The sequence below is a fragment of the Spermophilus citellus genome (genome assembly GCF_964194105.1).
Source record: "Spermophilus citellus genome assembly, chromosome: 9".
Lineage (NCBI taxonomy): Eukaryota > Metazoa > Chordata > Mammalia > Rodentia > Sciuridae > Spermophilus > Spermophilus citellus.
The window spans coordinates 47293804-47582161 of NC_138191.1; the positions used below are offsets into that span (position 1 = coordinate 47293804).

The following is a 288358-nucleotide window of genomic DNA, read 5'->3' on the forward strand; positions in this document are numbered from 1 at the left end:
TCAGATGTTCAATGAGTTTATAAACTCATGGGTTTTTGACCTCTAGGGTCCCTCCACGCCACCTTCATTCATTTCTTATTCTCGGTTTAAAAAATAGTAAAAATACTTTTCGGAGCAGTCAGCGCAATGAGTCCGCTGATTCCACGTCTGCCACACGAAGCAGATTTTTGCAACAAGGATAAGGTTACGGCTGCCAGCCCAGGACTCCAGCGGTGTGGCCGATCAAACGCTGCTGGCCTTCTCCCCTCCCCCTCGGACGAACGAGAGGCTAACAGAAGGGTGCAAGTAGACAAGTAGCTGTTTTTATTGAATACAGAAGCTCCTTGAAAACTCCGTGTGCTCTGGGGCTCTCCTGCAATTCCTTTCATTCCCAAAGTGCAGGAGCCAAGCACGCGTCCCGCGTAGCTCCCTCCCATTTCTTTTCGAGGATTTGGGTAGGAGAGGAGGGAGGAGAGGAATGGAGAGTTGGGGGGTTAGTTGGTGGGCTGGGCCTGCAGAAGTCCTGATTCTTGGGCAGAGGGAGAGGGGGGCGGGCTCCGAGCCTCCCGAGAGGCGTGTGATTGGGTCTGACCCTCAGTCTGCTAGTCAGTTTCGCCCGGGGTAAGGGAAGGGGGGCGCAGGGAGGGCGGGGAGGAGAGTGGGCGGAGGAGGGGGCTGCCCGGAGCTTCTCGTCCTGCCCACTGACGGCATGAAACCTTTAGGGGTACGCAGTACTCTCAGCTTTTTGGTTGAAGCCCCTCATCTGCTTTCAGTCTGAAGGCAGGGCCCGGCCGAGGACGGAACGGAGGGTCCCAGTCGGCGGGGCCAAGTGAGAGGGAGAGGAGGGGGCGAGAGACAGGAAGGAAGCAAACCATCAAATTTAAAAGAAAAAAAAAAAAGCCCTTTGACTTTTTACCTCCTCTCCCTCCCCAATGGCTGTGTAGCAAACATCGGCAAAATCTTGGAAGGGACGAAGTCGGTCTGCAATCGCAATTCGTGGGTTGAGTTCACAGTTGTGAGCGCGGGGCTCGGAGATGGAGCCGTGGTCCTCTAGGTGGAAAACGAAACGGTGGCTCTGGGATTTCACCATAACAACCCTCGCACTGACTTTCTTCTTCCAAGTTAGAGAGGTCAGAGGAGGTAAGGAAAAATGGATTTGGGGGGTGGGTGGGATATTGCCGTCGGTCTTTCTCCTTTTTTGCGCCCCTCCCCCTTCCCCCTCAAAAATTCTCTTAAATAAAATCCAGATTGTAGCTGCCACCAGGTTGGAAGTGGAAAGCGGAGCCTTGAGGGATGGATGTAGGCGGGACAGTAATGGGAGAGGAGGTAGGTAGCTGGGAAAAAGATCTGTCAGGCACAGAGCTGGCTGAAAATGCCTTTCGCCACTTTCCAGTCTCTTTGAAAAGGAGGAAAAATATTACCTTGAACAGAGGGGCAGTTGTACAAAGCTTTTTGTTTGAGGTACAGTTCTCAGAACTGCCCTTTGAACAAATCTTTTTTGGTTTCTTCAGGTCCTAACTAGTGGGAATATCTTTTTAAGGGTGAGCTGAGGAGAAAATATAGAGAAAGGGTATAAAATGAACCTTGATAAAGTTCTTTGTCTGCAACGAAGTGAGAAACAGGCTGTTTTACTTTGGGGGATATAAGAGAAACCTGGGGGGGGGGGGATGAATCTGGAAGATTGAGAACACTTTGTGAGTGGTGTATGTGTGTGTGTGTGTGTGTGTGTGTGTGTGTGTGTCACTTTGAAGCGATTTTCAGTGGAAAACACTCCACAGATTATAAGGAAAGGGCTCAAGATAGGGAGAACACTTTTCTCTGAATTTCAGCTCCCTCCTTCTATGAGATCCCCCTCCCCCGCTCCCCCAAATACTTCTTCTTGCAGGTTGGACGTGCAGTTCTTTTGGAGAATGATGAAAGTCGCCAAGCAAATGGGGTGGGGGTGGAGGAATAGGGATTGGGAGGGAAGGGGAGGGGGCGTGGGGGGGGGTGGGAGGAGAGAGGTAAGGAAAAGTTCCTACGTGGCACCACCAAATATTGAATGACCAGACCTGCTCAGAAGACTGCAGCCCTGTCAGTACCCAAGGAGGGAGAGCGACTTCACTCCTCCTCTCGGCCTCCTCCCTCCCTGGCCCCTCCCTTTCCCGAAAAAGCATCTGGAGGCTGCGGTCCGTTAGGTGCTGTAGACACTGCAGGCAGGCTAAAGCCTTTGGAGTTCTGGGAGCGCCAGCAATTTACAGTAGGAAGCAAGCTTTCTCAAAAGTGCGGAGAGAAGCCCGGGAATAGGAAGGAGGTTGGGGAAGAGAGGATAAGGGAGAAACAAATGAAAAAAAAAAAAAAATGCCAGCCCCAAATGGGCAGTTTAGCAGAAACCCGAGCCTGGTCCTGAGTCAGATGCCAAGATCTGAGCTCTCCCTCATGAAAGTTAGCGCTCCTGGAAGTCAGACCCTGCCACCACATCGGTATTCCTACTGCAAGCTTTGGTTTTCCCCTTCCAGAGTGGCAGGCAGCGCTAGATTACTCTTGCCTGTGAAGCTTCCTGGTGACTACAGTTAGAACTTCTAATGACGACTATATTTGACTTTTGAAATGCGTTATATGGATTATGTTACTTCATTTCCACATTTTAAAGGACAAATAGGCATCTTTGAGAGTAGAATACATCAAAAATTTTGCATTTTACCTTTGGTACCTGGTCACCACTTGGATTGGTCAATCCTGTCAGCAGTTCTGCCCTCTGCTGGTTTTGTTTATTATTTGGAATTCAAACATCTGCCACAGTGAAAGGCCTCCTAAAGTCCCTCTGACTATAAGAGATGTTGGGAAAGGACACTTGATTAAGGAGGAATGGATATAGCAGTTCTTCTTCAGCATGTTGCACACACATGTAGGCATGAGTATTTTTATGGCAGCTGTTTATTTAAAAATGTGGAAACTGAGAAATTCTTCAGTGAAGACTGATGAACTAAATGTTCAAAGCACATTATTCTATGAATTTGCCAAATGGATTATTTAACTGAAAATACAGATTTTTCTTTTCCACATTGGGCCTTCAGTAAAGTTCTAAGAATATAAGAAAAAAATTTCTATGCTTTCAATTTTTTATTTTCAAAATGGGTACATACCTGAAACACTTGTAAACAAACATCTCAGTAGTACACCAAATAAATGATAGAAAAATAAACTTCTGTTGTATAAAGCCAAGTAATGCGAGAAATAGTGAAGTATAAGGATCAGGTGCTGTTGGATTTTGCTTCTCATTTTTAATGAAATATCTTGAAAATTATATGACACTTTAGATATTCATATTGCAGGATTTTGATGTTTGGTATATTAAGACATTTGGTGCTTTTTGCTTTGTGAGAGGCATATTTATTTACATCTATTCTTGTTGCCTGATATATGTCCAAAAATAAATTATATTACATTAATGTTTAAAGGAGGAACACTGACTTCAAATTCCGAATCAACACATAAGGGAAAAATAAACTCAGTGTCAAGCACTAAAACAAGTCTTTATATTTGTAGTTGAGGAATGAGTAAGATTTTATACCAGTTTCTAAATAAAGGCATTATACTCTAACATCATACTATAACTTATTGATTTCCCTGAGGTGCAGTTGTGTGGTTCAGTACTAAACCCCAAAAAATAAATTTAAAACAGTCTTTTTCATATAAAATTAGATCATTGAAGACTGAAAAAGTTCTGGGTTCATAATAAAGTTAAACTTTAAAGAAAATAATTCAAGAGAAATATCTTGGAAGTGAATGGATAAAATAAATTGATTTTGCACAGTCATTTTAGTTTGAAAATCCAAACTAGGGAAACTTTAACATATGTATTAAAAATTTTTAATCTTAACTAAGATTTAGTGTAAAAGGATTAGGTAAAGATTAGGTGGAATTTTAAGAAACTGGCATTATATCAGCTTCAAGTTTATGTTTCATATATTTGTTTTATCTCAGGACTGTGTGTGTGTGTGTGTGTGTGTGTGTGTGTGTGAGAGAGAGAGAGAGAGAGAGAGAGAGAGAGAGAGAGACAGGGCTCACACTAAAAAGACAGGCCATGACTTACTATAGGTAGGACCTGAGATTTTCCTGGAATTTATATTGACTGCAGTATGGTTGTATTAAGAAAGATGATTTCCTATATGAGTTTTAGCAGGTGTTTGAATAAGAGGTATCTATAATTGAATACTAAGAAAATTAATACCTAATTGAAGCTTTTTTAAAATTAGAATGGTATTCAGCTTTTGGTAGGTAAGCCAATATGTCTTACAAAATGTTGATAAAATTTCAGAAAAAAAATTTAGAAGGAATTTTGGTAGCTTGTCAGCTATTGGTACTGAACTTTGCTGAAGTGTTGTTTTGAGTGCCCAGGATCAGCAGGTGAAATGGTGCTGGCTTCCAGAGTGTGTGCTAATCCAACCTTGCAAGGAAAGCAGATTTGTTCCCTTCGGTTACTTAATTAGAAATCAGTTAAAAGATGGTATGTGTCTGTGATAACAAATGCAGCATTTGGTAGGATTATTAATATTGTGTCTTACCATTTGTTTTTTTTAAATTCAAACTTGATGAAATCTATAATAGAGAAAAAGTAAAGTTAAAAGTTCGCTCCTGGGAAATACCTCCCTAGATGTGTTATGCAGACAGTGTGACTTCAGGTGGCACATACATTGTCAGTTAGTTACAAACACTTTCACTTAATTGTCTATTAGTTTTGAAATTGTTTATTAATATCTCAAAGTGACAATTTGCTTTAAAGTATGAGGACTCTTTAGGAGATATCTGTAGAGTTTTAAAATTATAAAGTAGCAAAATGGGAAATGTATTTCTATAGAGTATGATTTCTTACAATTTAATTTTTTAAAGATTTCTTAATTATTTTGACTAATGATTAAATTAGAAAGACTGTATTGTTGGTCAAGTTAAGTTAGCCCTAAAATGCAGCACAGCAAACCACCTCTTTTTGTATCTGTGGGTTGGCTTTTTATCCGATAAAAATGTGTAAATAGTTACCTTTCTTTTCTAAAAATGTTCTTGTCTGAGATAAGTTTTGCTCTGGCCAATTTATCAAGGCTCTGGTTTATTTATCATTGTCTATCAATTGATAACAAGAATACAAATCAAGCTTGGTTGAACAAGTTTGTGTAATAAAAAGATAAATCTTTCAAAGAAAAGGTGTGTTGATGAGATTTCTTTCTTGACAATGCTAGAGCTAGGAATTCTAGTAATTGCTTATCAATCCTAACTTCTTATTTACTAATGAAGAATCTAAGGTACAGAAGGTTGTTAGCTTAATATTTTCTCATAAAAATATAAGAATATATATTTTTTTCTGAGGGTATAGGGTGAAGATCTGTAATAGTGATGAGAAATAGCTTTTTTGATACATGGATGAGACTTGATAGATTTACCAAATATTACCTAATGGTATGTTTGCTGGAGTTTAGGTAAATAAGAAGGTGGATTAATAGATAGGGAAATAGTGTTACAGAGTGCATTTCAGAATTCCTCAATTTTCTAAGTTTGGAGAAAGACAATTTTTGATCATTTCATCATAGAAATATTGTTAAGATACCTAATTGATTCTATAAGGCTATATGCATCAGATTAGAAAGGGTAATAATTTCTGATTTTTTTGTATTCGTTTATTGTTGGAATAAGAACTTAGGTTTTTTATTTTTTTATTTTTATTTGTTAATTCTCTGTAAAGTTGTTGACAGAGGACCAGGTCTGAATTTGAATTTTCAAGAAGCTAAGAAAATAGCATATTTTTATAAACAAAGAAAATAAATGGTCTGATGTTAATTTGAGTTGATTTTATATTATATTTTATGTCATATAGCCTTGATTCATAAGTCAGATGATCATTAGGATGTTATGCACTCATTATGTGTTAACAATCATTTTTCTCATACATCGTCAAATTTAGAAAAAAACAAGAGATAACTTAATAGTGCAAATTCCAATTGAAGTTTTTATTTTGAATTATCTAAGCAGCTGAAACTACATACCTTTTTTTTGTCAATAAAGGGACAGTTTATTTACAGGAAATACTCTTAATGGATTACTATGATATCTGTGATGCTATCATCATTTCTGACAAATTTTATCATCACATATGAAATTATGAGGAAAGAAAGAAAATTTTTACTTTATATCTCAACAGTTATTTCTCAAAATCCAACCGTTAAGAGCTAGTGTTTCTAATAAATTAAGAGTTGTTCCATCCTTAGGGTAAAGCAATGTCCTTAAGGTCCTGAAAATGATACTGTGGAAGCATTTACTATGAGTTATAGTAGGGAGTAACAATTTATATAAGCATGGTGTTTTATAAATAATGAGGCATCTCCATCATTTCACATATTTTTAATGATTAAGTTTAGGTATATAATAGCCAAAATTTCACTGGATCCTAAATACACTTTTCTTAGCTCTCCATCTTTGGAGAAATAATTAAGGGCAGTTGGTTTGTTCATTAGGAATTCAAGGCAGCTACAAAGTGTGGGCAGATTGCTGGTCTGCATTTCTGCTTTCTTTACTCCTTCATTTCCCTCATTTAAAACTGGGGAAATGTGACCTGAGCTGGGAGTGGTGAGAGGAAACCAAAGTTGTTTTTTTCTTTTCTTTTCTTTTCTTTTTTTTAACCATTGAAGCTTTTTTCGCTAGCAAAGAAGAAAGTAATGCATAAATGTTATAAAAAGGTGAAATGTCCCCTAAATTCTCTCACTAAAGAGTCAACTTTAAGTGCAATTTACAGTGCAGCTTTTAGTATACACTATTGCCTTCCTAAATTTAGACATTTTCCTCCTAATTTCCCTTATAATTTAATTCAAAATCTTGGTCTTTTTTTTTCCTTTATTTTGTGAATTGCCTTCTCTATTTGGATGCATGTAATACATTTATTTTTCCTGCTTACAAACTGTAATATAATTTTATTTTACAGGTAAATGTTTTTTCTCCTTTCACTTTTGTTAGGATAGCATGAATAATACTAGTTTATAGAGAAGATGAAAGACAATTTTAAAGTGATTTAGCAAGTAATATCTATTTATCAGTTGCAGTCCTTGGCCTACTACTGACTTGGCTAGTGGTTCTTTAGACATTGGCTGATCACCAGACCTACTGTTATCTGGTAAAATAAACTCTTTGCTTGCTGTGCATGGAATTAGAGACAGTGCTATTAATTTAGGAGAAAGAACTCAGAGAAAAGAAAGGTTATCATATTTCAGAGTAAGAGAGCAGCTTAAATACGACTTGACAATTGAGAACTAAAACAAACCTGTGTAAAAGTGCTTTAGCACAATCAACTTTTGCAATCCCCGCAAACCTTCTTTTTTTTTTTTTTTCTTAAAAAGCATTTCTTTCTTATTTTAACCAAATTTAATTGCTCTTGAATGGCCTGGGACTGAACAGGAAAATGAAGGTCCCTATTCATAGAACTTGAGCGCATAGAGTATCAGTGGAAGCTTCCTTCCTCTGTCTGACTGGTAAACTGACATCCGGGCCTAAAGGAATGAACCTTAGACAGTGTGAGGTAGTTGGCTTTCCTTCCTCACTTAGATTTTCACATACAACTTCCTGAAAGGATGACTGCCAGAAAGAGTAGTGGTTGCGATGCTTGACTAGGCTTGTAAGAATTCTAGTGCGTACTTGATGCTCTTAGCTCTGCCGAAAACATGAGTCATGCATGATGTTGAAGAGATGTCTTTGGTTCTCTCTTGATTAGTCTAACAGTGGTGTGCTGGCTATCACTCTTCTTTTTGAATGCTGGTGAGTCTTCACAACACTTCACTGACTTTGAGCATAAATTGTCTGAATGGTTGGGCATGACACAGAGTGCCCTTCAGTGTGTGGCCCCTGTGTGTGTTCTATGACCAGACGTTTCTCTCCTCTCCAGTGCCACTCCTATTGACCCAGCACATCAGCCTTGTTAATCTCCTTGCTTGATTTTTTTTTTCCTGTCTTGAAATTCTTTCCCTGGAATATCTGTTCTCTTCCCATCTATCAAGTACTCACTTTCTCTCAGTTTATATCTCAGGATTTAACTCAGTTGGTCGCTGATCCATGAAATCTTTCCTCATATCTCCAGGAAGATACAGATAGTGAGAGCTAACACATTGTGTACCAGGTTTTCTTGAAACTTCATAGAGAATCCCGTTTTGTTCTGACAGTTGTCCTGGAAATCAGCTGATATCAGAATATCTGTTTTACCCATGAGGGACCTGAAAAATAGATAATAAAAAGTTAATTATTTTGTCTAAAGTCACACAGTAAGTGATAGACCCTGGATTGAAACACAGATAATCTTGCTCCAGAGTCCTGGCTTTTAACCACTTTGATGTTTACTTTAAAAAAAAATTAGAGCTTCATAGTTATGCATAGTAGTTGGGTTTATCCTGATAAACTCATTCATGCATGGAAATCGATTTCAGTTCACAATGCTCCCCAATCCGTCCCTCTTTCCCCTCAGATCCACCCTGCCCTAGCCCAATCTCCTTCCTCTACTAGATTTCCTTTCCGACTGCTTTTGCACAGAGCTCTGGATTTGTCTTTTGAGGATGATGCTCTGGGGGCCTAACATCGAAGCATAAATCATGCATCTGTAGCACAGTAAGCCTCATGTCAACCGTGTGAATAACTTGAGTCTACAAGGAGAGATGTAAAGAGGCCCTGGGAAAGGCTAATTTTACCATTCATATAGCTCTTCATCCTACATTTAGGTTCCATAGTGGAAGCCATATCAACACTTAGCCATTTTATGGACAAACTGCTGCACAAGAGGTGAGGGAAAAGAGACAGGGAGTCGCTGGGAGCCATCATCAATTACTTTGGTTCCTTTGACTTATTTAAGAAGTTCATAGATGTGTCCATTGAAGTTCAAGGTATAGACTGGGGTTAACTTGGTTAAATTAAGTAGCACATTCAATCAGAATTTATGGCAGGGAACATCAGGTCTTATTCTACTTTTGGGGATTGATGTATATATATGTTTGCTTATTGCTTTCAATATAAAAATACCAGACCTGATTATCCAAAAATTATTCGGAATATCATCAACTAGGGGAATATAACTGAAAGACACATAGCTTACAAAAAATAAACCTTACAGTTTTAAACAATTACTCATTTATATGCCAGCTTTCCTCTTGAGGTGGTTGGGTAGCTATAAGTGTGACTTCATTTTATCCGTCTCCCCAGTGTCTGTCACAATGACAGAATGTACAGTATCTAATTGCTGTTATTTGGGTCATTAATTGTCTTACTTTTTCACTAAGTGTACTGGAGCAAAGTTAAAATCTAATTAACATGGAGTGATGTGAAGTTAAAGTTTGGGACCTCCTCTCATGTCATATTATTATCAGTGATTATATATCCCCTGCCCCCCTTTTCTTTACTCAATCTCAAAAGTAAACAAGTTGGAATTTATTTCTAGCTTTTTCATCTGGAAAAATGTTTTGGACATTCTCTTCAAAAATGCTTCTGAATATTTGTAGCTACTTATATTACCTCTAAGATTGTGGTTTGCTATAAGATATTATATATATATATATAATAAATGATCATTTCCCCTTTTTACTGGTGAATGGGAAAGGAAAGTATAATTCAAGAATATCCCACTGTAAAATGGGTAATTTGAAATATTACTGTCATATAGTCATTTTTGAGTCTTTCATTTAGTTTGTGTGTATTGGAGATTAATTGTCTGACTTTGCTTAATAACAGAGAAATGATAACCTACCTATGTATGATTATTTTAAAAAAGTAATTATTTGGATTAGAAGTAATTTATAGGGCTGGGGATGTGGCTCGGGCGGTCGCTCGCCTGGCGTGCGTGCGGCCCGGGTTCGATCCTCAGCACCACATACCAGCAAAGATGTTATGTCCGCCGAGAACTAAAAAATAAATATAAAAAAGAAGTAATTTATATAATCATATGTATTATAGTTATTATATTATGAATTAGTATCTTCAACACAAGTTTCAAGTGCTTATAACATTGATAGACAGTAGTTGTAGAATTGTTTTGAAGAGCTGGGCACAGTGGCACACACCTGTAATCCCAGCAACTTGGAAAACTTAGGCAGGAAAATGGAAAATTTGGGGCCAGCCTCAGCAATTTAGCAAGACCCTCTCTCAAAATACAATACAAATAGGGCTGGGGATGTGGTTCAGTGGTTAAGCACCCCTGGTTCAATCCCCACTATAAAAAAATTGTTTTTATATTCTGTTCCTATTTTATATTTTAGTTAGATCAAAAGCACTAAGATGTGTGCTTTTATCTATTCAAATGTGTCCAAAGTGCATAGAGCAAGCCATGCAATAGGCATTGGATAAGTCTTCACGGAAAGACTTATTCTTTAATTACCTAAACAAAAAACACAGATGTGATACATATGGTGATGTGTATGAATTGCTGTCCAGGTTTACATAAATACATTGAGCCTATTTCTGCTGAAGTTTTTATGATCTTCTAAAACCATCTATGTCTGGTTGCCTCCAGGCCACCTGTGATTCTACCTTGATCGTGTTTCCAGTTTGCAGACCATTGCTTTTTCTCTAGACTTTATCTCCTTCAGGAATACTTCACTGCAACCTTGAAGATGGGGACGTTGACTTTGCACAACCTCCTAAAACACACTGTACTTACCCCAAACTTGAATACTTATCACAGAATATTTTTGATGCAGTAAAAGCAGGAAACCCATCTCCTTTACCTATGTAACGCTAGCATTTAGCACCGTATGTGGAGCATAATAGATGGAAAATAAAACATTTGTCAAAAGAATTAATGAATGAATGAATTCATAAGCAAAGGCTTTTCACTAAAGAGGATAGGGAATTGATTGCTGGCTTAGAATCACAATTATTTCCAATCTTAACCCTGAGGATTTTGATTGAGTAGATTTTGAATGGAATCCAAGCCTGGGTGCTTTATAAAGTTATGTAGATAATTGGGAGGCAAAGCCAAGGGTCTATAACCCATCTGTAATAGAAAATAAATATATCCAAAAATGAGAATGTACTTCACTTGTATAACAAGACACTGTGAGTTAAGTGGAAGATAATTATTGCTGCAATCTTTTGATAAATACTGTATTGCCAAACTGCATTGACTCTGCAAGAACTGAATTGAGTAGTTCACTTGATTATAATACAGAAAATAATTTCTTTTAATCCTCGTCTCCAAATCATATGACAAATTAGATGTCAATGAGCATTGTTCTTGTCAGCATGAAAGCTGAACGGCAATATAATTTTAGTGTTTAGTGATTAGCTCTTTAAAAACCTTGACTATTTTTAATCAGAAGTGGTGTACTTTTCAAACATCCACTCTCAATGGGCTGTTCTTTCTTTTCTTCACCATACATGGAATTTTGGTCTTATTTTTGCTTTCACATTTCTGTCTGTGTAAGTATTTTGTTATAACAAAATTGGGGATAGAGTATGTCAATAACTTCAGATTTTAAATGACTTTCACCTTCTGGGAACCACCAGTATGTTAGATGCCACAGCTACAAAGACAGAATTTCAATTTCTGTTTTCATGGAATGTGAATATTGCTATAACAGTGGCATGAAAAGCTGATTAATTAATAAAAGCTGATTAATATTATAATATTAATTTATTTATTAATAAATATTTATCAAAGTCCTCTTATGGACTTATGCTAGATTCTAAGCTCATTCATTCAATCACATATCCAGTTAGAGGTTATTATGTTGGAGGTTATTATGTGCTCAGACTAGTTGCTAGGCAAAGTTAGTCACAATCCTGCCTCATTGAATTTATGATCTACTTGAGAAGAGAGTAATCAATCAGTCATGCAAGTAGATATACAACTACAATGCTAGATGCTTTGAAGGAGAGGTGCATGGTTTTAGAAGAACACAGAATAGAAACTCAGTAAGGCCGAAGAAGGCTTCCCTGAGAAATAACAATTGGGCATTGAATAATCAAATTAAGTGAGGAGGAAAGAATGTTCCAGGCAGTGACATGAGGGCCTGAAGCAGAAGGGCAAATGACTCCACAAAGGACCCGAATAAAGGACTTGAAAAAATGCAGTCTGGCGAGAACAGAAGAAAAGGGGTATATGTGAGGTAAGGTTGGGGAAGTGGGCAGTGCACACATAACACAAGATCATATGGTTATATTTTTTCTGCATGGCATAGAATCACATGAATAAGTAGAAAGTACAGGAAGGCTATTTGTTCAGTTGGCAGGGTCAGTGCATATTTGCTGCCTCTACGATCTTAGTTTATTGTCACCATTGGATCCTCTGACAAATAATCAGGCTACTGGGGCTATGCTCCTTTTTCTGGAATAGTAAACCATAGTAAAATCACCAGGTGTTCTCAACAATTATAGGACATTTAAATTATACTTCATCATAGACTTGGAAATATATAAATAAATAAGTAATCTTATTTATATAAGATTACTTATTTATATAAATAAAATATAAATCAGTAATCTTCCTATTTTATAAGGGAATAAGGGAATACATGAAACAAATATATTTACACATTTATCAAAACTTATAAGACAAAAAGAAGTGGCTTAACATCTCTAAATCTTATGTGACAGTTTTGGCAATTAGCCAAATTACAGTATCATAGGATAACATTTGTGATTTTTTTTTAATTTCTAAGGATTAATATTAGACTATGTTCTCTATTTTAATTGAGAAGACAAAATATTTATTGTAAGCATTTTTAGGTCATAAAAATTTCCTTCAAAGGAAGACACATCAAATGGTTTTTAGGTAATACCATAATTAATTAATTACAGATTTGAATAAACTTTAACCTTTGTATCATTAATAATAAAGTTTTACTTAACCCAGATCTTTCCCCTGAATTATATATCTACTTGCATAGTTGACTCTCTATTCAGTTGTGCCCTAGTGGTATTTAAGTCATCTCAAACTCCTCTCCTAAAACCTGTCTCTTTCAGTTTTCTCAATCTGCTTATGGCAACACAATGGATCATGATGGTCAAGTAAGAAAACAAGGTCAGCTGTGACTCTTTTTCTCTCATAGCCTATATTTAACCTGTCAGCAACTCCTGTCTGTTCAATCATCAGTATATATTCAGAATCTGACCCCGTACTTCATTGCTCAGTCCAAGAAAGTCATCATTTCACATGTGGAGGATTGCAAGTACTTCCTAACTGCTATGGGATTCTGTTCTAGTGCCCTTTCAGTTAGTCTCAAAACAGCAGTCACAGAGGTCTGATAAAATAAGTTGAGTGGGAAGTCTCTGTTCCTTCATTTTAATTTTCTATGAAGCTAAACCTGCTCTGAAAAAATAAGTCATAGAAACAGTTGGTTCATATCACCTTTCCCCCTTTAACCTTTCAATGGTTTTCCATCTCACTTGAAATAAAATCAAACGTCCTTGGATTAATATAATATAGTTCACCTTCAATAGACCCTCATTCTCACTTCGATGACCTCACCTTTTATATCCTTCTTACATCTTTTGGATGAGACGATGTCTTCTTACATTTTTTCCAACATTCTGAGCCAATTCTTATGTTAGTTCTTTGCACTTGTTATTTTTTCTTAGAATCTTTTTTTTTTTCAAAAACATCAAGGTATATGAGCCCCCTATGACTGTCCAGACTTTATGTAAATAATCTTTTTCAGTGAGTGTTTTCCTTGCCTTCTTTATTTGATATCACACTCCACACCTTTACAACCTTCCTTTGTGCTGTTTTCTCCATGTATTTTTATCCTGTGTACTATTCAGATATTTGTATTGTATTAAAAATAATGATGTATTTAAGTTATGGAGATTTTGTTTTAATGTTTTACAGAAAATTTTGAATTAAATGTTGAATTATTTTATTCTGGAGTATAAATATTGCCTTAAATTATTTGGATTTTTAGATGCTTGCAGAATTTAGATCACACATGTCCTATAATTCCCACAGCATAGTTTAATTTTTTAAAGTATGCATAATTTTCACATAGTTACTGTGACAGTCAAATCCCACATACAAAAGCACTTTTCTTATTTGATTGATGCCATGGACCTAGATCCAGCTGTTCTAAGAGATGGTGGCTGTAAATTGTAGTGCTAACTTTACTTTATTTCACTGGTTTAAGAGAGCAATGATGTTGGTACCCTGAGAGTGGATAGGAGACATTTTCAGCTAAAGAACTAGAAAGCAATTATAATTAGATATTGTGAAGGACATGTACCCATATGCTGATGTTCAAGAAAAATTCTTTTATTGTTTCTTATTAAGGATAAATTTAGCATTGCTCTCAAACTCTGGATAGGTCAAAATTAGAATAATAAATAGTCCATAATTGGATGTGGATTCAAATGATTTTTGTGGGAGTCACTTTTTTACATTAGTTATATTTCAGAATATTTTACTGGTTCTTTTTTTTTAAACCTTTGAACTGTGAGTTTCACTGTGAAATTGACTTTTTTAAAATTTTTTTTTATTGTTGGTTGTTCAAAACATTACATAGTTCTTGACATATCATATTTCACACTTTGATTCAAGTGGGTTATGAACTCCCATTTTTACCCCGTATACAGATTGCAGAATCACATCAGTTACACTTCCATTGATTTACATATTCCCATACTAGTGTCGTATTCTGCTGCCTTTCCTATCCTCTACTATCCCCCTGAAATTGACTTTTTAAAGCTAGTATTTTCAGAACAGTGCAAATAGGCTTACCAGGTGCTTGATTTGAGAAATTAATCATAAAATTCATAACACTCCATGTTACTGGTTTATGTTGCCATTGTCCTTGACATTTTCAATTTGAATATTGGACACTCATTTTCTTCCAAGATGTCTGTCAAAATCTAGAACTATGAGATACCTATATTTATGATATTTGTATTATCTCTCTGTGTGTATGTACAATGAATTATGTTAAGAAAACATAGTCTTATTAATGACAATACATTTTATTTGATTATAAAACCCTATGGGGGAAAACTGAATTCTAAATAGTAGTATGGAAAATGTCCCATATCCAAGAGTAATTAATGTAAACTATACAACTTCTGAGAGTTTCTCATATATCATTACAGTTTTCTAATGTATTTAATCAAGTCATTTTTTCCATTTTATTCTGCTTTATGAATATTAGATTACAGAATATTAATAATAATTCTGGCCATTGTAGCTAAAATGGGTTGTATTGGGACATAGGAAACACCTATGATTTCTATTGAAATTATTTGCCCACATGATCTTATGAAGGTAAACTTACATACTATTATAAGTGATATGTATATTTAAAATAAGTGAAAGAATAGTACCAGAGGAAATATTATATATTAAATTTTAAATTTTTTAATAAATAACTCACATCAGGGTTACTATGTTTATGTTTCATCAATTTCTATCAAAGCAAACATAAAATAAAAGGAAAATTCTAATGATATCAGCATAATAATTTCAATATGAGCATTCCCGGGAGATTGCTAAGCAATACATAATTTTCCTGCATAGCATGTAATGTACATTTAGAGATAGTAAACTGCTCAGTATTCTACTGTATTACAAAGGGATTTTCCCAAGAGAAAATAGATAACAGGAATCAAGTTAATTATAGCTATGTGGAGATGTGGAAGGGACTTACTGAAACTATGTGTTCAGAAAGATTGAAATTTCCAGGGAATAATTTTTTTTTTTCTTTGCAGTACTGGGGACTGAATGTTGAACTTGGGGCATTCTTATTACTGAGCTACATCCCTAGGCCATTTATATTTTATTTTAGGATCTCACTAATTTGCCCAGCCCATCCTTGAACTTGCAATCCTCCCACCTCAGCCTCCTGAGTAGCCTGCATTGCAGGCATTATTTACTATGGGTTAGACACAATAATTAACTGCCTTCGCATTTTCTCAGAGATTAAAATTCCTTATCATATCTAATTCTCAAAGTAAGGTTGAGTTGAGAAAACTAATTCTTGGTGGGGTTAGTAATTACCCAAAGTCATACAGAAAATAAATCCTTAGCTTGGTTAGAAGTTGGGCAGTTCAAACTGCAGAAACTGACGTATCGATTGCTATTTATACACTTGTCAGATCCCAAGTTGTAGATTCTTTATCAAGAGATCTCATGATTTTGAAAGAGAGTAGTGCATTGCTAGTAGGTCAGTTACAATGAATAATCACTTCTCTCTCCTTTTCAGTCCTACATTCCCTATCGCATACACATAGTAGTACTCTTGATACTCCCCTGGGGCAGCAAAGCATTTTGTGACTGGGCAGGAGATGGTTTAGAATCCTTTAAAAAAATTTCCATTCCTTTCTTTGATGATATCTTTCATATATTGCCTTTGATGTGAGGTATAAGGTGAGGGTAAGTGAATCTCTAGAATTTGAGACAACATCCACATTAGAAAGGCCTTTTTACACCTGTTTCTTATCATACCTGAATCGAACTTGGAAATCTCTTCAAATTATTATTGGTTAATATCACTTCCAACCTTCTTCATTTCCCTTTTAGATTGATGAGAAAGATATTTCAACTCAGAGTCTGGATATCGCTACTCATTCATTTATTTGTGAAATATATCTCTATTGATTATTTTCTGTGTTTCAACTTCTATCCTTTGGCAGTACAACAGTGAATATGAATATCACTGTTCACTATCAGAGGGTTAACAATTTATCAGGGTAGACAAATGTTAATAAACTGTGAGAGAGAGAAAGAAATGAATTAAGTAATGTGTGCAAATAACAAGAAATCATATTATTTTTTTAGATTGTGTCCAAGACCATATTGTGCAGAGTCATGATTATAAAATTAGGAAAATGAAATACCATGTGTTATTCAAGGGGAATATAGGCTACTATGAGAGAGTTCCACTGCCTGGGAAAATAAAGGTTTCCTAGAAAATGACATACTTAGGTTTAGACCAAAACATTGACTAGTTTGGGATCTACCTGTTTTTATCCCTGTTTGCACATTATATTCAGCTGGGAAAATTTTAAAACATGGATGATGCTTGGGCCTCACCACAGTTATTCCAGTTTGTTAATTCTGGGGTGGGACACAGGCATCCATATGTTTTAAAAGCTCTCCAGGTGATTCTGTTTTTTCTTTTCTTTCTTTTTTTGGTACTGGGGATTGAATTCAGGGGCAATTTGTGACTGAGCTACATTCCCAGCCCTTTTTATTTTTTATCTGAAACAGAATCTTGCTAAGTTGCTTAGGGCCTGGCTAAGTTGCCCAGACTGGCTTTGAATTTAGGATCCTCTTGCCTCAGTCTCCTGAGTTGCTGGGGTTACAGGAATGCACTACCATGTCCAGATCCAAATTATTCTAACATCAGGGTTAAAAAAAAATGAGTCAACTATTCATAGCCAATGAAGGAAGATAAAGAGATTAAAGTACATCTTACAAACTGAAAGAAGTTTATTCCAATTGGGACAATAAATCTGGGGGTGAGGAGTGGATATGTATGGAACAAATATTTTTGAGGCCCCGGTATGTCTTTTCTATTGACCTAGAGATGGCTTGCTTATGGCAAGTGAATTTAGGACAGGGGTGTGATGTTTGTCCAGAGGTGTCAGTAGCATGGTGCATCAAAGGAGAATTTGGACAGCTGAACGTGTTAAATGTTGGACTTGAACAAGCATGAATTTTTTCCTTTCCTTGAACTCCGTACCTTGCTGTATCTGTGTTGTCATAATTGCCATTTCTTTCTTTCTCCTCTTCACTGATTAATCCTAGTTAGCCTTTAGGACTTAGCATAAGAAGGTTGAATGATAAATATGTCAGCCATTGTGGGCCATACAAACTCTGTTGCAACTGTGCAGCACTGTCATACTGTGAAAGCAGTTATGAACAATAAATGAATAGTGTGGCTATGTCCCAATAAAATATTTATTTATGAATGCCGAAATTGAAATTTCATATATTTTATGTGTGTGTGTGTGTGTGTGTGTGTGTGTGGTTCTGGGAATTGAACCCAGGACCTTGTACATGTAAGGCAAGCACTCTACCAACTGAGCTATATCCTCAGCCCCAAATTTCATATAGTTTTAATATCTCCTAAAATATTATGCATTATTTTGAGTTTTTGACTATTGACAAATGTAAAACCATTCTTATTTTATGCACCATATAAAGATAGGCAGCAAAAATATCTTAATCCAAAGGCATAGTTTCCCCAACCACTATGCCATTCGAAGACATTGTAACAAATAAAATTTTGTTCTGGCAGAAGCTCTTTGAGGTAAATATTTTTGTTATTCTCATTTTACAGATGTAGAAACTGAGGCACAGAGCCGTTGGGAAATATGTCCAAATCATATAGATACTAATGGAATTCAGAAGCAGCCGGGCTCTTTAACACCACGTCATGCTGTCTTCATTACTGTCATGGAAGTGTGTGAAGGAGATTAGAGGAGAAAATAAAGAAAAACAGTCAAAGCATTTTGAGGTGTTAGATCAATAATCTGTGGGGATGCTGAAATAACAGGGAGAAAATGACCAGAGACCCACAACCAAAGTGACTGATGACTGAGTGAGGACATTCAAGAGTCAATGGAACGCAATAGAGAGGATATATTAGGATCTCAGATTTTTAAATTTGATGACCAAACACTCCTGTGACCTTCAGAGAAAGTTGCTTCTAAATATTTCCACACGTTTCACTTTCAACCACCATTTTATGTAGTTCAAGTGTGTGTGTATATGTGTATTTACAAGAGGGAAGGCTTCCAGAAAGTCTGCTTTCAGTGTGGTAAGAGCACTGAGTGAGGATGGAATTAGCGGGTAAGGAGAGATCATAAAGGGCATGCAGCAGAGGATGGAACTGGAAGGATAAGTGTTATTTTGGTTCAAAGCTTCATTCCATGGTACTTGGCTCTATCATTTTTTGGCCTGAGGTAAGGCAGCACATCATGACTACATTATGTGGTAGAGAAAAATCTGTCCACTTCCTGGCAGCTGGAAGCAAAGAGAGAAGGAGAAGAAGATACTGAGGTACCAAATCCCCCCTCAAAATCATGCCCCCAGTCGCTTAACTTTCTTCCACTAGGCCCTACCTCCTCAAGTTTTCAGCACCACCCAATAGTGTCTGTGAGGGACAGTCAAGCTCCAAACCATAGCAAATGGCCTTTGTAGTAGAGTAATGGGCTCTGATATACTGTTCTTCTATTTAAATTTACCAACGATGTGCATTAAAAGGCAGGAAGATATTATTGAACAATTGGATACGCCAGAAATGTTTAATGATGGTCTTTGATATCAGTTAGAAACAGAAGTAATGAAAATATTTAGGGCATTTAAAATTGCTTTAAATATTGGAAATTTCATTTTTTATATATATTGCATAAAAAATTACTTACTTTAATCTTAAAAGTTTCTGCTAACAAAATTTAAATTTCTCTGGTGTGTGTGTATGTGTGTGTGTGTGTGTGTGTGTGTGTGTTTAAATAACAGGCAGAATTTCAAAGTGGCTTTAATTTATTATTTAGTTCAGTTAAAAAGTTTTATATATTATTAGCTCAATTACTGTACCTTTTCAGAAAAAAATTTAATTAAAATCTTTACAATATGTTCCTGTTTTTTACCATTTTTTGAGGAGAGATTTATGGTTTGTATCATGGACTCTATAAAGAACTTTGCCAGACTTTAAAAGGAGAACCTTTATTTTGAAATCTGTACAGAGATTGTGTTTTTACCACATTCATTTCAGAGCAGAAAGGAACAAATGTGACAAAGTTTGTGCCCTTGGAAAAGGTCATTGTGTTAAGAAATATTATAGAGAAAAGGAAATTTGTGATCATAGGTATGCTGTTTACCTATGCCTAGTTTTGACCGTGACCATGGGGCTGCATTATTTTCTTCACTAAATTACAGACTCCATGGCTGTGTTCATGTCTGTTCTGGAGTCTTATTCAGCTCTGCTTTTGAAAATGGCTTTTCACAAAGATAAAATAAAATAAGCGGATAAGATTGTGGCTTTCATTAACGTTCTCCTTTGTAGTAATTTATATCCTGGAACATGAATTGAGTTTAATTTAAAATATCAACATGAGGAATCAGTTAACTGGCTCAAGATAATTTTAGACTATTATATGTATGTTGTAGGTCTTTTTTTTTTTTGTAGTTTTCCTTTGTGGATATAGCAGTGAGGGTGTTGCAGTGGAAAAAGCATATACTTGATATTTACATAGATCTCAGAACTATCTTGAATTTCCTCTTTTATTCTAAATTCTTTCACCTGTAGCATGGGGATACAAAAGTAGGTTTGTGAGGGTCCATGCCCGTAATGGACCTAGTCTAGTGACCAGTGCATGCATATTAGGCTGCCCGGATGTGGCAGTTACTCTAATGGCTATTTTCTTTGTTTAATGATAAGAGAAAATTAGACAAGAAGAATGGTCAGGTATTCCACTGGCCTAAAAAATGGCCATTGTAAACAGAGACTAGTGAAAAAAAAGTTTCCAAACACATTATAATTTTTAAAAATTCCAAAATTGAACTAAAGAATACCATACTTAGTAGAGTTAAAGATTCCTTTGAAATGTCTGAATTCTATAAAAAAAAACATTTTCTTTTTAAACTTGGAAAAATGTGTGTCCTACCGCATAGTGTACGGATTTTCATTCAGAAGCTTGATGTAATTGGTAGAAGGACTTCATTATTAAAGGAAATTATATCTATTATACTGTATAAGGCAAGTTATATAAAGCTTAAGTCACATGTTTGAAAATATAGAAGTTAGTATTTCTGAAAAAGTAAGGAACTAAGGAAAAGATAAGATGCACAATGTTCAAAAACCAAAATTCAGTCATTCATTCATGTATTCTATGCCAGATTGATAATTACTGTAAAATTATTGGTTGAAATTGTAAGTTTCAAAGAGCAAAATCCTGTTGTAGGTCAGCCTCTACTTCATGGGGTATGCTAAATTAAGGTGATGGTATTTCCTGATTCCAAAATCAGTCCCATTTTCATGAAGTCATCCCAGAAACAGTGTTTATGAAGCAAATTGTGTTCTGAAATGTGATGACAATTCTATTCTACTATAACTTTTTCAATCAATAACCTTCTTTCTTTCAGACACAAATGAGGCAAATAGTGCTGTTTACACCTATATAAATGTAAATGATGTCTCTTACTTAGTTACTGGAACATAAATAGTGTCTCCCCAATTAGAATTTAAAGATATATACTAGTCATTTTTTTCACCACTGTGACCAAAATACTTGCCAAGAACAAACTTAACAGAGGAAAGGTTTATTTTGGACACACAGTTTCAGAGGTCTTAGTTCCTGGTTGGCCAACTCCATTCCTCTGGGCCCGAGATGAGGCAGAACATCATGACAGAAGGGTATGGTGGAGGAAAGGTGCTCAGGTCATGGGATCTGAGAAGGAGAGAGAGAGAGAGAGAGAGAGAGAGAGAGAGAGAGAGAGAGAGAGAGAGAGAGAGAGAGAGAGAGAGAGAAGAGAGAGAGAGGTACAGATATAGTCCCTAACACCATGCCTCCAATTCTTCTAGCCCTATGCAACCTGCCTACAGTCCGTTTAGCTAACAGTGGATTAATCCAGCCAATGAATTAGGCCCTAATCATTGACTAAAAATCCCACTTATGAACCTTGATACATTGGGACTCATGCTTTCAACACATGAGCTATTGGGGGGCATTCAGATACAAACCATAATAATATGTGACATAAGAACTATATGTAAGTCATGCTGAGTGACACATTGGTCAACACATGGCCTACTTTCAATATTCTTTTTAGAACACATACAGGAAGCCTGTAGATCATAAGTACATTGAGTAATATAGTTTCCATAGTCCATTTTTATAGCAGTATTTACACTAATCAATTAATGTTTTGACTTAGTGGATTAAATAATGTATAGCTGTGGACCAGAGAATTTGAAGGTCAAAAATATCCAGTTTGTCCTTTTTTGTCTGGTGTATTTCATGTAACATAATGATTTGAAGGTTCATCTAGGTTGTAGTTGATTCCTTATTTCATGGTCTGTTTCCAGTGTGGTGGTGAGAAAATTTGATGCGTCAGAACTTAATGCTTTCATACCTTTTCTACCTCTGGTTATTATGAAACTGCTGCAATTGGCATACAACTCCTCATCAAGTCCTGAATTTGAGCCTTTGGGGCACATACCTATTAGTGAAATTGATGATGAGACATTTTTACTTCTATGTTTAGAGAAATATTGTTTAGTTTCACTTGCATTAAGTTTCTAGAATAGGCAACTTCATAGGGACATAAAGTGGATTACAGCTTACTAGAGGTAGGAGAAGAAATATGGGAATGGGAAATTATTGCATGGTGGTTACAAAATTGCTGTTTGGAGTGATAAAAATGCTTCAGAAATGGATAATAGTGATAATTGCACAACACTGTGAGTGTAATTATGACTACTGATTGAAGAATGGGAAATTTTTACGTTATATATATTTTACTGTAATTTAAAAGAGATAGTATAATATGCTACAAACCATTGAATTGTATACTATATGGTATGTGAGTTTTATACCATTGAAGCTGGTTATCCAAATAAGACACACTTGGAAAAGGAAAGTTTAAGATTCCAAACTTATTTTATGTTGACTCTACACAGTAGTTGGAGATAGAATGAATTGGATTTGGGAAATAGATGCTTCCATCAAAAGTAACATTAAATACTGTAGGGCTACGTGAGGGGGACAATCAACTCCAGGAGTTTCAGTTTCCACTGTAAAGCATAAAGCAATGGCATAAAATAACTACAAATTTAGAGGGTAAAAATCTATATATAGATACCTAATATATACTCACAGACACAGGTACATGTACATTCACACACATATATACATATACTGTATAGACAAAATTAAATTTCAAATACACATACCAACACATTCTATTTTGTGTATTCATAATTTTATTCTAGATTTTGCATTTGAGAATGTTCATATGGTTTCTATTATGATCTTTAACCCCACTCCATAGACACTCATTCATATGCTTGGGAAGGTATGGTAAACAGTAGATTTGAAGGATGGAATGACATAATATTTTCTGTATTAAAATATTCCATTTTATTTTAGATTGTCTTTTTAATTATTTTTTAAACTTATTTTTCAGCTGCTCCAGTTGATGTACTTAAAGCACTAGATTTTCACAATTCTCCAGAGGGAATATCAAAAACAACAGGATTTTGCACAAACAGAAAGAACTCTCAAGGTTCAGATACTGCTTACAGAGTTTCAAAGCTAGCACAACTCAGTGCCCCAACTAAACAGTTATTTCCAGGTATGTTCAGTTTATTGTGAGTCCTACTATTACTGCTACTGTTGTTACTACTAAGTCTCCTTTGTCTATTTCTTTGCTAATGACTATTTCTTTTTACCATTCTATATAATACCCAATTATAGGTTGAAATATAATTTGATCATATATCAGTTAACAAATACATTGTGATCACCAAAGTGATGAAATGAAAATAATTATTGCCAATCTTTTAATTCAGCACAATCACAGAAAATATGCTTATTTTAACACTTAATAATTCATAAGTTCAACATGACAGAATGCGAAGGCAGCATTTTATGACTATTCTATTTTTGTATGTGATCATGTAGAACTTCTTCATTGGGGAAATGGGAATTGGAAGGAGACCTTACTCTTACTGATTAGTTTGTTTAATAGGCATGTGGATTTAGACATAATTAATATGTATTTTCATAAGACTAATATTTAATACTGTTTCTGTTGAAAGAAACACTTCTGTGGTAGATATTAATTTTGCATTAACTTTGCATGCTATTCTTATCTGAAATATAATAAAAGCTAGTCACATCTCATAGTTACTGGGAGTTCTGGGACTAGAGATTTTCTAAGACTTCACCTAGCAGGGTTTCATAATGGTATGGAAAAATACATGGTAAATAATTTCTTTTCTTCTATGAAAGTACTAATTGATCTCATAACACTAATTATCTAGAAATTATGATACTGTGGGAAAGGGGAATTGAATGGTGAATGAAAATTTCTGAGTATCAAGTTTTCTAAGCAGGTAGCTCCTTGCACCTACTTGCAGTTGATACATGACAAGTTATTTATCCTTATAAATTTAAGTTAGGTGTCCTAATCCCTTTTTAACAGAGGAGGAAACAGTTTCACAGATGCTGACTCGACCAAGTTATAGAGGGATCAATATTTAATCCACATTTGTTTTTCTCCAAGGCCAATATTTCATATATTATAAAATTTATTTCTGATGCATTAGAATCTTCTCAGCAGCAGTTCGCAATTAATTTCTTCATATTGTCCTATACCTTCTCGATCTCAAGAGATTTAAATTTTCTATTTTCAGATAAAACTTTTACTAACAGAAAGATATGAATCAAGGAATTAAACAATTATAAAACAATAAAGCACACTTTTCATGCAAAAATATTTTAAAGTATATTTTATTTATTTTGATTGTTCATTGAATTTTCCAATATGTTTTGTGCTTTGCTATTATTTGTGATAAACAAAAGTTACAATGTATGTATATAACAATGAAGTCTAAAATTTCTGGCTTTAAAAATTAAAAATTAAGTTAGAGCATATTTTAAAAATCCAATTTAAAATTTTCAAATAGTAAAAGTCATTACTTTTTAATTTCCTATTGCATTTCTAATAGAAACAGTGATGGGAATTTTCAAGAGAGAAAAAGTAGAGAAAATGTAGACTAATAGAAATATTTTAGAAATACTCATGAAGTTATTGTTTATAATTTTTTTTATAATTGGGTCATTATCAGGGTGTTTATTTGCATTCCAAGATGGTAGTTAGCTAATTTGATTAATTTTATATGTCATCTTGTTTTACTCATGAAGAAAGAAAATAATTTATGTCTGTAGGATCTTCTTCCATTCCAATTAACAGAATTTAACTATATGAATGTTTTTACTCCTTCTCACATGATTGAGTCTGAGGCATGATTTTAAGAGTGAGCATTTCAGATAAGAGACACATATTATAGATAACATCATGGAAATGATTACAAGCTTGCCATTCTGGAGGGTAGAGTTTTCTGTCCATTATGCAAAATTATAGTAAAAATTAGTCACAACAGATTACCATTAAAAATATTAAAATAGTAAAGATTAATTATAAAGCAGTAAAAACATCTTTGAAAATATATTTGGAATATACTGTCATGCATTATAAGAAGATATAAAAGCAATTTCTTTTCTAAAGAATAAGCGGAAGGACTGGAAACTTTAGTATTCATCAATGGGGCAGTGAGAAGTTGTCAGTTGGATACAGTCATTAAAATATTCTGGTAGAATTAAGGTATGTGTCTTTCAAAGTCCCAACTTGAAACCTTTAATTTAAATTTCTGAAAATTGGAGCTGGATGGAAGCGCTTTAGAGCCCATGCCATGAGACAGACTCTGTACAAGAAACTTTACATATATTGATCTATATCTTTGTAACAATCAGAGGAGGGTAATATTAAAATATTAAAAAGTTATTATGCCTTTTCACTTCAAATGTATTACTGGAGGCAACATTTAACGACCTTAAAAGCTTGGTTTAACAATCACTATTGAATTTGTTATACTAACAATATGTCAAGATTATTATTACATATATATGACTTTTATAAACACACACAGTAAGGAATAATATCACTTTTTAACAAATCATTTAACATGCTTTATTCTTAATTTATTTATATATTTCAAAATATGGACTAAAATGTAAAACCCCATATTTTATCTCTACTGTAAATTCTCATCACTTATTTCTGATGAAATTTTACATTTTCAGTGAATGCATTTTTGTTGTGGAACTAATATCTGTCTGATTAATTTACTAAGTTATGAACAATATTAATTATCATAGGAAGGAAACTAAGGTGGGTGTCTAGGTTAGACTGAAAATTTTGACATCAAGTTGTGATTTTCTTAGACAGCTTATTTTATTTCTGAAAGGTCAGAACTTAAAGATTGCAATTAAAATCCTTAATGTTCAACTTTAAAATGGGAAATAGACATTTTAATATACAGATTTTAGTGAATTGTATAGTAAGAAGCCAGAGATTTTCAAAAGTTAAGGTGTATATATTGGATGGTTAATTAAAATTTTTCATTTTTTTAGTCTTGTATGAATGTATTATTCCCTGGAATTCCACTTTCCCTAGATGTCTCTATGTAGACATTTTTATAAATGTCTAAAATAATGGACAAGGCATTATTTTCCACTAGCTCATAATATTTTAATATCAATTTATTTCACTGAATAAAATCTTTGAAAAATTTAGATGCAGTTACAGTGTCTTGTTGTTCTTAGTATTCTGAAGTATTTGTTTGAAGAAAAAGTTTGTTTGCCATGGACCTTCTTCAATAATGGGCTGGATTATCTAGCTATATAATTATAGTGTGAGCTGGCAATAAGCATTTTTTTTGGGGGGGGGGCGGTTAATGGGGATTGAACTCAGGGGCACTCAACCACTGAGCCCCAGCCCTATTTTGTATTTTATTTAGAGACAGAGTCTCACTGAGTTCCTTAGCACCTTGCTTTTGCTGAGGCTGGCTTTGAACTCACCATCCTCCTGCCTCAGCCTCTTGAGCTACTGGGATTATAGGTGTACACCATTGCACCTGGCAGCATTTTGTTAGTTGATTTGTTTTATTATCTTTCCATTTTCTTCCTATGACTACTTTCTTTCTATTGATTTCCATAAATGTAAAATTGTATGTTTTTGTGATATTTAAATCCAATTGAAGGCTGGGAGTTTAGCTCAGTGGTGGAGTGCTTGCCTAGCAGGTACAGTGCCCTGGGTTCAATCCCTAGTACCACAAAATTTAAAAAATAAATGAAATTGAACAAAACTAGATGTATAAATTGAATTGGAACTAGATAGATGGATTGATGGATTTGCTGTGACAGCATTGAAAATTTTTATACATCTTTTTCAATTTTGTGTTTTGTATTAGTTTCACTTAACTATATAAATATATATTTTATACACATATATGTGTGTATATATGTGTATATACATATATGTGTGTATATGTATATATACATTTTTATGAGATAAGAGCAGAATAGCCCACATTGATTGCTCTTTTGGGTGTGATATACTCTTATTTAATTACCAGAACATCCTGGTGGGACAGATTATCTTATTAATGGTTTGAAAACCAACTAAGAAGTTTTTCAGTTATTTACCAAGAACACATAGTAAGAATGTCAAAGGGCAGAGATATGATACAAAACCTTCTGCTTAATTATTCCATGCAAATATTTTTAGCATAAAATGTGTCTGCATGACTTGTTATTTTTCCTTCCATAATATATTTTAAATAATTTCCATTTAATCAAACATCTTTCTGTTACATGCTTTTATTTATGTATTTGTTTACTGATACTTGTGACTGAACACTAGGGTTATTTATCATTGATCTACATCTTCAGGCATTTTATTTTTTATTTTAAAACAGGGCATTGCTAAACTATCTGTTACATTCTTTTAAGTGGCTTCATAGGATTCCATTATGTGAATAATCTGTATTTTATTTAACCAGTCTCAGCCATTGCAACCCATTTTAATATTTTGTCATTAGAAATAGTGCTTTGATGACAACATCATATCTTTACATACAAGTGTCCTCTCTTTGTAAATTCTTAGAAGTAGAATTGCTGATCTTCTGTAATTGAATGTGAATGCATGACAGGCACATTCATAATGCCTTTATAATTTTATACTACTCCCTGTAATAGAATTTGCAATCAATGGATTGTACATGAACTCTTAATATTGGTCCAGGTATTATCTATCATACATGCACATATACCTGTTTTGCAAATGCACATCTTTTTTAAACTAAACTCATCCCTCAAATAATTTTGCCTGTTTTACTTATATGTCAGGATAGTAAGAGGTTTAAATTTTATATATATACACATATATACAGGGAAATTATATATATATGTATATATATGGAAATTATATATATATGGAAAATTTTATATATATATATATATGGAAAAAAGACAGTATGTCTTCATGACTTTAGAATCAAGTTAGCTAAGTACCCAATACTTTTCATTGATAAATACGTATGCTTCTTATATGTGAAACTGCTTCGTGTGGTATCAAAAACTGATCAAAAACTCGAAATTTTGAAGGGATGATGAAAATAAATCTTTATATAATGTCATTAAAATGCCTCTGACTAGACAGACTCAGAAAATACAGACCTTTTGCCAAAATTAGTTCTTAAATAAGTGTTTCAAGAGTTGCTGTTATGTGTTTGATATTGTATTGAAACCATGATCGTGTTTCCTTACTTTGAACTCAATTTCTCATAATCATTATGCTTTAACTGAGTGACTTTAAAGTTTGAAAATAACTTGGATCAGTATTACATGGAAAGTTAATAGAGTCATAGAGTGCCCTCCCACCCCATTTGTTTGTTAAACTGTTTACTTTTTGAATTTAGATGACTCATTAAGGCCACATAGAAAATTCAAAAATAATGCTGTGATCTAAGAACAATTTGGAAATATAGAATTTCTAACACATTGGACTTCTCTTTTCAGGTGGAACTTTTCCGGAAGATTTTTCAGTATTATTTACAGTAAAACCCAAAAAAGGAATTCAGTCTTTCCTCTTATCTATATATAATGAGCATGGTATTCAGCAAATTGGTGTTGAGGTTGGGAGATCCCCTGTTTTTCTGTTTGAAGACCACACTGGAAAACCTGCTCCAGAAGATTATCCCCTCTTCAGAACTGTTAACATTGCTGATGGGAAGTAAGTAGCCAATGACCAAATGTGTTAGCTATGCTGAAAACAATACTTTCACTTAATCATTCAACAAATATTTATGAAGTGTGATACAGTTTTTTCTAGGGTCTGGGAATGAAAAAACGAAACAATGAAATGCCTACCTTGCATAATTTATCTTGCAGTCTAGGCAGGCAAAATATTTAGAAATACATTAGTAAAGATTATATAGGTATAAGTGTGACAGAAAAATAGTGCAGAGGAAGGGGAAAGACAGTGGGCAGAACAATTGTTAAAAGTAATGTCAGGAAAATATCTGTAGGAATGGAACATGTCAAGGAGGTGAGGGACATGCCATGCTGAGAATCACAAGCAATCTATTCTAGGAGGAGAGGAAGCCAGTGCAAAGCCTCTGATTTCAATGTGTGCCCCATTTGTTCCAACATGGAGGAAACCAACATGGTAGGAGCAGAGTGGGATGGTGAGCATGGAAAAATTCTTGGGAAGCCAGATGGCATAACACATCCTAGGAGGCTACAAATTCTGTTCTCAGTGAGATAGGAAGTCAGTGGAGCATCTTAAGTAGGGAATGATCTAATTTGACTTATTATTATTATTATTTTTTTACCAGTAATAGTAATATGTGATCATAGAAGCCTTATCTAATAATTGATATATGTCCATACTGTTCTAAGCACTTAACACATAGCTAAATTATTTAATTATTCACAATCACTTTAAGAAGATAATGTTAATAAATATTACCGATAAGGAGACCAAGTCACAGAAAGTTTATCTGATTTGTCTAAAGTCGTAAAGTTGGAAAGTGTCAGAGGTAGCTTTGGGATTTAGGTAGTCAGGCTCAAACTACAGTCTTCTGAAACTCTGCTGAATTCTGTGTAGTAATGATTGCCTTTTGCTTAGGGAGCCACTAAACACAAACAAATGTGCATTAAATTTTACTACACTTTTAATTGATGTATTTAGACCCCTAAAATGGCTTTATCAGATGTAGAACATTTGGCTTTAGACAGAAGGAAAGAGAAGTGCAGGTAGAAAAAATAATTCATATACATTGTGTCTTTGTCAGAACCCGAGAGAAACCTCCAACTCTCAGTGCCAGAAAAAAATAGACTTTCACAAGTAATTTAAATTATTATCCTATAGAAAAGTAAAATATTATATCACATTATGTTTCTATTTTTGACCATTAGCCAATACCAAGGTAAAATTTAATTCATATTTAGTATTTGTTTAAGACATTTTTAATTCATCTTATTATTCAAACATTGTTTTACTTTATCTTGCTTACCCTCATTAGGACGCCTTCTTAATTGAAAAAATTAATTTATCATGGCCAGCATTCTATTTGAAAACAATAGGCAGTGCTTAATTTGAATAAGTTATTAAAATAAAACATGGGAAATGCTCAATAAACATTTTTATTGATTATCAAACAGAACCATAGTTATATTTATATGTATCACAGTAGTAAACCATTACTGACAATATATTGAGTGAAATAAACACCTTTCATTTATATATTCATTCAATCACAATTTATTAAGTGCTTACCATGTGCCGGCACTGTATTATTCATTTGATACTGTTAAAATGTGACATATTTGTTGAACCCAAATAGCATTACAATTTCAATGCAAAAATTATTGGTATTTAAGCACACTTCGATTTGTTAAACTACATTTCTCACGATGATAGGCTATTCAATCTGTAAGTATTTATCCACTACTTGACTAGACATCTACAGGGCACAGGTGAGGCCATGAATAGCCCATGTGAAGTCTCCCCATACCTGGAGCTTAAATTCTGATAGAAAAGATCAACAACAGAAGAGGCAAAAATACACAAAGTGCTGATAGTTCTATGAATGAAAATAAATCCAAGAAATAGATGTATTTAGTGTACTATTTTAGACTGGGCAATCTTTTTGATGATGTGGTATTGAGCAAAATTCAGGGAGCAGGAATTGCCCTGAGGGGATGTGGAGGAAGAGGTTCTTGCAAAGTGAAGAACACAGGGGAGCAGCGGGAAGGAGGCAGGAAGGCAGTGTGTGGATGGGACCCAGGGAGTCAGAGTGTGAAAAGTCAGACATGAGATCAGAGAGGGCCTGGGCACCCTGTTATAGGAGTACTTGATAGATGGAGACATGATCTGTCTCATATTCTTAAAGGTCGCTGTGGTTGCAAAAGAGTGGAAACAGCAACTACGTGAAAGAGATGACAGCTTGACATTGGATTTTGTTCATACTTTGAATATAAGAACTGAGGAGAGTTTTCTGACGATAAAAATGTATGAGAGAAAGGAAATAATGGAGAAGGGTTTCAAAATGAAGTGTTAATTTATTTTTTCTAACAGTATTTTGAATATTTCGTGATATTGTGATTTTGATGTCTCATTATTATCACAGCTTAAATTAATTCAACAAAAATGCCATTTAGGGTTCCAATCAGCTTTTCACAGTTGAAGTCTTTTTTTGTTTTCTGCTAATGAAAAGCACATACCTATGACAGTAGGAATGGTTTAAGTTAAGAGGCAGGCAGCTTGGCATGAAGTATGTGTAAATTTTACTCTCACTGTATTAAGTGGCTCCTTATATAAATCTGCTCAATTCAAACCAAGCAGATGCCTATGCTAGTTGAATGTGCTTGTGGAAAGACCAAAGATTAAGTGTATATGGAAATATAGTTGGTCCTCATCAGTAGCCATGCCAAGTATCATGAAACAGACATTTTAGGAAGGCTCCTTACATCTTTTTGGGTAATTTATTTTATGGATCTAGTCCTAGACACTTCTGGAATATTAATCTATCCCTTTTTTATTTGAGAAAAAAAAATAAAATATAAACCAGAGTGGCTTGCAGAATCCAAGTGAGCTTCACTTAGTGGTTTACGTTAGCACCAGATATTGTTAATAAACTCTTCTTTTCACAATATTGCTAAGATACATATGTTTCCAAAGGGCTGGTCATGTCTCCCCCTCTAAGCCTGTCATCACCATCCTGAATTAGCTGGAGCAGTAGCTGCAGAATGAATTGAGCCTCTCCCTGTAAGCAGGCACTGACTGCTTTCTTTTAGTGTTCCCATTTCCTGCCAAGAGTGGGAAGAAGGAGAGATACTGTGTCTCAGGCTTGGAACCTACCCACACTAGTGATCTATAACTGTCTTGAAATTAAAGTGGGAAAAGAAATTGAAAGCACTTAAAATAAACGGGAATAAAGACAGTGCAGTGCATTGTGTTTTACAGTTTGAACGTTGAGTTGCTCCAGATGGAGCAGTCATTCTGTTAGGAGGTCCTTTTTTTGTTTGTTGGTTGGTTTGATTTTTTTTGTAGGTGGAAAGCATTTTCTTTGGAAGAAGCCTTTGTGTACATAGAAACTACTGCTTATACCCTGTCCCTTCCTAATCTCTATCAAATACCCTCATCAGGATGCAGTGAGATTATGCTTTTGTTGCTGCGACATAAAGTGAAGCAGAGAATGGGCATGTCCTTATCAGCGTGGACAGATAATTCTGCTGTGCATCTTAGGCTGCTAGTGTTTTTTTGAGTACCTAGCACTATGCTGGGTAAGCAGTTAGCTGTCACCAGCTAAACAATTAATTCCGAAGCTTACATTTTAAGCCATTTCAGCTCACTTTTTGTAATTTAAAATATACTGTATGTGAATAATGTTTTGGCAGCCAATGTTATTGAAGCTTACAAAAGAATTACCTGGCCTTTTTTTTTTTTTTTTCAGGTGGCATCGGGTAGCAATCAGTGTGGAAAAGAAAACTGTGACAATGATTGTTGACTGTAAGAAGAAAACCACAAAACCACTTGATAGAAGTGAGAGATCAATTGTTGATACCAATGGAATCACGGTTTTTGGAACAAGGATTTTGGATGAAGAAGTTTTTGAGGTAAAAATAAACTTTTAAGCTGAATATTATTAAAGCAGATGAACTAGGTTAATAACAGTAACAATCAATATCTATTATGAAGCAAAGTTGAAAACTGTAAAGAGTGACCTACTTTCTAACCCTGTGGGTGTAGCAGTGATGTTTTGTATTGTTTATTAAGAGAATGACCAGACAATGGTGACTGAAGTGGCTGGGGAATCTTTACAGAGATTGGTTGATTTGAACACAGGCACACTATTCCCCTGGGAGGGACAAATGGCTCTACTCTTAGTACTTTGTATTATTTTCTTTGGAGAAAAGAACATTTTCTTCTCTTCCTTCTCTGGAAGATTAATTTCGAGAAATGTACAAGTCTCTATTCTGACTTGCTTTGTTCTTTGTGAGTATTTCCAAGGTAAAGTAAAGATCATATTGCAAAAGGATGAACTTTTAAGCTTTTAAATCATAATTTTAAAAATAATATGAAGGTCATGGGAAGCAGTCTCTTTCAATTTTATTTCACTAATTATGATAATCACATTCTTTCCTTTAATTCTTTAATCATTGGACCTGGTAATTTGTGCTTTTGTTTTTAGTCATTTTTTAACAGAACAAACAGATCTCAGTCTCCTGACCTCATAAAGAGAAGCATGCACTCCTGACACATTATTCATTACTTTCATGATTGCTTTAACATAATTTCTGAGTCATTTAATTTTCAGAGTGAAACAGAGTAAAACTGTGCAATATAATATAGATAGAGACATGTTTCCTATGGGGGATTTGCTGTATTCTGTTGATGTGTCAAAAAAACCCAATATACACACATATATATGCACATACATATGTGTACACACACATCTATACATACAGTGTATATTTGCATTGAAAATACAGTGTAAATTAGAGTATTAGCTAGACTATCATATTCTTGTAATTATATACATAACTATGGTCTGAGGGTAAACATAAATAACACTCATGACATTTTCAAATTATTTATTTAGAATATTTTTTTCTGATGTTTTTCACTTGTGTGTATTTAAGTCTTTGACTCTACATAAGATATTTTAATTTGTTTTATGTCTGGATTAAATGGTAAACTGATTCTGGTAATATATATTGGTAATGTAGACCCAGGTCATTCAATGTAATTCATTGATTGCACACACTATGATAAATAACTATTTATTAAGCAAATGAATATTATAAACAATTAGTATAATTTCCAGTCTTTTAGAATCTTATTTTAGAATTAGACTATCCATAAACATTAGTTTCACAGGCATAATGAATATTTTTAACCCCAAGAACCTTATTTTCCAGGATCATAAATGAATAATATAGGATTTCATTCCCTGGCCCCTGCCCTTTATTCTTCTTTCTCTCCCTGTCTCTATCTCATTTAAATTTATAATACCATATACCACATTTTATATCCTAGAATAACTCCAATCATTTATCTAGAGGAGCTATTAAAACATTAAGAAAAAATAATTCTGAAGAAATTGTTTAATGGAACTTCTAGTGGATTGACAATGTGTGGTGAAAAGTACATTTATTAAACTGCTTCACATTTTTTTTTTTGTGTGTGTGTGTGTGTAGAAATCCATGCAGAGAAGTAACAATATATACAAGCTATGCTTTCTTTTTCTTTTCTTTTCTTTCTATTTAAATTCCTGGGATTGAATCCAGGGCTTCTCCCATGGTAGGCAAGTGCTATGCCACTGAGCTTTACACTCAGCCCTCAGCCCATTTTACTTTTATTTCAAGACAAGGGCTTGCTAAATTGCTCAGGTTGGCTTTGAAATTGCAGTGTCCCTGCCTTAGCCTCCTGAGTAGCTGGATTCATAGGCTTGTATCACTTGGCCCTGCAAAACTATGCTATTTTGGTAGTTCTGCAAGACCTGAACAATAAATAATGATAATGAATAGGTAAATCCTACCTTATATACTAATAGCCATTCCAAATAATCCATTAAATTCTTATCAGATTAAGATGGGCCTCAGTAACCCAACCTGTAATCCCAGTGGCTCCAGAGGCTAAGGCAGAAGGATCACGAGGTCAAAGCCAGCCTCAGCAATTTAGTGAGTCCCTAAGAAACTCAGTGAGACCCTGTCTCTAAATAAAATGTAAAAAAGGGCTGAGGATGTTGCTTAGTGGTTAAGTGCCCCTGGGTTCAATCCCTGGTACCAAAAAAAAAAAAAAGTTCTTATAAAATTAAGAGTTTTATTATTGACTTGTGATGTCCTTTTCTCTTTCTACTGTGTATATTTTCCAGTGGTACACATTTTAAACATTGTAAGACAGTAGATATGGATGGAACTATGTGGTAGGATAGAGGGAATTTTTCAGTATTCACGTTTGCCAGTTTGAATATATTTATATTCATGGCCCTTGAGAATTTTGTGTATTATCCTATTTACATAGTGTTTTCAATTTGCTAAAAACCTTTAAAATTTTGAGTCTATATTAATGAGTGATATTGGTCAATGATTCTTTGCAGTTTTAATATCTGTCAGAATTTGATATTAGAATTATGCTGTCCTCATGTACTGAGCTGGACAGTAGTCTTTCCATATCTATTTTATGAAAACTTCTGTGTATAATATCTTTCTCCAATATTGTATAAAAAGCACTAGTGAAGCTGGGCATGGTGATGCACACCTTGAATCCCAGCAGCTCAAGGTGGGTTGAGGCAAGAGTATTCTAAGTTCAAAGCCAGCTTCAGCTAATTAATAAGGCCTTAAGCAATTTATTGAGACCCTGAGACAAAATAAAAAATAGTGACTTAGTAGTTAAGCATCCCTGGGTTCAACCCCTGGTATCAAAAAACAAATAAAAGGAATAAAAAAATAAATAAACAAAAAGCACCAGTGAAAAATATCAGAATGAGGTTTCTTTTCAAAGTTATTTTTTTTAATTGCTCGCCATGGTGGCACATACCTATAATTCCAGTGACTCTGGAGGCTGATGCAGGAAGATCAAAGGTTCTAGGTCAATATGAGCAATTTAATGAGACTCTGTCTCAAAAAATAAAAAGGATGGCCAACGGTGCTCAGTGGTAAAGTGGCCATGGGTTGAATGCCCAGTACCAAAAGTATAAACATTAAAAAAATAAAATAACAATAAAAATTTGCCTAAAAAAGGTGTTTTAACATACTCAATTTCCTTAGTAAATATATTTTGTTGATATATTTAACAGATCAATTTTAGGCTTACTTGATTCTTGACTACTTATTATATTTAACTTTATTTTTACGTAAAATTTGGGAACAGAAAGTTTCTAGATTCTCAAAGTAGAAGGTCGATATTTTAAGATTTATTTCTTCCAACTACATGAATTTTAAATTGTACATTATTTTTCTAAGTGAACCTATTGGAATTAGCCTGTTGGATATTATTGTTTTTGATCCCCTTTTGTTTCTTCCTTTTGATTGATGTGAAGAGACTAATAACTTAAAATACATTAAGAATTGCATTAAATGTTGATTTCTTATTGGTATGGCTTGATATAGGTCTACAATTTTTGTATTCTCTTTGCTTTCTGATCCTTTGTACATCACCCACTTCCTCTAACTTTTTTGTTTGTTTTTGGTGATGGTGAGATTGTTTGAATACTTTTTAATGTTGTATAGTATTTTATCTGTTGGATTACTTTGCTAATTTTTAATTTGTGGTGAGTTTAAGAATTCCAAAATTTATACTGCATTTTATGATCTATTTCTTATTTTATGCCATATTATATATAATGAGAAAACCTTCCTTCCAGTCTTCTTCTACACTGATCTTTTTTTTATTGGTTGTTCAAAACATTACAAAGCTCTTGACATATCATATTTCATACATTAGATTCAAGTGGGTTATGAACTCTCTTTATAGTAGTTTGTTATATGTATTAGATCTACATATATTGAAAATGTCACTAGATGTTAATTTTTTTTTTTTTTGAGAGAGAGAGAGAGAGAGAGAGAGAGAGAGAGAGAGAGAGAGGGAATTTTTAAAATATTTACCTTTTAGTTTTCAGTGGACACAACATCTTTATTTTTTTATTTTTATGTGGTGCTGAGGATCAAACCCTGCGCATGCCAGGTGAGCATGCTACCACTTGAGCCACATCCCCAGCCCCTAGATGTTATAATTTTTACTTTAAATAGTCATAAGTATTTTAAGGTTTTAAGTGAAAAATTTCATATTTATCATTTATGTTAATCTTTCTTTATTTTTATTTTTTGGAACCAGGAATTAAACTCAGGGGCTGTCAACACTGAGCCACATTCCCAGACCTGTTTTGTATTTTATTTAGAGACAGTGTCTTACTGAGTTCTTACTGCCTCCCCATTGCTGAGGCTGGCTTTGAACTTGTGATCCTCTTTTCTTGGCCTCTGGAGCTGCTGGGATTATAGGCATACACTACAATGCTTGGCTTAATCTTTTATTTTTTAAGGTCCAAATTTATTCTCTTAGTTTTCCTGGGTATGAGATGTTGTTCTCTCCATTCATTACATAAGGATGTTTGCACTGGCAATAGAATTCTGCATGGACCGTCTATTATTTTAATATTGTAAAAAAAGTTTCACATGCTTCTGACCTCTATGCTTTTGAACACTAAATCCACATTCAATTAATTGTTCTCATGTACCATTTTTTAGCTGTTATCAAGATTTTTCTTTATATTTGCATTTTAGCAGTTTGGTTATAAATTAACTGGGAATGAGTTTGTTTGAATTTATTGGGGGTATAAAGAATATCTTAAATATGTAAATTAATGATTTTCAACAAATTTAGGAAATTTTTGGCCAATTTTTAAAGAGTTTCTGCTTTACTGTGAAGTATTCCTATCTTTTCAGCGTTGTATCTCTTCACCCCTTGGAGAAGAATTACCAGCTGTTTAAAAATTTTTGAGAATTTCATCTAGTTTCTACTTCATCTCGGAGTTGGCATCTGTGTATTGTCTTTGCTGCATGGTATTATCTTTGTAACTTTCTCAAAGATAAGTCCATTGTATTCATTGTGGGTCTTTTCCTAGACTTTCTGGTCTCCATTGATGCCTTTATGGTTCTTTTACTAATAAAGGCATGGTTCTCTTACCAATACCATACTGTAGCCATGAATGTAACATTATAGTAAATATTGAAGTCAGTTAGCTCTCTTCATTCAATATTGTGACTTATTTGACTATTCTAGATCTTTTTCCTCTAAAAATTTAGAATCAGTTTGTCAAGATCTACAAAATAATATTTCAGTAGATTAATTAGGATTGTGTTGAATATTTAGATTGAATTGGGGATAACTGACATATTGAATATTGATTCAGTTTCCTATTAATGAACTTGGAATACTTCTTCATGTATTTTCTTTTGTATCTTATCAATTTTATAGTTTTCCTCATATAAATCATATTTTTTTTGTTGAAGTCATACATGCATAGTTCAATTATTTCAGTGCTAACAAGGGAGATATTGAGTTTAAAATTTCAGTTGCCAATTTTCATTGTTTTTAGGAAAGTGATTGGCTTTTGTATATAAAATTTGTATATTATTTCAACCATACAGTAATCTCTTCTTAGCAATTTGTTTTTGTTTTTTAAATCCTTTTGGGTTTTCTACATGGATGATTATGTCATCTACAAATAATTAAATTCTTTCCCAGTTTACATATATTTTATTTCATTTTCTTTACTTACTGCATTAGCTAGGATTTCCAGCATGATTTTGGAAATTGAGAGGAAATGCTTGTCTTGTTTCTGATCTCAGTGGGAAAGTTTTGAGTCTCTCATTATAAAATATGATGTTAACAATAGTATTTTTGATTGATGTTCTTTTTGAAGTTGAGGAAGTTACCCTGTTTCTGTTTTCCTGAAGACTTTTATGGTGAATGCCTATTGGATTTTGCTAAATGGTTTCTTCAATGTATTGATAAAATTATTTGGTTTTTCTTCTTTAGCTCTTTGATATTATTATGTTACTTGATGTGCAGTTGTTAAATCAGCCTTTTATACTTGGTGTAAATCCCTCTTGGTCACAATACATAATTATTTCCATACATTATTTTTTTGATTGTAATATTCTGTTATGGATTTTGGCATTTATTTTTAGGAGAGATATTGGTCTCTGGTTTTCTTTTTGCTTTTGAGGGTTATCTTGGATTGAACTTAGGGGTACTTGACCACTGAGCCACATCCCCAGCCCTATTTTGTATGTTTTTAGGGACAGGGACTCCCTGAGTTGCTTAGCACCTTGCTTTTTGCTGAGCCTGATTTTGAACTTGTGATCATCCTGCCTCAGCCTCCCAAACCGATGGTATTACAGGAGTGTGCCACCAGACCTGGCATCTGGTTTTCTTTTAATGTCTTTATCTGGTTTTAATATTGAAGTAATGCAATTTCACAGAATGAGTTAAGAAATATTACTTTTATGACTATAAAGCCTTAATTTAAAAAATGTATTTCTTTTATCTCTTTATTCTGAAAGAAATTATAGACAAATAGCTTACTTTATTCTCAAAATGTATGTATAATTCACTAGTGAACTTGTCCTGTCATTGTGCTTGCTCTTTTGGAAAATTACTATTTTTTTTATTCAATTTCTTCATTGCATGTAGGTCTATTCATATCTTCTGTTTCTTCCTGTGGGATTTTTTGCAGATTGTGCCTTTCAAGGAACTAGTCCATTTCATCTAGCATGTCAAATTTGGGGCATAGAGTTCTAAAATATTTCTTTATTATTCATTTAATGTCCAACCAACCTATAGTAAGTTTCCATCTTCCATTTCAGATAATAGTAATTTGTATTCTCTTTCTTTTTTCTTAGATATCCTGACTCAGGTCTTGTCAATTTATTGATATTTTCAAAGAACAAACTGTCCTTTTTAATGACATTCTATATTGATTGTTCTGTTTTCTGTTTAATTACTTCTACTCAAGTTTAATTATTTCTTTTATTCTGCTTACTTTATTTTATTAAATATTTATTTTTTAGTTGGACACAATACCTTTATTTTTATGTGGTGCTGAGGATTGTACGCAGGTTCTTGAATGTGCTAGTTGAGCGCTCTACCGCTGAGCCACAAAACCAGGATTTGACTTTCTCTGCTCTTCTTTTTTTAGTTTGTTAAGGTGAAAGTTTACATGACTGATTTTTATATTATTTCTATTTTCTAATGTGTGCATTCAATGTTATAAATTTCCTTTTAAGGTAAATTTCATTGTCTTTTCCATTTTATCTTATTTTAAATTTTCTCAGAAGATTTCTTGCTTGACCTGTGTTTAGAAATGTGATTTTTAACATCCAAATCTTTTGGGAATTTAAGCTATCTTTCAGTTACTATTTTCTCTTTTAATTCCTTTGTGGTAGATATTGAGTGATTTATATTATTGATTACTCAGCAAATATTGCTGTGACAAATATCTGAGGTAATTAACTTATGAGGATAAATGTTTATTTTGGCTCATGGTTTTAGACATTGAAGTCCCTGGTTTCTTGGCCCCATTGCTTTAGGCCTGTGACAAGGTAATATATCATGGAGGTGGGAGCATGTGGTAGAGGAACCTGCTTACTGCATCATGGTTGGGAAGCAAAAGTAGAGAGTAAAAAGAGCCAGGGTCTTAATATTTTCTTCATGTCCCTCCACGAAACTACACCTCTTAAGGTGATGATCAGAACTTTTGCACCTGGCCTTTGAGGGTTTTTTATGATACAAACTGTAATATTTTTGTCCTTGGCTTCCAAAGGCTCATGTGCACCTCAAAATGCACAGGACATTCAGTTCATCTCTAAGAGTCACCAAAGTTTTAACAGTTCCAGGATTGCTAAATCCAAAGTCATGTCTGGGTCTCAAGACAAATTCCTAGCTGTCAACCTCTATAAAAATCAAAAGAGCAAATTTAATATGTCCCTGATAGGATGGCACAAATTAAATATCCCAATCCAAAAGGGAAGAAGAGGGAAACAATTAAAAATTGAGCTAAAGCAAGACTGAAACTTAGTTGAGCAAATATGGAATCCTGTGGCTCCATGTCCAGTATCCAGGGCACGTGGTCGTGGGGTGTATGACCCCCATGGCCCATGCAGGCGCAGCCCAGTGGTCTTGTTGGATAAAGCTCACATGGCCACTTTCTGGGCCTGGTTATGCTCACTGCCTGCAGCTTCACTCAGCAGTCATTTCACGTTCCTGGCATCTCTAACCAAGTTAATATAAGACTCCTTTATTTTTAAAAAATTTGTCCTAATTAGTTATTCATGACAGTTATTCATTTTGACACATTGTAAATAAATGGAATATAACTTCTCATTCTTCTGGTAGTACATGATGTAGACTTACACCAGTTTTGTAATCATCTATGAACATAGAGTAATAATGTCTGATTCATTCTAATGTCCTTCTTCCCCCCAACCCCCTCCCCTCCCTTTACTCCCCTCTGCATAATCCAAAGTACCTCTATTCTTCCCTCACCCCAACCCCATTTATTGTGAATTAGCATCTGCATATCAGAGAAAACATTTGGCCTTTTGGTTCTTTGGGATTGGCTTACTTTGCTTAGCATGATATTCTCCATCTCCATCCATTTACTGGAAAATGCCATAATTTCATTCTTCTTTATGTCTCAGTAATATTCCATTGTGTATATATACTATATTTCCTTTATCCATTCATCAGTTGATGGGCACCTAGAGTGGTACCATAGTTTAGCTATTGTGAATTGAGCTGCTATAAACATTGATGTGGCTGCATCGCTGTAGTATGTTGATTTTAAATCCTTTGGGTATATTCCAAGGAGTGGGGTAACTGGGTCAAATGGTGGTTTCATTCCAAGTTTTATGAGGAATCTTCATACTGCTTTCAATAGTGGTTGCACCAAATTCCAGTCGCATAAGCAATGTAGAGTGTACCTTTTCCCTTATATCCTCACCAACATTTATTGTTGCATCTGTTCTTGATGATTGCCATTCTGACTGGAGTGATTTGAAATCTTAGAATAGTTTTAATTTGCATTTTGCTAATTGCTAGAGACGTTGAACATTTTTTCATATATTTGTTGATCGATTGTATTTTTTTCTGTGAAGTGTCTGTTCAGTTCCTTAGCCCATTTATTGATTGAATTATTTGTTTTTGATGTTCAGTTTTTTGAGTTGTTTATATATCCTGAAAATTAATGTTCTATTTGTGTTACAGTTAGCAAATATTTTCTCCCATTCTGCAGTCTCTTTCTTCATGCTGTTGATTGTTTGCTTTTGCTGTGAAGAAGCTTTTGGGTTGAATCCATCCTATTTATTGATTCTTGATTTTACTTCTTGCACTTTAGGAGTCTTGTTAAGAAAGTCAATTGCTAAGTGATTATGGTAGATATTTGGGCCTAATTTTTCTTCTATTAGGTGCAGGGTCTCTGTTCTAGTGCCTAAGTTCTTGATCTACTTAGAGTTTTGTGCAGGGTGAGAGATAAGGGTTTAATTTCATTTTGCTACATATGGATTTCCAATTTTCCCAGCACCATTTGATGAGGAGGCTATTTTGCTTCAATATATGTTTGTGGTGCCTTTGTCTATGGTGAGATAATTGTATTTATGTGGGTTTGTTTCTGTCTTCCATTCTCTACTATTTGTCTATGTGTCTATTTTGGTGCCAATACCATGCTGTTTTTCTTACTGTAGTTCAGTAGTATAATTTAATGTCTTATATTGTGATGCTTCCTGCTTTACTTTTCTTGCTAAGGATTGCTTTGTTTATTTTGGATCCTTTATTTTTACAAATGAGTTTCATGATTGCTTTTTCTATTTCTTTTAAGTATGTCATTGGTATTTAAATATAAATTGCATTAAATGTGTTTAATGCTTTTGGTAGTATGGCTATTTTGAAACCGTTAATTCTGCCTAGCCAAGAGCATGGGAAATCTTTCCATATACTAAGATTCTTTAATTTCTTTCTTTAGTGTTATGTAATTTTCATTGTAGAGGTCCTTCATGTCTTTGGTTAGATTGATTCCCAAATATTTTATTATTTTTTGATGCTATTTTGACAGAGGTAGTTTTTCTAATTTCTTTTTGAGTAGATTCATCACTAATGTATGGGAACACACTTGATTTATGTGTGTTAATTTTATATCCCTGCTACTCTGCTGAATTCATTTATTAGTTCTAGACGTTTTATGGTGGAGTGTTTTTTTTTTGATCTTCTAAATATAGAATCATGTCATTACCAAATAGTGACAGTTTAAATTCTTCTTTTCTTATTTGTATTCCTTTAATTTCTTTCTTATGTCTAATTGCTCTGGCTAGAGTTTTAAAGATGATGTTGAATAAAAGTGATGAAAAGAGGCATCCTTGTTTTTTTTTCCTGTTCTTAGAGGGAATGCTTTCAATTTTTCTCCATTTAGAATGACGCCTTGGGTTTAGTATATATAACTTTTACAATGTTGAGGTATGTTCTAACTATCCCTAGTTTTTCTAGGTTTTGAACATGAAGGGGTACTTATTTTTGTCAAAGGCTTTTCCTGCATCTATTTAGATGATCATTGATTCTTGTCTTTAAGTCTATTGATGTGATGAATTACATTTATGTATATCCATATGTTGAACCAACCTTGGATCCCTGGGATGAACTCTAAAGAGAGTGGTGCATTATCTTTGAATATGTTTTTATATGTGATTTTCCAGAATTTTATTGAGAATTTTTGCTTGTATGTTTATCAGGCATATTGTTCTGAAGTTTTCTTTCCTTAATGTGTCTTTGTCTGGTTTTGGTATTAGGGTGATACTAGTCTCAGAATGAGCTGAGAAGGGTTCCTTCCTTTTCTATTTTATGGAATAATTTGAGGAGTATTGGTGTAAATTTATCTTTGAAGATCTTGAAGAACTTGGCTGATAATTCTTCTGGTCGTGGGTCTTTCTTATTTTGTAGACTTTTGTTGATGCTTTCTATTTCATTGCTTGAGATTGATCTGTTTAAATTGTGTCTGTCCTCTTAATTTTGTTTGGGTAACTCAAATGTCTCTAGAAACTTGTCAGTGTCTTCAAGATTTTCTATTTTATTGAAGTATACATTTTCACAATGGTTTCTGATTATATTCTGTATTTCAGTAGTGTCCATCAACATATTTCCTTTTTCATCATGAATATTAGTAATTTTAGTTTTCTCTCTTTCTCTTCACTAGTATGGTTAAGAGTTTATCAATTTATTTTTTCACAGAACCAATTTTTATTGTGTCCATTTTTTTAATTGTATCTTTTGTTTCAATTTCATTGATTTCAGCTCTGATTTTAATTATTTATCATCTTCTACTGCTTTTGGTTTTGAGTTGTTCTTCTTTTTCTAGGGCTTTGAGGTATTTGTTGACTTTCTATTTTTTAATGAATGAGCTCAATGCCATTACTTTTCTCTTAGCCCTGCCTTGACAGTGTCCCTGAGATTTCGATATATTGTATTACTATTCTCATTTGCCTCTAAGTATTGTTTTAAATTTCATCTTTGGTTTCTTCTGATTTCCATTTTTCATTTAGTAGCATATTATTTGGTTGTTTATGTAGCTTCTATTTTTAATTTTATTGTTGTTTTCTAATTCTATTCCATTATCATCTGATAGAATGCAGGGTGTTATTGCTATTGTTTTGTATTTACTAAGAGTTGCTTTATGGCATAAGATATGGTCTTTTTTTTATAGAAGAATCCATGTCCTGCTGAGAAGAAAGTGTATTCACTCCATGATGGAAGAAATACTCTAAATATTTCCATTAAGTACAAATTATTAATTGTATTATTTAGTTCTGTTGTTTCTTGGTTCAATATTTTTTCTGCAGGGTCTATCCAGTAGTGAGAGAGCTGTGTTAAAATCACCATGTATTATTGTGTTGTGGTCTGTTTGATTCTTGAAATGGAGAATGGTTTGTTTGATGTATGTAGATGCTGCATTGTTTGGGGCATCAATATTTACGATTATTATATATTGTTTATGTATGATTCCTTTAAGCAGTATGAAATATCCTTTTTTTGTCCCTTCTGATTAACTTTGGCTTGAAGTCAACTTTATCTTATATTAGGATAGATATCCCTGATTGTTTACGCAATCCATGAGAGTGATATGTTTTTTCCACAACCTTTCACCTTAAGTCTGTGGATGTCTTTGCCTATGAAGTGAGTCCCTTGGAGATAGCATATTTTGGGTCTTGTTTTTTAATCGAATTTGCAGTCTGTGTGTTTTGATTGATGAGTTTAGACCATTAATGTTCAAGGTTATTATTGAGATATTTTGTATTCACAATCATTTTGGTTGATTTCTGTTTTTAATTTGATTGAGTTCTCTTTTGATTGATTATTCCTTTAGTGTAGTTTTTCCCTTTGCTGGTTTTCACTTGTCTTTCATTTCATCTTCATGGAATGTTTTATTGAGAATATTCTGTAGTACAGGCTTTCTAGATGTGAATTCTTTTAACTTCTGCTTATCTTGGAAGGTTTTTACTTCATCTTCAGATCTGAAGCTTAATTTTGCTAAATACAGATTTCTTGGTTGGCATCCATTTTCTTTCAGAGCTTAGTACATGTTATTTGAGGACCTCCTAGCTATCTGGGTCTGGGTTGAGAAATAGGCTGATATCTGAATTGGTTTTCCCCTACACATATTCTGATATTTTTTTCTCAGCCTTTGAGATTCTATCCTTATTCTGTATGTTAGGCATTTTTATTATGATGTGCCTTGGAGTGGGTCTGTTGTATTTTTGTACATTTGTGGTCCTGTAAGCCTCTTGCATTTGATTTTCCATTTTATTCCCTAGGCTTGGAAAGTTTTCTGGTATGATTTCATTGAAAAGATTGTACATTCCTTTGGTTTGTATCTTCTCACCTTCATCTATCCTGATAAATCTTAAATTTGATCTTTCCATATTATCCCATAATTCTTAGAATTTTTCTTCATGGTTTCTTACCATCTTCTCTCTGGGGTCATCTTTATTTTCAAAATTATATATTTTGTGTTCATTGTCTGAGGGTCTGTCTTCCAAGTGATCTAGTCAGTTGGTGGTGATTTGCATTGAATTTTTAATTTGGTTTACTGATTTCTTAATTTTGAAGATTTCTGCTTTAATTTATTTTCAGAACCTCTATTTCTTTATTGAAGTGATCTCTCACCTCCTGAAATTTATCTCTGATTTCACTCCTTACATCATCCTTTATGTCGCAGATCATTTTAACTAAATACATTTTAACCTCCTTCTCTGATAGTTAATCTACTGTGTTGTCAATGGATTCTATTATTTGAGCACCTTGGTTTGTTTGGGGTGGTTTTTTCCCTTGTTTTTCATGTTGTGTGTCTGCCCATCTAGTACTGTGGATCTGAGGCAGTACACATTCTACCTTATAGACTTATACTGTGTCAGAAGGTTTCCTGTTCCTTGCCTTTAAGGGGAGACAAATAATAACACACATGCAAACAATATACACCCTTAAATAAAAAAGATTATATTAAGACATTTACAGTTTTGTTGCAATAAACAAATGTTATATTCAGTTATTGTCTACAACATAAACAATAAGTTTTCAGAAGGGTTTGCAATTTCAAATGGTGGACAAAGAGAGAACAGATGTGGTGTAGGATGATGTGATATTCATGAGGAAAGAAGAGAGAAAATAAAGGTAGAAAATTATACAAAGAGTAAAAGAGGAATTAATAGAGATTGGCTGTCAGCAAGAAGAAACAGAAAAAGAAAATCCAGGGAAACAGATAAGTTAGGGGAATATATATATATATATATATATATATATATATATATATATATATAATGTATAAATTTTAAAAAAATGGAAATTTTAAAAGAAAAAATTAAAAGTGAAAGAATACACAACAAATGTGTAATATACTCTTCGGATATCCCAGTCCTCAGTAACCTGATGCATGAAAAATACTTGATGTCAAAAATGGTAGAAATATGAGAGGAAAAAAGGGATATTGATGAAGAATTGAACAATTGTTTCTGTTGGAGTTCAAAAGTTTCTTAGCTTCCCTTTTCAGAAGTTGGTTGGGATTGTGTAGAGTATGATGCTAGCTCTACCTTCTGGATGGGAGAGGTTGCTATGGTAAGAGCGTTAGTCCTGGAGGCAGAACTCCTGGATGGGAGATTTAGGCTTAGGAATGCTACAGTTTCTTTGCTGGGTGCCAATTGGTCTAGAGATTTCAAGTCAGTGCACATAAAGGCCTAGCAATTGTGGGTCCATATTGGAAGACTGCACCCCAGGAATCTCCTTTGGGTTCCACTCTCTGTCACTGCACCCCAGGAATCTCTTTTGGGTTTCACTCCTGTGGTATTGGGGGCTTTTTTTTGTCCACTGCTTTGCCTGTGGACCCCACAATTCCTGGTCTCTGATTCAGTCTCTGACTCAATCTCTTTACCCCCTGCCCATTTGAATTCCTGGTAAGGCACTTCTCTCCCAGCTGGTCCTGCAAGCAGCCAGATTGGAGAGAAAGGGGGGAAAAGGGTAGGTTTCTGTGACCAGTATCCCCTGTGTATACATCTCTCCATGCTTGAGTTTCTCTTGGTCATTTAGGTACATTATCTGTCATGCAGTATGGGTTTTCCTAGCTCATTTTTCAGGCCAGACTCAAGTCTGCCAATAATTGGCTCCCCTAGCTGTCAGCACCTGCACTATGACTGCAAAATTGTTCCTTTCACTGTCTTCTGTGCATGCCACCTAGAGAGATGGTGGCTTCCCTCCTATACATGGATACTGTGTAGCATAGGTTACTGTTTTTTCGAGCAGTGTCTCTGATCTCTAAGATCTCAGTACTTTGACATGCCTCAGTCTTCCCGAGAATGGTGGTTCCTTTAATTCCTTTTTTGCTTTACAGCATTCATGTAGGGACCATTCTGGCTTGCACCTCCAGCTGCTCTTGCAGCTGTAGAGCTGGGGATCTTTCTCCCTTATTTTATCATACAAGATCTCCTGAGTCCCTTATCTATTTTGAGTGTCTAGTATTAGATTTCAGTGAAGTCCCCCTTAATTCTTGATCGCACACCTACTTTGTTGAAAAGCTGCCTGTCTGCTTTTCTTGGATTATACCATGGAGCCACCAAGGAAGTGACCCTTCTATTTTGCCATCTTCATGCTTCTCCAATATTGTAAAACTTCTTAACATGCAAAAACATGTGGGGCAGACAAAACCAAAAGTCCGAGTTAAAAAACTCCAAAGCAGTCCAATCATGTGAGGTAGGGGTGGAAATGCTTTTGAGAGTTTTACTTGGAGGGGCTTTATCAGGTTTTTACAATGATTATCAGAGAAAAATCCCCTCAGGCTTCTGGAAGGGGGATGGAAATATTTTGAAACACAAACATGTCCTGTTCTTTTTAATAAAACATGTCCATAGGAGAAACTTTTAATCCCCCAATATTGGGAATTGAACCCAGTGGTGCTCTACCACTGAGCTACATTCACAGAACTTTTTATTTTTATTTTGAGAACAGGCCTCACTAAGTTGCCTAGACTGGCCTTGAACCTATGGTCTTACTGCCTCAGTCTCCTGAGTCATTGGAATTACAGGTGTGTGCCACAGAATCCATCATCATCAAAAGCCATTTAATGAGTCCATAACCTCCTAAGGCTTCATCAGAGTTTAAGCTAACTGAAAAAAGGGAAATACCCACACCGGTGAGCATTAGTCTTTGGTGAAGAAAGGAAATACCCAACCGAAGTTCTCACTAGCATTCCACATAGAAAGGGAAATACATGAACCAAGCCGCCTCCAACCATAAAGAGGTAAGAGTGGGATTGAGAAGCATTGATAAAATTATCTTTCCATGAATTCAGATTAGCCAGAAGAGAAAGAGTGAATTCTAGCATTATAGATTGCTTCTCTCCCCAATACTTTGTCACATAACTAAAGGCTTACTTACAATGCTCCCTTTTAGCCAGTAAATCATGTCTATCCTTCAACAGAAAATTACTAGGCATACTAAAAGGCAAAACATACAGTTTCAAAGGTATCAAATTAGCAACAAAACCAGTGTAGAATATGGTTGGAAGGTTGGAATTTACATACCAAGAATTTTTAAAAACTGTGCTGAAAGCTTTAATGGAAAATGTGGATAACATGGAAGAAAAAAATGTAGCAGAGAGACAATAATTATAAGAATCAAATGTAAGAATTATAGGTAAAAATAGTGTAGCAGAAATGAAAGGTTTTTGATGGATACCTTAAAGGACTGAACAAAGCATAGAAAAAAAATTTCAGAGTTTAAGCATCTGAGAATAGAATCTTCCAAAATTGAAAATCAAAGAGAAAAGAGACTGAATGTAAAAGGAAAACTCAAGGCTGGAGTTCTGGCTCAGTAATTTGCCTAGCAAGCCCAAGACTCTTAAGTTGAATCAGCAGCACTGGGAAAAAATAATAGAAAAATAGGATACTCTCTCTTTGCTTCCAGGCCACCAGAGATAAGCAGCCCACTCTGCCATGTGCTTCCACCATGATATACTGTTTCTCCACAGGCCCGAAGTGATGAGACCAAGTTATCTTGGATTTGAACACCTAAAATTATAAAGTAAATCTTTCCTCCATATAAGTTGATTTCTTGGTTATTTTGTCACATCAAAGGAAAGCTGACTAACTAATAAAAAATTGGTATCAGGAAGTAGGGCTGTTATTGTGACACTACCTGATCATGTAGTTCAGAAACCTTTGGTATTGCTTTTCAGGAGACAGCTGGGAAAATTTGGAGCAAAAGGTAGAGGAAACCTATAATACTGTAAGCATAACTTAAGGGGTGATTCTGGTGGGAGCTCAGATGATCAGAATTCTCATAGGTATGAAGATAGTAAAGGCTGTGCTCATGGAAATTTTCATGAAAGTGAGAACTTGTATGGGAGTTGGCTTATTTCTGGAAAAGAACTTTACATTTTATCCATGCTCATTTCTGGAAAAGAACTTTACATTTTATCCACGCCCTGAGACATTGTAGGAGACGTTTAAAGGTGATAGTTAAATTAATCTGGTAGAGGAAATTTCAATGCAGCAAAGAATTCAGGCAATGGCATGGACATTGCTTGCTGCTTTTAGTTAAATTTACTGTGAGAATTACAAGCCCAAAACAGAGTAGAATGATTTGTGAAACTTCAGGTAGGCCAGAAATGGAGAACTTTTAGTATTGCAGGCTAGAGAAGTATGGTTGTTACAAAGGTTAGTGTTATTATAAAGAAGCCAAGTCTGTTGCTGTAGGACAGTAGAAAAGATATCTTTAGGGCATCTCAGAAATCTGCAAAACCTCAACCATCCCAAGATCAAAGACTTTCCTTTGAGAGCCCAAGAGTACTCTGCTCCCAGAGGATTGCCTAGGTAATTATTTCCCTGGGATTTCTTTCCCCATGTTCAGCCATCCAGGCACTCAGAGACCATGTCAGTTTCAGCCAAGGGAGTCTGGCCACTGATTGAACTGGTAGTAGAACTTGGCATCATCCTTATAATCTTGGTCTTGCAGACATGCAGAATACAGGAGTTGTGGGGTCATCAAAGCTTCCATCAAGATTTCAAAGGGAAGCTCTGGAGGCACCGCAATATGTAGCAGGTTTGAGGTCCCTGCAAGCAGCCCCTGAAAGTATTTTGTGCAGTGTTGTGAGAGTAAAGGACAAGCCACAAGGAACAGAGACCCTGAATAAAATGGGATAATAATGTTATTTATATCCGTGCATTGCAATATTGAGTATTTTACCTTTGTTTAAAAAATAAATTTTCGTTCATTGACCATTTTTGGAATTAGGTGAAAAAGTAGATATGATAACATAGCACTCATATTTGTCTTTGTAAACACTCAGGTTTATAGTTTATTATTTTATAGTAGACTTCAATATGTGAAAGCAAAAATGAAATGTCAGTTTGGAATTGGACTTTATTACATACTCTGTCAGAGAAGCATGGAGTCAGCAAATAAAAATAAAACAAAGAAGCTTTAAGTTTATTATGGTTGTTTAGTTTTCTTCTTGTCTGTAAATCTGTGGTTAACTTGAGCATTTGGGAATGTCGCTCTGGCTTTTAAAAAAATTGTTGAAAGCATTGTGGGGAATCAGTTTTGTGATTCATGTTGGTGTAATGTATTAAGGCATCAAAGTTATTTATATTCAAAATGTCAGGAAATAATATACCAAACTAAGAGAAATAATACATCATAGATAACAACATGAGGTAAAATTTGAGAGTGTTGATGTTAAAAAACTGTTCAAGTCTGTGAGTGTAACAAACACAAATTCAATGCAAATTCATGTTAGATTTTCAGTAGACACCACACACCCAGGTTATATTAAGCTTCAGCAACTATACTGCTTTAAAGACTCATTGGATTCACAGACATATTGGATTTCCTTAATATAAAACAACCAAATGTATGTGCAGTTCTTTCTAAATGAGACCTCTTGGCTTTCATGCAAAAATAGTTAAATATATCTATAAGACATTATCTTGTAAAAGTATTTTCATAAAACATAAGATTTTATTTTTCATCAAGTTTTACATTTGTTGGATTTTACTTGATTTGGTGTTAATAATCTATAGGAGATATTTAAGTTAAATTTGACTAATGATGGCATCTATACATAATAGGGTTAATCCTTCTCTGAGGGTTATCCTTAAACAACGCTGAAAGGACCATCTGTTTTTGTCTGTTTGATGTGTAATTACATTCCTTATTGCTGCACACTGAGTTGGTCTGACAAGTGTGGTGTAGAACAACATGCAAAAATGTGCTGCATGATTTACGACCAACCTTCAATGATCTGTAATACATTTCCTTGGTTGTCTTTTCTAGAAGCTTCTGTTCTTTAGTATACAACAGTTGTGATTAGTGTATCACTGGATTTTATGCTACCAACAATACATAATAAAGTGTCACATTTTATGTGGTCTCTTTTATAAATTTTGCATTTCTATATAGATTGCTCTGGGGAAAGGACGTACGTGTGCTTTTTTTTTTCCTTTTTATGCTGAACTATTAATCTGCAGAATTTTATGAAAAAGAATAAGCCATCTTGCATTTGCATTCTTGTTTTCATATCTTCATCACCACGTTGCTTCATAATTATTTATGTCTGTTAATGTATAACTTTGTCACTAGACTAAAAATCCTGAAAACAGGATTTATATCCTCTTTATTTAGATATATCCCAAGAGCATCATCAGACACTAAGTTTGGCACAGTGCTTACAACCAATAAAGATCCAAAACATTTTGTTGGAGGTATCAGGAAGTAGGAAGGGTGTAGATAGCTGCAGGCTAGCATATGCCATTTGAAAGTTTGATATTTAATTAATGGATTCTTTTATTGAAGCAGAATAAATAAATTTTCTAAATCTGGTGCTCAAATAAGGGGTCTAGAGACACAAACAGTAATCAAAATGTTATTCTCTTCCATAATAAAGACATCAAAATGTTCAAGGGAGGTTGTAACAACTGGATCCACAATAATGAAAAATAAAAGGACATTTAAAGATGAGAACACGTGTGTAAGTAATGAGTGCTTGGAATGAGCACAGCTGTTGTGAGAAGGACAATGTGGTTTGGGGGCATTGGGGGAATGACCTGGTTGGATGTGTAAGGACTTCTTTACCTTTTACATCAAGCTGAGGGGTTGAACTTTTAAACTGTGGACTCTGAAAAATTTCTTTGAGTAATTAAACATCTCGACTTATTTGTTTATTTGTTTGTTTATTTGTTTATTTATTTATTTGTCTAGAAGAGGGAGGATGTGGCAAAAATAAGAAAATATGAAATATTTAATATGAATTCATGTGTGAGGTACTTGGAGTGGGAGAATTGAAGAGAAGGGTCTCACTTCTGGATGCTAATGTAGGTTAGATCTGGTAAGACCCGGGACTGTTAGTTAAATATATCTATAAGACATTATCTTGTAAAAGTATGTTAGGACATGTGGGGTTAAGGGAGAGAAGAACTTAATGCCTTGTGTTCCTAGCACTGACACACACATAATAAATAGATGGTATATACAGACACAAACTGTTTGCAATTTTAGCTAAGTTGAAAGGACTTAGCTCTTCTTTTAAAAAATTTATAAACTGTTTAAAAAAAGCTTTATAGTAGTAAAAAGTTGTAGGATTATTCTATACAAAGTCTATTTCACCATCTTTTTTCTACTTCCTGAATTTTATAGTAACCATAGAGAAATTATTATTAGCTCAAAGAATTACACTAAGAATATAAATAGTTATTTAAATTACTATGTAGGTGTTTTTAGAACTTGATCTTTTAAAGGCATGGTCTAATTCTTTTCTCTTCATAACAACTATATGAAGTTCTTAGAAGAGTGACAGGAGTATAGTAAGTCCCGTTTAAATGATGACATTTTAATTAAATATTAGCATTTTTATTAAATATCAGCATTATGTGTTTCTTGAATAATTGAAAAAACCCTTTAATTGACATCACTGCTTCTGTCTTTCCCATTTGTTAGTCTGTTCTCCACCCAGAAATAGCAACCCTATTTCTGTCCAGCAGCACCTGACGAAAAGGACAAATGAGTAAATGAAATGTCACTCTTTGCTCATAACCTTTTGGTGGTTTCCCTTCTTATTTAAAGTTTTATTTCTTTCAAAAGTCTACATGGTCCTGTGTGATCAATACCATCCCTCTCCACTTCTCTCTAACTTTGTGCAATGGTTTCTTACCCTTTGCTTCCTCTGGGCCACAGGTTGTCTCTTCCTTGAGTATATCAAACATGCTTCTGCCTTGGAGTAGTTCTTGCCTATTCATATACTAGTTCCTGGAAGGCTCTTCCTCAGATGGCTTCATTTTTTTTTAACTCCCTTAGTTTTTCAGATAACTCTGTCTTCATGAGCCTTCATTAGTGAGTCAGCACCCTACTTACTGACACATCTCTCTTATTTAGTACTTCATACTCTTCATAACATTTGCCACTTTCTGATACACTACATTTTGCTAACTTTGTATGTGCCTCTAGCATACAAGCTGTAGCCAGGCGGGAGCTCTCGGCTGTATCCCCAAAGTCTGGAGTCTTGCAGGTGACAGTTTTTTTTTTTAATTGAAAGAGAAAATAAATATGCCTCCTATCACTTATTAATTCTATTAAGTCTAGATGACCCACGGACAATAGAAGCAGTATGCAAGGTCTATTTTTCTCATTCTGTTCATATTTTTTTTTGTTTTGTTTTATTTTATCTTCTTCTTTTGGTGGAGTCGATCCATAATTAGTGCTTATCCTTCAGTAGGGACCTTGTTTTTTTTAACATTGATAATTTAGAAAGTATACCAAAAATGTGTCCTTTTATTGGAAGTATTTTACACAAATGTAGGCATTTTCTGTAATACTTGGTAAATGTGAAGTAGATATATATGCAGTAATATAGAACACTGCTCATTTTCATGAAACTGGTTTCTGAAGCCATGTTTGGAACTTTGTGCAATATAAGGGTTTTGTGGCTAGTAGTCCTGTCTGTGATTATGTGGGTTTTTTTCATTCTTTCCTTTGAATTATGGTTCAGATGCAATCTCTGATGCATTTTTCAATTACACTAAAATTCTAAGCATTTTGGCAGCTTTCCTTTACCACACAAAATAGTTGAGAAAGAATCATTAGCTGTGGAATGTTAGAAAGAAAACCCTGTGATGAAGAGTTACTGTCTTGGCAAATTCAGAAGTCTGAGTAGGCAGGAAGCACAGATTTGAAATTAATCTTCATATAATGGTAGTCACTTCTTAAGAATTTTATGCCATATTTGGTATTTAATGTCAGGCTTCTTGCTGGGTGTGCAACCAATGTCTCTTTCAAGACCCACTATACTTTTCAATAAAGCTCTATTATCAAGTATGAACAGAAGTTTTAGTGTCTGGATAAGTATTTACTGGAAAAATATAGATTTTGCATTTTATTGTTGCTTTTATAGTGGAACATGTTAGTCTGCTTAGCTAAATGTATTTTTCTTTTTTTTTTCTATATACATTTTCCCGACTTGACTAATAGAATAATGACTTTAAAACTCCTGAAATTGATTTTCTTTTGAACTTATTTTTGGAACAATTATAAATGAATTCTATGGCAGCATTCCTTAAACTTGTTAGTGCTGACACATGCATTGTCTAGAAATTTGCTATTCAAAAGTTTATATTCTCTTTTAATTGGCTTCAAATACACGATGGAAATACCTTATGTTTGCATAAATTTTATGTTTACAAGCTGCTCAAATGTGTACAAATTGTTTTAGAATTTTGGAGGAAATACAGAACAAGTACTACTATTCTTAATTAACATTGAAATAGAATCTTTTTAAAAAAATTTTTTTAGTTGTGGATGGATATCCACAACTAAAAAAATATCTTTATTTTAGTTATTTTTACGTGGTTCTGAGGATCAAACCCAGTGCCTCACATGTGCCAGACAAGTGCTCCACCACTACACTAAAACCCCAGCCCTTGAAATAGAATTTGTTTATGATGAATAAATTGTTTGCTTGGAGATCCATTCATTGAATGTTTACTGAGAATCCTATGCGAGTAGGCCTAGTCTAGGAACTGTAGAAACCAGAGAATAAAACGCCTGCTCTCATGAAGTTTATGTTCCTGTGAATGTCACTGAACAAAATAGATTGACTGGTTTAGTGAAGGAAGCCAGACTATATATTTTGCCTTTGTCTTCTACTAAAGACCCTGTACTTTTCTGCCAAGTGACTCACATACTGATTATATGAAACCTTAAATTTAGTGTGAATGTGTGTTTGTGTATTTATAATTGGAAGATTCCAATTACTATTCTAGAGTCTTTAAAATAAGGTCTTTCTCCAACTTCAGAAGGAAATAGAACTCTACTTAGATGGTTGCAGAGTTATAAGCAAGAAGGCTGAGAAACCTAGTGGTTAGCATTACCTTCCTTAGGTCAGAAATGGTGTTACAGAGCAGTACTAGTCATATTGGAATTACCATAGTGAAATTTTGGAAGTGGTTAACTTATAAAGAGAAAAATTTTATTTAGTTCAGTTTAGAAAGTTCACACTCCAATGTGTGGACCCATTTAGTTGGCCTCTAGTTAATAGATGGTAACACATAATGGCAGGAAAGGATGTAGGAGCAAATTGTCATATCTCAAACTGAAGCACAGAAGGTATCTCCTTTGAGAGCACATCCCCATTGATCTATAGATTACCCATTAGGCTTCATCTCCTCATCTTCTGCTACCTCCTAAGAGTGCCAACATGGGAACCAAGCCTTTAGTGTATAGTCTTTGTGGGGCATTTAAATATCTAAAGCTTAGTATTTTGCCCTTAACCACAATATGTCTCCATTCGCTGTACAAAATGCTTTCATTTCATCTCCCTAAGTTCCAAAGTCTTAACAGTTCCAACATTGCTCAAAAAGTTTAGAACCAAAGTCTCATCTGAGTGTCAAGGCAAACTTTCATCTGTGAGTCCTTGTAAAAGTCAAAAACAGCTTACATACTTGCAGTATACAATGGTGGGACAGACATAGGGTAAACACTCCTATTCCAAAAGGGAGACATAGGGAAATAGGAAGAACTGACTCAAAGCAAGATTGAAATCCAAAAGATAAAGGTTAAATTTTAATATTTTAACTCTGGCATCTTGGATACATTGTCATGAGAGTTAGGATTCCAAGGACCCAGGCAACCCTGCCTTTAGAGGTGTGGTGACTGCAGCCCACATGAAGACTCTATCATGCTGATTTTACACGCTGTCTGTAGCTTTCCCCAGTGACCACTGCATGTTGCTGGCTTCTCTGGATTCCTGGTGTTTCCATTTTTGCTTCAGTTTCACACCCACAACTTTAGTAGGGATTGCTCCATGAGGGGCCCTCTGTAGGACTCAACCTTGCAGGAGCCTGTCAGTCCTCCAGTGGACTAGAGGAAGCTGCTATGACCCCATAACTCTTGAATTTTGCTCACCTACAAAACAAGCATCATATGGACATTATGAAGGTCTGCCACCAGCATAAGCTTCCTCTGGGCCCAGCTGCAATATCCATGGTGTAACTCATTGGCTAGCTAGAATATCAAGATGACCCTGGCCGTGGAGGGGGCTCCAGCAACTATTTCATGAAACATTTTGTCCTAGAAGATCTCTAAACAAATTTTGTACTTTCAGGCCTCTAATATTCCCATGATGGGAGTGGTGGCCTTCAAGATGCCTGCAGTTCTCTGAAGATGTCTTTTCTATTGCCCCAGTGATTAACATTACTAGTAATCTCTTCACCCTGCTTGTCCCAAACATGCTTTATCTTTCCCACTCTCTAACCAGGCTGAAACTTCTAAATCTTTCCAACTTGCTTCCTTTTGGTCATTATAAATTTGACTAAAGCAGCCTGAATACTTTGCTACTTTGAGATCTACTCTGCCCAATAAACTAGTTAATTGCTTTTATGTTTTGCATCCATGTCTTAGGGCACAACCACACTGCAACCAATTTTTTTTTTTTTTTGTCATGGTGCCCCAAGAGAGACCTGTACTGGAACTCCCAATAGAATTCTTGTTTCCATCTGAAATCTCATCATCCTGGTCTTTACTTGTTCAAATTTCAATCAGCATTTTGGCCTTGTAGGTTCTGACCAGTATCACCTGGTATGGTCCCTGTACAGAATTCCAGGCTCTCTCTTGCCCTCTCCTCCAACTCTTCCAACCTTTTCTCATTTATCAGTTCCAAAGGCTTCTCTTTTTTTTTTTAAGGTTTTTAATTCTTCTGGTTTTTTTTTATTATTGGTTGTTCAAAACATTACATAGTTCTTGATATATCATATTTCATACTTTGATTCAAGTGGGTTATGAACTCCCATTTTTACCCCGTATACAGATTGCAGAGTCACATCAGTTACACTTCCACTGATTTACATATTGACATACTCATGTCTGTTGTATTCTGCTGCCTTTCCTATCCTCTACTATCCCCCCTCCCCTCCCCTCCCCTCCCCTCTTCTCTCTCTACCCCCTCTACTGTAATTCATTTCTCCCCCTTGTATTATTTTTCCCTTTCCCCTCACTTCCTCTTGTATGTAATTTTGTATAACCCTAAGGGTCTCCTTCCATTTCCAAGCAATTTCCCTTCTCTCTCCCTGTCCCTCCCACCTCTCATCCCTGTTTAATGTTATTCATCTTCTCATGCTCTTCTTCCCTACTCTGTTCTTAGTTACTCTCCTTATATCAAAGAAGACATTTGGCATTTGTTTTTTAGGGATTGGCTAGCTTCACTTAGCATAATCTGCTCTAATGCCATCCATTTCCCTCCAAATTCTATAATTTTGTCATTTTTTAATGCAGAGTAATACTCCATTGTGTATAAATGCCACATTTTTTTTATCCATTCGTCTATGGAAGGGCATCTAGGTTGCTTCCACAGTCTTGCTATTGTGAATTGTGCTGCTATGAACATCGATGTGGCAGTGTCCCTGTAGCATGCTGTTTTTAGGTCTTTAGGGAATAGACCCAGAAGGGGAATAGCTGGATCAATGGTGGTTCCATTCCCAGCTTTCCAAGAAATCTCCATACTGCTTTCCAAATTGGTTGCACCAATTTGTAGTCCCACCAACAATGTACAAGTGTACCCTTTTCCCCACATCCTCGCCAGCACTTGTTGTTGTTTGACTTCCTAATGGCTGCCAATCTTACTGGAGTGAGATGATATCTTAGGGTGGTTTTGATTTGCATTTCTCTGACTGCTAGCGATGGTGAGCATTTTTTCATGTACTTGTTGATTGATTGTATGTCCTCCTCTGAGAAGTGTCTGTTTAGGTCCTTGGCCCATTTGTTGATTGGGTTATTTGTTATCTTATTGTCTAATTTTTTGAGTTCTTTGTATACTCTGGATATTAGGGCTCTATCTGAAGTGTGAGAAGTAAAAATTTGTTCCCATGATGTTGGCTCCTTATTTACCTCTCTTATTGTTTCTCTTGCTGAGAAAAAACTTTTTAGTTTGAGCAAGTCCCATTTGTTGATTCTAGATATTAATTCTTGTGCTATGGGTGTCCTATTGAGGAATTTGGAGCCCGACCCCACAGTGTGTAGGTCGTAGCCAACTTTTTCTTCTATCAGATGCCTTGTCTCTGGTTTGATATCAAGCTCCTTGATCCATTTTGAGTTAACTTTTGTGCATGGCGAGAGAAAGGGATTCAGTTTCATTTTGTTGCATATGGATTTCCAGTTTTCCCAGCACCATTTGTTGAAGATGCTATCCTTCCTCCATTGCATGCTTTTAGCCCCTTTATCAAATATAAGAAAGTTGTAGTTTTGTGGGTTGGTTTCTGTGTCCTCTATTCTGTACCATTGGTCCACCCGCCTGTTTTGGTACCAATACCATGCTGTTTTTGTTACTTTTGCTCTGTAGTATAGTTTGAAGTCTGGTATCGCTATACCACCTGATTCACACTTCCTGCTTAGCATTGTTTTTGCTATTCTGGGTCTTTTATTTTTCCATATGAATTTCATGATTGCTTTCTCTATTTCTACAAGAAATGCCATTGGGATTTTGATTGGCATTGCATTAAACCTATAGAGAACTTTTGGTAATATCGCCATTTTGATGATGTTAGTTCTGCCTATCCATGAACAGGGTATATTTTTCCATCTTCTAAGATCTTCTTCAATTTCTCTCTTTAGGGTTCTGTGGTTTTCATTGTATAAGTCTTTTACCTCTTTTGTTAGGTTGATTCCCAAGTATTTTATTGTTTTTGAGGATATTGTGAATGGAGTGGTTGTCCTCATTTCCATTTAAGAGGGTTTGTCACTGATATACAGGAATGCCTTTGATTTATGCGTGTTGATTTTATATCCTGCCACTTTGCTGAATTCATTTATTAGCTCTAATAGTTTCTTTGTAGACCCTTTTGGGTCTGCTACGTATAGAATCATGTCATCTGCAAATAGTGATAATTTAAGTTCTTCTTTTCCTATTTTTATGCCTTTAATTTCTTTCGTCTGTCTAATTGCTCTGGCCAGTGTTTCGAGAACTATGTTGAACAGAAGTGGTGAGAAAGGGCATCCCTGTCTTGTTCCAGATTTTAGAGGGAATGCCTCTATCTCCCTGTATAGTTGATCTTTTGCTTCCTGGATTTTTTTATGCATTTCATTGTTGAAGAGATCTTTCATCGTCTGATTTTGCTGTCTAATGTCTTCCTTGAGACTCCAGATCATCTGAAGCATGTATCTCCTGAATACTTTATCTGACATTCCATCTGCTGCAGATATTACCTCTTCTAACGTTGAGTTGACCTGCATTGCTTGTGGTCCTTTCTTTCCTTGTCTCTTCATACTGTTCACGGTTCTTTCTGCTTACTGAGACTGTTGTGTTGTTGAATTTTCCCCCTATATATTTGTATTACTCTTGTATAGTTGCAAAGTCTCCTGTGCAGGCGCGGGCAGGGGCTCTGCTCCTCCTCCAATTGGGGCATGCCTACCACATCGGCAGGCCGCTGGGCCTGTTCTGCTGGTTGGTAGCAGGTGCGCCTACCTTGCAGGTGTGTGGGGCGGCTCTGCCACTCCCAGGTTGCTGGGCTTGACCTGCTGGTGGGTTGCAGGTCCGGCTACCTTGAAGGTGCTGGGGGAGGGTGCACACCTATTTGTATTTAGACAGTTACGCAAAATGGAGGACGTAATGCTTGGGGATGAATGTTGGGGGGAAGGGGAAGGTAGGTGCTCTTGAAAAGAAAGAAGGAGAGGGAGATAGATAGCATAGAGAAGAATGGAAAGAGCAGTAAAACTTGGAAGGGGAGAGAGAGAGGGAAAAGGGAGAGAAAAAATTAAAATGAAATAGGAAATAAAATTAGGTCTTAGAGATCCATTTTCTTCTCTTCCCGTAGGCAAAGCTGTGCCCTCCGGGCTGAGTTTTGCCCTCAATGTGTCAACAGCAATCCCTGTAAGGCGGTTCCTGGGAGTCTCTCAATCCTGTTGGTCCAGAGCCGTTGCACTTCTACAGCCCCTCCTCCCCTTCCTCCTGCCAGCCAGCCAGGTCCTGCTCACCGGAGGCAGTTCCCCAAGGATTTGGTTACACTTTCAGCCCCACCGAGTGCTCTATTTCACTAACTACTGAGCACTCTCGCTGTCATTTATCTAAGCCCCAGTGCTGTGGAGCTGTAGTCTGGGAGTCAATTGTTTAATTTTTCCGGACCCCTTTGGTGGGCACACCTTCGGAGTCTGGCAGCTAAGACCATTGGTGTCGCTGCTGGTGGTAATAGGAGTTGGGGGTCGAGGATCCCCTCTACTTCCCTCAGCCCCTACAGTCACAACCACACTGCTGGCGGTAGGAGGAGTTGGGAGTCTGGAGTGTCCTCTGTTTCCCTCCGCCCCTACCGTCACACCCTCTCAGTTCGCGGTTGGGGGATTTGGGGGTGGGGAGTCTTCTCTGCTTCCCTCTGCCCCTACAGTCACGCCCTCGTCACTGGCAGTAGGGGGAGTTGGGGGTCGAGAGTCCTTTGGCCCTTACGGTCACGCCCACGGAGAGATTTTGAAGTTTCCCGGTTGTTTGTATCTGGTGTGGGTGGGAGTCACACACCTGCTAAAGTAGATTCCGCTGGGAAGGAATCTCTTTGGCCGAACTTTGGTGACTTCCCCTCTCTGCTATGGCGGGCCCCTGGCTCCTTGCCGGAGTGTCTGAAGGGAGGGGTGGAACTGGCTTGTCTCTGGTCTGACACAATCTCTGGTTTTAGTTCCCAGTTCGCTATTTCGTAAAGGGTTGGTTAGATTCCCTTCACGCTGTCTCTGGGGGGGAGCCATTCGCCGGGTGGGCGGGGCTGTTAGTAGAGCCGGGAGGGCACGGGCTGTCTGCATGGCCCGGCGGGGACACTTCTCGCTGCGCCGGGCCGCGGGGGGGGGGGGCTGCCTGTAGATCTGGGCAGCTGCGGCCGCGTGGCTAAGATCCGGGCGGGTGGAGTGGCCGTTCGCTGAGCGAGAGCGGGGCCTTCCGGGACAGCGAGATGGCGGGTGCTGTCTGCGGGTTCGGGTGGACTGTGCGGCTTGGGGCCACAGCTGCTTTTTGAAGCGGCTGGTGGCTGCGGGACTGGACCTCCGCGCCGCGTGACCGGTCAAGATCCACTTGTCTGAGACAAACTGACACTTCTAATAAACCTACCAATTCCCGGCAGGTCCCCTCTTCATGGAATTTTGCTAGAAGTTCCTCAGTAGGTAGACTGCCGCTGTTCCAATGGGTCTTTCTGATCCCGTTAATGTGGAGACATTGGAATCGCTGCTTCCTCGCCGGCGGCCATGTTCAATTCCCCAAAGGCTTCTCTTGACCTCACTCCTTGGTGCCAATTTTATGTATTAGATAACTTTGTGTTATTACAACAAAAATCACAGTTTGGGAAGTTCAAAATCAAAATCAGCTAATTCCATTGATTTGGCCATTGGTAAGAGCAGATGGAAATAAACCAAAGCAGAAGCATACATAGAGAAGGAAGCAATCTCAACCTAAACCAGAGTGGAGAGAGAAAGAATTCCCAGAGTACTGCAGTTCCTTTCAAGGCATGCCTGGCACCACTCACTAGGCTCCACCTTCTAAAGGCTTTATCACTTCCCGAAATCACCAGCCTGGGTGCCAACCTTTTAACATATGGGTATTTGGAGACATTGGACATCCAAACTATGGCAAGAACTCAATGACAGCTACAGTCCTGAAGAATTATGCTCCCAAAGTGGCATTGATGGTAGGGTTTCCAACTTCTGTAAAAGCCAAGAAAGTACAGGGGAATATGCCTGATCTTTCTCTTCCCACCTTCCAAATTCCTAGTGCTGTCATTGTCTGTACTATAAACCAATAGTCAGGTGATACTAAATCTAGGGGTTAGATTCTTTGGGCATATGAAAAGAGAAAAGAGTACTAATTGTACGATTTAGAGAGTCATTCAAGAATACTAAGTATCCTTACATTAAAACAAAAACTGGACAGGTTTTTACAAATTATCCCTTTTATGCTATGCATTTCTGGGAATTCCTCTGATTTTCTTAGAAAAAACTTGTTGCATTATCATCTCCAAGTTTCTTTCTTCTTTATAACTAGTACCTAATAAGTAACAAAGAAATGTTTCTTAAAGATTTTGCTTTTGTGTATAATAATCTCACCAGGTATGAGTTCTTTGAGAGGAGTATCTAGGTCTTATTCACTTCTTTTCTCATAAAAAGTCCTACCTATAGTGTCAGCATGATATTTGAAACTATAAACATTTGTTGGATAAATAGATAAGTGGCAAACATTGAAGGATTCTGAAAGTAGTAATCTATTAAATTACTTCTACAAATTAGAATTAGAAATTATTGGAAAAATATAATTATTTTCTTTAAAGTATATCTCTATTAACTTGTGCTAATACATTAAAAAACAGAGATAATTTGTTTTGTGAAACAATGTAGCTTGTCTTAAAATGATATGGCACAGCACCTCCTGAAATTAGCAATGTTGCATACCAGGTCTCCTTTGTCTTCAACAAAAATATGCTTTTTTTCACCCAAATACTCCAATTTCAAAAAAGAATTATGGCTTTATGTTTAAGCACGCCCCTCATTTTTGAATACTCAATAGATGTTATTTGTTCCATGTACACTCTGACTATGTTGTGTATAGTGAAGTTTTCAGATTTGACATTTAAAAACCATTTTTGTTTTTAAAATTGTGGGTAAAATATATGTCAACTACATATATATGTATATATATATATATATATGTGAATGGCATATGTGTGCATATATATTCTATAAATTCTCTTGGAAAAATTTTATAAAAATAGCCAATTTTGATTTATGAAGTTTCAATGCACTAAAAGAAATCTGTGAATAATTGTTAAATAGTAGAAGAGTGCAAAAAAGTAAAAATGAGGCACTATTTGAACAAACCTATTATTTTCTGGATAATATCATTTTATGTAAAACTAGAATAGTAGATGTATTGATACGCTACTGCTAAAATTTAAAATTTTTCTGACAAGTATCTTTTTTAGAAGAGACTGAAAAATAGGCAGCAAAAAAAGATAAAAACTGATATGTAAAATATTGATTTCCAACTATCTGGAATACTTGCTTAGAGCAGTGAATGTGACAGTTCAATTGTTGGACTCTTTATGGCATCATGAGAATAGTCTGTCATATCCCTTTATGTTTAAAAGTCAACAATTACTTTAAAAATAAGTCTACAATTCACTAACCAGTCAAAGGCTATGACTTTGACTTAATGTAAGTGTCAAATTCTACTGTTAATTTTTCATGACAGGCAATGAAAGTCATGCCTACTGCAAAGGGCATTGACCTTTATGCTGACATTAGTTCCATGAACTTATCTTTTAAGTCCAGGTGCTAAAAGACAAGTTAAAAATAGTACATGATACATAATGTTTCTTTTCACATGAGTTAAATTTTTTCTCAAGTTAATTCAAAAAAATAGGTTGCAAAATGATTTCCATTTTCTTTTAAAATCCTCCTTTAGTTTTTAAATATTACTTTCAACGACACATTTTGGACAATAAATATTTGTAGTATCTATAAGAAGAATTTATTTTGGAAGGGGAGTCAAATTTGGATAACACATTTTAAGTGTCATATAAAAAACATTGATATGAAGGCTTCTGTTATAATCTAAGAATCATGTCAATATTTTTACATATTTGCAATTTAAATTTTAAGAGTTTTCTAAAGAGGAAACCATGTTGGAAATTATGTTGTTGAAGTCACTATTTATATTAATATAACCTGAAAATGTATTGAATACTACAAAAAACAAGTATTCTGATTTATATATCTATAATTCAAATATAAGGATACATTTTTGTACTTTTTTTCTTTGTCATTGTTTACATGCATAAGTAGTGTTAGACTATAACAAATTAATATGGAATCATAAAACAAGAATTGTTTAAATTTTTTACTAGTGTAATGAAAATATATTTGAAAACATCTTCATAATGTATAAACTTGATATAAATTCTAGTATAATTTAATTTATAAAGTTAATTAAATCACTGGTCAATGTACTTAAAAATTCATTCCCTTCAAATTTTTCATTTAAACTTGGAGTCAAATATTTTCTTACCATGTTTAATTTTTATTACGTCCAATTGTCTGAGGGATACAGTGGACACCATCTGGAGTAAAACTTGAATTCTTCCTATTTGCCAAATTAAATGAGACAATATTTCTACTACATTTACTTAATACTGGCTGTGGACATAATTAGTTGTTACTCTTGTTGTAAATAAACAAATATTCATTTTTGTTTGCTCATTTGCTATTTTCAGTGCTCTTTACTCGGTTATAAAGACACTTGTAATATCTCAGTCTATATTAGTTCCAGTACACAGTCTAGGCAAGTTCATCTTGTCTGTTCCTTTATTATCTATGCAGAAAGTTAAATTGCTACAGAAAGAGGTGTGGCTGTCAGAGTAAAGGGAAAGTTTTGATTCTTTTTTTTTTTTTAGAGAGAGTGAGAGAGGGGAGAGAGAGAGAGAGAGAGAGAGAGAGAGAGAGAGAGAGAGAGAGTTTTTAATATTTATTTTTTAGTTCTCGGCGGACACAACATCTTTGTTGGTATGTGGTGCTGAGGATCGAACCCGGGTCGCACGCATGCCAGGCGAGCGCGCTACTGCTTGAGCCACATCCCCAGCCCTGATTCTTGTAATTTAACCTGGCTTTAATATTATCTGACAATCTGTAGGTAGAGGAGGAACATGGATGAAGGCTATTTTCTAAAAAGAAACTGAACTTATTTCATAAATGACATTGAATTGTTATTCTGCTTCTTACACTTAACATGGTTGACCCCCAAATCTTTTCCTCCTTCCTTCCTTCCTTCCTTCCTTCCTTCCTTCCTTCCTTCCTTCCTTCCTTTCTTCCTTCCTGTGTTGCTAGGGATTAAATCCAGGGTTAATGTGTACTAGGCAAGTTCCCTATCACTGAGCTACATTTCTGGTCCTGTTATGTTTCTTATTTACTGTTTTTGGTAGTGTAGCATTACCCATTCAAGAGCTACAGAATTTCCCTACACCCCTCAATAACATTCCTGCATTTATCCTTGCAATCTGTATCTCACTCCATCATCAGCATACAGTCTCCAAATCTCAAATATTTCTTCATATTATCTCTACTATACGTACCCTTATCTGCTTCATTCTTGCCACTGCTTGACTTGGTTTTAGTTCTAAGAGTTATTGAAAAATATTTCTGACTGATTCCATACTGTCTGCTTCCAAATCCTCTTCTTCTTTTTTTTTTTTTTTTTTTTTTGGTCAAAGTGATTTTGTTAAAATACATTGATCAACTCATACCATTGTTCAAAGCCTTTGAATGACACTCCATAACTTTCAGGATTTAGTTCATTGCTAAGATTTTCCTGAAATTATTTCCTTGCTTAGATTTTATAAATTTATAGCTTTATTCCTTTTACTTCCTACTTCAGTCCCCATCATCACCATAAATAAGTCCTTCCTTCCAGCTTTGCAGAACAATATGCTCTTCTCTGAATTTGGCATTCAGTTTGATGCCTCAATAGATTAAAATGCTTATTCTGCTTAATGCTGTTTCCCTTTCCTACTCCTCCTTCTAGTTATTTGCAAATAATCTATCAAGATATTTTAAATAATTATTTCATAAGTGTTTGTTCTCATTTAGATACCCATGGGTTGCAAGTTAATGGAGACACAAAATTTAGAAGCTAGATAATTTAGAAGGTATATCACTTTATAGAACAAAATTACAACTGTGTTATTAACTCCACTATTAAGGGGGGTGTGTAACATTTAATTCTCAACATTCTAAAATTCATTGGTATACATAGTAGTTATTTGGAATCTTCATAATCTTACCAAAAGTAAGTTTATGTTTTAGAATATAAGAGGTATCCATATTAATATTAAAAGGTTATGTCTTTCAATATTCAGAGTGGAAATGACAGTCTTATGGAAAAATAATCACTATTTGCTAGCTTGATATTCAAGAGAGGCCAGAATTTTTCAGTTATAGTTTGCCATTGATCCAACACCTGCATTAGCTGTGTGGCTGTGTGTTAATTTCCTTTGCTTTTCTTGTGATCCTATTATATTCAAAGTACATAATCTGTCTACATGTCACATTATTCTATTAGATGGAACTGAATATGGAAGTTTATCAGAGCCTGGTTTTCCACTGATTATTGTGGAGAGTCAACTTTTGTGCTGTACAATTCAGTAGATGTTCAGTCTAGAACTGATGTCAAACTAGCACTAGTTGGTTCCACTCAAGATGAGGAGTTGAATGTGAAGATTAAAATTTTTAACATTGGCACATATTAGACCAGTTTTATGTAATACATCTTAATAAACATATTTTTTACACACACAGAAAATCTGATTTTTTATCTTGTGTATTTTATAGAGTATTATATTACCTTCTTATTATACAAAATAGAAGTAGTTAGGTGTTACAGAGACTATCTAAATGTTTATGTAAAATAAATAAAAGTAAAATAAATGAAAAACTAAATGAATAACTAAATAAAAACCTGTTAACATGTATACAATATTATTTGGTTTTGAAAGAAATATATGCTATTATTTATGTCACTGGCATTGATAGAAAATGTGATGAGATGTTTTTGCAATGATGTGACATTCAGAAGAACCTCATCTGTTTACACGGTTTCTATTTTGTTTTCTCACATTCTCTTTACTTTCCTCTTGTTGATCTTTACTGTCCATAGGAAAACACTGTAGTTAGACATAGCTGTAAATTATGAGGAATGTTATTGACTCTACCTTCATTTTAGCTTTGCAGATCATTAGAGAATGAGAATGCCTTTTCCAGGCTTTTATGCTATAGTTGCCAGTTTTACTTGGTAACTTCACCCTTTTCTAGTTGTGAAGTTTTCAAACCACTATCGAATCCAAATATTTACAGTTCATTCAACCTGTCAGAGCATTCTTGTTTATTTATAGATTTTCTCACAACATTTCATCAATGATAGATTAATATAAAACACTGTAAACTATCTTCTGGGAAAAGAGTGCTGTTCATTTTTTTTACTGAATTTTCCAATTTCTTTCCAGTCCTATATTTTATGACTAACTATGAAACACCTGAAATAAGATTTTATAGTGGAAAAGTTTGCAGCATTCCATTCAATGAAGTCAGATACCTTAAATAGAATAGTAAGTAGTTAGGAAAACAATATTCCTCTACACCTTTTAAGAAATGCAATCTCTATAAATTAAGCAATGTTTTGCTTCTGTTTCAGCAATAGCTTTACCTGGTTCATTATATTTCCTATGTCATTAGGTATGTAATTCTAGAATTTTTAGCACTGAGAGGACCTTAGATATGATCTTCCAGTGCATTCATTTTAACTAGATGAAGGCCTCACAATTCCAAGCAGTTAATGACAAAGCTGGGAAAAGTTTAGAAAATTGAGTTTCTAATTGAAACCACCAGTGATGTCCTTTCTCCGTAACATACCCAATGTATTTAATGATGTCTCTTTGTTAACTTCTTTCTTTCTTTTTAACTTTTGTGATGCTGGGGATAGAACCCAGGGTCTCAACCATGTCAGGCAAGCATTCTACCACTGAGCCGTACCCCCTCATTATTAGTTTCTTAAACAGCACAATGGAGAGCTATGTATTCATATTTCTCTTTATTATTTGTAATTGTTCATTTATAACAATACAGGTGTATCTGTATGTTTTAAGTTGATCAGTTTTTGAAAATGCTATTGACATATTTTAAGACCTTGTATTCATTTGTTTTGAACCTGTCTAGAATCAACAGGCATTGTTAATGTTATTCCCCAATATATTGATTTTAAAAAGTAAAGAAAAACTCTCAGAAACAATCTTATTTGAATAATCATCTATATTGCTCATGACATATGAAAATATTTTCTGATTGGAAATGCTACTAGTATAACCATTATAAAGCATGTGGTTTCCTGTATGGATATTTGCTGCTTTTGCTTTATTTCATGTTTTACTGGAAATTAAAGTATTTTCTTATTAGGGTATTATGTGAACATGCTTCCATATTATATGTAATTTTAAAACACTTTGAGGGGACAAATGAATTAATTATAATTGAATGAAATGACTAAATAATTTTAATAAAATTAAAAAATATGAGTGATCAGTGGAGAAATTTCTAAGTTTAACAAGATTTATCAAAAGAATGTCTAAGCATTATAATATTTCATGTCAGTGATATTTTTGGTGGATATGTTTTTCACTTTTTAATTTTGCTACATTTTCTATTGATAATGAAACATCGTAGATGATATTTAGCAAGTAGTTGGCAACATTGATATAAAGGTCAAAAGATGGAGTAAAAAAATGGAGGAGGAAAACACTAAAAGAAGAAAATGGTTGGAAATGAGAAATCCATAAAGGACTCTGGAAAGCTCCATCATTCTAGAAGACCTGTTATCTAGAAGACCTGGTTATCTAGAAGACCTGTATACATGTCCAGGAAAGACTTAAAGAGGTCCTAATATCTCATGTTACTGCCCTAGAAAGGGTACTTGAAGAAGTGAGGTCTAAGGCACAGTTGTAAATTTTTAGCATATGTAAAGGGTTCTCCAGTGCACAGAAGAACCCTCCTGTGATATTATAGATTTAAAGTATTTAGGAAAATATCTGGCCAATCATTAGCTGATCATAACCTAACTAAGCAGTGACTCTAGTAGTCAAGAAAACTAAGAATACAGACTTATAATCAACAACAACTATAAATAGAAACCACAATGGGCTCAGGATATGAGAGCACAAAATCTGATTTCCAGAGTTACCCTTTTAAACATTCAACAACAACAACAACAAATTTTCAAAATTATGAGAAAGGCAAAGAAACTAGAAATTATGTACTATGCAAAGGAAAACAAATATTAGGAACTGTCCTTGAAGAACCACAAATACTGAACTTTCACAACAAAGACATTAAATCAAAATTATGTATACATTCAAAAATTAAAAGAAACCTTGACTAAACAACTTAATGTAAGATAATAATGTTTTACCAAATAAAGAACAGCCATAAAGATTGATATTATTTTTTACATGTACTAAACAGAAATTCCAGAGTTGAAAGTGTAATAACTCCAATTTAAAAATGACTAGAGAAGTTCAATGGAATACTTGAACTGGCAGAAGAATCAGTGAACTTGAAGATAAAACAACAGAGAATTATCTAGTATAAGAAAAATAAATGAAAATCATGACAAAGATATTGACAGAGTCAGAGACCTGTGAGATACCAAAATAGACATGGTAGAAGCCCTACAAAGAGCAGAGGAAGGGATCAAAGGCACATTCAATGAATGAACTCCATGCAATGAGCAATCAATGAGATGAACAGAGAGCCTTTGTTTTGGGATCAAATTTTTGCCACACACACATCAGAGTGCTAATCTCCAGGATATATAAAAAACTCAAAAATCTTAACACTAAAAAATCAAGCAATCAATAAATGGACTAAGGATCTGAACAGACACTTCTCAGAAGAAGATACACATTTGATCAACAAATATATGAAAAAATGTTCAACATCTCTAGGAATTATAGAAATACAAATCAAAACTACTCTTAAGATTTCATCTTAAGCCAGTCAGAATGGCAGTTATCAAGAATATAGACAAAAATAAATGTTGGTAAAGATGTGGGCAAAAAAGCACACTCATACATTGCTGGTGGAACTGCAAATTGGGCAACCAATTTGGAAAGCAATATGGAAATTCCTTGAAAAACTTGGAATGGAACCACCATTCGACCCAGCTATCCCACTCCTTGAGACCAAATAACTTAAAAACAGCATAGTACAGGGACACAGCCACATCAATGTTTATTGCAGTACAATTAATAATAGCTAAACTGTGGAACCAACCTAGATGCTCATCAGTAGATGAATGGATAGAGAAACCTTGGTATATATACACAATGGAATATTACTCAGCATTAAAAGAGAATAAAATCATGGCATTTGCAATAAATGGATAGAGTTGGAGAATATCATGCTAAATGAAGTAAGCCAATCCCCCAAACATAAAGGCTGATTATTCTCTCTGATAAGTGGATGCAGATCCAAAATAGGGAGTGAGGTGGAGGCATGGTAATAATGGAGGAACTTTGATTGGGCATAGGGAAGGGTGAGTAGAGAGGGTGCAGGGGTACAGGAAAAATGGTGGAATGAGATGGAGTTCGCATAGGGTGTGATGCTATAATCGTGTACAACCAGAGAAATGAAAAGTTGTGCTGCAGTGTGTACAATGAATCAAAATGCATTATTAAAATAAATGCCTTATTAAAATAAATTATAAAAAAGGCATATTCAATGAAGTGATAGCTGATAATTTCTCAGAATTGATAAAACATGTTAATCTTCACATCTAAGACTCCTAACAAACTCCAAGTGTGATAAACTTGTAGAAATCCACAACTAAACACTTCAAAACCAGTCACTCAATAAAGACAAAAGGAGAACTTTCAAAGGTGCAAGCATGGAGTGATGATAATATATATGGGATTCTCATTAAGATTAGTAGCTGATTCTCACCAGATACCACCGAGGGCAAAAAAGTGGTGGAAAACATATTAAAAGCAATCTTATACCAAAAGAACAATGTTATAAGCATCACCATACTACCTGACTTCAAAATGCACTTCAAAATAAAGACCATGGTACTGGCCTAAAAACAGACATGTAGGCCAAAGGAACAGAATAGAAAACCAAGATATTAAAACCACACATTTACAGTCAGTGTTCAACAAAGAAATCAATAACACATATTGAGGAAAGGACAGTCTCTTCAATAAATCATGCTGGGAAACTGGATGTCCATACTCAGAAAAATGAAACTAGACCTGTGTCTTTCACCACTCACAAAAATCAACTCCAAATGAAATACTTAAATATAAATCTCAAAGCATTGGAAGTACTAGAAGAAAATGCTTTCTGATATAGGTCTGGAAAGAATTTTGGGGAAAAAAATCTCAATAGCATCAACAAAAAAAAGCAAAAGCCAACAAACATGATTCCATTGAACTTAAAAATTTTCTGCATAACAAAGGCAATAGTCCACCAAGTGAAAAGACAACCTAGAGAATGGGTGAAAATGTATGCAAACTATGCATCTTAAAAGGGGCTAGTATCCTGAATATATAAAGAATACAAATAACTCAATAGCAAAAATAAAAATGAACGGGTTATGAAACAGGCCAAATATCTGAATAGACATTTCTTAAAGAAGACATAAAAAGACTAATGAGTGTATTTTTAAAAAATTATGCCATTACTGATCATCAGAGAAATGTGAATCAAAACCACAGTGGAATATCATCTAACCCCAATGAGAATGGCAGTTTTTAAATAGAAAGTAACACATGGTGGTAGGAATATGGAGAAAGTGAAACACTTATATAGTTCTGGTCGGAATGAAAATAGTAAAACTGTTATGGAAAACATTAATGGAGGTTCCTCAAACAATTTAAAAGTATAACTACCATATGAGCCAGCAATCCTACTACTGGGTATATTTCCACAAATGAAATGAAATAAGCATGTTAAGAAGAAATTGCATCAAATTTATGTTTCTGTGTCCATAATACTATGTCCACTATGTTGTGTAGAATACTTTTTTCATGAACATTTGTGTATGTGTAAGTGAATATTGCAATATAAAAGTGCTATAAATTCTCTCCTAGTCCTCAGTTTTTGTCTTTTGTAATTTAAGATTCATATTTTTCATCAGGTTCTAAATAACTCCAGTTGATAAGAATGTAGGGAATGCTCAAATATTTTGAAATTATTAAAACTGGAATCAGAAGATCTATAAATCAGACTTTGTGCTCAAACCTAAAGGGACATTTGAATCTCTTCTGGGCCTGAGTATAATTCTGAAATTAATCTGATCCTGATCCACAGGTTTATATCAAACTAGGTTTATATCATAGTACATTAGACCCCTGTGAAAATACTCAGATAGCTTCAAGAGCCCAATATTTAGATCTTTCCTTTACTCACAGTCTCTAAGAACTGCTAAAATAAAAATTCTGTAGAAAATCCTGTTATTAAATATTTCTAGTATTTGTCATGTATGAAAACACACAGATTTCTGATATGACTTTTAAGTATGAATAGATACTCCATGTGTACGCCAAATGTGCCAAACCTATGCTTCTGTTTTTAAACTTTGGGTTTTTCTGGAAACTGCATTTCTTATCCATTTTTTGCAAGAATTTCTTTTGCTAGCCCAACACAATTGCTGGATTTGTATTTTTACTTAAAAAGTCTCATGTAAGTTTGTCTATCAATAACAATTCAGTATGAACTAATTTAGTTTTTGTGGCTTTTATTATTGGAATTACATTCACTTTTACTGATATTTTATTTGTTCTTTACTCTGAAGAGTTAACCATGAATGCAGTAAATTGAATTTTAACAAATGAAAGAATTACTCTAGATTTTCTGAACCAGAAAAAAAGGGGACAACACCTTAATATTTATAATTAGTTTACTGAATATGTTTCTCTCTCAGTCCTATAATTCTTCACATTGAAATATAAGTGAATTTCTACTTCAGTTATTTACAAATAAAGTACAGATCATCTTAGAGAAATCTTGCTCTCGATATGTGTACTAGGATTTACTGATCATATCCATGTCTGTTTCTTTCTAGGGGGACATCCAGCAGTTTTTAATCACAGGTGACCCCAAGGCAGCATATGACTACTGTGAGCATTATAGTCCAGACTGTGACTCTTCAGCACCCAAGGCTGCTCAGGCTCAGGAACCTCAGGTAGATGAGGTGAGGAGCACAAGATCACCAGGTCCTCTCATTTCTCTGATATGCATGGCATCTTCAGTTTGGGGACTTTACTTACGTATTTAATAATCTTAATTATATTTTACATTATATTCAATAGTTTTGTAATATGTATAAGAAGAAGTGACTTAATGATACTTGGTAGTTTTCCCCTCCTTATGCGTTTTGTTCCTTAATTTTATTAGAACTAGAGTTATTTCACTTGTACATTGCATATATGAGTGTATTCCATTTGAGAGTATAATTTCTAATAGCTCAGTTTTGCTCTTTAGCATTAAATAATTAACACAGCTTCAAGATAAAGGTAGTATATCTTCTAGTATACTTGCCTTTCCTCAGACCTTTTAGAGTTCATGCAGATGGGAAAATGGCCTAAGAACTATTTTAAAGTTTTTAGGCTTTGTTGAATAATTAGGTAGTTCTTCCCCCCCACCCCCACCCCCACCCCATTTTCACACAGGGAATTTAAAAAGAAGTCCCAAAGTAAGGAATGTATGTTTTTATTGGAATTAGAACTGTTTTTAGTATATTTTTTATAAGAATTATTAATTTGAGAAGGGGGAAAGTCTTAGAACAACAAAACTGTTCTTATTTTAACTCAATAGTTTTTTTTTAACCTTTTAAATATACTGTAGGTATCTTTTGATTTTTTTAACTAGTTAGAAAAGATTAAGATATTTTGATTTATTGCTACTGTTGAAGTGAATTTAGGTTAGATTTTACAATAAAACCTCTTTAATATGTGTTTTTCCAACACTTGTTTATTTTTAAGGAATGATAGTGAATCTGTTGCCCTAATTTTTTCCATGACTTAATATCAGTGTTTTTTGTTTCAAAAAGGGTATTCTTAACAAATCTGAGAGAAAAAAGAAAAATTACTGGATATTTTGTTTTTTTTTCTTTTCACAGTTTTTAAATGCCTTACGATTCACTAAATATATTTTCTGTCAATTCCAACGTGATGGGTGAAATACCCCTTAGGTTTATGCTTTTGTATCTGACAGATTATGTGATAACTTAATATTAACATTTGTAGTATTTATTGTATATGTTCAAGAATGATAAGATTTATTTTATGCTTCTTTCTTAAGAAGGATAAGTCTTACTCTTTTTAGCAAGAGATATGGCTCTGATTTTTGGAAGAAGGAAGGTATGCGTTTTTAATATATTACCTTCAGGTGTTTTGCTCCCATGTTTTATTGCTATTATGTCAGGTAAGTTGAGTCAATTTACATGAGGATAATTGTTATCAATCTTCTTAAGTTCATTGAGAAGTGATCCTGCCTTTTTCTATTTTAGTTGTTGAAATGCATATTTTCTATGCTGTTGAGATGCCAAACTTACTTTTTACTGGAAGCATTTGGTGAGGAACATGACACATAGCTATAATAGAAACTGCAAGAAAATCTGGTTGAACAAGACAGGAATAAACAACTTTTATTACCAGTTTCTATATGGATTATAACAAAATGAAAACATTTATTCATTTATTTTTTATATTGGCACTGGGGGTTGAACCCAGGGGTCTTTTACTACTGTTTTACATCCCTAGCTCTTTTAATTTTTTTTTTTAATATTCAAACATGGTCTCCCTAACTTGCCCAGGCTGGCCTCCAATTTTCGATTCTCCTGTTTGAGACTCCTGAATCATTGTAATTACAAGAATGTAATTACAAATCAACTTTCACTTTTTTTCTGTAATGCTATATTAGCATTGATACTTTAATAATAAGATAATCATTCTAGACTAGTATTACAAAAACTAGTAAAATCAAATTAGTAAGGAGTCTTTATATTTATTTTGAAATGTATCCATTATTATGTCATTATATTACAATATGACAATATTACAATGACTGATTTTTAGGTATTCTACCTAAGCAAAATAACTTTGTAAAATTTTATTTGCCAGTAAATGGAGAACATAAAGTGCACTATGAAGCATGAGTAATACATATTGTAATTTGTGTTGTTTAATATTCCATTAATAACTGTGAAATTGCATATATATTATTCTATTTGGATTAATAAATATGACAATTTATTTTGGAAACTAACCCGTCTGCTTTTTCCAACTTGTTTTTTCTAATTAGTATCCCTAAATAATGTTCTTAAAATTTAATTGTTTGCGTCTTCAGCACATCATATTGTGATTACAAAGAAATATACTGTGTAGATAGAGTTCAGTTTAGTAATATCATCAAACTTAATTATATTTGAACCTACATGATGCCATTTAAATATAAAATCAACTAATATTAAAATTTAAATGCCATTTAAATATAAAAGCAACTAATATTAAAAAATTATTTGCTCAGTGGCAGTATCATAGCCAATGAGGTTTATCTGAGGCACGATTATCGCTAATTGAAAATTATGGTTTTGGTATTCTTATCAGGTTAAGTTGTCTTTTTGATTATAAGACATTGGATATCAAATTTATATATGATTTCTTCTTTTGGGGGGTTACTAGGGATTGAACTCAGGGGCACTCAGCCATTGAGCCACATCCCCAGCCCTATTTTGTGTGTTATTTAGAAACAGGGTCTCACTGAATTGCTTTTGCTGAGGCTGGCTTTGAACTGCACCTCCCACCTCAGCCTCCTGAGTTGCTGAGATGACAGGTGTGCACCACAATGCCCGACTGATATCTTCTTAATGTATGACACACCGTAGAATGCCTTCTATGTAAAAAGCAAGAATGATACTTTTTTTTAAAAGATGAAAAGGAAAAATGAAGCAAAATAAAGACCACCCTTTATAAAGAAATTTACATAATAAATGGCTTCCCAAAATATATTACCTAAATCATCTTTTCACTGAATATTTATTATACATGCTAGTTTCAATATATTCACAGGTTTTTACTCAGAGCACCATTTTTCTTCCAAATTAAGTGAAGGACAGAATTTGACATTTTCAGAAAATGAGTCTTTCTCATCACATATTCTAATTTCTGCTGACCTATGAACAAATCAAGGTTAAAATCATCCCATCACTGCACATCTTCTTGCACATATTCCTCTGTTTACGACAACCAGTTTTTTCTTCTATCTATCTCCAACATATCCTCTAAAGTGCACACAAAAATAGGCAATAAGGCTTCATGCATACTAGAAGTGCCTGAAGCCACTAACTAAGATGTGCTTTAAATCTGAAGAAGTGAACATGTTATTTCCTCCATTATTCAAAACCATTCTGAGAGTTCTTCCTCTAGAAGGTGTTCAAACCGAGGAGCGATTAGAAAGGTTAGCAGAAATTTCTTCTTACAAGAGAGAAACATCACATAAAATCATTATTTGGTGGAGGTTTAAATGTATATCGCTGAATAGCAGACCTCAGTTTAAAATGCATTTAAGGGACTGGGGATGTGGCTCAAGCGGTAGCGTGCTCGCCTGGCATGCGTGCGGCCCGGGTTCGATCCTCAGCACCACATACCAACAAAGATGTTGTGTCCACCGAGAACTAAAAAATAAATATTAAAAAAAAATTCTCTCTCTCTCCCCTCTCTCTCCTCTCTCACTCTCTCTTTAAAAAAAATAAATAAATAAATAAAATGCATTTAAATTGCCCATGTTTGAAATTGGGTCTTAGATCTTTACTGATTTTGTTTTTTTCAATTCATTATAGATGTATGTCATTCAGAAAAGTTTTTTTAATTTTAAAATTCTAAAGCATAAAATAGATTAGCAAATATTTAGTTTTCCCATATTTTATTTTAAGTTGGTGATCAGTAAAGATATTCAATATTTCTTACTTTAACACAAGTGACTATAACTGTAGCAAACTACTCATTAGATAATATTCAATCTCCATTATGTCTACTTAATATGTAATAAATTTAGTACTTAATTGCTTTAGTTAATAAGGTTACTAATAATGCTTACAGAAAATTTTCTAGAAATAGTTGGCATTTTACCTTACTTGCAAAAGTATGAAAAACCAAGGATATTTAAAATGTGATCCACATTCATTTTCCTAGTTACCTAATTTTATGTAAATTCTTATAAGAATGACATTTATTGAATGGCCTCCAGTATATCTAGTCATTGAAAATGAAGCTGTTATTACAGAGGTAAAATTGAAAATCATTTTATTTATTTTATCAAATAAGAATTTTGACAGTCATAAAAAAATACAAAAGGAACACCTGTTTATATTTCAATATGACCTGTAGCCGAAGGATCTAGAAACGTTTCTCTAGTGAGGGTATTTCATTAACAACTGAATGTACAAAACTGACATGGGCTCACTTTTGATGTGTCTCTTTATATATGTGTGAAATTTGCACTCATTTGTGTAGCTTTGTCAAACAGAGGTTATTGGAGGGCACTCTGATCACAATTTTCTCAAACTTTTAGTTAATCATTATTTTGTTGGCAGATTTGGTTGAGATGCCAAATTGGGTCATAACTAGAATTTTACCAAATACAGTACTTAGGGAATTACATGTAAGTTTCTTTTTGTATTCCTGTGTACATGCTTTAGAATTTTATATCATTGAGTTTCCTGCTTAATTTTATGTAGTATCTGATTAATGTATTTGTAGTTATTTTGCTGAGAAAATATTGATTCCTAGTATCTATATTCTTGATAAAAAATTTTAATTTTAGTTTTGGAAATGAATACATTATTTTCCACACCATCACTATATGGTTTTATTTCATCTCCCTCTATTAAAAAATGATCCCTTTCCAATCAAATTCTTTAAAAAAGAATAATGTGGAACAAAATGCAATTTTTCAATTTCAATTTATTGACTTAAATATTATTATCTTTTTTTGATAGCTAAAGAAAGCAGTTATTTCAGAGATTGAAATAATGTTTTAATCATAAACATATCTAATTGCAAAACTTTTAATACTTTATAAATGCTTTGTTTTTTAGTTAAGTCTATGAAGTTAGAGATTTCCAAATAAATTGTAGAATTCATTATTTCATTGATTACAGTTTTCTGAAAATAATATAGATTTACCTCATGTCCCTTGATTCCTTTTCCTTCTTCCTTCCCCATCTTATAATAGATTTGAAAGTCCTTTCATACTCGGGAAGACTACTCATATTTTTTTAAGTATGTTTTTTTTTTAAATTACCTATCAATTATTGTGAAATTCTCATACTGGAACCTTGTATAACAATTTTTATAAATCAAAACTAACCTAAATAATTCACAGGTATATCCAAGAACATAAATGCTGTGTTTGGATTCATACTCAATAATTAAAAGTTTGAATTATTCAAAACTTTTAGTTTTCCCATAATCCTAACCACGATTCTGCTCTTACAAACCCTGCTTTATCTCTCCTGTTATTATACTGTGTTTAAGATGATATAATAATACTTCCATGTGAAACAAAATTACTTTTAAGTAACAGTGTTTCCCTGTTTCTTAACATTTACTCTAAGTAAAAGTTAAGAAGATGATTCCCGCTTTGTTAGTATTACTTGCAACTAACAAAATTGCCTGCTATTTTTTTCCTTTGCAATGTAGTATGCACCTGAGGATATAATGGAATATGAGTATGAGTACGGGGAGACAGAGTATAAGGAGGCTGGAAGTGTAACAGAGAGCCCCACTGTAACTGAGGAGACAATAGCACAAACAGAGGTAAAAACAAAGAGGCATCTGTGTATGTGGTGTCTGCGCTTCGTCGTCCTCTGGTTGCTTATGTCAACTGTTTCTCAGACTTACCATGGACCTTTTATTCACCTATTTTCTGTGGAATAATAACAGATTTTATTTGACAGTCGATGTCCTGCAGGGGTGCTGCTCCTGTGGCTTTTGCTTATTCTTTCTTTCATCCACACTTTTTTTTTCCCTGTCTCACTTTATTTATGTTTCCATTCCATCTTTCATCACATTTTTACAGAAAAAGAAATCCAATTTCAAAATGAAGATGAGGACAGTGGCCACTAACTCAAAGGAAAAACTCAAAAAGTTTACACCCCCCAAAACCAAGAAGAAGAAAAGTTATCAAGCAGCAGCAAAAGCCAAACTAGGGGTAAAGGTAGCACAGAAAAAGCAATCAAGATCTCTCCTAGATAAGCTGGAAGATCTGTGATCATGAGTCATAGTCTTAACCCAACTAGATAAATACTCATTTGGCTAATACTGTACCCCCATTAACTCACGATTTTTACATACTTGAGATGATTTTACATTTACTGATTGTTTTTCTTTTGAATTTTTTAGGCAAATGTTATTGATGATTTTCAAGAATATAACTATGGAACAATGGAAAGTTACCAGACAGAAGCTCCTAGACGGGTATCTGGAACTAATGAGGTAATACACACAGACAGCATTAAATCACAAGCCAACAGCTAAAATGTGTTATATATTTTGATGTACTTTGCTCTGGGAGAATAATCTCTGAATATTCCAAGTTTTTATTCTTTTACTAAGGCAACAGAAGCAATAGCATTGATTTACATTAATAAAATCCGATCATTTGAAGTCATTGTCAATTCAGGTTTTGCATGATTCTTTGCTTCATGCAAACGCTAAAATGGTCAAACTGAATTGGCTGCTATGATCTTGATTGTTTCTAATGTTGAGCAAGCTTCTCAACATGTTGTGACAAAGACTAGTCACAGCATGATCTTTCTGTAGAAGTGAAAATTGTATCATCGCTTGATGCAATTGGAATTTTATTTCATCTGACCAATAATCATGATTTGTTTTTCAACCACTTCAACCACTGAGTCATATCCCCACCCCTATTTTGTGTTTTATTTAGACACAGGGTCTCAGTTGCTTAGTGCATCTCTTTTTGTGGAGGCTGGTTTTGAACTCACAATCCTCCTTCTTCAGCCTCCTGAACCTGGCCTCATAATCATGAATTTTAATGACAGGAAGCATTTTGAAAAAAAAAATGTAGTCTTAGCGGATTTTAATAGATACTTGTATTTTCAAATTTCTTGAGATTGTGATATTAATTAGGATTAGATGATATATCTTAGTCATTCCAGGATTTTATAAAAAATGTTTTAAATTTGGGTAGGTTACAAATCAGTCATCCTGAATTCCATGTTGCAAATGCATTTTTTTTTAAAGAGAGAGTGAGAGAGGAGAGAGAGAGAGAGAGAGAGAGAGAGAGAGAGAGAGAGAGAGAATTTTTAATATTTATTTTTTTTTTAGTTCTCGGAGGACACAACATCTTTGTTGGTATGTGGTGCTGAGGATCGAACCCGGGTCGCACGCATGCCAGGCGAGCGCGCTACCTACCGCTTGAGCCACATCCCCAGCCCCTGCAAATGCATTTTGATTATGAAAAAAAAATCAGTATACAATTTAGTTTAACTTTTTTAAATATCTGGCATACATTCCTTTGAATTTTATCAAAAAATGAGTAAAAGGAATGTGTGAATAATTTAATTATTTGAAATTTATATAAAACATGTCCCTATGAGACAAAAGAATATTACCTCTAAACACAAAATTTTGAATAGTAAATATTTAGAGTGTGAATGGATTTTAAGTTTCACCTAATTCCATTTCATCATTTTCCAGCAGAGGATGCCTTTATTGAAGATGCTTCTTTACATTCTTGAAATTCATCCAGCTCTTTAGTCCAGGGTTATGAACATATAATATTCTGTGTTCTGATCCCAAATAGCATGCAACCTCTGTAGACAGTGCATGTACTTATTGAAGAGTACAAAAATGTTTTGATTATTGGCTATTTTATTATTGATAACAATTGCTAAATTAATCACTTATCCATGTATTTTTCACAAGATTTTGTATACTATTAATTTATTTACTATTACTCTAATTATATCATTCACTATACCATAGATAAGTTATTTAAAAGAGAAAATATCACAAGATGAATTATATATTTGGACTTCATCAGAATCAAGAGAAGGCATAGTATTCATATAAAATATATGATTTGCATTTATGCTATATAAAGCATTATTTATGAGAAAAAGTACATTCTATAAAGTTTATTTTCTGTATCACTGAGGAACTATCATTGATATGAAATTGATTTTTAGTGTTTAATTTCTACTCTAAATGAGATTATACAATAACTTTTTTTTTTTACTTTGAGGAGTATAATTTACATTTTATTTACTTTAATGAACTGTTTAGTGTACTACTATTTCTCTTCCTACACAAAATTTTGCATAATTATTGCAACAATAAATCACAATTATATTGGCATTAATATTTTATCTATGAGATTTAATATCAAGCTTATATGACTTATTGTAGCAATTTTATTTCATAATGATGTCCTATGAGCTTTGAAAATTAAGCATAGTTTTAGCTATATGAATGTTTTATTGTTCAAATCTTAAATTATAAAGTAAATATCAACTTGACTAACACAATTTTTTTTCAATGGAAGCAAATATACATGGTGGATCCATGTGAATATTTGCAGGTTATTGGGAAAGGTAGTGCTTTGAAAGCAATATGCCTTTGTACATACCAATGTACAAATGTATTTCTTTCAATTATACTGAGAGGCTACCTTTCCAAGCCTTCAAATCTTGCTTAAGCAGTGATAAAAATCTTTCATTGTCTGCCATCAAGCTGTAATTACAAATGCTTACCTTGCTTCACTAACAATAAACTTTATGTTCTCCAATTCCTTGTAACTTAAATTAATAGCCAAATCCTGTTGAAGACGTTTTCACAGAAGAATATATAACTGGAGAGGATTATGATCCCCAGAGGAAAAATTTCGAGGACACACTATATGAAAACAAAGAAATAGACGGCAGGGACTCTGATCTTCTGGTAGATGGAGATTTAGGCGAATATTTTTATGAATATAAAGAATATGAAGATAAACCAACAAGCCCCCCTATTGAAGAATTTGGTCCAGGTGTGCCAGCAGAAACTGATATCACAGAAACAAGTGTAAGTCAGCAGTAGGCTCTTTGTCATTGTCTAACTTATTTTTGGAGTGTTTTCATGTTCATTTTAATGTGTTTTCTGGTTCAAAGTACAGGTGGAGTTTATATATCAATTGTGGATACTTACCACTCTTAGGCCACCTTGATAGATTCTTCCTAATTGGAATCTTCAGCAGTTGTATCTCAGGCCACTCTACTGGAATCTTCTTTAAAAATATAATTTGATAAAATTGTACATAAAATTTCTCAGCATTGACAAGATTAAAGTACAGTAATTACTTTTCAGACTAGAAAGTTTTATTTCTGATTTTTAGTCTATTATATTAAAGTACTGACATTTCTTAGTGTCTTAGAACTATAATTGAAACTACAGATGTTTTTTTTTTTTCTTTCTATACTATGTTTTAAAAAGCAATTGTTCAATCTCATTTTAAGAATTAGTGTTGAGGTTTATTTTCAGTATTGAAGCCTTTAATAAATTGCTGTTTTAAAAAGCACATACTTTAATAGGTTGGTTTAAATGCCTCTAAGTGATTGAATTCCTTTTTAAAAATACTGAAAAAGCTTCATTAACATGAAGACATTTTGGGTGTCTTAAATTTTTCATTCAATAGATAAATGGCCATGGTGCATACGGAGAAAAAGGGCAGAAGGGAGAACCAGCAGTGGTTGAACCTGTAAGTACATTTTAAAGGTTGGTGCAGTTGTTGTAGTTTATAGTATGAACGGCCATCATCGTAAATTATTATATATGTTCATATATTATCATTGAAAATCCTGATGTCCAAATGGTTATAATTTGCTAAAAGTCCATCAGTAATGCCTTTTCTAACAAATGCAATTTCAATAGACCAAAATATTATGTAAATGAAATTTCAAAATTTGAAAGTGGGTGAATTTGTCTACTCATATTCTCTCATTTTATAGCTAAGAAGACCAAAATCTGAAGGGTTTAAGTGATTTTTCTGAGTTTCAAATGATTTGGTGGTTGAGTTATAACATGACTTTAGTTTTTCTGATTCCCAATCTTATGATTATTTCCTCTAATTTCTGTAATGACAGTTTTAGAAATATATTATTGGACGTAGAGCTTATTTTATCAGATCCAAATGTGTGATGCAATGATTTAAGAATATTCTTTTGAAAATTTACTTTTCTTTCTTTTCCTATGCAAAAGTGTTTGTAATTGATTTCATTTAATACGAATGGAGAATTCACTTTTTAAAAGTCAATGGTTTAGTGTTGTCTTACATTCACTTAGTTAAGAGGTTGAGGGTTTCACTTCTCTGGTCAAAGATTTTCTATCATTTTTTTTAACAGGGTATGCTAGTTGAAGGACCACCAGGGCCAGCAGGACCTGCAGTAAGTAAATTATATATGATTATTTTTTGTCTTGATTTTTCAATGATTGAATATAAGATTTCTATTTTATTAATAGATTTTTTTTTTTACTAAATTGAATATTGAATCCTAGGGGCAAACATTTGTTTGGAGGGTCTGGTGAACTGGAACTACCTTCTGATTTAGCTATCCAAGTGTTATTCTATAAAGAACACTTGAATTAAATTTTGTTTTGAATATTTTTTTGCTTAAATGTCTCTGATTCTTGTGACCAATTTTCATCTTTTTACCTGAAAATTATAAAAGTTTAGGAAAAGATCATTCTTATTATTAGGGAGATATAATTATATTTCAGTGCATGGGTGAGAATTCTAGGAAGACTGTAGCTGTCTTATATGTATTTCTAGAAGGAATAATTATGAGATTCCATTGTCATTTCCTTATAAGGTTGATATCACTTATTGTGTCATTATTTTAAGGTAGTTGAACTGAATAGACCTCGTAACAAATCTTTTTTTTTTTTTATGTGTGTGTGTGTGTGTGGAATTAATTATATTCTCATTTACTGAAAATAATATAAAATACTTATGCTTTCAAAGATTTACAAAAGAGAATATGAAAATGCCTACAAGCTAAATGTAAAAAGGGATTTCTACATTTTCAACTTAGCTATCACATATTTGAGGTCTAATCTTGTGAGTGTGCCATTTCTTCAGGAAGAACTGGGAACCAACTTCAACCTCAGGGACTTTACATTGGCATGTTCTCCTTTCCTGTTTTGCTTGGGACGTTTGCCTCTACCCAAGAGCTGCTTCATAGAGGAGCAGTGTGCTAGCTACAAAGTGGTTCCTATATGTTGTCTTTTCACAAGAACCTAAATAGGGCAATTGTTTGGGAGACAAGTGTATATTTATGAAATATAAATGAGCTGTTCTTTGATTTAGAAGGATGAATTTTCCTGAATACTAAGGGCTCAGGAATTTGACTCAGACCATGGTTTGTTTCTTTGTAGGGTCTAATGGGTCCTCCAGGTCTACAAGGCCCCTCTGGACCTCCTGGTGACCCTGGTGATAGGGTAAGTAAAGGGTCCTCTCATTAAAAAAGCATACAACCACAGATTAAAGGAATTAAAATATATTCATTAACATTAAAATGTTAAATTCTCTAACTTCAAAGTGTTATTCTTCCTGAGGGTGGGAGGGTTGGGAGGGTAAGAAGTCTAAGAATTCAATGTCCTGTAACATTTAATTAACCTTTTAAACTATTGTTTAAGAGTGAGGCTAAAATAATGTTTATTTCTGGTAAAATTGGTATCATTAGTAAGCAGATTTTATTTTTAGTCAATTCTGACATCTCTATAAGCTCTCTACATTAGTTTCAGTTCTTCAAATTTGTATTTCAGACATTGCCATAGGCATTTATTTGAATGCTATTAGAAGGAGGTAACCAACTTGAATTCTAGTCTGAAGATCAATCAAATTCTGGGTTCTATTATATAGTAGATCATCTGTACTATCTCTCCAGACTCTTCTTGTAAATTATCTTGTCTTTCTTCTTCTCATTCTTGAGTAGACACTATCTTTGTGTAGTGTGTATGTGTGTGTGTGCTTTTCTTTTTCTTTTGTTCTTTTAAAAACGAATAGAGGATCAAAGATGTGACCAACTCATACTTTTTTATGTATTTACAATTTAAAGAAGACAAATATATCGTATTAGAATTTACCCTCTTTACTGCTAAAAATGACTTGGCTATGTAGAAATAAATTTTGTTCTATTGCAATCTTATGGACATATAGCTTGCATCTACTACTATTAAATATATATTCAATATTCTCTACATTTCCATACATGTCTTGTGTTCAGAGATATCACAGTAATAAGTAATTTCCATGTGTGCAACCATGAATGGACTGAATGTATTTTATCATTAAGAACTCAAAATAAAACAGTGATTATCTATAAGTAAATTTAGTATGTAAATCTTATGTTGAATTATTGATCATCTATATTAATAAAGTAACTACTTTTTAAATGATATTTAAAGCCACCTAAATATGTATTTCAGTAGTCTATGTATTTAAGTAGTCTATTAATTGATGCTATTGAAGTAGCTATTAAAGAATACTTAAACATATCTTAAACTTACTAATTTGATTTTAAATAAATACTTTATCATTTACTTAAATTCTGTAACATCCAAACATTATTCACTTATTTTCCTCAGACTGATTCTCCCCAGAATATAAAAGAACTCTTTATCTTATATAGTTTACAACTTCAAGTAAACACTTAGCAAAGTTTACATCTTAATTATATATTAATTCTATATTAGTAAGCACACATTATAAAATGTTTCAAAACTAGTGCAATGAAATACCATCCTTTCTAGTTGTATTTACCCAAAGAAGATTAACCAACTTAGAGTAGTCAAATTCAAATGAGATAATGTAGTCTTTGGATATTATATATTATATTCTAATACATTCTATGATTTCTTTATTATTATATGATTGATTGCATTCTTTTGATTGCTTCATTTCTTTTCCTAGGGTCCACCAGGACGTCCTGGCTTACCAGGTGCTGATGGTCTACCTGGTCCTCCTGGTACCATGTTAATGTTACCGGTATGTTTCTTTTTATTTTTATAAAGACAACTTGATATCTGGTCAGCTTGTTTCTGAAAAATTCTATTTGGAATGCAGTCAAGTAAAAATCATTCTATACGGCACACATAATTAATCAAACAGCCTTTGGAAGTTAAGGGAAATTTTACTACACAAATATCTGGTAAATATCAATGTCAACAGTAAAACTTTAATAATTTGATTACACTTTTAGCAACAAAGTTTTTTTCAATATTTTTAATAATGTGGTTTATCATTAACAAATATTTCATATTTTACTTAACATAATATTAATATAGTATTTATCACAATAAAGACCATAGTTACACCTTTTTTATATATATTTATTTTAATTGTAGTTGGACACAATACGTTTATTTATTTATTTTTATGTGGTGCTAAGGGTCAAACCCAGTGCCTCATATGTGCTAGGCAAGCGCTCCACTACTGAGCCACATCCCCAGCCCTAGTATTTATCTATAATGTCATTATTCATTGCTCAAAAATTATGCTTTACCACAAGATTCTTTTCCAAATACTATGCCTTAATGCTATGGGAAAAAATGTCCTAGATTTATTGATTTAAATGTAATAAAGTTTTGATAAAAAATTATTTAGAGTGAAAAATTATCTCACATTGCATTTTGAATTAAAAGTAAACAGAGCTTTATGATTTTATGAAGGAATACTAGTTAGGATAGTTTTCTTGTATAATTGCTGAGGAATGAATAAGCAAAATTAATATATCTCAAAAAACTTTTTCTATATATTCATGGAAATTCAAAAAGTTTTGATCAATGAAATATACATAGGTTTATGTTTGTAACTGAAATTATGTAGGTATGACATTTTTACAAATGAATGAATAGTATGGGAAGCATATTTGTAGATCAAAACATCATGATGATTCATTTCAGAGATTATAGATTTTGAGACTGGTAAGGAGTTTGTACACTCTTTTACTCTTTTACAACTGATAAAATGTGTAGAGAGCTTCCGTAAGAAGTAGAAGCAGGATTTAAAAAAAAAAAATTAAAAACTGGGTCTTATGGTACATTGTGGAGTTAATTTGGATGTGGGGTAAAATTACTCCATTTTAAGTGAATGTTTTTTGTCTATTGGTTAGGACACCCATTTTATCATATGTGACAAAGGCCAGTTTTCAACTTCTTAATGCTCTCTCTTCCTAGTTCCGTTATGGTGGCGATAGTTCTAAAGGACCAGCCATCTCTCCTCAGGAAGCTCAGGCTCAGGCTATTCTTCAGCAGGCTCGGGTAAGAAAAGATAGACATATATTCCCATTACCAGATGCTGTGTCAAATTTGTGTGTGTGTATGCCTATGGAAGATGCTACCACTATGAACAGAAGACTTCTGGAAAGTATATGGAATTTACAAGGAAAGAATGTTAAAAATATATTTTTTTTCTCATTGTGATATTTATTAATTGATATTAAATAATGGACTCTTGCTTTATTCCCATATATAATTCTGACTGTCTCCTACCATAACACTGAAAATTTCTAGTCTTTTAATAAAACTGATGAACTAATACCTAGTACTCCCTATCTTTCACATCCAATTTTTGTCTAGTGATTGATGGATCACTAGATTAATAATGTTTGAAAGAAATTTGTCCCTCCTAACCTCTGGATTATTTAAAATATCTCAAATAATCCAAAAAGTTATGTTTCTTCAGATACCTTGTATATGAAAAGAAATTTCAAGTACGTATTTTCAGCTGTAATATTTATAACATATAGTTTTTTTATAAAACCCAGTCAATATTTATCCTTTATAATCCTAGTCAATTGAAAGCTTCTACTATTCTTTAGATTTATAAAACAGATAATCACACATATGTTTTTAATTAGCTGCACTATAGTTAAAATATACATGAGAAAATCAAAAGAATGAATCAGGGAGGAACCAGAAATTATATAACACTTTAATAGTTTTATTCATAATATTGGTTTTCTTTTTAAGAAAAGAAGAACATACAGGATTCATGGTTGGTATGGATATGGTTCATTTTTTTTAACCAATATAAACCCCTTCTATAATAACATTTTATTCAACATTATGAATTTATGTCTGTGTAAAACACCTGAAAACATTAAGTGAAAGTTGTAATTCACTCTCAATATTTGTTTATGTATTTATTTCTTAAGTCTATTAATCTGAAAAAAATTCATTATGTACTTATATCATGTTTAAAGATATAGATGTATTATGCCATGCTCCAATATTTTATGATATATCTAAAAATATTTGTGATAATTGATGATTCCTATGATTTATAAGTTACACTGTTTTGAAAAAATATAAGGTAATTATTTGAACTTAACTGTTTTCAGGCAATTGAATTCTTCATCTTATTTTTATAGGCTTGAAACACAGGCAGCAAGCATTATAATTCCAAATTTTTAGATATTTAATCTCAAGGATTAAGATGTGTATTGTCAAAATTCTCATGGTGAAGTAATAGTGGAATTTTGGAGATCCTATTAGTTTCATCTCTTGCACTATTCTAACCTGATTTTTCATTTATTTCCATCACAGTTTTACTTTTTTTTAAAGAGAGAGAGAGAGAGAGAGAGAGAGAGAGAGAGAGAGAGAGAGAGAATTTTTTAATATTTATTTTTCGGTTTTCGGTGGACACAACATCTTTATTTTATTTTTATGTGGTGCTGAGGATCGAACCCAGCACCCCGCACATGCCAGGCGAGCGTGTTACCGCTTGAGCCACAACCCCAGCCCCACACAGTTTTACTTTTGATGAGTTTTGATAAATCTAAGCACTCACCTTTTGTATCCACTAACATTCAAAAGTAGCACATCATACTAATTTAACATCTATAAAATTTTTATCTGTTGTACTCTATGTCTTCCAGATTTTCAAGTGTGTTAATATCACACTACTAATGTACAGTGTAACAATAGTGCATGTGATCAGTGATTCATGCCTCTGATTATACATAATAAATATATATTATATAGTATGAAATTTTAGATTCATTAAAAGAAATGTATTACATAACACTCTCTGTCCAATTCTGCTTTGTGCTGAATTGTATCATAATTTTTCCTAAAATACTGCTAGAAATATTTTAAAGTACTTCAAATAAAGTACTTCTAAAAATATTTTCAATGTGATTTGTATGTACATATTTAAGAACAATAACCTATACATTATTTTGAAGTGTACTTCAAAGTAGAAAATTGTCAGATTTGTTCTTCTTAAATCTATTTTAACTTGTATTATTGATTAAATTCTTTCAAAACATGCTGTGAAATTTTGTTTTAGCACTTTTTAAAATGTCTGATAGTTACTTAAGTCTTTTATCTTTCAAGAAACTTGCATTTCTTCAGTACACTGGCACACTTTCTAGCATGTTGCTTATGATATGTGTTTAAATCATGTGTTACTTGAGGGTAGCTTCTGCAAATAACAGATGTTATTTGATATGGCTAAACTTGATATATTTTACTTTCTAGATCGCTCTGAGAGGCCCTCCTGGCCCAATGGGGCTAACTGGAAGACCAGGTCCTGTGGTAGGTTACTCAAAATAGATAATGCATGTTAAAATTTCCATATTAGTAGTTCCTTGCATCTTCTGTCAGGCTTGTTCATACCTCTGACTGGTGAACATATTGTGCTTGATATTGTTTCCATCTTTAAAAAAATCATTTTTTATTCAACCTTGAAATTTTATAATACTTTATTTTGAAGGACTATACATTCAATGGTATGAGCTCATGAGTAACATCATGGTTGTTATGATGATATAATTGATAGAATTCAAATTGTTGCATTTTTACTGTTGAATTTTTCAAAATGTAAGAAGGAATATGGAAAATTGTTTTTTACAAAATATTTTGTTTTAGTTGTAGTTGGACATAATACCTTTATTTTATTTTATTTGGAGCTGAGGATAGAATCCAGCAAACACCATATGCTAGGCAAGCACTCTATCGCTGAACCACAACCCCAACCCCATGGAAGATTCTGTGTCAAATAAAATATGGAGGAAATAGAGCTAACTTTAATTGCTTGTTATTGACAAGTTCATATAACTACAAAAAGGCATGTTAGTGTTTTATATAATTTTGGGGCAGAAGAAATACCAGGACGTTTTATTAAAAATAAAAATCACTGAGTCCTGGAACTTGGGGACTGTGATGATGTAGTTTGAGAGCTGGAACTGGTGAATGGTATTTTTCATGAGCACCACAGGTTGATTCTTATGGCCAAGCATGTTTGGAAAACTCTGCCTTATGCTTTGTAATTTACAGTCTAGACTCTCTAAATTTATACCATATAAAGGAATTTCATGACAAACACAAACAAGTGGATTTGTAGCAAGTAAAGACAGAGGAGCAGAAGCAATAGAAGCAGGTTACATTGTCCGTCCTTGCCCAGTCATTAAGGCTCAGCCATTTCATCACAACAGGTTAGCAAAGAGAAAACATTGACAATCGTGAGTACGTTTTCAACGGTGTCAAGATCAATGCATTTTTATGTGGTATATTTCTTTGTTACGGAAAGTTTTAGCTTCCTGAAAAATTGAGGGATAGAAAACAATCATATTTATGTCTTTTCACTGTTTCTTTTCTAGTATACTTTGTTAAAAAACATCAAATTATTTAAGGCTTTCAGATTTCTACTAATTCTACAATGTAAAAAAAGTTTCTTCATTAAGATTCGGAAAACAAAATCTGCCTTAATATTTCAACACAAATGTGTAAATTCTTTTGATGGAACATTATTTTATACAATTGTGTTTTGTTGAGTCATTTTATGGACAAATGGAGATCTATGCCACAAAATAAACAGAAAACAGGGGCCGGGGCAGTGGTAGAGCACTTGCCTATCATGCATGAGACACTGGGTTTGATCCTCAGCACCACATAAAAATAAAAACAAATAAAATAAAGGTGTTGTTTCCATTATAAAAAAATCAATCAATCTATTTCCTTATCTATCTATGTATCTATATACACAGAATATATAATACAGCTTATTAATTAAAAATAAGTTCCTTTTTGTAATTGTGTTCAATTCAGTATTAAGGTGGAATCCCAGTTTTTCTCTAGAAGAAATTCAGTTACAAGAATTTTTAATCAGATGCTTGAAAGTCATCATTCTTCTAACTTTTAAGATGAGAAAATTCATGTTAGAGTACTGTCCTTATTTCTTGGGAATCATCAGTAGTTATTTTACTTTGGAGCCACCAGGAGGCTCTAGATAGCTAAGATCTTTAGTTAGTGTAATTTTAATCTTTATTTTGATATACTCCATGGTTTAACAAAATGTATATTGATTTAAATAAGTCATAAACTTTAAAAACATACAATGTAAACTTCTTCAGCAGGAACCTAATTATAATCACCATGTTTATTTTTAATATTCTAATGTTTTTAGGGAACAAGAATGGCTTAATGTGTATTTTGAAAACTTGCAACTCATTCATAAAACAGGTTAAGGGTTTCTGTTAATGTGCCAGGTTTTTATTGCACTTTTAAAATTATGTAAACATTTGTACAAAGTGTTTGTTATAATGATTTAGTCCCATAGGAAAAAATAAACCAATCTGGGAAAAAAATGCTTTGACATTATTTCAGCACAATTATAATGACAGCAATAGCATCTGTCCTTGGCATTTTATGACTGTGAAATTCAGTGCTTAAGAAATATCTGGCTATAAAAGCAGTAACACTTTGCCAAATCCTTATTGTATAAAAGGATTCAATACATACTTTATTCAGTAAAATTTTTTGCACTAGTACTACTCTACCATGTAGTGATAAATAATGCCTATGTATCTTTCTAAGTGTTCTTGAGGGTATACACATTCCAGAAATTCCCAATGCCATTTTATGAGGTTGGCTTTGGTGTAGTTACAAGTGAAATGCAGACCTTTATATACAGTTCACTCACTGAAATAAAATCAACATGCTGACAAGAGATGCACTTCAGGGAAAGGGCTTGAAGAGTTTAATGTTTTAATTAATGACATCAACTAGTTTGACAAGGTGTATTCAGGATAACTTTCATTTCAAGTGAAAATAGTGGGATATAAGTGATCAGAGAATTGCTAACTTAAATGATTATGCCTTCAATTTTTCTTGACAGGGTGGGCCTGGTTCAGCTGGGGCCAAAGGTGAGAGTGGTGACCCAGGTCCTCAGGTAAAAAAAATAAAAAATAAATAATAATAATAATAATTTGTTCTTTTCACTTATTTTATTATTGACTTTATTTTATCTAGTAAGATGTTGAAGTTTCTGCCGTTAGGAGTAAAGAATCTACTTACCTTACCTTTATGCTCATGTTACCTCTTCTAATTAAAAAACCTGTAGTGAACAATAAACTGTCAATGGCAGTTAATTCAAAGCATGTTTAAATTGTGGGTGGTAACATATTTAAATTGTGGGTGGGAGCAGGCTTGAAAGTAATAGAACTTTAGAATTCTAAATTGGCTAGTGATGTTATAGAGCAGAGCAGAACAGTTGCAGTAGTACTTGTATTGGTGGTGCCTCATACCTATGTTTACTGTGGAGAGTAAATTTAGCACATTGTCTCATAAAGGATATTTAATACATTTAAAAGAAGCTCACTTCAAAACCTTCATAGAAGTAAGGAACTTAAGAAAAATTGAAGCCATATAAGCTAAAAATTTTAAAAAGATCTTAGATAGTATTTCAATGGAACAAAATTCAAAGTATTAATTTTTCTTTAATGATATTAAATAGAGCTGTTAGATTATGCAAATATTCTCAAAAACAGAAAAGCAAAAGATGGTGTTTATTTTTAATATATTAATTTTTAAATATAAATGCTTCCTGATCTATTCAGTGAATATAAATTTACATTGGGCTGCAGGATCTCTCAAGTGATCATCTGCTCAATTTTTTTCCCTCTTTTAAAATTAATTTTATTCAAAAATATTATAAGGAACAACTGATTTAAAATGCATTCTTTGTAACCTGCCTCACAATCATTAGAACAGATAATATTCTATAACTTCAAACCATTTCTTGGTATCACCCCTTTATAGTTGTATTCTCCCCTAACCCCAACCACTGATCTGTTCTTCATCACTGTAGTTTTAAAATATCACAAAAAATGAAGTTGTACTTTAGGTAACATTTTGAGATTGGCTTCTTTGACACAGCATAATGTCTTTGAGACTCATCACAGTTGAGTTCATCAATAATGCATTCCTATTGTTGCTAACCAGTAAGTACTCCATTGTGTGGACACACCAGTTTATTTTAAAATGAGAAAAAAATCCAACAAAAATTGATAAGGATATTTGGCTGACTCAAGATGTGACAGCTTTCCTTTTCAGGCTTAGTTAATATTGCCATAAAAGAATGAAAAACATTTGCAGCTTAACTTAAAATTGCATGGAAATATTAAAATGTGCTACATGAAAATCTAGGGATTGTATTCTTTTGAAAAATTTGTGAAATTTCTTCTTCTTAAACTCATCTCTTTAAAAACAGATGAATCTGAAATGCTATAGCAGTGTTTGTGGATTTCGCAGTTTTTCTGATTCTCTTAAGTCCAAAGAGTGTTAAGTGATATGTGAGGACCATTTTCATTTAAAATTAGCAATATGTGTCTTTTTATTATTGTACTTTGTCTTCCAACTAGGTTTAGGGTAGAATCTTGAACAGTTTTTTTTTTTAAGTTATATTTTTGGGGGGTGACTACCAGGGATTGAACTCAGGGGCACTCAGCCACTGGGCCACAACCCGGCCCTATTTTGTATTTTATTTAGAGACAGGGTCTCACTGAATTGCATAGTGCCTCGCTTTTGTTGAGGCTGGCTTTGAACATACTATCCTCCTGCCTTAGCCTCTGGAGCTTCTGGGATTATAGGCGTGTACCACCACACCTTGCTAAAACTCTATTTTTTAACCTCTACTCACTAGACAATTTTAACTTTATATTTCTAGAATCAACATTTTGTAACAATCATAAAAAATATTTTAAATTTTAAATGTTAATTTCATTTTTTGGCTACATTCATTACATAAAATTTGTTTGAATTAATGTTGAAAAGTATATAGTTAATTTAAAGGCCAATATAATATTCATTCTGAAACTCCATTTGATCTCTTATAGCTGTGTAGTAATTTACATTAAAACATATATCCTTCTCCTTATTGTATTGCTGCTATATAAAAGAGAGTTTCTAATATTTAATATGCCTGTTAATGGATAGTCCACTAGCATTTTGTAAATGATTGAAAGAACATGTACCAGATTCTGTGCTAAGCTACCGCAATATATAATTGAAAAAAATTTAGCTGGAATCTTTGGCAAGTAGGAATCTAATCAGTGATTCTGTTCTTAAAACAATCCAACATGATAAACTACAATGAAAGTCTAAATATCTAGGAGAGATGATCCAAACCTGAAAAGACAGATGAAAAATGTGGGCGGTTGGAAAGTAAAGATAAGTAGGGAGGATGGTGAAAAGTGTGTTCAGTCAAAGGAAATGAGAAACCCATGATTTTTAGAATAAAACAAGTGATTAAGGGTACTTGTAAGATTTAAAATATTCTATTATAGGTGTTTTTTGTTTTTGTTTTGTTTAAATGTAGTCACATGTCTACATTTATATTTAGTAATAATTGACTTGTTTTTGTAAGAAGCCATTTGGAAAAATCGATTTTCTTCTGCTTTATCTGAATTTTTACATAGAAATAATTTCCTTGTGTTTAAATGACTGAGATCAAGCTAAGAAGACACCAGTTTCTAAAATCATCTCTCTTGAAGTTATTGAGTTTATTAACCAAGAATTCTACCACATGATTTAACTTTGATGTTTTGACTTAGGGCCCGCGAGGCGTCCAAGGTCCTCCTGGTCCTACTGGAAAACCTGGGAAAAGGGTATGGCTGATTTTTATTGTGTGTTTTGAGATTTATCTGTAATGATCAGTTAGTTTGTTTTCTTTTACTTTCTGTTAGTAGGAGTCCCTTTTGCTTAATGCTGTTTTTGACATTATCAGGGTCGCCCAGGTGCTGATGGAGGAAGAGGCATGCCAGGAGAGCCTGGAGCAAAGGTCAGAAGTGCATATGTTTGCATATTCAAAGCTTGTATGTTGATTTACCCTGGAAAATTTTGTATTTTAAAATAAAATATCTGGATATGAAATAATAGTTGACATTAAATTAGAGTACAGGTCTCTACCAGGGATGTGACAATGAGAATGATTATCATTTACAGGGAGATCGAGGCTTTGATGGACTTCCAGGTCTGCCAGGTGACAAAGGTCACAGGGTAAGATACATCTAATACTTTTTCATCAAGATATAAATGGAAAGTTACACTAGTTTTAGTATTCATGCACTTGGGCAAATCAGATGAAAATGAACTTAAATATTTGAGAATTACAATTATTACATCTAATAGATAAAGGGAGAAAGATACAATTATGCATGTGACATCAATGCAGTTGTTTTTAGATACTAAAACATTCTTTTCATGGAAACAAATTGAGGCATGATCTGAATGTTCAAGAATATGGATAAGATCACATTGATAAAAGGGAAATGGTAGAGATTTAATTTTTCATCTACTATCTTAATTATTGCCTCACTTTCCTTCCTACATTTTGTCTGTAAATACACACTCAAAAGAAGATATCTGTAGGCAGTCTGTCATTAATACTATAATATACTGACTGTATTATTTCTTTGCGATGCTCTGAGCTTTCACTTCAATGCAGGACCCTATAATTTGCTACGGGTAAATAAACCACTAAGCAATCCAATGGATAGTTTTAGTGGGAAATTAAATGAAGAGACAGTTCCTTAAAAAATAATAATAATAAGCTTTAGATAGTTTCTTCACCAGAATGAAGAATAAAGAAAGGTAAAGCAGCAATTAGGTAAATGGGAGAAGAAAATGAAGAAAGACAAAGAAAAGAGAACCTTAAGAATTCTAGCAATATGCCTAGGGTATGCTAGTACATGTCAAGATAAATTGATATTTGATTTTAAAAGGGATCCAAGACTCTTTTAGTTTAATTGAGTTATGTGATTTAATATATTTTTAGAGGTAGAAAATATTAAATTAAAATCCTGAAAGTGTAGCCATATTTAAGACAATCTTACAAAATAATTTCCTCCATGCTTAGCTTGTAATAATAAAATGTCTGAAAGTCATTTTAGGTATTTATTGTATTTGAGCCTTCTTGCATTGATAATTGAGGGAACATTTTCCCTAGCATACTAATATGTCAAACCAGATAGAAGTTTCAATTTGTGAATTTTCTGCAGCGTGTTCTGAGGAATACAAACACAGTGTATGTTCACTCTGTTCGATGTATTAGTGTATTTGGTTAGCTGGTTAGGGGGATGTGGGACAGACTATGAACACATGGCTTATGTCATATGCTAATCATGTTTATTTTTATTTATTAGGGTGAAAGAGGTCCCCAAGGTCCTCCAGGTCCTCCTGGTGATGATGGAATGAGGGTATACTAAGATTTCATTTCTTTAAGACATGTTTCAAAGTAATATGTAGGAATGAACAAAGTAGCATTGAAATGATGCATTTTCTAATATCGTTGCCCTCCCATTTTGTCTGTGTCAGGGAGAAGATGGAGAAATAGGACCCAGGGGTCTTCCAGGTGAAGCTGTAAGGATTTTTTTCTTCATTTTTAAATAATCATTTTCCTGTTTTGGGGGAAATAATAACATATGTTATATATGTAAAGGCAATAATAAATTCAGGAAAATGTTGTGGTCCTGCTTAAGCTAAGGAGGCAATTATCATGTTAAAAAACAAACAAACAAAAAAAGATACGTTGAGCAGCTGTTTTGTTTTAAAAAAAAATTTTAGATACTGGAGAGAAAAACATGTGGAATGTAACTATTGTTAACCAAAACCCTACCAAGTTCTTGTTGCTGTTTTGTTTCTTTTAAGTATCATCAATAATTCCATAATCTATTTATATATTTAGAATCAATGATTTTTGTTACCAGAAAAACAAAAAAAATGAGGGACTTCGTATATGGCAGATATAAGCATTATGTCATTTTTTTTTTCTCCAGCAAACGTTAATAATGGGGAAACTGAACTGGAAGGTTTACTCAAAGCTAGCTGACCAAACCACAATGACAAACAAACCACCTGGTCTAGAGAAAGTACTCCTACTCTTAGTCTTAATCTGCTCCATTGTAAAACCTGTCAAATCAAAAATCAATTGTCAAGCCTATAGGAGAAGAAGTAAATAGCCTCTCTATTCTAATAGAAGGAAAAGGAAGGCAAGGATTTTAGGATGGGGAGAGAGAAGAGGAGGAGAAATCAAGTTTAAATAGCTATAATTTAAGAAATGTTCTATCAAGAAAATAGTTTCTGTAATTTGCGTATATAGCTATCTGCCTGTCTGTTCCTTTATTTTTTATTTTTTAAAAATTCTTTTATATTTTATTTTTTATTTATGTATGACAGTGGAATGCATTACAATTCTTATATATGACAGTGGAATGCATTACAATTCTTTTTTTTATTGTTGGTTGTTCAAAACATTACATAGTTCTTGACATATCATATTTCACATTTTGATTCAAGTGGGTTATGAACTCCCATTTTTACCCCGTATACAGATTGCAGAATCACATCAGTTACACTTCCATTGATTTACATATTGCCATACTAGTGTCTGTTGTATTCTGCTGCCTTTCCTATCCTCTACTATCCCCCCCTCCCCTCCCCTCCCCTCCCCTCCCCTCTTCTCTCTCTACCCCCTCTACTGTAATTCATTTCTCCCCCTTGTATTATTTTTCCCTTTCCCCTCACTTCCTCTTGTATGTAATTTTGTATAACCCTGAGGGTCTCCTTCCATTTCCATGCAATTTCCCTTCCCTCTCGCTTCCCCTCCCACCTCTCATCCCTGTTTAATGTTAATCTTCTTCTCATGCGCTTCGTCCCTACTCTGTTCTTAGTTACTCTCCTTATATCAAAGAAGACATTTGACATTTGTTTTTTAGGGATTGGCTGGCTTCACTTAGCATAATCTGCTCTAATGCCATCCATTTCCCTCCAAATTCTATGACTTTGTCATTTTTTAATGCAGAGTAATACTCCATTGTGTATAGATGCCACATTTTTTTTATCCATTTATCTATTGAAGGGCATCTAGGTTGGTTCCACAGTCTTGCTATTGTGAATTGTGCTGCTATGAACATCGATGTAGCAGTGTGCTTGTAGCATGCCCCTCCCATTACAATTCTTATTACATATGAAGCACAATTTTTCATATCTCTGGTTGCATACTAGTATGTTCACATTAATTCATGTCTTCATACCTGTACTTTGGATAATAATGTCCATCACGTTCCACCATCATTAATAACCCCATGCCCCTTTCCTTCCCTCCCACCCTCTGCTGTATCTAGTTTGTCTATTCCTCCCATGCTCCCTCTCTCTATCCCAGTATGAATCAGCTTCCTTATATCAAAGAAAACATTTGGCATTTGGTTTTTTGGGATTGGCTAACTTCACTTAGCATCATCTTCTTCAGTGCCATCCATTTACCTGCAAATGACGTGATTTTATTCTCTTTTATTGCTGAATAATATTCCATTGTGTAGATATGCCACATTTTTTAAATCCATTCATCAATTAAAGGGCATATAGGTTGGTTCCACAGTTTAGCTATTGTGAATTGTGCTACTGTAAACATTGATGTCGCTGTGTCCCTGTAGTATGCTGTTTTTAAGTCCTTTGTGTATAGATCGAGGTCCTTTATTTTTTTAATTTAATGTATTTTTTAGTTGTTGATGGACCTTTATTTAATTAATTTATTTATATGTCATGTTGAGGATCAAACTCAGTGCCTCACACATGCTAGGCAAGTGCCCTGTTACTAAGCTACAACCCTTAGCCCCCTATTTGTTCCTTTGAATGAATGTTCTCTTACCTAAGTGAAGTAAATGAGAATCGGGGCACTGTTATTTTTAGTTTATCTGATGCATAATAAGATTCAGAGTGGCCATTCACATCCAAAAATGATACAAAAGTGCCTTATAAAAGTATTAAATTATTTGTTTCGTTTAAAGATTCCCTAAGTGATTCTTATGTAAATTTTTATAATTGAATGCATACAGTTTCTGTACTAAAGATTCACTGTTATAGTTTCTGGCTTTTAGGTCAGTATAAAAACTTGATACTTACATTATATAACAATAGTAGTTAAATATCACTTTCAGTGTATTTAGAGAAGATGTGCAAATATTTTTACTCTAAATATTATATTGGAATTTTTTCAAGGGAAGAGGCCTATTCTGAGGGCATCTCTCATGAGCACATGTTTTCTTTTCTTCTCTCCTTAGGGCCCACGAGGTTTGCTGGGACCAAGGGGAACTCCAGGACCTCCAGGGCAGCCTGTATGTACTGCCTGAAAAACATTCTGCATTTCCTAGAGAAAGCTTGTTGATAAACTCTTTAAAATTGGGAGGGTGTAAGATCTCTTCTTAATCAATCAAGAGTTAGCTACCTTTTATATTCTGTTTTAATATATTAAAACATGTTATATATTGTTATATATTATATAATAATATATATTTTATATATATATAATATATATAATAATATATATTGCCTATTGGGGTCATTCCCTTCCCTCCGTTTTTCATTTAACTTATCAGTCTTATGGATTTTGTGATAACTCATGAGCACACAATAGAAAATTATGCTAGATTATCTCGAAGGTGGACATGGATGGAAGACAGTAGGCCCAGCCTCATTTTCACTAATTCTTAAGTACCTACTTTTATTTAATTCTAAAAAGAATCTTTGTCACCGTTGGTTAGCATGTGTCATGTTATTATAGTAGCCTTTTTGAATTTCTGTTTTAGCACTGAGATTTTTTTAAACAACTCTGAAGATATATATGTTTTTTTTTCTTTATTGAAGGGTATTGCAGGTGTAGATGGACCCCCGGGACCAAAAGGGAACATGGTATGTAGCAAATATCAATAAACTCATCTCTGGAATCTGGGCATTAAGGAATTTTGCTGCTAAATTTAAAATAAACATTTATTACACCATTGTGTTAAATATTTTAACTACTACTATCAGTAGTAGTTTCACTATTTTGCAGATGATCTTAAGGGCAAACTGACTTGTGGGCTACTTTTCAAGCTGAGGCAAAAAACCCCTCCAAAGCATTGTCTTGCAAAAAAAATGCCTTATTAAGGACTTTGTATTTTCCTATTACAGGGTCCCCAAGGGGAGCCTGGACCTCCAGGTCAGCAAGGGAATCCAGGACCTCAAGTGAGTCTATGCCGTTATAGTTCCTTTAAGACAATGGGGTAAAATAGTCTCTTTTCACAAGGAAATAGACACCTTCAAAACTTTCTATGTAAGGCTAAAACTTTAAAATGTGAATACTAGAAAATAATTCTTATTTTTCCTTTTTTAAAAAAATTTAAACAAACTTGCACAGGCCCTTTTCTTCCAAGAGAAAAATGAGTCATTCAGCATTCACAGAATGCCAGGATCAATAGCCACACTTGCAGGAGAGTTCTGAATAGGATCACTTTACAGTCTCTTTGCAAAAAGAGTAGCTTGTGTAAAACTCCTCATAATGTTCTCAAACTCTCCAGAGAATGCAGAGAATGTGTCTGTGTCCACACACACACACACACACACACACACACACACACACACACACATATCTTTATGTAGATACACACTGATTCTCAACTCATTTCATGTGCATTGGAGAGCTAATAATTTACTATTTTAATAATATGTTCTTGTGATGTGATTCCTAACATGAAATAAATTCTTTTGAAATAGGGTCTTCCTGGTCCACAAGGTCCAATTGGTCCTCCGGGTGAAAAAGTAAGTTACTTTGTTATTCTAGTAATCTCTGATGAACAATTTGTGTTAACAGCCTTAGGCAGCTGTAAGGCTGGCCTTTTGTTCCTGATAAGATATCCTTACAGCACAGAACATAAGGAATTAATCTGAAATTAAATCATGAGAATACAGTGTGGATAGAATTCATTCATCTTTAAACTGTGAATGACAAAATTTTGCCTAGCTACCATTTAGACAGCTTCCAAATGTGACACTCTCAGCTCTATTAATGTCAGAAACCTACTACCATGAATGAATGTTTTCTATTTATGTTGATCCTCTTTTTTTTTGCCTCATTACTTGAAAAATGTGATTGGTTTTGTTTGCAACAAAGGGTTTGTAATATAATCTGATTAAGGAAAATTGTGAACCTGTTGCTGCCACTATTTTTCTTGTATAACTGGCAAATGATGTCCTTGTTAATAACTCAATGACTGGATCAAAACAAAAATTAGTCTTTAATTAAAGAGATGTCTGATATTCCCATGATCTTTTCTACAAGATTCCCTGAGTACTCTATTCTGTTCACCATAGTTATAGCACAATAGTTAGCTAGATATGAGAATTTTTTATTCCTCATATGTTGTGTATTTCTATGAACATACCAATTAAAAAAATAAAACCTTTGTTGAGGTATTATTTATATACCATAAAATTCACTTGTTTCAGGTGTATAGTAAATGATTTTAAATTAATTTATATAGCAGTGCTACAAGCTAATATTAGAATATTTATACAACTCTAGAAAGATTCCTTGTGTCAATTTGCAATCCATATCCATACCAACAACTAGACAACTACTTTACTGTGTATAGATTTGTTTTTTCTGAAGATTCCACATTAATAAAATATGTGTATGAATATGATATATGGATTTAAACATATGGTTAATATAGTATATGACCTGTATGTCTAACTTCTGTTATTTGGTATATGGTTTTGATGTTTATTCATATACTGGCACATATCAGTATTTTGATCCTTTTTATTGCCACACAGTATTATATTCCTATGTTCTGCTTTCTTATTCAGTAGTTGTTGATCATATGGGTAGCTTATGCCTTTTAGCTTTTATCCATAAAATGGTATTATGTGGCTCTTTGCGTGCAAGTGTCTGCATAGGCATGTTTTCATTTCTTTTTGGTAGGTACCTAGGAGTTCTAGTTACCTGGTAAATTTATGTTTAACATTTTAGGAAGCTTCTAAACTACTTTCCAAAGTAGTTGCACCATTTTTTTGGTGTAGTTTCCACTAAAATATATATGGATAATATATGGATAAGAGTTCCTCCACATCTCGCCAATACTTATATTATCTCTCTTCTTAGTTTTGGTCATTCTTGTTAGTGTTACATAGTATTTCATTGTGGGTTAATATGTATTCCCTTAATCAATAGTGGTGTTAAGCATATTGTTATATGCTTATTGGCTGTTTTTCTGTAACTTCTCTGTTAAAATATCTACTCAAATCTCTGGATTATACTGTAATTGATTTACTTACCTTACTGAGTTTCAAAAATTAACATACATCAAATTTAATTGTTCATTGAAGTATTTTTTTCTGTAGATTGTTTTCTATATGGTTGCAGTATTGAAGTAGTTTTCTCTGTAGATTTTTTTCAATATGGTTATAGTATAGGAATGTTATTGAAAAAATGTCCTATGAATTCAAAACTTTAGATTCTGAAGGTGATTTTAAACCTTTACTTTAGATTGACAATTGTAATTCAGGCCACTCTTAACGTTTATATTACCTCATTGTAATAAACATTATATTTGTTATAGATTGTACTTGATGCATGCACCTATTAATTTTTTAACCATAATTTTGTCATGTATAACCTGAATTATTAAAAGGCTTTTGCTTTTAAGAAACATTACCATATCTGAACTCCCTTTGTTGAGCCAAATACAAGATAAAATACAAGATTTTTCACTGCATTTTTTAGTATTAAGACGAGAGCTATCTTAACTATATGCCGCTACTCTCTCTGTTCTGAACATATCTAACTTGTAAATTTTTTTTTTAAATTTTTTAATTTTTATTTTTTATTGTTGGTTGTTCAAAACATTACATAGTTCTTGACATATCATATTTCACATTTTGATTCAAGTGGGTTATGAATTCCCATTTTTACCCCGTATACAGATTGCAGAATCACATAAGTTACACTTCCATTGATTTACATATTGCCATACTAGTGTCTGTTGTATTCTGCTGCCTTTCCTATCCTCTACTATCCCCCCTCCCCTCCCCTCCCCTCTTCTCTCTCTACCCCCTCTACTGTAATTCATTTCTCCCCCTTGTATTATTTTCCCCTTTCCCCTCACTTCCACTTGTATGTAATTTTGTATAACCATGAGGGTCTCCTTCCATTTCCATGCAATTTCCCTTCCCTCTCGCTTCCCCTCCCACCTCTCATCCCTGTTTAATGTTAATCTTCTTCTCATGCACTTCGTCCCTACTCTGTTCTTAGTTACTCTCCTTATATCAAAGAAGACATTTGGCATTTGTTTTTTAGGGATTGGCTGGCTTCACTTAGCATAATCTGCTCTAATGCCATCCATTTCCCTCCAAATTCTATGACTTTGTCATTTTTTAATGCAGAGTAATACTCCATTGTGTATAGATGCCACATTTTTTTATCCATTCATCTATTGAAGGGCATCTAGGTTGGTTCCACAGTCTTGCTATTGTGAATTGTGCTGCTATGAACATCGATGTAGCAGTGTCCCTGTAGCATGCTCTTTTTAGGTCTTTAGGAAATAGACCGAGAAGGGGAATAGCTGGGTCAAATGGTGGTTCAATTCCCAGCTTTCCAAGAAATCTCCATACTGCTTTCCAAATTGGCTGCAAAAATTTGCAGTCCCACCAACAATGAGCAAGTGTACCCTTTTCCCCACATCCTTGCCAGCACTTGTTGTTGTTTGACTTCATAATGGCTGCCAATCTTACTGGAGTGAGATGGCATCTTAGGGTGGTTTTGATTTGCATTTCTCTGACTGCTAGCGATGCTGAGCATTTTTTCATGTGCTTGTTGATTGATAGTATGTCCTCCTCTGAGAATTGTCTGTTCAGGTCCTTGGCCCATCTGTTGATTGGGTTATTTGTTATATTATTGTCTAATTTTTTGAGTTCTTTGTATACTCTGGATATTAGGGCTCTATCTGAAGTGTGAGGAGTAAATATTTGTTCCCAGGACATAGGCTCCCTATTTATCTCTCTTATTGTTTCTTTTGCTGAGAAAAAACTTTTTAGTTTGAGTAAGTCCCATTTGTTGATTCTAGTTATTAACTCTTGTGCTATGGGTGTCCTATTGAGGAATTTGGGGCCAGACCCCACAGTATGTAGATCGTAGCCAACTTTTTCTTCTATCAGATGCTGTGTCTCTGATTTGATATCAAGCTCCTTGATCCATTTTGAGTTACCTTTTGTGCATGGCGAGAGAAAGGGATTAAGTTTCATTTTGATGCATATGGATTTCCAGTTTTCCCAGCACCATTTGTTGAAGATGCTATCCTTCCTCCATTGCATGCTTTTAGCCCCTTTATCAAATATAAGATAGTTGTAGTTTTTTGGATTGGTTTCTGTGTCCTCTATTCTGTACCATTGGTCCACCCGCCTGTTTTGGTACCAGTACCATGCTGTTTTTGTTACTATTGCTCTGTAGTATAGTTTGAAGTCTGGTATTGCTATACTGCCTGATTCACACTTCCTGCTTAGCATTGTTTTTGCTATTCTGGGTCTTTTATTATTCCATATGAATTTCATGATTGCTTTATCTATTTCTACAAGAAATGCCATTGGGATTTTGATTGGCATTGCATTAAACCTATAGAGAACTTTTGGTAATATCGCCATTTTGATGATGTTAGTTCTGCCTATCCATGAACAGGGTATATTTTTCCATCTTCTAAGATCTTCTTCTACTTCTCTCTTTAGGGTTCTGTAGTTTTCATTGTATAAGTCTTTCACCTCTTTTGTTAGGTTGATTCCCAAGTATTTTATTTTTTTTGAGGATATTGTGAATGGAGTGTTTTTCCTCATTTCCATTTCAGAGGATTTTTCGCTGATATACAGGAATGCCTTTGATTTATGCGTGTTGATTTTATATCCTGCCACTTTGCTGAATTCATTTATTAGCTCTAATAGTTTCTTTGTAGACCCTTTTGGGTCTGCTAGGTATAGAATTATGTCATCTGCAAATAGTGATAATTTAAGTTCTTCTTTTCCTATTTTTATGCCTTTAATTTCTTTCGTCTGTCTAATTGCTCTGGCCAGTGTTTCGAGAACTATGTTGAACAGAAGTGGTGAGAGAGGGCATCCCTGTCTTGTTCCAGATTTTAGAGGGAATGCCTTCAATTTTTCTCCATTCAGAATGATGTAGCCTGAGGCTTAGCATAGATTGCTTTTACCATGTTGAGGTATGTTCCTGTTATCCCTAGTTTTCTAGAGTTTTGAACATAAAGGGATGCTGTACTTTGTCGAATGCTTTTTCTGCATCTATCGAGATGATCATATGGTTCTTATCTTTAAGTCTATTGATGTGGTGAATAACATTTATTGATTTCCGTATATTGAACCAGCCTTGCAACCCAGGGATGAATCCTACTTGATCATGATGCACAATTTTTTTGATATGTTTTTGAATCCGATTCGCCAGAATTTTATTGAGGATTTTTGCATCTAGGTTCATTAGAGATATTGGTCTGTAGTTTTCTTTCTTTGAAGTGTCTTTGTCTGGTTTAGGAATCAGGGTGATGTTGGCCTCGTAAAATGAATTTGGAACTTCTCCCTCTTTTTCTATTTCCTGAAATAGCTTGAAAAGTATTGGTATTAGTTCCTCTTTAAAGGTTTTGTAAAACTCTGCTGTATACCCATCCGGTCCTGGGCTTTTCTTAGTTGGTATTTTTTTGATGGTTTCTTCTATTTCCTCTATTGTTATTGGTCTGTTTAGGTTGTCTATATCTTCCTGACTCAATCTGGGCAGATCATATGACTTAAGAAATTTATCGATGCCTTCACTATCTTCTATTTTATTGGAGTATAAGGATTCAAAATAATTTCTGATTATCTTCTGTATTTCTGAAGTGTCTGTTGTGATGTTGCCTTTTTCTTCCCTTATGCTAGTAATTTGAGTTCTCTCTCTTCTTCTCTTTGTTAGCATGGCTAAGGGTCTGTCGATTTTATTTATTTTTTCAAAGAACCAACTTTTAGTTTTGTCAATTTTTTCAATTGTTTCTTTTGTTTCGATTTCATTAATTTCAGCTCTGATTTTAATTATTTCTTGCCTTCTACTTCTTTTGCTGTTATTTTGCTCTTCTTTTTCTAGGATTTTGAGATGAAGTATGAGATCATTTATTTGTTGGTTTTTTCTTTTTTTAAGGAATGAACTCCAAGCAATGAATTTTCCTCTTAGAACTGCTTTCAATGTGTCCCATAGATTCCGATATGTTGTGTCTGTGTTTTCATTTATCTCTAAGAATTTTTTAATTTCCTCCTTGATGTCTTCTATAACCCAATGATCATTCAGTAACCTATTGTTCATTCTCCAAGTGATGCATGATTTTTCCTTCCTTCTTTTATCATTCATTTTCAGTTTCATTCCATTATGATCAGATAAGATGCATGGTATTATCTCTACTCCTTTATATTGTCTAAGAGTTGTCCTGTGACATAATGTATGATCTATTTTTGAGAAGGATCCATGTGCTGATGAGAAAAAAAGTGTAACTGCTTGATGTTGGGTGGTATATTCTATATATGTCAATTAAGTCTAGGTTATTAATTGTGTTATTGAGTTCTATAGTTTCCTTATTCAATTTTTGTTTGGAAGATCTGTCCAGTGGTGAGAGAGGTGTGTTGAAGTCTCCCATGATTATTGTATGGTGGTCTATTAGACTCTTGAACTTGAGAAGAGTTTGCTTGATGAACATAGCTGCACCATTGTTTGGGGCATATATATTTATGATTGTTATGTCTTGTTGGTGTATGGTTCCCTTGAGCAGTATGTAGTTCCCTCTTTATCCCTTTTGATTAATTTGGCTTGAAATCTATTTTATTTGATATGAGTATGGACACTCCTGCTTATTTCCGAAGTCCATATGAGTGATATGATTTTTCCCAACCTTTCACCTTCAGTCTATGTATACCTTTTCCTATCAAATGCATCTCCTGTAGGCAGCATATTGTTGGGTCTTGTTTTGTGATCCATTCTACTAGCCTGTGTCTCTTAATTGGTGAGTTTAAGCCTTTAACATTTAGGGTTATTATTGAGATATGGTTTGTTCTTCCAGCCATATTTGTTTATTTATGTTACTAAACATTGTTTGTTTTCCTCTTTGATTATTTTCCCCCCTTTACTGTCCTACCTCCCACTGTTGGTTTTCATTGTTGTTTTCCATTTCCTCTTCCTGAAATGTTTTGCAAAGGATGTTTTGATGAGATGGTTTTCTAGCTGCAAATTCTTTTAACTTTTGTTTATCGTGGAAGGTTTTAAATTCATCTTCCATCCTGAAGCTTAATTTCGCTGGATACACGATTCTTGGTTGGAACCCATTTTCTTTCAGAGTTTGAAATATGTTATTCCAGGATCTTCTAGCTTTCAGAGTCTGTTTTGCAAGATCAGCTGTTATCCTGATTGGTTTACCGCTAAATGTAATCTGCTTCCTTTCTCTTGTAGCTTTTAAAATTCTCTCCTTATTCTGTATGCTGGGCATCTTCATTATAATGTGTCTAGGTGTGGATCTCTTATGATTTTGCACATTCGGCGTCCTGTAGGCTTCTAGGATTTGGGATTCTGTCTCATTCTTCAAGTCTGGGAAGTTTTCTCGTATTATTTCATTGAATAGATTGCTCATTCCTTTGGTTTGGACCTCTATACCTTCCTGTATCCCAATGACTCTTAAGTTTGGTCTCTTTATGTTGTCCCATATTTCTTGAATGTTCTGCTCATGGTTCCTTAACAGTCTTGCTGGGCTGTCTATGTTCTTTTCAAGTTGAAATACTTTGTCTTCATTGTCTGATGTTCTATCTTCTAAGTGTTCTACTCTGCTGGTAGTATTCTCAATTGAGTTTTTAAGTTGGTTTATTGCTTCCTGCATTTCTAGGATTTCTGTTTGTTTGTTTTTTATTACCTGTATCTCCCTGTATAGTTGATCTTTTGCTTCTTGGATTTGTTTATGTAATTCATTGTCGAAGTGATCTTTCATTGACTGATTTTGCTGTCTAATGTCTTCCTTGAGACTCCAGATCATCTGAAGCGTGTATATCCTGAATTCTTTATCTGACATTCCATCTGCTGCAGCTATTACCTCTTCTAAAGTTGAGTTGACCTTCATTGCTTGTCGTCCTTTCTTTCCTTGTCGTTTCATATTGCTCGCGTTTCTTTCTGCTGGGTGAAACTGTTGTATTTTTGAAATTTTCCCCCTATATATTTATATTACTCTTGTATAGTTGAAAAGTCTCCCTTGCAGGGCGGGTAGCGGCTGTGCTCCTCCTCCAGTTGGTGTGACGTGTCTACCACACCCGCGGACCCCTGCGGCTGTTCTGCCGGTCGGTCGCAGGTCTGCCTACCTTGCAGGCACGGGCGGCGGCTATGCTCTGCCCTTACACCAATTGGGGTGATGTGTCTACCACGCCGGCGGGTCGCTGGGCCTGTTCCGGGCGCAGGAGGCGGCTCTGCTCTGCCCCTACTCCAATTGGTGTGACGTGTCTACCACTCTGGCAGGTCGCTGGGCCTGTTCCAGGCGTGGGTAGCGGCTCTGCTCTACACCTACTCCAATTGGTGTGACGTAACTACCACGCTGGCAGGCCACTGGGCCTGTTCAGGGTGTGGGCAGCGGCTTTGCTCTGCCCCTACTCCAATTGGGGTGATGTGACTACCACACCAGCGGGCCTCTGGGCCTGTCCCGCGCCCGGGCGGCGGCTCTCCTCTGCCCCTCCTCCAATTGGTGTGACGTGTATACCACGCCTGCAGACCGCTGGGCCTGTTGTACCGGTCGGTCGCAGGTCTGCCTACCTTGCGGGCGCGGGTGGTGGCTCTGCTCTGCCCCTTCTCCATTTGGGGTGACGTGACTACCACTCCCGCGGGTCGTTAGGTCTGTTCCGGATGCGGGCGGCGGCTCTGCTCTGCCCCTACTCCAATTGGTGTGACGTGTCTACCACGCTGGCAGGCTGCTGGGCCTGTCCCGCTGGTCGGTCGCAGGTCTGCCTACCTTGCGGGCTCAGGCGGCAGCTCTGCTCGGCCCCTACTGTAGTTGGGGTGAAGTGATACCACGCTGGCGGGTCGCTAGGCCTGTTCCGGGCACGGGTGGCGGCCCTGCTCTGCCCCTACTCCAATTGGTGTGACGTGTCTACCACGCCAGCAGGCCGCTGGGCCTGTCCTGCTGGTCGGTCGCAGGTCTGCCTACCTTGCGGGCGCGGGTGGTGGCTCTGCTCTGCCCCTTCTCCAATTGGGGTGACGTGACTACCACTCCCGCGGGTCGTTGGGTCTGTTCCGGATGCGGGCGGCGGCTCTGCTCTGCCCCTACTCCAATTGGTGTGACGTGTCTACCACACTGGCAGGCTGCTGGGCCTGTCCCGCTGGTCGGTCGCAGGTCTGCCTACCTTGCGGGCTCAGGCGGCAGCTCTGCTCGGCCCCTACTGTAGTTGGGGTGAAGTGATACCACGCCGGCGGGTCGCTAGGCCTGTTCCGGGCGCGGGTGGCGGCCCTGCTCTGCCCCTACTCCAATTGGTGTGACGTGTCTACCACGCCAGCAGGCCGCTGGGCCTGTCCTGCTGGTCGGTCGCAGGTCTGCCTACCTTGCGGGCGCGGGTGGTGGCTCTGCTCTGCCCCTTCTCCAATTGGGGTGACGTGACTACCACTCCCGCGGGTCGTTGGGTCTGTTCCGGATGCAGGCGGCGGCTCTGCTCTGCCCCTACTCCAATTGGTGTGACGTGTCTACCACGCTGGCAGGCTGCTGGGCCTGTCCCGCTGGTCGGTCGCAGGTCTGCCTACCTTGCGGGCTCAGGCGGCAGCTCTGCTCAGCCCCTACTGTAGTTGGGGTGAAGTGATACCACGCCGGCGGGTCGCTAGGCCTGTTCCGGGCGCGGGTGGCGGCCCTGCTCTGCCCCTACTCCAATTGGTGTGACGTGTCTACCACGCCAGCAGGCCGCTGGGCCTGTCCTGCTGGTCGGTCGCAGGTCTGCCTACCTTGCGGGCGCGGGTGGTGGCTCTGCTCTGCCCCTTCTCCAATTGGGGTGACGTGACTACCACTCCCGCGGGTCGTTGGGTCTGTTCCGGATGCGGGCGGCGGCTCTGCTCTGCCCCTACTCCAATTGGTGTGACGTGTCTACCACACTGGCAGGCTGCTGGGCCTGTCCCGCTGGTCGGTTGCAGGTCTGCCTACCTTGCGGGCTCAGGCGGCAGCTCTGCTCGGCCCCTACTGTAGTTGGGGTGAAGTGATACCACGCCGGCGGGTCGCTAGGCCTGTTCCGGGCGCGGGTGGCGGCCCTGCTCTGCCCCTACTCCAATTGGTGTGACGTGTCTACCACGCCAGCAGGCCGCTGGGCCTGTCCTGCTGGTCGGTCGCAGGTCTGCCTACCTTGCGGGCTCGGGCGGCAGCTCTGCTCGGCCCCCACTGCAGTTGGGGTGAAGCGATACCACGCCCGCGGGTCACTAGGCCCACTCTGGGCACGGGCGGCAGCCCTGCTCTGCCCCTACTCCCATTGGTGTGACGTGTCTACCACGCTGGCAGGCCGCTGGGCCCGTTGGTGTGACGTGTCTACCACGCCGATCAGCCAGTGGTCTGCCTACCTTGCGGGCTCGGGCGGCAGCTCTGCTCAGCCCCCACCGCAGTTGGGGTGAAGTGATACCACGCGGGCGGGTCGCTGGGGCTCTTCCGGACGCGGGCTGCAGCTCTGCTCTGCCCCTCTGGCCCCCACAGCACTCAGCAGGATCCGGACCGAGAAGTAGTCTCCGCCAGTTCCTCAGCCCTGGGTCAGAGCAGCTCTGGGAGCTAGAACCCGGCCGCTCTGGGCTCTGTGCATGCTCTTATAGGAGCAGGCTCCAAGAAGGAGCCTCCGCGGGCTCCTTAGCCCTGGGCCAGAGCAGTTCCGGGAGCCAGAATTCGGCCGCCCCGGGCTCCGTGTATGTTCTGATAGGAGCAGGCCCCAAGAAGCAGTTTCCGCGGGTTCTTTAGCACTGCGCCTGAGTAATTTGTCTGCGAGACAAAGGCGAATGGCAGCCTGAAATTACCTGTTCTATGGTTGAATGAGTGGCGATCAGTCGAAAACAGGGATGATGACGTCAACTCTCCAAGATGGTGGCCGCTGGCTTCCTCTGTGGTCTGACCAGTGGAGAACCGAACTGGACCGCTTCCTTCCCCCATCTCAAACCCAGAATTCAGCACTATGTACCATGATTGCACAGCAGGCAGGAGCCCACAGAATCCGCAATGCTGTATCTTTGTGTTGCTATCTCTTGCTTCCCAGCGGGTGCCACAGATTCTAGCCACAGGGCGATTTGCTGAATAAGCGGCGTGACCCTCCGTGCGGACAAATCGCTAGTGTTTGAGCCCCTGTAGCTGATCCTCGTGCGATGAAAATCCTTCCACTAGGTTTTGGAGCACCCCAGTTTTGCTAGAAATTCCTAACAAGATAGTTTTTAGCTGTTCTAACTCATCATTCTTCCGAACAGTGACGCGGTACACGGGAGTGATGCACTCCCTTCGCCGCCATCTTCCCCCTCCATAAATAATCCTAACTTGTAAATTTAATGACAATCTTTTTCCATCAAAAGGAGAAAGGAACTGAAGAACATGAGGGAATAATTTTAGTTAAATTTCAGTCATGACATAGTTTTTGTATTGCATATATATTAAAAAGTAAACATATTATTTTACTTTATACCATGATCTGGCTTTATCTTTCTTTATGATATACCATGATCTGGCTCAAGAACTTTGTTTCCCAAACCACTAATGAGTAGTAATTTTTAATTGTTTCATAAGTTAATAGTAATTTAAAATAATTTAATTAATATGATATTTTTAATATCCAAGAAGTATTATATATTTCATCTTAGGTTATTATAGCTTTTATTATATTTGTGACAAAATATCTCAAACTTTAAGTTACTGAGTTAAAATGGATAAGACAGCTATATTTTTTCTGACATTTTTAATAAGTATACTGAATATTCCCTGTGATTTATGAGTTCAGAATTCATATCACTCATATGTTAATTGCTTTGAGCTCAGTACAAAATAGGATGACACAAATAAATATCCATTAATGGAAAGGACTTTGAAGACATGGATATGGACTTGGAATCATTCAGATTGCAAGTTTGTCACACATTAACGGATAATAATATTTCATGAGGTTCATTGAGACAAAGAGGATGGTGCATATAAATTGCACAACACAGTGCATAGATGCACTCCATAAATTTTAACTATTTTATTAAAATCTAAACTAGATGACATTTATTTATTTTTATTCCTGCTTCTCCAGGGAAATATCAAGCAGTTTAAAAGCAGACAAAGCACTCTGCTGTCACTGAACTTCCATTGTAAAAGAGATGGATTGATTCCATTTTTATTAAAAAATCATCTTATAGTACAAGAGTTTTAATATTTCTTGTTTACCATCAAATATATATCAACAAAAAAGAACCAAGTATTGTTCACCAAGTTGTTATCATACAAATAACACATCTCCAGATAACAGTAATTAATGAACTTGTATTCTGTTTGGTAGTTACATTTTGTTCTAAAGACCAGTATCTTGAAAGTAAAAGGTAATTTAGGTGATACACAAAATGCTGCCATTAAATATTTAGTTTTTTGTAATAATTATTATATAATGTTAAATGACTTGACTGAATATGACTTATGGATTGGTGAAGGGGATTGAAAGTTTTAAATCCTTTAAAAGAAAAGCAATTAATTTTAGTTACAAATTATATTTTTTTAATTTGAAAGTTACATTTTTTTTACTTCCTACTGATTTAAATGATGCTTTTTCTGTAGTCAACATGAACAGAAGGCTTACTTTAAGCACTGTCTGAGAATGAGAAATCTCTAAACTGTCCAGAATTTAGGCTTGCTGAAGTATCCCTGCCTTTTCAATTGGTTGTAAGTCCTGACTAATGGGTGGACCCAAAAGCCAATAATCTCAGTTCAGTGCCTACTTTTCTCTTCCTTCAGTGGTGATGCTTACCATGTTTCAAACTTAGCAAAGGTCATGTTAAATAAAATTTGAAACCCTCTGTGGTTAACATGAATTAGAGTGATCTGTTGAACAAATACTTAATATTTTATTGTTTGTTAATTGCAAAATAAGTTATGTACTTTTACATAAAAATAGATTTGTTTTCCTTCATGTCCTATGAATATTTTTCACACATTAACATATTTCTAAAAATTTCTTTATAATTAGTGCATTTCACCATACTCTGAAGTTATAGTTATATGTCACTTAACAACAAGATACAGTTTGAGAAATCAATCATTAGGTCATTGCATTCCTATGTTAACCTCATGGCATGTAGTCAAATGAAACCATATGGCATAGGTGAGTCACTTGATGTGGCCTCTTATTGCTATCAAGATGTGGTGAATATATGGGTGAGACATCCGCCAGCATGGTGCAGCATACTGTTTTAAAGTAATTTTTTTATATATAGAAGGATTACACTCTAAAATAATGATAAAAGTATGATATAGCAAATACATAAGCCAGTAATATAATTAATCATTATTATCTCAAATTATGTACTGCATGTAATTAAATGTACAACACCTTTATACAACTGTAAGCATTGTGTTCTTATTTGATGTTACCACAAATATGTGAGTAATGAATTGCACTAGGACCTTAAGACGGCTATGACATCCTTAGGTGAGATTGTTTCTACTCCATTATAATCTTTATGGGTCCTCCATTGAGTAAGTGGTCCATTATTAAACAAAATGTTATGGGGCTCATGACTGTGTTTGAATTATCATTTGTTAACATCTTGTCATTGTCCTAAGTCAATGGATTTTTAAGTTGTAATTTCACTTTTATTCTCTAAGCTCCAATTTGTTGGGGCATTTATAAACTAATTTGTTATTTTTAAAAAGGACTCAGTTAAGATTATTATGTATGATTATAACTAGCATTTTTTTCATATGGTAAATTTGGTTTTCATTTATACCATTTTTCCACATAAAATGTTAGAAAGTTATATAAATGTTTATTATTTGTAATTAGAAACCATTGTCTCAAGAATATTTCTAGTAGTATATTGCTATGTACATAGTCAGAGCTTTTCATTATTTTTTTAAATAAAGTATTCCCTTTCACTGTTTGATTTAGGGACCACAAGGAAAACCAGGTCTAGCCGGACTTCCTGGTGCTGACGGGCCACCTGTAAGTATTATTTACCTGGTCATTACATTTTCTGTATATTATCTTCAAAAGTAGATTTTACATGTGTTTCAGAAATGATTATATGTAGTCCATAATAAAAGTAAATTGAGCTAGAAATTAAACATTGATCTTTTCAAAACACCATTTTATCATGTCACTTCTGAATTGCAAAATCTTTAATGAGCTCACAGTGGCCTCTAGATAAACTCATATTGGCGCTGTAGACCAGAACCTTCCAGAATCACCAACTTTTCTACTTCCTTATGAAGCATTAGCTCCAGAAAGGTAGATCCACTCACGTTTTTCCTTGACATTCTGTAAATTTTCTGTGACTGTTCCTTTCCTTGTGCTCACTTCTTTTTCTGCAAAGCACTTACTCATCCACACTTTCTTTTTAACTTTTGTCCAAAAATTAACATGAAGCTCTAAAACATTTCATAATTTTCCTCAGATAATATACTCAGACCTTTGGGATTTATTCCTTCTCTGGAAATATATCAATATTTATTATTTCTCCAAACATAGTAATAAATAATGTAAACATGCAATATCTACCTTGTTACTTTAAAAATGTATTATTTATGAATTTCTTACTCTACAGGCTACTTACTGTGATTTGTAAATGTCAGGATATATGATTTTGTCTTGCTTCTACTTCTCATTAAGTATGATTGTCATGTAGCTGTAGATTTTTAATTACTGAATCTGAATAACTTGATTATTAATAGTGTTAATGTTCATTATTTTGCTCTATTTTCAGATTTTCTATTTACATGCTTTTCTTTGCTTATGAATATGTACATACCATCATTTGATTGATATGCAAAATATAAGGCAGGTTAAAATATCTGTAAGGCTCTAATTAAGATTGGTTTTAAATTGTTAATGAGCAATATATTGTTATACATGCTTTTTCAAATCTTTCTTAAAAGCATTCCATATTTCATGAAATACATATAATCTAATGTTTCTTTCTAAATGCTACCACTTCCTATGTTATTTAAAAATACAAATACTGGCACAAAAAAGCTCAACGTTTTCTAAAAAATAGAATATCAACTCAATAGTTGAACAAAAAGGAGTAATTTCATAGTATTATCAACTATTGCTAATATTGTACCTTGCTGGTATGTATCTTTTCTATATATAGGGTCACCCTGGAAAAGAAGGCCAGTCTGGAGAAAAAGGTGCTTTGGTAGGTTATTAAGTATTCGTTTAAGTGTCCTATCAACTTATGTTCAAGAAAAAAAGAAATACCTTGATTTGTTCAACTCTATAGTATATATATTTTTTTCTGAGCTCACAAAGGGACAGGAGAATATTAGAAACTATCAAAAGTATTTAATCTCTTTCTATGAATATACTTTTAATTTCTGAACACGATTTCCTAACATTTTAATATAAATCAAATCTCTATAATTATTTTTGATGTAATAAACAGGCATGGCTTGGATGGATAACTTTTAATTTTTTTATGTTTATAAAATGGACTGTATTATTTCTTTTTAAAAATATATTTCCATAATCAGGAATAGATACATGTTTGCATATATAGTATGAATGCAATAAATTATCATACTAATAATTAAATTGAACAAAAATTACTGAATACTATTAAACTGCATATGTAACTCCAATTTTATATTTATTTCTGGTAACTTTTAACCAAGAGGATATTAAATTTTAAGTGTAATGATTATCAAAATATCTAAATGAAAGCTTTTTCAATAAGCTAAGTAAGTGTGCTTAGTACTGTTCAGATTATAGCAGCAGGGATAGGATCATTTTTCTTTAGAGTTGTTAGTTTTGAATTATTGTTAAAATGGCATTAAAATTTCAGCATTACTGCAAAATGGCAAATTACAGATTATATATTGTTTCCTTTACAACTAGACAAGCAAAGCCAACTAAGGGAAATACATGCATAATTTTGATCACATTCTTCATCATGGGAATGTTATAATTTTATACAAAATGTTATTAGAAATGATTGATTTTGTTGGTAAATTTATAATTGTCTACAGTAGACAATGAGCACAATGAACTTTTTCAGGTTTAAAAAGTTTTTATTATCTAATTCTTTACATTATTTTGTGTAAATATGTTGGACAATTCTGGTATTAGTCTGTTTTGTGTTGCTGTAGGAAATACTTGAGGATGGGTAAAATATTAAAACAATATATATATATATTATTTAGCTCACAGTTTGAGGGATCAAGATCCATTGATCCCATAAATTTGGTCTCTGGTGAGGGCCTCTTGGCTGCTTCCTAACAAAATAGATGACATCATGGTGATACTGCTTATGAGATGGAGAAATCAAATGTTGATAAATAAAGTAAGAGAGATTCAAGGTCCAGGCTTTCTATTTTATAGCCACTTGCTCTCACAGAAACCAGCAGAGTCTGTGAGAATTACATCAGTTTTTCCAATAGCAGAACTACATTAATAACTCCCAAGAAACTAACCACCTCTCACTAGATTCTTCTTCTTAAAGGTTCTGCTCCTCTCAACATTACCACTCAGAAAACCAAATTTCTAGCACATGAACCTTTGGGTAAAACTCAAACCTTATCCAAATCATAGGAGGTATATGATTTTTAGCATGAATATGCAATATAGTGAGTTTAAGTGGGTGGTGCTAATCCCATGGCTTGTTTTACACATTTAACTCTAGAAAAAAAAATGATAACCTATCCAAGAAATCTTTACCAAATATCAATAGTAGAAGAATACCATATTTTTGTAGGTTATTTGGTAAAATTATAGTATGTGAATTTGCATAGCATTGTCAAAGTATCATTTAAATTGGAATGAATCTTTTTTTAGGGTCCCCCTGGTCCGCAAGGTCCTATTGGCTACCCTGGTCCCCGAGGAGTAAAGGTAAATGTTAAGTTGGTTTCACATTATTTTTTTACAATGTAGAATATGTTATTAATTTAATATTTCTGATTTATTCTGTAGGGAGCAGATGGTGTCAGAGGTCTCAAGGGATCTAAAGGTGAAAAGGTAAAATTTAATTGTAGGTGATTTTAATTTTTGTGTATATAGTATATAAAACTTATGTTTCTTCAACATGTGTTTCAAATATACTGAGCAATTATTTACATATTAGACAATGTGAGCCTAATTTTGCATACCATATCCTGGACTCTTAAACAAAACCAATCAAAACAAAACTTGCAGCCTAAGGAGAGGGTCCTATATCCCTTTTATTCTTACATGTATTTAACTTTGTAAATCAGAGTTTGCTACAGGGTTTGGGCAATATCCAGTTGTATGCATGACAGTTGCTTATTACTTTTTATTCTACTAATAATCCCCAAATTTATAAACTAAAATGTATTATAAAACAACTGGGAGAAGGGGAGGCTTCCCATGTGATGCCTCTACACACAAAGAAAAGTGTTAGCAAGGGGTAAATTAAATTAAAACCAGAGAGAGGTAGATGAGAGGATGTATGTTAGACTGTATGTGAATATGGCATCTCTAATATGGCATATAGACCAGTTGGTTTTGGCTAAGGAACATGAAATTCAGATTTATTTTTCAAGTAAATGTTTGGGAATGTAGAGTCCCAAGTCAAAGATTATTTTGAAATGTAAAGGAAATGGCATTAATTAGAATCAATATTGTATTAATTCTTACTACTAAATTACATAAAAAATTGAAAACAACATGGAGTCTTGCAGTATAATATCTTAATATAACATTTAATACTGATTCCAAGGACAATCATTTATTTTTAAAGTCAAAATACTATGAAAAGACCCATAGGTAGCAGCAGGAGCAACAAGGAGAGATCTATTTCTCATACACATTAAAATCCATTTTTTTCTAGAAAAAACAAACTACTGAGATGTAATAAAGGGTCCCACTACATTGTCAGTTTTGTTCTATGACAAATGTGCAGTTTGAATGAGCTCTATGACTTGGGTGGTGATGCCAGGTCATCCTGGTCAGCACTGATGGTCTGTGCAATGTCTTGCTAAGCTGGGGGTAGAGAAGAGTGATGGTTCAGACAGGGTTAACTTGCAATTATTTGGAGGATGTCCATTTTAAAAAATGTTGTCTCCACTTGGGATTTTGTGACGTTGCTGGAAAGAGGGATAATTGCAAAGTAACCAAGGTAAATAAAACTATAGATAACAAGAAACATGGGAGGAAAAATCCACAAAGGAGACATATTGCTTGTATGTAGGAAATATCTCGAGATTTTTGGTTATTTTGAGTAACATATCATTTCAGAAGAAATAAGTTTATAGAGAGGAAAGTAATTAAAATTGTAAATTTAGAGTCAAAAGTGATGGATTCTGATTCAGTTTCCATACTAAATAGATGGGTAAACTGAACGATTACTCTAACTCAGCCTCATCTTAAATCTCTAAAATAAGATTGTCCTAAAAAAAATCTAAAATGTAAATCTTAATGGAATTTTTAATTAAATTTAAAAATTTGTTTTAATTAGTTATAGATGACTGCATTTATATACTTTGCTATATCACATAGATGGGATATAATTTCTCATTGTTCTGAGTGTACATGTTGTAGAATCACATTGGTTATGCAGTCACATATATACATAAATCAATAATGTCTGTTTCATTCAACTATCCTTCCTATCCCCATATCCCCTCCTCTCTCCTTCCTTTACTTTTCTCTACCTTATCTAAGGTAAATCTGTTCTTCTCTTCCCCATTCCTATAGTGAATTAGCTTCTGCATGTTAGAGAAAACATAAGGCCTTTGCTTTTTTGGGATTGGTTTATTTTGCTTAGCATGATATTCTCCAACTCCATCCATTTACTGACAAATGCCATAATTTTATTTTTCTTTAAAGCTGAGCAATATTCCATTGAATATATACATACCACATTTTCTTTATCCATTCATCTATTGAAGGACATCTACATTGGTTCCATAATTTAGCTATTGTGAATTGAACTGCTAAAGCATGGACATGACTGCATCACTGTAGTATGCTGATTTTAAGGGCTTTGGGTTTAGACTGAGGAGAAGGATAGTTGGGTCAAATGGTGGTTCCATTCCAAGTTTTCTGAGAAATCTTCATACTGCTCCATGTAGTCCCAAGAGCAATGTATGAATGTACCTTTTCCCCCACATCCTCTCCAACATTTATTGTTGCCTGTATTCTTGATGATCACCATTCTGACTGGAGTAAGATGAAATCTTAGTTTAGTTTTTATTTGCATTTCTCTAATTGCTAGAGATGTTGAACATATTTTCATATATTTGTGAATCGATTGTATATCTTTATTCTGTGAAATGTCTGTTCAGCTCCTTAGCCCATTTATTGATTGGGTTATTTGGGTTTTTTGATGTTAAGTTTTTTGAGTTCTTTATATATCCCAGAGATTAATTCTTTGTTAGAGGCACATATGGTAAAGATATTCTCCCGAAGTGTAGGCTCTCTCCTCACATTATTGATTGTTTTACTGAGAAGAAGCTTTTTAATTTAAATCCATCCTATTTATTGATTCTTGACTTTACTTCTTGTGCTTTAGGGGTCTTGTTAGGGAAGTCAGATCCTAGGCTGGCATGGTGAAGATTTGGGCCTACTTTTCTTCTATTAGGCGCAGGGTCTCTATTCTAGAGCCTACGTCTTTGATCCACTTTGAGTTGATTTTTGTGCAGGGTGAGAGACAGAGGTTTAATTTCATTTTGCTCCATATGGATTTCCAGTTTTGCCAGCACCATTTATTGAATAGGCTATGAGGACTGATCTGGGCCTGGTCATCCCATGAGATATCAGAAACAGTGCCATTTCCTTTACATTTCAAATAATCTTTGACAGATTTGGGACTCTACATCACAAAGTGAAAAACTTTCAATACTGATGGAGACAGTTTAACTTTACATTGAGATTTGTTTGATTTGATTTGATTTTTCTATTTGCTAACATCTCTACCATATTTGGAACAGGGTGTTTTCAATGCATCAGTGTGTGGAGGATGATGATATATGGATGGTGTTTTGCATTTTTGTTGTATTCTTATATCTTTATTTTTTTCTCTTTGTTTATATTCTTCCTCTCACTTGGCTGTTTTCTTTCCAACTTTTCTCCAATCAACAGCAAATTTGTCGGCTCTTCTTTCACTCTTCCTGTAAGTTTTTGCTGCTAGCTTCTCTCTTCCTCCCTCACAAACATCAAGTTCTACCCTACTTCCATTCTCTCATCCACCATTTGAAATTGTAAACCGTTTTAGAAAATTTTCTGTTTATACTATAGATAGTTATTGAACTCATCATTTTGGTTTAATATGAGAAAGCAGTAGATGCCTGAGTGGAACCATTAGGTTTAAGACTGTATAATGTTTATACAGGGTGCTGTTGATATTGCTCTCACCATTAAAAGCGAGCTGTTAGAAACCTTCAGGGACATTATAGGTTACAGGATAGAATTTGTGCTGCCCTAGATCCATACTCTAGATGGGAAAACACATGAACAACAAGACAAAACAATAGAAAAAATTTTAATGGTAAGAATCTTTTTATTTTCAAACTCTCTGAGGAATCATTAAGTCCTGATAAATTTTTAAGATACATTATTTATTTTTTTCTCTGTATATGTAAAACAATCCACCATATATCCCATTAGACATAAAGAATAAATTAGACAATTATACCATTAGATATTTTTTCTCTATGATATGAATTATTATCAAAAGATTAAATAGCAAGTATATACCTTAACTATCATAGCATTAAAATTCTGGTTTTGTTTGTTTGTTTCTTTGTTTTTGTCTAAGATATTTCCCTTAAAACTTCTAGTAACACAGCCCAATAGACCAAGTGGTATTGGTGAATTCTTGTGGTACTCATCTTCCAAAACCATACATTTTTTTTTTCCTTTTTCTGAAGATTACTTCAGATCTGACAATTTTAGGACTGGAAATATCAGTAATGCGTTATGCCATTTGTTTAAAAATTTGCCTAATGAATTTGAGTCATATATTTCTTTTCCTTAGTTATGCATACTGACAACAAAGTTTGACTGAAGCTGAATCCCATTCAGTGGTTTCTAGCTCTAAGTAAACAAACAAACAAACAAATAAGTCTACCTGAAACAATCCTCGTGTCAATTACTGATTCTTGGATGTAGAGTTCAATATTTCTTAAACTAAACTTGGCAGGTGTTCTTTCCTCCAACACAACTTCTCTCCAGGGAGAAGGTAGTTAAGACAACAGTTAATGGAAATTAAATGGTCATTTTCAACCCTTACACTTCAGCCATTGCTCCAGTTGCATTCAGTATAAAGATAATTCTGCTCCTTACAAGGTCCCTTCACCACAAAAAGTGAAAACCTTATTCTGTTCTCCTGAGGAAAAGTTCTATTCCTGTCAGAGTTAGACAAGATAGTGGTTTGGATCGCTTTTTCTAGTTTTTGGTCTCACGCTCAAAATACGTGTTATTTGGTATTTTCTAAACATTCCAATACCTTGCCAAATTCCCATTGGGGTATGGATAATTTCCAAATGCTCCTTTGGTAAATCCTTACAGAGTATCATGGTTTCAAAAATCAAAATACATTAGATACCAGAAACTCAGTGGTTATTTAGATATGATTCCTACCTCTAGTATTTAATGTAAAAGTGATATGTGATCTACTCAAAACAGGAAGTCATGTTGTTCTAATAAGAAATGTAGCTGGGACACACTGAATGGACAGGTTAATTTCAGGAGGAAATGTTTGAGGTCAGGGAATACTTCATGACAGAATCATGAGCTGCATTGTGAAGAGAGTGAAATATTGCCAGATGTACAGAGAAAGGAAAAGTTTTTCAGGTGTGTTATGAATGAAAATAAAATAATTTAGTTTTTCTAAAATGCAATCCGAAGATTTGGGTGGAGATAGAGGGGAGATTCAAGACAAAAGTCTGAAGAAATGGACAAGAACTAGATCAAGGTGTGGAAGAGGGCAGCTTATATTCATCATTACCCGTTTGAAAACATTGAGGAATATAAAAATGAAAAGTAATACCATCAATTTTGTGTTTCAGAGAGGTTATTTTGCCAGTAGGATATGGAGATAAATGTGTTTGTCCTTCCTAACTTTGTTCTCATAACCACACTAAGGAGTCCTTTCCTCCAACTCTAAAACCTATATCCATTTTGTGCTATCAAATACAATGCCAAACTACGTAGCATACCTTCTGTCCTTCACATCTTGCCTCAAAAACACCAGCACCACCAGAATACTACCACCACCACCACCATCACCATCATCATCATCATCGTCTTCAACATCATCTTTTCTTTTTCTCTTTCCCATTCTACTTCATTTATACCAAAATAGCTACAGATGTTCTCCCTTTTGTGTTTTGGTTGAAATAAAAACTTCAAAATATCCCACAGTGCTTTTCAACATAGGAATTGCTCTCTTAATGTTGTTGAATACATGAATAATCATCTTCAAAAAAATTATTTTTTATTGAAATTAAAAGATAGTAAATTTGTTCATGAAGCTTCCAGATTTGAGTAGGAACAGCAGGAAATATTCCCATAGCCCCAATGTCTCCATGGCTAAAGGATGCCCAGTTTTCAGCACCTTTGCTCTGTGCATACGGTGCCACAATAAGCAATTTGTACACACAGATGACATACTTTCTCCTTCCTATTTTCACCTGAAGAGAGTATAATATAGAGAACAAATTAAGTTAGAAGGCATCCAACCGAATCACAGGATATTAAATGCACAATGTAAAATTCTTCAATAAAAATTAGCAAGTTAAGGGTAAAACTTTTTATTTGATAGAATAAGACTTTGTAAATCATGTTAAATGATAATTACTTTCTTTATGTAAATAGCATAAGATATATGTTATTACAGAATTACTTCTGTCATGAGCTACAGAAGACATGGTGGACACATTTATGAAAAATTCCTTAATTCATAGCCAATATTTGAAGAAAGATTGGAAGATTCTGGGAATAAGGGAATAGGAACAGAGATGGAGCAGGGAAGAAGGAGATTTCACATATAGAATTCATAATTCCCAGGATAATTTCACCTAATAATTAGCACTCATTTTAGATAACCATATTTTAGATTCTTACACTCGTCAGACTAAACTTTTGTTTTATTCCATGTATTTCTTAGGGTGAAGACGGCTTTCCAGGATTCAAAGGTGACATGGGTCTTAAAGGCGACAGAGTGAGTAAAAAGAAAATTTATACGAATACATAAAATTACATATTATACATGCATTCTAATCTTGAAAAATAGCAAGTACAGAATAAAGAAAATGTTTCTATTAAGATTTTATGTTTCTTGGAGATAGAATAGTACCATTTGTTTTCTAGACATTATCTTAAATCTTTCATTTCGCCTATAAAAGCACACAGGTGCACACTTTTCCAGACACAAAGTTCTCTACTAACTATATGTCCCAATAAACTCATCATATGTTGAAAACATTATGAATTGAAAATACATTTCAAATGTCTAACCTACTGAGTATCAGCTTAGCAGCACAATATAATGTGGAGTATCAGTTGTTATCTTGCTGGTCACATGTTTGGCTGAGAGCTGAGCCTCTCTACAGCTGCCCAACAACTTGAGAGAATATCAAACCATACATGACAGCCTGGGAATTGATGAAAATCCAAAATATGAAGTATGGTTTCTATTGAATGTACTTTGCTTTTTCCCCATGGTAAAGTAAAAGAACTGTGTTTTGAACCATTGTAAGTTGGGGGCTATCTGTATAATATATACTTTGAGTATATGTATATTCAGTCCCTGACTTACAATTTTTGACTTTGTGATTTTTTGAATTTATAATATTGCAAACATACAGTCTATTTTTCACTCTCAATATAGTATTCAGTAAATTGCATGAGATACTCAACACTGTATTATGAAACAGACTTTGTTAGATGATTCAGTCAACTGTAGACTACTGTAAATTTTCTGAGCACTTTTAAGGTAGGCTAGGATTAGCTGGGAATTTTTGTAGCTTACGTGTATTAAATGCATCTTGACAGTATATTTTCAACTCAAAATGGATTTATTGAGATAACAGACACAGTTTACTAAGATATAACATATAGACACAGTTTTAGAATACAATTATCAAATTACTTTAAGCAATCTGACAGGCTTATTCTAAATTTAGTTCTTCTTAAAATTTAAACTGTGCTGCCTAGAAACTACCTGTCTGCAACTTTCATAAATTTTTAGTAGTTTTGAATTTCAGGTTCTAAGAAAGAATAAAATTTTTCTCTGAACATAAGCTCTAAAACACAACAACAAAAATAATATCATTCACCTAAAGCAAATTAGATGCTTTATTGGGAATTTTTTAAATAACTGATATGATAATGTACCTAATACCTCTGAGTGTAAAAACATACCGTAGAAGACTTTGGTTTCCTTCAAATTCACATAAAAACCTGTGTTCGGGATGGGAAACATTAACTTTGTATCCCAGTTCCTAATTCTTTAAAAATAAAAATGAAGTCTAGAAAGAAGATATTTTTCAGTGTTTCAAATGATGATTTCCAAAGTAGCTTTCTTATTTATTCTTTTTTCTCTCTCTCAATCTCTCTCTGCCTGTTTCTCTTTCTTTGTCTCTGTCATATCTAACTCCACCACCATCTCTGTCATTCTCTATCACAGATGTCTCAAAAGCAAGTTAACATCATATATGGTGGCATCTGGCTTCTGCAGATTTTCAGTATGTGAAGTTATATTTAGTTGTTTATTTAGAAATGGAGCAAATAATGAAGTCACCCTTGCAAGCTTCCTTGTCAAATATAAAACATGAATAAACAAACCAAAAATTGAAGAATCTGATTTTCCGATAGGTTAGCCTCTCTGCCTGTTAGGTTCCACATGTTTTAAGTTACAGAATGTTATTTCTCTATACTTCAGGGAGAAGTTGGCCAAATAGGCCCAAGAGGAGAAGATGGTCCTGAAGGCCCCAAAGGTCGTGCAGGTCCCACTGGAGACCCAGGTCCTTCTGGTCAAGCAGGAGAAAAGGTTGGCGAAACTCTAAATGCATGGGTCCCCGGTGGAAGATGCTTCATTGACATTTTAAATACTTTTCATCACTGATGTCAGGAAGCTAAAGGAATCTATTACATTTCAAGTTGATCCATGTACTACCTAGAGTATAATCATGAGAAGAACACATTTATCATTTTTCACTTATGCGTATTTTTTTGGTCCCTCTGCTTTCCGTAGCCATACAGGATCAGCTCTTCCACATTCGATGCTGAGAAATGGAGAATGAGTAAAGGATGAAAGAGTTAATAAAAGATGTTCTCTGATTATTGTTTTGGATCAAGGAGAATCATTTTTGTCTCTCAAACCAAAATATACAGTGTTTTCAACCATGTATTTTCATAGAATAAATATTTTAAAAAATATTTATTTTCAAAAAAATTTAATTTAAAGATGACACAAGTTGTCACTTGTAGTTTGAAGTATTCCTGGAAAATACTAATATTCATTGTTTTGAGAAACAGTGATGGGGCTGTATGTGTATGCCAAAAATATTTACAATTACTGTATTTACATTTAAATGTAACACGAAGCAACATTAAAATTATATCTCAGGACCATTTAGTGAATAATTAACTTTTCAAAATATTCCATGAAATTAAATTGAAAAGGAAAAAAATAGTTAGAAATATCTATGATAAGTATTATCCCATTATGTGCACTAAAGCAAAATATAATTAGATTCTTATGGTGAAATTGAAATGATTTCTCTGGTTTTATGCATACATATGTCTATATTTTCTGTAATAAGCATGCTGTTTTTCTATAAGATAAAGAAGTTTTATGCTATTTGAGAAAACTCTAGTATTTTCACCTCCAAACCATCCTTTCCAGAAGTAAAATAGGTTACATAGGTATTATGTGAAGATTGTGACTATTTAAATAAAAAAAAAGTCATGTCATTGGCAGTCATCTGATATGGCATTTTGAAAAATTTGCCATGTCTGAATTGATGAACAGTATTGTGTTTGGGCAGTGTAAAGAAAAGATAAGGGAAAGACAAAGCCTCACCACACTGTTATACCCTTCTACTTAAGTGCTGAGTTGCCCACAGTTTAAGGATTAACCTGGGACTTTGATCTCTCCTCCACCGGACTCTGTCTTGTGTGTCTGAGGCAACAGCAGTTTCTGCTTCCTCAAAATCCTTCATTTTTAACATTTCCTTATGTCTGTATGCATTTACGGAAGTTGTCTATCACCATATTGCAAAAAGAAACACATACTGTCTGAATTTATTTTTAAATAATTTTAAAATGAGTAAGAGTATACATTCTAATGTAGTAATTAGCGTAGAATCTAATGTAGTAATTAGCGTAGAACATAGATAGTTTTGTGATCATAATTAGAGAATTTCATTAACCTTGAAATCAATGGAGTAAAACAAGCTATGAAACATAATGTATCCAAAGGGACATCATTATAAGTATGCTTCTTAGGGCTTGTTTGCATATTTTCCATCTCAAGACTGCTTATCTATGCAATGTTAATCATAACTCCATCAACTCTGTAGTTCAATCTATAATAATGAGGTCATCAACTATGTTCTTAATTTCTTGCCTTGCTTTATCCAGTAAAATGTTAATTTTGTTCATGAAGTTCTTCTCATATTTTAATATTGCATGTACAATGCAATAAAAATGGTTTATTTCCATTTTTATTTCTTTAAGTGTACATTGGAAATGTTACTCCAAGCTTGCTAATGTTTAAGACATCAGTGCATAATATTTTATACATTATGTATGCCTTTATAAGCATCTTATTACAGAAAATGATATACAGTAAAATTTTACATTTTATTCATTTATTTATCCCTCTACTTATATTTTCTTACTAATGATTTATTTATTAAGTAATTTTGGAGGCTAACATTTTAGAATGACTTTTGAAGTCTCTTATTATTGGTTTCACATTGTTATAATTCTTCATAGTTTATACTTTATTTTAGCAATTACAGATTGACCATAACCGCCTTGTAGTAGTATGAAATAGTTATTCATGGGTGCCCACTGGGAAGAAGTAACACTCCACAACATTCATCATTATTAGTTATCACCCTCAATGTGTAACAAGTTTATTAACCAGCTTTATCCAATATTTGAATAAATTTAAAAATTGCTCAAAATTTAATTCACAATATCTTTTAATATAGTTATTCATAGTTTACTTACTGAGAAAAAGTTAAATAACTCATCACTTGCTTTATATTTAGACTGTGAAAAAAGAAATAATTTACTGAAAAGATTTGCTTCTGTTAGAGCAATAAGATCTGAATGTACTTCCAACTCCATGAACTATCTTGAATGAGTATTTAATGTTGAAAAAGCTTATTTTTTTGTTGTTGTTATGCCTTGGAGTTTACAAAATGGAAAAGCTTTCTTTAGCTAGGATTTTATGTCCCCAAAGAAAGTCTTATCCCTTACTCAAGAGATGTTAAATTATGCAACATTAAAGCATTAGAAACATGCCAAAAGCAACAATTTCCTTTTCCAATGGAAACAAAGAAATGTTATGTAGATAAAATAGTGTAAACACTTGCTGATCTTCCTTTGAGGTGTACAAATATATGACTCTAATATTTAGAAAAATTATTAAAATTTTCACTGAAGTGTAATTTTACTTATTTATTTATTTAATTTTTTAACTTTAGGGGAAGCTTGGAGTTCCAGGGTTACCAGGATATCCAGGAAGACAAGGTCCTAAGGTAAAATAATTAGCTTGAGTTTTATAGTTTATCAACATGTTATAAAATCTCTTAAAATTAATCATCCATGATTATCTCACAGTTGATAGTGTAGAGGAGATGGGAACATAAAATATAATTCCACAAGTGACAATCAGCAGGTATGTGGTCTCTGGAGTACATGGATCTTATAGAGCCTATGGAAACATGGATTGAAGGATTTCAGGACATGGCATCATGGAAGGAGGCACAGTAGGCTACGTGCTTGTGTTTGGAATAAAGTCTCTTCCAAGGAAGAACATTAGAGTATATCAAAGTCACCAAGTGGATGACATCTGAGGGATGACAGCTTTTGATTTCATTTCTGTTGTTCTGCAGGCTTGAATTGCCACTTGATTTCTGTCTTTTATAGGGTTGGTATACATCTTTCGCCTACCCTGTTGACCTCATTTTCATCAGTATTTATTTCCCAGGGCAGTTGTAACAAATCTCACAAACTTCGACCTACAACCAAGGAAATGCACTTTCTCTCCATTGTGGAGGCCAGAAGTTGGAAGTCAAGATATGTGCAGGGCTGCATTCCTTACCAAGCCTTAGGGGAGACTGCGTCCTAGCCTCACCCTACACTTATTGGTTCTGGGTGTCCTTTGGCTTCTGACAGTATTTCTCCAGTCTCTGCCCTATCTTTACATGGTCTTTTTTCCTGATTGTCTATTTCTTTTCCTTGGTGACTTATAAGGATACTGTCACTGGAATTAGGAACTACCTGGATAATTCAGGACGATCTCCTTTCAAGATCCTTAATTTCATTTGAGGAAGACCAGACATTTTTATTTTTCTCCTCCTCCTCCTTCAAAATAAAGCAGAATTCACAGGTTTCAGAGCTTTGGACTTGGATGTATCTATTTTTTGTGAAGGGTCACTATTAACCCCATTATATCACATGAATCCCATTTAAAAAAAATTTTTTTAATCATGGTTGGACACAATACTTTTATCTTATTTATTTATTTCTATGTGGTACCGGGGATCAAACCCAGCGCCTTGCATGTGCTAGGTGAGCACTCTACTGCTGAGCCACAACCCCAGCCCCTGAATCCCATTTTTGAGTATTTGAAATATACATATTTTATGAAAAAAAAAGATGGTTTTAAAATTGTGTTTTAATCTCCAGGACTCATTTTTCCCCAGCTAACCATACAATTTAGTGAAGACTGTAGTTGATTCTTTGACTAGGTACATTAAGATAGTTTGTAAATGTTGATTATTAATATTGGAGGGTTCATTATATACTGTATATGTAGATGAAAGTCTCTATATTAATCTATTTCCCTATATATAGCACAGTTTGACCCATTCACACATAATACATAGAGTAGAAAAATCCTGATTGTATAATATCCTATTATACAATTAACATATGTTTATTAATCATTTCACAGATAACTAGGGTGAGACAGAAATGTCCCTCCCCCAATGAAAGGTAGACTATATGCAATTGTATAACTCATTGTCTAGTGATGACACTATTTTAGGCTTGTCATGATTTTTCTTATAATTTTTCATAAGAAACACATGTAATATTTTGAGCTCTTCTAAAATAAGATTCATAAAATTTGTGATTTAAAAATAATACAAGTATCATTTAAATGTATTCTAATACACTGAAATTTTGAATAGTTATTTTGAATAATTATTTTGACCTTTTAAATATTATATCTAATATATTGCTCTAATATATTATCTCTAATATATTTCTTTCAAATATCAACATTGTTTCTCAAACATTGTAAAAAGCTATTCACTGCAGAATAAACAGCCTTACGCTTCATGAATTCTTGATCTATTTACTGGGCTGAATTACAATTGTGGTGTTGTTTTGTTTTGATTTGAATACTTAGAAAACTGCCATAACATTACTTGAATGAACACAATTTTATGAGTTTATCTGAAATTCTGATTATTTTTGTTTCTTCTAAGTCATTTCTTTGCTTAGTATTTTTTGAATTCTTTTTATTAGAAAAATGCAACAGAATGACTAACTAGAAATATTTCTTCCTAGAGGAATCAAACGTATTTCTAATTTGCTAACTTAAATGTCTGAAATATTGGTCTTTATTTTTTATATTTCTTTTCTGTATAACTAAATTTTTTTTCTATGATCAAAGAACTTTTGGGTTTCTCATTTCTAAAACAAAAGTTATGGGTGCATTAAAGATCAAAGATAGCCTCACTTTTTTTCTATGTGGAAGCCAATGAATTTTGAATGGAATTAAGTCTTTATTATATTAAAAGTGAAATTTGATTGCTCATCTCTTTGAAGCAATTTAAGGACTATAATTAGACACTTTAATTTATACAGTGTCTTTGTATCAATATAAACCATAATGGGAATTCAAAAGTCACACCATCGTATTTTAAGATGATAGCTATTTCAAACTGTAAAATCTCTTTCTGGATAATGTGCTTTATCAATTCAAATGGCATTTAAAATAATTTTGAAAGTTTCACTTTTATTAACTGATATAATTTTACCATTAGTCTTTGACATTGTCATCTCTTTTGTTTTTTGTTTCTTCTATCTAAAAGCAGGTGATGCCTTTTCACAGAGTCTGTATTTTGTTGATAAGTCCTTATACAGGAAAATAAAGATACTATCCCCATATATTATAAACTGCTTAACTTCTGGATCGGACTCTTTGTGTTTATTTCCCACTGACTTCCTAGAGCAGAAACCATGTAAAAAAATAAATGCATTGAAAATAAATTGATCTATGGGAACAATTTGCTTAAATTAGTATTTATAAATATGATTACTTATCTGGTAAAGTCAAGACAGAACTAAATATTTGTTCCCAGGTAAAATTTAATGAAAATAAATTTTTATATTTTCTTGTCAAATTCCTGAAATAGCCATACTGTAAAACTCTATCAGATGCACCTTTATCTGATTCTCTGTAGAGAAAGGAAAGAAGCTTCAAAAGCCCTTCACAAAATATAATTAGTAGAGACTTTTCCGCTAGTATGTGGAAATTTCATGTCTAACAATTGTCTTTAGGCTGAACAGAAGTTGACTCTAAAGTCATGAATCAGAATATGTTGAAAAGTGGGTCATAATACTTTGGGTTATTATTTTAACCATCAACTGCCTTAGGTCTTTACATACAATTTTCCTGATTTACTTTAATAGCACTTGTGGAAGAAACTAGTAGAATTCAGCCTACTTGCTAAGAATGTAATATTCATCACTTTCAAATTTGAAATAAAGCTAAATAGTTATCTTCTTTCTGCATATAGGTAATATTTCATACTTGCCTGTTCTTACTGTACATGTTTAAGAATCAGCTTCCAAGAATTCTCAAACATTAAAGTACATACCGCCTGAAGAGGTTGTTGAATGAGCAGATTCTTGGACCTTCTATCAGATTGTGTGTTTTAATTTCTGTAGGTATGGAGTGTGACTTGCCAATTCATATTTTCAGCAATAATTATATTATTCTCAGACAGAGGGACCACTTATCAGTTGGATAATAATTGTTTTAGTGTAGATCAATGCAAGTCAGTTGATTCCAAAAACCACAAAATTTGTTTAAGTCAAAGGAGATTTAGTTATATTTCCTATCTGCTAGAGACTTTACACATTATTGAACCTAATTATACAGTGGTCTAAACAGGAAAGGCAAATATTTAGAAAACCTACAGCCATCTCCAGGGACTTATAGTAAATAAAATGATTTGAACCTTGATCTGTATTTCCTTATTTAATTATGAGGAGACTGGTCTCAGTCTTGATTAAAGAAATATCTGACAAGATGAAAAATCTGGGATTATACACAAGGTCAAAAGGAGGAATTTTAATATTGGAGATTATATTATATTTCATCTGTAAAATGTGGTCATGTGTGGCCTAAATGAAATAATGTTTCAGTGTATTTATTGTATTTAAAAATAATCATTGTATTATAATTATTATTGTTACTCAGCATTCCTTTATTCCAATCTCCCTTCACTTTCAAAATACCTGTAAAATATGTATTACTGGCCTCATTTTGCAAAAAAAAAAAAAAAAAAAATCATACTCAAACAGGATAAGTAATGTATACAACTTACTTAACTGGTGCATGGCAGACAGAAACCTTGAATTTTTATCTTTGGAATACTAAACATAGTATTTAATTGTTCAGTACCTTGCTTTGTTTGGTAATCACATTCAAGGGTCAAGTAGAAAACATGGAGGAAAGGTGGCCAGCCTATATGACTTATAAAGTTCTAAAAGTACACAGATATTCAGCTGAAATGATATACATATGGATACAATAATGTTAATTCAGGAAAAACATCTTCATGAAGCCTCTGTTTTAATGTTTGACTAGTCATGCTTATGAAAATAGGATTTTTCCTTAGAGTCAAAGCAAGAATGTAGACCATTAAGTTAAAAATACATTTTACACAAAATTGGACTGCTATTTTATAATAGGAGTTATAATTTTTTATTAATTATTTGACTTTTGAAGTTAAATACTAAAAACATGTTTTATTAATTCATGCTTTCAATGCTTCCAGGATTTCAGATGTCATTGTAAGTTCAATTTCAAATATATAAGTGGAGCTCATGTGGTCCCTTTAAACTTATATATGATTTTAATTATATTTTTATTTAAGTATTACCAGCTGTGTCAGAATTTCTGTTTTCCAAGATAATCACATCTTTTGGCCTGCTAGTTTTAGTTATCATATTCACTGTTTATTATTTTTTATTATCTTAGGGTTCCACTGGATTTCCTGGGTTTCCAGGTGCCAATGGGGAGAAAGGTGCACGGGTATGATATTTAATTGTTTTATCCTGAACTAGCTAATGTCAGTGTCCTTGCATGAGAAACCATATTTCAACGCCAGACCTCATAATGTACTGTGGTATGCAGCACATGGAAATGGTTTGAACTGTCTTTGGCAGGGAGTTGCTGGCAAACCAGGCCCGAGGGGTCAGCGTGGTCCAACGGTGAGTGCTTTTATTTAAAACAGTGATTTTCATTTGTGATTCAATTTTTCAATATAATGTTTCTGTGCCTTTGGATTTGCTTGGAATTAGATCAGTTTCATGTTTTGCTCTCATATGCAGGGTCCTCGAGGTTCCAGAGGTGCAAGAGGTCCCACTGGAAAACCGGGCCCAAAGGTATTGTTGACACTTGTTTCAAATGACCTTTGTTGCAAATTCCTTTTCTGGAGGATGCCATAACAAGGAATCAAAACTGATTTTTCTTTTCTCTTCTCTCTCTCCTTTTTTTTTTTTTTTTTTTTTTTTGCTTCTAGGGCACTTCGGGAGGTGATGGCCCTCCTGGTCCTCCAGGTGAAAGAGTACGTATGATTCAGTCACCTAAAATAAGATGAAAATCAGTGTTTCTGCAAGTGTTTACACTTCTGGAAAAAAGTATCTGTATCCATTCATCCACAAAAATTTTTTTTGAGTTAAAAAAAATTATATTCTTTAATTTACTTCGCCTTGCCAATATAAAAGTTTTATGAGTTATATGCAACTAATTTTATTAAAGAAATGAGAGAAATAATGTAATTGGCCTAAGATATTACTCTTAATATCAACTCAAGCCAATGTAAATTTTTTATTTAAAATGTGCTTAAAACACCTATGCCCTCTCATCCACTTGTCTTGTTTTCCATATTAATACTCAATTTGTCTGTGGAGCTGGCAGCAAAATTATGCTGGTAGAATGCAAGCTACTAGTGGCCATTAAGCCACAATCAATATAAATTTAACTCAAGACAAAGCATCTATTCCAGTAAATAGAAAAACTATTTAGTAAATTGATTTTCAATTGATATAAAATAAAGCAAAATACAGATGAGCAAGCATGCCCTTTGTTTGACTTTTTTGGCAAAATGCTGTTTTGCATGAGTCAGATTTTTTTTAATGCTATCCTCTGTATTATAGTCAAGGATATTAGAATTATTTCTTAGTATCTGTAATAGCTTTTGATATTATATAGTCATGTTAGTATTTTTATTGATTATTATTTGAAACTTATGATAGGTGTTTTATAAAAGGAAAACGGAGAAAGAGTAGTTTTGTTACTTCAAAAAAGAAACAGTGAGTAAAACTTAGTTTTTATATATGACAAAAATGTGAGTACATATGATGTAACAATAAATATTTAATTAGTTACTTTCTGATTTTGGCTCATATTTAATTAAATTAAACTTTCCTAACATTTCTCATTCTTGATGAATTATTCCCAAATCAAGTCCATTCATCCTGTACCTTTTGAATTAATAATGGACATATTTGATGTATTTGATGATTACAGTTATTCAGCACATTAGATTAATTAAACTGGCCAGATCACTAAACAAAATTAGAATAGTTTAACAAATTGTAGCACACTGATCTTTGTTTTTAAAGAACAGACTATATTCTCTTTTAGTGCTTTACTTATGCATTCCAGAATTGAACAATCAACATGTTTCTTTATAAGTAAATATGCTTTTTGTTTTCTTCTTTGTTTGCTTTTTGTTTGCTTTTCATGGTGCTGGGGATCAAACCCAGGTCCTCATATGTGCAAATGAGACAGGTCCCCAGCTTATAAATATGCTTTCAATGCTTTCACATTTTAATTTGGACATAGTGGTTAGATCCAACAGTATGAATACTTGTAATTGTAAAAACACTCTGAGAGTGGGAAAAATACATTTTGAGGATCAAAGCAAAGGGTAATTTTGTCTTTTTTAAATATGAATCTAGAAAGATTCATTTTCAGGCTGGGAGTGTGGCTCAGCAGTAGAATTGCTCGCCTAGCGCATGCAAGGCCCTGGGTTCGATCCTCAGCACCACGTAAAAATAAATAAATAAAACAAAGGTGTTGTGTCCAACTACAACTAAAAAATAAATATTAAAAAAAAGTTAAATAAAAAAAAGAAGGCAAAAAAAAGTTAAATAGATTTAATTGGGTCTGAGGTTACCAGATTTAGCAAAACAAAACAAAATATAACAGAACCAACATATCTAATTACATTAGAATTCTACTTAAAATGTGAGTAATTTTGGCATATGCATGCTCCTTGTAATATTTAGGGGATGTGAAAAACTATTCATTATTTGTCTAATAATAAAATTTAACTAGACACTAGGTATATTATACAGTCTTCATACTTGGGTACAAACACAATCTTTACACTGATTCTTTAAACATTTTTTTACCTTACCCAGAAACTATAGTAGTCCCTCTTTACCTGTACCTGCCATGGTTACATTCAGGACTCTAAGGTATTTGAAATTGCAGATAGTGCCAAACCCTATATAAACTATGTTTTTCCCCTCTATACTTTCTACATATGTATGATAAAGTTTATCAATTAAGCAGAGTAAACTATAACAATAATAATAAAATAGATTATAGCATACTGTAACAAAATTACCATCATCCTTATTCTTGTGCTTTGAGGACCTTATTTAGTAAAATAAGATTTAATTGAACACAGCCATTGCAATACTATGACAGTTGATTGATAATTCAAATGGCTACTGAATGACTAATGGGTGTGTAGTATTTACAGTGTAAATGCCCTGAATAAGGGATTCTTTATGTTCCAGGTGGACTGAACCAAAGGAGATGGAATTTTACTATGTGTAAAATAATACATAATTTTAAACCAATGAATTGTTTATTTCTAGTATTTTCTCTTTCATATTTTCAGATCATAATTGATCACCAGTAACTTACACTGTGGAAAGTAAAATCAGAAAAGGGGATACTACTATATTTGACTAATATAAGGAAAATATGTGAAAATTTTTTTTGTGGAACTTTATAAAACAAGCTCAGTTTTTTAAACTTTTCATTGAAATAGTGATTTTGAAAATGTTTCTTAAATTTAAAATCAAATTTTATTTTAAAAGTATTAAAATTTTAAAAAGCAAATATGTCTGAAGAAGTTAGGGGAATAGAGAGTACTGTAAAGCCTTAAAATACTATTTAAAATTTTTTATTTAAATGCTATATTTTGTTTTCTTACTTTTTTTATGATGTATATTTAAGAATCATATTTTCATAGTTTAAAGATAGTACAAAAACTTATAAATTACACATATTTTCTCAGTATTTTATTAATTTCATGTTGTATTTTTTAACTATATAAATTTGATGAATCCTTTTCATTTCTGGATGAGATGCTGGTAATAGTAAAAGCTTATGCTTATTGAAGAACTAGCATTGCCTTAAGAGTAGTAATGAAATTTTTCCTGAGAAGTCTAAACTGATACTTTAAAAGAATAAATTCTATTAAAGACCAACACTAATAAACTTTTAGAATGTAGATAAATCTTATTAAAACGTTATTACTTATTAAATTTTATTTATATTATCTTTAATTTTACATATCTTCTTTTTATGAATACAATTATTACATTCTGGCATACACAGAATTAACTTTTACCAATTTTTTTTTTGCCACCAACACAATCATCATAATAGAGTCTACTTCCTGCATTTTAAAGATATGTAAATAAGAAAGTTGAATAATATTGTTAATTAAACATCAAGCCTAGAATAATATTATAAAAGCATATTTAGACTGAATGTTAATGAGAATATTTATACAATAAAGTTCGTTTTATCTTTCTACCAAAGAAGTTTATACATGAGTAAAATGAGATAGTAACATCCTCAAAAATAAATACATTTAACTACAAATATTGAAGATATCTTTTATGATTATTTTGAGATACTATGTTGCCCTTTTAAAAATATTTTTTAGATGCATGGGCCTTTATTTTATTCATTTATTTATATGTGGTGCTGAGAATGGAACCCAGTGCCTCATACATGCTAGACAAGTGCTCTACCACTGAGCCACATCCTCAGCCCCTTATTTTCCCTTTTATTTGTGACTAACTAGAGCCAGAAAATTTATGGAGTCATTTTTAAACATATTTTTCCTTTGGAGAAGTATGGCATTGAATTGAAATTTTCCTTTTATGAATGTTTATAGCCAACATTCAAAGTAAAAACAAAAAATCTGTGGAACTTATTGCTACCTATTGTTCTATTAGTTTTTTATATAAACTCTAAATACGTACAGTGCTCCTGTGATGTACAATTTTAAGTAGTAAAAAACTATTTTGCTTTTCTGTTAGTGCTAGTTATCATATCATAGTACCATAGTTTTGTCACTACTGCGAAGAGGCTGTATGTTGTTCTGTATTTTAACTGTATAAATAAGCCATAAGGCGTGGAGGTTTCTCTTTCCAGGCATATCATTAAGCTTTCTATACTCTTTACTTTCAGGGTCCTCAAGGACCTCAGGGTCCAGTTGGATTTCCTGGACCAAAAGGCCCTCCTGTAAGTGTTATAATTTCCTTTTCTTTCTTTATTTTATAATATTTTCACATTTTTGAGAGTTGCAGTTTAAATTATGAGATGTAGATGTAACTAAATCCCTATAAAAGCAAAATTGAAAATAAAATGTAAAAGAATGTTTTCCACTTATGAAATCAAAGAATTTTAATATAATTTAAACACCTCTTATTTTGCATTGTTTTAAATAATATGAATATTATTTTGTCAATTACTTTTCTACAATATTTATTATTTAAATATTGTACAATAAATACTTTTAATTATTAAATATTTGGTGTGTTGTAATTTCCCTGTTATCTTCCACTAGCAAATTACATCTTGCAAATGGAATTTTGCATCCATCTTCAATTATCACTTCCTAAAATTCTTCCAACATTCTGATACACTTACATCACATTGAGATTTATATGTTTTTATTATTTTTCGCTCTAGAATGCATTTTTTTAGAAAATGTAATGGTAACATTTATTGAATTATATTCTTCTTATAAAATTTTGTTTACTATAATACTGTTTTGAATGTCATCATTAAATATTTTCCCAAAGTTAATTGAAATGCTTTATTTTCATATTTAAATATTAATGGGAACATAGTCCTGTTCAGTGGTTTTCTCTTTCTTTATCTTTTTCCCTCCTTTTCTCTCTTTCTCTTTCTTCCTTCCTTCCTTCCTTAATTCAGTTTCTTTATATACACGAGAATTACCTCACCCATCTGTCTAGTGCAATGGTTCTCAAAATGCTTGTTTTGGCCCAGTAGCAGCAGCTGCACTTGGGATATTAGTAGAAATACAAAGTTTCACCTGCCAGCCATATTTTAATTAGCCATACAGATAGTTCTGTTTCATAACAGTTTGTGAATCATTGTTCTAACCTAGACTAGAAAATATCTTCCAAACTTTAGTGTGTATACAACTCAAGTTGGTGAATCATTTATTTTGAAAAACCTTCTTGAATTAAAAGTTAACCATTTAGGTAATCACTTACTTTTTGCAATAATTTTAGACACTGCTTAAGAGTATCATTTTAACACTTAACAGTTCTGCTTTATTACTACAAATATATCAGGTTATTATCTACATTACAGGATTATAAGTGAATTCACACACATAGTTACTAATAATATATTGATACTTCCTGCACATAAGGTCTTGCTCACTGAGTTGTGTTCAAAATGCAATATCATATGTGCAGTTTCACAGAGAAGTGAAAATGTGGTTTGTAAAGTGACTCTATATACACATTTTCAAAGGTAAGTCCAAAAGTATTCTGAAGCCATGTACGTGGATCATTTAGCCAAAGGAAAAATCCACATGAGACATATAGCCTTAACATTATTATATCTCCTATGTTAGATACCTTTAAACATCATACTTATACATTTACATATTTGTTTACATTGTTGCAAGTTGTTTCCCCGATGCAATATGATAATTTTATCAAAGAGAGCCATTGGACTCATTTTTCCTCAGACTTTTTCAGTTTGTTCTTTCACATGCCTTTTAGTTAACTTTGGAGCCATTGATCATGCACTCATTTTATCTCTTAGAGGTATTAGAATTATAATAGATGCCTAGACTTTAGAAGCCCACAGTCTAGTTGGAGAGACATGGCACTATTAAGAAACATTGCTGTCCCTGCTGAATGAAGTGCTTTGTGTACTGTTTACTATTCAGTGAAATATTAAAGTATGAACTAAAAATGCTTAACATATTTCTGGTATAAAGTTTTATGAAATTTGGAAAAGAAATACCTTCATCTCTTTGACATAGAAAGAAGAAATTGATCCCAGTGGTTTGGGAGGCTGAGGCAGGAGTAAGTTCAAAACCAGCCTCAGCAACTTAGCAGCTAGGGGTGTGCTCAAAGGTTAAGCACCTCTGGGTTTAATCCTCAGTACCAAAGCAGAGGATAAAAAAGAAAGAAAAAATTGAGGTGAGGGATAGAACCAGTCTCCTCCTACAGACTAATTACACACACACACACACACACACACACACACACACACACTCACACAAAGACTGAGTGTTTGGAATGTTCTCTTTTGGTTCTTTTAATTTTATGTCATTCTTTGCCATATTTGGAGAGTATACAGTTATCTCATTCAAGAAAAAGTTTAAATGATTAAAATTTATACCATCATTATTATGAAGAACAGTTATATATGTAGGAAAAAATATCAAATCTAGTGTTCATGAGGGTGTTTTCTCACTGGATAGTTTAAAAACTATTTGGAAGAGTTTTTCCACAATTTGACTTCCTGTATATACACACCTCCCTTTAGATGAACTTGTTTCCTCCATCCTTCATTAACTAAATCAAAAGGGCAGCCTATTTGGATGGATAAAATTATCATTTATAAATAAACTATTTAGCAATTATTTGGCTTTATTTTATTGGGTAGTAGTGGAAAGCCACTATAGTTATTAATTGCCTAATATTAGAAGTACATACTTAAATCAAGAAAAGTGGTGATGATACTGATCCTATAGACCATTAACTCTGGTGCCTTAGACTGTCTAGAAACACCACTAAAAACCATGTTGCTTTCATTCCAGGATATCATCATTTAGAACTAAAATCACTGTTTTAAAGGATTATAATTTCTGTAATGAACATTTCATCTCTATCAGCAAATATAGTGAGATATTTAACTTTAATATTTACAGATTTGTTAGAAACGTGTGTATGTTTTATACTGATTGCAAAGCTCAGCATTTAAGAAGTGTTTTAGTTTGGTAGGGAAACACCAGACTCAAATTTATGATTCTTTAGCTGTCTTTCACTGCTTTTCGTAAATTTTTTATAATTATCTGAAGCTGATATCGTATTAATTCCATCTGTATCAAAATAGAGACAAAGTAGAAAAATTGTTTTTATTTGTTGTTTTGAAAACATGAACCTGGATGAAATCTTCTAGAATGAACTACCCATTTTTGTGTTTCATTTCTAAACTGAGGGCAAAACATCATCTTATATTACTCATGACCTAGTGAGAAATGGAAACATATCTAATATGTTTTAATGAAAAAATGTTGAAGTGACATCTAAGAAGGTTTGGGCCCTTGGAACTCCAGTTTTGTTCCTTGGAGAGTTGTTTGCTTTAAGTACGTAGTTAATTACTTCATCTATTTCTTCAGACATGACAAAGATTGCACCCATTAGAGAAAGCAATACCATGGCAGAGTTGCTCTCCAGTACTTCATAAGAATTTTGCTTCCAAGAGGGTATTTAAGAAAACTGAATGGGAAAAAGTGGCCCTGATCATTTCCAGAATTGAGCATAGTACATTGTTTCCTTTACTTAAAGCGATTTTAGATGTAAAGTGCCTTTGTTTTTGTAAATTTCATTCCTTTTTCATTCTTGTCGGTTTGAAGTTTGGATCACCACTAGAGGACACTATCTTTATTATCCATGTTTAAATGCACAGGGAATTGGCTTACAAACACATCACACACACACACACACACACACACACACACACACACACACATACACACACACAAATTGAAGAATAGTTTTGCAAAAATACAATTTTTTTTAATTTTAATCATGTGGAAGAAAGAAAATAAAATGCAGACCTATGCAAATATTGTTTTAAAAAGATGCAATGAGATAAATTCACTTAATTGTAAAAGGTATAGAATAGAATTCTACATTTTTTCTTTAGTCTCAGTTATAGCTACAGACTTATGTTAAAGAGATACATGCCATATATAAAACTGAACATCACCAAGTATAAAATCAATTAGAACATCAAAATATAATGTCCAGTGAAATATCAGTAAATTGTCTAACATAATACTTCTAGTCTATAATTAAAGAAATATTTACTTCATGGGTATTTAAAACTTGTGATTTCAGGGTCCACCTGGGAAGGATGGGCTGCCAGGACACCCTGGGCAACGTGGTGAAACAGTAAGTAACTGTTTCTGAGTGGAATTTTCAATCTTTGGTACCTCATTGGTTCATAGAAGCTACTTATTTTAACATTTAAATGACCAGCTTGAGAACAATGTAGGAATGAATTCCATTAGACCTTTTATTAAAACATGAATAAATACATAAATAGACCAATGTTTATACCTAAACAAATATCCTTGAAAAAACTGTTATGTTAATTTATTTAATTGATCTGTTGTTAATAATAGTACTTTAATAATGAGTTGGTGGAAGGGGACACATTATTCTTTGGATGCTTTCATGATATCGTTACACATTACTGTAAGTCATGCACATAACACAAAGTTCTTCTTTCCAGAACTAGAGAGTGAATTCTGCTGATGTTACAACCATAAGGGTATAAGTGGTATGGAACTATTTCAAATGTTTCCTCTCTTGTTGAGTAGGGAAGTGTAGATTGAAAAAAAGTAATTTTGTGTTATTTAAAAATGGAGAAATATAATGTTAAAACAAATTAACTGAATAATCCATCTTATATACAATGATGATTGGGCACAGGAGAAATTGTTAACTCCTCAATGGCTTAAGAATTCTCATGGGTTATTGATTTATTTTATCACTGTTATGAAACTACATATATGAATGTACAAATGGGTTGTTATTCTAGTCAGAAATCCTCAAGGTTTGGCATATATTCTTGGAACATATTCTTGTTTCTTAATATTGGTTAATTTTATCCAGATTTCTTGAGAAAACCACAACATAGACTATCTTTGACTGTGTGGTTAAAAATCACTTCAAGGCTTTCTGCCAACATGAAGACTTATTTGGAATTGCATAGCCATATGTGTTAACAAATCTTAAAATATTATTAATTTTCTGCCATGGGAGAAACAGTCTGTCAGCAGCAACCCAATTCCTGTCTCACTCTCCAAGTGACAATTCTTAGTTTAACAGCTTCCTAATTTTATCCAGGCTAGAAATTTCAAAGTCTGGACTTTCCAAAGCTGAATCAAAATGATTTATAGTGGGGCCAAAAAATAAAATTGTTTGAGTTTCCTCTTGGGAATGATATCTCCATGATGAGGAAAATATAGATTCTCTAAATAAGAATCCACAGTGAAATTTACACTCAAATTCCCACACAACATTCCCACTTAAATCTTGCATCCAATCATTTTAACCATCACATTATTTCCTGGGAATAACAAGAATATTTTTGAAATTGTTTTTGAGGAAGGAATACCTAGAGAATTACCATTTTAAAATCACTTTGTCTTCAATTTAGTCAAGAGCTTCTGCTTTTCTCTGAAATAACTATGTCATATATAACATTTGAATTTAAACAAAGAAGAAAAGAGCATATTAACTAATGCTTCTAGGAAGAATCCTTCTCTCTAGTAGTTTCTCATAGACAAAGGCCAGGATTATTTTTGGGAAATTGTATTTCTGATTTCACAACCTCTTTTCTTTTCTTTTTTTTTTTTAAGAGAGAGTGAGAGAGGAGAGAGAGAGAGAGAGAGAGAGAGAGAGAGAGAGAGAGAGAGAGAATTTTTAATATTTATTTTTTAGTTCTTGGCGGACAGAACATCTTTGTTGGTATGTGGTGCTGAGGATCGAACCCGGGCCGCACGCATGCCAGGCGAGCGCGCTACCGCTTGAGCCACATCCCCAGCCCTCACAACCTCTTTTCATAGAAGAGTGAATCACCCTATGGCCCGGAACTGTTCTTTCTCACTTTATTTTGCTGCCTAGAATTCAAAAGATTTCTTTACATAAGATCAGAATCTAGACTGGATAGGCTTTGTATATATGTGTTATCTTATTTCAAAGAGGAAATTATTTCATTATTGTTTAGCTTCTTCCACATTCATAAATTCAAGATTCATTTTGATGCCTTACATTTTCAAACTCTTTCAAGTTTCCAGAAAAAATCAGAAACAGCTCCTATTATAGTGAAATATCCCAAATCTGTCTCAGTGACACTGCTAAATCCAGTATTGATGCCAAAATTAATAAAGTCCCTTAGAGATTATTAGAATAGGAATTACATTTTGGTTGGGTCTTAGATATTCCAAGCTACCCATGAATATATCAAATTAATTTCTGTTTTTAGGGACTTTAAAAGGGCATCAGTTATTCTAAAATTAAAAAGTAAGTTTAGTTTTCTTAAATGAAAATATCAGACAAGCAAACCCCATTCTGATCTGTAAGAATTCTACTGTGTGTAGTTTTTCTGTACAATCTCTGGTGTAAATTTATCAGATACTTGCAAATGCAATAAATGTCTTGAATAAGCAGACATATGGGCAGTGCTCTCTTCCAGCTCCCCCAAAATCCATCACCTGCACAATTGGGCTAGCAGCCAAGCTTTTCTCTTTCCCCTTAGGATGCATGAGTGCAAATGTGGAATGTAAATTTTTCATAGACTTTCCTCAATGAAATATTGATTTTTAATCAATTAATTTTAATCAATTGTTGTTAAATTCACTTTTTGCTCTCACATTCACTAAGGAAAAATATTTTAATATTTTTTTTAAATTCAGAAAAACATTTTCTCCTTCAAGTCAAACTTGAAGGAGAAGGGTAATGCAAACAAAGGGAACAGGTCATGCAAATGTAGGATTCAGATACAGGTGAGAAGATTAGTGTGGGTAGAACCTAGGACACATTTTCAAAGCAAAAGATGTGACTGGAGTAGCAACAAGGTTGAGATTGTGCTGAACTTTGTCATCAATATTACTTGACATATGTTTAGCAATGAGTTGATTAGATTTGCTTATGTGAGATAGTGATTCTGGCTAAAAGTAGATAAATGAGTGAACCTGATTTGAAAAACTGCAATCATCAAAGAAAGAGATGATTGCAGTTGAGTAACACAAGTCTACTGGGACATAAGAGAAGCTCAATGTTGAGAGTCTCTTAAGTGACACTCTAGGTTTAAATGACTGAGTCTGATAGCTGCAGGAAAGTGTGTGAACAGAAGATACTTCATTAATAAAGAAACAAAAGAAATAAAGAAAACCACAACTCAGAGAAGGTACTTCCAGTGAGCACCATGTTGGAAATGTTGGAGACAGAACCACATACAATTGGAATGACCAATAGGCCCTTATTGAGAAAGAGTCAGGGTTTAACATAGATCAGTGTTTTAGAAATAGTTTGGAGCAGGTGGAAGAATGAATCATCATAGAGGTAAGAAATGTCGTCATGGAGGTTGTTGACAAAATCCAGGAGAAGTGTACATATTCATACTCACATATATTGTGCACATGTATATGTGTGTTTATATGTGTGTGTGTATATAATCTGAAAATCTGATGACAGATTTCCAAATTTCCCGGTTGCTAAAAAGTTAAAATTAAGCAAACTGCTATTTTGATTATAAAATTCTAAATAAATTCTGTGATAATTTCACTCAGGATTAGTGGGTTTGGCTATTTAGAATGATAGCTCAAGTGGAACCCTGATAGTCTTAAGAATTATAGAGTTTTATGAGGCTGGGGTTGTGGCTCAGTGGTAGAGCACTTGCCTCCCACATGTGAGATCCTCAGCACCACATAAACATAAAAAATAAAATAAAGGTATTGTGTCCAACTACAACCAAAAAGTAAATATTAAAAAAAGAATTATAGAGTTTTATGTTTTCCTTCTGATATAAATTATAATAATTATAAATTCAGATTCCTTTTACTTATAGAATTTTGCTCTTAAAAATAATTCGATCATAATTACCTGGAAGGTTGTGCTACAAATGTGGACTACTAGCTTCTTTTCTTGCTTATTTTATTATTTCCAGTTTTATTACATGTCACAGTGAACAAAACTTTTGTAAACACTGTTCACTTTAATTTTATTCTTTGGAATGTTTTCCTCTTAGTTTTTTCTATCTATTCTCCTGACTGTTAAATGCAACCTTACTCACATGAGAAAGCACTTTGTCTATCATAACGCAATTATACAGAATGAATAATCTACGAGTCTAGAGAAATGTAGGTACCAAAATAAATTCCCCAAAGCTTGATTTAGTAAAGTCATTCTGTTCACATCAACCAGATTCTATTTTAATGATTGCATTATTTGCAAGGTGTATTTACAAAAATATTCTTTTGGGTTTTTAGAAAGAACATTTGTAAAAAGATGAAATGATTACTAATCATGCAAAGTATTCTCTTGTATATGTAAAATATGTATTTTTGTATCCTTTTATATTTTGAGATTTTTGGAATGCATTAAAAAGAAATATATGTAGATCACTGACTATAGATTTATCTATGGATAGAGAATCAGTTAACTGTTTTAAAGAATGTCTAAATCATCATTTATTTCATCCATAAACATTGCTATGTTAACATTCTATATGTTGTTTGACCTGGTAGAACATGGCTAAGAATACATTTGTGCTCCAGGTTAATCATACTGCCTTATATTTTAGTATATTGAAAATAATCATTGCATTACAATGTGAAGCAGTGAAGATAGCAAATTTTGGATTTTTGAAAGAACTGGTATATGTTAACTCAGATTTAAGCACTTGAGGTATTTTTAGCCAATAATTGACTTTCTTTTAATAAAGTTATTCAATTGTCAAATTTTAATTTATGCTTTGTCCTTTGCATAGTTTTTACAGATAATACTTTGTTTCTTTAGGGATTTCAAGGCAAGACTGGCCCCCCTGGGCCAGGAGGTGTTGTTGGACCACAGGTATGTTCCTTTATTTTGCTAATGAGGTATACTTTAATGTTTATGTTTTCACCTTAATAAGTTGTGAAACATGGATCCATGTTATTATGATTCCAAATGTTGTATTTTTAAATTTCAGATCACATTTAAGTATCTGAAGATTACCAACATCAAATGATATTCAGCAAATAACTGCTTAATTAAAGCAGGTTATCGTTTGCCTGTATCAATAAAAGAGAAGAATGTATAATGAAAGTGTATCAGAAATTCACAATGAGTTTAACACTAAAGCCTGACCATGGCACCATCTATATTTTATGAACCCAAAATTCTTTCTAAAGAGTTCGTCCATTTAGGAAAGGTAGCAGAATACAACAGTTACTAATAGGGCATTATGTAAAAATGTGGATGTGTAACCGATGTGATTCTGCAATCTGTATATGGGGTAAAATTGGGAGTTCATAACCAACTTGAATCTAATGTATGAAATATGATATGTCAAGAGCTTTGTAATGTTTTGAACAACCAATAAAAAAAATCTTAATCTAAATGTAAAAAAAATAAAATAAAATTTAAAATTACAAAATGACTTCAGGCCTTTGAATATTAATTAGGCCTAGAAGAATAAGATAAAGCTCAGAATATAACAATATTTATAAATTTTAACATTTGTAACTTATTACATGTTTTTAAGGGTTTTTTTCATCATAACAACAGTTATTCATATCAGGAATAAGTATTATTTTGTTTTCTTGAGCATATGTGAAATATTGGTTAAGACAAGAATCTCTCTCAAGACAGGTAGCAGACAACTAAAATATTAGAGAAATATCCTGAATTATGGTATCACAGAGCTGCATATAATAATTAGTGTACATAAAAAATAAAATTGTTATCCTGTCCCAAAACATATGGACTGGACAGAACACTTTTAGTTTACTCAGCAGGAATTTTACCCCTGGTAATAGCAAGTTACAGTAAAGCAAGATCAGCTGGAGAAATGTTTTAATTATTTAATTTTTTTACTCTTTTTCCTATTCATAATTTGTTCTCAGTACTTTGTAACTCATGTATTCACACATACACTAACATGCACATCCATAAATATGCATCCCTCCCCAGAGAAACAAAACTACACTCTTTTTCTAAGAATTTGTGTGGCAAAAGCAAAAATGAAGAATTATTGGATTTCTTAATAATTTTATTTCAGAGAATAATTTCAAACCTAAGGGAAAATTTTAACTCTTTGTTCTTTTTCCAAGGAAATACAGCATGCATGTCATCATGCATTTTTTTTGGTGTGTGTGTGTGTGTACTCAAGGGTTCTTTTTAAAGATCTTCAGTTTTAATTATAGATATACAGTGAAATCTATTTTTAGGAAATACTTTTATATATGAATAAATATATAAGTAATACAAATATATTTCAGTGTATACCATACATAGCAAGAGTGAATATACATATATTAAGTATATATTGCATATAATATACATTAATCAATAATTTGAAAGCTTCCTCTGAAAGTACTTTTATTTTCTGTTTCAAATAACTTCATAACCATTTTCTTTGGAAAAAAGAAAGAATAACTAGAGCATAATTCCTATTATACTCAATATCTCTGAGGAGAAACTGAATTAGTCTATCTAGAATGTAAATATGTTGGGTGTCTTAACTGAATATTTCAAGAACTGATACCTTTTGAAAATGTATCCCTGCCAAATGCAGACATCTACAATTCTGGGACCTGACTTGTTTTTTTTTTTTCCCTCCTTCTTTATGTTAAGGCATAAAAGTAGCAGGTATTTTATTGAGTATACATCTTCATTGATATATTTTTCCTATTATGAATGGAAATCCAACTATTTTAAAGACAATCTTAATTCCCACAGTGGCACATGCCTATAATCCCAGTGACTCAGGAAGCTGAGGCAGGAGGATCACAAGTTGAAAGCCAGCCTCAGTAACTTAATAAGACCTGTCTCAAAATAAGAAAATAAAAAGGGTTTGCAATATGACTCCATGATTAAATACCCCTGGGTTCAATGCCTGGTACCAAATAAATAAATCAATAAATAATTGAACTCCCTGTTTTAAATGTAACTATATTTTCATGTTAGAATAAAGGGAGTGAGGTAATGGAAGAAATAGTTCATCTTTTTTTTGTATAAATCTCTGCCCATTTTTGTCTCACTGATACAGCTATTTAATTAGTAACAACTTCATAACATTTTCTTGTGAATCCTGGCATTCAGATAAAAAATTATCTTTGGGAGAAAAACTTTTGCACAATAATAGTTGAAGACTTCCAGTTATTACATAAAGAAATATAAATCTAGAAACGTGTGCCAATATTTGGGGCACATGTGTTCTTTATACAAGACTAAAAGTTAAAAATATGTTGCATTTTTAGAAAAATAACAAGGAATGATATTCCAAAGTAACTTCAGTAACACATTCCACTGTATAACAACCTTAACATTTGGAATTTTCCTCTTTATATATCTTTAACTTAAATCCTTCATCTTGCTGTTTATTCTGAGTGAACATAGAGACCAGCTGGTCACCATTCCTTGTTTATACTTGATAGCTTGTTACACTCTAGGACCACAAATAGTACCAGTCAGGGGACATATTAATGACCTGACATTTTTCATTTTGGCATTTGCTGCAATTTAAGGGACCTCGCTATTTGTTATACCTTTGGCCTAAAGGAACTTCTGGCCCAAACTCACTGCTTTCAGGGGCCTCCTGCCACATTCCTTAGACTTTTTCAAATGAATATAAATTAGAAATAGAGAGGTCTCCAGTGCATGGAAATTCCAAAGAGAACTACTTGAGTTTTTGAGTTCCCAGGGTCTAGGCTTATTATCAAGTAGTGATTCAGTAGAGTACCTATCAATATATCACCAATGTCTCTTTATTGTTAAACTGATTTAACACCTTATATAAAAAGGGAAATGGCATGAAACTTGTTTTTTGTTTTATTTTGTTTTGTTTTGTTTTGTTTTATACTGGGGATTTAACCAGGGGCATTTGATCACTGAGCCAGATTCCCAGCCCTATTTTGTATTTTTATTTAGAGACAGGGTCTCACTGAATTGCTTACCATTGCTAAGGCTGGCTTTGAACTCAAATCCTCCTGCTTCAGTCTCCCAAGCTGCTGGGATTACAGGTGTGTACCATCATACCTGGCTTCCAAAACAGTTTTTAAAAATACTTGGACTGCCCTTACACTGAAGCAATTCTAGTATTAAACAAGGAAAATATCTTTTTAGACTTCATGTATTTTTTTTTCTTTTGTTCACTTGAATATCCTAACCACGATTGCAAGAAATCATTTCAGACTTTTGTCAGATATGTTACTGTCAGTGTTTGATAAGAAGTGCTTTTAGAACAGCATAAAAATAAAGGAAAAGGTTAAACTTTTGTATAAGGGAGTAAGATATGTTTTGAGTATGCATTATATTTGTCAAAAATTAAAAGAGCAAACTAATGTGGTTTTGCTTATCTAATTCAGGGACCAACAGGTGAGACTGGTCCCATAGGTGAACGTGGGCACCCTGGCCCTCCTGGTCCTCCTGGTGAGCAAGGTCTTCCTGGTGCTGCAGGAAAAGAAGGTGCAAAGGTATGACATGCTCAAGGATTTTTCTTATCTCCAAGCATTCATTTGCTTTTAACTGTACTGCTTACCACTTCTCCAGAGAGTCTCTCTATTTTGTTAGTATTTAAATTAATGTCAGAAAAACATGTCAGGAAGATATTTAGTATAAGGTTATTATACTTGAAGATATTACTGAATAATGGAACAATTAGCTCATTGACCATAAAACTATTGATTTATAGATATAAATCCTTAAATTGAGGTATTGTTATTTCATTTTAATGTACAGGACATTCCACACAAAATTTTCATTAAGTATTTTTAAGCTTTCCTGACAGCAGGTTGGAGGTAATCACAATTTTGTTCATACAAACGTGTGTAGAAATTACTCTTTATTGATAGATTTATATTATCTTCTTTAGGGTGACCCAGGACCTCAAGGTATCTCAGGGAAAGATGGACCAGCAGGATTACGTGGTTTCCCAGGTGAACGAGGTCTTCCTGGAGCTCAGGTATAATCAACATATAAATATGTGTGTGAATGGAAGTGCTTATTAATAGTATTTTTTTTCAGAGCTTAAATAGAGTCCTGAGTATTTAAGACAATATATGTAAACATAAGCATTTGATTATCATTGTATATATGCATATATGTTTGTATCAAAAAATACTTTCTGACTTTCTCATTTTATCAATCGTACATCTCCTTCCATTTATATTTAGTTCACATTGATTCATTTTCTTTGATTTTACACTTCTCCCAGGGTGCACCTGGACTGAAAGGAGGAGAAGGTCCCCAGGGCCCACCTGGTCCAGTTGTAAGTATGATGATAATCCATAGCTACGCTATCTATGGTTGCAAATCACAGCCATTCTTTCATTACTTTCCTGCTGTGATCTCACAGGGTGTAGGAGAGAAAATAAACACATGCCAATCAAATCAGTCAATGCCTGGTTTCTACTAATTGCACGCACTAATGAGTGCAGAAACAGAACGGTTTAGATGATTGGAAATATTTGCTTCTGCTTCTACTTCTGTCCAGAGATATAAAGAGCTATTTTGCTTCTTACCATTACCAAAGAAATAAATCATAATTATGAGGAATAGAAACTCATGGTCATGGAAACCATGGAGAAGCTGTAATTTGAATTCTTTTTACTCCATCTCTTTTCCTCTCATTTTAAAATTAATCATAAAATAAGATTGAATTGCTTATATATTATATTCAGTCATCATTTGCTACAAAACAGGCTTAATTTGAGATTCTAAGTACTTCATAAGACTCAGATTTTGTTGGTGATATAAATAAACCCCATAAACATGAAAAATACATGCCATTTTATATATGATACATATCGATTTATTTAGTCAATTTAACATTATGAAATAATTGGCAAATGAGTAAACATCAGATTTTTAATCTCTTCTTTCTGATGATCATATGTCTAAATAAACTCCTTTGAGAACCATTGAATACAGTCTTCATGTTTTTCCTCGAATTCAATTTTATTCCTGTCTGTACTCTGAAAAGCCACTGTAACAGACCAAAGGCAATATTTGGTGACCTTTTCTCAATCTCCATCTTTTTTCATCAGCCTGATTAGTGGAAAGTTGCTTTAAATCCCTTCTTAACTACCTTCCACAGCATGTTGAAGTCATATCAGTTCCACTTTCAAATGTTTCTTTATCCCTTTTCTTCATTTTCATCACCACACTCTGTTCAGATTCCTTTTGTTTCCTCCTTGACTCGCAATGTCTTTCTTCTTGACTCCATTTTCCTTCACTCATCAGTCAGTTTTTAAGATCAGTTCTAAATTTTAGTTTAATGCACCTCCTTTCCCATGCCATTCCTTTGCTTATACCTTTCTCATGGCTCTACACTGTGCCTTGAGAAATCAAACTCCTCATGGCTACTGGGTCATCTTTCCAATTTGATTCCAATCACCGTAGTCTATTTTTCCCCCTAATTCTTCCCCTTTAAATCTATCCAGTCTAAGGTACTGAACATCTTATTGTTCCTCAAGCCACCTTGATCTTTTCTCCTTTGAGAGAGTATAATTTATACTCTCATGTTCTTCTAGGAAACTGCATTTTTTTCTCTTTCTCCTTGGAAAAATTGCAATTATTCATAGATGTAGAAATTTCTATGGATCATTTATTAGTGAAACTCCCCCTGCCTCAGAGTTCTGACTTCTATTTTATAAATTATATTGGAATATCATCATTTGCCTCTCTTATTACTCTGTGAATTCCCTGTATTACTTTGGTTATGTTCACACTACAGCACCTGGCACACAGAAATCATTTCATACCTTTCAATTTAATTATCATAAAGCCTGATATAGGAGTAAAGTCTGTATTCCATAACTAATACTGAGAGCACAGCAAGCATAGCATTTTTTAGGGTGATTGACATTATTCTTAGACCTGAAGATCTATAAATCATTCAAATTGGTGAAGATTTTTTAAGGAAAAATAATATATTTCAATGAATATATTTGACTTTCTATGAAATTTATAAAATCCAATGTATAAGATTGTTTTACATCTCTCACAATTTAGTGGTGGTAATGTTAGCAGGAAAAACAGTTGAATAAGACAAAAGTTTTTATTTGGACATAAAATCTTCAATAACTCTAGTAGAATGCAATCCATTTAATTAGACTTTCAGGTTATAAGATCATCTTATTTTAGGCATAAATTTTTTTAAAATCAATGATCATTGTTCTAGTGAAGTCTGAATTATAACTATAAGAATTGTTTTAAAATATTTTTTAGGACCCATGCAAATAAGCATTTTCAGGTTTTCAAAGCAATTGAAACCAATATATATGTATGGTGCATAATAAACCCTCTGGACATATAGTTTACAGAATATTTATTAGAAATTGTCCAGTTAAATGTAGAACAACATATAATATAAAAGTAAATGTGCTGTTTATTTAGTTGCCTTCAACAAATACTTACATAACAATTACTAAATACTTTTTTCTATACAATTAAAAACTACAAAAGATGTCACTTGACTCAAAATATGATAAATGGTTTTGAAGAAAAAAAAGTCCCACTAAAGATTAAACAGCACTATCAATTGATTGGTGATTAAAAGCCTAATGACATACAAGCAATAGATATTAATTCTATGGGGGGAGGGAGAGAAGAGAAATCAGTGGAAAGGCCCTTCAACTTGGCTTTACAAACAAAGCACAGGAGATTGCAAAAACATACGAGAGAACACATGAGGAAAGGGATAGAGTGTTTGAGGTCGTATCTAGTTTTACTAAAGTAGGGTAAGCTTTGGAAGAAGAAGTAAAATTTTTTTCAATTCTTGCTGGGAACTAGGTACTTAGCTAAATATTTTGCATCATGTAAAGCTAAAGCAGAAATAGAATATGGCATATGATTATTGAAGCTCTAATATGGTAAGTGGGAGTTAATTTGAAGACTTGACATCTTTGGAGCAAGTGGATTAAATAAATAAATAATGAATAAATAAAATTTTAGGAAAACAACTTTTCCCTTAGTGTAAAATATATAATGAAGATGGGAAAGGCTAGATGGTTGTAAACATTCAGGGGCTAATTTATAATACTATAGTGAGCCATTGACCAGGCAAGTGGGGAGTCACAGCACAGTGCAGATGTCAACACAGGAAGGCAGAGTAACAGCACTTTTTTTTTTTTTTTAATTTTGGACATGGGCAGTGAGGAAAGACAAAAACCAAATGATAATGTCAGGCTTGTGTTTTTGAGGGAATGACAGTTTAATGATGGCTTCCAAACCTAGAACCATTTTGCTTCATCTGTATCAACAACAAAGGGAAAATTCATACATAAAAATTTAAAACCTCATGGAAGTCACAAAAAAAATGTTTAAAGGTTTTTATACTTTATTAGTAGAAATGTTTCTCAAAAACTCACTTTGACTTAATCTTGAATAACCACTTATTCTGACAGTAAATTTCATCCAATTTTTCAAGCATAAACCAATTAAAGCTATTCCCCAGTTGTTGGAGGAGGATGCACTGAAAAGAGAGGTAACCTTCATGGCAATGGGTTTCCAAAACTGTGGCTATGATCACAGTAAAATATGGAGGAGAGACTCAAGTTGAGGATTCCAGCCTGTAACAAGTGCCAAACAAGCCTCCATTGGCTTCAGTTACAGCAGTCATTCAGTCATGTGCATGTGGAATTAGACTTTGAAAAAAAATTTATTCCAGCTGACAGAGATTAAAGCAAAGCAAAGCAGAGCAACAAGAAGAAAAACAACAAAAAATTGGTGTTCTAGATGCAAACTCTAACCTATCTAGAAAACTCATTTATGTTAATTATCATTTTATAAGATTTGATAATGTGTAGTTTTATTTAAAATGAAGGAATCAGGAATGATGATTTTTTTTTTGGCAAGAAAAGTAACAAGTTCTGTATTGTGATGTTAATCAAAAAGATAACAGTGGAATAGTAGAGGGAAATGTCTGATCTGTTGGGGACAGACCTAAAATTATAAGTCTTAAGAGGAAAACAGCATAGGAATATTCTATAGACTCCACTGTTTTATAGTGGGTAGGTCTGATTTTATATCAATCTCAAATTAACTTTACTTTGGGATATTGGCCAAGTAATTTTAAGTACTGAAGAAATGCACAGAAACAGAGAGTGTTGGAGATTTAGCAGTTACTCACATTAGGGGAAAGAAAATTAAAAATTGAAGAATTGTCTAAGGAAAAGAATTTGAGTAAAGGAGAAATGGGAAATAAAAAGGAAATAGAAAAAGAAAACAAAATATTATTGAGTGTGAATTCTTCCAACCCTTGTTTTGAGTACTATATATTCATTATACTCTTGCAAATTGACATGGTCGTATTATTGCATTTCATTTTTAAGGAAAATGATCTTAGGCTTAGAGAAGATAATTAGATTGTATAAGTTTAAAGTCCTTTATCTGCAGATGAAATTCATGATAGCTCATTACATAAATTCCTTTCTAGATATGTAGATCTCTCTGTAACATCTGCGTAAGTAAATCTCCCCCTCTCTTTTCCTTCCTCCCTCCTTTTTGATTACATTTTTCCAAGTTGTCCTGACATTTCTATACCCTTGTTATTTATTTTTATTTATTTATTTATTTATTGGTACCAGGGATTGAACTCAGAGACACTTGGCCACTGAGCCACATCCCGGCCCTATTTTTTATTTTATTTAGAGACAGGGTCTCACTGAGTTGCTTAGTGCCTCGCAGTTGATGAAGTTGGCTTTGAAATTGTGATCCTCCTGTCTTAGCCTCCCAATCCACTGGGATTACAGGCGTGTGCCATCACACCCGACTTCCATACCCTTGTGAACAATTTTGTCTAAAATAAGAGTCAGAAGAGCTAATATTCCAGATAACTCGGCTTTAATACAGTTTCCCTGTAACCCATTGACTGTTTGAATGAATCAAAGACTAAACTGCTTAAACTATGATAGCAAAGGTTGAGTCCCTAATGATTATAGATATTTTTTATGTGTCACAACCATGAACCCTAAACTCTGTATCCTATCTATGTTTTCTAATCCATAGAAAGCAAATACAATATTTGTAATCATCCATCTATCTCTGTGTCCATCTGTTTATTCACCTATGAATATATTTTGCACCTGTTCTCTTTATGCATAATTCATTCAGAAATAAACAGAGACCAGAGAATTTGCATCACACTGTTATCACATTCTCTCACACTGGGCTTACTAAACTCTGCCTGGTCTACATGGAATGCCATCGTCTTGTGTTCAGAAAGACGGTGAAGCATAAAGACATGCCTAAAGACATGTCTAAAGAATGTGCAAAAAAAAAAAAAAAAAAAAAAAAAAAAAGAATGTGCTTGAGAATATGGGAGATTGCTTTAGACAGGATCCTATTTGTAAATATTCTCAGAAGAAATCTCTTGATAATTATAACTTTAAAAGTATTCATTTTAAGTCTGCTTTTATAGAATTATTTTATTTTTGTGTGATTTATTGAATAACTATTTTTCTTTCAGTTGTTATGAATTGTGAAATGCAGAATTTCCTTCTTCCTTTGGCTTGCAAAAATCATGGAGTCAAAATTGAGTCTCAATAGGGAAGATGATACCTTATTATCATTTTTCTAATCTTTTGAACATACTTATTATAAAAAGTACAAATTGTGTACATATTTTAATATTTTTATTATGATTTATTTTTATTATTTTTTAACTTCTGGATAAGATCCATTAAATTGACTTTATAACTCATCAATGGATCATGGCCTACAGAGGGAAAATCCCTTGTCTGTAGGCATGTTTAGATTGCTAATATTTTTAGCTTCATATAATGCCAATAAAATGTTATTTGCTTACCGGTCTTTCATGCTTACCTGTTTTTTTTACTTATATTCTCTTATATATTATGTATTCTCTCTAAACTACTATAATTTTTTTTCTTTTGGAATGACAATATATCTGAATATACCATCTATTAAGATGAAGTTATACAGATCCATAAAATAGACTTTTCCTACAAAGAACTTATGTTTTACTGAGGATGACAGATAAGAAAAAAAAAATAATAAGTATTAAGTGATAAACTAAAAGGCCAGAGAGACAAAATTGAAAATAATGCTTTTTGTCTAAAAGAATTATGTTGGAGTTGGAGCTATAAATAAAAAAAATCAGTTTTATCTATGAAAAATAATTTTTGTGTGTGCTGAATTTAGTCTTGAAGTTCTCGTTGCTGTTTTGGTCCTGTTAGGAAAGAACACATATTTTAAGATTATGGTTTTCTAAAAGATTTTGCTACTAGGAGTAAATGTATATTGAGAAACAGTTTATAGTTCTTGCACTTAAGAAAAAAAAATTACCAACAGAGTTCTGTGACTTTGTTCTTTTTAAGTCAAGTCAAAATCAAGTGCTCACTGTATGCATGATGTTGTATCCAAGAACTGGTCATAGATGCCAGTCAAAGCCTAAGCAGGTCTACTGATCACAGGGGTTTAAGCATGTAGTAGGTGACTTGTTACACACCTGAAACAGAAAGCATCAAGGAGTGAAGAATGAGAGAGGAAGGCAGTGCAGCATTTTCCTGCATATTGAAGATAAACTGGGTAAATGTTTTGTATGTATACAAACATGCCATATGTGCAGATATGACATGTAGCAAATTCTCAGCTTTCACTTACCCCCTCTATTTTCCTAAAGAAAAATCAGAACGTTTTACCTAAGTAATGTTTTATCCATATCTTATGATATGAAATCATCTCTTTACCAACAGTTTTTTTCTTTAAAAATATGATTAAAACAAATATGATAGGGTGGTTGGTAAAGCCTTTTATCTTTATATTTCTTTCCTTCTCCTGGGAGTATTAGGATTCAATATGGGGAGAATATATTAGACAGTCAAATAGCTGCTAAAGGGTAAGTGTTCAGTATTTCTCAACTGAAATACTGTGAGTCCCACTTCCTGTATCTTCTCTTTCATGGTTTCCCCTGAAGATTCTAAATCTGTTATACTCTTCATATGCTATTATTTCATCTTGGTGTCCTCTCTTCTTTAAGAGCTTACATTTATTTCCTTTCATAATTACAATTTCTTTTCATTTTTTCCCCTGCATCCTGTTCCTGGGAACCTTCTTTGCACTGACATTTACTTGTTCTGCAAACAAGGGAATAGACAAGGTTTCAGAAGGATGGCACCTGCTGGCTTATTGGGTCATATATGGTACTTTTTATGATAAAGCATATCTTCTTGTGGCCATAACCTTGTGGCCCAGGTTGATCTCAGTTAAGCTATTCTCACATCCATCTAGGGATGAGAGACAGGTAGAGCCAGGATTGGAGACCAATGACCAAAGTTTGCATAACTGCATGACTTTGATCATTCAGAATTTATGCTTTAAATTCTAATAATGTTTGATATCTCATCTAAATTTTTGGCCTGTGTGATCTAAAATATATCATTTGAAGAGTATAATTATATCATACTAGTCTTGCCATGAAGGTCAATTTGGCCTTAAAATTGACCTACTTGAATAGCTCTGTATTACAAGAACCTCTTATGTTTATGCTTCTATTCTCCCCATAGTAGATACATGTTAAGTGAATACTAATGAGATCATTTGTCTGTTTATCAGTTTCATTTACTTTACAGATACTCCTCAGAATATGAAATACACATATAAAATAACTGATAAAATATCTATACTATATTAGTGTTTCCCTCTGTTTAAAGCATTTGAAAAATGCCCCTGTTCTCACTGCCCCAAGAATATAGAATGATGTTATTGTTGCTTGTTTTGTTGTCATTGTGAGGAAGAAAAGACTGAAAATTTAGAGAGGAGGTTGCAGAAGGAGCTAAAACTAACAATATACTTAAAAAAGGAAATAAATATGTTTATATTTATTTATATATTTAAATTCCTTCTTTATGAAAGCATGATCACTTTTTATTTGAAAATGAGAAAAATATCATAAGTTTTCCATAGTGGTTATTATTGAGTACTCAAATATAATGATACTGTCATTATAATATGTGTAATTCAATAAATATTTAATTGTTGCCTTTACAAAAGGTTTTTGAAAATATATTTGAGGTTTACAACATGATGTTATGGGATACATTTAAATAGTGAAATCATTACTATAATAAAGCAAGTAACTTTCTATCACAGTTACTTTTTTATGACAAGAGCAGCTGAAATCTACTTATTTAACCTCAATGCAATTCATTAACTTGAGTCCTCATGCTAGACAGTAGATCTCTACACTTCTATAACTTACATATTTCCTATTAGCTCCTGTATGAAAATGCCACATCATAAAAATAGTGCAGGTATTTAGTTATTCACAATAACAAGGTCATGCAAATGGAACTTTTAAATTGTCATGTGTCCATTGGTATTTATATCACAAATTAGGAAACTGATATTTCTTTAGATTTTAACCTTTCTTGAAAATTCTTTCCAGTTCAACACTTTTAATATGTAAAATAGTCATCATTGCTCTAGGGGCAAACACAAAAACAGTTTAATGCTGTGTGTAGAAAGTTCCCCCTCCCCCACCTTACTTTAACAATACCATATTACTTCTTGGATCTTATTTATCTCTTCTGTAAAATTTTACATATACAATTATTTGAGATTATATAATTATTTAAAAAATACATAGATGCTTATGTATAGTTTTCCAACATCTGTTGCATTCATACTTTAAGACAAGAATTGTTCAAAGAATTTCAGGTGTTATCAACATATTAAGTATCACACAAGCCTCATGATAGACTGTGTCCCTAATTTATTGGTTAGCAAATGACTCTTAGAGAATTTGCTCAAGATCAGAAAGTTAGTGCTCTGACTCTGGAATGGAAAAGATTGCACATTCAATTGATACACTTACTTAGCGCCTGCTGTGTGCCAAGTGCTGTACTCCAAGTGCTGAAATCATTGACAAAAACACGCAGAAGTTTCTACTTTTGTGGTTCTGATCATTGTGACTTTAACCTGTATTTAAATCTAAACGTACATCTTAGACATAATTTTTCATTTATTGCACAATTCTAAAACTTCTTATTAACTGTACAGCAATGCAAAAAAATTATCATTATACATGTCTAGTCTTTATGAAACATAATTCATTTACAGTGCAGGTTTCTCAAGGGCTGGTACCTATTGTAATATATTTTCTATCTGCAGTAAGTGTCACTAGAGAGTGGATCCTCAGTATGTTTTTTATTGAATATGTAAACTGGACCCTCTTTTAATATTGGATTTAAACTTCAATTTATAAAAAGAGACAGAACTTCTCCAGTGGTTCAATTGAGATTAAAGGATTCATAAGTCTTATTCTTTTAAAGTTGGCTTGGGAATATTTAAGATTTGCAAATTTTCTATGTATCACTTGCTTAATCAGTTGGTACCATCAGAGATTTTCACTTTTCATTTATTTATGTATAAAATAAAATCACTGCAGAGCATGCTGTTATTACAAATATCTAGGCTTATAGAATATTTGAAATAACTAGTAGGAAAGGAAATTGAAATTGTACTTTGGGGCACAAATATACATTTAAAAAGTCTCTTCTTGTTTTCATCATTTGTTTCAAAGTTTATGAGCTGTGAAAAGATCATGAACAATATTTTAACTACAAAGAGGTAATATATTTTTGTTATTAATTTTAATGCAGGTTTCACAGAAAGATGGTAACCTGAAATTTAATCTTATGAATGCTTCAAGGGAGAAATTAAGATAGTTATGCTTTGTAATAAAAGCATAAAATATCTACAAACTATACAAACTTTCATAGATTCAAATCGGCATTTCATCTATACTTGAGACACATTAATACAATTATTTGAAATATCTTGATTAACTTTAAATATTAAAGATACCTCATTGTTAATTTAATATGCATTCTTTTTTAAATAAATTATTTCCTTGTGACATATCAATCATAATGCATTAAGTTAAGGCAGCATGTATTTCTTTTAATTCCAGTACCACATCTTTTTAGGGAAAACACAGAATCAACTCTGTTATTCTGAAATTTTTTAAATTTCTGTTGATTATTAGCAAGAGAGCTTTTTAAAAAAAATCCAGCAGGTGAGATTTTATAAAAATATAAATACATATCACTGATTTAATTATGTTCTATATTTATTGCTATCGTTTCTATTATTTAATGTACATAGTACGTATTTTACCCTTTGGTAATATCAATGAAGAGAGTGGGGATATTTTTTAAAAGGGAATTCAGTGTCCAGTGCTATGCTGATTTATTTATAAAATAATTGTAGCAAAACTGAAATACTATATATAAGGAATACTTCAAAGTATTTTTCTCTTCTAATTCTTAGGGAAATACTGTTTTTTGGTTAAAGGGTTTTTTACTTGTGACTAAAGAATGGCTGGAATTTTTTTTTTTTTTTTGATAGTAAAGGAAAATACGAAGACTTCTCACAACAGGAGATAGTGTAACCAAATATTCAGAGATAAATTGGACATACTGTGTAAGTAACAGTGAGACATGTAATAGTAGAAAAAAATACTTTTCCCCTGGAATTCTAAAACATAAAGTAAAAGCAGTTCTAAGTATTTGTGTATGAATGTTTTTATGGAAAGATCAGGATGAATATACTCTGAAGAAGGTGTATTTACTCAAGTGATTTTAGACTCAGCATCAATAAGAGAAAGATTTAACTTTTCAGATCAGAGCAGCAATGTGATAAAAGAGCCCCATGGTGTCTTAGGTAAAAGGTTTGTTGAGTAGTTAGCCAAGCCGAAAACAGTTCTTTGGTGGTCTTGAAAATGGAGAAGAACTATTTGGGTAAAGGAAAGCACTTTCATCCATTGAAAGTGTTTATAACCAAACTGAACTTTAATGGAAGAAGTGGCCTTAAATGGCTCTATTTCTTCTACTTAGCAAAATTTAACACAATACGTATAAGTTATGTGGGTACAAAGAGAGTCAGGGAAAAATTGTTCCCCATTTATAATGTCCTTAATAGGTTTTTTTGAATTATACATGACATAGGATTCATGTTGACATAATTATAAAAGCATGAGATATAATTTACCCTAATTCAGTCCCTAATACTTCCTCTTTCACTTTCCTCCTTCTTCCCTCTGTTCCCTTCCCTCTATTGATCTTTCTGCTGCTTACTTAGTGTATTGTGGATGTACGTGGTGATGAGATTCACTGTGGTATGTTAAAATACCTTACATATGAAAAGTACTTTGCACAGTTATTGTTACATTTTAGGCCTGAAAATCAGAAAATAGCAAATTTTCTTTACGTAATCATCTTCTTTCTAGTAATCCTCTTTATCTTTCTATTCTCACAGTTGTCCACCTCCATAGCCTGTGGTGATACCATAAAACAACAGAAATGAGAGAAAATAATATTTATTGGATTACTTGGGTAGACTTTCAACATTGGGGTTTAGACAGGATTAAAAACCTAATGATTTTATGCCTTGATTTATCAGAACTGCATCTCTTTTTGTATAATCAATTACAAATAAAATATCTCAGCACTTATATAGGATGCATATTTTATCTTTGAAAAAAACAATGGGTGGTAATCCTTTCCTGAGGTTTACAAGTGGAATATTAAAATAAAAGATGTCATACCTTGTAGGTACATTGATCAGTTTTTCTGATAGTGAGAATTTATCTTAAGGGGTTGTCAATTGTAACCTGAATGAAACAGAATAACCCTTGTTGCATTATATATTGTAATTTTGTTGATGTTTTTCTATTACCAACAAAGGAGTATTTTTATTACTGAAACTTTTCTCTCATTTTATTAACTCGGGGAATATCTATGCATCCCACTTCTCCTCCCCATTCCTCCCTTTTCCCCCTCTCTGCTTGGTTTCCCCTCTAATAATTAGCAGCATATCTTTGAGCTATTTTTCATTTAGAGGTGCACTTCTTGACACTGAAACACTCCAAAGACTCCGCCATCATTATTTCTCTTCTGCACTGGCCTCTGCAGTCACTCATCAGAACTGTGCCACTTGACTTAACAGATAAGCCACTTCTTCAAAAAATTATTTTATTATTATGAAATTAAAATAATATAGATTGATAGCACTGCAGAAGTTTATTACTTGAAAAATGCTAACTTATGTTTTCCCTTGTAACTGTGTATGCATTTTTAGTATTTGGGATACTTGATTGGTAAATATGTACTATTTACACAATTCTTTCATTATTATGCAATATGAAGACTATTTTCTAGATTTGTCTTTGTACAGTACTCAGAGCTCAGAAATGTCATTATTTATTTAAGTCAACATCTAATTTCATAATTTCTTTAACCATAGTTTGGCAAAGTTTCTCCAATTATTTCTGCATCCCTGCATTTAAGTTACTCCATAGTAATCATAGTGGTTCAATTAGTCATAAATCAACAGAAATGAGAGAAAATAATATTTCTTGGATTACTCTATCTCCTATAAATCTGTATCCCTTTTATTTATTTTACTTAATTGTTATATTCAGACAACTGGCTAGTTAAAAGCACTATATGTAGCTTGTGAATTTATTTAGAAAACAATGTCAGGAAATTAAGAACTAAATTTATTTGTAATCTTTTTGTAATCAGTGAGGACTTGGTGAAATTGAGTGGGTGATGAATTTAAGGACATTCCCCAATAATGGTCCTTAGGAATGATTGATGTCCATCAGAGAGCAGCAGTGGGGGGTCCTATGGAGAGAGCACTGAACAGAGTCCAAGGTCAGAGTTCCCTCAACAACTATGTAATCATGAGGAACTCTTGGAGCCTCAGATTGTTCATCTTTAAAGCTCAGATGCTGCCATTGCACGATCAATTCCCTCAGATTTTTGAGAAAATAAAATGACAAAGTGAAACAAAATAATTTGTAAATTTTAAAGCATATGGAAATATGAGTCATTGGTATTATTACTATTTTCCTTATTGCCATTTGCAATTAATTACCTAGATAATAAAATATAAATTAGAATAAATTCAGTAATTCAAATTTATATGATAGAATGATTTCCACAATATGGGAAGTATAGCACTTGCAAATAAGTGTTGAATAATGTTTTCCAGATTTTATAAATAATTGATTAAGAATTTTAAAATGAAATTGTATAAAGATACTAATTACTAGGTAAAGATACTAATATTATCTCATGAAACGAATGAGCCCATTTCCCCATTTTATTCAATTATAAAATAATATGATAAATTATAACAATCACCCATCTAAGACTCTCATCCAAAGGTAAAATACTATTATATTAAATAAAAATAAAAATAGAAAGTATATAATACTTAAGCTTTACATAATTTAGTAAATATTTTTAAATTTCTTTTATCCTTCACTACTTAATTTTTTCATAAATTGTTGAAACAGAATATGAAAACTATAAGGTTATTTTTAAAAAATTTTACATGAGATATTTTTCAAAGCAAATTAGTTAAAAAAATGTGGTATCTTTCTTAGTCAGTTTCACAAACCTAATCAGATGTGAATTAATAAGACCCAGTATTTTCTAGAGAATTCTATGATAAATTTAAGGCCTTCTTCTCCAGGGGAAAAAAAAAAATGTAAACTTTGGTATAGTGATTATCAAACTTTTCTATGTAAAAGTTGTACTTGAAAATATTTTAAGACATTTTTTGAAGGCAATTTTTAGATTTAGAAATTCTGATTTAGCAAGTTTGAAGTGAAATTCTAAAATCACTTTAAGAAATAATAGTGTAAGGAATGGATTCTGCCAATTTTTTATAATATACGCAAAGAAAGTTTATGAGAGATTAGATTGGATAGATATTTTATAGAGCATTGTACACAATTGCAAATACAAATTTAAAAAGCTAGCATCCATAAAACAGTAAATACATATATAATTTTGAAGTGGTTGTTTATCTCATTAGTCTTTCCTAACATCAACAGCTGCGCTGAATATTGGAACAAGAAATTAGTCTCCTGAATAGTGGATACAGCTGTTCATATTTGAGATCTTAAAATTTTCTAAAAGTTCTTTTTATATTTTTTACTGGACTGTAAAATGCCATTGTTACCTAAGCAACTTAAGGCAGTAATATTTTTATTTCCATTAATAACAAAATAATTATTTTTCCTCTGTTCTAGGGCTCACCAGGAGAACGTGGATCAGCAGGTACTGCTGGCCCAATTGGTTTGCCAGGGCGTCCGGGACCCCAAGGGCCCCCTGGTCCAGCTGGAGAAAAGGGTGCTCCTGTAAGTAATGTTGAGGAGAAAATACATTAAAATGCTACCTTGCACAAGTTATTGCTTTTTATTCAAGAATATTATCTCTTCCTACCTGACTGTACTCTTACTGTATATGTGCCTGGCATATCAAGACACCTCCTTTTATATTTATAATAGAGAAAATTTCAAATTCAATTAAGTGAGGTGACATTTTCCCACACTTTATGAAACCCTAATATCTGTGAGGGAGTTGGATATTATTAAGTAAAAATCTTCTCATTTTGCTCCTTTTTAAAAATAAAATTGGGAGTTTTGATTAAAACTAAACCTTGCTGCTTTTTATTAGAAAAGTGTGAACTTTTCACACCTGTTACGATACAACTTCAGTTTCATTCATTTCTATAATCCCTAAATGAATCCCATAGAAAATGGCTGTATATTTGTAATTTGAGTTTTGATCTCAACTGAGTGAGATGAGAGGACTCTGACCAATTATTCAGGGTATATTTATCGTCTTAAAATTTGATATTTTAGTGATGAAGGACTTAGTAATTGAATTTATGGGTTTTTTAATTTTTCTTTACTTTTTTTCTGCTTTTGATTTAATCATATTTTTTTGAAAGAGCATTCTCATTCTCAAGATTAAAATACAGCCTAATTCAGTAAATGTAGATGAAGGGTGCTGGCTAAGATCCCTCAAAATATAAGTTTAATGCATTTGTATACCTTTATAAGTCTCAACATCCACAATTCAATTATAGTTAATCCTCAGCTCTAGCAAATATATTGCATTCATTGTCCACATATTTTCTTCTCATTACTCTGTGATATCATTCAGAGTTTCTGACTAGGTGCTGCTGAAAGATAATATCACAGACTGGGGAGTTCATGATGAACAGAATTTGGATAGCTTCATGGTTCTACAGGCTGGGAAGCTCAAGATCAAGGGGCCACATTCACAAGAGCATCCATCCTACATCATCACACAGCAAAGAGATTTTGACAGAGAGTAAAGAGGGACTGAACTCCCTTTTATAGCAAACCTAACCCTGTGATAATGAATCCTCCCCTGTGACAACATTGATTCCTTCACTCCACCCTCATGACACAATTACCTCTTGTTGGGCCCTACCTTTCAACATGGTGGCACTAGTTTCAGCCTTCCATCACATGCTTTTTGGGCAAGCATTTGAATCATAGCAGTTTCAAAATAAAGCAGTTTTTTTTCCTTTCTCCTTTGCTTCATTTTCCTTTGTTTGCTTTGCTTTCCTTTTATTTCCTTTTCATTCTTTATTTTCTTTCATCCATTCATTTATTCATTCATTTGTTTCTTCCTTCCTTTTTTATTTTGATCCCTGTAATCCAGAATAATAAAAAACAGAAACATTTAATGACACCTGTGTTTAGAATTATGGGGTGGAAGAAAAAGCATTTCTAATATATGCTGAGAAATTTTCTTTAAGCCCTATATTTTAGAGTTGTCTCTGCATGGAGGAGATAAAAAAGAAACAGATTCAAGCCCTTTGATAAAAGTTCATTGAGAAATCTAGGTCACACATATCTTGGCATAATACAGTAAAGAATGCAGCTTTGGGATGTTTATTCCATTGTTCTTTTATTCAACAAATAGCTATTGAGAAAAACTAACCACTAGACACTGTGTCAGACAGAATTTTTTTTTTAGGGAGGTGTCTCTTTAGGAACAGTAACAGAAAGTAATTCCAAAATGTTAGGTTAAAGGACCCATAAATATTCATGCAAAGAACTAGTAAAAAATGTTGGAAATATTGACCAAAATGTTAAGTGCATCCCTTATATTCCTTCCTTTTTCCAAATATAAGTTTTGTTTTTTAACTACCACTCAGTGGCTTTTGTTATAAAAATGTTATGTAATTATCACTAGGTGTGGACTTTCATGACAAAATGACAACATGGGTGATATAGAAGTCAAGCACATTCCCACCCACCCAGCATCTTGGAAAGGAAGAAAGTGGAAAACAAGAGCCGTGCATATCCACATGATCCACTTGGCAATAACTATGGCTCAATCTGCATCCCTTAATTATCAGATTAGAAACTCATTCAGGTGGGCTAGAGAATGGTGCTAAAAACCTCTTCCAACTTACTGCATTGGTAGAAATATTTTGATAGAGATACTGATCCTTAAACCTCTGCATTGGGAGGTTATTACACATAAGAATACAGATAGGAAACTTAATTTTTTATCTTTGCAAAATCCAGCTGTAGAAATAGAGGGAAGCTAGATTTAAAACACAGTGAAGTTACTGCATAAATGAATTAAATCCTAGGAGTTAGAAGTTTTGGAAAAATTTGCTCCAAGTACTTATTACAGTATCAAGCGTATATATATATATATATATATATATATATATGAAATTGTAGAGAAAAGGGTAAGGGCCAGGACTGTAAATCTATGACTCATTTAGAATAAGAGCAGTATTTAAAATCATACTATTAGATTACCATATGAGGCAATGTTAATAGAGAATAACAGAGAATTCATTATATGGAGAATAATAATGGATGTTAGTTGTAAAAGGATTCAGTAAGAGATAGAGTAAAACATCCATGAGTGATAAGGAAAAAAAAAATGTGTGTATACATATCTCCAGAGGCATGCCATCAAATAGGCCACAAGAGAAGAGTTTCTTTTTATTCAGTTCTTTAAAAGGTAAAGAATACTGAAAATAAAAAGAGCAAATAGAGGTACTGGGATTTGACCCATTGGACATTATGACCTTATTGTAAATGCAGTGGAGTTCAAAGAGAAAGTGGATTCAAGAGACTTGGAGTCAGTGCATGTAGATCACCTCAAGAAAGCTATGTAGCAATATGTAGGGTAAGCAGCAGATAAAAGTATTAGTAGGACTGAATGCATTGCCTCCTCTTGTTATTGTGTTGTACACACATTTACCTCCTTCACTAGTAATAAGAGTCAACTTAAAATTTAGGAAATTGAAGTCAGAGCAGAAAAAGGCTACTAGCCTAAAGCTGATAAGAACTGGGGTGTACATTCATCTCTATCATTTATTTAGTTCATGATTTCTGACTAACATCAGAACTTCTTGGCCACAGGAAATCAGAGAGCTGAAACTCCAAATCTTGGTTCTTGTGTTCCAATGAAAGAAAATTTAAAGTCAGACACCAAAAATCATGCAAGAGAAATTTATTATAAGTGAAAGTGAGGTGAATATAAGTAAAAGCAAAGTGAGTCTTAAAAGCACTCTCAAAAGAGAGAGTAGGCTGTCTCCAAGCAGAGAATGACAAAGGAGACAACCTTGTCTCCAAGTTATTACTAATAGACGCTTACCAGGAGAATTGGGACCACCTTCTCTACTCTTTGCTAATCAGGTATTTAATCCCTCCTTCACATTGGGAGGTGGAATTTGTAACCTTAGTTGGTTCTCTCTGGAACTGTCATGGTGGCCATCCTATTTAGGGGGGCTTCATCTACAAGTCAATCCCATGTTAATGTGGGCACTGTGGTCAATAGCTGGTCAGAAGTTACCTTGTTGTGTCTGCACTGCTAAAAGAATCTTCCTTTCAGAAAGTTAAAGTCACTTAAAGCCATAATTCCTATCTTCGCATCAATATCAATGGAGTCTGTCAAGAGTTAGTCCCATTAATCCCTATGTTTTGATGTATTTTCCCATTAGGTCCTTTGTTTTTGCTTATTTTTTAAATGAATTAACTTTGCTTTCTTCTCTAATTTGGAAGCAGTTTAAAAACCCTAACGTAATTTAAAGAACACTTGTGACCTTGCCTGCATTTCACTGCTCATTGCTAGCTACTATCTAACACTGTTTCCTCATTTCTGAAAAGAAGATAATCACAGTATTTTGTGAGGATTAGGTGAAATTATTGTTTTAAAGCATTTTCCAGAAATTGATATGTTTTTAGTAAATAATCATCATTACTTACACCAGAACTTTTATAGAGCAGAATGAAATAATGATCTTAAAATACATACATAAATTAACACTTGAGTAATTAGAGATGGATTTTGCAAATTGTGATTAAAGTTGAGGATGTGCATATAGGTTAAATATAAGACCAGGCCAATTACAGGGCATGAAGGAGTACAACTCACTGTCGGTTTTTAAGGTAAGATTTAGTATTTAATGTAACCAGAGAGGTATTAGTGGTGAAATAAAGACTGAATGCTTAAGGATAAATGGATGTCCCAGTAGTTGTGTAGGTGTCAGTCTAAGAGATGCATAAGGAGGAGAAGTGATGTCATTGTGAGGAACTGTGAGTGGAAAATCTAAATTTAGAGTGCCATAGATTGCGGAAGGATTTTTCTCAACTTCACACAGACCAGGAACAGAAGAAATAGATAGCAAGTGACTCCAGGCTGGAAATTACATGTGCTATCATGAAGGCAGATGAGGATAAATTCATCTTAATTTGCAGTCGCCCTTGTACAAAACAGTTAACTTTACGAGTTAAAGTTAGCAGGGGAATCCAAATTAAAAGGAAATATCTAACTTGGCTTTTGAGTTTGAAGTAATGAAGTTTAGTAAAAGCAACACAGCACATTTTATAAGTATAGATAGGTTTGAAATATAATATTTATTGAGGGATTTTTTTTTTAAAAAGTCCTCAGAGTGATGTGAGAAGTATGTTCTATAATAAGTTTGTCACACATTTTGAAAACAAGCACATATTTAAAGAGTATCAACAAGTTGCCTTTGTTTAATAGTTATTTTATTTTAGTTGTCATTAATTAATTAATTAGATATAGTTGCATCAGAAGTAGAAGCCACCAGTAAGCTGGGTCTTTCTCTTAGGAACAGCAACAAGTAATTGACCTAAGAAATTATGTAATATGATCTGATTCATTCTCTGGTTACAATGTAGAGCATGGTTTGAAAGGAAGTAAAAATGAATGTAGGGGAAAGCAGTGAGTTATTTCAGTAATTTAGACTAAGGACACTGGTACTTAGAATTCAAGAGTCAGTGACAGAGATAAAATGGAGAATAGATAACTAGGAGGGCTGGTGTTATAGCTCAGTGGTATAATGTTTGCTAACATGCAAGGCACCAAGTTTGATCCCCAGCACTGGGTGGGACTAACTGGGAGACAAAGCAGATAAAAGTCAGTGTAAAGGGCAAAAGATGGATAGTGGGGGAAGTATGGAGAGGTGGGCAATATTAAGGCTGGACCTAATAACCTGTAGATGGCCAGCTGGTATAAAAAGAGAAAAGGGAATCACTGAATACAATTGAGAATACAGTGTTATGCAAAACCTATGAAAGTTTGACTTTTAGGAAGTAAAATATTTTAAACTCTGAAAGGATGTTTTCTGGAAAGCAGAAGTAGTTTTCATTATCAAGACTTTTTTTTTTTTTAAATACACAATGTAGGTAAATGTAAAAATAGGTAAAGAATGTCCCTGTCAAAAACAAACAAAAATAAAAATAGGAAAACCTAGCTCCCTTGTCATTTTGAATTAGGAAAAGCAGCAATGAATTAAAATACCCAAATCCAGAAAATCCATGACAGATGTGTTAAAATAGGAAAGAGTTACATCTAAAGCCTATTGTGAAGTTGGACATAGAAGGAAGTGGATTTTATGATTTTTTTCAAAGCCTTATATCTTCTGTATAGCTACTTCAGTGACACTAAAGAGAAGTTGAGGTTCAGCAAGTTTTCACAGACATCAGGCATCAGATCCAACTTGCCAGTACTTACTTAGAAACTATGTGTCTGAGAGAAAAATTTCTCAGTTGAATCATAATTACTTCTGTGGACCATCGCTGAGATTCATAAATAATTTAAAAGACTAAGTCATAAAACGATATAGGGATCTTTTATGTATGTTATCATTTGCTGCTTGAAATTTTTTTTCCTTAGAAACGTTAAACAATTTCCTTGCCAAGTATAGGAACTAGGTTATATCTAGAGTATATATATAAAAATTGTAGCTGCACTTAAAAATTGTAGCACACAGCTAGTTGTTAGGTTTGTTACAACAAATTAATGATCTGTTTGATTTTCAATACAGGGAGAAAAAGGTCCCCAAGGCCCTGCAGGGAGAGATGGAGTACAGGGCCCCGTGGGTCTCCCAGGACCTGCTGGTCCTGCTGGCTCCCCTGGTGAAGATGGAGACAAGGTCAGTGTCCAATATTTTGTGGAACGTGTTTGGAAGTTTAATTTTTTTCTCAAATATTTTATAATTAGTCTAAGATTGGATGACAGGTGGAAGGTAACCTTTATCAAACCTTACCATACCTTCCACATGTTGGAAAGTTTTATTTTAGAGGTTGAAAGCTAGTATATCTTCCATAAAACAGTATGTGGGATACAAATAGGAAAATGAAATAAGAGAAAAGTGGCAGTAAGAAAAAATAGTAGATGCCAACCACTATTTATTTTTAAAAATGTTTCTGAAATGAATGTAAAATAAAAATAATTACCTGCATATATTTAGCACTTGCATCTTAGATATTATATGATAAGACTTAAGAATGAGTTATATACTAAATTGACAAGTATATGCTCTCTTACTAATATATAAGAAAAGACTTTAAGCTTTTTATTCCAAATGCAAAGTTGTGTTTGAATTGAATAGATTTTCTAATATTATTCTAAAATGCTATAGAAAATTTGTGAAACAGCACTACTTTGAGTATGTGCATTATCTTACTATTTGAAAAACTAGGAGAAAAGCAATTTTTGATTAATGTATGGTTATTTGTCTCTGCACCAATGTGTTTCCATTATCATTTTACAGTGGGATATTTGAGACAAAATAAATTTTTTAAATTCTAAATCCAGTTGCAGTATTTCTCCATGTTAATCTGACTTTTTGTCTATATGTTAGTCAAAACTACAAAGCTAGACACAGAGATCCCAGGATTATACATCTTAAATATTGATGTTGAATGCTAACATGGAATTGTGTTAAAGATAAAATGTAATAATTCAATGATAATAACAATGCAATGCAAGGTACGATGTTACAAATAAACTTTCACTTAACTCTCTCAAATACAGGGTGAAATTGGTGAACCAGGACAAAAAGGCAGCAAGGGGGACAAAGGAGAAAACGTGAGTTTCCAGCTGCTTATTTCCAGCGTTCATTTAACAGCTTTTACTGCTTACCATGGATAGTTTCCCATAATACTATTTACTTACCTAGCCAAATGTTATAATATCAATACTTTATTACCTTTGTGTTATATCATTCCATAATGCTGTACAATTCTGTGAGGTCTTCTGCTTATGTCATTAAGTCCAGTATGATAGTTGTAGGTTATTTTTAAATTCCACTCTAGCAATGGAAGAGTACTGTAATGCAATAGCCAGCCTGCTTTTCCGTGTGGGAAATACTATGCAAACATATGCCAAATTAAATACCATTCCTGTGGTCTTTACCTGTATATAAATTGATAAATCTGTTTCCGTATATTCTAAGTACTTATTTTGGAATATGTTTCTTAACAAATCATGAAGCTGGTGAAAGAATTTCTGTTGTGTAGCCAAATGGTGTGTTCATTCTTGCCTCTCGGCCTTTTTTTATTCACTGTTTACCAGTTTAAATCTTATTCAAATTATATTTTTTTAAAATTTCCCTTCTTCTTATATTAAGTAAGGTAAGTGATAATATCTCATGTACTTTCCCTCTGTGTTTATTCATTAATTTATGCCCCTTAAAGAGCATCTACAGACATTTAGTTCTTATTTTCCTCTTTTTCTTTCTTTAAGTGTTCCATATTCTGCAATAAGAAGGCAAGTTGGGGAAGTGCAGAGTAATGTTATACATTTGTTATTTTTTCAACTAGTATAGAAGTTTACATAACATTCTAGAAATTATATTCTAATAAGCCACGACTCTGTCCTGTGACCCATTTATCATTCTGATGCTTTTCATGTTTCAATTATTGCATACCTTAAAACATAACTTAGAACAAAGTTTTTTTTTTTCTTTTTAGAATTGATTCTTAAACTGAACAGTCACCAAAATCCAGTGTGATGAATGGTCCTAACTAAAGAGAATAATTTGTATCAAAACAAAAACCGCTTTCAGATAATGCAATATTTAACCCATCATGAGCCCTTCATGTATTTCTATATCAGGAGAACACAACCTTAGTGAGTGATGGGCAACACTGATATGTAAAAGTATCATAGGAAATTGTGTATGGAACCATATGCCTAAGTGTGATGCAGTTGCTATTGGATATAAATTAAAAGTTCTATTTTAGTAAATTACCTTTTCTTAGGTTTTGTTTAGATTTCTTCAAGATAAGTAAATATAGTTTGTCTAATTAGAAAACCTTATGTGATTTCCAGAAGCCATGTTTGAAAGGTTTTATTTCCTCCTTAAAGCTATAATTAAATATGACTGGATGACTATAAGCCAGCAGTTCTGAAATATTTTTGTCTCAGGACCCTTGTAGATTTAAACACTTTTTAAGAATGCCAAAAGCTGTGCACCATGTGGATTATTATACTATGAATTAAACTGAGAAATCTTAAATACTTACAAATTGATTCATTAAAATTTAGAATGATAATCCCCAGGCAGTTTTAATGAAATATAGCTATATTCCCCCCCAAAAAAATATATATATATAGTATATAGTACAAAGCGATACCTCATATTTTTGGGGTCTAGATTAATAGAAGAAGCTGTATCCTCAAATGTGCTTCTCACTGCAGTCTGTAATGATAGGTTGTTTTGGTTGAAATCCAGGCTCACATATATATGAAGCTGGAAAGGCAAGAGTGTTTTGAAATCTTTTTTCAGATGATTTGGGGTATTTTTTATTCTACCTCAACATTTGATAAACCCTATCTTTTCTTAAGGTCAATTGTGATATGGAATCTGCTGTCAAAGCAGTGAGCTCCTTATGCTATTACATTTTTATTGGTCTACCTTGCATTTGAATCACTCTTTTCCTCATATATAATTTTATATCAACCTGCAATTATCATTTGAAAATTATTGGTTGACTAAGTAAGATCTTCAAAGTATTAACACATTACTTTATACAATATCAATAACATAAGAAAATGATTTCAGATTGGGCAGCATTGAGGCCTGCAATGGCAGATATAAGATTTCAAAATTCTAATTTTGCTTGAAAATTTCAATCTTATCTTTGATGCATTTTTAAATACTGTCAGGTTTTTTTTAATTCACAAACTTTCTTTATTTTCATCACATCTCTGCCAAATTCCCAAGTTAAATAATTACAGTCTTACTGTCTGTCTTGTCTTTTAAGTAAAAATAGAATTCCATATAAAAAGTGCTGCCTCAGCATCAAATCAAACTACAGTCCAAGTGCCTTTTTGAAAGAGGCATTGTACTTCAATATATAATAAAAGAACTTTTTCCTTCAGTTGGTCCTATGAATATCAAAGGACATGTGCTATTTTTTATGTGCTATTCCTGACAAAAGAAAGTCAATATTTAATAAAATGAAGGATGATTCATGCTTCATCACGAACATAAACATCGTTTTTATGATGACAGAGTTCAAGAATATGAAAATATAATTATTGCTTTTATAATTTGTAGCTATTGACATGATGATTGTTAAAGTCATCAGCAATTTTATCATCATTAGTGCATCATTACTGCAAATGCCTAGATTGTATAAAAGATAACATTGTAGTGTTTATATATGAAGAATTTTGAACTGGAAGAAAACTCAAATTGTCTCAAATACCCTCAGTGGTTTGTAGACAACATTTTTGGAATCTTTGCTGTAAGCAATCTTCACCAAAGGTGATAACTATAGAATAAAATAGAATTCAATGACTCTTGATTGCTTTCATATCTTTTATAGAGCCTGAATAGTTTTAATGCAAGAAAATAAGATAGCAAAGATATGTCTATGCAAGTAAGACTCATAATGCCTTTGGAATCTATTGCTCAAAATAAAGAGTCCAATATACTTGATATATAACACCAAGTTTGCGTGTGTGCACATATTAGAAGTTTGAAATTTTCATGTATCTAAATTACATACTATCTCTAGGGAATCTTCAGAATTCTCACGTTCTGTTAGAAGATATTACATAGACAAATTTTTCACGTGCTATTCCTGACCCATACGTTTTCACTAAAGAAATCTGGTATTGTGAAAAAATTTTAATGTGAACCTTCAACTTGATGTATATTATAGTGTACACAAATATATTTTTTACATATCTACCACATATAGATGAGAAGGCTTTCAATAAGTGTCAATATAAAATTGATTCAAAATATGAAATTATGGATCTACAAGGAGTAAAATAAGCAGCAGTTGACAGTTCTAAGAGTGAAAATTTTCTGAGTAATGTTGCTATTTGTCCAAAGGGTGTAGAGAGGTTTAATAGACTTTGATCAGTCAAAGGTTTTGCTTTGTATTGCAAAGGTTTTGCTTTATATAGTATTTTCTGGCTTCAGTTTTAAATTTACTGGTCTTTTTCTCCCTCAGGGTCCTCCTGGTCCTCCAGGTCTTCAAGGACCAGTTGGTGCCCCAGGAATTGCTGTAAGTATTCCATTTTGTTCAACCAAGATCTCCTTCGTGAAATTTATGAAACGTCACATAACCCAATGATTTTTTGTGTGGTAATGTTTTATTCGTATGTTTGACACTGACTCACAGTTAATTTTTGTATGGTAATAAGTTCTATTTGTATGTTTGATATCGGTCATGTTTAAATTATATTGCATAGCTAACCAAGCTTATCCTTAGAACAAGAAAACGTGACTTCCTTTGAACGTAGACTATAACTAGTTGAAAATAACTTAATGTGTAATACATTTTTCGCTGTTAAAAAGCTTTTGCTTCATTTGTATATATGATCAACTCACAATCAGCAGTACTCCAGAAACGTGAAATATTAGCAACATGAACAATGACACATTTGTAGCAAATAGTGGGAATTTAGTTTACATTTTACTTGGTTATTCTCAAATATATCCACTTTGAACAAATTGCAATGGAGACATTTTATGACTCGTATCATAATGGTTTTCCACTTCATGATCATTTTCCTTGCTGCTCCCTAGGGAGGGGATGGAGAACCAGGTCCCAGAGGACAGCAGGGGATGTTTGGGCAGAAAGGTGATGAGGGTGCAAGAGGTTTCCCTGGACCGCCTGGTCCCATAGGTCTTCAGGTAAGTGGTTCTCTGATTGTTCACTCCATCATTTCCACCTGGTTCTTATGTCAGGTTCACCTAATGGAGGCAAGAAAAGCATCTTTCCTTGTTTCTATGTAAGAACAATATTTAACTATAATGATTATTTTACTCTTATATGTATCTGAACTTCAACTGCCTTTTACCAAGTATTCTTAATTTTTCTAAACAAGTATGAGCCTGATTCCTGTTTTTGCAGTACATTTAGCCCTTAGACTAAATACCCCAGATATTATAACCCCCTTTCTTCATTCCTATTTTTTTTAAAAAATGAACTACATATGTATAAGTCTGATAATTAAAGGTAAGACATTAGAATGGTTGTTTCCTGGGTCTTATAGCAGAAATTTTAATGATTCAGGTAACAACAAACATTCAAAAGCATTAAGAGAAATAGCACACTGACAACAAATAGTAAGATAAACAATAATAGGTAAAGTAGATTAATAGTAAACCAATTAAAATGGCTTCATGTTTTAAAATTATAATTTGTGGTTTTATAAACCATATCTGGGAAGGAAATTTTATATTGCAAGACACTGTAGATGAGAAATTTTTATTTCTATAGTATAGATCTTACAACTGGAGTCTTGGCCGTCTCTACTCTGAGTATGATTCGCTTTCCACCTGATGTTCATTGATCCCTATAAACTTTGCAACCGTCTGGTCTTTTTCCCCTTACTTATTCTATACTTACTATTCTCTACATATCTAATGATTCCTTGTAAGATTGTAAAGTTGTTTTAAATGGAATTTAGGTAATGTGGATGTTGCTTGTGTTCAATTAGCAATATTAGAAATGGTAAATTAAGTCATCTGGTTCACCGTACCTAAGAATTTGTAAAGTCATAGAAAAGTATATGCAAGTGAAATTTATATATATTTAATCATCTTTATTTTCCTAAATAAAATCATAAACGTATTGGATTTTGGTATTAAATAGCTTGTTATTTACATAATTGTACAAATTACATCCTGTCACATAATAATTTTTAATGTAATTATTATTGTTAAAATAGGTTTTTTTTACTAGTTAACATGATATCCTAATTTTGTGCTTCATTTTAATGACAAATTTTTTTTATGCTTGAAAAGTACAAAGCTTTACCTTCATATTTGTTGTGTTTGACATTTTTATAGTTGTAAATAAATAGTCATGAGTACTACTTACAGTATGTGTGAGAAGTACACATATTTGAAAACAAGAAAGCATTAAAACAAGATCACCAATGGACGTGTTACTATTCAATTTCTGTTTTTGTCATGTATGTGATTACTCTGAATTCTGTAAGGTTGTAATGTAGGAACTTGGCTCTCATGGTTAAAAAAAGTTGCCTTGTAGTTTATATTTATAAAATTGCCACTATTTGCTGCAATAGAAATTATCACCTTTTTCACGAAATAAGAAAAAAGTGTTCCTTGGTGAGGATGACTCAAGAAATCAATTTATTAAAAAATTGTTCATATTGTCCCATAACTACACCTTTAAATAGGGATATTGAAAATATGCTAATGTAGTTAATATGTACACAATTACATCTATCCTTTAATTGATTCTTCATAGAGATAGGAGCAATCACAATAGACATAAATAATAATAATCTAGTATTTGAATAAAATTACTCAATTTGATATTTACTATTTATCTGAATATGAAGAGAAAGAGAGTGAGTGGTTTGGTTTTTTTGTTTTTTGTTTTTTGTTTTTTTTTTTGTGTGTGTGTGTGTGTGTGTGTGTGTGTTTCAGAGAGTTTTTGACCTAAATTCATTTTTGGTGTTTCACTGAAGTGGCAGATGATTTTAAATTCACAAACCCTACAATAGAACCTCTCCATGCATAAATCACTCCCTAGGAGAAAGTTAGGGCATATGAAAACTGATTACCACTAGAACACCATTAAGAACATTTAGTTACTTGCAGAAAGAGAATTTTGCTTATTATATCTCTATTAATTTCAACAATAAAAATATTACATCTTAACTCAAATTACAATACAACTTAATTTAAAATATTTTGATTTTTTTTTATTTGGAGGTTTCTGTTGAACTGATCATAAGCCTAAAATAAGATGACAATATAAAATGTACTTGCAAGAGACAAAAAACTATTAACATATTTATGTAACATTTAATATGGGGATTCTCAATCAAATGTACTATATATTAAAATTATGTATAAACTTGGACTAAAGATAAAGAATGTGCCTTAATTTTTGTAATGTTTTTAAGAACTTTACATTTATGTTGCAGTACATATTTCTTAAGAAAATTGTCTTAAAGTGAAATATTTGTTTCATCTGTGTTAAACTTTACTTGCATGTTTAAGTATTTAAGTTCTTGTACTGCATAAATGAAATGGAGTGTCTGAAGTTGACAACCTTTGAATCTAACATTTTAGTAATTTGCCCCTGGTAATTCTGCATAGAGTACTATCTAAGAAACAATACCTGGTTACTTCTTTGTAAAAACCTTAAATATTAATTCAAGACACTGCCTTCAGAGCATGGTAACAGCTTAGGAAGCACATATAGCAGTCTCTTAGATATCTTACTAACATTTGAGGGAAACAAATTAAATCAGTATATATATTACTGGCCATTATAAGTCAGTAATTAAGTTTTACACATAAAATGAATATATACCACATTTTAAATGTTTATAGATATATTCAGTAATGTACTCTTTCCTGTGGGTCATGTGGAATTAGCAGGTCATAAAAACAATTTCAGGGTTATTACCTGCATTTAAAAAATGAGATAGAACAGGATATGGTAAAATAGAATGAAAATTTCAAAGGTCATTATCTATCAAAATGGTGAACATTGCTTTTTGAAATTCATGGTTCAGCTACTTTGCAAATGCTTGCATGTGTGAGGATTATAAGTAAATATTATTGTGGGTCAGGGTCAAATAATTCGTAACCATTGCAGTGCTGCACCAACATCAATCATTTTATTAAAATACCAGCCTTTATTTAGATCTTTAGCATTGTTTATATTTTTTGTTAGTTACAATACATCTGAAATACTGTAGTAAAAACATTAAACATAAATTTTGTGGATGCTGGAGGAAGAGGTCAGAGGTAGCATGATTGCCTACCATGTGTGAAGCCCTGAGATTGATCACCAGCACTAAACAGCAAAACAAACAATAAACAAATCTATGTATGAAATGCAAATATTGTATACAAATGACTGTATCACCAAAAAGTTTAAAAAAGAAAATAATTTATAATCTTACAATTGAAAACTTGCCCTATATTTCTGTTCCAACAACTATTATACCTATTTCACATACATATTCTATAGTTAAATTTATACCATGTATCTTCATTGATATTTGGCTTTATTATTATATATAGTATTCATGTTTAGAATATTAGTATCAAATTAACAGTAGTATACTATTCTATAAGTTTGTTTATGTAGCTATTTTTATGTAGCTATTTTTCCTGAGATTAAACATTTGAAATAATAGAGAATTTTCAATATCACAGTCAGTATTACAAGAAACTTTTTTTTTTTGGCTTATTTCTTTTGATTTGCTTGCTTTCTTAGGATTCATTCATTCACCACTTATTCAACAGTATTTTATTGAGATCTTAGTTTTTGTTTGTTTCTTTGTTTGTTTGGCCTCTGCCAGTTCTAAGGGAGAAAATAATTGGCACTGCCCAAAAGTAGGCCAAGATTATAAGTATGTAGAGAAGTCACACAGTCATGTATATAGGTATACAATTCAAGTACACACAAGTACTGTTGTGATAAGAGAGAGAAAATATAAACTCTTCTGCTAATTGAGTAAGTGATATAGAAGAAGTAAAATAATTTTCACATAAAGATTGTCAAGTAAAATTTTAATCCAGCCTGTTCTAGGTTTATATTGTAACACAGAATTTCTCCTAAAGCAAATGGATACAGTGGGAAACAATGTATAAATTTATAATTTTCATGGTCATGTGATTTTTTTAAGATTCAGAGATGAATTAACAGGCCCAAACTTCAGACGATATGTATAATATTGGAGATATATTGAAATATCAATTTTACAAAAGAGTTTTTCAAAGTGATACCTATCTATAAAAACCTCCCCTAGATGAGATATTCTGAAATAATCTGGGATAAGATTTTTCAGAAGATCTGTACCATGGCAATGTTATTATATCCAGTTCATTAAAAAGGTAGAGTAAATGGGTAGGTGTTCATAAATTCCAAAATCATATGATGTACTTAGTTATAGTAAAGAAAAATGAACAGTATAATATTGTAATATTGTACAAAGCACATGTTTTATCTGTAAATGTAGGTATAAAATTTTATCACATGAGAGGAAAACTTCCATTATAAGTATTTTAACAAATGTTAGCTTCTGCATTTTAATTTCCATGTACTAATTTTACTTTATACTTAATTCGTGACTTTTGACAAGATGTGTTGAGTGATTTTTATTTTTGTACTACGTTTTCCTAGGGTCTACCAGGTCCCCCTGGTGAAAAAGGTGAAAATGGAGACGTTGGCCCCATGGTAAGTTTGTATTTTCTACTTTTTGATGATTATTGTGAATCTCCACACTGTTAATTTCTTTTTAAAAAATTTTTGGTTCTTTTTACTTATACACAATGTTATGATTCATTTGGACATAATGATAAAAGCCTGGATGATGCTCTATTTCAGTCCCCCATATTTCCCATCTCCTTCCCCCCTTCCCTTGCCCTGTTGGCTTCTGTCTACTGTTCTTTCTGCTGTTTACTTTCACTTTCAGGGTTTTGTGGTTGTTGTTGTTGTTGTTGTTGTTGTTGTTGTTGTTGTTGTTAGTACCATGGGTATGTACATGACAGTGATATTCATATATGTACATAGGAAAGTGAGGTCAGATTCATTCCTATGTTCTTCCCTTATCCTATCCCATCTCCCTTGTCCTTTTACTTCAGTCCTGTATACTATAGGGACACAGCCACATCAGTGTTTATAGCAGCACAGTTCACAATAGACAAGCTATGAAACCAAAGTATCTCTCAACAGATGAATCAACAAAGAAAACGGTGTGTGTATATACATAGTGGAGTCTTACTCAGCCATGAAGAAGAATAGGTGGAACTGGTAAATGGGTGGAACTGGAGAATATCATGCCAAGGGAAATGAGTCAGACTGATAAATCAAAGGTCTAATGTTTTCTTTGATTTGTGAAAGCTAGTCCAAAATAAGTGGTAGTGGTGGGGAAGACAGGGAGGAAAAGAAAACTTGAAGGGGGCAATTCCATTGAAATAGAAGAAAGATCAGTGTACTACTGATTTCTTCATTAGAATTTATTGATCTGCACAACGTAGTCCTAAAGACAATGGTGCTTTCTGTTTTACCCCTCACCTTTTTCCTACTCTGTCTCCATCTGCAGCCATTAAATATTGATATCATTATTTCAGCTGTATCTCCTTTTCTTTATTTCTCACCTCAGAATAATGTTATATGCATGTTTGGCCTTCATATGTTGTTACTTTCTTACCTTTATGTCTATTATAGAGATGCCATATTTTAGTTGCTTCTTAGGCTTTCACTTTGGACTTTGATGTGGAGCAGCATAAAATAAATAATAATCACACCAGATTTGTATAATTAGCAATTGTTGATGGATAATGAGATTTTCTTGTAATACTTTGAAACAAATTATAAATTTAATAAAGAATTCAGTCGTAATTAGCATGATATGACTTATAACTATCTGCATTTATTAATTCTGACTTTCTGCCCTAAAACCTTAAACTAAAATTTGAAATGCATATATTTGTTTATTAAGCACTAATTTTAATAAGAAAATAATTTGCCAAAGTAATTGAAATCTATAATGAAATGTTATAAATACATTTCATAATTGCTCTTTTCTTTCAACATTGCCCTCAATTTTTACTTTGTTGAGAAAACAATTTTGATAATTTCATACCTGTATGTTAGATTTTATTCACTTTAAGGACCACAACCAGATTAAGTAGAAGAAATGTGGAATAATCATTGTTGATTCAAATAGCTGGTTAATAAGACTTCCAAGCAGCATCCAATATGTAGCAAACTACTCTTTAGATATGGTTATTATGGTTCCATGAATCACTGATATGTTCTCTCTGACCTTATGGTAATAGAGAATACTAGAGAAACTTCTCAACCATGGCATTAGAATAAACTGAGGCCTTTAAAAAAATACCAATGTCCTGGTATTCACTACAGACTGTTTTAATTAAACCTTGAGATAGGGGGTTGGCTATCAGTATTTCAATATTTAATAAAAAAATACCTTAGGTAATTTTAATGCACAGCCAGGAAAAAGCAACTTTGTTTGGGGACTACAACTAAAGAGTAATTGTTATATCCATGTCACATACACACACATGATCCAAATACAAATTAATGAAAAAATCAAAGTGCTTTTATTGAATTAAAGAATTCTAAATGTAGTCAAATGCTTTTTTTCTCTTAACCTCATGGTCCCCTTATATTCTAATATGTTGTTACATAAAATATTACCAGTTATATTATGAATGCATCCTATTACATGGTAGCAATAGGCTTTCTTGTCCTATTTTCTAATCAAATTGATTTTTTAGCGAAGGACTGATTTCTTCACAGATATGTGTGAAGGATTATTTGTATCTGTCAGGCACCTTAAAACCCTGATATGCCCAACTGACTATGATTTCATATGTTTCAAATTTCTTTTAATTTTCTTACTCACAAAATAAAAATGTTAAAGATGCATTTGAGTTTGATTCTCATAAATTTTATTATTCATCTTTTACAGGGTCCGCCTGGTCCTCCTGGCCCAAGAGGCCCTCAAGGTCCTAATGGAGCTGATGTAAGAACTGTCAAATATATGCTGATCATTTTGAAGTTACTTAAGTGTTGGTATTATTTCGTGGCAGATGTTTTCTGAGATACAATGGAGATAATCATGCCACTGTTCAATGTTAGAAGTGGATGAGAACTCAAGGACCATCTACTCACTCCACTTCATTATTCAGGGAGAGAAACAGGCTTTCCAGGGAACAAATATAAAAGAGACACACGGTTCACATTCAAGATATGTTTATTGGTTAGTGGCAAATACTGCTTGTGTTACTTCTATTACAGTGAACCACATTGTTCAGATCAAAATACTTTAACTATGCCTTGCATATGATTACTGTTCAATAAGTAGTTGCTGAATCTTTCAAACATAAGCTTTATCTTTAACAGTGGCATAAGGGGATGGTTTGTAGTTGCCTTTGCACTAGTGTATGTCTGTACCTTTACACATGTGCCCAAAGTCTTTTATTTAAAGGCTTTGCATTTTGTATTCTTGGTCTATAAAATGTGTTAGAGTAATATGTGCATAAGTGCACCTCTTAGTGTCTAAAATGTTTCCTCTCAATTGTATAAAAAAAGATATTCCTGAAACTGACATTGGTACAGTGTTATAGGATTTGGAAATGTCAAGCCATATGTATCTTATTGTTATCATGTTTTGGAGATCTCCTTATTTTGTGTTTTGACAATGAAGATGTCTGTGCTTTGCTCATTCTTCTGGCTGGTTTTCTTTGCTTTTCCAGGCCTGCTTTTAATTCTAGCAGGACAGAACTGAGTAAAGTAGACCAGAAGTAATTGATCTAAAAGAGCGGTTGGTTTTCAATTCCCCCTAAGTAATTTCAAGACTAATCATTTATAAAGGGGGTATTTTTCATACGGATTATGTAATACTTTTAACTAGAGTCATAGTTTTAATCCACCACAAAATCATCCTGTAAAATTTACCTGACTTCCAGGGTAGAGAGATCAAAATTATGTTCCAGGTGTCAACTGGAATGATCAGACCTGCAAAGACTACTGCTCTACATTAGAAATTCTGGAGAATTTGAAAGTCAATGTGCTAAATTAAATTATTTGCTGTCAGTACATTTGACCACAAAATTCTAGCATATGTTTCTGTCTCTGAGAAAAACTAGATATATATTTATGAACTTATGTTTCAACACAAGAATAAGGATAACTAAAAGTATTACATTTTCTACACTAAAGGGACCACAAGGACCCCCAGGATCTGTTGGTTCAGTTGGTGGTGTTGGAGAAAAGGTAAGAAATTTAGTAATATGCCATTTGAAATAGCTGAAAGTAAGAGCTTTTGATAATATTGTATACTTTTATATATTTTGATCATATTGTATTAAGTGCTTCTAATTTAAAGGGATTTTTAAGTATTTTACATATAGTTATATGACTCACATGACATCTACTCTAGTACTTAAACACATTAAAAGTTAAAGTACTTTTGAGACACCATGTTTTTGATTGCCAGATATTGTACTGAATGCTGTACATGGGTTATTTTCTTTAATCAATGCAACAACTTCATAATGATGGTGTTATCATTATCCACCTTTGTGAGCTAGAAAGCTGAAATTAAAAAATCTTCAGTAATTTCATCAAAGTTTTTTCATTTAAAAATATGACACTCCACTCCATGAATTTCTGATGGGAGTACAGTCTATAGATAGTCATAGGACTGAACATAGAAGAAACTTTTCAATGTAACTGACTTAAAAGGGAAATAGAAACATTCATGACACAAAAGAATTAGTCATTGATTTTGTCATGTTTTGAGTTATATTTTCATTACTAATAATATGACCTGTCTTTGGCACTTTTCAAAATAGTTAGCATATGCCAAAACATCCAGGTTTGGAATAGCTTCCTTTTCTGATGAACATGATTTCATTTTAATAATTTTCTCTTCTTTTATGAAAATGTCAAAATGATTTGCTGATTTTTTAAAAATTTGTATTCATGCTCACTTCTTAATAGAATTATGAAGAAAATTATCATTGGTATTTTCTTGATTTAAAAAATAAATTATTTACCAGTTTTGAGGAAAGAATTGAATTTTATAGCAGAAAATATTATATGGTAAAAAATTTAAATTTTTCCTGAATTTGATAATTATTTAAAGATATCAGATTTATCCCAAACTTTTAAAAGTGATTCTGCTTGTCTTTAATAACAATGGCTTAGGAAGCTGAGGAGGGAGGATCACAAGTTTGAAGACAGCCTTGGCAACCTAGCAATGCATTAAGCAATTTTAGTGAGAGCCTGTCTTAAAATAAAAAATACAATGACTGAGGATGTGGCTCAGTGACTAAGTGCCCTGGGTTCAATTCCTGGTACCAAAAGGAAAGAAGTAATTCTGCTCCTTGACCTCAAGTCTTAACACATTTTATCTTTTACTGAATTATTAAAATAAATTCATTGATTTTAATTAAAGAATTTGAAAGTTCTGGGGTTGTGGCTCAGTGGTAGAGCATTTGCCTTTCATGTGTGAAGCACTGGCTTTGATCCTCAGCACTACATAAAGATAAATAAATCAAGGTATTATGTCCATCTACAACTAAAAAAAAAATTTAAAAAGAATTTGAAGCTCAGAAATAAAATCTAATAACAGAATGTGTTATTTTGATGTTTACTTTAGAAAATTTATGTGATTATTCCAATACATTAATTACTTCATTGGAAAGTTTGTGTTAGTGCATCAATGGTGTAGTTTATTTGGATATCTTGTTTATATTCTGAAATTGAAAATTGAGTGTTTAAGTTGTTCTGGTGGTTGGAGGGTGGGATTGAAAGAGCATTTGTCATTGAGGTCAGTTGTCCTAGGAGGAAAAGCTTAAGACAATGCTGATATGTGGATACTTGTGTATCAGATCAATGACATCAGCCTTGACCCTTTTCTTTGTTACACTATCACTTTTTGGTTCTAATGCTGTCTAGTAGTGTTCGACTCAGTCCCTGGTTTTACTAGCCATTTCAGCTTGTTTCCTAAAGATTTCAAATACAGAGGAATAGTTCTAAGTTCTTCATTGGCTTCTTTTATGCTTTTTCTTTTGTGAAACTCTTGCAGATAGACACTGATGTTTGGAGTTTGGAGGAAGTCCCACACTGTTTCCATTTTGTTTAAAGCCTCTGTGGTAGCACCTTACCAACTATGAGTTTTATGAGAATGATTCACTCTAATTGGTGATTTGATTTTTATGTTTTAAATGTACCTGATTTGAAATTTGTTACATGACAAAAGAGAGTTCTAATTTTGCTCTTTTATTATATTTAATTTTCTATGTGACACCAAACAGTATAGAAATAAAACACTTTAATCTTATTTATTTATTTATTTATTTTTAGAATCTGCTATATATTATAGATTTCTGACAGCATCTATCATTCTGGTTGAACATATCCCCATTTATATTTTGGAAACTTTATTTTCAGTCATTAAAAATGAAAAATAGAAGAAGGTAGTGTCTTTAGTCATTGTGTGCTTTGGGTAAACATATTTAACATGTTCATGTAATGTATATTTACCATAAATAACTTCTGAACTTTAATAATTCCCTCAAAAGAGGGTATTTTCTTAATATTTAATATGTCTATAGCTCTGAACATACAGAGTAATATATTGTTTCTTCTGAAAAAAGCTGTACTTAAACAAGCAAGAATTATATAGAATGAGGTAAAAAGGTTATAAGACATTACACTTTCATAAGCTAGCACTTTATCATATACCAAAGTTCTCTATAATATAACTTACATCAAGTATTATTCTTTAGAATCAGTATTTTGTAATCTTGTTGATATATTCCCTTTGGCATTATTTTATTCATTTGTAATTTTGTCCTGCCCACTTTCAAAAATTGGAACTGAGGTATTTCTAGAAAATATTAATTACATCTTATGGAATTGCTATATATATTGTGCATACTTGCACAATAAAGGTAATTTTCATATGTGTTTCTGGACAAATGAATATTAATGTATTGTTCTTAAATTTGACTTTATAATTAAAAAGATCATCCTTAAATAGTAAAAATTATTTAAAACCATCTCTTCACTGCCTATCATTTTCTCTATTAAAAAAATGGAAGAAAGTTTTATAGAATATGTTTAACTTTACAGTTGACAGGGATTTAAAAACCTATAGTTATTTGACCTCTAATTGCCACCTCTGCATTATTGCCCTAGCTTAATATGGTACATAAGAAAACATTTTGTACAGGATCAACATATTTTATATATTCTAAATAAATATTATTTGTATACAGTATATATAAAATATTTAACATGAGTATTTTACAGTTGATTTGAATTGCAAATTACTTGTTTCCATTCAAACGTATGAATAATCCGCTCATTAAAAATATTACTATTATATATCAATCCATTAGACTGAGATAGCACAACAATTTCTTTCTCCATAAATAATACAAATGTAATATTTTACTTGTAAGGTTTATCCAAAATTCTGGAAATACTTGCTATTCACCTTGAGAGTTCAAAATTTACGCACACTAACTACTACTGATAAATTTCTTGAAATACTTGATGTCTTCCACAATTATGCAGATAACATAAGGAGTTAAAATATGTGTATATACTCAAAGAGTGAGAATTTTGTACACAAAATAGTTTCCTCTTTCCTACAATTTGCTACCCTTGAAACCACTGAGAAGCATGGAGTTTGTGCTACAAATATTGGAAATACCAGAGTTTAAAATTAAAGGAAACTAGGCATCATGTATCTTTTTCAATTTAGAAGTACACAGCCCACTTCAGAATTGCTAAGATCTCTGATTTCAGAGTTGGTAGACCATGATTTTGAGTGGAAATACAGTGCATGAATGTTCTGTATTATTTAAACGATCACTTTAGCATGTTGTTATATTTTTATGTATTTCTCTCTGTGAGGCATTAGCAAAAGGCTTTCATAGCTAAAATCTACTTGTCTAGAAATTTATTTATTATTCTGCTAAGCTAGAAAATAGCCATCCATATCTAAATGAGATCATAAATCTATGAAATTTATTACAAGTGTATTCTCAAAGGGAGCAGTTTTAGTTAGTATCTAAATGCCTTCTATACCTTATAATTATAATCTTTTTTCTGTGTTCTCCTGATCTCTATTACCCATATCCTATAGGATTCATAATATAGTCTCAAATTATTAAATGATTTGTTATGTTAAAGTGAAAGTGAATTCATATTTCAGTAAGAAATAATATGAAACTTTTAATCAATAAAATTGATTATAATGTAAATATTGGTGCATAGAAGTACATGATTTGTTAGGAAGCATGCAGATGTCAGTTATATTTGTTTGGTGGTAAGCTGACTTGATTGCTGACTATAATTAACCCATGAGAATTGTAATATCAATCCTATTGGTTCTGTCTCCTCATCTGAAAAATAAAAATACTGAATTCATTAATATAAAAAGTTCCTTACTCTTAATCAAGTTTTTCTTTGTCTTTTTTTAAACAATAAAATAATGGAGTGACTACTCTCAAATGTATGATCAAAACAGAAGGCAGATTTACAACTGCAAGATGTCATTTATCTACTCTAATGCTTATTTATTTATTTATTTTTTCCTCATAGGGTGAACCCGGAGAAGCAGGGAACCCAGGGCCTCCTGGAGAAGCAGGCTCAGGTGTAAGTGTCGTCTTATTATCAATATAGGATGTTGTTTGTAAATTTCTTTAAAGCATTTTGAAATGTAACTTAACTACCAGTAATGATTTAGGTTTTTAGTTTCCCTTTCCAACCCATTAAAAGCAATCAGAAAGGCAGAGACTTAATGCTTAATACCATCACATCCCCTAGACTATTTCCATTCACATACAAGTTGAGAAAGATAATATTTGCCCAAGTGAAAGCATTACAACTAATAGCCGTTGACTAGATGCATTCTGTTATACTTTTTACAATGTTCAAAACAGAACCCCCCAGCAAAGAATTGTCTGCTTAATATGCTGAGGTTAAAAACTGATTTAAAGCTTGTAAAGTAACTATTTTCTTATGTTATGTAGGGTCCCAAAGGAGAAAGGGGAGAAAAAGGAGAAGCTGGTCCACCTGGTGCTGCTGGACCTCCTGGTGCTAAGGGGCCACCAGGTGACGATGGCCCCAAGGGTAACCCGGTGAGTGAGTTTAATTCCCTTTAAAGTGGCATTTATGCCAGACTCACTTTTGAACTTTTTATAGAAATATTAGAAATCTGGTTAGTGAAGCTGGCTTTTCTTCATTTCATATGTTCATAAACATTCTTAATTAATTTTACTTTTAAGAAATTTTCCAGCACAAGAAATATTCTCCCTAGACTTTGCCTTGACTTTACCCTTTTAAATTTCAAAATTTCATATTCTTTTTTTATTTATTTTTCTTCAAAAAACCTCCTTTTAGGGTCCTGTTGGTTTTCCTGGAGATCCTGGTCCTCCTGGGGAACCTGGCCCTGCAGTAAGTATTATGGAAAAAAATATGAATGATTTTGGTAGGGATGTTCCCAGTGTTTCTCTGGTAAGCAGAATGGAAGAAGATTCTTCATTACTTAAATGGACTTTCAGAAACAGAACAAGAAAGAAAACAAACAACTACAAGAAAATACAATGTTATTACTATAGATTATTATTTCTACATATATGATTATGTTCTTCATTTAAAGTAATCGGTCAGCTTTACTAGGTTATACAAGTGACCTATTAATAAAGTTGCAAGGTTGTTGTTTTTCCCTGTCTCTTTTAATAACGCAAATCCTAACTCCTACTGCACCATATCTGTTCCTGGTGAAAGGATGAACTTGCCTTTCACACTAATTGCCTCTTCTTACTTGCCTTATATCAAAAGCATACTATATTTTTAATCTCATATAGCAGCAGTTTCATTCATCTTTATGGAGAGAGTAAGAGGCACCACAGTCCTAAAAGAAAGTAATAGTAATTTTATTTGTCCCTCTGATAATTTATCTCAAGAACACACTAAGATAGTCTATTAAACCTTTTTTCCCTGATAAAATGAAATGTAGTGAAAAAATGTCTGGATTCATTTTCTCTTGCTGATCATAGGGTCAAGACGGTGTTGGTGGTGACAAGGGTGAAGACGGAGATCCTGGGCAACCGGTAAGAAAGCCCATTAAATTTTTTCTTAATCTTTACACACTCAAGTTATTTTAAAGCAATGATCACCTTTCAAAAGCACACCTCATTGTGTGTACTTTTTTCCAAAAGAAATATTTGAATTCCAGTTTAATCTTAGAAGTGTTTCTCTTGAGATGTATCAAAAATATAATCAAAGTCCTCATAATAAAAACTACAGTCACAGGATACTAATGATTTGCCATACTATATCAGATTCAGTTATCCATTCATTTGTGTTAAATAAAAATATCTTTTTTTGTATCTGTTGTTTTTAGATATACATGACAGTAGAGTGTATTTTGACAAATTATATATACATGAAGTATAGCTTATTGTAATTAGGATCCCATTCTTGCAGTTGTACATGCTTTGTAGTTTCACTGATCATGATTCATATATGAACTTAAGAAAGTTATGTCTGAAAAAAAATAAGACTGAAAGGAAGAAAGCCTACTTATAATTTATCATTAGCATGAATTAGTTCAATTGCTAACTTAAATGAACTTAGCATAATATAAACCTGTTTTTTTAGTTTTTCATCTTTCAATTTGTGAATGGCAGTGTGTGCTTTGACTACATAAGGTGGGTACTAAGTTAAGTAGCATCTGAAGATAACTGCAGTCCTATCACAATTTTGTCTCTAGAACCATATCCATAAGATATTTTCACTCAGAGATGCAGGCTTCTGCCGTGTAGATGAGATTTCTGGATCAAATCTCAGCATATTGTGACTACCTGGGCATAGCAATGCTAATGCTATATAAGTAATTTAGAGGTAAAAGCTTCATAGTTTCACAAATTTATGTGATTATGAGTAGAATTATTAATTGCATGAGTCTATTAATTAGTATACTGGTTGAATATTTGCCAAATAGAAATTAGCATTTTTTAAAAAGACAGAGTTTTACGTAAAGGGAATCTGATTCACTCTCCTCTAGCTTTGAAGATTACCATAAGAATTTATCAACTTCGTTTGTAGATATCTGGAGGAAGTTTAGGTATCTGAAATTAAGCTGATTTTTTTAAGGAAAATAGATTTGTGGAAATGAGGAAGCAAGATCTATTTAAGTATAGGTTTTGAGAAATTATATAATCCATAAGATATTTTCCAATTTCTTTAACAGTGTCTTTCATATGTAATTTATATTTATTTATAGGGTCCTCCTGGTCCATCTGGTGAGGCTGGCCCACCAGGTCCTCCTGGAAAAAGAGTAAGTTTTTTTTTTAATTCTTCATTTTGAAATATCTGTTCTTTATTCACCATGTATTTAAACTTATGTATGTAAGCTATAGGCAGTATGTTCTAAGGATACTGAAAAATGTGTCAGAATACTTACTAAAATAGAAAACTCTTTAACTACTTCAATATCATGATGAAAGTAAGAAAAACAACTCCTATTTAGGGAGTGCTTAGTACTCTCCTCAGTGAAAATATAGACTGTTATAACAAATTCCAATGGTACCCTGAACATCAACTCCTGGAGTACCATGTGGGGAGTACCACTGGTAGCTTAAAGTATTGCAAAAACCTGCATGCCATATCAATAAAATATTCTCAGGAATCAGTATATAATATTATATTGCTTTACATGGTCAAACTTCTCTTTCTTGTGAGTAAAAATTCAAAAGAATTTTCCTGAAGATCTGTACCAACATACAAGTATGTGTTGTTCAAAGTATTGACTGCAGAAGAACTTGGATTTTCAAAACTCTTAAATTAAACTAAATTTAATTTGCTTTCCTATTTGATTAACATAATAATTTTATATATAATGGGGCACAGTGTGATATTTCAATTCAGGTATACAGCATGCACCAATCAAATCAAGGTAATTATCATTCCCTCCCCTCATCATTTATGGTTGGGAAGTTGAGGCTCCTCTCTTCTAGATCTTCACAAAACTGTACATCAGCTTATTATGAACTATATTATGATTATTATGAACTATAATCCTCCCCCTGTCTTGTGCAACAACACTACAACTAATTCCTTCTACCTGTGTTTGGAACCTCTTGTCCAACCTCCTTTTACGCCTTCTCCCCTCCAACCTGCTGAGCCTCCAGTAATCACAGTGTTCAAATTGGCTTATTTTAGCTTTAGAGAGAGTGTACAGTATTTGTCTTTTCTGAGTCTGGCTTATTACACTTAACATGATGTTCTGTAGTTCTATCTATTTTCCTATAAATGACAGTACTTCGGGTTTTTTTATTTCTGAATAATATTCCATTACATATATGTAGCACATTTTCTTTATCCATTCATCTTTCTGGGAACACTAGTTTGACTCCATATCTTAGCAATTGTGAATAAGATTGCTGTGAACATGGGAGTGCAGGTATCTCTTCAGTACGCCAATTTCATTTCATTTGGATATATAAGCAGAAGAGGTATGGTTGGATTATATTATAAATCCATTCTTTTTAATTTACTTTAAGGAACCCATATACTAATCTCCATAATGACTATACTCAATAACATTCCCATGAACAATGCATTAGAGTTCTTTATTTCCACATCCTTGAAGAATCATTTATTTTTGTCTTTTCAATGATAGTCCATCTATTTCTAATGACTTGTAATTATTATTTTGATCTCCTCTTTTCATGTATTTGTTTTTCATCTATATTGCTTCTTTTAAGAAATGTCTATTCAGACTATATGCCCATCTTAAAAATTGGATTATTTGTTTTTATGCTGTTGAGATTTTTGAGTTTCTTACAAATATTTTCTCTCACTCTGTTGGGTATTTTTCTATTCTGTTCATGGTATTTGCCTTTGCTATGTAGAAGATTTTGGTTTGATATAACCTCATCTGTCTATTTTTTGCTTTTGGTTCCTCTATATTTGGAGTCATATAATAAAATGCCTATATAAATATCTGGAAGTGTTTGCTGATGTTTTCTTCCAGTAATTTATGGTTTCAGTTCTTACACCTGGGTCTTTGATCCATCCTGAGTTGATTTTTATAGAAATTGAGAGATAGAGGCAAGTTTCAGTATTCTACGTGTGGATATCCAGTTTTTTTAAAAAGAGACTGTCCTTTCTCCCAGTTCGGTTTTTGGTACCTTTCTCAAAAATCAGTTGGTTTTGTAGGGTTATTTCTGGGATCTCTATTCTATTTCCATTGGTCTATGTGTCTGTGTACAACTACCATGCTGTTTAGGTTACTATGGATCTGTGTTATGTCTTGAAATCTAGTATTGTGTTGCTTTCAGCATTTTTTTGTGTGTGTGTCTGCACACATGTGCACCTGTGTATGCGCATATGTATGCACGTGTGTGTGCTGTTGTTTTCAATATTGCTTTGACTATTTGTGGTCTTTGGTGGTTTCATATGAATTTTAGACTTTTTCCCGCTAGTTCAATGAAGAATATCATTGGTATTTTCATAGGGCTTGAATTTTAAATTGCTTTGGGCAGCATGTTTAAGGTTTTTCTTAAAATCTATGAAAATGGGAGTTATTTCCTTTTATCTTTTTTGTATCTACTCATTGTTCAGAGATTTTCATTATAGAATTCTTTCACTTCCTTGGTTAAATTTATTCCTATGTATTTTATTTCTCTTCATAATTATTGTGAATGAGTTTGTTTTTAGATCTATTTCTCAACAAATTTATTATTCATATATAAAAAGATTAGTGATTCTTACATGTGACTTTTTTTTTATCCTATTTATCCTACATCTTTACTGAATTCATTTATCATTTCTAATAGTCTTTTAGTGGAGTCTTCAGGTTTTCTTTTTTTTAATATATGGAATCAATTATACTGTCAGTAAAAGGAGGTCATTCAACTTCTTCCTTTCTTGTTTGTATACCTTTCATTTCTTTCCCTTGCCTAATTGCACTAAGACTTCAAATACTACATTGGCAAGGTGGTGAGAGTCAACATTCTTGTTTTGTTCCAGGTTTTAGAGAAAATGCCTTCAGCTTTTCCCCATTCAGTATAATGTTGACTGGGTATTTAGCATGTATAGTCATTGGTGTTTATGTTAAAGCAAATGTCTTCTATACCTAGTTTGTTTAGAGTTTTAATCATGTAGGGACATTATTTTACTGAATATGTTTTTACATTGGTTGAGATGATCGTATTATTCTGATCATTCTGTTGGTGTGAGGAAGTATATTTGTTGATCTGTGGATGTTGAAGCATCACTTGATCTTAGTGAATGACCTTCTCAACTTATACCTATGGGGTGGGGATTCTTATACCTATGACCATCTAAGTTATTTGTGTTTAGTTTTTGCTGTTGTTGTTGTGTTCTTGTTTTGGGTTTTTTTTGTTTTGTTTTTAATATGGATAAAATGCTAGACTGGTAGAGTGAGTTTGGAAGAGTTCCCTCTCTTTCAATTCTTTGAAATAGTTTTAGAAGATATGGGCTTAGTTTTACAAAAGTTTGGTAAATGTAGCAATAAATCCTTCTGATCCTGGGCCTTTCTTTTAGGGGAAATTTCATTACTGATTCAATCTCATTACTTGTTCTTGGCCTGTCGAGGTTTCCTGTGTCTGTCCTTTGTTTCCTGTTGTACCATTTTCATAATGTAACAATGTCTATAGACCAGCCTCTTGTAGCACCTAATAATTTTACATTAGATTGTTACTGAAAAGAAGACAATTGATCTATCAAATGTATTACAATTAACATTTTTTGTTTATCGAAAAAATATTAAAAAGACATGGAAAATAAAAGATCCGTTAGGAGAAAATATTTCTAACATAGAGAAACTTATAAAGAATAATTTTTCAAAATATCTACGTATTTCTTTCAAATTCTGAAAGAAAATATTCCAATAGAAAAAAATTAGCAAAAGTCATGAGAAGGCATTTGACAGAAATGCCCCACAAATACACAAATGATAGATATGATGTTGTTGAAATCAGGGAAATACGTACTGAAATAACATCCTATATTCACCAATTAACAAAAATCTACTTTTTTGGGGGGAGGGCTTTTTTATTATTAGTTGTTCAAAACATTACAAAGCTCTTGACATATCATATTTCATACGTTTGATTCAAGTGGGTTATGAGCTCCCATTTTTAACCCTTATACAGATTACAGAATCACATCGGTTACACATCCCCGTTTTTACATACTGCCATACTAGTGTCTGTTGTATTCTGTTGCCTGAGAAGGGAAATTGCATGGAAATGGAAGGAGACCCTCATTGTTATACAAAATTACATATAAGAGGAAGTGAGGGGAAAGGGTAAAAAAAAAACAAAGGAGAGAAATGAATTACAGTAGATGGGGTAGAGAGAGAAGATGGGAAGGGAGGGGAGGGGAGGGGAGGGGGGTAGTAGAGGATAGGAAAAATCTACTCTTGGCAAACCAGATGTTAGAAAAGATGTTTTCAAAAAACGAGGGGGATTATCATTCACATCTATTCTTTGTTAATTTGTAAAACCACTTTAGAGAAATAGTTCTAAGTTACCTAATAGATTCTATTCAACTATTCCTACCAACTGGTAGTTACATTTCTAGGTACATATCCTACATTATTTCTTGCACATGTTTACCGTGAGGCACATTTAAGAATGTTCATATCATCTTTATTCATAATAATAATTATATAAAAGAAAAATTAATTATATTCATAAACAAAAATATTTCATGGCAGTGAAAATGAATATATTAGAGATGCTTCAATCCAGAAGGATGAATCTCAAAAAACCTGTGAGAGAAAATATATTACCAACTGAAAGTGGTTTGACTTATATTTTCTGACATTATGATGGTGTGAAAAGTACAGTCAGTATAAACTGGCCTTCAAGTTTTGAATTTTGATGTTTTCCTAGGCTAGTGATATCATACACATCATATACATCATAAGAGAGTATCACACTGAGCAGCTGCCAGTGAGAAAAGAACTGGTACTCTACCAAGCACTGTATTGCTAAACTATAATATTCAACAGGTCAGGTATACTAAATGCATTTTCAATATATGGTATTTCCAATTTATCATGAGTATATTATAACAGAATCCCATTAGAAGTTGAGGAGCATCTATATATAAATGCAAAATATTGAACTGCAAAATAATATATTTCAACATTTTGCTTATATAATGGGCAAAAAAGTAAAACATGGTTAGTATTCAAACTACATGGTAAAAATAAAAAAATGATAAAACAATGATTAACAAAAGTTTAGGATGGTAGTTATTTCTGTGGGAGAAAGTGCATTGTAATTATACAAAATAGCATATAGGAAGTTTCTGATACTGAGTTGCATGATGTAATGAATTTGTATGTTGAGAACCTAAGATCATAAAGTTATTTAAAGTAATAATTTATACAAATATGATGGGCTATTTTAATCTATTCTAGTCACTTTGTTAACAAAATTAGAAGGCTGTGTACCCATGAATTATTAATGGCATGAGAAATATGGTAACTATGCATTGCTTACAATGTTTTTCACATGCATTTTGATATGGTAGAATAAGCAGCCTTAGGTCAGCACAGTTTAACAATAACATGAAGGTTTTCTTCATTTAAAATGTGACATCACAAAAAAGTGGCATAATTAAATCTGATCTGAAAATTGTTTAGCACAGTGTGCTAAATTGTTTCCTATAGTAGGTTAACATAAAGTGCCATGCACATAACTGACTTTATCAGTTTTACAAAGTAATCCATTTTTTAGGCAAAATAAAAGGTATTTTGATGGTATGAAAATTGTTCTAACAATAATACCCGTATTACTAAAAGTATGGTTTGCTTTGTATAGTACTTGCGATTAATGCTTGGATTGCTTTAAACTACAGCCAAACAAACTGGTTGATTTAGTCAGGAGTTCTGCTTTAGCTTAAATAGGTGCTGTTAGCTATAAAAATGAAATAACATGAGGTATTAGTATTACTTAGTTCTTTTGCAACCTGCAAACCACCATCTTTCATATCTTAATATTAGAAACCAATAATTTAGAATGCAGTTGCATTAGAATCAGTCACACCCAGTTTCAAATTTGTTTTGTTACCAAAGAATATGATATATGATAAGTTAATTTCTTTGAGTCTCAGTTTTTTTTTTCATTTATAAAGTGGGCATAATAACTAAGTCCAAAGTGAACGTGAGGACTAAATTAAATTAATATCATGTATATTTAAAGAAGCAAGCCCAGTGCCGACAGTAATTTGTTACTACCAACATTGAATAGAAGTTTCAAATTGTGGCATTATTCATAGATTTATTTATCATTAAATAAAATATATAGGTGAAAGATTAAACCATTTCTAATTTTGCGATTGTGTAATTTAAAAGAAAACTTATTAGCAACAAGTAACTTTATAATAGTTTTGTTTCTTGCTAAATTTTTCTTTTTCTTTCTCATTTCAATTTTATAGTGATCAATACTGAATTGAGTGGTGCATGTTAAAAATAATTTTAAAATACTAATAAAATGCATTTTCAAAGTACAGGGTATTGTAATTTTGTTGAAATCTATACATATTTAAATTATTTATTCCTTCATGTAAATTCACATAACATATACAAAGGAATTTCCTTTGAGAACAATTGCAGAAAAGGGGATAATTTAAATTCATAAAACTGCATATCAACATACTTTATATATAAACAGATATGAAAAATTTTGGTATATATGTGTACTAAGAATTGTAATGCAAAAAAAATGTATAAAGGCATGAATTGGCGTGAACATACTCTATATGCAAAGATATGAAAAATTGTACTCTATATGTATAATAAGAATTGTAATGCATTCCACTGTTGTATATTTTAAAAAATTAAATCAATAAAACTAAAAAACCCCTGCATATAATTTTTAATAAAATAGATTTATAAAATAAGAAAGATTCAGTAGAAATTTGATAAGTAATAATGTGATTAAACAGAGTTATCTGAGAAGTAAATAGTTGGGAACAAGTAATGTGCCATTGTAAGATCATTCTTCAGACACTACAAATGTGTGAGGTCACTTTTTTTTAAATTTGGTCAAATGAATTATTTTGCAGTCTATTTCTCTTCAGTCCATCTGGGACAGGTAGTCTTAAGTAAGCTTTGCATGTATTTTATGGAAATTAACATTTCTCCTATCTTCAGTTTCCCTACATTGGAGGCAACAGAAAGGCAGACCAATAACAATTTTGCTATAATATATAGCATAAGTAACAGTTACTAGAAATGTGTTCAAAATATTATCATTTTTCTGGGAATGAATGTGACAAATAAATGATAATAAGACTTCCTAATAGAATATTGATTGTAATACTTTGAGTGGCAGTGATACAGAAACAAGATTCTGATAGTTATTGAACTAGAAAAATTACATTATAATTTGTAGTCCATGTACCTTAGGACCTACATTTGTAATACTGAAAAATAAATATCTCTTTCCTTAAGGCACCAGAAGATAATACAGCTCACATCAATAAGCTTTGGAATTTTGATGCACAAGTGATCATTACAGCTAGTTTCATGTCCCCTTTTACTGAAAAAAAAATTCTGGAACTAATTAAAATAATATTAACCTTATAACTTGAAAGTACACATATTAAATTGAATTTTAAAGTCCAGCTCATATTACCAAAGGAAAGCTTAAATAAAAATCAAAATAACTGATATTATTGATTACAAAGGCCAATAAATCATATATATGCATGCATGTATACCATATATGGTAAATAGACATACATATATAGTTTGAGCATATATAAGTGCACACACAAATACACATAATACACATGTATTATGTATGTTACTATATGTATTGTTAACTTAAACTTCAAATTGAAATGTTTGCTTTTACAAAGGCCCGTGAAAAATTATATAAATATATAGGTGGAAAAATAAATTATGATGATAAAATACCTTATAAATTTTTTTAAAATTTCTGTTCAGTAAAAAACTATGCCCTTTGTGGGTCATTACATAAACAAAGTGTGCATTTAAATTGGGAATCACTGCAGGGTATATACCTCTTTCAGAGACAGTCAAAAAGAATATTAAAAGTTCTGAAGAATCCTTAATTAAATTGATTTTTACTTTTTAAATACTCAAAATGTTAGTGTTTTTAATACTGCTTAGGAAAAACTGGCCTAATGTTTTCTCTTTTGTGACTATTATGGATTGAACTTGGGAGTGCTCTACCTATAAGCAACATATGCTGCTCTCAAAGTTGCCCAGCTGGACTTGAACTTACAGTCCTTCTGCCTTAGCTTTTTGAGTAGCTGTTATAATTTTTTAATGTGAAAAATAAGAGCACTTGTTCATTTAATACATATTTAAATGTTCTAATAGCACTAAATTCAGCATAATTGATTTTACTAATATTTGAAGTCAGAACCTTTCTCAAGTTCTCCCTGTCTATACATTCCCTCTTTCCTCCTTGCTTCTCAAACCCCAACATCAGCATGCTTCCCAGAATTCTGCCCCTGTGACTCACATGTATGCCCAGACTCTTGGCTGACAGTCTGACTGAACTACTAGCAGTTGTCTGAAGAGAGCCATATACTTTCCATTCTATGCCTCCTTTGTGCTTTCATGTAAATGTTCAGAAGGTAAACTGTTCTAAGGAAGCATCCCGCACTATAACGTTTAGATCAGATATTTAATTTTTAGGAAAACTTTCCCTACTGCCAAACTGGATCAGTGTACCTATTTTGCAAACCTATCTGGTCTTCATTTATTTTACAGTATAGTCTATTTATTAACTTTTATGTCTGTCTCTGTAACTAAATTTTGGAAATTCCCTTAGGGTTGCAACTTTATATTTTATTTGTATTCACCATGCATAGCACATTTCTGGAACATAAGTAATATTTAAATATTTTTGACATGAATGGAAGAATGGATAAAATATAGGATATATTATAAAATATGAATAATGGAAAGATGATAATAATAGAATTTTATAGGAAATGTATTTATCACAGATAGGAAAATCTGTTACAGCAGCAAATGCCAGAGAAGAACTAACTAGGGCTTCTTGTTGCAAACCTGAAAAATGATCAAGACAAGAATTTTTCTGTGTGCATTGTACTAGTCTATTTTGTGCTGCTATAACTGAATACCATACACTGGGTAATTTCTAAGGAATATGAATTTAAAAGACGTGAAAATCTTGCCTGTATTCATCATTAGAATGTTATTTCAATAGCTGAAAAATTTTAAAATATAATTCCTCATTCTTCACCTTATTTTCACCAAATACCACCACATGGCTACTCTCTCCAACTTCCAGCTTCAATCTTGGTTAATGCTTTTAAGCGTAATCATTGTCAAAACTGAAGTGAACAAATGGAAAACAAGAGGAATTGGGGAAGAAATAAAAAAGCAAGTTCTAGGAGATCACCAAATTTCTTATTTAATCTTCCCATACGTATGTTTTTTTGTATGACATCTTGAGTGTAGTGCTTTTTTCTATTTTTGCTCTAATGGTAGTTTTTAAGAAGTCATACTATTTTTTAATGTTACTTATTTCTGTGAGATATATAGTTCTAGAGAATGAAAATACTCTGTTGACCATCATGATTATAAATGTTTCTTCAACCAGGACATGTTCCTTTAAGGATGTGTAAACACATCCAGATATTCTTAGATTAAGAAGGGGTCCACTCTTAAAATATACATAAAGATGGAAGCAAAATTTAATATTCAATTCATCGCTAATAATTCAACATAATAAATGATATGAGTATTTATACTCATAGTAACTATCTTACTTCATCCGCATTTTTAAACACTTTATTTTTACCATTAACTTACATTGTCGCTATATGATTGTCTGTAGTCTACCCTGTGTTTTATTTTTAATATTCGGGGTGAAAGCTTGTATGTGAAAATCATTTTAATTTTCCACCTTGTGTTTCAAACCTAATATCAATAGAAAACCAAAATGTATTAGTCTGTTGCAAGTTAAATTGGAGTATTTGTAAGTCAGTCCAGAATTGCAATAAATGTGACACATATTTAACTGCAGTTTTATGTTTATAGGGTCCTCCTGGACCTGCAGGTTCAGAGGGAAGACAAGGTGAAAAAGGTGCTAAGGTAAAATATACTTTACAAATATTATGTTTCAAAATCTTATAATACATTAAACAAGCATTTATTTTGGTACATTTAAAGATAGTAAGATGTCTTTTTCTGATTATGGGTGCATTTGTGTATTTTATTTTCTAATAGGGAGAAGCAGGTGCTGAAGGTCCTCCTGGGAAAACTGGCCCAGTTGGTCCTCAGGGTCCTGCTGGAAAGCCTGGTCCAGAAGGTCTCCGGGGAATCCCTGGCCCTGTGGTGAGTAAGCATCTTAGCTGAAAAATGCTGCCTTGAAAATAACATTTTATTTTTGAAAAAATTATGAGCTAAAATGTTTCTGACAGCATATTTCATAAGTTATATTGAGAATGTTTTATGGGAATTCAGTAATTATTATGTACAGACATTCCTACATACTTAAGTATGTCATTTATTTAATAAGTTCATGGTAAAATTCTAACTTGCAAAGGAAGAATAGGGAACTAAACCATAATTTCCCAATGATATAAAATTTCTTTGCATGCCTCTGTGCACACATATGTATGTGTGGCTGTACTGCATGCAGACAAGCACATGGACTTGTAACTTTAAACACAAAATTGCTCACAGTATTTGTAGATGTTTTTCATGTAGTAGAATTCACAGGGGATGTTTGCTGCTTTCCTTTCTGAATTTCCAAAATTGAAAAAAAATACATAATCATTTATTATTAATAAAAATATGATTTTTTTTTCTGTAGGGAGAACAAGGTCTCCCTGGAGCTGCCGGCCAAGATGGACCACCTGGTCCTATGGTGAGTAGCATCTTTTTCTTTATTTAAAGAGAGAATTACTGAACCAAAATTTTCTATAAGGTATTCCTGAAATTTTTAGATGGTAACTTGCTTTGTACCTGATACAATATTCAAGGAAGTATATTACTCATACCTCAAAAAATTCAAATATTTCTAACTGATAGATACATGGAAAAGATGCCACTTGATCACAAGAATGTTCCTTTTTTTTAGCCTTTTGGATGAAAAAATTACTTCCCCTCAGAATAAAATGCCACTAATGGCCTTGCCAGTCATTTTCCTAGTACAGACAGTTCCCCCAAATGCATGCAATTAAACTTTGCTTCCTGGTACTTCATTTAAAAGAGTAATGTTAGTACAGGCTTGCAGTGACTCCTTGACCAAATAAATGGTTCTTTCTGTGAGACATATAGGCTGAAAGATAAGACACTAAACCCCATTAACAAAAAAAGATATGATTATAACAACATTCACGTTTAGTCCCTATTATAAATATTATGTGCAAACAGTATGCTTGAGAAATGTAGTAAAGCAGTGATTGACCGGCATACTATTCAGAGATGCATTTTATTCTAGCATGTGAATTATCTTTACTAAAATTTGGGCAGAAAATGAGAAAAAAAGACTTGCTCTTTAAAATCATTGCTTAGTAGGTGACTTGTTTGCTTTATGCATAGTTCAATTTCACAATACAGTTATTTTAACTCCACTATCCAATAATAGTTATATTAAAGGATTAATGCAAACAGCAAGCAGTGTACATTGCACTATGCAAGTGTGGTAAAAATTGGTTTAAATGGTCAAGTTCCTCCATATAGTAATTTAAATTAATCATTAAATTAGTTTAATTATTAAATTAATCAAACTATTAAATAAATTGTTAAATTAATAAAAAATTTAGTCAAAAGCCTCTTGTCATGGATATATTAATTATCTCAGGTGCCTATATACCCTAAAACCATCAAAACTCAGATTCACAATCATAATTATTCAAGAGGGATTCTGGCCATTTTTTTTTTAAGATGGCACAATTTCCCCTCAGATACCTACCAAGTATTTCATAAATGTTAAAGTATTATTTTAAACTTTTGCTGAAGAAGTTAAAGATTACTTATTTGGTAACTGGATAATTACTACCAAATTGTAATTGACTTCAAGCTGGAGATTTTCAACTGGGCACATAATCTCATCAGCATAGAAATAGGGTCCTGGCTGAAACAGGATCACTCCACAACTACACTACTTAGGAAATACTCTCCTTAGATTTGGTAAGTGCCTAACTGCACACGGTAAGAGCCTGGAAGAAAAAATACTCTGCCTTAATGTCATCCTAAAATTTGCCAGAAGTTCTCTTATTATTATTTCAGGTTTTCCAATAAGTATGCTGACCTTTATACAGATGAAATAAAAAAAGTACCATGCTGAAGATTTCCTTTGGCTAATATTAAAAATAAAACCATCAGGCATACCACCTGATTCCAGCTTGCAAGTTTGTACTTGTGACTCATAAGCAAATGTAAATTTAGAGTTCAAGGGACTGAACAATCCTTTTTAGGAACAGTGAAATGATGAGCCTCAGAAATAAGCAGCATGGGCCTATTCAATTCTCTGGCTGCTGGTTTTGTTAGAGAGTACTTATTTATGATATGAAAATACTGTAGCTTTTTCTTAGCATCAGTTGGCCTTTGGTGTGATGTCTAATCTCTATGAAAATGGTACTAAGTCTATGAGGTGAGGATGGATTGAACTATTACCTTAAAACTGCTACTTTTGGCAATTTAATGAGGTTTTTCAATTCAACTAAAAATGATTTATTTTAACAGGTAATGTTTTAAGCAGAGTGAGAAGTGGTTTATCATGGTTACTGGTTAAGATCATTGACTAAATCCAAACTCCCTATTTTCAAATCTGTGCACTGCCATTTACTTGTGGGATGACATTGGAAAAGTTGTTCTTTCTTCTTCTCTTTCTCTCTAGTTTTAGTTTATTTATAAAATGGGATTAAGAGCATCTGTTTCATGAAATGGCATAAAATTTAAGTGAGTTTAATTTAGTTATTAATATCTTCTACCTCCTGGAATTTTTATGCCTGTTAAATGAGTTATTTTATACAACTTAAAACAATTGATGGGTACTACTAACATAAAATAAAGAATTAAGTGAATAAAATAATGATCAATATTTTAAGAAACATCAGTTGTGTCTTTTTAGTGAAAAGAAACTAATTTCACCTCAGTTTATGTGTGTGTGTGTGTGTGTGTGTGTGTGTGTGTGTGTGTGTGAGAGAGAGAGAGAGAGAGAGAGAGAGAGAGAGAGAGAGAGAGAGAGAGATTTGGAAGATGTTGACTATTAGAGCAAATGGAGAAAGTCATTATGTACAGTTACACTCTCGGCAGTTAGAACATGTGACAAGTACAATAATCAAATCAAGCAGAGGATGATAAGTATACCCAGAATAAAACCATTTAAATAATTTCCAATAGAAATCCTTCCCTGATTAGAAATATAAATTATGAAAGAAGGAAACGAGAGGTGTAAATGTGAATAAGATGTGGAAGATAGAGATTTGAAAACTTACACAGTTTACATTCAACTCAAAATAATTCACATAAAATTGCTTTGAATATACTTTCTCCATAATTTAGTTTTTCCTCATTACCTTTTTAAATATGTTTGCACAAGTATTCAAGTCTTGCAAGATTCAGCTTGTTACTAGAGTTCTGCAGCTATCTATTGGGTCTCCTCCTTTCCCCTTGTAGAAGCTGCCTGTAACATCCTACAGCAAAGTTCCAAAGTTCCACTAGTCAAAGCTACCTAGGTCTTCCCATGCCCTAGTGTTTAAATCCAGTTTAGCTGTTCAATAAATCAACTTATTGAATTTGGTTGGCCTTCATCTTTCCAGATTGGCTGGTACCTAATTAGACAATTGAACTCTAACAGATAGTCCATCCATCAGCAGCATAGATAATAGTTTACCATTTTTATAGGAACTTTATGGAGACAATTTTTTTAGAGTGAAATGAACAGATATCAAACTCTAAAAATTATATTTGCTTGTTGTCTGCTCCACTCTGTTGTCAACTTGACTAGAGTTTTGTAAAAGTGCTGTATATGCCTTTTACTTTAAATAGCAAAATACAAATGATAACATTTAACTTAAACCTCTCCATATGCATTAATTCTATACATGTGCATATACACCCATGTGTATATATACAGACATATATGGACATATGTACATTTAAAATCCCCATATGGAACTTAGGTCGAAAAAGTAGAAAATGTAGGCACTAACAGAGAAGAAAAGGACAATGACGAGCCTATGTAAACAACTATGCTCTTATTTTTGCTTTTAAGTGGAACTGGTGGTTTCTTTAGTACATATCGAAAATTAAATGTGAATAAGAGTGTTTTAAGTAGAAAAATAATGGTAACTAAATTCTTATGTCTGCTAGAGGTCAAAATTACTGTGATTTACTAACTTTAAAAATTGATATTTATTTGATTTTTTGGAGGCAAAACTATCATTTAGTTTTAAGCTTTTGTTTTGCTTTATATTCTTTTAAAATCATATTCATTCCAGTGCAACTGAAAAATTATTCATTATTTATCTTTGGACAAGTTTACTTAATATTATTATGTATTCTTTCTTTTCACAAAGTGATAAATAAAATATCTGATAGCATTATTTTTCAAACATAAAAGCCTGAATAAAAAGTAAGATGGGTTATTGAATTATAATTTTATTTTTTTGCTTTAATGCTACATTTAAACTCTAAAAGGGGGTGAGATGCTTGGCATTTCATAATGATTAAACAGGTTGAAATAATAAAGCATTTGCTTTCCACTAAATTAAACAATATCTCATGATTTTATCTTTTAAAAAAGTGTGGGATCTGCAGTTTCTTTAAGCTTCAGCGCATTAGAGCTTTGAGATGCAGATCAAGCAAATATTCCATAAAGCATAATACTGCAGGGGGAATGTTTGATTGTGTATTCTACACACTTAAGAATGTATGGTCCCTGTTTTCCATTTCTCTTTATTGCATATGAATTATGTATTTCCCTAGGGGTTTTCAATTTACAATGTCCTAAAGAGGAAATAGAAAACATGTAACTTGGAATAACATTTTTATATGCAGAGTTGTTGTTTTTGATATGTTCCAAGTTCAGAAGGATATTTATAACTGCTCTCAATATCATAACATTATCAATTTCTATTTTCAGCTGATGAAAATACAAAATTGATTTTGCTTGGCAAATTCATCCATAGATAAGTTTGTAATTTCATAAGAACTTATTAACTTATAGGGATTAATACTCTTTTCCTTTAACTCCTTCATGAATAATTTTATAGAAAATATTTAAAATGAATTTGAAACACAGTGTCTAGTATATTTCTTATGAAGCCTGAAAACTAGAATTACTGTTTTCTTTTTTTAATTTTAGCTTGTACTATTAGAATAGAAGGAAAAAAAATAATAGGTACCCATCTATAGTGTAACTAAAGCTAATGATCATACTTGACATTTGTGTTATGCTTCACTATTTACCCAGTCTTTCATAAGCCTGATTTTCTTTCATTATCACCATATTAAGACATAGTTATTTTTATAATATTTTTATGAATAAAGCTCAGAGATATGAGATATTAGACTTCAACATTTGTGACTATGACAGTGATTGGGAATATTGATGTCCAGCCGGCAACATCTTTATCAGTTTTCCCCCTTATAGCAAAATTTTTGTAAAGCATATTGTATGCATGAAAGTTTGAATATAAAATGAAATGTGAAGAAAAAGCATATATAGATAGCCTCTTTAAATAATTTTGGGGTTTTTGTTTGTACTGGGGATTGAACCCATGGATGCTCTACCACTGGGCTGCTTCCCCAACACTTTGTACTTTTGATTTTGTGACAGGGTTTCAGTTTCATATTTTTAACCTAGAAAATGTATGGATTTTTAACTGACATATATCAAGTATAACCAATATTCTTAAATGTTTAACATACATAGTTCCTTATTACAATTACAATTTTTTTGCAGTGCTAGGGATCAAACTTATGATTACATTTTAATTAAAGTGATTTTCATAGGCTTCTTTTATGCTTCTTTGTTCTAATACATAGTCTGACCTCCTGTACCCTAATAGTGACATAAGCTGTCTAAATGATTACCTGATTGCTTCCTTTACCATTTATACTATTTCCTTAAAATTTTTGCTCTTAGGGCTTCCTATAAAACATTCTTTTTTAAATAGGCTCTTGGGCATTGTTTTCTTTCACCTGTCATTTCTGATAAGACTAGAAAAAAGTAGGTACAAATTATGTATATTTAATTATAAAATCGTTTATCTAGTAAACTAAATAAGTCATGTTTTATTTTAATCGTTTATCTAGTAAACTAAATAAGTCATGTTTTATTTTAATCGTTTATCTAGTAAACTAAATAAGTCATGTTTTATTTTAATATACACCGTATCCTCTATGTGCTCTGATTTGTATATTGATTAACTGGATTTAGGGTTTGATACCACAGAGCAATGTTTTTTAAGCTTTAATGAGCATCAGATCTATGAAACAGATTACGGGATACCACACACAATTTCTGGTTCCGTTGATCTGCACAAGGTCTAAGAATTTCCTTCCTAATAAGTCCATAGGTGATACTGATGCTAATGTTTGGAGGACAGCACTTTGAGAGATCCATTACTATAACATATTCTAATGTTCTTTCTTGTTTTTGTTCTGGGGATTGAACCCAGGGCCTTGCACATACTAGTCAAGTACTCTACCACCTACCTGCACCCCTGTTGGGTATTCCAATCTAGATGAAAGGGCAATGTCAAAATCTACTCTTAGGATATATTTTAAAGTGAATAGAGAATTTTTTATAGTCTTCTTTTTGTCTGTGGTTTAACAAAGCAGCATAATTGTTTATGTTAATACAAAAGAGAATCTAACTTAATTGACATAAATTTGTTTGATGATTAATTTTCTTCTCATTAGAAGAATATTGTTAGACACATGCACATTTAATACTGCATATACTTTGCATAAAGTATTTTTGTCTGTTAATAGAACTATATAAGGAATTTGTCCATTTTTATTATCAATATCCACACAAACTATGGCATATTTCTCAATTCATATTTATCTAATCAGGATTATCAATATTATGGTTTAATGTTATTGTCAAAAATTAAACCAGGATGTGTTAAATATATACATTTACATGGAATCTTGAAAAATAAACATTGATCATTATGAACTTTTTTTAAACTACATGGTTCCCAAATCAAACTAGCTCTGTGTTAAGTAATATGATTTTTATATTTATGCCTACTCTCAATGTGTTTATTTATTTTTTTCTTATTATTTAGGGACCTCCTGGTTTACCTGGTCTCAAAGGAGATCCTGGCTCCAAGGGTGAGAAGGTAAGAATTTTTAAAAAATGTGTTGTTATACTTTTGATGTACTAATAGCAGAAGTCATTACTTTTGCAGATTAAAACCTCTCAAAAGGAAATTTTGAAAGATAGCTTTGTCATTCTAACCATGAAAAGCTACAACTCTCAGCTTCCCAGATGTGTTTATAGAAGAGAAAGTATGCAAAGTAATGGTGGAAAACGAACCAGAATCCAGTGTTGCATCTTCTCAGTGTGCCCTTTTAGAAACCATATGGAGAAAGCATATGGTTGTACTAAAATAACTGTTCACAAGATAAGCAGATGGAATAGCAAAATGACCACTTTTATGTTTTGAAACATAAAAATAATTTAAACTAGAAATATCTTTCAAGTAGTAATCCGATCTCCAAGAATTTATACTGTGTTGCACTAAGTAGAGAAAACAAGCTTTTTTTTTTTGAATGGCATTAATATTGTTTAGAATTTAAATCTCCAAATGTTTTCTTAAAACTGCCAAGTCTCTGGAGAATAGAAAACATTTCATATTAAATTAGATGCTTATTAAAATAATGAGTTTTCCATTGTTTATATCATCAATATTACTTATTGATATTGTTTTTTAAGCTGAATGATCCTTACATGAAACATCAAAGATATTTTTAGAAAACATTCAGTTCCATAACATACCAAACCCCTAACAAAGGTTGCACTTAATGTTAAGTAGTAAAAATCCTGTTAAGCAAGAAGAGAAGGAGGATCTTAACTTTACATTCCATTTAGAAAGGTTATTTAAATGTATTTTATATACATTTAAAATTTTTATTTCATGAATTTAATGTGCAAATATTTTATGACTAGAGTTTACTAATGGCTCTAATTTATGTATTACTAAATTTTTTCCCCCTCTTCCAAAGGGCCATCCTGGTTTAATTGGCTTGATCGGTCCTCCAGGAGAGCAAGGGGAGAAGGGTGACAGAGGACTCCCCGGAACTCAAGGGTCTCCAGGAGCAAAGGGGGATGGGGTGAGTAAAAGCATGAATGCTTCTTCTTTCTCTCTTCCAATCATACACGCACACACACAACTTCACGTATTTCTTTAAACATGACCAAAGAAGTACTTTAGAGCATCTTTATTGGAGTTTGTTTTAATCAGTGGTATTTTCAAATGATGTTGATTTGACATTAGAGTAAATACATTAAAAATGTGAATTATTACAATCATAACAATCATAGTTTAGTATTTGCACAACCGTGTTTTGAATCCTCTTCACATGCAGGTTTATTCTGAGTGCTGCAGGGATATAAAATATATATGTATATAACCTTCATACTATAGATATTTATTTAGTATCTCAATATCTATAGACAGTACACTAGGTGGAAAAATTCAGATTACTTTATAAAAGTTATTTCTTAGCTTCACAATGGAAAATTTTAGGCTATTCTTAGGGGTTTTTTAATCTCTACTTTTTGGAATGCGTGTTTTTATGCAAAGCATGGAAATGGAATTGCTGAGGAAAACTCATTAAATCAGATCATTCTCCCTCTAGGGAATTCCAGGTCCTGCTGGTCCCATAGGCCCACCTGGTCCTCCAGGCTTACCTGTAAGTACTGGACAAAGCAATCTTATAAGTTACAGTTAAGCTATGAGTATAACAAAAAGGTACAAATGCTCTACATTTTTAATCTGTGCTTTTGTCTGCATTTTCTAGGGTCCTCAAGGTCCCAAGGGTAACAAAGGCTCCTCTGTAAGTGCTTCTCCCTTTAACATTTTAATTTTTGAGTGAAGTCCATTAAATTACTTTGTTCTCTACTTACGTTCATTTTTTTTTGTAACAGGGACCTGCTGGCCAGAAAGGTGACAGTGGTCTTCCAGGGCCTCCTGGGCCTCCGGTAAGTGCATGTTAACAAGAATGATGTTCTGATAACTTACATCTGGAGACTGGCAGCGATTTGTTTGCAACTATAAAATGGATGAAAACTATGTACTGTCCAAGGTTCTGATTTTATAACAAATGTAACTATGTCAATTAAGTAATAAAGTCTACATGCCAATACCTATGAACTGATTTGACTCTTTAAATAGAGGAAACCTTAATTATATATTATAATAATCTTTATTTTTTTCAAAAGAATCATGATTTTTATCATACTTTAATGAATCCAATTAATTGTATGCCACAAAGATACGTTTACCTGACTTTAGGAATAAAGAGAAAGTTCAGATGCTAGGCATTGTTTTTCTGTATCATGTAATGATAGTAATAGAAACAAAAATAATAACTACCATTTATAAGTACTTATATTAACCAGACTTAAACACTACTAAAAGGTAGAATTGCAATATATAAGTATAGGAAAGAATACTTAATCTTCTTTCTTGAGTTAAAATGTGTCCAATTACATGTCTACTAGTTTTCTAAAACTACCCTGACAGCATATCAGAAGACTGAGTGGCTATAAAAACATAATGTATTATCTCACAGTTCTGGAGGGTAGGAGTCCTAATCAAGGGGTCAATAGGGTTGTTTTCTTCTGAGGGCCCTGAGGAAGGATCTGTTCTGAATCTCCTTTATATTGTCTTCCCTCTGTGTGTGTCTCTGTGTTCAAATGTTCCATCTTTATAATAATGTCAGACATGTTGGATTAGGGTCCACCCTCATGACCTCATCTTAACTCCTGCATCTCCCATGACCCTATTTGAAAATAAGATCAAATTTCTGAAGTATTAAGAGTTATAAATTCAATATAGAAGTTATTCCAATGTTCACTTTAACCCATAACAATGTGGATTAAATATTTGGCGTGGTTCTACTTTTACATAAACATAAATTGAAGTCTGATTACTTTTAAGTGTTAATTTATAAAGATATAAGTAATACATATTGAAGCACACTAATATTCTGTTTCAGAATATAAATGTTTGTGAAATGTAATACATTTTATTAGATAGTGTAAGAACTTTAAAATGTTGCTCTAATCTGTAGAGACATTTTCGGGGGAGGGGGGTAGTGGGTAATAGAGATTGAGGGGGGCGGCACTTAACTACTCAGCTACATCCCCAGCACATTTTTTATTTTTTGTTTTGAGACAGGGTCTTGCTAAGTTGCTTAGGGCCTTACTAAATTGCTGAGTCTAGCCTAAAACTTGCAATCCTCCTGTCTCAGGCTTCTAATTTTCTGGGATTACCAGTGTGAGCCACTGCGTCCAGCTGAGACTTTAAAATATAGTTCTAGAAATAGTGTGTTAATGAGGACTACTCAGAAAATCAGAGAGTAACATATATAACATGTTAACAGAAAACTATGCTACAATATGCAGATAAAGTGCCAGAAATCTGACTTGTGCACCTACCTCCATATTTCCACCAGATAATTTTTAAAAGAAATTACAAAATTTACATATATACATATATATGTGTATTTATTCATATGATTTTTTCATATATCATTTTGCAACTATAGAAAAGCTAAACCAACTATAATTTCTTATAAGCTTGAAGAATATTTTTTACTTTATGGAACACTCACATATTTTATACCCACTTTGTCTTCTTTACAGGGTCCACCTGGTGAAGTCATTCAGCCTTTACCAATCTTGTCACCCAAAAAAATGAGAAGACATACTGAAAGCATGCAAGCAGATATAGGCGATAATATTCTTGATTACTCCGATGGAATGGAGGAAATATTTGGTTCCCTCAATTCCCTAAAGCAAGACATCGAGCATATGAAGTTTCCAATGGGTACTCAGACCAATCCCGCCCGAACTTGCAAAGACCTGCAACTCAGCCACCCTGACTTCCCAGATGGTATGTTAATAATACATGACAAAAAAAAATGTACTGAATTGCTAAGTTACTGAAGTGCATTGTGAGCTCGTTAATTCTAATTAAATGTTTAATATACTCTCTAAATAAAACTAGAGCAAACAATTATTAATTCTACTCTTGTAGACAGAAAAAGTCATTTACATTGTGTAATTCAAGGTCTTCTTTGGAAAATCCTTGTCTGTTAAATAAGGTTTTCATTGAACTGTGACAAGATGATTTTTGGATAATGATTGCTCACACAAATGCACTTTGCCTTATAAATAACTCAGAATGGGTATTATGTATGCATCCATATGTGCATATCACCATACAATTGTCACTAACTTACTAATTTACTTTATATTAATATGATTAATATAGTACATTAAGACAATCATATTAATATTAATTAATATTTGCATGAATTTGATCAAGTACTTTACACTAACATGGATAATCTGAATATGATTAAATAGCATAACATGAACATTTGATCTATCAGTTTAGCAAAATTTGACAAACAGAATATTTAAGGATTGGGATAACTTGCAACAAAAATCTTTCTTTCATTGATCCACAATTATCTAGTAGAACTGTTCATATTTTGCTTAATAAGGATACTGTCTTTTGCCTAGAGCTTGGAAAAACCTATACATATCTATTTTTCTGAGAAGGAAAAGTTCAGCTATGCTTAGATAGTTGATTAAAGTCATAATTACTTAACTAACAAGGGGATAGATATTTATGATTAATAAATCTTCCCATCGATACTGAAATACTTTACCTCCCTTTACTTCTAAGAAAATATTGTTTTGTACTATCATCAAACAATGAATTTTATAAATTAGATCTAAATAACACAGTGAAGATGGGAAAGTCTAAATTAATTCATATATAGCCACTATAAAGGAAAAATATCATAAAATCTTACTTTCTTAAGCATAGCCAATTAAAACTAAAACACAGCTAGTAGTTAAGGATTCTATGCAAATTGATAATTCAGGGTCTTCCAATTTGTGTTTATTTAAATGAAAAATACACGTTTAGATCTGTGATTTATAAAGAGATTCTTACTTTTAACTGGCATTATATACACAAAGGATTTAAATAATTTGGCTTGAGCCTGTGCTAGAAAATTTTCCCTTCTATTCACAAATTAAAATATACTTGACCAATCAAAGAATTTCCACTGAAGTTTTTATGACATTTAAATGAGAATACAGAGAATACAGCTACTTTATACTTTAGATCTCAATGAATAAGATAATCATACAAAATTGAAAATTAAATGTAAAAGATAGCAGCATGTACTGAATTTGAAAGCACATATGATTTAGAACCAGAGAATTTTAAAAAGTATTATAAACTTTAAGAGTGGTAATCCCACTGTGGGCTGTAGTTTCCAATAATTTCTCTGTGATAATTAGCTTCATTACTTCTTAAGTGTGACATCAAAATATGATTAATTAATTAATTCTTGAATATTGCCAGGTGCTGTTTTTCATACACACATTCATAGATGAACAGAAAAAATAATGTTCTTGACCTATTTATTATCTAATGGTAGAGACAGAAAAACCAAAAATATTAGTAATAGCATATTATGGACAGTTATATGAAAAGTGGGTATTTATTTTTGTAGGGGATGAATCCATCTTGTATAAACTCAATATTAATATTGTGGATATGACATTTAAGCTGAAACTTTAATATAGACAGTCACACTAAGAATCAAAAGAATATTCCAGGAAGAAGATGCAGCACATTTGCAAAGCCTTGAAAAGAAGATTTTGATATTTTCATGAAATTAAAAGAAGGCGATTGTAGCTGAACAATAGTAAGCAAATTGAAAAATGATTTAAAGTGTTTTTGGAAGAAAGTAAAATGAATTCAAGAGAGCTGGTTAAGAAACTCTAGGACTACTCTGGACAAGAGGAGACGGAGGCCTCATTTAGAGATATGGCAGTAGAAATGACATATGGGTAAATTGGAGATAAATTGAACATAGTATCTACAGGATATTGATCCATTTATTAAACAAAGATATCTGAATAATTAAGCTATTAACATTATTTGAAAGACTACTTAATAAAAATGTTAATTCCATAAAGTGAAATAAAATTTTTTCCCATATAATTCAAACAATATATTCTTTAAAAACATTAAAATATCAAAGAACCATAGTTAGCTTGGTTGATAAAATCTTAGATATGATTTTTGTTCTCTTGTATATTTTTCCTAAGAATTTCAATTTGTTTCAGATGTGTATGTATTAGTAGTATAATTGTAAAAAGTGTGAATGTTTTTGTTACCTGATAAACAGTAGAAGCTATTAACTATTAGAGTACTTCCACTGTTTTCATATAGTAGAAGATAAACATTGAATGAAGTTGGAGTTTTGAGAGTTCCAGTACTAAGCTAAGCTACCAGAGCTTTTAAAATTATAAGTTCAAAACCGTTGTATTCACATAACTCAAATTCACATTTAAAATTAAGTTTAGAGCATGATGTGATAGGAAGAAAGCAAAGTAATTGTCACAGGTTTATCAATTTTGTCTCCTAATAATTCTTGTTAACAAAAACCATTCTGTCTGTTATTCAAAGAATATCTTTGTTACTCCTAATCTTTTCTATCTTTACTCACATAATGCCAAAATATTAATCATGATTATTCACATGACAAAATTTGTTTGACCACATTGCATTAATGGCATTAATAGCAGGTCACATTTAAATATATAATGCAGTTCTCCTTCTTAGGATCAACATTTACTACAAGAAGTTGTTGTATAAAATAATGTGAAGGTATGATTTCTGTGGCTAAATAGGTACTCCATTGTTACAGATGAATAAATTAGGTCAAAATGGATTATTACTCTCATATTTCTAAAACAAAGTACTATATAGTAGATTTGGGTTCAACTAGATCTGATTCCATTATACATGTAATTTATTACACATGGATTCACAGGATGTTATTATTTGAAGAGGTAACAGATTAATACCTAAAAGTGATCGGTATGACAAGAACAAAAAAAATATTTCAGATATTGTTCCTTTACAAAGAGTTGAGGCAAAAAAGGTAAGGTCACTCCAGCTAATCAAATATATACCCTAATTTGCCTAAAAGCATAAAAGTAACGAGATCTATGAATATTGACTTTCCTTATTTCTCTTTTTAATAAAATTAGATTCTCATGCATTTGATATTATTGTTAATGAACTTGTGTATGACCTTGTTTTTCCTACTTTCTAGGTGAATATTGGATTGATCCTAACCAAGGTTGCTCAGGAGATTCCTTCAAAGTTTATTGTAATTTCACATCTGGCGGTGAGACTTGCCTTTATCCAGACAAAAAATCCGAGGGAGTAAGTACGAATCTGTTTTGGTGGCGAATGTTGACAGTTCCTGCCATGTTTTTGCAATATTGAACTAAACAGGAAAATTATACTGTCATATTTTCATTTATCTGCTTTTCTTACAGGGTAATTAGAGCATTTCATTTGCATAAACATGAATAAGGCACCCAAGTGATGCATAGAGTTAACAAATACTTCTTTCCTTTATTTTTTGCCCAGATGTATTCTTTAGGCACCTGCTTGCTCTCTAAAATTCTATGGTTTTTCCATGACACATCACAGCTGAATCTCAAATTTTAGTACATATATATTATTCTTCTGCCCAATTATCACATGGTAACACTCACAGCTGTGTATTATACTCAAAATGCAAAATTTTATAAAGAATTTTTCTTTTACATAAAATAAGAGCATTCTGTACACTTACATGTTTTAGATGTTTAGTCCCTTCACACACACTCCATACTTTTCACCTAATAGTATCAATATACTTGAGTTACATCTTTAAAGCTACATGCAGATCATTAACAGAATCAGAGATTTTCATTAGTATAAGTGCATTTTCCAAACAATTTCTTTAGAAAATGGCACAGGCTCATAGAGGTAAAGGAACTCCATAAGACAAAGCAAATAAATTTATGTGTGATTGATCTTTTTAGGAGAATATTTAAGTTGGTAACATCAGAATGATATAGTAGGGTCAGGAGACAAAGCAACTTCCATCTTCCAACCCAACTTATCACATGGCAAGGCATAATACATCTCCTCCAGCCCCCAAAATAATCCCTGGCAAAGGAAAATGCTGCCCCTCACACTGATTATTCAGATTTCCTAAGATAAAGCCTTATAAACTCATAATTTATTGATCTTTACTTAATAATAAATGCAGATCTACAAGGGATTCTTTATATTCCCAGAAGAAATGATTAGTCTTACTTTCTACCAATGACTTTTCTGGGACATCTCATCCTTAGTTACTGGAGAAATGTTTTCAGAATGCTTCCTTTGATACACAGTGCTGTTCCTTTTCTTTTTGGGTTGATGCTGGCTGGCATCTGGAGGATTTCTTTTGTGAGAGATTACCTGAGAGTTCTAATGATGTCCCCTACATCTCTTAGTCTGCCTTTACCAAGTTATCTCTCCCCATTTATTTTTAAACCACTGAGGAGATCATGAAGAAAATGATTCAATATTTATTACATGCAATTCATAAGATCTATCTCAAATGTGGCTCTTTATCTCATTTTATGTGTATTTCAAAAGCTCTTTAGCTTCTTAATCTTACTAAAATTTACCCATGTAGACAAAAAAAAATTATCATTTATAATATTTACCTAACTTTTAATTTTCCTGTTCCTTTACAATAGGTAAGACTTTCATCATGGCCAAAGGAGAAACCAGGAAGTTGGTTTAGTGAATTTAAGAGAGGAAAATTGGTATGTTGTTACCTCAGCATGAAATGGTTTATTTCAACTTCCATAAGCCGAGCTCAAATTATATAGCCCATGTGTTCTCCAATTTGCTCCACCTAGTATCTCTTAGACCACTATGGTATCCTAAAGCAATTTAATTTGTTTTTGTATCAAAATAGATGGAAGTACTAAATTTCAAGTTCAAGACAAACTCATCATAAAATTAATTTTGCTAAAATTATCAGCAAAAGTATTTAATATCCATGTAATATCTTTGACTATCACTATTTCATTTCCTATTGCTTGATCCCTAGTTTATTCATTGGTTTTCATTTCATGAAGAACTTGTAGCATGTACAATTATTTTTTCTGGTTGTTACCTTTGGGAATATAGTGAACAAACCTACCTTTTATTTGTATTGTAAGCCAAATTTACATATTTCCATACAATTACCAGTTTCCCTTAAAAATTTTGTAAAGATATTTTAAGATTGTATGTTAGACTAAATTCATATTAAAAGCTATTTAAAATATGTGTTTAAATTACTTTAATTAGGAGTTAACCAAATTTAAGTGTTTCCCACTTATCCAAATAATTATTCAATCAATTAATATTTTTTTAAATGCTATTATTTTTCACTGATGAAAATTTGTACATTTATCATTACTATATAAACATACATATTAATGACTTATAATTTCCTAGTTTAGTATTCAGGTTAGATATTATGTATCCAAGCTACATTCTTATTTGTGTATGAGTGTAAAATATACACAAGTAGAACCCTGTGTGTTTGTTTTGTGAAGTTTTATTTTCCTTAGAGTTCATTGCCAAAGTAAATTTTTCCCCTAAACTCACGAGGCTCCTCAATATCTCTCTGTTAATCAGTAAGGAATAGACAAAGTTTTTATAAGAAGAAAAGTCAGATCAGTGCTTTTGTATTGCCTTCATGTATAAATCACAGTGAATTTGTAATTTTTTTTAATTTAGGTTTATACATTTCTATTATGCTAAGTGATCTCCATTATGCCCAACAAAAATTTTGTGAAGATGACATAAGACAAGTCTTAATAATTTACATTTAAAACTATTTTCCTGCTATAAATACAAAAGAAGTATTGACTCAACAATTATTAACTCCTATTGTCTCTGCCATTAAGCTGGGTGCTGGTGATAAAACAGTGAAAAAAAACATATATATAAAATCTGAGAATGGACTGAAACTCTGCTTTGAAAATTATAAGACCAAAACACCTTGGAAGACTATGGCCCCCCCCAAAAAAAGTACAGGAGCATGATCAAAGAACAAAAGCAGTTAACCTTTGCATCACACTGAGATTCCTTGGTTTTCATTGTTTCATTATTTTACAATTAAAAAACAAGATATGAAATATAGTGAAGTATTTCCTCAAAGCAGAATCATTTTTTTTTTCTGGCAGTGTTTACTGATTAGGAAACAATAGACATTGTGATTTTTGTCAAAGATAAGCAGTGGTTAGAGTAAGTGAGTTGGAGATAGAGACCTAAGTTCATAAAATCCTGTCTCTGGGTCTTGTAATCCTCAATTCACACTTTTTCTCAGTGGGTTACAAAAGGGCTGTTGATTCATCTACATCCTTCCAGCATCAAAGTTCACTATCAACAGTGATTTATTTTTTCATAGCATAAAAGAGAAAAAGAGTCTTTATGTGTCTTTTTATTCTTTTATTCCCAGCTTTCATATTTAGATGTTGAAGGCAATACCATTAACATGGTGCAAATGACATTCCTGAAACTTCTCACTGCCTCTGCTCGGCAAAATTTCACCTATAACTGTCATCAGTCAGCTGCCTGGTATGATGTGTCATCAGGAAGTTATGACAAAGCACTTCGGTTCCTGGGATCAAATGATGAGGAGATGTCCTATGATAACAACCCTTACATCAAAGCACTGCATGATGGCTGTGCGGTGAGTGAAATCTCTGCTTGTCTTGTTCACAGATGAGAGGCAGCCTCTAACAGCCTCACTTTAATTCTAAGCCAGATTTCTCTCAATTGCTGTCAGTTATTAATAAGATTTGATGCTTAACAATGACATATTAAGATACAGAGTTTTCAAAATGTTCACACACAGATATGCACACATGCAGACACTCTGAAATACACAAAGATACATTTTGAAGACATAACAGAAGGTAATCTTAGATAGGTGCTTTTTAATTGTCACTGTGTTAACAGCAACTTAGGAAACTACTATCATTTTTGTTATCTTTATCTTCTGGAATCAGTGTTCATGCACATGGGAATTCCATATAATAGCAATTTGCTTTGGCTAAGTGTTGATGACTGAAGAGATAGCACAATTGCAAAATAAGAGAGTCCATGCTTTCAACAGAATGAGTGGGGTACAAGTAGAACAAGAAAGAGAACACAAAGCAGGTTATAGATGCAGAAGTCCTGGAAAGAATTCTAAATAGTAGTATATTATTAATATTTATAAAAATTAACATATGGCAGTAGAAATGTTTCAACTTTTGTTATGATTTTATACTGTATTTGACAAGAGAATTTGACAATCTATATCTTAATTATAACTAAAATAATAAGGATGTATTACTTATATTTTGGGATCTAGTACCAGCATCAATTTTTATATTAAATTTTATTTATCAACTTAATTAGTTTTAAATGTGCAGTGTGTTGGATGATCATAGTTGAGTTACTACAATTAAATATTAAGCATTATTGTTAATATTCAAAATTTAAAACTGAATGTGATTCTCCACTCATAATAGCAAAAAGTTATCACATAATTATTGGCAAATTTGGGATTTATTCTCTTCTTTCTTATCTTCTAGCCTCCTATCAGAAGCTTAGGAAAATAACATGTGTTTTAGCAATATTAAATTATCATGTAATTTTTAATTTATGCTTAATTTTACAGTCCAGAAAAGGCTATGAAAAGACTGTAATTGAAATCAACACACCGAAAATCGATCAAGTACCTATCATTGATGTAATGATCAATGACTTTGGTGATCAGAATCAAAAATTTGGATTTGAAGTTGGTCCAGTTTGTTTTCTTGGCTAAGATTAAGATGGAGAACCTATGAAACCAACAGAAAATATACCTTGGTGCCAGCAATCCATTTCATGCCACATGCAAGTTTTGAATAAGGATGGTATAGAGTACAAATTGCTACATATACTTGTACCATTTAGGAAATACTGATGCCCTTGAGGGGGCAGAATCATGTGAAAAGAGCTTTGAAAATCATAAAGAAATAAGGTAGTGTGGCTGAGATGGAAACAGGGCTGATTCTTAATTCTCGACCCTCATCTCTCCTTTTCCTACTTGGATTTCTTTGGTGCTGTAGAAAAAAAAAAGACAGAAAAATATATATTCATAAAAAATATGGTGCTCCTTCCAGTCCATCAAGGATATGCTAAAACAATGTGTTTAATAAATTGTAATTATTTTATGTACAGTTCCATACTGTTATCTATATGTCCATTTCCAAAACTTGCACGTGTCTCAGAATCCCATCTGACTCTAATTTTATGACAATTGCGGAATTATGATGGCAATAAATATATGTATTACAAAAAATAAAGTTGCAATTTCTGATGTCTCTATTTCCCTTTCTTTGATTAATAATAAAATGCCTTTGTATATATTGATGTTGAAGAGTTCAATTATTTGATGTCGATGACAAATTTCTCAGAGGGCAAAACCTGGAAGACTTTTGGGAGCACACTCCAATCAACTCTCTACTGACAGTAACTTTAATGAATTTCAGCCAAAAATATCATGCATTTGGATGTTTTACTCAATGCTATACCTCAAACTATTTCTTCTCAGAATCCAGGATTTCACAGGATACTTGTATATATGGAAAACAAGCAAGTTTATATTTTTGAACAGGAAAATATGTATGAGAAATATTTTAACAAATTGATGCCTCCATCAAGCAAACAATCTTATGTACATTTTTTTCTCTATCTCATTGTTTCGGTGTGCTTCAAAAAAGCAGGTTTAAAGATGGAAACTAAGCAATTATTTATGAATTTGTGCAATGTTAGATTTTTAATCAGTCAACTTCTTGAATTTGATTCCAAGTTGCATATTATAAAAGTATCAAATATTATTTTACCTGCCCAACTGATACCATTTCTTAACTTTCAAGACATCATCCATCATTTGACCAACTTGATAGCTAAATAATACATTGGTGGACTGTTTTAAGCCATACTTACTCAAGACAATTGGAACATAATTTTCACTAAGGTATTTTCTTTCAGGTAGCTTGAAACAGCAATAAAATTTTAAAAATTACAAACTGAACTTTGTATCTATTTTTAAGTAATATATGTAAGAATTGAAAATAAATGTTTTATTATTTCTTATATGAAGTGTAAAATTAATTGATACCAGATTCCACTGGAACATTTTCAACTGGTAATTTATCATGAAAGAACATACCTGTAATATTGAAATTAAAACGTGAACATTTGTCATTCAGAATTTATTTTATTTTTGAAATTAAGTTTGTAAATGTCCTTTCAAGAAGGGAGTTTTGAATCGCATAAATAAACTCAAGTCTTGTCTACCTGGATTGGTCATTCTCTTTTTTAAATAGGTTCCAAATTATTCTGGTTTGTAGAGCAGGCTTTTCGTTCTCTTTCTTGACCATCCAGATTAGAATAATTTTGCACTTTTGAATAAGCGTATTAACCTTCAGAGACAAGTGATTTAAGTATTGTAAAATACTAAACACTACACAAAATACTTTAATACTACACTCAAGATAGATTGTACTTAAACTTTCAAACTTTTTTTCTTATAATTAAACATTTTACAAAGCCTCAAAAATGCCTTTTTATTCAGCATTATAAATTCCTCCCAAACATTTAATTTGAAATAGTCTCTAATTCATACATAAATTATTTATTTTTGTAGGAGGAGCCTATACACCAAACACTGAAAGCATAGCAACAATAGAATATTTTGCAGATTAACTTGTATCAGAGATGCATTCTTATTTGCCTGTTTAAGCAAAAGAGCCTTAAGTTTGGCACCAACAGAGAATGAATAGATAACTGAATGTTTTATGCTTTTCTATTCTTTTTATGTATGGATCTGATCCTCTGCATAACATCAGATTTTCTTTCTCTCCCCTATGATTGATTTAATCTGGACAAAAGAAAGTTCAGTTGAATAGAAAAGCACATTAGATGACATTTTAGTAGTAGCTTAGCCTGCTTAAGTTATTCATGTGAAAAATACAGAGAATAATATTAACTTTACAGGCAGAAAAATACAGAGAATAATATTAACCTTACAGGTCATGGACCTGATTCATATAATATTTGGTATAAATTTAAGAAAAATATTAAAAATACAAAATATAGACATGAATGAACCAATATTACAACAAACTATAATCTTTTAAAAGTGACCCATAACAAACAATATTGGGAAAACAACATTATTAGCTTTCTGATCTACTGATGTGGTAATTGTATCTTATATTTTTGCCTGAAATCTCTTTGCCTCTTCACAGGAGAATTTTATAATTTAATTTCTAAAATAAGTTTGTCTAACATGTTAGACCAAAATAATTTTTATTAGTAATAGCTTTGCAATATTTTAGTTTCACATCTTGTTATTGGGAAGTGTTATAAAAGATCATTTCAAGATTTATGTAAAGCTCTTTCTTTCATATATGCACTATAAATCTCATGAAAGTTAACCAGACCAGATTCTGATTCTATACATTTTAAAGTTTGTCTTGCCTCTGCTGACAATTAAATTCATCTTTTGTATACCAAAACGCATGCAAGCCATGGCACAAATTTTGCCTTCATATCGTTTTGGTTATCATGACATGTGACGATTACTCTAGAAAATTATTCCTACACTAGGATTGCAGGCATTGCTTATACATAAAATTAACTGCAAGCCAAATTATTATACCCCACATATTACATGAACCTCAAATAAACAAATTCCTTTTTGAATTACCTCCTCACTATTTCCTTCCACACTATCCAATATAAGGCAGGTTAGCAAAGAGAAGTTGGGATAAAGAGGCAATGTTCTTAATCGATCATGGTCAAAGTATTTGACATTGGCAAATGTTAACAATTATATGATCATTTAAGCATATTTTTAGGAGGCTTTTCAATGTCTTAAATGGTGCTCAAGCATGAGAATTATACTGAAGCTTGGGTTTTATTGATTTCATATTAATCTGCATGCTGGATAATTGCAAAACATATGAGTTAATTAAAGGCCTTGTTCTTATAACAGAGAAATAGTGGCTGCTACTGCTCTAGATTTCTTACAGCTACTATTATCACCACAGTATAAGATCCTTTCTAAGATGTAGCTAATAACACAAGTGCTGCCCACTTCACAGAACTATTATAATGATCTAATGTTTGCAAAGTAAAACCTATACAAATTGCATGAACACAGAGGCCCAAATTGTCACACCCTCATATACAATCTTTATAAAGAATTAACAAATAATACACAGGGCACAAGTCTTTTTACATCCAGTAAAACCAAATTCATCAGACATAATTTCTCTGTGTGTGTGTGTACTAGAACTTGTTTTGCTCTTAGAAGGATGAGTATAAGGATGTCTCAATTTTTATATTTTCCTATTCCCATCTCCCTGTATTGGCTGCATGATTAACCAATGTCCAGTGTGGCTGCAGCCCAGAGATCCATAGATTGCAGGAAGATTTACAATAAAATATTTTGCAGAAAGATATCCTGCATGCCGCATTCCCAAGTTCAGCAATCAGTACCTAGCAACCCCTGCAGGATTCTCACTTATTTTCATTCAAGTAAATCCATCAGTCAAATATTTATAAGGAGATTGGTTAGGGGGGAAAAAAGGAGGAGAAAACAGTTTTGGACCCATGGTTAACTCTGCCCTTCAAAAACCAAAAATTGAAGTTGTTTCAGAAATATTTCACATTCCTAAAGCTGGGACTTATTTTACAGTAACCTTATAATGGCATTTCTGCCTAAAAACTATTTATATGAAGTTATGTAGAAACACAGATCCCTACTTTACAGCACCTCTCTATGTCTATAAAGAAATAAAGACGTGGTTCTTCCTTTCCATAATCCAGAAAAGATTTGACTTTTATCAAACTAACAAGCATATCCTATGTCATAGTGGCAGGTCTTATTTCAGTGCCAACCTAAGGCCTATGATGAGTCAATTAGCATGTCAATTACACTACCTTATGAGGGTCTTGTTGTGAATAAAATGCTTGACTGCCATTTGTTGGCTCACAGAAGAGAATGGTTATTTTGGTTTCAAAAGAAAATTCATATGGAACGTCAGAAATGTCTTTTATCAACCCTATGTGGGATATCCACACGTTAAATTTAATGGAGCAATCGAGTTCACTAAGAATTTTATTTGCAGGTCCCTCAGGTTAGCATGGGGCAAGGTATATATAACGAATTCTGAACAAGTTTTGGTATCTCATCTATTGTAGGATAATAAAATATGTTTGTAAAACATTTAATAAACATTCCCTTAATAGTTCACATTCTGTAAGGTAAAATTTATTTTAAAATCTGCACTGTAGATTTATGGAACTTTTAAGTTTCTTATGTGTTAGGGTACAGACAGATGAGGATAGTGGGGATGAGGTTAAGAGAATAATTGTATAAAATCAGCCCCACTGTGCTGACTCCCACATGCTTCCTTTTTTAAGAAGCAATTTACCTGCAGTCCTGCCTGGCCTAAGTGGACAGGGTATATCAGATTTCTCAGCAAACTACCTTCTATCTGAAGAAGAAATGGAGCCCCCAAATAACAAAGTTGATGAGTGGAAACCAAGTTAACCTGAAAAGGAAGACTTTTTTGTAACCAGATCCTGAAATTCTGGTAGATAAGAACAGCTCCTTCTAACCATAAAATCTATAAAAATGTATGGTTAAGAATCCAGTTGGAACTAATAAACATGAGCCAAGGTGACCTAGACTTGCCATGACAGTTGGGGCTTTAAAGACTGGTGTCATCTTTCTGGCAGTCAAAAGTTAAGAGGTAGACCTAGGGGGGACTCTCTAGAAATTTCTCTCTGATCCCAATAAAAGTGGAGTACAGGTAGGCACAGTAGCACATACCTGTAATCCCAGTGGCTCAGGAGGCTGTGGCAGGAGGCTCACAAGTTCAAAGCCAGCCTCAGCAAAAAGCAAGACACTAAGCAACCCAGTGAAACCCTGTCTTTAAATAAAATACAAAATAGGGCTGGGGATTGGCTCAGTGGTTGAGTGCCCTGAGTTCAATCCCCAGTACCAAACAAAAACAAAAACTGGAGTGCAGGAGAGGCATACTGTCCTGAAAGTTCCCATGCTCCTCCTTGAAAATGTCCTACTTCCCATTTCCTATCCCTTCCATAAACTCATTCATGTTGCTCTGAGCCACATGTCTGAAATCTTTCTGACCTGATCGCAAGAATCAGGATTTGAAGCAGGCTCTCCACATTGTCTTGGTTTCTAGGAAAAGCATCTATAATAATCTACTTAGAAAGAAACTGAGGGAATTTGTTAGATAATACTATCTAGTTATCTTCACATTACCCTAGATGCTTTTATATCACTATTGAAAGAAATAATAGGAAGAAAATAGTAACAGAATTTTTTTAAGTGAAAGTGGAAAAGTGATATAAATAGTTTTTTTTTTTTTTGGTTAAATAATTGAAAGCCTTTTTTAAGTAAAATTTTACGTAAATATTTTTCTCAAGACATAGTCATGGAACATCAATACCAGAAAACATGAGGGTATTTAATCATTAATAAATCAATAGCCAAGTATAGGATGTAGCCCCACTATAAGTACAGGGTTAATTAAAAAAGAAAGAAAGAAAACCAGCCAACTTAACAAAAGAATTTTGATATCAGTTTTCTACCCTATATCCTTTTTTTGCATGTAATAGAAAAGACAAATCCATCATATCTCAAAAAAGAATAGTATTAAGTTTCTGATGAAAGATTCAAGGACCTGAAAGACCAGCATGAAAAGCTGGTATGAAGGTGTACTCCCAGAAGAAGCTGGTCAGCCTCAATATTTGTAGAGATTGGATATGTGTGGAGAAGGAAAGCCCCTTTACATAAGAAATCTATGAGAGAATTCCAGAAGCATACATAATTTGACATGAAGAGGACAAGAAGTCTGATGTTTTGTCATGCAGTGGAGAAAATAGTATCCTTTGTGGCTAAGGTTTAGGTTTAGGTTAAAAGGATTGAAATTTAAACAAGGGAGCCTGGGTATATGCATAAGATAACAATCAGTGTTGGTGTCTGAGAAGTGCAAAGTCCCAATGGAGTTAAATTGACAGATTATCCATAATAGGTATTCTACAGTGAGTGGATCTGAGAGATGAGTCAGCTAAAGAAGACCAAGACGGAGTGCCAAGGAGTGGCTGCAGAAATTCAAGTGGATAGCAATACAGATTTGGACTGTAGTAATAATAACTGTATGATTTAGCATGAAGGAACGAGTGTAAATCGATTTAGGAGGAAAAAAATGACTATTTTTTTATTGCTTAAAAATATTCCAGAGTCATTCACTGGATATATCTTACAATAAGTTACAGTATCCTAGCCTTAAAAAAATAACCATATCAATATGGAAAATAAACCATATCTTTACTCAACTCTGAAGAGTCTAAAAGAGTGTCAGTGAAATATATTAAATTGATTCAACTCAGTTGGCTTTGTGTCTCAAGTTTTTTCTCATATAGTATTTCAGCGTTACACACGAAAAGAACTTGCCATTGCTAAAATAATGTAGGTTTCTAGTATTATGAACAAACGCCTGTCCCACATGTAAATAAAATTTTGTGTATATTATCAACCATGGAAGAGATTCAATAAATTATAGTTATATATTCTTGCCCCTTGATGCTGAATTTTCATAAGTAAAAATAGGCACATAAAATAATTAGATGGGAAGTCTTAGGAATAATTTGCTCAATGGATATGAAAAACATTATCTAGGTAGAGAAAGATGAGAGCAATGGATCTACTCAATAAACATTACAATACACAAATGAAGAAATTATATCTGCCACTCTGTTGCCTGCCCTTCCAGTCAACCTTATTATAAGTAGATAGTAACTGCCTCTATTTTCTTAACCACTGTTTACTCTTCAAGTATAATGAATTCAACTGCTATATTTTGAAAATATTCAACATTACAGGCAATAGTGTTTTCACTAATCTAAAGTGCATTTTCTTGTAGCTAATGACTCATGGTGTCAAGATCAGCTCCCCTTCCTGAGTTCCGTTTTTATTGGCACCACCATCCACGCATTGCCAGGGCAAAAGATAGCTGGAGTCATTACCGATTGCTTGCTATTCTTTAAAATTAGTAATCCATTTTTTTTCTAGGCTGTTTCTTAAACATCCTTCGCACCTGTTCCTTCCCCTCATCTGCATTACCACTGACCAAGTTTATATAGGAATATTTTTCACCATACAGTTATAAAAACTTTCACTTCCTTTCCACTCAAATCTATTTCTCATCTTGAGAAGACTTTACTATTTAAATTGTAGATGTAAGCTATTTGTGGCCATGTATAAATTTCCTCAATGACTTCCCATCACCTGCAAAGTTTTCTGTTTTAAAATTTTAACAAGGCACATTGCACAAAACTGTAATAACATTTTGCAAATTCAGATTGTGATGTGCCCTGATATGTACTATTCCATTTGGTGGTATTGTGTTTTATTTCAGAAAATATTAGTTATATTCACTGAAGGAACCCCCCAAGACAGTGTAACCCATGGAGGAGGAGGAGGAAGAAGGCAAAACCTTGATCCTTCCCCAATAAATCCTTTCCTAGTGATAAGACAATCCCTGGGAAGGAGGCATGAAACGTTAATCCTTTCCCAGTAGATTCTTTCCCAGTGACAATGAAGCCACTGTAAAACCAGCCTCTATCTCAGAGCAAAGACTGTCCAAGGAAGGGACATGGCCTTTGTCCTTGGAAAAATCCACAGAGCACTCCTAAGCACATTCCCACCCTGCTAAGTTGTTTATCTACAAATAACAGGAGAGATCTGCTGTGCCAGGTGTCCCTGACTCAGTCAGGCTAGGTGGAAATCCATAGCAACCCCCTAGCAGCCACCAATCAGCATGAGACAGGGAAATACCTGGGATGCCAGATGACCCTCCCAGTTTATGGTGGTTGATAACATGTTGGGAAACCATGTAGTTCAGCACGTACACCCCTCTTGGCTCAAACCAATCAGTTCAAATGAATACCCCTTTTGTACTGACCAATCACCCCTACCCAACTTGTTCCCGCCAGTGAATGTGCTAATCATGTTTTAGAGTTGTTATTTGATTTTCCCGAGGTGTGTGATGATTTGCTATGATGTATGTGAAGTCCCTGCCCTCTCCAAAGAATGTATAAAACTGCTGCAAACCCTGGGCTCGGGGCCTCTCAGCGTCACCAGTTGCTGTGTGTGTGTGTGCGGAGGACCGAGCTAGATCCCAATAAACACCTCTTTGCTGCTTACATCGATCTTGGGTCTCTGGTGGTCTTTGGGGGTCCCGAATTCGAGCATAACACCACACAGTAACTCTATCCCAGTGAGAATAAGATGAGCCCCTGAGGAAAAAGATCCACTGAACTCTGGACCCTCCATCTTTTCCCCATAAAAACAAGTTTCAGATTTTTACCACCTTTTTCCTGAATGCTCCAACTGACATGCCCTGTTGAAGTCTCCAATGATTAAGTCATCTTGCAGTGTAACTTGTAAAAACCCAAACCTCTCTTGTAACTGGTGGGCATTATTAACCCAGAAAGTGGGTAAGCCTGACTGATCAACTCTGTAGCTGAATAAATGGCATCACTCTGACTTATGAGGTCTGCTCTGTCTCCGTCATTTACCCTCATTAAAGTAATAAATTATTTACTTTTGAAAACATTGGCCAATGGAATAAATTGTAAAGAAAAGCTCTTTAGTGTGCTTTAATTTTTCTTTCTTTCTTTCTTTTTTTTTTTTTTTTTTGGTACTCAAACATGAATTAGTTCCCAGTGAATAGCAAATCCCTGCCTGATTAATATGAGCATAGGAAGACCTAGGTAACTGAGCTCTTTCTTAGTGTTTCACTCTGATCTCATAAGTCTAAGAACACTGTCACTTGACATTGAACAAGTTAAATTGTGTGGTGCTTCTGAATATATAGAGATTTTTTTTTCAGTTCAGTGGTCTAACCAAAATCAATTATTAAAAAATGAAAATGATCTTAATGTTTACAGTGAGGGAATTGGCTTTTTAGAAAAGATATAGTTAAGTATATCTGTAGATTGAATGATATTGAAAAAGTCAAGTTTAGGAAGTTCAATAATGTGGGATTTAATTTCTAATGTACTTCAGAGTGGAAAAAAAAATCTAAAAGTCTAAAAAGTATCCTCTCATAGGTGATTTTTGCATATGCTTATGAGAAATGTTACTTCCCCTCTTTTTTAAGCTTTTGATCATCTCTTGTCTTTGGGAACAAGTTGCACAAACACTCTACTCTTGTCATGGAAATTAGTTCTTTGCATGTAAAATTCTCATTTGTAACAAAAAGGAAGAGATGAATCATCAAATAAACAAAAAGTTAAAAACAGAAAAAATTCAAGCTAATTCTAGTTAGCTTCATTCAAATAAAGCATCTGGAGGCAGACTCAGAGGTGGTCCTCTAGTATACCATGGCAGTTAGTATACAAGACTTCCCAGTCAGAATCCTTCACAATGATGTAAATCCTTGTCAAAATCACATGCATTGTTATTGAAATCATTACGATTCCTCAGGGCTGCAAATTGTCCCTAAGTAACACATCTGTTTAACAAAAAGAAAGCTGATATTAAGATGCAAGGATCTTTGGAGAATCACATGAACCAAGGAACCAAAGGAGTTTTTTTTTTTTTTTAAAGCACTATATACTGTATACATCCCTCCTCACTCACTAATTTCTACCTAAAATTAATCTTCTGTTTTATTAAATGCTTGGTCTGAAAAGAGCACTTTATGAGCAAAATATAATTTTCTAAAGAAATTTGGTGCTAAATGCTAAATATATTCACATATCCATGTACATGTAGATGAAAGAAAATTGCCTAATTAGCAATAGAGATCTTTTAAAAAATAAGTTATGATTGCCATTTTTTATTCTTAACATGACCGTTAAACTACCCAAGTATTAAAAAGTTTAACTTAATTTCTTGTTATCCATATCCATTGAAGTTAATTGTGCAATGTATGTGTATCACATATTTATATATTTATATATCCATATAGATTTATATATCTCTGAGATATTTATTGATGCCTTCATAGTCTTAATATATGTGGATGGGTTTGAAAAACCAGCCTCTATCTCAGAGCAAAGCCTGTCCAAGGAAGGGACATGGCCTTTGTCCTTGGAAAAATCCACAGAGCACTCCTAAGCACATTCCCACCCTGCTAAGTTGTTTATCTACAAATAACAGGAGAGATCTGCTGCACCAGATGTCCCTGACTGAGTCAGGCTAGGAGGGGATCCATAGCAGCCCCCTAGTAGCCACCAATCAGCATGAGACAGGGAAATACCTGGGATGCCAGATAACCCTCCCAGTAGTTTATGGTGGTTGATAACATGTTGGGAAACCATGTAGTTCAGCACGTACATCCCTCATGGCTTAAACCAATCAGTTCAAATGAATACCCTTTTTGTACTGACCAATCACCACTACCCAAGTTGTTCCTGCCATTGAAGCCATTGAATGTGCTAATCATGTTTTGCTAAGAGCCACAGCCAAGTAATATGATGCATGGCACTTTTGGTTGTAAGGTGACGCCAGCTAGCCATTGAGATGATATGATTATGTTAAGATTTGCATTCATACGGATATTGGACTCCTGCTGTTCACCTCGGCCTGCTAGGGACTCCAGGAGAGTTCCCATTGGTTGGGGAAATACAGTAGGAGGGAATTCTGGGGGAGGAACTTGTGTTCCCGGGGTTCCAGTAGAATACCACCACGTGGGTGGACGTGTACGGGGTATTGGCGGCATTTTCAAAACTAAAGATTTGTTCCTGCTTGAGTGGCTCGTGATTCTGTGCCCAGCCAGACTGCGACAATGTTTTAGAGTTGTTATTTGATTTTCCTGCGGTGTGTGATGATTCCCTATGATGTATGTGAAGTCCCTGCCCTCTCCAAAGAATGTATAAAACTGCTGCAAACCCTGGGCTCGGGGCCTCTCAGCGGGGCCTCTCAGCGTCACCAGTTGCTGTTTGTGTGTGCGGAGGACCGAGCTAGATCGCAATAAACACCTCTTTGCTGCTTACATCGATCTTGGGTCTCTGGTGGTCTTTGGGGGTCCCGAAATCGAGCATAACAGGTTCTCTAAACTTCTGTTATAAGAATCTTCAATCCTCAGATGGCACATCCTTTAAGGCAATTTTAAGAGAATTTAGACTAGATTAGACACAGACATAATGTAAGGGTCAGGCGAAACGTCGGAGAAAGAGACCACGAGATTAGCTTCATGCAATTGCAAGGGGGATTTATTGGATCCATTCCAGCGCGCTGGGACTCCATGCTCACTCAAGAAGGGAGAGCAGCCCGGAGCCCAGAGCAGAGGTCAAGCAGAGCTTAAGTACACTTTTTGGAGAGGGTGGGGTGCTTTGCATACATCAGAACAAATCATCATGAGGCGCGGGAAAATTGAACAACAACTCTGATACATGATTAGTCCATTCATTGGCGGGAACAGGCTGGGCAGGGGTGATTGGTCACTTCCAAACTGAGTACACATTCAAACTGATTGGTTTGGGCCCTGTGACGAACTGCACAGGGCCCTAGGCTGAATGGCCAGTAGGGCGTTGTCTTAACTATCTCAGGAATCTGGGTGTAACAGAGGAACTTAATAGTACCTAATCTTTTACATTTTAATTCAAACTTTCCAGCTTAGAAACTTTACCCTTTCATTCCCCACTCCTTTTTCTGACTACTTTTAATCTTAAAAGTAATGAATATTGGGGAGTCTCATTTTTCATCTCTGTCGGTGGAGCATATTGCCTTCTGATTACCATGGGTTGTCCTGTGTTTCCTGGAATCATTTTTAGCATGGCCTCCATTTTAGATTTCACTCGGTATTAGACCCTGATTTATCTAACTACACTGACTACCTAACTTTAAATCTGGCTTCATTCCCCCCTCTAATTTGGGAACTCCTTACTGCTGTGAGGAAGGGGGACGAAGAGGATCTCTCTGGCTTCTTCAGGCTGAAAAGGGACGGTGTGGGGCAAGCAGTTTGGAGTCCCCCTTAGAAATATCGGGTCTATCGAGTGGTCCATGTTAAAAGTCCAATTGAGAAGTAATAGGCTGGAGGGCCATTCGAGTGGTAGGTGGTCTATAAGAGAAACAAGAATTCATTAGTACTGGAACCATATTGATGCAGTAATAAATGCCACAGCACAGGAATATGCCAATGAGTATAATGACCAAGACAAAGATTAACAATGTTTTCCATCAGGCAGTACCAGGAACTAAGAGCTAAGATACTGTTTCCACGACAATGTTGCTGAGGACATGGCTTCTATCCTAGCATGTAAATCTTTAAGGATATTTGTCACATTGTTAGAAATGTCAGGGATGTCAACACAACATTTAGGGTTACAGATGTCTTTTTCCTTAAGATATAGTCTAATAATCTAATGCCATCTGATCCTTCAAAATTCTTTGCTAGTGTGACCTCTGTGTCTAATAGAGAAATCTTTAATTCTGCTACTCAGGGCTGAATAACCATACTAGCAAACATCAAGCCTACCTGTGTTGGTTAGAAATAAAGGCCTTAGACTAAAACTACTCTAGCAGTCCCTTTGACAGTTATCAGGCATTTCAGTCTAAGAATCTCTTTTGTAGCCTCCAGTCTACTTATTTATGGAAGTTACATTTAACTATTATTATCATTGAAGATGTCCAGGAACAGCTGTGCTTTGGCTTTGACTGTCTTTGCTAAGTGTTTAAGATGAAGCAAGTCAAACTGACTTCTGTTTCTTCCTATTGTTAACAGTCAGCTGAGTCTCTGGGAAGTCCTCGGGAACTTCACAGCAGCTTAGTGCCATTTGCGCTAGGATGGGTCCAGGCCTTGCTTGACCATACGGCTTACCTCAGAAGCATCAGGGATATCTCCCTTTTCTGATGACCCTCCTCTTCACAGCAAATGCACTGATTGGCCTTCTGTCCTCCACTGGTCTCATTAATCTCCCTGCTCGGGAAGTTATGTGGCCTAGAGTTGCAGAGCCCTTTGAAAAAGTTCCCTATTCCCTGATTCAGACTGATTCAGAGGGCAAGAGCCAAATTTTTAATTTTAAAACTTAATCTTAAACATCTAGCAAATAAGTCAACAGTCTTATATGTCTATCTCTCTATCCTGTAGGTGATAACTCCTTATCTTAAGTTAACCCAGGTTGTGTTCTTAAAGCAGTACCTCTTTAAAACATTAACAGGCGATTCTTAAACCATCTATAGGCAAACTACAAAACAAAACTAACTAGGGTAAAAACATATTTAGTCTATGTAATAGCTACCTAGAATTTTGGCAGAGTACATCCCCTGTTTGATATCCTGGCAATCGTGACAAAAACCAACTTTTGGGCATAACTTTAAATGCACTGAAATCTGGCCTACTTCTTTCATAGTCACTTTCACATGCAGTGAGTTGGGACATAGAGCCTTATCTCAAGTAAGGCGGGGCTCTTCATAAGTCTTAAATACTATAGTTCTAAAGCTGATCTTTGCTTTTTAGACATCATTTTACAAAACTTACATAAATTGTTGCTCAAGTTCACATGAATATTAGCTAACACAACATAATATCACATCTAAAACATGAATTAAAGGAAGGCTGGAAGCTTCTAACCTCTTGTAGGAAAGTAGCAAAGCACTTTTGTGTTTTACAATAAAACCTTTACCCAGATTAGGCTCTCATCAACTTAAAAATACATTTAAATTGTGTCTCAGTGTAGAAAGCAACATAGAACTTTACATATCCATCTTATTGATAACAAGTCCAGTTATAGAACACAAATGATATAATTGAATCTCCAACATGTTTGGTTTTTTTTTTTTCTTGAACCTAAAATTACCATACAACTTTAGAACACCAGCTTGTAAAGCTTCTACCTTACAGACTTGTATACCTGGAAGATATGAACACATTAGTAACATCACAATTACATTGATGATTTTATGCTAACCAAGTTTGGCTTTTAAAGAAATAACATAGCATAATTCTCTAAAACAATAGCACTTGTTTAACCAGCTGCTTAATTTCTTTAAGATTACTTGCTCAAAACCTTACTTATAACCAACTTGCACAGACCTTTTTCATCACTTACTTAAACCCTCTTAATTACTTAAACTCTTAACCAGAAACACACTTTCCCTCTATTAAATCCATATCTAGAACCTTCTAGTTTCTCTTTTTCACCTGTTAACCTCTTTCTGTTCACATTTTGAAACATTACTTGTAAACTTTTGAATTTAAGCAGATTATTTCATAGACATCAACATTTTATTAGGGCCTTTTTGAACACCTAGAAAAACTTATAAGCTTAATTTAAGACCTCCTTTTTTATCTATTTACCAAATTTAAATTGAACCATTTGAATCACGTGAATCAAAGATATTTGGATCCATTTTTAATTTTTTTATGAGCACTCCTCATCTGTTAATTGTCATATCACTGCAGGATATATGGACATACACACATACAGACATACCAACATACAACACATAACAAGAGTGTGCACACATAACAATAATAAAGGCCTCGTAGTTTTTCGCAGATGAAATCTCCATTGCAGTGTTTTAAAAAAAACTCCAGTTGATCAAAAAATAGAACTTATCAGAAAAACATTAACTTGTCTGTAGGATAAAAATCATGAGCTCAAAAAAAAAAACATAGAATCTAAGAAAAGGGCAAAAGTCCTTTAATCTAGTTTGAGTTCCCATAAAAAGATACCTTTACCTTTTTTTCCTTGGGCCTGAGTTCCAAGCTGCTTCTGTTTGCATATCAGCTTAAGCCCTGGCTAAGGTCTGGAAGGAGCAGGGAAAAACTGCTATTTTGAACAGATACTTTAGGCCTAAGGCATTTTAGCCATAAGTCATATTTCCAGGTTTGGATGTTGAAAATTATGATACAAATTTAAGAAGCAATTCCCAAAATTTTATATCTTTTTACACTAGAAAAACTTGCTCACATAAAACTGGAAATAGGATCTCTACCATCAGAAGAAATTTCTTTAGGACCTCTAAGCCACTTTCCTTGTTCTGAAGTTCCTAAAGTAGCATTAAGTTACATTAAATTTGCCTAAAAAATTTTAGAAAGAACCACACACTACCATGCATATCTGAAATTAGGCTTTGAAAATTCCCAAGACTGTTACTAATTAATGTCATTTCAATAAGCTAGACCAACGTTTTAATTCAACACTTTTTTCCTAAATCTTACACACAGAGAAACAGATACCAAATCATAATTTACTATCCTTGCCCAAATCAATGCACTGTATACCTAGTGAAATCTCCTTAGGCTACCCAGTTCAAAAATTGAAACTCTTTAGAACTATCTGAAATCAAACTAAACAATTGCTTAAACCCAACTTTTAACTGCAAGATAGTGCAATGCTTTAGAAACCCATTCAGATACCAGATTGTTACAATAAAGAAATTATTTTTTAGACACACATTTAACCTAGTTTATCTTCAAGAAACAATCAGACAACCAGATAAGAATATATCCCTCCAGGTTTTGAACTCTCATTTAATTATGACTCCCATCAGTGGCACCATAGACTTTCCCACAGGTGGACCAGATGTTTTCACATAGGGGCAACTATAGGTGTAAAATCAAGGGTCTCAGTGTGACTGACTTTACTGCATTTAGGTGGAGTAATCCTTAAGTGCAGGGAAATTATGAGGAAATTTTCCCCAAAGCGAAAATGGCTCTGGCAGCTGCTGGGAATTCCTCAGTTTCCCTTTCACTTGCAAGATTAGCTCCTCCAGTTTGGTTTGACCTTAGGCACTAGGCTTTTTTTTTTTCCTAACTTTTTAGTAGCCAGCTCCCAAAAAGCCCATCCTCTGCTTACAGTTATTTCGAGTGCTAGGCTTCCCCAATAAAACATCTCTAAAGCCAATTAATACCAATTTAATAATGAGGACAGGGCTTTGAGAAAAGTCAAAGAGAGATGTCAAAGTTGTTAAATCTCCAGCAAGCATCTCTATTTGCACTCAAGCTGATTACGGGAGGGAGAGAAAACATCGCTTTCCTAGTCTCAGTATTAACCTTAGTTGGAATCTATCATCTGCTTTGGGCTTCATTTTTAAGCAGCCCGACTCGAGGAAGACCCATTCGATTCTTTTGCGCCGGGATTTGGTGATTGCAGCCGGGGAGGGCTGTAACATTCGGGGGGGGTTTGGGGACCCGGTCCCTTCTACCCCCACGAAGGAGGGAAAGGGCCAGGTACTCCAGAGCCGCTTTTTCTGCTCGCCGGGAGGACGGAAGGGGGGGGCAATCCCCCGCCAACTCCGCCCGCTCTGCTGTGGTGCTAATGGGCCCAGTGGCAACTGGTTGCCGGCAGAGGAGGGGGAGGAGGGGCGGTCCCCCGCGGACCTCACCCCTGATTCTGTCCGCCCATCCCCCAAACCTGCGGGAGCATTCCCCCTCCCCCCCCAGGGGAGACGGCCACGGGCGGAGAGGACAGATGGGTGGAAGGGCCAGGAGGAACAGGGACAGGATGAATCCGCCATACCGCGGAATCCTCCCGGCAGACTGCGCAGACCCCACCCATACAGGAGGAGATTCGCAGAGGTCCTGAAAGGTTAGATCACCATGATCTGGATGGCCATGCGGCCCTGGCTGAAACGGGAGGGACTCTCCTGGGGGCCATTCAACTCCGAGGGTGGGCCACTCTGAAGCGCAGGGAGACAACACAAACGTGACGCAAACGCGGACACACAGTAAACGTTTAACACAAATTCAGAAGCAAAAATTAAAGACAGACAGTGAATTCAACAGAAAGAGTTGCCGGCAAAACCAGACGGGTTGGCAGTAAAATACACCGACGAGGGTTCATCCGCCCCTCTACCTGATGGGGAGCACCTCCGTCACCCCGAGTCCCCCAAAGCGTCCCTTGGGGGCGTGGCCTGTGACTCCTGAGGCACGTCTGCCAGTCACCGCCAGGGGGAGCTTACGCTCTCCACTGACAGCCACACACACACACACACACTGCCAACCCCACCCGAGGCTCTGAGAGCTTATGCCCTCTGGGGACTTACGCCCACCATTGAGCCGCCAGAGACCAAACCTGAGCGATCGCACCTGAGCAATTATGTTCTTTGGGGACTTACGCCCACCATTGAGCCGCCAGAGACCAAACCTGAGCGATCGCACCTGAGCCAAACCTGAGCGATCGCACCTGAGCAATTTCGAAAGAAGAACAAGGGGGAGAGAAGGAGAAGAAGGAGAGGGGAGAGAGAGAGAAAGAGAGAGAGAGAGAGAAAGGCACCTTACTTACCCCCGAAGCAGTTCGTAGGTCTCCCTGTCCGGCGATGCGCAGTTCCCGGCCAACGCACCAAATGTAAGGGTCAGGCGAAACGTCGGAGAAAGAGACCACGAGATTAGCTTCATGCAATTGCAAGGGGGATTTATTGGATCCATTCCAGCGCGCTGGGACTCCATGCTCACTCAAGAAGGGAGAGCAGCCCGGAGCCCAGAGCAGAGGTCAAGCAGAGCTTAAGTACACTTTTTGGAGAGGGTGGGGTGCTTTGCATACATCAGAACAAATCATCATGAGGCGCGGGAAAATTGAACAACAACTCTGATACATGATTAGTCCATTCATTGGCGGGAACAGGCTGGGCAGGGGTGATTGGTCACTTCCAAACTGAGTACACATTCAAACTGATTGGTTTGGGCCCTGTGACGAACTGCACAGGGCCCTAGGCTGAATGGCCAGTAGGGCGTTGTCTTAACTATCTCAGGAATCTGGGTGTAACAGAGGAACTTAATAGTACCTAATCTTTTACATTTTAATTCAAACTTTCCAGCTTAGAAACTTTACCCTTTCAATAGGAAGCAGTAAGAGTTTGGCAGAGAGCCAAGGAATTAAAGAGAAAAAATGTTTAATCTGGCTTTATCTTTAATAAGGCCATGGGACTTAAGCATGTAGAAATATTACTGAAAGACCAAAGTGACCCCATGTAAGTTTCTATCATAGTAAAAAGCTATGTTGCTCTTCCTGGAACAGGGTGTCTTTGGTATTTATATTTTAACCAATCATGTGGAGCAATGACTTCTCATTTTTCCAAAACGTCTAACCATGACCACAATTTTTATAGATTTTTTAAAACTTGTTTTCCACAAAATGGACTAGGAATATGTTGATAAACTGATGGGGCAAAAATGGCTTAAGGAAAATACTAATTTCTGCCATAAAAAAATCACTCTAAGAATATTATTAAACAGAAAAGTGTTATCTATAATATTTGATAAAAAGACAATTCCTTAATTCTCCTTATCCTCCCTTTTTTTATTCACAGATTTAAAATGGTTTTTATAATTCACATATTATTACCATTGTAGTCTAAGTTCCTTCTTAGATCCATTTCCTGACTCTTTTTTCTTACTAATTGCCCACAAGGACACCCTACATATGCACACAAGCACTTCTCTAGCTGCCAGGTTTATTTTCCTAAATTTACACAATTTAAACAATCTGAATTATCTTCTACCACCATAATGTGGCCTAACAAACAATTGTAATATTTGATCCTCTGAATGTTAAGTAATATTTTATCCTTCATGGGTTCATGATTAAAGGGGAGGCTTTTTGTGGCCAGGTCCAGACTAGGCTGATCTTGCTTGGGTTCAGTCATGTGTCTATGGCAATTAGAAGTCAGGCTGTGGGCTGGTGATCAAGATGGCCTTTCCTGGGTCAGATTTCATTCACAAGGCCTGTCTTCTTCTAGCAGGTTGGACCAGGCTTCTTCAAATAGCCATCACAAAGAGGAGAGAGAGCTGGCTGGGAAGCGCACACGTGTAATCCCAGCAGCCTGGGAAGCTGAGGCAGGAGGATGGTGAGTTCAAAGCCAGCTCAGGAAAAGTGAGGTGCTAAGCAACTCAGTGAGACCTTGTCCCTAAATAAAATACAAAATAGGGCTGGGGGTGGGACTCAGTGGTTGACATTCATTTGAAGTCCAGGACCAAAAAAATCAAAACTACTACATTGTTAAGTAGTTTACATTCAGTTTGTCAAAGCAAGACATGAGCCAGAAGATACATTGGAAAGGAGAAATAGGTCAACCTACCAAATAAAAAAAATCGACAAGTTGCATGACAATGTGCACAGAGTGAGTAAAAGATTATAATGATTCCTGGATTTTCCCATAATCTAGGTCAATTTTCTGCTCAGAAACTATGTATTTCATACTCTGATCAAATACAAACCCTGTTTCCAAAATTTTAAATCCCAAACCTACTTTCATCTGTTCTAACTTCCATTTTTCATTTGATTTAACCCTCTTTTTTATTCTTCCTCAATATGCTGAGTCAGAATACCTACTCACTCTGGTATGAATATGCCTGGTATGTTTTATTCATCTGTACTCTGTCACGCAAGCCCCATATCTTAAATGTCTTTTTTTTCATGCATATTCAAATTCTGATTTTATTAAATACCATTTGCATTAATCCTTTGCTCCTATTAAAGCCTCAGATGTTTTCTGATTACTCTAATAGATATTGCTATTTTTATTTTTGAATTTTCACAGTACAAACATGAGTTATACACAATTGCCACTCTTGGTTGTGTTACAGGGCTAGGTACAGAGCTTGGTTGTGTTACAGGAAACTGAGGCAGCACAAAGACACCCTCCCCCCGAACACACACACACATTTCAAATCCCGATTCTTGTGATCAAGTCAGAAAAATTTCAGACATGTTTCTCAGAGTAACAGGCATTAGTTTATTGAAGGAATAGGAAAAAGGAAAGGGAATACTCTCAAAAGAGAAAGTGGATCCTCTTTGAGAGGAGAACTGTGTGCCTCTCCTGCACTCCATCCAGTTTTATTGGGGATCCCAGAAAAGTTTCTAGAGAGTCCTCTCCACTTCTTGACTTTTGACAGCAGGATGACATCAGATTTTCAGGTCTATACTGCCTCAACAATAATAGGGCATTTTGGACTGTGCTGACCAGTTTTAATTGAATTCTGAACCATATATTCTTACAGATTTTATGATTATGAGGAATTACCCTTTGTCACTGAGTTCTGGGATCTGGTCTGTGAAAAGGTTTGTAATGCCAGATTCCTGGGACCCCAGTAGACTTCCAGGAGCTGAATCCAATGCAATCACACAAGAGTCTTTATTGCAAGCTCGAGCCTGGACTCACAACCATTTCTAACGCAGTGGGCCCAAAGAGTGAGTCCAGTCCTTTGTTCAGTGAGATTTAATAGCTTTTGGGGGATATTCTATGTGTCACAACATCACATAGCAAATCATTTCATACTGTGGGAAAATCAAACAAGTCTTAACATTGATTAGCACATTCATTGGCAGGAACAAGTTGGGTAAGGGTGATTGGTGAGTTCAAGAGGTGGATACATTTGAACTGATTGGTTTAAGCCTTGAGGAGTGTACTCACTAAACTACAGGGTTTCCTAACAGAAACTACAGGGAGGGTCACCTGGCATTTCAGGTATTTTCCCTGTCTCATGCGGATTGGTGGTTGCTAGGCGGTTGCTATGGGTCATGGTCAGGCATTAGGCCCATTGTGTGGTCTTTCAGGGAGCTAGCATAACTAAGTCAGCAGATCTCTCCTGTTATTTACAGACAAACAACTCAGCAGGGTGGCTATGTGCCTAGGAGTGCTCTGTGGGTTTTCCAAGGACAAGGGTCATTCCCTCTCCCTTTGGATAGCCCTTGAGGTAGAAGCTGGTTTTGTTTTTAAAAAATGGAGTCACATCAGTTTCTCGGGTTCACAAAATTCTCCCTCTTCAGGGCATGTGATTTCCTCTCATCAACATTGTTATTTCAGGCATGAATTTCTCCTTCAAATAACAGGTAGTGAGTGTGCTGAGGAAGATAACATATCCTGTCCAATTAAGTCATGCAGGGCTGCAGGTAAATTGCTTCTTGGAAAAGAAAGCATTTGGAAGTCAGCACAGTGGGCCCATTTGAAAGAATTATTCCCTTAACTTCATGTTCCCATCATTTGCATCTGTCTGTCCCCAATCAGTTGCATATTGTTTGCATCACATACTGCAGTGAATGTTAGTTTAGTACACCCAATCAGAGTAAAAATGTGTATTCTTTAGGGTATAAAATTAACTCTAAGTATATCTTAGTTATATTGTTGGTTAAACTGCAGGATTTGAGTATATTTGGAGATAGGGTCTTTATAAAAGTAATCAAGTCATAATTGTGGATACATCCTTTCTTTTCTTTCTTTCTTTCTTTCTTTTTCTTTTTTTTTTTATGATGTTTATGTTTGAAGGTAGGGCCCTATACATGTGAGGAAAGCACTCTACCAACTGAGCTATATCCCCAGCCTAGATACATTTTTGATAGTTCTTATAAAAATGGGAAATTGGACATAAAGATTAATACAAATACAGGACAGTGTGAAGGGACACAACAAGAAGAGAACCAGCTAAAAGCCAAGAAGAGAGGCCAGAAGATTCTTTTGATTGCTTTCATGAGAAATCAACTCCACCAGCATCTCCATTTAGTATGTAAGAGATATGTCTCCACAACTATGAGATAGTAAATTTCTGGCCAATCAGTTGCAACACAGTTTTAAAGAAGTCCTAGCAAACTAATATGAAGAATTTATCAAAGATTTATTATTACATTTATGAAATAGAGAAAGACTTAAGAATATCAATAATTCCATGTTCTTAATAAAAGAAAGCTTAAGCGAATTGCTAGGAAATTAAAATTTATGGATCCCAGGTTCCCAATATTAAAAAAAAAAAAAATCCCAGGTTCCCAATATTAAAAAAAAGAGCCCTGCCCTACTGCCAGAAGTCAGCTGGACAATGATTCTTCCAGTGTTGATTATCCAAAATTAAATTATTAACCAGTAAACTAATTATGTTACCTAGCTCATACCTTATCTGTGAGAAAAGGAAACACCTGCAGCAGGAAAGAGAAAAACTGACTCAAATGTATTGAATTTGAAGAGCAAAGCGGGCTGTTTTCCTCTGTGCACCTATAAGACTGTATTTGGTGGACAGGTGCTAAATGTTTATGAAATCTATGAAATTAAAAATTGAGTATAAATTCTCATTGCATATACAAGGGAAATAGGTTCAGCTGAGAGACATCTACATTTATTTCTTCTCCTGGGGGTCCAGTGGTGAATGAGACAGACATATCTCATAACTTTGTGACTTTAATGGTAAACCAGGTACTAACAAAATATTTAAAATATCATTCACAACAACAACAAAGGCAACAATAATGGTGATAATAAAGAGTAATGAATCTTTTGATCGGCAACATATGGGGACCTGAGGCAATGGATGTGAGGACTCTAACCTTCATTGGGAAGCCAAGAAAGTACTGAAGCCAGATTTAAAGTTAGGTAGTCAGTGTAGTTAGGTAAATCGGGTCTAATACCGAGTGAAATCTAAAATGGAGGCCATGCTGGGAATGACTCAGGGAAAACACAGGACAACTCATGGAATGTTAATGAAGTCCCAAAAAGGCCCTAGGCCAAAGTCCACCTCAAAGAATTGTTAATGAACAGCCCCCAGCAAACTTAAAGATAGCCCATCACAAAGAAGTGTCCCACCCCTCGGGCCTTCCAACCTACATTCCATCCCCAAAAGTATAAGAAGGGGAAACAACCGCACTTCCACGGATTCCACCTCTTGGGTCCCCTTCTTCCTCCGGGAGAAGTCTTTTCTGCTGTCCTTTAATAAATTTCTAATTTCTACTCTGACCTTGCCTCGGCGTGCTTCTTTGGTGTTATTCTTCAACATCAGGGAAGCAAGGACTCGTCACCGGTCAACAGCAGTAACAGTACCGTTGGTCTGAAACCAGAAATGTGTAGAGATTTTCCATCTTGACGACAGTGAGAAAGAGAAAGTGCATGAAGAAAAGAGAAAAAATGATTAAATCATGAATCTGGGAGGAAAAGGAATATCTTGGAAGACCAAAAGACTGAGTAGAATTCCCTTTATTTTGAAGTATGATTAAAAAAGCTTGTCGCTCCTTAGCTTTTCTCTTACCACACCAGAAAGTTCTCTGGTGTAGTTCTTAAACTTTCTATGAACCAGTCTGTGGCTTCTGCAGCCGGCTGCCTGTCCTGTCCTGGCCTGGCCTGACACATTAGAAACAAGGAATAAAACAGGAAGACGTGCCTCAGAGACTTGCTTAAACTTCTGCAGTGAAGAGAAACACAGGTCTGACCACCAAAATTGAAAACCCAAAGCAGTACTTCAGAGATAAAAACGGCACCAGAAATAGAAGCGAGCAATCACCAAGAGAACAATTTAAAGCACCTGGTGATGATTTAGTCTCACAGCCCAACTCAGGCAGAAGAAAATTCAATATTGTTCAATGAAGTAAATAAAGTATTGAGGAAAATAAAATCCCAGGGCCTAAGATAACAATACTATTGATGTTTGCAGAGTCTGTGTGACAGATGCTCTCAGGCTGCCACTACAGAGGAGGCGGCACAGCTATACACCAGCTTGTGCCATAACAAACCATTCACGATTGACAGACTCATCCTGAGGACAGAGAGATTTGGGCAGATATCCTGTGTTCTGTTCTTTAGGGGAGCCCTGCCCTACTGCCAGCAGTCAGCTGGACAATGATTCTTTGAGCCAGGGGGAGCTGTTTGCCAGATGGAGCTCAAAAAAGATGTGAGACATGATTTCCCCATAAGTAGGTCTTAAATTGACCTCATCTCCAAAGCCACCCAAGGGGTATTAATATGAACCACAGGAGGACTATTTGCATGATAACCCCTAGCATCTTCTGGAAAAATCATTAAAGAGATACAGCAGAAGTCCTAATGTGAGTACCAGAGAGCCACATTTGGCTCTCAGACCTATACTATTTGGACTGAATAATATTTTTTTTTCTTTTTAATTAGTTGCTAACCTTTAAAAACTTGAATTTCTGGCTTCTCTTGAAAATTCAGAGGATCTAATAAAATGAGAACAAGTGCCTATTCCATCTTGTAGATAGGGCATGTGTTCTTTAATTTGCTATATCCTCCAGGACTCTCTGTGGTTGTGCTTATATCTGGCTTGCTTCATGTCAGTTAGCCCTTCTAGACATCTGAGTCTTAAACAGAGGACTGATATCTTAGACAAATAAAGACAAAAAGGAGGTTGAAGATTAGAGATGAGAGAGGGAACTTGTTTCCAGGGGGGAAAAAAGCCATTTCTATGAGAAATATATTAATAAATTCAACAGAAATTGGGTATATCATAGAGTTATCTAAGAAAGGGAGCCAAATCTTAAAAAGAAGAGGGGAAAAAAAACAATCAGGGACATAAAGCAAGATGTCTAATGGGATAGCTTGCACTCTTAACCAGAAAAATGAAGTGGCCAAGAACCCAGAAGGATCCTACTAAAGTGAAGTCTTTATCTAAGCTAACCTGCATCAATAATCTCCTCTGTGGCTTGATTCCATCTGATAAAAGCATCATGAGGAAACATATTCTGGAAATGAATTGTTCTGTAATTTGAGATTGGGCTATCTCTGGTTTAGTTAGTTCCACATGGGATGTCTGAGGAAGAATGTGGGAAGTGTTGGTGCCAGAGATACAAAGGAGAAAATATAACCTAGATGTATAAGAAACAACTGAAGCATTATACTTCACAGGTCTTGGTGATGCTGATCAATGATTGTTATTCCTTCAGGCCCTGACAAAGTCCATATGAGCTCAAAAATTACAAAGAAACTTCAGAAATCTTGAATTCAGACCTAAAATAAGGTGAGCTGCTCACTCTTCTCGGTTCCCGTGTAAAGGTTTGGAGCAATCTAGAGAAAACTGCTTATGCTCATCTGTCTGTCCTCACCAACACCATCAAGGGCTAAGATTTCTGAGAAAAAAAGCACAATGCATAGCCTGTAGCTTGACTTTGTCCTAGAAGCTGAGAAGATGAACTCAGCTGATGTTGCTGAGAATCATGCTCCCGGACTGGAAAGCCCATGCAGATCTCTAGCACCTGTGTTGAAGATCTGGAATTGATGCTGCACCAGGTCAGTTTGTTTTATTAGGTTTCCCTCAAAGACATTTTGAGGACACTGAAAACGAAGTTAAATAGGGTTCTCTTTTACTGGCCCTTTGTGTAAAAATAGAAAGTTTTGGTTTGGCCATTTTATCTGTCATCTGTGGACATTTCTGGCTTGTAAGTGTCTTCAACTATTAAGTATATGATATATGTGGAACAAAGATAACCCAAGCGTAGCCAGGCTTCATAATTCATGCCTGTAATTCCAGTGGCTCAGGAAGTTGAGGCAGGAAGACTGCAAGTTTAAGGCCAGCCTTAGCAACTTAGTGAGGCCCTAAGACAACTTAGCAAGACCCTATCTAGAAATAAATAAATAAATAAGGACTGGGGATTTGGCTCAGCAATTAAGTGCCCCTGGGTTCCATCCCTGGTACAAGGGGGGGGGGGGAGGAGACCTAAGGGTAATGGGTTGAATAACATCTCTCAAAAATTATGTCCACCTGGAACTTCAGAATGTGCCCTTAATTGGAAATGGTGTAGTGAGCATATAATGGAATTAAGATGAGTTCATACTGACTAGGGTAGACCCTGATTCAATGTGACTAGTATTGTTATAAGAGAGAACACATAGGTACAGAGAGTCAGAGATTAAAAAAAAAAAAGAAAGAAAGAAAACTGTCACTATTTGTAGATAATTTTCAGTGTAGAAATTCCAAAGGCATTGTTTTATTTTACAAAAATAAAACAATCTTTGAACTAATAAGTGTATTTAGCAGGGTTGAAGAATACAAATTAACCTATAGAAATTATCTCTATTGCTGTATGCTAGCAATAAACACATGGATACTGGAATATAATATTACTTAAAACTGTGAAGAGGACTAGGAATGTAGCTCAGAGGTAGAGCACTATCCTAGTATGCACAAGGCCTGGGTTCAATCCCCAACACCACACACATACACACACACACACACACACACACACACACACACCAAACAAAACTTCTAAGAAATGAAATGATTAGATGTAAATCTAACAAAATGTCCTCTGGGTTATTAAGCTAAAAACTTACACAAACTGATGAAAGAAATGAAAGATAAAAAAAATGAATAATCATATTGTTTTCATGGATGGAAATGTAAACATGGTAACACAGCCAATTCTCTATATCTGGACATATAGACTTAGTTCAGTATCTATCAAAAGCCAAGAAAGATTTTTGTAGAATCACACTAGATTATTCTAAAATGAACTTGGAAAAACGAGGCCACTAGAATAGATGAAAAAAATTCTAACAAAGAACAAAGTAGAAGAATTGGTCTACATGATTGCAAGGCTCTCTATAGATACAATAATCAACACTGTGTGGTAACAGCAGAAGCACAGACAAATAGATTAATGAAAAAGAATAGAAAACACAAATAGACACAAATTTGCCCCATGGAATTTTAACAAAAGTGCAAAAGTAATTCAATGGAAGAAAGACAGTTTTTTTTTTCCCCCAGCCGATGTAACTGGGCATTCACAGGCAAACCTCAAATGATTCTTGTTCTAAGTCTCACATCTTATACAAAATCAGTTTATAGATTATGAACAAAAAATATAAATCTTTACAAAGGGGAAAGAAAAAGAAGATCAGAGCTAAACTTTGAGATCCAGGGGTAGGCATGGAGTTCTTGGACATGATACAGGGGACATGCCTTTCAGCCTATTAGCCCCAGTGTCCCTTGCCAGGCTCCTTCAGTGTTACTACTATGAAGTGTTTCAGCCACTGGCTGGAGACCAGGCTTAACTGCATAAAAGTTTTTCAGGCCGCTTCAGACTTGAAACAATTCTGTCTGCAGAATGTCCATGACCTGCTGCTGACTGGCGCATCTTCAACCACAAATCCTTTCACACCCCAGAAAGTCTGTTCTTTTTTGTAGTCAGATGAATCCTTCAAAGGTTTTCCAAACCACTTCTTAGGAAGCAGTGAATTGAAGGGAGCTAAATTTGAAGTCTGCATGAAAGCTTCCTTGTAACACATGTGTCATAACATTCAAACTTCTGCCTTTCTCAGTCCTTAACATTTACCTCCCAGAATTCTCATAAATTTTTATTTCACCATGGTAACTATTTTACATGCCCTGGCAGCAGTTTGCAAGAAAATAATATATTTGAAAACCCATGATACAGAAAGCAGCATGATTCATCAATAAGGACAGATTGAACAACTGGTTTTCATAAAAATGTTTGCTTTGTGAAGATCCTAAGAAGATGAAAAGACAAGTCATAACATGGGAGAAACAACATTGCAAGTCATATATTTAACGAAGAACTAGTATCTCAAATATATAAAGTACTCTCAAAACTCACAAGTGAGAAACAATCCAATTAGATAATGGACAAAAGACAAAAAGAGACATTTTTTCAGAAAATGTGAAAGCAGAAATAGGCTCTTGGAATATGTTCAATGTCATTAACCATTGATGAAATGGAAATTAATACCACAATGAGCTATTATTATGCAGTTAACAGAATGATTAGATAATATTTATAGTTATAGTTATTAATTGTTGTTAATATTAATAATAGTTATAACAATCTATTATTATTATTGTACCACCTAAAAATACTGACAGAGATTCCCAGTAATTCATATTTTGCTAGTCTGAATTTAAAATTTCACATCCAAATCTATTTGATTTTTTTTTAACAAAAATTAAACATGCAACTACCAAACAACATGGCAATTGCATTCTGAGGCACTTATTAGAAATTAAGACTTGTGTGCACAAAAGTATTTTTATACTAACGTTTGTAGCAGATTTTTTCATGATAGGCAAAAAACTGTGAACAACCCAGAGGTTTTTCAATGGGTGAAGGTATAAATAAACTATGGTATATCCACACTGTGGAATACTTTTCAACAGTATAAAGAAACAAACTATTAATACACACAATGATTTTGATAAATCTTCAGAGAATTGTTCATGAAAAATAGTCAATCTCAGAGACTATAATCTATATATTTCCATTTATATAACTCCATTGAAATATAGAAATGGAGAATAGATGAGTGGTTGCCAGGAATGAAGAAAAAGGTATGAATGGAAATGCCTTATTTTACCATATACTTGTCACAGATTTTGTGCCAAACTCTTTTTGCAAAATTGTTGCAGATTTTATTCCTTTTTTTTTTCTCAAAAAAAAATTGGATGCATCCTCATAAGAGGCTTTTTAAAAAATTATTCTGGCATAACTTAAAAATCATTTGTTAGTAAACTTTTTTGGAGCAAGGTTAAGATGCACAGAGTACTTGTGAAGATATGTGAGGACGGTGGTGACAATTAGGTGGTAAAATATAATGAATGTGACTGTCAATAGTTAATATTAGAACCCTCATAGTGAAAGAAATGTTCTGCAACTAGACTATTTCAATATCAGTAAACTGGTTGTGATGTGGATCTATATTTTTGCAAGATGTTACTGTTAGGGAAAACTAGGTGCAGATTCCCTCTATTTTTTTTTTCTTATAATAAAGTGCACATACACCTAAATTTATAGTAAAATAAGTTAAAAAATTAAAACTTGAAGTATTTGTACAAATTAATAGTAGTTATGTATTTCAGATTTAACACATAATAGTATAAATAAAGAAATAAAAATCTATAGATCCACAAAAATCCATAATCCTTCCTCCTATTTTTTACATGTTTTTTTCATAAACATGAGTATGCATACATTTATGAATACAGGTGACTACAAACTATAAATAATATTGTTTGTTTAATGAGTGTGGATGAGATGCCATATATGAACAATAAAACACACTCCATCTATTAAGTTTGATGAGGTGTAACAAATAAATAAAATAAATAGGCAATCCGTCGTATCATCTCTCCCCAATACTTTCATCCACTTTGCAAGTCTATCCTCTCCATTCCTGGTTCCACATAAACATGTATAATACTGTTTTGATGATTATTATATGTATAAAAATTATCTGCATTGTATTTTTTTTAATCTTTCCTTGCTCCCCAAACTTTTATTCTCCTCCTCATTTTGGATGTTGCTGTAGCCCTCTCCTTTCTGTTCCCCTCTTTCAGAAAGGCTGGGAACTTGTGATTTCCTGAAGAGCTCCCTGAATCTGGAGGAAGAGACTTCTCTTTGACTGGAAGGAATGTTAATGTTAAGAATTTTAATTAGAAGTGCAGGACATATTTTTCTTCAGGGAAGAAGAAAAAGCTTACAAATTGGGGTATTAGAACAGCAGAGTTTTCCTGCAAAAATTTTGTTTAATGGCTTAAAACTGGGAACCTGAGAAGAAATGGACATTGGACAGCATTTCACTACATTTATGGTGAAAACCTTGGATAATTAGAAGAGACTTGGGAGCACCATTTTTAAGAGTCCATCACCAAGTTTTGTTGCCCATAGTTTTCTGGCAGCAGAAACAAAAGTGAAGCTGACATAGTTAATATAGTTAGAATGAGGGACCTCATCTTCATCTCCCTTTAATGGACAGAGGGCTCCTAATCTTATTGGAGTGATAGGGATGGGAGACAGAATCACTTCCTCTTGATTAAAATAGCTGATCATACATTGCAGGGCACTAAAAAAAGAAATGATGATTGCTATAGTTTGGATCTGGAATAATCCCCAAAAAGCCCATGTGTTGAAAACATGGTCCTCCATGAAGCAATGTTCCAAGGTTGGACTTTCAGACAATGATTGCATCATGAGAACTCTGACCTCATCCGAAGATTATCCATTGATAGCTAATGGACTGTTGAGGAAAGGAACCTGGTTGGCCAAAGTGGTCACCAGAGGTTTATCCTGGAAAGTTTTATCTAGATCCTGGCCTCTACCCACCCCCAACCCCTTCTTCCCTGGCTGCCATGAGCTAAGAAGTTTTTCTTCTCTGCTGAGGGCCATTGCCAAGTAGGAATGACGCATCGAAATTTCCTTGCCAGCGTACCCCATGTTAAATGGACTTGCCTTGGAATTTCGCTGTTGACATTGCATGTAAGGTGACCTTGCTCAAGGACCAGGGCGGATCCGGGTTTAGAGCTGATCAGGTTTGAGGAAGTATCCGTCCTTGGGTTTAGGGCATTCCCGGTTTAAGACAAGTTTAAGGCATTCCCGGTTTAAGACAATATGGGTTTTAGGGAAGTTGGAGGTTGAAGATTATTGCTGCTGGAAATAGGGCGTTCCTGCTGCCTGAGCTCCCATTGAGTTCTCGTGAGACTCAGAAAGAAAGTATTCGGAAGAAAGCCTCGTGGAGTAGGTGAATTGGGCGGTGGCAGAACTTGGATTGCCCAAGAACGTGTGTGTAGAGGCTGGTGTGAGTTCGGGAATAAAGAATTGCTGTTTGAATCTACAAAGCTGTGAGTGGCTCTTGATCTTGTGCCCAGCCAAGACATTGGCACTTCTCCACACCCTGATGTGTTGGAGTAAGCCAACCATGGACTGAATCCTCTGAATCCATGGTCCAAAATAAATCTTTCCTCCTCTAAATTGTTCAGGTTAATTATTTTGGTCTTAGCAATGAAACAATTGCTAACATAATGATAGTTAAATATACTAGAAAAGAACATACATCCCTCAAGGGAAAAACCTCTAGAAGATGACCTGTTTCCAACCCTGAGTTGAGAAATTATATGTAGCTAGAAAGATTTAAGAGGATAAAAGGGAATGTAGGAAAGCAAAATCACACTTCTAGAAATAGCTCAGCCTTCTAGGATGAAAGAAATTAGATCTCTAGAACCTCCAAGTCAAGTGGAATTATACAAATGTAAAACATTTTCAGTGTAAGAGGGGATGCCATTGCAAAAGTTTTCTTTTTTAATATTTCTGTGTTTTTGTTGCTGTTTTTTACTTTAGTCATCTCCTATGACAAACTGACCAAGGGAGAGACTTGTTCTATGTTAAAGTATAAAAGGGATAACTCTCTTAAAATATACTTGTTAGATTCTATTTTCTTGTCTTTAGGCTTCTTTGTGAAATTAAATGGAAAAAAAAATTTTGTTTAAAAATTTTAAAGGTTGTTTACTTTTGGAACATACACTTTCTACATGTACAATTACAAGAAAATACATTTAAAAAATTCATTTTTAAATAGAAGTGTGAATTTGACCTATTCAGAGAAATTGATGGAAACTTTGATAAGTGCAGAAATGGGCATTGAAGGAGACTCAGGAGCTCACTCCCCTATGTAATGCCATGTGTAATCCAATATCTCTGAGTGTGGGTGGTACCTCTGTCCTTTTTGTAAAGGTTAAGGCAAAAATGATGAGATATACTCCCTAAATTAAGATATTTTATGTAGCGAAGATGTTAAGATGTGTCTCCAATGATTTTAAATGGCATTTCATTTTAATAGACTGGTGAGCAAGAGATTATTCTGCTGGGCTTTAAGAAGGAAACTGCCATGTTGTGAAATGCTTATTGAGAAGGCTACATAGCCTGGAGGGCAATGTCCTCTCAGCCCAGAAGACTAGGGCCCTCAGTCATATACGATAGCATGGAACTGAATTTTTCCAACAGCCTGAATGAGCTTGGATGTTGATTCTTCCTCAGAAGTGAGAATGCAGTATTGTTATTTTGATTGCAGCACATGAGACCGTGAGCAGAGGAACCACTATGCTATGCTTACATTTTGAACCACTAAAATGATGAGATAATAAATGTGTGTTATTTTAATTGCTCAATTTGCAATAGATAAAAATATGAGGCCATATTTCTAGAAATAGCCATGACTCTGAGGAATTCAGGATGGTATCAGTCTGCAATTTAAGTATCACTCTAAATGGGTTATTATAAATCATTTTACTTTTTGACATAAAATTGTTTAATGATAGATGATTTTTTCTAGAAAGTGTAGAGATCTGTTAGAGTGTAAGAGTATAATATCAATATGTAAATATAATCTAAACAACATTTATCAAGTTCTTCTCCAATGCCATTTTGAAATTTTTTTTGTTACAATAATATCAGAAGACCACAGCTTTTGAGGCTTCCCACAACATGTCAGAACACTTTCTAGTTTTTCTTAAAAAAGATATTTTTTAAATTTTACAATTGTCAGCTATAATTTTCTGTCTGAAGGACTATATGTATTTTAATATTTTAATCAAATACAAGGGAGATGTAATACATAACAGAAAATTTTGAATACTTTAAAATGTGTGAGGGAAAATATTTCTGAAAAATGAAATTGTGTTTTGATAACTTGAATCTACTTTATTTGCCATGCTGGAGTTCTAATCTGGGACCTCAAGTGTGCCAGGCAAGTGCTCTACCACTGAAGTACATCTCGACTCCCTATCTTAGTCTTTTATCAGTAAATGTTTATATAATTATCATTCAGTTACAAAGATTCTAAATGGAAGGTATGTGTCAGTCATATTTTCTTTTACTTGAATTTATTTAAATCAAATATTTGAAATTTCACATTATATAAAGTACTTGAAGAATTATAGCATATGTGCTGAATCTGATGAGGATTTTATACTACATGAGATGTCTCCTAAAGAACAGGCCCATATATGATACATAAACTTTGTGGACAAATTTAAAATTATGATACATGGGATTGTGATAGTCAAGCCAAAGTGACTCCACTTTGTAAAACGCCATGCCAAGTAGAAAGGCCATGACTGGGGCAAGTTGTTCTTTTCTTTTTGCTATAGAAACCCTAAGAACATGGAAATACCTAATGGGGCTTTGTTTTTGTAACTAGGGCAAAGGGTCTCTGCTTCTGTAACTGGGTTGACTGGGCTAATTGTGATTGGTTAAGCTTCCCGCCACCTGACAGCAATCTTCCCCTTCTGTCACTTGGTTTGCTTGCATTGGCTAAACACCCAAACGTCCCTTTTGTGGTTATCTGGCTGATCAGGGAACAGACTTTATGTTCCTGCTCAGTCGCCACTGGTGTGCTTCAATAAAGGCTTGATTCAATTATATGTGAGTGGTCTGGAAGTTAGTTTATGAAACCCTGGGACATTGCTTTAACTCTAATAGGATAATTTTGAGCATTCTAAATTTAATTTTTTTTTATGTTTTTGTCAGTCAGCTTTGTGTTCCTATGATCAAAATACCTGACAAAAACAAATGAGAAGAGAAGTGTATTTTGGCTCACAGATTCAGAGTTCTCAGTATTTTGTTGGTCAACTCCATTGCTCTGTGCTCCAAGGTGAAACAGAACATCCTGGCAGAGGGTATGGTGGAGGAAAACTGCTCAGCTTATGACAGCCAGAGGGCAGAGAGCCAGTGTGGGACAGGAGAAAATATGAACCCCAAAGATACACCCCAGTGACCTACTTCCTCCTGCCACAATCTGTCTGCTTACAGTTATGCCTAGTACAGTTTTCCTTTGGAATTATTAATCTATCAAATAGATTTTTCAGCTAATTAGATTAGAGTTCTCATATTCTAATCACATCACCTCTGAACATTCCTGTATTGTCTCACACATCTTATTTGGAGGATACCTCATATCCAAACCATAACAATGATTTTAGATACATTTTAATATATTTGGGGGAATTTACTTGTGAACAACTTAGGTAACATCTTTGTACCTAAGTATATTGTAGTTAAACAATAAGACTGCTTAATGGCAAAACAATAAACAGTGACTCTAGTTAAGGTCAAAAATAGAACTCAGTTATAATAAAAGAGTGGGTTTCAAATAGAGGCAAATAGAAGATTTAAACAATATTTGAGAGTCATTTGCTAAATATTTATAGACCAGATGTTCTGATCAGTAGGGGAAAATAATTTAGGTGAGGGGATGTAAGTTTTCTTCTTCTTTCAAGATACTCCAAGATACTATCTTGTTTTGCAGACTCTGGAGTCAATTGAAGGACAGATGAGATAGATTTCAAAACCAGGGAGAGGGAAATTGCAGACTTCAAAATCGTGAGGGACAACATTGTACTTTATTCTTTGTTCTGACAATAAATATATAGGTAGCAGATTAAATTGTGGTTTGTAAACGTGTATGTATGTGACAGGAACATAAATAGAGCTTGATAACCAAGACAATAATTCATATTTACTAACTTTAAGTCATGGCCTTAAAAAATTGGAAAATACTTTTCCAAGTAAGATAACATAATTAGAGAAGGAATTTTCTATTTGAATTGGGAAATAGTAGGTGAAGTTGAATGTCCGAGTATCGGAAAATAGATGAGCAATAAGATAGCAGGCTACTGCAGAGAAGGATCTGGAAATGTCAAGAAACACTGCGTCACCATTTCTTTCCTGGTGAGGTACTATTTACCTTTGAAATCTCATTCCCAGTCACCTCCTCTAAATATTTGATCCAACTCCTCATTTTGGATTTTCATTCCACATAATCTGTATTGTTATTAGAATTTAATAATTACTTAATTTTGAATATGTCTGCTTTTCTCACTAGATTCTTGGTCTTTTGAAGTTAGTGATTATAACTTGTCAATATTTATAGCTCAAACACTGAATACTGAACTTGAGGCCTAGTATATAGAACACTTTAATGCTTTGCTGAATTAATTTTAACTAAATGCATTGTAAATCATATCAAAAAATTTTGTCTTTCTTGTACTGCCTTGATTCTATCTCATTTTGGTCCTTACATTCTTTTCTTGCCCATTTTCTTACATCCTGCTGCATTGTAACGTGTTTTTAATTTCTTTTTTCTTTTATGGACTCCTGGACTCTTGGAAAATACATTACGTACCATGGAACTTTGAAATTCATGTATCCAGTATATCCAGCACAATATTCACCACTTGGTATGTGTTCAGTGAACACTTGAAAAAACAAGTGATTGGATAGTTGGATACATTAGTAAATTAACATTTAAAACCTTTGAGAACAATCATGTAAGGTAATGTTTTAGTCATTTTTTTTAAAAGGCCTGACAAGAAAAATTTTAGAGGAGGAAAAGTTTATTTGGCACTCATGGGTGTGGTGGTCTCTGTCCACAGAGAGCCATCTCCATTGTGCTGGGTCCAAGTGAGACAGGACATCATGGAGGAAGGTTGTGGCAGAGGAAAGCAGCTTAAATAAATGACAATCAAGAAACAGAGGGCTCACCAGGAACAAAATATATATACCCCAAAGGTATACCCCTAGTGACCCACCTCCTTCAGCCACACCCTACCTGCCTACAGTCATCACCCAGCTGATCCCTATCAGGAGAGGAATGCATTGATTCTAAACTTCCTTGCACTGTCTCACACATGACCTTTTTTTTTTAAATATTTAATTTTTAGTTGTATTTGGACATAATACCTTTATTTTACTTATGTATTTTTATGTAGTGCTAAGGATTGAACCCAGAGCCTCGCATGTTCGAGGCCAGCACTCTATCACTGAGCCACAACCCCAGCCCCTCTCACACATGACTTTTGGGGGACATCTAACATCTAAACCATAACAGGCAATTACATTATAAACCAGGATTTTAAAATTTTCTATTATATAAAATACATTTTTTTCATTTATGCTTTTATTTGAATCGTAAGAGGAAAACATAAATTGTCTTTATATTAGCCGGTTAGCAAATGATTCATCTTTATCATCTTCAAATTAAGTTTCATAGATTCTATGATTCTTATTTCATGACTAATACATTTTATGGCAAATTGCTTTTTTTTTTTTTTAACAGACATAAACAAACATTTATTTCTCACAATTCTATGGGCTGGGAAGTCCAAGATTGGACAAATTGTTTTGAGGAAGGCAGAGTGGTAATCAAACTAAATTTTCTTTGAGTAGCTGATTAATTTGCTTGGAAAGCCAAATTCTTATGTAGTTTTACACTGTTAGCATGTATGTTTTAAATGCTGCATTTACAATTCAGAATGTAACCATATCCTTTCCATATAGGTCCTGATTAAATGATTTAAACTACCTCTCCTCAAATTAAATATGATCATGTTCCAGGTCAGCTTAAAACCCACTGTGATCTCATCACTGTTTATAGAAGAAATTACTACAGGCTTCCTGTACGGCCTCTATGCTCTTTCATAATCTCATCCTAAGCCATTTCTGGTTTAGTCCCCATAAATCCTATCATTCCTGTTTGATAGCCACCCTGCACTTCTTCCAATTTTCTGCCTGTGTTAGATCCTTCAAAGAGGAGTCTTCCTGTTTATTCCCATGTCCATTTTCTTTTCCTAGTCCAAGGATCTATTTTTTTCTCAAACTACATTGTGACAGCAGTTCCAAGTTGTTCCATATATGTTTTGAAATTAGTGTTGTAGAGTACAACTGGGGCAAATATTTCAAAATAAAATTCTAAAATTGGGTTTCACAATACTTCAAGAAATTTGTATAACTCACAAGAAAAAGACCCAACAAGATGTTGGCATAATGTGACCTGCTCTACCCTCCAACTCCACATCTATGGATTCATTATCTATTTTCAGCCACCATCCTCTCAGGGTTCCTTTTTTCATTTCCTTGAAAATATCATGCTTCCTCAGGTCATAGTGTTTCCTTTAAATTGAATATTCTTCTGGAATACCTCCTTTTATTTATTTAACCACATTTTATGTTTCAAATATTAACTTAGAAATTAGGACTATTTACTTTGCATTTCTTCTTGAAAACCAAAGAATTGAAAGAGGATCACTGTTCCTTAACACAAACAAACAAACAAAAATCTTACACGTTCATGATTTTTCTTCAGCTGGAGAACTGAAGCAATGATACAAACCATACCCCAAAATCTATGGAGAAGCCTGTAAGGCAAAAAGGAGATGTGAACATGTTCTCACCCAGGATCCTGCAGCAAGGCATGGGTGAGGATATGGCTGGAGTTGCTAACAAATTGGTAGAGATGACTGTGCCCTAACATATTTAGAGACCTTTGGTGCTGAATATATAGAGGGAGTTTATGCCTATTTGCATATTTTTCTATGTAGATCTTATATGATATAGAAAGATTGGCTGAAGTTATATTTTTTTAAAAAAAGGTCGTCTAATGTTGTAGGCTTGAAAAGGGCGATCACAGTGATGTCAGGAGCCCATTCTGACACTCTGACCCTATTCCCCTTTCCCACAAAACATATTGAAGAAGAAGACTCATATGCCATGCTCCTAAAACATTAGTGATGGCTGGTGAGAGAAATCCTTTACAAGTGGTAGAAATATAGGCTGGGCCCTAACTGCAGTTGGAATACCAGTGGAGACCCTGAGAAGTCCAGAGCTAAACCCGTGCCCCCTGCAGAGACACAGTGTTTGCCTATGATTGAGGCTTAATAAGAATAATGGGGAATGCTCCCCACAGACTCTGCCACCAGACTAAAAGTTAATTACTACCAGGTAGCAGAGTAAAACTTTTAGAAAAGAACCGGGAGAAGAATAAGACTCCAGGGGGCCAAGGGACGGGGACAAGTCTTTAAGGCACATTGCAAAGAGAAGATCTAAAGTTGAGGGTTTAGCAGAAATAATAAAATCATATTAAGAAACCCTTCTCAATCCTAAACACTGATAATCACTAAAGGAATTTGATAACCATGGTGCTCTAAAGTTAACAATAACAACAAAAGAAATGGAATTAAGTGCAACTCCTGACCCTAGCAGGAGAGGCATGCCAATTATTTTTAACTCACCCCCAAATGAGAAACTTTAACTATGTCTTTATTGCCTCACATAAGGTGTCTGCTTCTTTCAACCAAACATTACAAGGTTTATGAAAAAGCAAGGAATAAAAAGGAAAACCTGCCAAACGACAAAAAAATAATTGAAAGAAACAGGCAGATATTTGACACTGACACTGGAAGCTTCTGAATACTATGTTAAAATATGTATAATAAACACAAGAAAGGCCTTCATGAAGAATGTGGACATAATATAGGATCAGGTGGGTCATTTTAGCATTGATATGGAGTATATTAGACGGAAACATACAAAACTACCACATTATCACTATAGCAAAGATAAGGAGTGTCTTCAATGTATTTTTTAGTAAATTTGATCCATTTAGCAAATATGAATTAATAAATATGATTCATTATGTCAAAGACAGACCAAAACAAAATATGAGAACACAGAACAGAGTTCCAATGGTAATGGAACAATGTCAACAATGTTCCAACAAACTTTTCAAATCTTAGAAGAGAGAGAGCAGGGAGAAGAAATGTTTGGGAAAATAAGGGACACAGATTTTCTTTAATTAATGATACACATTAACCAATATTAGCCACATGTGTGTATATAGACACAGACACACACACACACACACACACACACACACACACACACACACACACACACCCCTAGGCATATCATATTTAAATTGCTGAAAATAAATACAAATGATAGGAAATAAACAATGAAAAGCATACAATTCTTTCTTCTTATGCTTGTTATTAAATAACTCTAGTGCAAAATAGTGATATATATCACAGGATGTATGAACACAAATGTTAAATTAAATGTCTGAGAACAATGGAACAATGCATGGAAGGAACAAATTGGTATATTATGTTGTAGGCAGTTTATTCAAAACATCAAAAAGAATAAGATTACCCTAAGTAGAGATTAAATTATTTAAAATGTCTTTTAAAAGCCAGGGATGACATGAATTTTTTGAAATTTAAAAATAATAACTTAGTAGTGGAGATAAATTAGAATTTTAAAAATATTCAGTAAGTTCAGAAGAAGGAGTTAATTCTGTGTTACATATGTTTATTTTACTTTATGTGCTTATTTCAGCTTATAGTAATAATTTTAGGAAGTGGCTTGTTTGTAAATGTCATTCTCCACAAATTATAAATGCCATGAGGACTGAGGACACAGATGGTTGTACATCAGATTGCATCCCCACAGACTAGACTGTACAATAGACCTGATAAATATTTGTTGAATAAACAAATAAAATCTACCTGCCTTTGCAAGCAATTTTCTCCGTCACCGATGCCCTTAGTCCTTTTTATTGCCTGAAAATGAGTTCCCAGGTTTTTAAGACACGTTACCTATTTCCTTCACAACTGGTTCAGGCAATCTCTTTATTTAGTATTCACTGCATATAGTTTGCTAGGTCTGCCATAACAAAGTAATATAGATCAGGTGGCTCAAATAGTGGAAATTTGTTTTCTCACAGTTCTGAAGATTGGAGTCTAATATTAAGGTGTTGGTAGCTTTAGTTTTTCTTCAGGCTTCCTCCTTTGGCTTACTGATAGCTGTCTTCTCCCTTTGTCTTCATGTGGTCTTTCCCTTATTCAAGAGGATCTTCCTGTGTATTCAAATGTACTCTTTTTATAAGAAGACCAATCTAACTGAATTAGGACCCACTCCAATGACCTCATTTTATTATAATTAGTGCTTTAAAGGTCCTATCTCTAAATACAGTCATATTCTAAGGTACTTGAAGTTAGGGTTCCAACTTATGAATTTTGAAGAAAAGTAATTTAATCCTTAATACTTACTTTCTGTCTGTGACTATGAAGCAATAGTAGGGTGTAGACAGGTCCAATTATGACCAAGAAATGGTGCCTGACTTAAAGGAATTCAACATAGTTTGTTGATAATTGAATAATCCAATATTTGCAATGCAAAAATAATTGTGTCCATTGGGACTGGGGATGTGGCTCAAGTGGTAGAGCGCTCACCTAGCATGCATGGGGCACTGAGTTCGATTCTCAGCACCACATAAAAATAAAATAAAGATATTGTGTCCACCTAAAACTAAAAAAATAAATATTTTTTAAAATTTATGTCAATAGAGTTAAAGGCTTTTGATGACTTCTAGAATGAGTGGATATGTAAAACAATTTTTTATGTCATTTTCTAATTGTTGAGCAATCAGAATTGGAAATTTTTACTTATTGCAGACATAACATTTAATGTTTTGATTTTGTTGAGGATTTTAGCAACAGATATTGCTTCATTTAAAAAAAAATATTTGTAAAATAAATACAAATGGCATTTGTAAAATTAAGTACATAATACGTTTTTCATGTGCTCATTTGGCATGTTTGGTGTAATTTGTAATTACTATATACACAAGTATACTATCTAGAAGCAGCTGAGATCTGGTGTAATTACCCATTAACTATAATTATTATGATAAAATTAACTACCAAAAAAGAGTCACAGAGGCATAAGTATTCCTTGTCATCATAAGCTAAGGATTCAAACATATCTATGGAAAATTAGTGTTGTTATGGATTTCAAAGTACATTAGAGCTTATATTTCCTTTAGTATTGGGAAGAATAATACCGCATGCTCTCTTGGACCATTGATGAGGATGTTTCCTTCCACCCAGCTTCCCAGTTCCTAAGGTACATGGACCATGATACAAGGGAGTTCTAGATTGCTAATGCATATGTTGCTCTAGCTGTACACAGTACTGAAAAGTGACATTAAGAAGTCTCAGACCTCCCGTTCTGTAGATTGTCTCTTAATTCTGTTGATTGCTTCCTTTGCTATGCAGAAGCTTCTAAGTTTGATATAATCCCACTTGTGTATTTTCACTCTGATTTCCTATGCCTTTGGGGTCCTATCTAAAAATTGTTGCCTATGCCAATTCTTAAAGTGTTTCTTCTTTTTTCTTGTAGTAATTTTACCATTTCAGGATTAACATCTAGGTCTTGATCCATTTGAGTTGATTTTTGTTTACAGTAAGAAGAGGGATCTAGTTTCTTTCTTCTCCATATGTTTATTCATTTATGTTAGCACCCTTTATTGAAGAAACTATCTTTTCTCTACTGCATATTCTTGTGCCTGAGGATAAGTACCAGTTAAAATAATATGATACATCTAAAAATGACTAAGAGTACAAAATACCCAACACATATAAATTAGTAATGATTGAAGAGTTGTAAATGTTTGTTAGCCTTATTTGATAATTACATAATATAATATGATGTATTAAATTACCAATAAAGTATCCCCATAAAGATGTACAAATATATATCATTTAAAAAAGAAGTCTAAGATGTAAGGGTGACTCAGAGAGATTAAAAAAAATAAAATGAAGTCTAAAATTTAAAAATTGAAAGAATGAGATAGGCTCAAAATATTTGGAAAAAAAAAACTTGATGGAACTTCAAGAAGCACACACATATTCATGGAATTAAATCTACAATTTAATATAACATATTTAAATAAAACTAGAGAGATTAAATAAGGATAGACATACTGATAAAGGAACTGAGGAACCAGGAAGTGTCTGTGTGAGAGGTTATCACAAAGATAAATAAGAGAGGGAAAATGATGAGAAAGAAAGAAAGATAATAGATATGAAGAAAAATAATTACATAGATATGCCTAATAGGAAATTTAAGAGAGGAAGATGGTAAGGGAGGCAAAAAAGATAATATTAAGAGAAGTTGCAGTCAAAAGTGATAGGATAATTTGTTACTTTTATGCAAAGAATATTTGGAACCATGTCTTATATCATACATAACATTAATTCTCAGTATACGAAAAATTGTAACGAGAAAAAGCAAACTTTAAAATATTTAGAAGAATATTTATATAGGACTATATGTAAGACTTCTTGTCGGAAAAGATTTCTTTGCAGAAATAACTTTTAAATAAGACTATAAAGCACAGTAGACAAAGAAAATGATTGTCAAAATCTACAACATTAAAAATTAAAACATCTATTCAGCAAAGACTATTTTAAGTAGATGAAAATGAATCATAGCTTATAAAATATTTGCACATAAATACACAAAACAATAGAAGACTGTTATGCAAAATATATAAAGAATTTCCACAAATTGATTTAAAATAAACTAATGAAATATTCAATGGAAAAACTGGGCAAGATATAAAAGAATTTTTGAAGAGGAAACAAAAATGAACCAGAAATATATGATAAAATGCATGTAATATTAAGCCATCACTTTAAGACCTCTGAACTATTTAATTTTAGAGCACTTTTACTCTTTTTACATAACTCATCATTATTTCATTTCTTCCTTTGATATATTCAGCCTAGTCTGCTCCTGACAACAGCACATAACCATGGAACACAAATTCAATGGTCGTACACAGTTGATCATCTTCTACTTGTTTCTCACATTCATTCACAGGAGGATTCAATGGAACCTATAAAACTCTACTTCTTTAAAAAATATATATATGTCGTGAATAGTATGCACTACAAAATTTGACAATGAGAGGACAATTTGGCAGTGAGAGAGGAAGGTACACTTTTTATCATTTGATTGCTATCTTTATCATTGAAACTGATCAGAATAAATTAATAGCAACACTGATACTAAGAAGCTATTGAAACAAATAAGGGGGGGGGAGAAGATAAATGTACTACTCTAATTTTACCATGGCCAAATTCTGCTTACCAAAACTGTACAAGTTCAAATGTGTCAAAAGGTAACATTGTAATTAGTATTCCTATCTGTTCCTCACAACTCTTTAGCAGCATCTGCTTGTTTTAACAGTTGTATTTGTAATGCAGTCTGTGCCGTGACAGACACTAACCAAAGTAAATCAGCAAAATGATTCTCTCTTTTTTTCCAACCTCAGGCTCTGGGCAATCAAAGAAACTATGAACATCTGTCTGGAATCTGATTGCCATGTTCACTGATTCAGTGCACCCAAATAAGCAACAATTAGTCTGTTCAGCCTGTGTCAAAAGACCCGTCAAGTTAATTCAAATTAAGACAGAATAAATTGAATCCAGTTGGCGTTATGCATATTTGTATACAAAATTTAAACAAGCATCAACTGTGCTATATTATCTTCTATTTAAAAGCAAAACAAGAAAATATTTTTACATAATTCCAGAAATAATTATTACTCATCATAATTGTACTTACATCATTGTCCAGATATATCTCTTTGGGGCTGAAATTTTTCTTCTAGTAAAATTAAGTGGGCTTTTGTAGTGCATTAGTTTTAAATAATGTAATTTTTCTTACACTTATTTATCTCATTTCCATTACTTAGCTAGAGGTACACAAACAGATTTCAGACCTTGAGATATGTGAATGCCCATAAATTATACTCTCAAAGATGAACCCTTTCAAGTTAACATCTGGCATTTATTTCTTAAGTTTTCCACAAAATGTGAATGACTTAAGTGATCAGGTGACAGATGTCCATCCCATTTATTGGAGAGCAATTTGTGCCTTTAAACTAAATTAGAGAATCTGAGTATTCAGAGAATTAGTGATACTCTTAGGAATCTGACAGGATTTCAAAGAAGCTAGAATAATTACAATGGCATTATTTATCTTCTCTCCCATTTTTCAATTCCCATAATTAAATGGTGCCCAGTGTTCCATCTCTATTGAAGTTTGTTTGAAGTTACATAGAAAGTCACTAAACGTACTATACACATCATCAAGTTTCAAAGAAGCTCCATAGTGATTGATTCTCTGTCTTTAAGTAGCACACCAGGTGAGACATAACTGAGGGGGAAAAAATAGAAAATCACTTCACCAAGCTCTTAACTGTTTACTCTTAATGAGTCATAGTCTCCCACTTAGGATACTTTATCAGTGGGAGAAGGAGAAGGAGAATCTGAGAATCTGTGATTCTGACTGAACTTGGAAATACAAACACTAAGAAAAGAAAACGGAAAAATAAAACCATCAATAGTTTAGGAAATACAAACCAATATGACCTCTACTATAGTAGAGAGGAAATTTGAAATGACCACTGTCAAATATCTATCAGGATGTGGGCAGGATTGGGGGTGTGAGAATATTTGCCCGAATGTTAGAACAGGATAGACTCTGGTAGGTCTCCACTTTACAAGAGCAGGAGAATCTGGTCTAACACAGCCTTAGAGGTAACTTCTCTCCTTCCCTTCATCAAACCCGAATAAACACTAGGTGGCAGGAGTAAACACTGGGTTGGCAAATGGCATTGCCTGACAATTGTACTAAGTTATGTCTATGTAAATAAAGATCGATATTAATATTAATTATACTAAAATATGATTATGTTAATTATATAGTATATAATACACTGTTGATTTTTATTTTATATGCATAATTTATTACACATACATTTTTGCTATGGATTGTAGCTGCTATTTCCAGGGATGGAACTCAAATGGAGGAGAGGCAGATGTCAGAGATCAAGAAGCAGGGGAAGATGGTTGGAGTGGGGAGGGGGCACTGTGGCTGGTTTCACCACCATTGACCCAAGTGAAGCGCAAGATCAGGAAGATGATGCAGAGGAGCTCAGTGCCTCCAGGGGGAAGAGGGAAAGGCAGGCCTGGGAACAGCCTGAGGCTGAGGTGACCTCCTTGAACCATAGTATCCTACTGGTTGAAGAGGAGCTGGCTACTGCCCTGCAAAAGAAGGAGGAGGAGGAGAAGAGGAAGCTGCTGATGAGAGTCAGAGACGTGATGAAGATTATTGAAAACCAGACTCTAAAACACAAAGCAAAGATGGAACTCCAGGAAATCCAACTCAAAAAAGCTGAGCACATGGCAAATGAAGCAGATAGGAATTATGCAAAGTGTGACTCATAATTTTTTGATTATTAGAGGAGATTTGGAATGCAAAGAGGAATGAGCTGCTCTGGCAGAGCCTGGCTGATGAGAGGTAGATGAACAGATGGATGAGAACCTGAACCGTCTGGGTGCTTCTGAAGAGAAGTACTCTGAAAAAGAAGACTAATATGACAGAGATAAAGGTTCTTACTACTAAACTCAAGGCAAAACCCATACTGATTTTGCTGAGAGACAGGTGACAAACGGGAAAAGACAACTGATGACTTGGAAGATAAGCTGTAATGCACTGTAGAGGAGCATCCCCATACACAAAGGATGCTGGATCAGACTCTGCTTGACCTGAATGGGATGCAGAGCTTCCCAGACCTGTCCTGCTGCTGCTCCTTCCTCTGACCCCGATTCACCTGAGGCCAACCAGCCGGAAGGTGACCTTGAAACTAAGGGCTGATTTTTGATTGGAAGGCTGCTTTCTCTTTTTGACACCTCCTCTGCACCCGCCCCTCCTTGTATTTTTCACCAAAATGCCTCCGTATTTCCCCAAAATTCCAGGTTTTTTTTAAACACTTCAAATAATTTACAGCTCTGACTCAGCAATCTATTTCCCTTCTTGCTTTTGGAAGGTAACTTTTCAGTCTAATCCATTTTGCCCTCTGCAGAGAGGAAGGAAAGGGGTATAGGCTTACCCTACTGGAAGTGAAACAGAACCCAGAGAAAAAGTCTGCTAAGGTAAACCTCATTGATCTATACAAAGTAGCAGCCAAACCAGAGGAAACCATAAAAGTGATTGTGAGAGGAGTTAGCCAAAAAACAAAACCAGTGCTACTTAGGTGGTGTGTGTGTGTGTGTGTGTGTGTGTGTGTGTTTGGCTTTAAGATATCTTTACTTTATATAACTTTTAATTTTTTTTCATCAAAAGTGAACAAATGAAGATGGTGAGATTTTTGAGACCTTTTGTTTTTTGTCTTGCCGGGGATTGAACCTAGGGCCTCATCCATACTTGGCTAGCCTTCTACCACTGAGCCCTATCCTCAGCCCTTGGACCCAAGTTTTTGCCCCATCTCAACCTCCTTCACAGAATGAAGTCATAGAACTCTTAATATTGAATTGACCACATTATTGCTCTCCTGTCTCCTTGAAAGAAAGAAAATTTTGTTTTTACCACTGATTTAGCCATATGAAATTCATCTCATTACCCTTTTCCGGGTCTGAAGCTGCTGTCTCTAAAAGGGCCGTCTCATTGTGGTTTGTTTTAGTCAGTGCTGGAACATTTTTGGAGAGTTTATGTACCAAACGTTTAAAATTTTGTTATTTTGAAACTAGACTTCTTTGGGGATGGGGCACCTGATTACCTCATCTACAATCTGGACTGGTAATGTGCTGATCTTTCAAAGTTTCTTTCCTCACCCAATCCCCATTGTTAGGTAAGGGTGGTTCTATGAAGTCTGTTAAGTATGAATACTGCAGCTTATTGAACTAAAATACTATGGTCTCTTTGGAGCCCGTTAGGAGATAGAGAAACCAACAGTGCAACACTGTTTTGATACTGAATATTATTTTAACAGGTTTATTTTTAAAATAAAGAACCTGTCCCGCAAATAAAAAAGAAAGAAAAAGATAGTATAAGAAACAATAATCAACATAAAGCTCAAAAGGTTAAAAAATGCTGACAGAGACTTTCTGCTAGAAATTGATAATGACGGTGTCCTTGGGAATATCCAGTAGCTACTCCCTGGAGAAGAAATTTCTGTCTTTAAAGAGGCCTGATGAGGTGGATGAGATGTTTGGTCTTAATGGGATAGCGAAAAAAATTCCTTTATGTAAAGTTTTCTGACACTGCTTTTGTGTACACGTGTGCATGTGTGTAGGTATACATACACATGCACGCACACACATACACATCATTGTATGTATACGTGAAGCCTTAAACATAAAATGATTGAAATCTAGGTATACCAAAATGTATTAAATACTCAGATTCAGGCCAAAAGTTCTAGAGTCATTTCCTATTTTCAAGTCACATTGATCTCATCTTCTATTTTTTCCCTTTTTTTTAATTGGTACATTATAGATGTACATAAAAAGGCTGTGGAATGTCATGAACTCACCCATGTAGAAGGTGTTAAAATTCTCAGGCAAGTCATTTTCATTAAAATTATGTTGATTTGAGCAATTTCAGTGCTTGGCAGGTATGAGAATGGGCACACATAGTTGTTTTAGTCAGCTTTTTTCACCGCTATGACCAAAACACTAATGAGAACAAATTTAGGAGGAAAAATTTATTTTGAGTCTCATAATTTCAGAGATCTCAGTTCATAGATAGCCAACCACATTCCTCATGGCTCAAGGTGAGGCAGAGAACATCATGGCATAATAGTGTGGCAGAGGAAAGCAGGTCAGGACATGGCCACCAAGAAGCATAGAGATAGCTCCTCTCTTCAGGGACAAAATGTAAACCCCAGAGGCATACCACAAATGCACCACCTCCTGTGGCCACACCCTATCTTCCTACAGTTACCACCCAGTTAATCCCTATCAGAGGATTAATTCATTGATGGGGTTAAGGTTCTCATAAGCAAATCCCTTTAAACTTTCTTGCATTATCTCATACATGAACTTCTGAGAGACCCCCAATATCTTAATCATAACTGCCGAAGTCTGGCTGCAGTAAAATAACCTGGGGGGTGACAAGCAACTTGTGAAGGTTGATACAGCAGGAGCCGGAGCCTTTTATTGTAGGACTGTAGGGGTATATATACATAACTGAATACACAGCTTGTTCTTAATTAACATAAACTAGATACAGATACCGCAGTCAACCAATAAGGAATCCTCATCATCTTAATTATACACAGCTTAACTTAATTGACATAAACTAGACAGCAGTCAGTCATTAAGGAATCTCTATCATCTTAATGGCTCACTGGTGTTACTTCTCAACCACTCCTCTTGGCAAAGTGCCAGGCGCCATCTTGACTTGTCTGTGGCTCTCAAAAATAACAAGAGTTCTAATCTATGTGAGGTTCACTTTGCTCAGGTACTGTTTTGATCCTCAGGAGTTAGATCCAGGAACCAGAAGATGGGTCCACAGATAAGTGTCACAAAGACATTTACTTATGAATCCCATTTGAAGATCACATTCAAAAGGCTACTTTTATTCTTTTGAAAGAAACTATGCCAAAACAGAGACCCAACTCCAATGATGGGGGGATGGGTCAGGGGTGAGCATTCCTTAGCTATCTCAGAGTCTGCTGAGAATTGAGTCTGCTCATCAGTAATTCCTCCAAACAAGTATCTAGAGAATACTTGCCCTGATGTTCCACATTCACACTTACTGCCTCAGAAATATTGAGGAGTTTTGGAGATGCTGTACTAAGAAAAAGGAATCAGACTGGAGGAAGCAAACTCATATAGACTGCTTCTTATTTTGCTATGTTGCATTTGAAACACACAGGGCCAGAGTGACAGAAGCTCTTCAGTAAGCATTCCTGTGAACCACAAAGAGAAAGTACAACTGAGATATTTATGTTTGTCCCATCTGAACTCTGGCAAACAGAGCCATTCTGAAACACCTTGTCTCCAGGAGGTAGTCAGAAATACTAAGATTATTACATCTCCTCTCATCTGTAAACCAGACTGAATTTGCTATTCCATTGAGCTTTTCTGGGAACTCAGGGTGGCATGAGTATAAATAAGTTAAAAGTCATCTATTTTATCTAAATTGAATATTTTAAAGTGAACCATGAGCATACTTACTCTCTTTAAAATCTTTTGTCCCTCTTTCCGTCATTGTTGTATCTGTGAGATATTCCTATTTCTAGATTTACTTCTCATTTGAATCTAAAAACAATAATCACACAATATATACATACCATTATAGCAATATTAGATATATACATACTAATATAGAGATATTGTTTGTCCAACATTTCAAGTCTTCTGAGCTTTGTAAATATATGTTCAAAGATATTAGCTATTGCAACCAAAATATTGTTAGCAGCTACTGTGACATTCTTGACAAAAAAAAAAAAAAGGTAAAAGAATTTGAACAACTCTGTATCAAACTTAGAGTTTTCTGTCATAGCCTAAGAATCTTTCTCTAGATTTAGACATTCTAGAAACACTTTTACAACTTTATTTTTAATAATCTGTAAACTATATATTTGTACTTTTTTTTTTTTTTATTTTGACCACTTGAAATTAGAAAACCTCTCTGTGGGAAATACTTGTGTGGCCTGAGAAAGACCACTCCCCTTGCCCACTAATAATAGTCCTTATGTTCCATCAGGGACTAATTCTTCTTCATTACTTGTAGCACTTGGGACTGTCAATCCAGCTCTTTCTCCAACCATTTCCTATAATCAAAGGTGTACCAATTCTGTTCTTCCAGGATTATGACTTATTTTAATTTTCAAAACTAACTTCAACTTATGAAAATAATACAGAAAAATTATGAATTCTCTTCATCCAGATTTACAAGGGAAGCACATTCCTTGTTTTATCATTTATCCTCTATCTCTCTATAGATACTTTTTTTTCATTTCATGTTTATCTTTACATGCTTGGGTGTGATTTCCTAAAAACAAGGACATTGTTTTATACAACTTTGATATAATTATAAGTAATCAGCCAATGAATAGTGATGTATTATTATTAGTAGTATTAAGGCCTTATTAAAATATCGCCAATTATTTACTTTAGTGTCTTATCTCTTTAGTCTCCTTTTATCTGAATTAATTCCTCTATGTCCTCTTTGATCTTAAATTTTTGGACAGTTATTTTTCACATTGCCTTGTAATTTGGATTTGTATAATTTTCTTTGTAATTAGGTTTGTGGAAGAAATATTTTCCAGGAAGATCTTGGAGCGATTCAGGTTTCTTTTAATTACATGTCAAAAGAAGCTTTTGCTTCTTTTTTTGCTTATTGCTTTGCTCCAACACTGGTAACTCTAAATGTGTTAACTTTGTAAACTCTGTATCTTCTGTCTACGGGGTAAAATTATTATTTTTCTTTTTATAAATTAATATCTTTTGGGAGATACATTAAAAGCATGCACATATTTTGTTTTTCGTCATACTCTTTCTTCTAATATTAGCATCCAAAGACATTAGCTCAGGGGCAGACTGCCTGCAGAGAACTTGCAAGGCCCTGGATTTCATCCTCAGCAAGTGCCCCCCACTCCCAAAAACGAAGTGAGAAGAACAAACAACAAACACACACAAGGGAAGAGCATTCATAGATAATTCTTCTCCAAACAATTACTGCTTTCATGATTTACAAATGACAATTGATATTTTATGTATGTATTCTACAAGATATTCCCTATCCTTATTTATTTTTACAACCAAGAAAAATTAATGCACACTCCAGTTTTTTTTTTTGATTATAGAACATCATTATAATTATTTTCTCACTTATATTTCCCAGACTTAACCAATGGGATTTTCTTCAAGATAGCTTTTGTGTCCTTTGGACATGCTTCAATCATTTTTGAGCACTTTCTTACTTCATATTATAGGATCAGCTTGTACTTTTCTCCGCTACACTTGGATCTGCCCATTCCTTCTCTTTCCTTTTGCTAAAAAGGATACAATATGTCTGAACTTAAATTCATATTATCTCTCTAATTCATAAATAGTGAAACTGAACACTATTTATTCTAGCCTTTTATCTTTCCTTTCTATATTTATAATTCTGACCTAAAACATTAAGAATCCTTGCTTTCATATCCAAAAAGTACATATTTATCTTCTTCACTCTAGAATACACATAAAAGTAGCTTTATAACATTTAGTCCATTCCCAGAACTGTACATAATGTAGGCCACATTCAGTTAACTCACATTTAGAAATTGCATTTAGAAAAAACAAACTCAATAGGTCTTATTAAATTTAGTTCCACTCATCTTTCTCAATAAGATACCTCATTTAAAGAGTTTCTAAATGCTTTTGTCTTCTAATTTTCTTTAAGCTTTTCATAATATAATATTTGTGTCTTAGCTGTATGAATGCACCTTGTTTTTCTACCCCTACAACAATCTAGTTAATCTTCTAAATTTGTTCTTTTCTAAGAAACATAAGTGTTTGTTTTCTGGTTTCTTCAAGGTTTAAAAAACCATTATATCTAACAAATGAAATGAGTTATGCAATAATATCTACCTGCAATAGTCATCTTCAAAGTAAACTTTGAAAAATAAGTCTTCAAAATAATTTCCCCTATCTGCCAGTATATAATCTCTCCAGTGACAAAAATTTTTAAATTATTACCATTAGCCACTATAATAGCAACACACATTTATGTATTTCCAAAATACTTAATTTTTTATTTCTTAACATTTATTCTACATTTGAGTTGGCAGCTTTAATCATAGCAAATTCCCTCCAAAAGAAAGCAATATGTCAATATTTTTACTGCTATAATTTTTTTTTCTTTCAGAGTCATGTTATATCTTATATCCTTGGTAAGATGGTAATTTCCACAGTAAACTCTTCCCATTTATTTGTTTAAAAACAGTAAACAGTAGCTAAACATTTTAGTTTTGTTTTCCTACTCCACAGATGGGAAGAACCATTGCGTAGTTCTTTCTTTTTACTATAGCTTTTCAGAATAACTTTCCAAACATAAAAGCATACTTTTAACATAAACCAAAGTTATGATTTTTTTATGTGTGTGTGTGATTTATTTTTTAATGAAGATTCGAATTGTTATTGTTTAAGTAAAATGAAACTGATGAATATATAATAAACTTAAAATCAATTTTGATTTAATGAAGCTACTGAAATATTAGGTGATACCTGATATAATTATGTGAACTGTTCAATATCTGCTTGATATGTTTTTATAATAGGTTTCAGGAATTTAATTTGATTCAAAAGTACTTATAAACCAAATGGGGAATATTTGTATTTTTTTCACTGAACATATACTATGGGAAATAAATTAAACTAACTTAATATAAAGAGATAAAATTGTGCTTTATGGGCATGAGAACCATTTAGAGATATTGGATATCATGAAACTTTAAGAATGTCATTCTAACCAAAATTATCATAATATGGTACTTTAAGCAAACACTAAGATGAGCCAGTCATTTCTACCTCGTTTGCATTGCAAAAAAAAAAATCTGTTTTTTTTTCTCATTTGAATTTGAAAAATTAGGACAGAGTATATACATAATACATTTTCTGCAGGTAATCTATCTTCATTTGAAGCTTCAGTGGCCTTTAATACTTATTGCTGTTAACAAGAGTGTGGCCCATCTTAACCTATTGTCAAAAAGATCCAGGGAAGATGACACAGAATGTTTGAACACAGAAGGGGTTATCATAGAAATGAAGCATACAAACAATGGATAAATATTAATAAATACATTTTAAAATGAAAAAAAAACAAATATATCATTTCATGTAGAACATTTTAGGAAGTTACCCACATAAGCATTACCATGGAAAGATATGTAATTTTTAAAATAGTCTATCATCTTTTCTACAAACTGATCATTAACCATCAGGAAAATAGCATCAAGAAAACAGAGAATGCTCTTGGTCCAAATAGCTGGACTCAGGTGAATTGATATCATCTGCTAAGCTTGGTATTTATTAGATATTATATGACAGGCTGGCTTTTATAATCAGATTGTTTTTAAAAGCTGGGATAGGAAAAATTGACAAGTTTAATATTCTTGCTCACCTCAAGAGCTCATTTTAACACCTCTTGTTTTACTCACTAATGCTGGCTTTGACATTCAATCTAAAATTCTATGTATTTATGAGTCTTTCTATTCATTATATAATACAAAACTGACTTCCTCTATGAAATATATTACTGGACACTATAAAATGAAATTATTTTCACCTCGTGATTGTGATAATATTCCTGATGATAGTAGGTTGCAAATTCCAGATCGGAAACATTTTGGAAAGGAATAGAAGATTAATGAGCAACTCAATTGATATTTGAAGAAATCAGCAATTCAAATTAAGGAAAAAACCGCATTCATTTATCTCTACCATGTCATCTCCTAAACATATTTCACCTGTAAAACCTGCTTCATCCATTTCCTTACACTTCCATTTTCCATTGTTCCTAACTGGAAGACAACTGTTCACAGTATTTCACAATTCAATTTTGACTTTTTTTTAGAAAAAACAGTTTATTGACAACTCACTTTTCTCTTATGTGTGCATTTCAGAATGATAATGAATGGCTTAGGAAGAATACATAAATTGGAAAATGTGGCTGACATAGTGAGATTATTTACCGCCTCCTTCTTAAAAAGTTCTAAAAAATGTTTCATGCTTCCAAGTTCAAAGCAGTAAGTTCCTGAGTTGCAGCAGTTTCTTGCCAGACTTTCATCTTTGGTGAGTATTTCCCAGTTGTTTCTGAAATGACTCCCTCTGAGGATATTGTTGAAATGTTGTGTGCACTGCAGCTTGCCAAAGCCAAGAAATGATGCAGAGCCGCTCACATGAGCTCTTCTAATTGTTCTTGTACTAGCAACTGAGGAATTCTCACAGATGGGTTTATCATAACACTTTGTTAGCATTTTTGTATAACAACTGCCTTTTCATCCCAAGGAAACCCTGGAGGAAAATACAACATTCAGGAATAGGATTTGAATATTAATTAATTGATGCTTCAAGTTTAAAGTTGTGTTTTTTAATATGCTAAATATACATAGTAAATTTTGCTTATAAAATTAAATCAAAATTTCTTCAAGTTATACATGAAATTCATAGCATCTGATTTTTAGTGAATCATTTTAAGTGTATTTAAACTTTTATTTTAGAATCTTTCATTTTACCATTATAAATGATTAATTTAGGAATTTTTGTATGTTTGCTATTATTTTCAATCAATGTCTTTGGGGTGAAATTTGATTACTGGCAGATATTTCGAAAAAGGATTTATAAGCTCCAGTAGTACACATTACTAAATTCGAATATGACATATGGACCAGGATTTGGTTTGTTTGCTTTTTTGACTAAAACATGGTTTATTTTTTAGCAATGGGTTTATATAATTTGTTGCAGAAACTAATATTGAAATTACTAATGTCCTGTAAGAAAGATGCTCAATAGAGTATTATTTCTATACTTTCAATTACAACTTTAGTGGATTGATTGTTATGACTACTAAACAAAAAGACAATGTATTAAGTTCTGATTTCATCAGGTACACATTTTAAGAAAGAAACTTTTTTTTTTTTTAAGAGAGAGTGAGAGAGGGGGGGGAGAGAGAGAGAGAGAGAGAGAGAGAGAGAGAGAGAGAGAGAGAGAGAATTTTTTTTTAATATTTATTTTTTAGTTCTCGGTGGACACAACATCTTTGTTGGTATGTGGTGCTGAGAATCGAACCCGGGCCGCATGCATGCCAGGCGAGTGCGCTACCGCTTGAGCCACATCCCCAGCCTGAAAGAAACATTTTAAATTCAAATAGGTATTAGGTTTCATTGAAACTGCTCCAATTACCTATCATTTTTGAATTTTGGCTTTTAAATTTATTCAACTTTTACTTTAGTAGAGAGAATAATTTTTATTTAGGATTGCATGCATTCTTTATTCTCTAATTTTCCTAAGATATACTAAAATTATCTTTCTCCCATACTTCATATTATTTCTACTTAATATTATACTACTAATAATAGTATAATACTTCATATTATACTACTTAATGTAAAACATAACATTATAATCCATCTGTTATATTTCTTTTCTCTTAGTGGAAATTAGGATTGATTTATTAAAACATTTTCAAGTAACCTTTATGGTTAACCCTATTATGTCAACATTCTGTCAATTACAATTTAGCTACATTAAGGATTATGTGTTTTATTTGCTTGATTTATCAGTGGTGTTATGTTATTAATTGTGCATACAACTACTAACTGCAAAACTTTAAAAAGTGATGCATTTTTTATATCATTAGTATGTACTGTTTATCTTTTTTATGCTCTAGGAACATAGAAGCTGTTTAAAGTAAAAAAAAATATTATTCTGAAAACTGTCAGTAGCCAAATTTTAAAATAATCTGTACTCAACAATGTAGAAATGATAATTAATTTGAAATATTACTCTGTTGGAATATATTTTATTATATTGGATAGAGTTCACTTTAAAAGAAAACAGGTGAAGCAAGAATACAATAAACTAGCAATTTCCAGTTATAATGTTACAATTATTTGACTACTGTCAACTTTTATAACCAAAAAAGAGAAATTGTGATTTCAGAATGTCCGCGGATGTGCAAGATTGAGAGTATTTTGCAGAGTGGTGTCAGACAGAGGTTCAGTTCCTTCAGAGGTTGGCAAGAATAGGTACGTGAAATGCAACAGGAAGTATTACAGCTTTATGAAATTACCTCAAAAATGATGACAGGGATCTGCTCTGAGATTCCTTAAGAGTTTAAATATAACTTTCAACTTCTTTTGATATAATTTTGAGTGACCTTGGAAGACATTTCCTGTTAAACATTTTCTCTTAAAAATCAATTCAAACTTCTCTCAGTTTTCCCATTTTAAGATATGGCCTTCATTTTAAAGACCTACATTTTCAAAAATATGACTATTTATTTTATTTATTACTAAAAAGCTGATTATCAAGAACACAGAGAGACTGGTAAATATGCTTATAATTTTAATATTATTTATTGTTTAATCTATTTACAAAGACATGTATTTTTATTAAAAACTGAATTTAAAGTTAAAATCTTTCTCTAGAACATTTAATATTTGGAGGGCTAGAATGTGTGAGGACTCAGGTCCAATTCTTAGCACCACAAAAAAGAAACTTGATATTTGGGACATTTGATATGTTTATATCTTAATTTAAATGAGGTTATTATTATGTTCAGTTTTATAGAAGAAAACTGTATATATATATATATATATATATATATATATATATATATATATACACAATACTTAAACAATATGTTGTTTAAGTATTGTATGTATTAGAAGGCATTAAATATAGACTTGATGGTCTTATTTCTCAATATAAATTTGATGAGGGAAATTTCTTTGAAGCATGTTCCTAGAACAAGTATATATCACAAATTCATGGGGGTAATTTGGCCACTGTTATTTGTTAATTTCAAAGTTCATCAAATTATCAAGTTTGAGGTGTGTGTGGACCCATGTACATATAATGTTGATCATACAAGTTTAAAAATTTAAACGAACAAAAAATATTCTGAGCCAGCATTGATCAGCTAGCAATGAGAGAAAAATCAAGGACTTTATTCCATAAATTCAGTTACCTGTCATATAGATGTGGACCTTCAACTTCCCTGGTGGAGATATCAAGATCACTACTCTCATTGCCTCAAGCTTTGAAGAAAGCCTACAAAACTCTGATCAGTGAGAGATCAATCAGCTTATCACTTTCTGCTGAATATCTTTACCTTACTTTTCTAGACACATTCAGAGCAGGCAAAGCAACCATAGAGAACTCATCTTATCCTCCTCAGGAAGTATGTTCTGTATTTTCACATTTTATCTTCCTTCCACCTTTTAGGAGAGACAAGAGACAAAATATATTTAAAGAATATATTAATTTTATATCTTATCATTGTAGTTTGGCAATTTGTATTATAGAGATAAGAGCTCTTGGTGCTTAGTTTCATTTTAAGAGCTCTAAAACTCTCCTTAGTTGGAAAACATGAGCTCTACTTCATTTGTGTGTGAAAGCATGATAGATAAGAATAGGAACATTATTGGTGCTAGATCCACTCAGATATCTTTATCAGTTCTGTAAGTCATTCCCTCTACTTCAGTGTGCTTTCTTTCCAGGTTTGTACCTTTCTTTAGAGGGATGTTCTTGTGCTAGAGAGTTGGAAGTATTTGGGAGTTTGAGAGTTTATGTCCCTCTGGGTGGCCCTTAATCAGTTTTCTGACTGCTGAGTGAATTTGAAAATCCAACTGTCTTGCTTTGCATAGGTCAAACAATATGGTGTAATTTATGCTCTGAACCATGGGTTCAGATAGAACTGAGATTTTGCTTTTTTTTTTTTTCCTTTTTTTCTGCTTTCCTCATTTCTTACAGATTTCTTCTGGGAGCACTGCTTTAATAAATCACTTGCACACATATACTTCACAATATCTGCTTCTGGGGAATCTGACCTAAGCCAAGGAGATTTTCTATAGCTATTCAAAATAGCATTAATAAAAAAAATTGAGTCACATAGGAAAGTGATTTTTGTATAGATAATCCATGTGTGTGTTTGTAAAGAAAACAGATGGAAGGAAAGAAATGTATTAATATTGGAGTCTCCTGGTTTGGCAAACATGATACAGTGAAATAATGCTCAAACTTGTGTCTGAAAATGGAAATTAGAATAATATATAGCTAAAATAGATTTGATTTATACATATATATATATATATGTGTGTGTATGTGTGTGTGTGTGTGTGTGTGTGTATGTGTGTGTGCGCGCATGTGTAGCTGTACTTGAGAAAATTCCCATGGGTCGGGAATGTACATGTCATGAGCCCATGCGCAGAAGGAAGCAAATATTGAGTTCCTTTTATCAGTTCCTATTGATTTCATTTGAAATCTCCACAACTTAAGAACATCACTCTGACTGAAAGTTGAGACTGCATATATACCACCAGTATAATTCAAGAATCATCACGAGTTTTAAAATTGTAGAACGATTGTAGAAGTACATGGGAAATGAATCATCTGTTAAAGAATGTTGTTGCATTTTGGGTTTCCTTAGGAAGCAGACTCTATAAGTCAAAGATCAGCATGTAGTTGGTTTATTAGAAGAACCCCGGGAATCAACTCTTGTGGAAGAGAGAGGAAGGAAGCAGTATAAGGCACAATATTATATTAAGGGAGGCCTCCTTATATGGGGAATCTGAAGCATGATCACTTTGCTGACTGGGAACCGGGGAGAGCAATCTGAGTATCTCACTTTATTATATTTAATCATTCGATGAGGGAAATTCCAGAAAGAAAATACATGGAGCCAGGTGGCTTTCTTCAGCTAAGGCAATCCAGATTGGGTTTATCTACTAACTACTGTCTGCCAGCTACATTGCTTGTATCTGGGGAAATGAGCCCTTCGTTCCTCCCTCGCCTCCCCTCCCTTCTCCTCCCCTGTCTCTCTCTCTTTCTTTCCACCAGGGATTGAACCCAGGGCCAACTTAACCAGTGAGCACAATATCCCCGGCACCCCCCAACCCCGCTTTTAATTTTATTTAGAGACAGGGCCTCACTGAGTTGCTTAGGGCCTCACTAAGTTGTTGAGACTGGCTTTGAACTTGAGATCCTCCTGCCTCAGCCTCCTGAGTCACACTGGAATTATAGGTGTGCACCACTGTGCCCAGCCAATCCCTTCATTTCTAAAGGAAGATCTGAGCAGAGTATCATAGGGTGACAAAAATTTCTGTTAATAATTCAAAAGAAACATTAATACTAAATGATAAACATCTGGAAGTATTTCTTTCAGAGTAAATAACAAGTCAAATCTGTGGATATAGCCACCTAATGTTAGTTTTATCCTGTAGTCATTAGGAGTATGAATTATAAGAATGAGAAACAAATAAGAAAAATATACCTTATTCATAAGTGAAAGAATTTTCTGTTTTCTCATGTTTTCCATTTAATCTTAAACTCTGTTAAATTTTCATCCTGCTTTAAACACAATATGTCTCCCCTATACTTCTTGTCAGGCTCAATAGATTTCCATTGTTCCTTGTGCTACTAGACTTCCCTTACTTGTTCAACACTGCTAATTACTCTTTTTCTAGAAGTTTCTGCCCTCTTGCCTCAGGTAACCCAACTCTCTCCTGCCCATCCTCATTTTCCTTTTTTGTGCATCTACTCACTGCCCATCTCCATGACGACATCTCGCTCCACTGATCTTTCAGCTTTACCTCCTACTTAGACAGCACCATCCATTCTCTACTACTTGCTAATGACTCTCAGTCTCCTCAGTCTTTGTCCTCACTTCTGGATTTAGCCCTGTTTAATCAATGGCCTCCTCATCACCTTCATTATCCTGTAGTCATCTCAAATCTAAAATGTGTAAAACGAAACTCCTCATTTTTCTTTCTGATGTCTACCTCTTTTACATTACAAAATTAATTATTGGAATATAAATTTGGAGCGAATCATGAGAGAAACTATCCACCTAAACACATATGCTTTGAAGTATTCATGATTTTTTTTAATGTTGAGGAAATTAAATTTAACATGAGAGCTCTATTTGTATCCATTGGAAATTTAACATTAATCTCTTGTATACAGAATTTAAATTAATAAATGACTCCCCTACTGCCTTCTAGGTTCAAATGAGATTACACATTCATTGAATAAACAATTTATTAATAGGTTTGATGATTGGTGCTCCTTCGTGAATTTTATATGATATAAATGAATAAAGACAGGTCTTTATTCTTTTTTCACATGTTGAATAATAAAAGTAGATTTATGCTTTTTAAACATCACATATGCTTGAAAAGTCTTTGAGTCAATGATTACACAATATATTTCAAGGTTATGAAAATCACAGCTGACCTTCTCATCCTCACAAGTTGACTACAGTTTTTGTGTATGTAATTAGAGAAAGTGAACTAAAGTATATCTTGGTAGCTGACATTCTATATATGTATAAACACATTTCTTTTCTTTCTTTCTTTCTTATTTTTACTAAACATCTCGTGTGTAAGATGTTACAAGAGGAATTGCGTCAGTTTTGTGAGTGACCATTTCAGAATTGCTTCAACAGTGGCTTGAATATACATTGTTTTTAAGTGTCTTATACATTTAAGATTTGCTCTTGTTAAAAAAATTCTGAAGGGGCTGGGGATGTGGCTCAAGCGGTAGCGTGCTCGCCTGGCATGCGTGTGTCCCGGGTTCGATCCTCAGCACCACATACAAACAAAGATGTTGTGTCCGCTGAAAACTAAAAAATTAATATTAAAAAATTCTCTCTCTCTCTCTCTCTCTCTCTCTCTCTCTCTCTCTCTCTCTCTCTCTCACTTTCTCTTTAAAAAAAAAAAATTCTGAAGGCATTTTCTAGCTGATATGGCTACCCAAGAAAGTCATCAGATACCTAGGGCTGGCTTCTATCCTCAGGATAAACTCACAGTCTAATACAGCTAGACATTACTCATGACCTATTACTCAAGAGCTTCAGGCTCCCATTAAGCAATTTTCCTGAAGGCTTGAGGTTGGTAAAAGACTCTCAATTACATCTCTCTGTTCAAAACTTTGTAATGTTCAAATTCAAATCAAGTTCAATTTCAGTTTTTCTGCACATTGAAATCCTATCTTTGAAGTAAAATTTTCTAGAAGATATGTTTTATAAACTTTTCTCCTTTTTTAAATTGCAGCAGTATTTTGATATCCCAAACATAATTCATATAACTGAATGTTTCCTTGAATATCAACCAATTCCCTGGCTTGGTTTTTTTTTTTTTTTGATCCTAATGTTTCAACCCAGTGGTGCTCTATCACTGAGCTACATCCTCAGACCTTTTAGCTTTTTGAGGCAGAGTCTCAGTAAGTTGCCCAGGATATGTCTAAGTTATACAAGTTAGCCTTGAACTTACCTCAGTATCCCAAGTTGCTGGAATTATAGGCACATGTTGAGATACCAATGTGACTCCATTTAAAAAATAAATAAATAAATAACAGCAGCTTCTACCTCAAGGCCTGTCCTAAGGAAGGGGACATGACCCTTTTCCTTGGAAAAACCCAGAGCACTCCTAAGCATACCCACCCTGCTGAGTTGTTTGTCTGTAAATAACAGGAGAGGTCTGAAGTGCCAGGTGTCCCTGACTCAGGCTAGGTGAGGACCCATAGCAACCCCCCTAGCAACCTCCAGTCAGCATGAGACAGGGAAAATACGTGGAATGCCAGATGGCCCTCAAGTAGTTTATGACCCCCAAGTAGTTTATGGCCCCCAAGTAGTTTATGGTGGTTGATAACATGTTAGGAAAACATTTAGCACGTACACCCCTTGTGGCCTAGACCAATCAATTCAAATGAATCCCCCTATTGTATTAACCAATCACCCCTACCCAACTTGTTCCAGCCATTGAATGTGCTAATCAATGTTAAGACTTGTTTGATTTTCCCGAGGTATGGAATGATTTGCTGTGTGATGTTGTGACTCATACAGTATCCCCCCAAAACCTGTAAAATCTCAATCTCACTGAACAAAGGACCGGGACTCACTCCCAGGGACCGCTGCATCGGAATGGTTGTGAATCCAGGCTTGAGCTTGCAATAAAGAGTCTTGTGTGATTGCATTGGATTCGGCTCCTGGAGGTCTATTGGGGTCCCACGAATCTGGCATAACAATGTCATGGTGTTAACCTTGACTATTTTTAAACCAGTATCTTAAAATATTCTATATGGTATATTTTTAAATGTTTTTAGATAAAAGCATATTTGAAGAGAACAATCCTGGAAATTTAAATCATGAGAACAGTTACAAAAAAGAAGAGGATTGAAGGTTAAAAAGCAAATCTCATTAATGTACATGATCACATTTTTGTTTGTTTGTTTGTTTTTGCAGTGCTGGAATTGAACCCAGGGCCTCACATGAGCTAGGAAATTATTGTACTGAAGTATATGCCCAGCTCTTCCTGGACATATTTTTTAAGAGATGACTTTTAAGTTTTCCTAAAGTAATCAGTATTGAATTTATGAAGTGTGAGAAAAACAATTAAATATTTACCTCATGAGAATAAAATAAAAGAATTAATTGAAGAGAAATAATTGATATGAATATTGAATTAAAATTAAATAAAAAAATTAAAGTTGTTTTTCCCTTAAGAAATGAGATTTATTAAGTGGAACTCATCAAATACACAAGAAGAAATACAAATGAGATCAATTACAATAATATAATATGATTTTCAATAATTTTAAGTAAATAAAAATGATTTGAAAAATAGGCTGGAAACAAACTCAGGGCCAGGGTCACTCATTCCTTCACTCATATGTTTGTCCAGTATCTTTGACATGTCAGTTCATATTTTGGTTTCTGGAATGAAGGCTGGACAGGGCAGGGGGAGGTTCCTCCCTTCATTATGATTGTGGACTTCTTCTCTTGAGTACCGTGGTCATAGGCACCCTTTCAATTCACTCAAGGTTGGATAACCTTTTTCAGCTCAGACTCTCTTTCTAAATTTCTTGAATTCAAGTAGCATCAATTCCTCACTGGGAAACAGCTGTGTTGGCTGTCCCTAGATAACACCTGACTCAAATTGGAAATACTGGATCTTGGGATACATGTGGACTTCATCCCACATCCCTTTGGAATATAGAGGAATTAGCAGCCTTAAGCTCAGAGACCTTGGATAATGGTTTAAAAGAAATTTCTGGTCAGTTTCTCCATCAAAATGGAAGCTGGTATTTGCTTCCAAATATATCTAAGTTTCCAAAGTCATTGTCTTTTGCCCTTTTAATTTAGTCAGTATAAACCTCTGCCAATATCTGTCCCATGAAAATTAGAAATGTAAGGGTCTTCAACTGACACTGAAGTCTTTCTTTTTGAATCTGTTCTTCCCACCATGACATATGTGATTAAGAGTCTGGGAGAAGGTTGACAAGGTCAAACTTTTGCCTGGTTCTTATGGAGACCTGGTCTGGTCCTCTGGCAGATCAAGGAGCCAATTTCAAAGACGTGTGCTAGCTTCACAGCCCAGCTGGAGTGACTGATAATACCAGACATTTGAGAACTGATGGCCAACAGAAGGTTGTGAGACTTTTTTTTTTTTTTTTTTTTTTTTTTAGTCAGTGGCTCAGGAAGACTAAATGTCTTCTGAGGCCCAGGTGTATTGAAGACTTTATGATGTATTTCTTAATCAAATGCAGCTTTGGTAGAACTTTGCAGTGTCTGATCAAATGCAAGGGGTTTTGGAACTTTAGCCCTATCCTCTTCACCATAATTTCTTGGCTGTGTAATGACACAGTCCCATTTTAGCTTTAAAAGAGAAATGTTTAACCTTAATGATGTTTTAAGAAGGTTGTTTTTAGAAAGACAAGAGAATAGAGAGAGAGAGAAAAAAAGAAAAATAATCCAATGCTATGATAGAGCACATCATTTTACAACGATGTTACAGTTGGATATAAAGTGTCCCAGAAAGAGGCATGAATTGAAGGCTTGGTCCCTAATGAAGTAATGTCCAAAAGTAGGGCTTTTAGGAAATTATATGATCAAGAGGGCACTAATATTATTTTTGGATTAAATCCATTTGATGGATTAATAATTTGAATAGACCATTGGGAGGTATGGAACCAGTAGGTGGTGGGACCTAGTTGAAAGAAGTAGGTCCGTGAAGCTGTGTCTTGGAAGGGTATTTCTCATGCCTAGCCCCTTTCTTCCCACCCCTTGCCCCTGCTTCTAGGCTGTACAAGTTGAGTCACTTTCCTCTGCCACATTCTTTCACTCTACTATTCTGCCTTGCCTCAGGTCAAAAGCAACCAAGCCAGTCAGCTATGGACTGAAGTCTCTGAAATCATGAGCAAAAAAAAAAAAAAAAAAAATATATATATATATATATCCTTCCCAAGTTGTTCATGTCAGGTATTCTGGTTATGGTGATGAAAAACTGAATAACACAGAAGGTATAATGAAAATATTAAAAACTATATGAAAAAGAAAGCAAAAAAATATAAGCTTGGACTTTATTCAAGTAGAAACTATTGCTGTTAAGTTGGTGAAATTATGAACCAATTTTTTTCTTTCCCTATTTTGCAAAACCTTTTCATGTGATTATATTGCTTCTGATTTTGTATAAAGGCATTTGCTTCAAAAGATGATGTAGAAACATACACTTTAAGGTTAATTGAAATCTTTCATTTTGCAAGATTTCAAATGTCTTTCAAATTTAAGTTTTTTTAAAAATTAGTTATTATAAAAGTAATGCAGATTCATGCATAAAATGTTAAAAATGTACACAGCAAACTCTTAACATTGATCTCATAGAAAAGAATTGGAGTAACAATTAGCATTTGTAAGTTTATGTATTTCCTTCAGAATATATCCAAATAATTCTTATTTCTCTTGGCTTACTGTTTTTGTGGTGTTCATTAACACTTTTATGAAATATTTTTGTCACAAATTGATATGAATCAGATTAAGAATCTAATGTAATCAAACACATATTAGAAATTAAGTATGTGAGATAGAGAAAATAAAACTTTAATCCCTTATTTACCTCATAAGTATTTCTGGTGAAACTATTTTTAAAAAGAAATTAAATATACTGTATCTTAAGCATGTGTAAAATGTGAGTAAATTATATGTCAGTATGTAAACACCTTACTCTATATACAACTTAAAATAGAAACTGGCAGAAAATATCTAGAAAGCTAAGATTTTTTCTTTTCTGAGTAAAAATAAATTTAAATATATTTCTTTATATCTTTGAAGTGTTTTAAAAGTAGAACTATCTCAGTAGATACATACACAAACACACATTCACAGATAGTTCCTGATTACAATGACTTAACAGTGTTTTTACTTTATGATGGCAGAAAACAATATGCATGCAGTAGAAACTATACTTTTGATCTTCATCCAGGTTGGGGGTGCAGTAGTATAGTGTCTCATGATGCTGGGAGGCAGAAGTGAGCAGAGCTCCAGTCAGTCATATGTTCTTAAGGGTGAATAACCAGCACTCTACAGGGCACTGTGTTGAGGAGCAATGATATTTGGGCAGTTAAGTATATTAAAAGCATTTTCAAGTTATGGATATGTTCAAATTATGATGGCTTTATCCAAATGTAGCACTGTTTTGAATCAAGAAACACCAATGTCTATCTATATGCATAAAGGTATATCAATGTATCTATTTATATTTAAGAAGTCTCCTAGATAAAATATATGACTTGACATTATTAGCATGATGATTTAACAAATTACCTAAATATCTTAATATTTTGTTTTTCCTGCATTGAACTTATTTTTGTTATAAATCCTTCATTGTAAAGTTATTTAAATAATACATTGACCATTTAAATACAGGTCTCAATTCATAATTAACTGCAAATGCAGCAGTTGATTTAAGGATATGTGATAGACACTGTGCATTTGATGGCAGCGGCTCACTGATTGATCAAGGAAAAAATGTTACCAGATCAAACCAAGAAAGAAGGCTCCTTTCTCAAATTTTTAAATTATTGCATATCATGATTTCACTTTTCCTTTTGATATGTAATAAGTTGGAAGTTTCCTCTACATCCTATCATCAAGTAAAGAGCTGAACATACTGAAAAATCAACACCTAGAACTTACAAAAAAGGTGAGGTCATAGGGCAAATCACTACTGCAAAATTTGAGAAACCACCAGACAAATGTGGAGAATTACTACTAGATGGAGCAGAAACTTACTAACTAAAAGCTCCTGGGTAATGTGCTGAGGTAAAGAAACCAGAAGTATGAAATAATTAATTGTTGGAGGCTCAGCACAGAGAAATTAAATTTCCAGGAGGATCCAGTCATTAGGGCCCCTCATACTTTGGTAAGTTTCACCTCCAGGAGCTAGGTCAGGTTTTCACAGTGAAGGCTGGAGAAAAATACCCTGGTGTTTTCTGGTTGGGGTGGAGAGAAAGAGCCATTTTGAAACACATCAGAGAATTCTGTTTTTTTTTTTTTTTTTTTTTTTAAGGTCTGCCCTCAGGAGAAGATGTTTAATCAGAGCCTTTTGAAATTTTATGAGCCCCTAGCAAGGAAAGGAAAGGAAAGGAAATTCTCAATTCTATCTGGATTTAGCATTAAGTCTGGAGGAATAAAACTACTTTACTTTAGCCAACTCTAACCATCCTGTACCACTGAAAAGGGAAAATAAATTAAGCACCACATATGAAATTCATAGGCCAGTGCTACAGGCTCACTAAAAGATTGGGACTTACTCCTAGGATTATAGACTGCCTCCCCTCCCTCCACATTTTATCTTCAAATTACTAAAAGTCTATTGATGGAAGTTTTTTTTTTAACATGGTACATTATGTTCACATACTAGGAAAAATTATATGATATAGCAAAAATACAAGAGACAGGGCAATTGTCATAAGGAGAATGATATATGCAGGGATGTTGGAATTCTTAGATCAGGAATTTAAAATAACTATGAGTAACTGCTAAGGACTCTAATAGACAAAGTGAGAGGTAAAAATAGGAACAAAGAACAAGGTGACCAAAGAGCAAGCATTAACAAGTACGGTATCAATCTGGCATCAGTAATGATCTTAAACATCAATTGTCCAAATGCACCAATTGAAAGATGGAGATCTTCAGCATGGATCAATAAACAAGACCCAGAAAACTATATGTTGACTACAAAATATTCACTTTGAATGTAAGGATACATACACAGTAATGTCAGTAAATGTAGAAAAATGTGACATGCTAATATTCATCACACATAGACACACACAAAACAAAAACAAGAACAGGGGCAGCTCTATTAATTTCAGACAGCAGTTCAGAACAAGGAAATTTATCAGTGATAAATGAGTGCTATACATGATTAGTAGAGGATCATTTATCTAAAATCACAATAATCCTTTATGTGTATGCATGTATCAACAGAGTTTTAAAATATATGAGGCAAAAACTGATGGAACTATGAGGAGAAATAGACAAGTCTACTATTATAGTGGGAGACTTTACCATTCGTTTATCAGAATGGACAGATCCAGTGAGCAGAGAACCAGGAAGAATATAGTTGAATTTAATGAATTATCAAACACAACATAATGCACATTCTGTTCAAGTTCATATGGAACACGAACAAGTTCATATTATAGACCATAAAATATACTTCATCAAATCTAAAAGAGTAGAAATCACATAAGGTCCATTTTCATATCATATAGAATTAAGTTAGAAATAAATAACAGAACAAAGGAAAATATCAAGTATTTGGATATTAAATAACACACTTCTAAGTAAAGCATATGTCAAGAAAGAAAACAAAACATAAATTTAAATAACACTTGAAACTAAAATGAAAATAAATTTATAGCTATCAAAAATTGCAGGATGCAGCAAAACCAGTTCTTAGAGGTTAATTTATAGCATCTAATGCATATGCTAAAAAGAAAAAAGTCAAAAGTCAATTATCTAAAATTTCATTTGAATAAATAAAAAATATATAGTTAGATCCAAAATATGTGGAAGAAGCAATATAATAAAAATTGAAGAAATCAATGAAGTTGAAAACAGAAAATTCAAAGTGAAAACTCAGTGATGCCAATGATGGTTCTTTGAAAAGATCAATAAAATTGGGAAAATTCTCTAGCCTAATTAAGCAAAAAAGAGAGAGGAAAGCAATTGTTAATTGACAAAAATAAAAGAGGTGTTATGGTTTGGATGTGAAGTGTCCCCCAAAAGCTCACATGTGAGACAATGTAATTAATTCAGCTACTCAGTTAATTAATACCTGATGGGATTAACTGAGTGGTAACTAGAGTCAGGTGGGGTGTGGCTGGAGGAAGTGGTTCATTGGAGACATGGCTATGGGGTATATATTTTGTATATGGATAGTGGGGTCTCTCTCTTTGCTTCCTAATCATTATGTGAGCTTCCTCTGCTACACTCTTCCTCCATGATGTTCTGCCTCCCCTTGAGCCCTGAGGAATGGAGCCTGCTGTCTATGGATTGAGATCTCTGAATTTGTGAGTCCTTAAACTTTTCCTCTCCTAAAATTATTCTGATTACAAGTTCTACTTGTGTAAGGGGGTAAATGCACATGTAAATGTTACAATATTTAAAACATCTTCTTTCATTGGGTTTGTATTTTTCTTAGTGATTATGAAAACCAAAGTTCTTTTAAGCAGAATGGAGACACATTTCCTAATTATGATTCTAATAATTTCATGTATTTTGTTTGATGTTGGTAATCACTATATTTCCATGATTTTAAGGAAGATTGACCTTCTTTGTTATCTTATATAGAAGAAACTTGAGTGTAGCTTGTGCTTGAAGCAACTTATTTGTCCTAAACTTTTCTGTCTTACTATGAAATGTACTATTTCTCATGCCAATACATTATAATTACTAACATTCAGAAAGATTTTTGTGAGATAATACTAATACATTTTCATGTTTATCAATAACCAAAATGATAATTTTGCTTTATTCCTGTATATATTTACATTTCTGTTCAACAAGTTTTTTTTTTTTAGATATTCTGTATAAAATGAATCATTACAGTAATTGAGGATAAAATAATGAAAACCAAGATCCTTTCACGATCTCACATTTTAGCTGGGAGGAGGGTTCACTTGTGATAACTGAAAGAACTAAATGTTAAGTTATCCAAACTGGGAAGCAAACTCTGAAATAAACATGCTTTAGGAGGACACAGAAGGAAAGACAAAGCATATTAGCAGCACTATGCAAAGTGCTGGAGCACCTGAAAATCACAAGTGCTGGAGGAGGGGTAGGAGTGCTAAGGATCGAACCTAGCGCCCCATACCTGCCAGGCGAGCACGTTACCACTTGAGCCACATATCCAGCACCTGTAATGTTCTTCTTGAGAATTAAGATTTTTGCTATTGGCCCATAGACGAGGGGAGTTATCAAAATTACATGAATGGAAGAGTGACATGGTGAAAGGCTGGCAAATAGAGTAAGATGGAATAGAACAGAAGTGAGAAAACTTAAAATCATAACAGAAATTCTCAAGTAAGGATTAACAGAAGTAAGATAACAAGAGACAACAGAACTAGGTAGGCAAGGGTGGAACCTATAAAGTAGATTTAAAGAGCAGCAGACTATTTAATATCCTAGTTATGGAGGGGAGACACTTAAATAAAACCCTAAGGTTTGAATCTGGGATACTTATTGAATGGGGATTTAATGAACAGTATTCAAAGACCAGAATAAATTGTTGATGGGTGAAAGGATCAGAAAGTGCTGGCAGAACTCTTGGAAGGAAATGAAATCTAGGCATTTTGGATATAGTTACATCAATACAGTCATGTCTATATCAGGAGTGTGGGACTAGCATACCTGGTTTGGGCCTCCATGTGACTACTTCAAGTCAGTTAAATTCCTCAGGGAACTTATATAGAATGAGATGAAGAGAGGACCGTGGACAAAGTACTCCAGGGACTCCATCAACATTAGTAGGAAGAGTAATCATTAAAAATTAAAAGGTAAAACTCAAAACTTCACAGGTGCTTTCACAATAGTGCTTTCTAACTTAAAATTTGCCTTTTAAATATTGATTTTCTGTGGTAAGTTAGAATCTTAGATTATACTTTGCTGTTTCAAGATTAATATTTTTCAACATTAAGCCTACCTAATTTGCTTTCTCTCAAA

At 33.8% G+C, this 288358-nt stretch overlaps 1 protein-coding gene across 4 annotated transcripts; it reads left to right on the forward strand.

Moving 5' to 3' along the window:
• The first annotated feature begins 530 nt into the window (after positions 1-530).
• On the forward strand, positions 531-220963 carry COL11A1 (collagen type XI alpha 1 chain). Of its 4 annotated transcripts, none has more exons than XM_081306562.1 (68): positions 531-600; positions 924-1119; positions 23090-23257; positions 28549-28762; positions 32490-32652; positions 73230-73358; positions 78868-78984; positions 79570-79662; positions 82003-82254; positions 82865-82927; positions 83571-83612; positions 84604-84666; positions 86141-86215; positions 87406-87489; positions 89713-89769; positions 92351-92404; positions 95067-95120; positions 95240-95293; positions 95458-95511; positions 96657-96710; positions 96829-96873; positions 99573-99626; positions 100156-100200; positions 100462-100515; positions 101044-101088; positions 114451-114504; positions 115655-115699; positions 117334-117387; positions 117469-117513; positions 123626-123679; positions 125402-125509; positions 128181-128234; positions 132980-133033; positions 133168-133212; positions 133333-133386; positions 133524-133568; positions 137510-137563; positions 141439-141492; positions 146128-146181; positions 149679-149786; positions 150185-150274; positions 150527-150580; positions 164384-164491; positions 170494-170601; positions 171486-171539; positions 174923-174976; positions 175501-175608; positions 180095-180148; positions 182412-182465; positions 183665-183718; positions 188066-188119; positions 188497-188604; positions 188867-188920; positions 189526-189579; positions 190755-190808; positions 200559-200612; positions 200748-200855; positions 201337-201390; positions 207776-207829; positions 208716-208823; positions 209352-209405; positions 209514-209549; positions 209641-209694; positions 211363-211612; positions 214869-214981; positions 216340-216408; positions 218100-218333; positions 219309-220963. In XM_081306562.1, exons 2-68 carry the CDS (start codon positions 1014-1016, stop codon positions 219453-219455), a joined length of 5418 nt encoding a protein of 1805 aa, XP_081162688.1. In that variant the 5' UTR covers positions 531-600; positions 924-1013; the 3' UTR covers positions 219456-220963. The 4 variants fall into 4 exon arrangements, with proteins under 4 accessions (XP_081162688.1, XP_081162687.1, XP_081162690.1 ...); XM_081306563.1 differs by lacking the exon at positions 531-600 and adding an exon at positions 772-808; XM_081306561.1 differs by lacking the exon at positions 531-600 and having other exon boundaries at positions 697-1119.
• Positions 220964-288358: the final 67395 nt, after the last annotated feature.

Bases quoted from the DNA above. Each gene is read 5' to 3' on its own strand.
- COL11A1 (XM_081306562.1), top strand. From the start codon at position 1,014: ATGGAGCCGTGGTCCTCTAGGTGGAAAACGAAACGGTGGCTCTGGGAT. The intron at 117,514-123,625 runs GTAAAATTTAAT...TGTATTTCTTAG, and splicing joins AGGGATCTAAAGGTGAAAAG to GGTGAAGACGGCTTTCCAGG. The intron at 209,550-209,640 runs GTAAGTGCTTCT...TTTTTGTAACAG, and splicing joins AGGGTAACAAAGGCTCCTCT to GGACCTGCTGGCCAGAAAGG.